General features: G+C 48.7%; 7 protein-coding genes and 2 long non-coding RNA genes across 20 annotated transcripts; 3 read left to right on the top strand and 6 right to left on the bottom strand.

Moving 5' to 3' along the window:
• Positions 1–8,303: 8,303 nt before the first annotated feature.
• LOC142463552 (uncharacterized) lies at positions 8,304–20,499 on the bottom strand. The gene is made up of 5 exons (XM_075566443.1): positions 20,364–20,499; positions 18,778–18,985; positions 13,791–13,994; positions 13,487–13,601; positions 8,304–12,006 (listed from the first exon to the last, which is right to left on the bottom strand). The coding sequence occupies exons 2-5, from the start codon at positions 18,862–18,864 to the stop codon at positions 10,931–10,933; spliced, it is 1,482 nt and encodes a 493-aa protein (XP_075422558.1). The 5' UTR covers positions 18,865–18,985; positions 20,364–20,499; the 3' UTR covers positions 8,304–10,930.
• A 7,351-nt stretch (positions 20,500–27,850) lies between these two features.
• On the top strand, positions 27,851–132,838 carry IFT140 (intraflagellar transport 140). Of its 5 annotated transcripts, none has more exons than XM_075566437.1 (31): positions 27,851–27,984; positions 29,529–29,708; positions 30,626–30,847; positions 32,761–32,882; positions 34,383–34,525; positions 36,030–36,205; positions 36,529–36,620; positions 37,370–37,476; positions 37,683–37,831; positions 38,655–38,858; positions 40,740–40,812; positions 70,106–70,197; positions 76,227–76,354; positions 77,165–77,282; positions 77,705–77,829; positions 82,880–83,033; positions 83,959–84,090; positions 92,540–92,575; positions 94,043–94,242; positions 118,743–118,920; positions 119,304–119,494; positions 119,760–119,855; positions 120,202–120,334; positions 120,442–120,585; positions 121,598–121,726; positions 122,046–122,228; positions 123,834–124,040; positions 125,123–125,335; positions 126,097–126,263; positions 128,590–128,731; positions 129,587–132,838. In XM_075566437.1, exons 2-31 carry the CDS (start codon positions 29,562–29,564, stop codon positions 129,791–129,793), a joined length of 4,410 nt encoding a protein of 1,469 aa, XP_075422552.1. In that variant the 5' UTR covers positions 27,851–27,984; positions 29,529–29,561; the 3' UTR covers positions 129,794–132,838. The 5 variants fall into 5 exon arrangements, with proteins under 5 accessions (XP_075422552.1, XP_075422551.1, XP_075422549.1 ...); XM_075566436.1 differs by having other exon boundaries at positions 82,880–83,042; XM_075566434.1 differs by having other exon boundaries at positions 82,880–83,048.
• On the bottom strand, positions 98,818–108,390 carry TMEM204 (transmembrane protein 204). Its single transcript, XM_075566433.1, has 3 exons — positions 107,364–108,390; positions 103,637–103,792; positions 98,818–100,234 (listed from the first exon to the last, which is right to left on the bottom strand). The coding sequence occupies exons 1-3, from the start codon at positions 107,632–107,634 to the stop codon at positions 99,990–99,992; spliced, it is 672 nt and encodes a 223-aa protein (XP_075422548.1). The 5' UTR covers positions 107,635–108,390; the 3' UTR covers positions 98,818–99,989.
• On the bottom strand, positions 110,699–111,561 carry LOC142463547 (uncharacterized). The gene is made up of 3 exons (XR_012787450.1): positions 111,485–111,561; positions 111,006–111,188; positions 110,699–110,905 (listed from the first exon to the last, which is right to left on the bottom strand). It is a non-coding gene; the product is annotated as an uncharacterized LOC142463547 (long non-coding RNA).
• TELO2 (telomere maintenance 2) lies at positions 122,895–191,202 on the bottom strand. 4 transcript variants are annotated; one of them, XR_012787451.1, is made up of 22 exons: positions 191,053–191,202; positions 189,902–190,250; positions 189,133–189,413; positions 187,637–187,705; positions 185,551–185,698; positions 183,219–183,321; positions 171,944–172,012; positions 170,561–170,702; positions 169,178–169,314; positions 166,178–166,278; positions 165,575–165,661; positions 156,822–156,910; positions 155,892–155,983; positions 155,506–155,619; positions 152,654–152,725; positions 152,234–152,422; positions 144,447–144,538; positions 142,541–142,640; positions 141,343–141,407; positions 141,096–141,211; positions 140,153–140,379; positions 122,895–126,349 (listed from the first exon to the last, which is right to left on the bottom strand). XR_012787451.1 is itself a non-coding variant. In XM_075566440.1 (22 exons), exons 3-22 carry the CDS (start codon positions 190,228–190,230, stop codon positions 140,273–140,275), a joined length of 2,502 nt encoding a protein of 833 aa, XP_075422555.1. In that variant the 5' UTR covers positions 190,231–190,250; positions 190,792–190,955; positions 191,053–191,117; the 3' UTR covers positions 139,868–140,272. The 4 variants fall into 4 exon arrangements, 3 of the variants coding, with proteins under 3 accessions (XP_075422555.1, XP_075422554.1, XP_075422556.1); XM_075566440.1 differs by lacking the exon at positions 122,895–126,349 and adding an exon at positions 190,792–190,955 and having other exon boundaries at positions 139,868–140,379; positions 191,053–191,117; XM_075566439.1 differs by lacking the exon at positions 122,895–126,349 and having other exon boundaries at positions 139,868–140,379.
• Positions 172,256–178,606, top strand: LOC142463550 (uncharacterized). Its single transcript, XR_012787452.1, has 2 exons — positions 172,256–173,072; positions 177,851–178,606. It is a non-coding gene; the product is annotated as an uncharacterized LOC142463550 (long non-coding RNA).
• Positions 191,203–193,271: 2,069 nt separating the features above from the next.
• RNPS1 (RNA binding protein with serine rich domain 1) lies at positions 193,272–205,501 on the bottom strand. Of its 2 annotated transcripts, none has more exons than XM_075566426.1 (7): positions 205,346–205,501; positions 199,751–199,906; positions 199,278–199,472; positions 198,211–198,313; positions 196,943–197,096; positions 196,207–196,351; positions 193,272–194,475 (listed from the first exon to the last, which is right to left on the bottom strand). In XM_075566426.1, the coding sequence occupies exons 1-7, from the start codon at positions 205,420–205,422 to the stop codon at positions 194,376–194,378; spliced, it is 930 nt and encodes a 309-aa protein (XP_075422541.1). In that variant the 5' UTR covers positions 205,423–205,501; the 3' UTR covers positions 193,272–194,375. The 2 variants fall into 2 exon arrangements, with proteins under 2 accessions (XP_075422541.1, XP_075422542.1); XM_075566427.1 differs by lacking the exon at positions 205,346–205,501 and adding an exon at positions 200,896–201,021.
• Positions 205,502–205,513: 12 nt separating this feature from the next.
• On the top strand, positions 205,514–224,572 carry LOC142463545 (uncharacterized). 3 transcript variants are annotated; one of them, XM_075566430.1, is made up of 6 exons: positions 205,519–205,750; positions 206,749–206,904; positions 208,540–209,919; positions 211,286–211,449; positions 212,088–212,201; positions 221,365–224,572. In XM_075566430.1, exons 3-6 carry the CDS (start codon positions 209,490–209,492, stop codon positions 221,674–221,676), a joined length of 1,020 nt encoding a protein of 339 aa, XP_075422545.1. In that variant the 5' UTR covers positions 205,519–205,750; positions 206,749–206,904; positions 208,540–209,489; the 3' UTR covers positions 221,677–224,572. The 3 variants fall into 3 exon arrangements, with proteins under 3 accessions (XP_075422546.1, XP_075422545.1, XP_075422544.1); XM_075566429.1 differs by lacking the exon at positions 206,749–206,904; XM_075566431.1 differs by lacking the exons at positions 206,749–206,904; positions 212,088–212,201 and having other exon boundaries at positions 205,514–205,750.
• A 354-nt stretch (positions 224,573–224,926) lies between these two features.
• On the bottom strand, positions 224,927–266,796 carry LOC142463543 (uncharacterized). 2 transcript variants are annotated; one of them, XM_075566424.1, is made up of 14 exons: positions 264,085–266,796; positions 244,753–245,718; positions 242,931–243,144; positions 241,656–241,783; positions 240,141–240,248; positions 238,980–239,177; positions 237,714–238,258; positions 236,613–236,964; positions 235,848–236,058; positions 234,021–234,172; positions 233,377–233,490; positions 232,911–233,096; positions 227,687–227,780; positions 224,927–225,359 (listed from the first exon to the last, which is right to left on the bottom strand). In XM_075566424.1, the coding sequence occupies exons 2-14, from the start codon at positions 245,600–245,602 to the stop codon at positions 225,296–225,298; spliced, it is 3,216 nt and encodes a 1,071-aa protein (XP_075422539.1). In that variant the 5' UTR covers positions 245,603–245,718; positions 264,085–266,796; the 3' UTR covers positions 224,927–225,295. The 2 variants fall into 2 exon arrangements, with proteins under 2 accessions (XP_075422539.1, XP_075422540.1); XM_075566425.1 differs by having other exon boundaries at positions 264,214–266,796.
• Positions 266,797–271,270: the final 4,474 nt, after the last annotated feature.

Genomic DNA, 271,270 nt, shown 5'->3' with positions numbered 1-271,270 from the left:
AGAGATCAGTGTAACACCGCCCGAAGAAGAGATCAGTGTAACACCGCCAGAAGAAGAGATCAGTGAAACACCGCCAGAAGAAGAGATCAGTGTAACACCGCCAGAAGAAGAGATCAGTGTAACACCGCCCGAAGAAGAGATCAGTGTAACACCGCCAGAAGAAGAGATCAGTGTAACACCGCCAGAAGAAGAGATCAGTGTAACACCGCCAGAAGAAGAGATCAGTGTAACACCGCCAGAAGAAGAGATCAGTGAAACACCGCCAGAAGAAGAGATCAGTGTAACACCGCCAGAAGAAGAGATCAGTGTAACACCGCCAGAAGAAGAGATCAGTGTAACACCACCCGAAGAAGAGATCAGTTTAACACCGCCAGAAGAAGAGATCAGTGTAACACCGCCCGAAGAAGAGATCAGTGTAACACCGCCCGAAGAAGAGATCAGTGTAACACCGCCCGAAGAAGAGATCAGTGTAACACCACCCGAAGAAGAGATCAGTTTAACACCGCCAGAAGAAGAGATCAGCGTAACATCGCCAGAAGAAGAGATCAGTGTAACACTGCCAGAAGAAGAGATCAGTGTAACACCGCCGGAAGAAGAGATCAGTGTAACACCGCCCGAAGAAGAGATCAGTGTAACACTGCCCGAAGAAGAGATCAGTGTAACACAACCCGAAGAAGAGATCAGTGTAACACCGCCCGAAGAAGAGATCAGTGTAACACTGCCAGAAGAAGAGATCAGTGTAACACTGCCAGAAGAAGAGATCAGTGTAACACTGCCGGAAGAAGAGATCAGTGTAACACCACCGGAAGAAAAGATCAGTGTAACACCGCCGGAAGAAAAGATCAGTGTAACACCGCCGGAAGAAGAGATCAGTGTAACACTGCCCGAAGAAGAGATCAGTGTATGTGGAAAGCTCGCACAAATAAAAGTATTTAGTTAGCCACAGAACGGTATCAACTATTTGTTGTTGATTAACATATATATATAAATAAACAGTCCCACAAGTTCAGATTTAAAAAAATAATGTCTATGATTTTTTTTACATTCCAAAACCCAATTATATTTATTATAACCGGTGACAGTGCGGATCCTTACTGATAACTATCTATCTATTGTGACAAACGCCCCTCTTTTGTAGCGCTGATGTCTGTCTGGGTTCTTCCCGACACAGTCTTCTAGGGTTATTTATACAAAAAAAACAGGATCATGCAAAGTATTACGTTGCTTAACTCAGGCTTCTGCCTGCTTTATTTTCATCCCAGTAAGGGACTGCAGCTTTAACATGTGTAGGTTAGAGGCACTCAGATATTTTCATTCAGCGGTTCACTCATATCAGTGTTATAACATTTCACACAGTGTCACTTTTAAGAAATAAAAACCAAATCATATAAAGAAAACCTATCCCTTTCAGGGATCTAACTACACATCAGAATCAGCCTCTAACTGCTGCTGGGCCAACTAACCTGGTTCCCCAGCTTAAAACAATGCCCTCTCATTTAGGGTCACTAGATACAGCATAGTCTGTTAGAAACATCAATAAACATTTGTTTTGTCTTATCTGTTCGTGGTGGGAACTCGGTCCCAAGTGTCCAGGCAAATCCTCTGGTACTGTGATACTTGGAGGAGCCGTCCACCCCAAAACTGGATACAGGGGCGCAGCGATACCCCCAGCCTCCAGGCTCTAAGGAGAGAGAGTGAAATGCAAACCTCTCTGCTCTAAATACCTGTGCATGTGATTAGAAGAGCAGGTGAGGGAGAACTAGACCCATTGTAATCTGTGGTCTGGATTTTCCATCCAGCAGCTTGAGTTAATGTGAAGCTGTGAAATGGACCATTTTTAACTATTCCTGCACTTTCTGACCTAAAATGGGGCAGAAAGCTGCCTAACATCTTTGGACTATGTCACATATCCCCCTCCCCAGCTCACACCTACTGGGGTGAGCGGCCATGGACCTCACTGGGGTGAGCGTCCTACCTGAAATACTTAAGCTAACTCCCCAGAACAATATTAAACATTCACGACACGAATATTGACTTTTTTTTTTTTCACGGCAATTATGGACAATAGTTTCGTCATAAGAGACTATACTTGGCAAACATGTTTTGTTGCTCTCTATTAGGGAACTATTTTGAAAAATAAATGTCTAGCACACATTCTTATAACCCAGGATATTCTAAATATACTCACAAAACCAGACAGTTTCTATTACCTCCCTGGGTTTTTCTACTCTAGAATATGAATCTCATATATTTACCAACAAAAAGGCCATCAACCCTGTATAGTAATTTCTAGTTTAGCTACATTTTCAACACAGAGAACCAATATAACATTGCAATAGTTACAAAATGCTTATTCTAGAGGCCTAATATAGCATAACCACACTAGCTTATTTGCAAAGTTAAGTGTCCGTGACATAGTCCACACGTGTAACAACAAAAAAATATCGGTCAGTTCCCCAAACATTTTTTTTTCTTTGACTTCCAGTCCATTACATCCCCTAACTTTATTTCATAGCCCGCTGCAGCCTGCAAATGACTGGACTGTTTCTTTAGCTTCTGACGGAACTCGGGGGCTGGATAGACTTTGTCTTTATATTGTGGCCCAGGGTGGCGAGATCCGGAAAAATTCAAGGCCAGCGTTGACCTTCGTTGCTTTTTCATGTCAATCTTTGAACCTTCTAGGCTCTTCTTACTGAGATGTCTCCTCTCATCAGAAATCTTTGATTTCCCTTTTGGGGCCATTACCAGGCCTTTGCTTTTGGAGACCTAATTGCCTCTGTATAAGCGTAGTCCATATTAATAATGTCATCAGGATTTTTCATCAAGTTTGTGTTTTCAGGAACTGCCACCCACTTGGCTAAAACATCTTCTGTGGTGGCCTGGGTGTGTTCACTAGTTTGATAATCTTCTGGACAACATACATGAAATTGAGGATCTGGATTTTTGAATCCCAGATCAGGGAGTATATTCTCAGTATTCTCAGGAAGGTGCCCATCTGTTTCTGGAATAACAGCAGCACAATCAAAGTCAATTCTTTCTCCTTCCTCTTTGTTATCAGTGAGGGCATTGAGTTTACTTTCCCTGGTCTCCTTTTGTGACCGTGTCTCTTTTAGCCTTGGAATCTCTTTCTCCAACTTCATCTTTATAGCAAATCGTAATATTGCAACAGCATTGAAGATACACGTATAGGAACGTACAGCTTGCTTGGTTAGGAGGTAGGATTGATAGCCCGACTGAACCACTTTAGCAGCTTCCATCTGTAGGGGCGGTTCTCTTCCACGGCCGTGATCATAGTATGGCCTGAAGGGACACTGTTTTGTATGGTTACGTACATTACACAACAAACATTTCACGTCGGCCATTTTAGAAACCCGGCAGGGACAATTTGCTAGCTGCAATTTCACTCACTTCAGCCAGTTACATACAGCACTTGCTAGCTGCAAATCCACTCACTTCAGCAAAAGGCATTAGCTTTACAAACAGCACTTACTAGATGCAATTTTTTTTTCTTCTTCAGCAAAACATTTTAGTTTTCTGTTTGGGTTCAAGGTGCTATTGCATCCACACTTCGCACATTCTCTGTGTATGCTAGAAGCACAACTGATATACACAGTGGGACAGACTTCACTCATAGCATCTGTACTTTAGTTCAACTGGGTGGCCATTTTAAACCCCCGCATTTATTTGCAAACCCACAGACTTTTTAGTGTCGACCCGCATTCTCCACCATATGTGACAAACGCCCCTCTTTTGTAGCACTGACGTCTGTCTGGGTTCTTCCCGACACAGTCTTTTAGGGTTATTTATACAAAAAAACAGGATCATGCAAAGTATTACATTGCTTAACTCAGGCTTCTGCCTGCTTTATTTCCATCCCAGTAAGGGACTGCAGCTTTAACATGTGTAGGTTAGAGGCACTCAGATATTTTCATTCAGTGGTTTACTCATATCAGTGTTATAACATTTCACACAGTGTCACTTTTAAGAAATAAAAACCAAATCATATAAAGAAAACCTATCCCTTTCAGGGATGTAACTACACATCAGAATCAGCCTCTAACTGCTGCTGGGCCAACTAACCTGGTTCCCCAGCTTAAAACAATGCCCTCTCATTTAGGGTCACTAGATACAGCACAGTCTTTTAGCAACAGCAATAAACATTTGTTTTGTCTTATCTGTTCGTGGTGGGAACTCGGTCCCAAGTGTCCAGGCAAATCCTCTGGTACTGTGATACTTGGAGGGGCCGTCCACCCCGAAACTGCATGCAGGGGAGCAGCGATACCCCCAGCCTCCAGGCTCTAAGGAGAGAGAGTGAAATGCAAACCTCTCTGCTCTAAATACCTGTGCATGTGATTAGAAGAGCAGGTGAGGGAGAACTAGACCCATGTAATCTGTGGTCTGGATTTTCCATCCAGCTGCCTGAGTTAATGTGAAGCTGTGGAATGGATCATTTTTAACTATTCCTGCACTTTCTGACCTAAAATGGGGCAGAAAGCTGCGTAACATCTTTGGACTATGTCACACTATCCTCTTTTGAAGCCCCTTTTGTGTGGCTGCAGTCTCTGTCGTGCGTGGACTCATCAGACGTGAATCCATCTTTTTGATAAGTACTCCCTCTTCTCATCCTGGACACTCACCCACTATAATTCTCCTAAACGGGTTGGGATACCAACCAATCACAGAATCGTGGCGGCAGCGGTGTCGGGAAAGGCCTGGTCCAAAACCGGTTCTGTAAGGTGAAGGGATCATCGCGTATTCTGGGCCCCTTTTTACAGCTTAAAAACCATTGGTGCGAACGTCTTCATATTATATCACCGAACAACAACAACAACAACAACAAGGATTTATGAAGTCACACTTGGGCTGGTCCCGAGTCGCACATGTAAACTGCCTGGAGAAGAACCTCCGATGGTGTAGTAAGAACAAACTATTGTATTATTACGTTAAAAACAGCCATGCACTCAAATGTTGTACTTGATGAATAAGCAAATAAAGTTTGAGACCTTTCCTGTGGCTCCGAAGTAACCCCCCCCCCCCCCATCCTCCGTTCTTTTTCTCTGAGACCTTCCCGCTGCACTGTCTCGCCGGGTCCCAGACTGTATATGCTTGTTCGTATTACACCATTGGAGGCTCCTCTTGCGTCCTTTTCCAGGCGATCTTCTTACCATGTGATAGATGGGGGGAAGGGGGAGTGGATGGACTGGGCGCTTCCCAAGTGATAGTTAATAAAATAGTGTTATAAGTGAAACATAAAACATAAAATATACACAAATACACCTTACACCAAAATAGTGAATTAAAAATAAAAAGTGTAAATCGCAGCTCAACTTCCTCTGGTGGGACAGTTCCAAGTCCCAGGATATAGAGTTTTCTTTGCTTGGAGATGAGGAGGAGCGCAGGAAAATACCGTGGTATATAGAATATTCAGCCCCTAGAGGACCCTGCTGTGGAATACTTCCCTGGATCCTGGAATTCAAAAAGGGCCTATATATAGCACAAAGGTACTCCCATGAAATCATACTCCTGACGAAGCAGTTTGCGAAACGCGTAGAGTTGAATGAGGGAACCCACGCTTAGAAGGACTGGCAAAACTATTGCTGATACCAGATCCAGTTTGGCCTCCCGCCCTTAGCTGTGACGCGAAAGCGGAAGTGACGCGACGGCAGTGACGCATGCGGAAGCCCGCGGCGAGGAGCGAGTGAAGCACTGGGAAGCAGCTTCAAACTGTCCTCCCTATCTACCAGCGGTTCTCTCCACCACCCATTTATTTTATGGAAAATGTGAGTTTCCTTATCATTTGTGATGAATATGTATTATATTTAGTTCAAACAGTATGCACTATTGTGGTTTTCCTTTATTTACATACCGTATCCACCCACTGAGATTTAAAGGGCTCCAGCCAGAGAGAGAAGGATCTCTGGCATGTGACAATTTACAGCGATTTTTGTGAGTTTCATTCTTGTTGATATATAAAGAACCAAAGCAGTAACTACAGTCTGCATTATATATATTTTTTTTCTTTTCTATATACCATGGTATTTTCCTGCGCTCCTCCTCATCACCAAGCAAAGATCTTCTTACAATGCAAGGTGCAAGGATCGCCTACCCACAGGAAGCAGAACTGAAATGAACCCAGGTTCAGCGCCGGAGATACCCGGCGTCAAGCCTATCGCCAAAAAATACATGCTGCTTGGACTGAACCTCTAAATGGTGCCTACCAGAGGGCGCAGTGAGAAGAAGGTTGCAGCAGTACAGGTGGGAAAGAATGAGGGCAGCATTAGCAGTTGTTTTATTTCAATATCACTTTATTGGAAGTTTTTTCTTATTTTCAAAGTGGTAGAAAAATACAAATAGCAATAGTAGGACAATATGAAGCAGACACCCTATCAACATCTTATACGTACCAGAGTCCTCTCTTAAGAAGCAGTCGGAATGCCTGTATAAACTTTACAAATAAGACGAGCATGGAGAGAAATCTACGTCATAAATTCTATACTAGACTCTATACCCGTGAGCTTGTAATAGCTCTGTCTGTTTCTACATGAATTACCACAAATTATGGTGGTAATAATGCCTGATTTAGGGGATATTACCATGTTACTCAAGAGCCTGCCAGGCCTGTGGCCAAATGTAAATGAGTGAAACCTATTGTAGGTTGTCCTGGCTGCCCCAGGATCACCTCCAGAATCTCAGCCCCGTCTCCAGGTCCTTTCAGGTCAATGTGCAGTATAATATCTGGTATGTAGTTAGGACACCCCCAGGTTGTGTTATTTAGGTCCCGAGATGAGGGAATAGCGCCCCTATGTGGTTTCCCAGGGTATTACATGGTCTAATACTGTGCTGTGAAAGCCTATGCCCTGTTAGGAAGGAGCATATGTGTGTATATATATATATATTGACCTGTGTATTCTGCCCGTGCTCACGTATGGATGTGAAACTTGGGCCCTAAATGCAAAGAAAATTCAGAAGCTTCAGACATCGCATAGAAGTATGGAGAGATGCATGCTGGGTATTACCCGAAGAGACGGGTAGAGAATGGGTGGGTGAAGAGATTAAAATGGCGGTGGGCCGGGGCATGTCGCAAGCAGAAATAACCCTCGTTGGAAGAAGATTGTTCTTGGCTGGATTCCAAGGGAAATTTAAAGACCAGAACGATGACCAAAAGAAATCATAGTAAGAAAGACTTAGCGCTGTGCAATCCACAGTGTGTTCATTACCAGCGTATAGATACTCAGCATCATTATACAGCACAGCGTGCTCACCCCCTCTTGTGGTTGGAACAAGCCTCAGGGCCATGTAGATGGGCCCTGGTATTTAGAAATAACACTTTCCCTAAACGGGAAAATAACAAAGGGGTCCTGATAATAACACACTTAGTTACAGACTCACAAGACTTACATTATTTACATTGAGATCTCCCATCCTGGTCTCCACCCGAGATCTAAACTAGAATATTTGATTTCTCGTTGCCGATGTATCTGTTCTTTGACTGGGAAGTAGTGGACTCTGGTCAGTACGTCTCTTGGTATGGCGTCGCCCATGCCCCTCGATTTAGGTACCCTGTGCACTCGATCTAGCTTGAATCTGCTTTCCCGTATATTTGGAGCTAGAAACAGGAAGAGACATTGTAGGTACTCTCTGAGTTGGTCATTCCCAACTGTTTCGGGCATGTTACTTAACCGTAAATAAATTCTTCTTCCGCGGTTTTCCGCGTCCTCTTGGTTTTTTTGAGAAGGCCAAACTGTTTTCTAAGGTGCAGCTGGTCAACCGGCTGCAGGACACCCAGGCACTACTCCACCTCAGGGTGCTGGCAAGAGCAGCCTAAGCACCAATTCCAGTGCTCCGTTCCCCACTTCTTAGAATCGCTTGATCCAGGAGCGTGCAGTCAGCTCCCATATTCAGACATATTCTCTCCTAATAAACTTTTGGCTGCTGGAAGTACATATCCCCACGCACCAAAAGAAAGATTAAATACTATGCAAACCTCAGTGTGGTCATTATCAGTGTATAGATACTCAGCATCATTATATAGCACAGCTTCTTCATTAATAGCGCATAATCTCATCACACATACTCCCCACTGTCTCCCTCTTACTCCCCCCTCACCCTCTCTCTATCCCATCATGTAGCTCCCCCTTCCTTTCCCTAAATAAAAGAAAAATGGGAGGACTGTGGGAAAAGGCTGTCAAATTCTTGTTTTTTTTTTTTTTTTTAAAGTTGTTTCTTGTAATTAGCATACACTTAACACAAGGAATATATTTGTTAAGTTAAAAATAATACATGTATAAATTCTACATATTTTTTACTCACTATTAAGTTAGAAAAAAACGATCAGATAATTAAAATGAAAACCGAGTATGCTGTCAAAACCTTTGAAGAAATGTAGACCCATATTTATCAAGTTGCACCATTCCATAAATCACCTTCCAGCGCTGGAACACCTTACAACGCATTACCGGGAAGGTGTTCTATGGAAAAGCACCACTTAGCAGATATGGACCTTAATGTCTTGAATTTTCTAAGAGCAAAATCCATGGTTCTCACAGTTGCCTTTTTATTGATGGGTTTTCCGATTTAACCAAAGGATGGGAGGGAGGAAGGGGGGAATACAGAAAGTAAAGAGGAGAAGAGGGGGAACATGAAGGGTCGGGGAGGGAGGACACAGTTGTTTCACGTTCGGCTGTACATTCTCAGATAAAACATCTCTAGGACATAGTTGATAATATCCTGTCTTGTTGTCGAAAGGAGACACATGACAAATATGCCATTACAAGGAAAAGGTGGCTTAGGTCCTCTCCTAGATTAACACCGAATGTATCACAGAGGCTGTTTTCATGTTCTGTCTACAACACGACTCCCAGGGTTTTGTAATTTTGTGCATTTCAAGTTCATAGAAAAATACTTTTGATAAAGCAATTCTGATTGTCCTGATGGGACTGGTGAGAATGGGCAGTATTAGAACCATCTGGTTGAAAACAAAGTTAATTGGGGAAGGGGGCGAGAACAAGAAAAAATGGGAATAACAAAATGTGGGAAGGTTAGAACAATCGCTAAGAGAGCCAAGGACCTACTCTGGGCATGGTGGGGACCATTTTGCCAGAGAATGGCCATTTTTGTAGAAACCTTACATAACAATTAAACCAAACAAACAATCAGTGGAACAGGGAGAACTGAACAGTTTAAAACATAATGAAACAACTTCAACATGTAAGAGAAAGCAAAGAACAAAATAGGTTCTAGCAGTGATTATTATTCCTGAATGAAAAAGTAATAATGCACAATATGACCTCATCATAGCTATCTTAACCTAATGTAGATTTCAAGAAATAAGCAGAAGACGGGCGTTGGGGCGAACCAAACCTCTCACCCCGCTATAAGAGCCTGGGTAGTCAATTCAGGATATCATTGAGTCCATCTGAATTAGCAGTGGCTACTGGCTGATTCGTCAAAGAATACACCGTGACCGAGTATATAGGGAAGACCCATGGAATTTCCTCATGATACAAATATTCTCTATAGCCGGAGATCGTAAGCTTGGTCATGATTTGAAAGGCAATCTGTCAGCTCCAACAGAGAAGACAGCCAGAGCTATTACTTAAACTAGGTTCATGGCCTCAGGTTTATCATGGTTACAGAAAATGCCGGCAGTTGGTGCTTTGAGGTGCTTTCCAAGGTTTAGGGACGCACTTGTCGGGTCATGGGGCCTACTTTGTATTCCCAGGAGTTGGGGGTGAGGTAATAGGGGATATTCAGGGGGGTGGGGGAGGGGGCGTCAGACATTTAACATTACTATGATGAAGTTCGTTACAGTAGTCCTATGAAGATTAGATCATAACCGCCATGGAAAGGCTGCCTCTTGCAAGAGCTATCCTAGAGCCTCTCCAGGCATTTTCAGTGATCTGTTGATGGTGTCCAGGATCTACAAGGTGGCAGTGATCTGCTCACCATCAATGTCTGTGCACGTGGCGCTGGTAGTAACTGTAGGCCCAATCTTCCTAGCTGAACGTCTCCATCGTCTGCCGATTTAACACGGATTTGCGATCCTTTTTAGACTGGTTTTCCTACAAGGGAAGCCCCACTTGTACGTAATGTTCTGCTTTCTCAAAGCCTCCATAAACGGTTTCAATTCTCTTATAATATATTGTTCTTGAATATAATCTTGGAGTGCGATCTAGCATCCATCATTATTGCTTCTTTAACTCTGTAAAAGTGCAGGAATACTATCACATCTACTGTTTTCCGAAGGTTTAGGCTTGGCCGGTGGGTTCTATGTCTTGGGTATCTCCAGTAGAAACGTGAAGAATTTACTCATCTATTTGTTAATCAATTCTGGTATTCCTTGGAATACGTAAATTTACAGCGGGTCCTATTCTCGAGATCCTCCTGTCTCTCTAGGATGTCTTCCATCTTGGAAAGGATGGTAAAAAGTTCCCAGTCTTGGTCTTCTTGGTGACGGATAACCTCCAGTTTATTTTCTGTCAAGTCGACCCGGTTTCTTAAAGCAGTAATCTCTGTGGTAACCTCTTTCAGGGCTCTGTGTATTCATCTTAAAACGTTTGAGAAAAGGTCTTCTATATCTTTTTTAGTGTTTGCTTGGCTTGATTGTCTGAGTCAGAGCCAGCACGTGGGTCCGCACCCAATTCCTCCACCGCTTCTTCAGGATGCTAGTACTTTTTGGACTTTGGAGGCATATTTATGGAGATATATGGTGGATAGTAACTAAATTAGGTAATTTGGCCATCAATTGTACCTTGATCAGCCGATAGCTAACTGGGGTTCACAGCCGCCGATGGATCTCTACTCAAAAGTACCCACCTTAGAGCCGAATCGGAAGTCCTCACACAGCAGCCTTTTTAAAGGTATATATTTTTTTCTGTGTTGTGTTTGAACTATGGCTAAAGCATTCCCTACATTCAGAGCAAACAAATGGCTACAATCCTGTGTGACTTGTCTGATGTGTACCAAGAGTATATTTATTAGAAAAGTGTTTTCCACATTCAGAGCAAACACATGGTTTCTCTCCTCTGTGAGTTTTCTTATGTGTAACAAGATGTGTGTTCTGAGAAAAACATTTCCCACATTCAGAGCAAAGAAATGGCTTCACTCCTGTGTGAACTCTCTGATGTTTAGCAAGATGTGAATTATTGTTAAAACATTTTCCACATTCAGAGCAAACAAATGGCTTCTCTCCTGTGTGAGTTCGCTGATGTATAACAAGATGTGCGTTCAGTGAAAAACATATCCCACATTCAGAGCAAACAAATGGTTTCTCTCCTGTGTGAACTGTAAAATGTCTTAGAAGATGTGAGTTCTGTGAAAAACATTTCCCACATTCAGAGCACACAAATGGTTTCTCCCCTGTGTGAACTCTCTGATGTTTAACAAGAGTTGAGCTTTGAGAAAAACATTTCCCACAAACAGAGCAAACAAATGGTTTATCTCCTGTGTGAATTCCAAAATTCCTAACAAGATCATAGTTACTGGTAAAACATTTCCCACTTTTAGAGCAAACATACAACTTTTCTTCCTTGTGAATAGTCTGATGTTTAACAAGATCTGAGTTACTGGTAAAGCATTTCTGACATTCATAGCAGCTATACATCCTCTTTGAGCTGTGTGTTCTTTGGTGAATTTTATACACCGATTTATTATTAAAGTTTTTACCACATTCACTGCACATATACTTTGTTGCAGATACGTTCTTGTGAATTTTCTGTGCATTAGTATTTCCTTTGCCACTCCCCTTAATATGAGCAGATGCATATTCTGTCTCTGTATGTTCTTTGAGTGTATAAATGTGGGAGCCTGTGAGAGGTCCGTCTTCCCGTGAGCTTGATTCCATAGCCATATATCTCACAGATTTTCTCTGTCTCTTGCTTGACTTATTTTGCATCAAGCGATTTGTTCCCTGATCATTTTTAATTACACTGTTATCTTCATTTACACTATCTGGTGAGCAAATAGGAGTGTAACATTCTTCCTGTGTATTTCTGCTCATGGATTTATCTGTTGGAGAGAAATGCACTGTGAGAAAAGTTCATTAATAGCATAAACATTGTCACGACAAAAGTCATGTAAGTATTAAAGTATGAGAGCAGTTCAGCAACGACGAGGTTAACCTTTTTAAGAGAACTGTTTTTCTGTTTCGTGTGGATTTATCATGGGTCCATGACTTGAGTGGCAATAAAACCATTATGGAAAGCCATTCTTACATTAAAATGACACGTAACAGTTTACAGATAGACCACCGGGTATTATTTTATCTGCTGGGGCACACTTCAAAAGACGTCAAATTCCTGAGACATTCCCAGATCAGCAGATTCAAAAGTGATAGAGGAGGCGCTCTATTCAATATCATTACAGATTAACATTATGTAAGAAAATGAATGTCCGGTACAACACATACCCGTAGTCATCTCAGGTATAAATCTGAAAAGGGTGAAATTACTCGATTCTAATGATAGAAAACGTGAGAAGATACCTGTGTGGTAAATATTATATAATCAGTTTCCCTCTAAAGGTTAAAAGTGGGACTGTCACCAGTGATACAAATGTATCCGTCAGACTTCTCTGAACGCAAGAATGTGGGTATCATGTACCTGATGGTTTCAGTCATGGGGTATTTTATGCTTTCAGATTAAAAGGGGAAATATTTAATTTCTATTTATCGGAGAAGCCAGATTTAAGTGTCACCGGAAAGAGGAAGATATACCAACACAGGTCTCTCCAGACATCTGTTCTTTGTCATAGATCAAAGGTCTAAAGTTTAAAAGTGTGGTTTTCGAATCCCTAAGGCAGATTCACCCAGAGGTCTGTTTTGGTTGTGGATTTCATATTTTCTACGTCATGGCCTCTTGAAGGAACTAATATTATTTGCTGGTAATGCATTCATTTTTCTGTTTTATTCCTTGTTATTTTGTAACCTCTCGGATTCTATGTACTATATGTTTTTGTAATCAGCAATGTACGCCTTTTGTAATATTAAATCTAAAAGGTAATAAGTAATGTCTTTGCGCTCTAATTGAACCTATTACCTTTTGAAGATATTGACTGCATTTCTGCACACATTTTGCTAAATTTGGTCTCGTTTTAATTACATTTTATAGTATAAGGGGGACCGAGGACACCGAGGCCTAAGCTCTTAAATTAATCCTTGTGGTAGCAGCGTAATTGGGGTGTGGTGTGGTGGTTTTGGGGTGTAAGTGCTCGTTTTTGGTGCCCTTCCAGGAGGTGAGTGGGGCAACTGGAGGGCTGGTTGCTGTTTACCCCTTTCACACATATACACAGGCACGTACACATGGGTAAGATTGTACGTGCCAAACATAATTTAACATTTCTGGTTGAACATTGCACATTAATTAGTACTAAAAACGTTCGTCACACAAACCTCACATGGAATTTTTGTTTTCTAAAATTGCTAATATCTAAGAAACATGATCTTGAGATCCTTTTTGCCCTTTTAGAATGAGAGAAAAACTCCTCTTACCCAGTGATATGAGGTTATTCTCCATCACGTCCTTGTAACACTCCTTGTGGTCTTCTAAATATTCCCACTCCTCCATGGAGAAATACACAGCAACACCATCACACTTTATAGGTACCTGCAACACAGAGAATCTCCCACTTATTATCCAGACATAACAATTGGTCCTGTACAAATCTTTTATTTATGGAAAGCTAGGTGAGCAAGAGTGAGAGGAAAATGCAGATACATAGAAGAACGTTTACTAAAGAAAAGGCTGATTGAAGACATAAAGATGTCAAATGTAACACTGTTCAGCAGCCCTCACCTCTCCAGTCAGTAGGTGAATTATCCTGTTGGTGTGTTCCAGGATCTTCTCAGTCTCCAGCATCCTGGCATTGTTTCTCTCATGTATCAGTGAGCTAGTTGGATGCTCCATGGTGGGTCTCTGGGTCCTGCACAATCCTTCGGTGACACAGGGCATGCTGCTGTCTGTGACATGCTCACCGTGCTTCTTCACAACAATATAATCCTACACACGAGAGATACAGTCATAAATATAATTGTGCAGAGCAAGAGACAAACGTTGGTATGTTTCATGTTCCTGCAGATTTGTTCCTTTGTAGTGAGAGGGACACGTCTCCTGTTAATAGCTCTATAAACAAGCAATCTATTCAGTGAGCTACCCGCCAATTCTGTCTATTGTATCACTGACCACCAAATGCACTGACCCCCCTTGTGCCAATATGAGACACCCTCATTTAGACCAGTTGGTTGGACAGTCTCCAATCTGAAAATCCAGTGGGTTTCTTACCTGCATAAACTATTAAAGCAAGGAGACTATCCACCCCACTGGTCTAAATCAGGGTTTGGATATCTCTACTACAGTTTGATGGTTTCCTCCATACATCACCTTCACACAATTTATATTTCTTTAGATTATTACACTTTATATAATGTATATTTTATACACTGTGTATAACACATATATTATTATTGCATTTATAATTGATGTATGAAATTATGCTTTTTATTGGTATGTATCTGGCTTCATTATTTTCTAGTACCGAGAAAGAAAGAGTCCACCCGCTCAGCCAATAAGTTTCTAATATTAGGGGCGTAAGGGTTAGGGTAGGCAATAGACAGACACAATTGGGATTGGCTGCAAAAGACATAGCAAACCCCCTAGCACCACCTGTAGTGCACTCTCCTATATAAGTGATTGTCGATCTGACACCATAACAATGCGACTGGCAAATATGGTTAGATGGTTCTTATATAAGAACCTATGGACGAACCCCTTATAAACAGTGGTGTAAAGTAAATGAATTAAAACACTTTATTTTATATAATCAACTTAAAAGAAATGGGGTATACCGGCACATAAATGACAAAAGCACTGTACACACAGTAAACACAAAATCAGGGGTAAATATTCCCCTGATGATATATGTGACAGTCTCCTTGTAAGATGGGTTATGATACATAGGCATACATATAATTTGTTGCCTATTACACCTTGTACCTATTTATGGTAGTCGTAGGAGTTGGCTCATATATAATATATATGTCTAAAATCTCATGTGCTGGGACAGTTATAGTGCAGAGATGGCAGTATAGGATCAGGAATCCAATATTTACAATGGTAGACTCTGCACAGATACCTGATCCTATACCTGATCCTATACCTGATCCTATACTGTCATCTCTGCACCATAACTGCCCCAGCATCTGTTCCTTTGAGAATTGTATGACTAACAAACGGTGTCAGTGAGTTTGCACCTACTTGGTACCAGTTTTATATTCACACAGAGATATATAGATTATTTATTTATTTTTTTCAGTAAAAATCGTGCACTTCGTAGTTGGATTCTGGCTTCTTTTTTTTAAATCCGGTTTCCCCCACTATTGATGTCTGTAATTCCCTGACTGTTATCTTTCTCTCTTTTGAAATATATAGGCGCCACGTCTGCTCTGCTCCAAGCTTATTGTTCTGAGCCTGTGGAAATTAAGTCCTTGAATATTAAATATAAAGGTTTAGCTATTACTGAACTTAGTGCCTTACGTGTGAATGCCATCAGGGCCAAGTGCTTTATTAACCACGATGTTGGCAAGTCGCCTGCACACTTCTCCCTGTGTTAACCACTTTATGGAATGTTGAGGTTGCTCCCGTGTTTGAGAGAGAGTGAACGAAGAAGTTCAAAGGTATCCCTATAAATGCACTCTAAACCAAGCGTATATGTTTCTTAGGCTATAAGGTAAAAGACCCCTATACCAGAAACTAAAAGGGAAAACGGTGCAAAAAAACAAAAAAGTTTTAATACATATTTACAATTAGCAATTACACTCAAATGGATAAAATATGGGTATGAACTGAACCCCTTGGAGGAGCAATATGGAGTCAGAATGGGGCTATGTATGGAGCTTAGTATTCTCCTAAGTCGCTTATATCAGAGATTAACCCCTTCCACTCCTGCGTATAATTAGGACATATGATGCTCATGAACTAAACACATTTCCTATGCATATTCAGTAACCTGCATCAAGCAAAGGAATGATAGCAGTGTCAAACATAACAGTATACAATATTTATCAGCGGTATCTAAATGTTTATAAATGTCGCTCTGTATACATATGTGTTGTATATCACGGTCTATGCTAGTGACAAATTGTCAAATCCTTGAACGGTATCCGTTAATACAATCATAACCCTTCCCTCATATGCGTGTGAATACACGGGTGGTAACAGTATAGCAAGCCTGTATCAGATGGTTGCTGTATAGTAACAGCTTCCCAGTTTCACGCCAAAATACATATACACAGCTACGCACTAGTCAGGCGGCTGTAGTGTTGTAACAGACAGCGCTGTATGTTGGCAGAAGGCCAAAGCTTCTGACACTGAGATATGAGAGGGGAAGGGAGAGAAAGCAGGCTACGGCGAGCCCTTAACAGATAGAGAGAGGCATACGACCCGTTCGAGCATCTGGTACAGTCCTCGCGGTCGCTCCTCCGGTGACGTCACCCTCGTGACGTCAGCAACACCCGACACGTGTTTCGCGCGTGTGACGCGCTTCTTCAGGGGGAGGAGTCTGCCCTTCCTATTCAGTGACTGGTATTTATAGAGAGACTTGGACTCCTATTGGTCCATGGATCCTTATGGCGTATGCCTATATGCTGCTAATAGCAGAGTTAACCCTATCAGATCGGGTTTGTATCTAAAAACTGATAGTTTAAGGACGGATGAATAATTAGTGTAATTGGAGATTCCTCATATATTCAAATTTATGTTCCCAAATTTCTGCACATAAAACATGACGAGATTTGTAATGTATTCAAAGGATAACCCCAAACCATAGGTGTATGTATTTGTGTAGGAATGCATGACCTGATTATAGTGATCCGCCCCTAAGGTCAATACGGATCTAGGTACATTTAATATACTTGATGATGTTGAACCGGAGAGTATATAGAGATTTAACCAGATATAACACAATAGCTTGCTGGAAGGTCATATGGTACCATATAGAAAATGTATATATGTAGGAATGTGTAGCCCACTTATAATGATCCGCCCCTAAGGTCAATACGGATCTTGGCTTGTCTTATATTCTGTATACCAATACCCCTAGGTGTGTAAAAATGGCTGTATTGAGTGCAATAAATTGTCGTGGATACACACGGTATCAAATGGATTGATATATTTGCGTATATATATGCCTTGCACTGTATTCAATTGCATGCCAATAGTGAATCAGTGGTTATTGGCATAAATTTATCGTAAAACGCAGAGTACATGAATCCCTCATTCAGTCCTGAGGGTGACTGGGTCTGGAGGAGATATATCCACCGACATTCACGTTGGAGTAGGATTTTATCCCAGTCACCGCCTCGAGGACTGGGAGGTACATGTTGCTCCCGTGTTGCAATATTTTTGCAATTGACTCCTCCTTGGTATATACAGAGGCAAATAATGTATTTCATGCCTCTGCCTTCTCCTTATCCTTAATAATTTACCTTAACATCTCTCACCGAATGGGACCTATATTCTCTATTATCTTTTTGGTCTTAAAGCTGCAGTTCAAGCAATATCCTGCATGTGTGTTTTTTTTAATAAATCAGTTCTGTAGTAAGAAAAAATACTTTTAGCATTTTCTGTTTAAAAAAAAAAAATAACAACTTTGAAAGACCAATTTTCTTGTATTCTATTTTAACAAGCATGCTTGTTCCTATAGCAACCATTTACATTCCCCAGATCTAAAGATGTCGCCAAACTTCGCCGATCAATAGACGGAGAACGAATTGACCGGCAGCTATGCAGTTCTTTAGGTAATTAGAGATTGCCCACATGAAACTATTGAAGTAAAAAAAAAAACGGGAGCTTGAACTGCAGCTTTAATGTACAGTACTTGAAGAACTTTTTCGGGTTGACCTTTCTTTTCATTGCAATCTTTTTGCATGTTACATTGTTGCTAATCTGCTTGCCATTTTTGCCACTTTTCTAACATTCCCTATAATTCTGATATGATGCCTCTGTCCAGTCTGACTTTAACCATCCACATGCCTGCCTCTCCCCTTCTATTGTTTTCTCTCCCTGTTTAATTAGACACATTGGTTTGGATTTATTTATTTTATATTTACCACCCAAAAAGGTATACACGGTGAAGTGTACACATCTTAAAACGTTTTGAAGATTGCATAATTTATCTTCCATATTTTTTCATGCAATGTCATTCCAATTTATTCCTTGTGAATTATCTTTAGTTAACTCAAATCTGCCTTTTTTTAAATTTAGACTCTTTGTTGATACCACATAATACTGTTCTGATGAATTGTTTCAAATGAGACCATGTTATCATCAGTTTCCCAAACGTTCACATACTATATTATTTGTTATTACTGCTGCATTCTGTGGATATTACAGATTCATGTCGCACAGACACAATACACCCATTTTATAATATATGTGTAATATATATATATATATATATATATATATATAGTGGGTCAAAGATCTCCTTCTGCACAAACCTGTTTCTTCCTGGGCCCAAGTACATCCAATCACTGGGTCCATCCCCTCTGCCAAAGAACATCCTTCTCTGGCCCTCTCTCACTGTGCTCTCCCGCTGCCCAATCATGTCCTTATGTGACCCGGGCTCTCCATGTGACCAAACATCTTCCCTGCTCCTGTGCTCTTACTTAGTCTACTAACATCTGTCCTTTTACATTGCATCTCAAGTACCTCCCTTATTAATGTTCTGCAGGACCCTGTTAATGAGATAAGATGGTGTCATTTTCACATCCCCAGGTGCCCTCACCTCTCCAGTCAGCAGGTAGATGATCTCCAGGGTGTGATTCAAGATCCTCGCAGTCCTCTGCTTCTTCTCCTGGTTCATCTTCTCCATCACCAATGAGTTAGTCAGATGCTCTTAGAATGGGCTCTGCTTCTTGTGGAAGTGTTTCAGCACGTGCTGACCTCTGCAGTTAGTGATCAATATTGTACTTGTTCTTCACTAAAATATACCACTACAAACAGGGGGAGAGTATACTGTATATAAAATGTTGCAGTGAAAGAAAAGGAAACTAATTAAAGCTGCAGACCAAGCAATATCCCGCATGTGTTTTTTGTTTTTAATAAATCAGTTCTGTACTATGAGAAAATACTTAGAGCATTTTTTTAAACAACTCTGAATTACATTTTTAATGTATTATAGTGTAACAAGCATTTTTTGTTTTACCAACCATTTACAAAGTCACATCCCCTTCCTCTTCTGGGACAGGCTCCGGAACACCCCTCTTTGAGCCCTGCCCTCTTCCGTCTTCTTCTGCTGCACTGACAGCCATTTAGTGAACCCCAGAGCCGAATCTTCGCCGATCAATCACAGGAGAACAGATCGATCGGCAATTTAGCTAATTACTTATTATTATGTGGATTGTATTGATGCACATATTAAAGGGGGGGAATAAATAAAAAAACGCCAGCTTCGAAGTACACTTTTGGCGCTATATAAATAAAGACATACATATATAATATACCTGCTGTGTGTCAGTGTGTATGTATTATATATAATATACCTGCTGCTGTGTGTCAGTGTATGTATTATATATAATATAGCGTGTGTGTGTGTGTGTATTATATATAATACTAGCTGAGAGACCCGAATGAGAGGTGCGGGGGCGGGCAGGCCAAGGGACCTATGAGATTGCCGCTAGGGACGCAGACATACAGTGCTTTCAGAAATATATAGTAGATAATATACCTGCTGTGTGTCAGTGTATGTATTATATATAATATACCTGCTGTGTGTATGTATTATATATAATATTCCTGCTGTGTGTCAGTGTATGTATTATATATAATATTCCTGCTGTGTGTCAGTGTATGTATTATATATAATATTCCTGCTGTGTGTGTGTGTGTGTATATTATATATAATATTCCTGCTGTGTGTCAGTGTATGTATTATATATAATATTCCTGCTGTGTGTCAGTGTGTATATTATATATAATATTCCTGCTGTGTGTCAGTGTGTATATTATATATAATATTCCTGCAGTGTGTATGTATTATATATAATATTCCTGCTGTGTGTCAGTGTGTATATTATATATAATATTCCTGCTGTGTGTATGTATTATATATAATATTCCTGCTGTGTGTCAGTGTGTATATTATATATAATATTCCTGCTGTGTGTATATTATATATAATATTTCTGCTGTGTGTATATTATATATAATATTCCTGCTGTGTGTATATTATATATAATATTCCTGCTGTGTGTATATTATATATAATATTCCTGCTGTGTGTATATTATATATAATATTCCTGCTGTGTGTATATTATATATAATATTCCTGCTGTGTGTCAGTGTATAAATAATAACAAAGTAACCATACCTTGCTGCAGCCGTGAGGGGGGAGAGGTGCGCTTACTAAAGCTCAGCGCTGATTGGCTGATCTCTGGCCATGACATAGGTTGTAACACAAGGGATTCTGGACTTGTAGTTCTTCTATCTGGAACTGCAGTACAGTATGTTACTACTGGAAGAGGAACAGGACTTCAATTCCCAGAAGCACGGCAGAGAAGTAATGTCACATGACATACAGCAGCCAATTATAGAGGAGATGGGCAAGAGGTAGACTGGCACTATACCACGCGGGGGAATGGTAGGGAGAGAATACACCACGAAGGGGGAGGTGGGGGAGAGACTACAGCTATAGGGGGTGAGAGAGAGACTGCACCATGAGGGGGAGGAGAGACTATACCACCAGAGGATGGGTGAGAGACTATACCACCTGAGGGAAGGGGATGGCAGAGAAACTATTCCATGAGGAACAACAAGGTGGGGGGCACAAAGAGACTACACCACAAAGGGAGATGGGGGAGTTAGAGAGAAACTACAAGTTGGATGTAGAGAGAGACGACTAATGGGGGCGGGGGCGGGGGTATCGAGAGAGACTACTCCATGAGGAGAGGGGAGGATGGAGAGGACAGAAAAAGGGTGGAGGGCTAAGAGAGGTCCTCCAAAAGTCAATCACTTATATGCACACCACTATTCTAAAATATAACATTTATTAGAAACCTAATTAAAACATAAATCACTTCCGTAATGGAGAAAATCAATGGGACACTGTATATGAATAACAGCTTCGTGGCCCTTTAAATGAACATGCCTCTAATCATATAAGCACTAACTAGTGGGGGTGATGCAGGGGTGAGAGAAGGCTAGAGTTACCACTAAGGTAAGTGCCAATACTTGGACAGTGAGAAGAGAGGTGCTGACAATATGCACTTATCTCAAGGGGTTAATACTAAGTATGCGGCATGGTAGGGATTCTAGCAGCAGGATGGTGAAGTTCGGTTACAGGAAACCCCCACTATAAGCACAACTGGAGCCGATGGCCCTTAAAACCCTGAATAAAGATAACTAGCAATAACCGAAAGATGATGCTGCTGCAACAACAACTCGCCGGAACAGTAGCAGCTGGAGCTGTGAGATCTGAACGGTTGCCCGCTGTGTGGACAATTTGAGCCTGTAGGCTTGGTACAATTATCTGTACTATAGCCAGATCGTTGTCACAGATCCCTAGTTTTACTCAGTGTGGTCCTTTATGACCACTATTGGGAGCGAAATTAGTATGTAGCTACCCATTCATGTTTGTGATTGACATAGCGGCCGACGTAATGGAGCGCTAGAGCTGCAAAGCTATCGTGATGGATCACTAGCTCAAATTCGTGCGCTGTTGCTATTGAATGGTTACACAGTTAACAAGTGGGGTACAGAGAAACCACAATGGGGGGGTAGAAAGTGACTACACCTTGGGGAGTAGAGTCTCCACCTCGAGGGGGTAGAGTGAAAATGACACCAAATTGGTGGGTACATGGAGACAACACTGGGGAGAGCGAGACAAACGACACCACATTGGGAATGGAAGTAAAGAGACTACACCACGGGGGTAGGGAGATTGCACCATGACGAGGAGGGGGAAGAGAGACTACACAGGGAGGACGGTAGAGAGAGACTACACCACTGGGGGGTACAGAGGGACTATAACCCAGGGGTACAGATGGACTACAACACAATGGGGGGAGGGGGGGGCATGTAGAGAGACCACAATGAGGGTGGGTAAAGATACTACACCGTGAGAGGGTAGATGGGGACTACACCATGAGGGGGTAGAGAGAGACTATCCCACAGGAAGGGTAGAGAGAGACTACACCACAAGGTGAGTAGAAAGTGACTACACCAAGGGGAGTAGAGAGACACCATGTGAGGTGTTGAGAGACACTACACCGGGTGGGGTTGAGAGGGAGAAACTACACCACATTGGGAGGGGACTACACCATATTGGGAGGGCATCACACCACAAAGGGGTGGGGAGGGGTAGAGAGAGACTATACCACAAGAGGTGAAATACATAAGTATCTCATAATCATTTTAAAGAACAAAACTGTACAGAAGAAGATGTCGGTTGAAGATTATATTGTAGGAAGATTCTATTATTTTACAAAGTCTTTGTTATCCATCTCTAAATTCTAAATTACTCTAGTAAAAATGTCATTTTAATAATACTTCCTAGTCATCTGAAGTCTTTATGAGAATAAGGGGTGGGTTACATTGCGTTTAGATTAAACGCACTAGCACCATGGTTACTGAAGAGTACTACGGCGGCCGATGCCATATGTGAGAAGAACTATGGATTAGACCAAGAAGATATGTGTTTGTTTTGGTTCTCCATTTATAACCTCACTATAAGCAGCTTATTTTTGCCACTATGAAATGAAGATTAGGAACTGCTAAGAAACTTGTCTCCAGGATACTTAATTTGACACTACTGAAACAAAGGAACTACATTTTCCAGAGAATTCAGCCCCTACTCGTCAAGATGGCTGTCTATGTTGTAGTCTCATGTGCCATATTAGTGCAGCCAAAATATCTGACACCCTATCTATAATGTTCCCCTGCAAGACCGTTTTTTCCCCAGGTTCATTCGGCTTGTGTACTTTGTTAGTGTTCATTGTGTGGCAGGCTGGTAATTCACTCGATACACACAATGGAGGCTTGGGCCACAATCTAATTTGGACTAGGGACATGCTTGGGAACACTGGGGAAGTGAAGGAGGATATGGATTCAGATCTGGGGAACATGTCCTTCAAAAGCGCAGCCATTGTTCATCCCAGACTCTGAGGCATAGGCTGAAACTGGGAACCGAGGCCTGGGTCCTAGCACTGCCGGCTTGATTCCCATTGTTCAGTTTGAATTTTCCACTCAATTTAAGACCGCCTCTGTAGGCTGTCCTAAAGCACTGTCACCTCCAAAGGCCCTGATTGGTCCGTCTCAGACAAGCCCTCGCTCTCTAGCCAGCGAAGACAATCTCTTCATTTGTTGATCAGCACACGGTCTTCTATGGTTTCAGATGGAGGCCGGGAAAGTATGTGAGCCGACACCGATCAAAGCGCCTCAATTCTTAGTTTTTACAGAGATTCTGAGGTTCTTAGCGAGTCTTGGTGTCGGAGAATAGTAGTAGATTTGAACCTGTAAGCAAGTGGTTTTCATATCACGGTACTGGGATACTCTGGGACGGACGAATTGTGGAAGACATCCTGGGTAAGCTAACTACGGCAGCGCCAAGCACCTAGCGAGCTAGGATTCTTCCCATAACCCTCTGTTTGGTGAGTTTAACTTGTTTTGTGCATTGTGTTGCTCCTGTTAGCTACAGCTGAAGTAAACTCTGATTATTTAACTTGTTCGTTCAATCTGGTACTTGCGATCCTGGTGTAATCATCTGATCTTCCGTGATAGAATTTTTCTGGTGTTAGAGGTGGGATTGCTAGGCTCAGAGCTGAAATACCTGTGGGTGTTTCAGCACTGAGTCGATTTTGACAAGGACAAGAAGTTGCACAAGGCTTAACTTCCCCCCCAGAAGAAAACCTTAGTTGACCCGAGAATCAACAGTGGTGGCCAATTATTGGTCTTGGACAAAGGAAAATGTGGTGGCCCATTGTAAAGAGTGGGTTGTTCACAGAGGTGCGAGTGAAGCCTGTGATGGTCCAGGATACCATCCGGTACAATGCAAAGATGCGAGTGGCCTCAAAAGAACCCATCCCAGATGCAGTGGAAGTTCCTGCCCTCTCCCCGGGCCGAGTCCCCAATTGTCCAGCTCTGAGGACAAGGAATGTTCTCAAGCTGCTGAACTCCCCTTTGCTGCCCAACTCCAGGACATTATGGCGGTGTTAGGGCTGAATGCCACAGCAGAGATACAACTGGCAGCTATCCAGCTGACGGCCAAGGCAGTCCCAAGGCCCGAAAGTGGTCTCCGGCCAGCAGCCATAGTTCCCAGTCCAGCCCTCCTCCACATCTCCCAACAGATTAGCTAAATTTGATGAGACCAAGGAGGACATCGATGAGTATCTGAGGTTCTTCAAATACCAGTGTCACCTTCACCCATTCCCAGAGGAGAACTCGGTGAAATACCTCTCTCCCCAGTTGAGCATAAAAGTGGTGGAAGCTTACCGGGAGGTACACCTGCATGATGCAGATCTTCCTGGTGAGATATGCCATCACGCCACAGACTACTGAACACAGTTCCAGGCTTTGAATTGAGGCAACCAGGATACCCATGTGGAATGATGTCCCGGCATGGTCACAACATCAAGCACTTGGTTGCTGGGTGTGAGGTCACCACATACCATAGGCTACTGGACCTCATCTGAGTGTCATGGACCGAAAGGTGGTCACAATACAAGAGGGCAGCGGATCAACACCAGAGACCGAAATTCATGGTTGGAGATAAGGTCCGGCTCTCGACACGAAACTTACAACTGAAGATCCCCACCATTAAGTGGAGAACCCTTTTCCTGGATGCAGCCTCCCTCCTCCCAACCCTGTTCTAGTAAACAATGAGGAGTTTATTGTGGAGAAGATCCTGGACTCCAGACTACTTTGGGGAAACTCCAATATCTGGTCCAGTAGGTGGGCTACGGTCCGAGGAAAGGTCCTTCGAACCAGAAAATGTTGTCAATGCCCGACGATTAGTCAAGACTTTCCACCGGAGATACCCAGACAAACCTAAAAAGGCATAGTCTGGAGGCCGCTTTTTGAGAGGGGTGGCGTAGTGTCAGAGAAGTCCCTGATGGGAGTTGAACTTGGGTCCTTCCTGCTCCTATCTAACGGTTCTTCCTCGCTACCACCAGGACTGATGATCTGTGCTGTCTGAGTCTGAACACAGCTCACTACTGATCTTCATCATTTAATCACCTGCACCTGTCCCATGCCTCCAGACAGACCTATATAAACCTCCCCTTCTTGTTTCTCCTTACTTGTTTTTATACTGGTGCTTCCCGAATAGACTAGCACGTTTGTTGTTCCTGATACCGTTACCTGACCCCTGCTTGCCTCTCGATCACGCCTCTCGCTGCCTTCCCCAGACTTTGGTCTGTGACCTCGACTACGCCTCTAGCTGCCTGCCTCCGACCTCTCTGCCTGGGACCCCTACTGCGAATACCACCACCTGTCTCTGACCTCTGCCTGTGAGCCCGACTACAACATCACTGCTCTGCCTGTCCTGCCATTTCCAGCTGCTGGTATCCCCTCCACAGTTGCTGTAACACTTGATGTACACATTGGATTATATACTGGATATATTACCAAGTAATATAGTTTATTGCTACTATTCTTGTATCTGTGTCTCACCGTTTAGATATCTCCTTTTTTAAATCACATTTTTTTTAAAGCAAATTTTTTAGCTTTCAACCTATAATGTTAATTATTTAGTGTGTATTTTTGTCTGACATGAACCACATATTACTATGGCAAGGGATGACTTCATTAGATACTGTATTGAAGCAAGATGCGTGGTAAAGCAATTAAGCAATTTAGTATTCATAGATCAAGTGAGGTGTATATAAGGGGTGCCTAGTACGAATCCCTGAGGAAGCCACGTAACGTGGCGAAACGCGTAGGATTGATTTAATCAGTATATACATTTCATGGAAGGTTGCCATGCCGCCGTACACCGACTTTTGCCGACTCAGTATTGCTGCAGCCCAGGGGGAACCTCCTCGCACGACACACTGACGCGTCATCGAGGACGTTACTTCAGGTGCACGGAGAGGCAGAGAGGGCGCCATCCATGGCAGAGCACCCTGACTGTAGGATGCCACTGAGGGGAACCCCCGGGGACAAATACGTTGGCGCTATCGATTTTTTTTGGTTGGACACATCGGCTTCCACGTTGCCCTGCTCCCAGAGTCATCCCAAGGAAGGAAGAACAGGTCCTCCATGTTGGGTTAGATAAAGCAGCAGTCACTGTCTGCCAGGCTATTTTAAATACACTTATCATGTGCGTGTATTCTTTATTTTTATAAATTGCTTCAAATGTAAAAGATTTTATGCTATGTTGCGCCCCCTCTTATTTCTATTGAAGTATTCTCTCATTCCGCACCCCCCACTTTCCGCTCTCATCCTCCTCATCCCACATCCCCCTCCCATCCTTCCCACCCTCATCCCACATCCCCCTCTCATCCTCATCCCCCTCTCATCCTCATCCCCCCTCATCCCACATCCCCCTCTCATCATCATCCCACATCCCCCTCTCATCCCACATCCCCCTCTCATCCCACATCCCCCTCTTATCCCACAACCCCCTCTCTCCCCCCCCCCACATCCCCTTCTCTATCCACATCCCCTTCTCTATTCCCCCCCCACACCCCCTTTTCTATCCCCACCCCACATCCCCTTCTCTATCCCCCCCCACATCCCCTTCTCTATCCCCCCCCCACATCCCCTTCTCTATTCCCCCCCACACCCCCTTTTCTATCCCCCCCCCACATCCCCTTCTCTATCCCACCCCACATCCCCGTCTCTATCTTCCCCCCCACATCCCCTTCTCTATCCCCCACATCCCCTTCTCTATCCCCCCACATCCCCTTCTCTATCCTCCCCCCCACATCCCCTTCTCTATCCCCCCCATCCCCTTCTCTATCCCCCCATCCCCTTCTCTATCCCCCATCCCCTTCTCTATCCCCCCCCATCCCCTTCTCTATCCCCCCCATCCCCTTCTCTATCCCCCCACATCCCCTTCTCTATCCTCCCCCCCACATCCCCTTCTCTATCCCCCCCATCCCCTTCTCTATCCCCCCATCCCCTTCTCTATCCCCCATCCCCTTCTCTATCCCCCCCCATCCCCTTCTCTATCCCCCCCATCCCCTTCTCTATCCCCCCCACCCCCTCTCTATCCCCCCCATCACCTCTATCCCCCCCCCCACATCCCCTTCTCTATCCCCCCCATCCCCTTCTCTATCCCCCCCATCCCCTTCTCTATCCCCCCATCCCCTTCTCTATCCCCCCCATCCCTTCTCTATCTCCCCCCCCCTCCCCTTCTCTATCCCCCCTCCTTCTCTACCCCCCCCATCCCCTTCTCTATCTCCCCCCCCCATCCCCTTCTCTATCTCCCCCCCCATCCCCTTCTCTATCTCCCCCCCCTCCCCTTCTCTATCTCCCCCCCTCCCCTTCTCTATCCCCCCCCTTCTCTATCTCCCCCCCCTCCCCTTCTCTATCCCCCCCTTCTCTATCTCCCCCCCCTTCTCTATCCCCCCCTTCTCTATCCCCCTCTTCTCTATCTCCCCCCCCCCTTTTCTATCTCCCCCCCCCATCTCTATCTCCCCCCCCATCTCTATCTCCCCCCCCCCATCCCCTTCTCTATCTCCCCCCCCCCATCCCCTTCTCTATCTCCCCCCCCCATCCCCTTCTCTATCTCCCCCCCCCCCCCCCTTCTCTCGGCATTTTCCGTGAAATGGCCGAGTGCTCTTTAGCAGCGGTTTCGGCTATTTCCGGAAGCGCTCGGCTCTCCTGCCAGCGCTCGGCTGTATCCGCACAGGGGTTGGTAGATTGCTGACACGTGACGGCTCAGGGCGGCCGCCGGACCGTTGTCAGGGTTACGGGAAGCGAAGCGGCCTGGTCCAGGAGTTGGAGCCTAAAGGGAGGGACGGGACCGGCACCGAAGAGAAGGCAGGGGGGTAAGAGGAGGGGGGAGATGAGAGAGCTCACCGGTCAAGAGTGACATCTCTGAGAGGGTTAGGAAGCGTGACAGAGACACACAGACATCACATCCCCAGACATATCATACACACACGGACACACACATCCAGACATATCACACACACACATATCACATGCATAGAGACATCACTCACACACACATCCAGACATATCACACATACATAGAGACATCACACACACACCCAGACATATCACACACACATCACACATGCACAGAGACATCACACATACCACACACACAGATCCAGACATATCACACATACATAGAGACATCACACACACACACACACACACACACACACACACACACACACACACACACACACACACATATCACACATGCACAGACATCACACATATCATACACACACATCCAGACATATCACACATGCATGGAGACACACACACACACACATATCACAGACATCACACACACAGGCCTGTGAGGTCTCACTCACCGTGGGGCAGTGTCGGTCGTTGACTGGTGGCAGTATCAGTCATTACGTGTTAGTCTTACTTATTGAGAGGCTGTCTGAAATACTAAGCAGCACAGGCAATATCAAACTGGGATCTGGTCGCTCATCGAGCCGTATTCACTAAAGGGTGCTAAGCTTTAGCATGCTCTAACACCAATTATTTTTTAATGGGAGTTAGTTTGTGTAAAAGCTTAGCACCCTTTAGTGAATATGGTCCATTAGGAGACATTTTCACTCATCACTAGGAGGCTATCTCACTTATTAATTGGGAGGCTCTCTCACTCATAGAGATGTAATCTCACTCATTGGGAGGCCGCCTCACTTATTTCGATGTGATCTGGTTGTCTGGAAGGCAATCTCACTCATTGGGAGGTGGACTCCCTCTTTAGAGAGTTCGTTTGGATCATTGGCAGGTAATCTCACTCATTACAAGGCACTCACTAAATGGCAGTTGGGTCACACTGACTGTCAAATGGGCTCACTCACTGACATGTGATAATGCACTTATTGGGAGACAGGCTTACTCATTGGCAGGTTCACTCACTGACAGCATTGCACTCATTGGCAGGTTCACTCACTGACAGAGCGTCGCACTCATTGGCAGGTTCACTCACTGAAAGAGCATCGCACTCATTGACATGTTCACTCACTGACAGAGCATCGCACTCATTGGCAGATTCACTCACTGACAGAGCATCGCACTCATTGGCAGATTCACTCACTGACAGAGCATCGCACTCGTTGGCAGATTCACTCACTGACAGAGCATCGCACTCATTGGCAGGTTCATTCACGCATTGACAGGTGATTCAGCCTGGTGAGAAGTGGGTAACTCACAGTTTATTGTGTTAAAGTGAAGGAAAGTTGATGCTTTTGCACGTGACTGCTCCGTATATTGATTGGGGGTAAGTGTGATGTGAGTGCTGTATGATGTATTCGTGCCGTTTTGCTTCCTGTCATAGCCCTAATTTTTATAATTGTAAGTGAACCATAGTAATCCGTGCACTGTTGTGTCCATCACACAGGTCTTGGTCCCTCACAGAAGGAGCATCTTTGGGATGGCTGTGTACTTTGACCATCGAATTGAGGCACAGGATGCAGCAGCGTCTCCGTCCCTTATATCCTGGCACAGTCAACACCCACTGCTGGCCGTCGCTTCTACCGGTTCAACCTCTGGGGGTAGTGTGGATATCTACAGCGAACTGGTAGGATTTTATGTAGCTCTGCCAGTACTTTGTTGCATGCAGAGAAGGATAATACAGACAAGAACTATATTCAGAGTCAGAGATCCCAATCCCAGCTTCTTGTAACAAGTCACAGAGGACTCAAGCTAAATGCGCTCTCCAGTCATGTTAAGCCATATGGGGCCCTCTGCTTATGATTTTTTGACTGTCTTTGTTATTAAGAAGCAGTCTCTACAATTGACTGGGAGTCTCTCCCATTGGAAGGCAGACTCTCTCACTAACTAATTAGAGGCTTAATTGGAAGGCCATCTCTGTGACTGGAAGGCCGTCTCTGTGACTGGAAGGCCTTATTTGCATCCAGTCCCGCTGGATACTGTATGTAGCCACAGGGCCCTTCAAGCTTACAAGCATGGAACCAACATTACCTGTCCTCTGCCTCTTCCCGTTTCTATCACCAGTGTGATCTTAATATGCTGCTCAATATTTTGTTGAATATAAATATAAATGGAAGCCTATTGTCTGGTACGTTCTGGAAGACACTTCACCGTCCCATTTAAGTGAATAGGCCACATTTACTAAGCGGTGTTACTCCATAAGACACCTTACGGGCTGGGAGACACTTTGCACTGCATTCTTTTGACTAAGCTATAAAGGGCCATATTTATTAAGCCGGGCCCTAAGGATGTCTTGCACACTGCTTAGTAAATATGGTCCTTAATGTTTAGCATTTTTTCCCAAGCCCCCGCTCACCCTTAAGATGTCCAGTTTATGCATAAGCCGAAGCTTCCCTTTTAGTGTAGTTTCAGCTAATGCTGCATGCAGTAAATCCATTTCCCATCCTCTTCAGAGGAGCATCCTCCGTTCTTTGTAATGTTGATCCAATTTCCCTTCCCATTTATCATATCGTTCCACGAGCTCCTTTGTTGCATCCTGTGCAGGGAGAACATGTGAACGGCACCCACATAGAGCGATCCTACCAGCCCACGATACTCAGCTGGCACCCGACAAGACGCATCTTGGCGGTGGGCTGGGCCACCGGTGAGGTGGTGGTGTTTAATGAACAGGACAAAGAGCAGCATACCATGCCCAGAATGCACGGCGGCGAGATCACAGTGCTGGAGTGGAGCAGCAACAATAACCGCCTCGTCTCCGGAGACTTTGTAAGTAGCAGGGTTATTTGCTAACCGTTTATTGTGATGGATTTCCACCTTAACATAAAACAAAAAAGAATATACTGCAGTACGTATTTCAATCTGAATCTCAGCAGCCCTTCTATCCCCTGCACCCAATTTTCCAACGCTATCTGTCCATGAATGAAATGTATGTGAATTGACTGTATAACCTCTGTTCTTTTAATGTAACCATGTATTGTTATAACTCTGTGCCCAGGACATACTTGAAAACTCTCAATGTATTACTTCCTGGTAAAACATTTTTATAAATATTAAAGCAGCAATCCTCTCTACTCACCATAAAAAAAAATAAACATCATCTTTCTTTTTTTTTCAATTCTGAACCCAGTTGCCGAAAATGTGCCTCTCGGGGAGATAAAAATGGCCGCCGCCATTCACGCACATTAAGGCAACAGCGGTTGCCATGGTAACAGCTAATGCCAGTGAAATGATAAATGGGAAAACTCAGCAAAATTAAGGACATTTAGCACAACATGAACTATCAAGGCCTGTTCTAACTTAATTTGTGTTTTTGATTGCTGCTTTAAGATCTGGTATCACCTTGCAATCACCTCAATGCCCTGTTGAAGTATTATGGCCCTTATCTTGATTCCAGAAAGACGGACCCCAGTGCGACGCAACACTATTATACAGCTGGGCCCCGTTAGCCTCTAGTCAATATGGGCACCGTTGGGGCAGACTGTGTTTCTTTGTTGGTTTATGGGACTTTTAGAAATTAGGGATTTTGTAGGACCTTTTCGATAGGTCTTTAATGGCGTTCTGCATTAGTGTGTCGTGATAATACACTGCTATACTGTGCTTCTGTGTGGCAGACAAAGAGTAACGCAGAGCCATAGGAGTTAACACATTGTGCATTTACTATAATGGAAGTCCAATATTGTAAAGCTTTTGGGGTTTGGTGAACAGACCCCATTGAATCGAGCAGATCAGCTCAAAAGCCCTCTCTCGCCCTCTCTCTCTCACTCGCCCTCTCTCTCTCACTCGCCCTCTCTCTCTCACTCGCCCTCTCTCTCTCACTCGCCCTCTCTCTCTCACTCGCCCTCTCTCTCTCACTCGCCCTCTCTCACTCGCCCTCTCTCACTCGCCCTCTCTCACTCGCCCTCTCTCACTCGCCCTCTCTCTCTTACACCCACTCTCTCTCTCACACCCTCTCTCTCTTACACCCTCTCTCTCTCTCACCCACTCTCTCTCTCACCCACTCTCTCTCTCACCCACTCTCTCTCTCACCCACTCTCTCTCTCACCCACTCTCTCTCTCACCCACTCTCTCTCACCCACTCTCTCTCTCTCTCACCCACTCTCTCTCTCTCTCACCCACTCTCTCTCACCCACTCTCTCTCTCTCTCACCCACTCTCTCTCTCTCTCACCCACTCTCTCACCCACTCTCTCTCTCACCCACTCTCTCCCTCACCCACTCTCTCTCTCACCCACTCTCTCTCTCTCTCCCTCACCCACTCTCTCTCTCACCCACTCTCTCTCTCTCCCTCACCCACTCTCTCTCTCACCCACTCTCTCTCTCTCCCTCACCCACTCTCTCTCAGCCACTCTCTCTCTCAGCCACTCTCTCTCTCACCCACTCTCACTCTCTCTCTTTCTCACCCACTCTCTCACCCACCCACTCTCTTCCTCTCACCCACCCACTCTCTTCCTCTCACCCACCCACTCTCTTTCTCTCACCCACCCACTCTCTCTCACTCATCCACCCACTCTCTCTCACTCACCCACTAATGCTTTTCTCAGGCTTTTCTCTCTCACTCTCTCTCACGCTTTTTGCGGGAGTAAATCTCATGTTATCTGTGCTGACGCACATTATTCATGCTAACACTGCTTGGTGAATCTGGGCTTTGGTGTCTTTATAAAGTCTTCCTGTTCTCTCCCAGCTCGGGGTGTTGGCCGTGTTGAGGTTGGACCAACGGGGACGTGTTCAAGGGAATCCCCTGCTGATGCACGAATATCACAAACATTTGACCCACTGCCTCTTCAAGCCGTTACCCCCTGGAGAGTAAGTTCCACGAATATGTGGGCACTACAAAATGTGTGTGTGTGTTTGTGTGTGTGTGTGTGTGTGTGTGTGTGTGTGTGTATATATAGCTACTATATATTTCTGAAAGCATTGTATGTATGTGTGCTTCACTGTGTTCCCTGTCCCTAGCGGCAATCTCATTGGTCCCTTGGCCCGCCCACCCCCGCACACCTCTCATTGGCCTCACACACTCACACCACTGCTTCAGGCCCCCTTGGCCCGCCCCCCACACCTCTCATTGGCCTCACACACTCACACCACTGTTTCAAGGCCCCCTGGCCCGCCCCCGCACACCTCACCACTGCCTCACTCTCCCAGCCCTCACTGAGCTTCGCACCTCTCACCTCACTAAACCCTCACCGGCTGCTACCACCAAAAGGAATCAGGTACAGACTCTCTATATATATTGTGTAAGCTAAATATACCGTTTGCACACTCAACAAACACTCCGGTGGCCCACAAACCCCCTCACCCACCCTCACCCCCCCATCACCCACCCTCAACCGCAGCTTACTTTCCCCCTCGCCGCGCCTTCCACCCTCAGCTCCACACTTAAAATTTATGCGGGAGGAGCGGGCCATGAGGCACCGCCTCCTGTCCCCCACATGCCGGCATGGCGCTAAGAGGAGAGTGTGCGCGCTTATGAGCGCGGTCCCGCGCGGCTTCACTGTTCTCCTCCACACACCGCGGGACCGGGGGGAGGGGGGAACATCCGCTGCCGACCGGGGTGACCTGGCTGAAGGCCACGCGTGCCGCAGGGAACATTTACTGGACCGGGGGGGGGGGGGTGCACCCACAGTCACTGGCAGCCCAGTCTCACCCCCCCCACCACCAACCCAGTCTCTCCCCCCCCACCCAGTCTCTCCCCACCCACCCCCCTACCCACTCTCTCCCCACCCACCCTCTCCCCCCCCCCACCCAGTCTCTCCCCCCCACCCAGTCTCTCCCCCCCCACCCACCCAGTCTCTCACCCACCCAGTCTCTCACCCACCCAGTCTCTCACCCACCCTATCACCCACCCACCCAGTCTCTCACCCACCCAGTCTCTCACCCACCCACCCAGTCTCTCACCAAAGTCTCTCAACCCTCTCACCCAACCTCCCACCCACCCAGTCTCTCACCCACCCACCATGTCTCTCACCCAAACCCTGTCTCTCATGTCTCTCATCCAAACCCTGTCTCACCCAAAAACCCACCCTGACTCTCACCCACCCAGTCTCTCACCCACCCACCCTGTCTCTCAAGAGGGGGAAGTTTGTTTGCCTCACGACTCTGCTCCCGGTCTCTCTGCCTTGTGAAGGCTGTTGGAGATTCTTATGACGGATGGGGGTCTATATGAGTTTGGTGGGAGTGTATCTGAGGGGCGTGGGGGTGCAATAGACGCATCTGTACCTATTTGAATCTGGGAAATGTTGGAGGGTACGTATTAAGCCGCCTCCGCCTCTTCTCACCACCCGCTCTTCTGCCCTTCTCTCACAGAGACCTGGCACAGCTGGCCAAGGCAGCCGTGAGCGGTGACGAGAAAGCCCTGGACATGTTCAACTGGAAGAAATCGGGGAATGGAACCACCATGAAATCCGGGTCCCAGCAGGAGGTCTCCTTCTTCCTTAGTGCAGCAGATGGTGAGGAGACGAGCTCAGCTTGGCGGGAGTGTGTAAGGGGTGCTGGTGCAAGCCACAAAGAACATGCTTACACACAGGGGCAGAGGGCCATTCGGAGGAGGCCTTTCAATGTTAAAAGTGTGGCAGCAATATACTTAATGGGTTAAAGCGGGGTGATTGGCAGCATGCTGGAATAAGGTTTTGCAAATAATCTGATTAAAGGTGCAGTCCCACCTAGCACGAACGTGAACCTAAAGGCAGGGGCACGTTGAATACTGCAGGTTAAATGCAGCGTACTGACTCTATTTAAAATGAAAAAAAAATCAGACAAGATATGTGTTTTTGAATCTGTAGTTAAACTTTTAACATATCCATGGTACAGAAGGGATTTGGAAGGTTTTACAATCTGCGCAATATTTTTTTTTAGTGATAATGTTTATCAGCCCTCAGATTTAGAGATCAATTTCTGCTTGCGTCTTTGTTTGACGAATGACAACATTAGAATGACTTTGCAAAGAGATTAGGATAAGGAGAGATGTCCGTCTCCAAGGACTGAAATCCGTGCGTATGGGGAGTTTTAACATACCCAGAAATATCGTCATTTTAATGTGTGGAAACTGTGAATAACAACACAAGTCTGAGGATATGTTTTGCAGAATGACAGATAAGTTTATTTGCTTTGTGCGGTGCACACGCAGAGGAGGGTTTCAAAATAAAACTCTCCCAAAGACATGGTAGCATACAGGCCTTATTTATACACAAAATACTAAACCCACGCCCCCTCTACAAGGTTGCGTGTCGTCACTACGTAAGCGTAAAAGGTAAACAAACTATGCACACGAACACATCGAGTTAATAATATTATTATGGGATGCCTAAATGAAATGAAATGACTCAGCTAATATTCCTTATACAAGCCGGTGACTTTTACTCTACATACAGAACACATTGAGCCCCCCCCACCCCTTCGGAATGAGACACTGTGCCTATCAGTCTGGTATTTTCATAACATTGGCACTGTGCTCTTCTTCTCAAGGTTTTGTCAGTTAGCTGCTTGGTTTATTCTCACTTGAAAGTTGAAAGCAAAAACCTCATTCAAAAACGTCCATCTCATAACCCGTTCACTCAGACAAACCCTAAGATGGATGCTGACTTAAAATGGTTGCTTAGATCCCAGTGCTGTTATGTCAGACCCCCCCCTTACGTCATATTCTCACTTTGTCAAATGGAAGAGTGCTGGTTTTTATCAGGGAGACTGAACTGAAGTCTGAGATGCTAAAAATCAACGACACTGTCTCTATATCAGTGAGATTCAGAGGAAAGCAGTGAGAGTCGACGGGTCGAGCATACGTGTGCTTGAATAAGTAGATCTGGCGAAAAGCAAATCATATGCATTTTTCCTCACGCTACAAATCCATAAAATAGTCACTCTAGGGGTGGTTGAATCTTGCTGAGGAAGCCATTTGCCACGATAACCCGCCGCGTGGGATAGTCCCTTTTTAAATAGCCGTGTTGTTTATCGCAGGCTCCGTCTACTGGGTGAATGAGCAGGGAAAGAGCAGCCAGGTGGTGAGCATGGACAGCCCAGTGCGGACGCTGCTCTTCATCGAGAAGACCACGGTTCTAGTGGTGATCACCGAGAACCTGCTGCTGTCCCAGTTTTCCATCAACCCAGGCGGAGAGGCAGAGGAGATCATGAAGGTGAGGAGCAGGGGCAGGCACACCTCAAATTACTGGGGTATCATGAGGAGGGTCATCCAGCAAAAAGTAACTTAAAGCAGCAATCTACCTTATTCTTCCAGTTTTGTTTTCCCAGCCTAATCTGAACTGGGCTGGAGTTCTGGGTTTAATGGCAATATGAAGAACTCTTACATTCTGGTTGTGATACCATTTAGTGGACTGACGTGAGAGCTCTCCATATTGCCGTTCAGCTCAGAACTCCTCCCTTTCCCTGAGGAATGGGTGCAATGATACATGCAAGATATGGTTGCAGCTGATTGGTGGAACTGCTTCTGTCTGGGCAGGTGAAGCTGAGCGGTAAGATTGGTCAGTCTGCCGACATCCTTTGGGTGGACCACAGCCTGCTGATTACAGCAAACGGGGAAACGGTTATAAGGTAAAAGTTGAAGACATCTCGTACTTTCTATATATCACTGTATTTGTATTTCTCTGCTGTGTACAGTCGGTGTATGCTAACAGCACTATTATATGCAGCATATAGATGCAGAAGACATCTCTGCTTTTCCTGGGACATTCCAAACCTGCCCCGTCCCCCGTTCTTCAGCTGGTGTTTTATTGGGCAGCTGTAAAGGGAAACGCAGGTTTGTTACTGTTTCAGGAAAAACTGAAGGCACAGCAATTGCTTTGTATGTATCTGCATGTCTTCCGCAGGGCCACAGACCGGCTTCATTCAACCCATTGTCACATGTCACACAGCGGTTAAGCTGCAGACAAGGATTCTGGGTAGTGGCCTGCAAATGAGCACCCTAGACATGTCCTCTGTAGTTTTCTACCTTTTACACTGATTTCAAGCAATCTAGTAGCCTACCCTCCAACTGCATATGGTTAGTGGGTACATTCCATGTGTTGGGTCCTGTAAAGTCCGCTGTATCTATTAAATAGAACGGTTTGTGTGTGTGGTAAGATGCATACTGTGCGGGAGGAATTGCTTGCAAGTAATGCACCTCCATCCAGCACGAGCGGAAGGAACGACAGTGGGACTTATTTCTATGTGCAGAATGTGTAGCAGCCGATGACATTATTACTTGGACCTGACCGCCGTGTCCCCATGGTGTGAATTAAGGACAGAACTATACACAGCTATTTGTACCCAGCGCTAGAACCCAACACAATGTTTCTTTCTAGGTTTTGGGATCTGGAACGGAATGACAATTATGTGCTTTATCTGGACGAGCAGATTGGTTTTGAAGCTGGGGAGATGATGAACTGTATTTCGTACTGCAGCGCTACAGGTAACTTCATTCCCAACAACCTCAGGTGAGTTTGGGCTGTTTGTTACTAAGCATTATTAAAGCTCGGCTAACACGGTACCGATACCTCTACATATATATCCCTATCTCTATCTATCTCGCTTAAAGTTTCCTGACAGGGCATTATTGGCTTTCATTGAGGATCAGCCATCACGGTGTCTAACATACTATTGTGTTACCTGCCGCAGGTATCCTGGCAGCTGGAACCAACAAGGGCCGGGTGGCCATGTGGAATAAAGCGCCCGCCACTGGGCAAAAGTCCGGGAGGGCAGACAGAAAGGACAGCTGGAAGCTTCAGACGCCAACAGAACTGGATGGGAACATCACTCAGATAAAGGTGAGGATGCGCGTGGCAGAAGGGAAGATGGAGCCTGGAATGATAATTTAAACGGAAAAGTCAGGTCCAGACTGAAGGAGTAGCTCAGTGGTAAACTGCCTGCCTTTGAAGTGGGTTAGCAATGCTCAAATCCCGCAAAGCTTGGAGGGTCGCTCAGCACCACTGATATACAGTTGCACAATACGAATAGAAATGGTGCATGCAGGTATGAGGATCTCCCTAAATCCTCAGAGTACCCAACGGAGAAAGTACCCGCAGCACTCCCTGCCACACAGTAATGCAGTAACAGAAACGTCCTAGTGTTACATGGTGCAAGAATACCCAATAATTATACATACAGAGTAATAACATAACAGTATAAACAACAATGAATACAGTAATATAGTAAAAAGAAAGGAAGAGGGTGATTAGTATGGTCATTTATGTATATTGTGTATTTAAAGCACAACTCCATATCATACTGGGTTATTCCAATAGTATTCCGTATTTCATTTGGGGTCCGCCCTGTGCAATAGATGGAACAGATTTAGCGGGTGCACCATTGCATCTCTGTCCATAACGTAACGTTTCATTCCCATCTATTCTCATCCCACCCCCCACCCCCACCCTGCCCCAGACCATCTAATGTATCAGTTCAACATATAACCGTTACTATAACCGATCACAGTCCAGTGGTTTTCTTGTGGACTCCTCACCACACGCACCGTATGGATGGAGGCTTAGCTGGGACACATGCGTTGGGCTGAGATCCCTTGGGGAGAATAGATCCTCTCCACTGTAACTCCCACCATAACCCGTGCCTTTGATTTCTGTCTGGGGGCAGTGGGGCTCCTCCAAGAACCTCTTGGCGGTCAACAACCTCCGTTCCGTGCTGATCCTCAGTGAGCAGGTCATGTCCTCTCACTTCCACCAGCAAGTTGCAGCCACGCAGGTGACGCCCACTCAGCTCAACCTGACCTACTTCAGCACAGGGACCCAACACAGCCTGCGCACTGAGATATACATCAAGGGGGTCTTCGTCACAAAGGTAAGCAGCACCCGCATTACAGATCCCTTACACACACAGTAATGATGTCTCTGGTGGGAGTCTTGGAACTTGGGATATCTCACATTGTAGTTGTTCTCACGTTAAAGGAGCAGTCTGTCCTTGGTCCCCCTCCTCCCCCCACCATTTTTTTTTTACCCATCTTAAAAATGAGCTCATTGTGATGCCATTTAAACCAGATTGCAGACCTTATTTTTATTTGACTTTGTTTCTGAGCTGTTGTTGATTTTGGACTTTTCATAAAAGTCCCAAAACCTGGAGTATGACGCCCGCATGGCAGCTCCTGACGCTTGTTTTCATGTGCTCCTCCCGCAGCGGGAGCTCTTTTCCATGGAGAATACAATATGTCTTATCAGAGAAGCTGTCTTATCCTGAGCTCCTCTGATAAGGCTCGTTGAAGTCCCTTATGTCACTCCTTGAGTGGATTTAGAAGTCCTTGTAATTTATGTTTTGGCCTAATTTCTCAGGAATAAAACCCACACAAAAAAGTCAGTGTGGAGTAAAAACTAGAGAGACAAAGGGACACCCTATTGCAGCAGCGGTACCACAGCCGGTTCAGCCGCAGCAGGGCACACGACATTTAGGGGTCCATCCACGCCGTTCCAGTACTTATTTTAGCAACCAGTTCTGTAGGGTCCATTCTTCGTTCACGCCACCCCCCAGGTTCTATCTGTGGAGCGGCGTCTGTCTGTGCCCAGCCGGAGGGGATCTGCCCCTGTGGTCCTAACACAGAAGTGGGGCCCGATTTCTGCAGTCAGCCACCTGGCTGGGTCCCCTCCGCCGACAGGTAAGGCCTCGCTCCTCAGGCAGGGCCCTGGGGGATGGGAAGGGGCCTGTGCATACAGTTGCACTGGGGACCACAAATCACCTGTTCCTCCCCGGCCCTATTGTACAGTACGGGGATACAATCCTTAAACAATAAATGTGATGGGTGTGGGGGGCAGCGCCTTTAAACCCCACAAAGTAGATGCCGTTTTAAAGCGACAATCACCCATGAAGCGTATATGCGTTTTACTCCTATAATCGTGCGGTCTCGCCTCATGAGAACGTGCTCCTCCTTTTCTTTGTTAATACTTTTCTAATGTTACAAAATATGATTTTCCTAATCTGTAGCTTGTGAGGTTTCCATGGTAAACTGCAATAAGCTCTGGGGGAGAACTTCATATTAACACCCGGACATATAAAGCTGCAGACCAAGCAATATCCTACATGTGGGTTTTTGTTTTGTAATAAATCTGTTCTATACTAAGAGAAAATACTTGTAGCTTTTTTTTTTTTTAATCAACCCTTATTAAATTTTTAATGTATTATAATGTAACAAGCATTTTTGTTTCTATAGCAACCGTTTACAAAGTCACTTCCTCTTCTGGAACAGGCTCTGGCGCACCGCTGCCCTCTCTCTAGCAGTGCACCAATTGTATCTGGTGACATCAACTTTGCATCTTTCGTCCTCTTTTGTTGCGCTGACAGCCATTTAGTGAACCCCCGAGCCAAATCTTCGCCAATCGATCGGCAACTTAGCTAATTACTTATCATTGTGTGGATTGTATTACTGCACATATTGAAGAGGGGGGGGGGGATAAATGGCAGCTTGGACTGCTGCTTTAATATTTCAAACGCTTTGTAAAACCTGAGCGAAGTTATCGTATTTAAAAAATAAAAACGGCTCTGGAGAGGGCAAGAGGAGATCTCTGAAAGTAAAACACATACAGTGCAGAAGCAGGCAATCAGCGGGACTGCAGCTTTAATACATGGTTCTCTGTCATTCAGTGTAAGATGTCCTCTTATTACAGAATAGCACGGGGACAGTAGTTACCTGGTAACTTATAGTGCTGTGATTATGTTGTCCTGTGTTACCTGCAGGATGCAGTTGCTGTGTGGACTGGGAAGCAAGTGGTGGTGTATGAGCTAGCAGGACCAGCGCTGAGAAATTCAGGTAACCCGTTTTCCTGGTCCCCACCGTAAGCTCGGCTCTTCCTGCTCTGTGTGGCCTTTGAAAGCATTAACTTCAAATATGTGAATGATATAAAACCCTTTCGCTGGCAGAGGGGCCTGCAACATATTGCAGAACGAATCAGCAGTTGTGACCTATGAGCTCACTGTTTCTGATTGCAATCTTTATTATCTACATTTCATTTTTTCCCTTATGAAATATCATTAGATGCTATGACACTGGGGTTTTGTGTTTGCCTTCCTCTGGATCAATATACTGTAAGTACGGATATAGGATTAAAGTATCTGTCATCTAAATTTAGCATAGGTTGAACTTGATGGACCTATGTCTTATTCCAAACTCATCTACTATGTAACCATGTAACTTAAGCGTCAGTACTAAGGACTCGGGGCCATCCCTTAACGATGGAGGAAAGGAGATTTCACCAGCAACAAAGGAAAGGGTTCTTTATAGCAAGGGCAGTTACAATGTGGGATTCATTACCTATGGAGACTGTGATGGCAGATACAATAGATTTGTTCAAATAATGGTTGGACATCTTTTTAGAAAGGAAAGGTATACAGGGATATACCAAATAAGTAAACATGGGAAGGATGTTGATCCAGGGAGTAATCCGATTGCCAATTCATGGAGTCAGGAATTAATTTATTGTCCCCTTATGAGATATCATTGGATGATATGTCACTGTGGTTTTGTGTTTGCCTTCCTCTGGATCAATATACTGTAAGTACAAATATAGGATAAAGTATCTGTCGTATAAATGTAACATAGGTTGAACTCAATTGACATATGTCTTTTTTCAACCTCATCAGCTATGTAACTACTACTATATAACTACTGTATGTAACTACTACTATATAACTACTGTATGTAACTATGGTTCAGTGAGTTCTCTATCTGCAACCTGCCCAAATAGATTACATCAGAGGGAGCCGGGCAATAACCTAAGCAAACCAGCACTCAAGATCCCAAATGAATCAATGTATTAGAAACTCTCTGAATGGACAAAAACAATTATCCGTAGAAAAAGTAACACCTATAAAAAAATGCTGGATATAGAAATAAATGGCAGAAAGCTCGACCACTATAAGCGTGTGTTGTAGGGCAGGGGCGGCCAACTCCAGTCCTCAAGGGCCCCCAACTGGTCAGGTTTTCAGGATATCCATGCTTCAGTACAGATGGCTCAGTCTTTGACTGCATCACCTAAGCTGCAGCAGGGATATCTTGAAAATCTGGCCCGTTATCCGCCCCTGTTGTTGTGGATACCGACAAATGTAAAGGAAAATACCTCATAATCCTGGTCTCATATACACGATAGACAGATCTACACAGCATGTAAACAGATGTATCATTCACACACAGATCTACACAGCATGTAAACAGATGTATCATTCACACACAGATCTACACAGCATGTAAAGAGATGTATCATTCACACACAGATCTACACAGCATGTAAACAGATGTATCATTCACACACAGATCTACACAGCATGTAAACAGATGTATCATTCACACACAGATCTACACAGCATGTAAACAGATGTATCATTCACACACAGATCTACACAGCATGTAAACAGATGTATCATTCACACACAGATCTACACAGCATGTAAACAGATGTATCATTCACACACAGATCTACACAGCATGTAAACAGATGTATCATTCACACACAGATGCCATGTGACAAAAAAAACATCAAATCATGGACAAAGTATAATGGTAAAAAAAACAGTCACCCAGTGAGAACTATACAAGGGGAATCCAAAATCTGTTTTCGAATGCCATAAAAGGTTGAGGTCTTCAGCGTCTCAACAGCCCAACGTGCGTTTCGCCCAGATGGCTTAATCCGGGACGTTCCTTATTTCCTTATTTGCACTGCACGTTTCAAGAAGTTGTAAGCAGAAACGATGCAGGGAAACATGCCATTGAAAGCTGTACCTTATAAATACTGGATAGTACCAGGTACCAGATATCTGCAATATTGGTGTCAAAAAGCCAGAATCACATAGCTCTGTTCAGTGACTTAACATGATGTTAACATCTTTTACGCTTTAATGTGTATCTGCAAAGCTGAATAATGTAACGTTGCGTCCTGTTTTCAGCTGGAAAGATCATTGCATTAACTATAATGGACATTAGTGATAATTATACGCAGAAGTCGTTCCTCCTAACAACGCCTTTCCACAAAGTCTGGGAAGGTTAACCAAAATATTTAACGTGATGTTAGTTATACCCAAAGGTGGCGTTACTACCATGTAGACCCTAAAATAGGAGAGACGAGAATATGTGGCGATATCTGGGAAATATGCTGATTTGTATATGTAACTTATATTCAGATGATTAAAATGAGCACATTACCCAGACACCTCAGATGTGTCTCTCCACGTATTGTATATTTACACCCCCCTCAACTTTCAGAGGCACAGGGAAACATTAGCCAGCAAGAGGATAATTGCACCCTGCCATTGTCTGCTCTGCACGCCACATATAACCATTTAAACATGTGACTGGCATTAGTTCCATTAGTTACCAGGAGCGAAGGCTACTTTACTAGAGCAGTGGGTCACATTACTCCAGTGTGCGCTAATACGCGTGCAGTTACATTACTCCAGTGTGCGCTAATACGCGTGCAGTCACATTACTCCAGTGTGCGCTAATACGTGTGCAGTTACATTACTCCAGTGTGCGCTAATACGTGTGCAGTTACATTACTCCAGTGTGCGCTAATACGTGTGCAGTTACATTACTCCAGTGTGCGCTAATACGCGTACAGTTACAGTACTCCAGTGTGCGCTAATACGCGTGCAGTTACATTACTCCAGTGTGCGCTAATACGTGTGCAGTTACATTACTCCAATGTGCGCTAATACGTGTGCAGTTACATTACTCCAGTGTGCGCTAATACGTGTGCAGTTACATTACTCCAGTGTGCGCTAATACGTGTGCAGTTACATTACTCCAGTGTGCGCTAATACGTGTGCAGTTACATTACTCCAGTGTGCGCTAATACGTGTGCAGTTACATTACTCCAATGTGCGCTAATACGAGTGCAGTCACATTACTCCAGTGTGCGCTAATACGTGTGCAGTTACATTACTCCAGTGTGCGCTAATACGTGTGCAGTTACATTACTCCAGTGTGCGCTAATACGCGTGCAGTTACATTACTCCAGTGTGCGCTAATACGCGTGCAGTTACATTACTCCAGTGTGCGCTAATACGTGTGCAGTCACATTACTCCAGTGTGCGCTAATACGCGTGCAGTTACATTACTCCAGTGTGCGCTAATACGCGTGCAGTCACATTACTCCAGTGTGCGCTAATACGCGTGCAGTCACATTACTCCAGTGTGCGCTAATACGCGTGCAGTTACATTACTCCAGTGTGCGCTAATACGTGTGCAGTCACATTACTCCAGTGTGCGCTAATACGCGTGCAGTTACATTACTCCAGTGTGCGCTAATACGTGTGCAGTCACATTACTCCAATGTGCGCTAATACGCGTGCAGTTACATTACTCCAGTGTGCGCTAATACGCGTGCAGTCACATTACTCCAGTGTGCGCTAATACGCGTGCAGTCACATTACTCCAGTGTGCGCTAATACGCGTGCAGTTACATTACTCCAGTGTGCGCTAATACGTGTGCAGTTACATTACTCCAGTGTGCGCTAATACGTGTGCAGTTACATTACTCCAGTGTGCGCTAATACGTGTGCAGTTACATTACTCCAATGTGCGCTAATACGAGTGCAGTCACATTACTCCAGTGTGCGCTAATACGTGTGCAGTTACATTACTCCAGTGTGCGCTAATACGTGTGCAGTCACATTACTCCAGTGTGCGCTAATACGTGTGCAGTTACATTACTCCAGTGTGCGCTAATACGAGTGCAGTCACATTACTCCAGTGTGCGCTAATACGCGTGCAGTCACATTACTCCAGTGTGCGCTAATACGCGTGCAGTCACATTACTCCAGTGTGCGCTAATACGCGTGCAGTCACATTACTCCAGTGTGCGCTAATACGTGTGCAGTTACATTACTCCAGTGTGCGCTAATACGTGTGCAGTTACATTACTCCAGTGTGCGCTAATACATGTGCAGTTACATTACTCCAGTGTGCGCTAATACGCGTACAGTTACAGTACTCCAGTGTGCGCTAATACGTGTGCAGTTACATTACACCAGTGTGCGCTAATACGTGTGCAGTTACATTACTCCAGTGTGCGCTAATACGCGTGCAGTTACATTACTCCAGTGTGCGCTAATACGAGTGCAGTTACATTACTCCAGTGTGCGCTAATACGCGTGCAGTTACATTACTCCAGTGTGCGCTAATACGTGTACAGTTACATTACTCCAGTGTGCGCTAATACGTGTGCAGTTACATTACACCAGTGTGCGCTAATACGCGTGCAGTTACATTACTCCAGTGTGCGCTAATACGTGTGCAGTTACATTACTCCAGTGTGCGCTAATACGTGTGCAGTTACATTACACCAGTGTGCGCTAATACGCGTGCAGTTACATTACTCCAGTGTGCGCTAATACGTGTGCAGTCACATTACTCCAGTGTGCGCTAATACGAGTGCAGTTACATTACACCAGTGTGCGCTAATACGTGTGCAGTTACATTACACCAGTGTGCGCTAATACGTGTGCAGTTACATTACACCAGTGTGCGCTAATACGTGTGCAGTTACATTACACCAGTGTGCGCTAATACATGTGCAGTTACATTACTCCAGTGTGCGCTAATACGTGTGCAGTTACATTACTCCAGTGTGCGCTAATACGTGTGCAGTTACATTACTCCAGTGTGCGCTAATACATGTGCAGTTACATTACTCCAGTGTGCGCTAATACGTGTGCAGTTACATTACTCCAGTGTGCGCTAATACATGTGCAGTTACATTACTCCAGTGTGCGCTAATACGTGTGCAGTTACATTACTCCAGTGTGCGCTAATACGTGTGCAGTTACATTACTCCAGTGTGCGCTAATACATGTGCAGTTACATTACTCCAGTGTGCGCTAATACGTGTGCAGTTACATTACTCCAATGTGCGCTAATACATGTGCAGTTACATTACTCCAGTGTGCGCTAATACGTGTGCAGTTACATTACTCCAGTGTGCGCTAATACGTGTGCAGTTACATTACTCCAATGTGCGCTAATACGCGTGCAGTTACATTACTCCAATGTGCGCTAATACGCGTGCAGTTACATTACTCCAGTGTGCGCTAATACGAGTGCAGTTACAGTACTCCAGTGTGCGCTAATACGTGTGCAGTTACATTACTCCAGTGTGCGCTAATACATGTGCAGTTACATTACTCCAGTGTGCGCTAATACGTGTGCAGTTACATTACTCCAGTGTGCGCTAATACATGTGCAGTTACATTACTCCAGTGTGCGCTAATACGTGTGCAGTTACATTACTCCAGTGTGCGCTAATACGTGTGCAGTTACATTACTCCAGTGTGCGCTAATACATGTGCAGTTACATTACTCCAGTGTGCGCTAATACGTGTGCAGTTACATTACTCCAATGTGCGCTAATACGCGTGCAGTTACATTACTCCAATGTGCGCTAATACGTGTGCAGTTACATTACTCCAGTGTGCGCTAATACATGTGCAGTTACATTACTCCAGTGTGCGCTAATACGTGTGCAGTTACATTACTCCAGTGTGCGCTAATACGTGTGCAGTTACATTACTCCAGTGTGCGCTAATACGTGTGCAGTTACATTACTCCAGTGTGCGCTAATACGTGTGCAGTTACATTACTCCAGTGTGCGCTAATACGCGTGCAGTTACATTACTCCAGTGTGCGCTAATACGCGTGCAGTTACATTACACCAGTGTGCGCTAATACGCGTGCAGTTACATTACTCCAGTGTGCGCTAATACGTGTGCAGTTACATTACTCCAGTGTGCGCTAATACGTGTGCAGTTACATTACTCCAGTGTGCGCTAATACGCGTGCAGTTACATTACTCCAGTGTGCGCTAATACGCGTGCAGTTACATTACTCCAGTGTGCGCTAATACGTGTGCAGTTACATTACTCCAATGTGCGCTAATACGCGTACAGTTACATTACTCCAGTGTGCGCTAATACGCGTGCAGTTACATTACTCCAGTGTGCGCTAATACGTGTGCAGTTACATTACTCCAGTGTGCGCTAATACGTGTGCAGTCACATTACTCCAGTGTGCGCTAATACGTGTGCAGTCACATTACTCCAGTGTGCGCTAATACGAGTGCAGTTACATTACACCAGTGTGCGCTAATACGTGTGCAGTTACATTACACCAGTGTGCGCTAATACGTGTGCAGTTACATTACACCAGTGTGCGCTAATACGTGTGCAGTTACATTACTCCAGTGTGCGCTAATACGTGTGCAGTTACATTACACCAGTGTGCGCTAATACGCGTGCAGTTACATTACTCCAGTGTGCGCTAATACGAGTGCAGTTACAGTACTCCAGTGTGCGCTAATACGTGTGCAGTTACATTACTCCAGTGTGCGCTAATACATGTGCAGTTACATTACTCCAGTGTGCGCTAATACGTGTGCAGTTACATTACTCCAGTGTGCGCTAATACGTGTGCAGTTACATTACTCCAGTGTGCGCTAATACATGTGCAGTTACATTACTCCAGTGTGCGCTAATACGTGTGCAGTTACATTACTCCAATGTGCGCTAATACGCGTGCAGTTACATTACTCCAATGTGCGCTAATACGTGTGCAGTTACATTACTCCAGTGTGCGCTAATACATGTGCAGTTACATTACTCCAGTGTGCGCTAATACGTGTGCAGTTACATTACTCCAGTGTGCGCTAATACGTGTGCAGTTACATTACTCCAATGTGCGCTAATACGCGTGCAGTTACATTACTCCAATGTGCGCTAATACGTGTGCAGTTACATTACTCCAGTGTGCGCTAATACATGTGCAGTTACAGTACTCCAGTGTGCGCTAATACGTGTGCAGTTACATTACTCCAGTGTGCGCTAATACATGTGCAGTTACATTACTCCAGTGTGCGCTAATACGTGTGCAGTTACATTACTCCAGTGTGCGCTAATACGTGTGCAGTTACATTACTCCAGTGTGCGCTAATACATGTGCAGTTACATTACTCCAGTGTGCGCTAATACGTGTGCAGTTACATTACTCCAATGTGCGCTAATACGCGTGCAGTTACATTACTCCAATGTGCGCTAATACGTGTGCAGTTACATTACTCCAGTGTGCGCTAATACATGTGCAGTTACATTACTCCAGTGTGCGCTAATACGTGTGCAGTTACATTACTCCAGTGTGCGCTAATACGTGTGCAGTTACATTACTCCAGTGTGCGCTAATACGTGTGCAGTTACATTACTCCAGTGTGCGCTAATACGTGTGCAGTTACATTACTCCAGTGTGCGCTAATACGCGTGCAGTTACATTACTCCAGTGTGCGCTAATACATGTGCAGTTACATTACTCCAGTGTGCGCTAATACGCGTGCAGTTACATTACACCAGTGTGCGCTAATACGTGTGCAGTTACATTACTCCAGTGTGCGCTAATACGTGTGCAGTTACATTACTCCAGTGTGCGCTAATACGAGTGCAGTCACATTACTCCAGTGTGCGCTAATACGCGTGCAGTTACATTACTCCAGTGTGCGCTAATACGTGTGCAGTTACATTACTCCAGTGTGCGCTAATACGCGTGCAGTTACATTACTCCAGTGTGCGCTAATACGCGTGCAGTTACATTACACCAGTGTGCGCTAATACGTGTGCAGTTACATTACTCCAGTGTGCGCTAATACGTGTGCAGTTACATTACTCCAGTGTGCGCTAATACGCGTGCAGTTACATTACTCCAGTGTGCGCTAATACATGTGCAGTTACATTACTCCAGTGTGCGCTAATACGTGTGCAGTTACATTACTCCAGTGTGCGCTAATACGCGTACAGTTACATTACTCCAGTGTGCGCTAATACATGTGCAGTTACATTACTCCAGTGTGCGCTAATACGCGTGCAGTTACATTACTCCAGTGTGCGCTAATACGTGTGCAGTTACATTACTCCAGTGTGCGCTAATACGTGTGCAGTTACATTACTCCAGTGTGCGCTAATACGCGTGCAGTTACATTACTCCAATGTGCGCTAATACGTGTGCAGTTACATTACTCCAGTGTGCGCTAATACGAGTGCAGTTACATTACTCCAGTGTGCGCTAATACGTGTGCAGTTACATTACTCCAGTGTGCGCTAATACGTGTGCAGTTACATTACTCCAGTGTGCGCTAATACGTGTGCAGTTACATTACTCCAGTGTGCGCTAATACGCGTGCAGTTACATTACTCCAATGTGCGCTAATACGTGTGCAGTTACATTACTCCAGTGTGCGCTAATACGAGTGCAGTCACATTACTCCAGTGTGCGCTAATACGTGTGCAGTTACATTACTCCAGTGTGCGCTAATACGCGTGCAGTCACATTACTCCAGTGTGCGCTAATACGTGTGCAGTTACATTACTCCCGTGTGCGCTAATACATGTGCAGTTACATTACTCCAGTGTGCGCTAATACGCGTGCAGTTACATTACTCCAGTGTGCGCTAATACGCGTGCAGTTACATTACTCCAATGTGCGCTAATACGTGTGCAGTTACATTACTCCAGTGTGCGCTAATACGAGTGCAGTCACATTACTCCAGTGTGCGCTAATACGCGTGCAGTTACATTACTCCAGTGTGCGCTAATACGTGTGCAGTTACATTACTCCAGTGTGCGCTAATACGCGTGCAGTTACATTACTCCAGTGTGCGCTAATACGCGTGCAGTTACATTACTCCAGTGTGCGCTAATACGCGTGCAGTTACATTACTCCAGTGTGCGCTAATACGAGTGCAGTCACATTACTCCAGTGTGCGCTAATACGTGTGCAGTTACATTACTCCAGTGTGCGCTAATACGTGTGCAGTTACATTACTCCAGTGTGCGCTAATACGCGTGCAGTTACATTACTCCAGTGTGCGCTAATACATGTGCAGTTACATTACTCCAGTGTGCGCTAATACGCGTGCAGTCACATTACTCCAGTGTGCGCTAATACGCGTGCAGTCACATTACTCCAGTGTGCGCTAATACGTGTGCAGTTACATTACTCCAGTGTGCGCTAATACGTGTGCAGTTACATTACTCCAGTGTGCGCTAATACGCGTGCAGTTACATTACTCCAGTGTGCGCTAATACATGTGCAGTTACATTACTCCAGTGTGCGCTAATACGCGTGCAGTTACATTACACCAGTGTGCGCTAATACGTGTGCAGTTACATTACTCCAGTGTGCGCTAATACGTGTGCAGTTACATTACTCCAGTGTGCGCTAATACGAGTGCAGTCACATTACTCCAGTGTGCGCTAATACGCGTGCAGTTACATTACTCCAGTGTGCGCTAATACGTGTGCAGTTACATTACTCCAGTGTGCGCTAATACGTGTGCAGTTACATTACTCCAGTGTGCGCTAATACGCGTGCAGTCACATTACTCCAGTGTGCGCTAATACGTGTGCAGTTACATTACTCCAGTGTGCGCTAATACGTGTGCAGTTACATTACTCCAGTGTGCGCTAATACGCGTGCAGTTACATTACTCCAGTGTGCGCTAATACGTGTGCAGTTACATTACTCCAGTGTGCGCTAATACATGTGCAGTTACATTACTCCAGTGTGCGCTAATACGCGTGCAGTTACATTACTCCAGTGTGCGCTAATACATGTGCAGTTACATTACTCCAGTGTGCGCTAATACGTGTGCAGTTACATTACTCCAGTGTGCGCTAATACGCGTGCAGTTACATTACTCCAGTGTGCGCTAATACGTGTGCAGTTACATTACTCCAGTGTGCGCTAATACGCGTGCAGTCACATTACTCCAGTGTGCGCTAATACGCGTGCAGTCACATTACTCCAGTGTGCGCTAATACGTGTGCAGTTACATTACTCCAGTGTGCGCTAATACGTGTGCAGTTACAGTACTCCAGTGTGCGCTAATACGTGTGCAGTTACATTACTCCAGTGTGCGCTAATACGAGTGCAGTCACATTACTCCAGTGTGCGCTAATACGCGTGCAGTCACATTACTCCAGTGTGCGCTAATACGCGTGCAGTTACATTACTCCAATGTGCGCTAATACGTGTGCAGTTACATTACTCCAGTGTGCGCTAATACGCGTGCAGTTACATTACTCCAGTGTGCGCTAATACGCGTGCAGTTACAGTACTCCAGTGTGCGCTAATACATGTGCAGTTACATTACTCCAGTGTGCGCTAATACGCGTGCAGTCACATTACTCCAGTGTGCGCTAATACGCGTGCAGTTACATTACTCCAGTGTGCGCTAATACGTGTGCAGTTACATTACTCCAATGTGCGCTAATACGTGTGCAGTTACATTACTCCAGTGTGCGCTAATACGCGTGCAGTTACATTACTCCAGTGTGCGCTAATACGTGTGCAGTCACATTACTCCAGTGTGCGCTAATACGTGTGCAGTTACATTACTCCAGTGTGCGCTAATACGCGTGCAGTCACATTACTCCAGTGTGCGCTAATACGTGTGCAGTTACATTACTCCAGTGTGCGCTAATACGTGTGCAGTTACATTACTCCAGTGTGCGCTAATACGTGTGCAGTCACATTACTCCAGTGTGCGCTAATACGCGTGCAGTTACATTACTCCAGTGTGCGCTAATACGTGTGCAGTTACATTACTCCAGTGTGCGCTAATACGCGTGCAGTCACATTACTCCAGTGTGCGCTAATACGCGTGCAGTTACAGTACTCCAGTGTGCGCTAATACGCGTGCAGTCACATTACTCCAGTGTGCGCTAATACGTGTGCAGTTACATTACTCCAGTGTGCGCTAATACGCGTGCAGTTACAGTACTCCAGTGTGCGCTAATACGCGTGCAGTTACATTACTCCAGTGTGCGCTAATACGCGTGCAGTTACATTACTCCAGTGTGCGCTAATACGCGTGCAGTTACATAACTCCAGTGTGCGCTAATACATGTGCAGTTACATTACTCCAGTGTGCGCTAATACGCGTGCAGTTACATTACTCCAGTGTGCGCTAATACATGTGCAGTTACATTACTCCAGTGTGCGCTAATACGTGTGCAGTTACATTACTCCAGTGTGCGCTAATACGCGTGCAGTTACATTACTCCAGTGTGCGCTAATACGCGTGCAGTTACATTACTCCAGTGTGCGCTAATACGTGTGCAGTTACATTACTCCAGTGTGCGCTAATACGTGTGCAGTTACATTACTCCAGTGTGCGCTAATACGCGTGCAGTTACATTACTCCAGTGTGCGCTAATACGAGTGCAGTCACATTACTCCAGTGTGCGCTAATACGTGTGCAGTTACATTACTCCAGTGTGCGCTAATACGTGTGCAGTTACATTACTCCAGTGTGCGCTAATACGCGTGCAGTTACATTACTCCAGTGTGCGCTAATACGTGTGCAGTTACATTACTCCAGTGTGCGCTAATACGTGTGCAGTTACATTACTCCAGTGTGCGCTAATACGCGTGCAGTTACATTACTCCAATGTGCGCTAATACGCGTGCAGTTACATTACTCCAGTGTGCGCTAATACGTGTGCAGTTACATTACTCCAGTGTGCGCTAATACGCGTGCAGTCACATTACTCCAGTGTGCGCTAATACGCGTGCAGTTACATTACTCCAGTGTGCGCTAATACGTGTGCAGTCACATTACTCCAGTGTGCGCTAATACGCGTGCAGTTACATTACTCCAGTGTGCGCTAATACGCGTGCAGTTACATTACTCCAGTGTGCGCTAATACGTGTGCAGTCACATTACTCCAGTGTGCGCTAATACGTGTGCAGTCACATTACTCCAGTGTGCGCTAATACGTGTACAGTTACATTACACCAGTGTGCGCTAATACGTGTGCAGTTACATTACACCAGTGTGCGCTAATACGCGTGCAGTTACATTACTCCAGTGTGCGCTAATACGTGTGCAGTTACATTACTCCAATGTGCGCTAATACGTGTGCAGTTACATTACTCCAGTGTGCGCTAATACGTGTGCAGTTACATTACTCCAGTGTGCGCTAGTACGTGTGCAGTTACATTACTCCAGTGTGCGCTAATACGCGTGCAGTCACATTACTCCAGTGTGCGCTAATACGTGTGCAGTTACATTACTCCAGTGTGCGCTAATACGCGTGCAGTTACATTACTCCAGTGTGCGCTAATACGCGTGCAGTCACATTACTCCAGTGTGCGCTAATACGTGTGCAGTTACATTACTCCAGTGTGCGCTAATACGCGTGCAGTTACATTACTCCAGTGTGCGCTAATACGCGTGCAGTTACATTACTCCAGTGTGCGCTAATACGTGTGCAGTTACATTACTCCAGTGTGCGCTAATACGTGTGCAGTTACATTACTCCAGTGTGCGCTAATACGCGTGCAGTTACATTACTCCAGTGTGCGCTAATACGCGTGCAGTTACATTACTCCAGTGTGCGCTAATACATGTGCAGTTACATTACTCCAGTGTGCGCTAATACGTGTGCAGTTACATTACTCCAGTGTGCGCTAATACGCGTGCAGTTACATTACTCCAGTGTGCGCTAATACGCGTGCAGTCACATTACTCCAGTGTGCGCTAATACGCGTGCAGTTACATTACTCCAGTGTGCGCTAATACGTGTGCAGTTACATTACTCCAGTGTGCGCTAATACGTGTGCAGTTACATTACTCCAGTGTGCGCTAATACGCGTGCAGTTACATTACTCCAGTGTGCGCTAATACGCGTGCAGTCACATTACTCCAGTGTGCGCTAATACGCGTGCAGTTACATTACTCCAGTGTGCGCTAATACGCGTGCAGTTACATTACTCCAGTGTGCGCTAATACGCGTGCAGTTACATTACTCCAGTGTGCGCTAATACGCGTGCAGTTACAGTACTCCAGTGTGCGCTAATACGCGTGCAGTTACATTACTCCAGTGTGCGCTAATACGCGTGCAGTTACATTACTCCAGTGTGCGCTAATACGCGTGCAGTTACATTACTCCAGTGTGCGCTAATACGTGTGCAGTTACATTACTCCAATGTGCGCTAATACGTGTGCAGTTACATTACTCCAGTGTGCGCTAATACGTGTGCAGTCACATTACTCCAGTGTGCGCTAATACGCGTGCAGTTACATTACTCCAGTGTGCGCTAATACGCGTGCAGTTACATTACTCCAGTGTGCGCTAATACGCGTGCAGTTACATTACTCCAGTGTGCGCTAATACGCGTGCAGTTACATTACTCCAGTGTGCGCTAATACGTGTGCAGTTACATTACTCCAGTGTGCGCTAATACGTGTGCAGTTACATTACTCCAGTGTGCGCTAATACGCGTGCAGTCACATTACTCCAGTGTGCGCTAATACATGTGCAGTTACATTACTCCAGTGTGCGCTAATACGTGTGCAGTTACATTACTCCAATGTGCGCTAATACGTGTGCAGTTACATTACTCCAGTGTGCGCTAATACGCGTGCAGTTACATTACTCCAGTGTGCGCTAATACGCGTGCAGTTACATTACTCCAGTGTGCGCTAATACGCGTGCAGTTACATTACTCCAGTGTGCGCTAATACGCGTACAGTTACATTACTCCAGTGTGCGCTAATACGCGTGCAGTCACATTACTCCAGTGTGCGCTAATACGAGTGCAGTCACATTACTCCAGTGTGCGCTAATACGCGTGCAGTTACATTACTCCAGTGTGCGCTAATACGTGTGCAGTTACATTACTCCAGTGTGCGCTAATACGTGTGCAGTTACATTACTCCAGTGTGCGCTAATACGCGTGCAGTCACATAACTCCAGTGTGCGCTAATACGTGTGCAGTTACATTACTCCAATGTGCGCTAATACGCGTACAGTTACATTACTCCAGTGTGCGCTAATACGCGTGCAGTTACATTACTCCAGTGTGCGCTAATACGCGTGCAGTTACATTACTCCAGTGTGCGCTAATACGTGTGCAGTTACAGTACTCCAGTGTGCGCTAATACGTGTGCAGTTACATTACTCCAGTGTGCGCTAATACGTGTGCAGTTACATTACTCCAGTGTGCGCTAATACATGTGCAGTTACATTACTCCAGTGTGCGCTAATACGCGTACAGTTACATTACTCCAGTGTGCGCTAATACGCGTGCAGTTACATTACTCCAGTGTGCGCTAATACGCGTGCAGTCACATTACTCCAGTGTGCGCTAATACGCGTACAGTTACATTACTCCAATGTGCGCTAATACGCGTACAGTTACATTACTCCAGTGTGCGCTAATACGTGTGCAGTTACATTACTCCAGTGTGCGCTAATACGCGTGCAGTTACAGTACTCCAGTGTGCGCTAATACGCGTGCAGTTACAGTACTCCAGTGTGCGCTAATACGCGTGCAGTTACAGTACTCCAGTGTGCGCTAATACGCGTGCAGTCACATTACTCCAGTGTGCGCTAATACGCGTACAGTTACATTACTCCAATGTGCGCTAATACGCGTACAGTTACATTACTCCAGTGTGCGCTAATACGTGTGCAGTTACATTACTCCAGTGTGCGCTAATACGCGTGCAGTTACAGTACTCCAGTGTGCGCTAATACGCGTGCAGTTACAGTACTCCAGTGTGCGCTAATACGCGTGCAGTTACATTACTCCAGTGTGCGCTAATACGCGTGCAGTCACATTACTCCAGTGTGCGCTAATACGCGTGCAGTTACATTACTCCAGTGTGCGCTAATACGTGTGCAGTTACATTACTCCAGTGTGCGCTAATACGCGTGCAGTCACATTACTCCAGTGTGCGCTAATACATGTGCAGTTACATTACTCCAGTGTGCGCTAATACGTGTGCAGTTACATTACTCCAGTGTGCGCTAATACGTGTGCAGTTACATTACTCCAGTGTGCGCTAATACGCGTGCAGTCACATTACTCCAGTGTGCGCTAATACATGTGCAGTTACATTACTCCAGTGTGCGCTAATACGTGTGCAGTTACATTACTCCAGTGTGCGCTAATACGCGTGCAGTTACATTACTCCAGTGTGCGCTAATACGTGTGCAGTTACATTACTCCAGTGTGCGCTAATACGTGTGCAGTTACATTACTCCAGTGTGCGCTAATACGCGTGCAGTTCCATTACTCCAGTGTGCGCTAATACGCGTGCAGTTACATTACTCCAGTGTGCGCTAATACGCGTGCAGTCACATTACTCCAGTGTGCGCTAATACGCGTGCAGTTACATTACTCCAGTGTGCGCTAATACGCGTGCAGTTACATTACTCCAGTGTGCGCTAATACGTGTGCAGTTACATTACTCCAGTGTGCGCTAATACGCGTGCAGTTACATTACTCCAGTGTGCGCTAATACGTGTGCAGTCACATTACTCCAGTGTGCGCTAATACGTGTGCAGTTACATAACTCCAGTGTGCGCTAATACGTGTGCAGTTACATAACTCCAGTGTGCGCTAATACGAGTGCAGTTACATTACTCCAATGTGCGCTAATACGCGTGCAGTCACATTACTCCAGTGTGCGCTAATACGTGTGCAGTTACATTACTCCAGTGTGCGCTAATACGAGTGCAGTTACATTACTCCAGTGTGCGCTAATACGTGTGCAGTCACATTACTCCAGTGTGCGCTAATACGCGTGCAGTTACATTACTCCAGTGTGCGCTAATACGCGTGCAGTTACATAACTCCAGTGTGCGCTAATACGCGTGCAGTTACAGTACTCCAGTGTGCGCTAATACGTGTGCAGTTACATTACTCCAGTGTGCGCTAATACGTGTGCAGTTACATAACTCCAGTGTGCGCTAATACGTGTGCAGTTACATAACTCCAGTGTGCGCTAATACGAGTGCAGTTACATTACTCCAATGTGCGCTAATACGTGTGCAGTTACATTACTCCAGTGTGCGCTAATACGCGTGCAGTTACAGTACTCCAGTGTGCGCTAATACGTGTGCAGTTACATTACTCCAGTGTGCGCTAATACGTGTGCAGTTACATAACTCCAGTGTGCGCTAATACGTGTGCAGTTACATAACTCCAGTGTGCGCTAATACGAGTGCAGTTACATTACTCCAATGTGCGCTAATACGTGTGCAGTTACATTACTCCAGTGTGCGCTAATACGTGTGCAGTTACATTACTCCAGTGTGCGCTAATACGCGTGCAGTTACATTACTCCAATGTGCGCTAATACGCGTGCAGTTACATTACTCCAGTGTGCGCTAATACATGTGCAGTTACATTACTCCAGTGTGCGCTAATACGCGTGCAGTTACATTACTCCAATGTGCGCTAATACGCGTGCAGTTACAGTACTCCAGTGTGCGCTAATACGCGTGCAGTTACAGTACTCCAGTGTGCGCTAATACGCGTGCAGTTACATTACTCCAGTGTGCGCTAATACGCGTGCAGTTACATTACTCCAGTGTGCGCTAATACGCGTGCAGTTCCATTACTCCAGTGTGCGCTAATACGTGTGCAGTTACATTACTCCAGTGTGCGCTAATACGCGGGCAGTTACATTACTCCAGTGTGCGCTAATACGCGTGCAGTTACATTACTCCAGTGTGCGCTAATACGCGTGCAGTTACATTACTCCAGTGTGCGCTAATACGCGTGCAGTTACATTACTCCAGTGTGCGCTAATACGCGGGCAGTTACATTACTCCAGTGTGCGCTAATACGCGTGCAGTTACATTACTCCAGTGTGCGCTAATACGCGTGCAGTTACATTACTCCAGTGTGCGCTAATACGCGGGCAGTTACATTACTCCAGTGTGCGCTAATACGTGTGCAGTTACATTACTCCAGTGTGCGCTAATACGCGTGCAGTTACATTACTCCAGTGTGCGCTAATACGCGTGCAGTCACATTACTCCAGTGTGCGCTAATACGCGTGCAGTTACATTACTCCAGTGTGCGCTAATACATGTGCAGTTACATTACTCCAGTGTGCGCTAATACGTGTGCAGTTACATTACTCCAGTGTGCGCTAATACGCGTGCAGTCACATTACTCCAGTGTGCGCTAATACGCGTGCAGTTACATTACTCCAGTGTGCGCTAATACATGTGCAGTTACATTACTCCAGTGTGCGCTAATACGTGTGCAGTTACATTACTCCAGTGTGCGCTAATACGCGTGCAGTCACATTACTCCAGTGTGCGCTAATACGCGTGCAGTCACATTACTCCAGTGTGCGCTAATACGCGTGCAGTTACATTACTCCAGTGTGCGCTAATACGCGGGCAGTTACATTACTCCAGTGTGCGCTAATACGTGTGCAGTTACATTACTCCAGTGTGCGCTAATACATGTGCAGTTACATTACTCCAGTGTGCGCTAATACGTGTGCAGTTACATTACTCCAGTGTGCGCTAATACGCGTGCAGTTACATTACTCCAGTGTGCGCTAATACATGTGCAGTTACATTACTCCAGTGTGCGCTAATACGTGTGCAGTTACATTACTCCAGTGTGCGCTAATACGTGTGCAGTTACATTACTCCAGTGTGCGCTAATACGCGTGCAGTTACAGTACTCCAGTGTGCGCTAATACGTGTGCAGTTACATTACTCCAGTGTGCGCTAATACGTGTGCAGTTACATTACTCCAATGTGCGCTAATACGCGTGCAGTTACATTACTCCAGTGTGCGCTAATACATGTGCAGTTACATTACTCCAGTGTGCGCTAATACGCGTGCAGTTACATTACTCCAGTGTGCGCTAATACATGTGCAGTTACATTACTCCAGTGTGCGCTAATACGCGTGCAGTTACATTACTCCAGTGTGCGCTAATACGCGTGCAGTTACATTACTCCAATGTGCGCTAATACGCGTGCAGTTACATTACTCCAGTGTGCGCTAATACATGTGCAGTTACATTACTCCAGTGTGCGCTAATACGTGTGCAGTCACATTACTCCAGTGTGCGCTAATACATGTGCAGTTACATTACTCCAGTGTGCGCTAATACGCGTGCAGTTACATTACTCCAATGTGCGCTAATACGCGTGCAGTTACATAACTCCAGTGTGCGCTAATACATGTGCAGTTACATTACTCCAGTGTGCGCTAATACGTGTGCAGTTACATTACTCCAGTGTGCGCTAATACGCGTGCAGTTACATTACTCCAATGTGCGCTAATACGCGTGCAGTTACATTACTCCAGTGTGCGCTAATACGTGTGCAGTTACATTACTCCAGTGTGCGCTAATACATGTGCAGTTACATTACTCCAGTGTGCGCTAATACGTGTGCAGTTACATTACTCCAGTGTGCGCTAATACGTGTGCAGTTACATTACTCCAGTGTGCGCTAATACGCGTGCAGTTACATTACTCCAATGTGCGCTAATACGCGTGCAGTTACATTACTCCAGTGTGCGCTAATACGCGTGCAGTTACATTACTCCAATGTGCGCTAATACGCGTGCAGTTACATTACTCCAGTGTGCGCTAATACGTGTGCAGTTACATTACTCCAGTGTGCGCTAATACGCGTGCAGTCACATTACTCCAGTGTGCGCTAATACGTGTGCAGTTACATTACTCCAGTGTGCGCTAATACATGTGCAGTTACATTACTCCAGTGTGCGCTAATACGTGTGCAGTTACATTACTCCAGTGTGCGCTAATACGTGTGCAGTTACATTACTCCAGTGTGCGCTAATACGCGTGCAGTTACAGTACTCCAGTGTGCGCTAATACGTGTGCAGTTACATTACTCCAGTGTGCGCTAATACGTGTGCAGTTACATTACTCCAGTGTGCGCTAATACGCGTGCAGTCACATTACTCCAGTGTGCGCTAATACGTGTGCAGTTACATTACTCCAGTGTGCGCTAATACGTGTGCAGTCACATTACTCCAGTGTGCGCTAATACGCGTGCAGTTACATTACTCCAGTGTGCGCTAATACGCGTGCAGTTACATTACTCCAGTGTGCGCTAATACGCGTGCAGTTACATTACTCCAATGTGCGCTAATACGCGTGCAGTTACATTACTCCAGTGTGCGCTAATACATGTGCAGTTACATTACTCCAGTGTGCGCTAATACGCGTGCAGTTACATTACTCCAATGTGCGCTAATACGTGTGCAGTTACATTACTCCAGTGTGCGCTAATACGCGTGCAGTCACATTACTCCAGTGTGCGCTAATACGTGTGCAGTTACATTACTCCAGTGTGCGCTAATACGCGTGCAGTTACATTACTCCAGTGTGCGCTAATACGCGTGCAGTCACATTACTCCAGTGTGCGCTAATACGTGTGCAGTTACATTACTCCAGTGTGCGCTAATACGCGTGCAGTTACATTACTCCAGTGTGCGCTAATACGCGTGCAGTTACATTACTCCAGTGTGCGCTAATACATGTGCAGTTACATTACTCCAGTGTGCGCTAATACGTGTGCAGTTACATTACTCCAGTGTGCGCTAATACGCGTGCAGTTACATTACTCCAGTGTGCGCTAATACGTGTGCAGTTACATTACTCCAATGTGCGCTAATACGTGTGCAGTTACATTACTCCAATGTGCGCTAATACGCGTGCAGTTACATTACTCCAGTGTGCGCTAATACGTGTGCAGTTACATTACTCCAGTGTGCGCTAATACGCGTGCAGTTACATTACTCCAGTGTGCGCTAATACGCGTGCAGTTACATTACTCCAGTGTGCGCTAATACATGTGCAGTTACATTACTCCAGTGTGCGCTAATACGTGTGCAGTTACATTACTCCAGTGTGCGCTAATACATGTGCAGTTACATTACTCCAGTGTGCGCTAATACGAGTGCAGTCACATTACTCCAGTGTGCGCTAATACATGTGCAGTTACATTACTCCAGTGTGCGCTAATACATGTGCAGTTACATTACTCCAGTGTGCGCTAATACGTGTGCAGTTACATTACTCCAGTGTGCGCTAATACATGTGCAGTTACATTACTCCAGTGTGCGCTAATACATGTGCAGTTACATTACTCCAGTGTGCGCTAATACATGTGCAGTTACATTACTCCAGTGTGCGCTAATACGTGTGCAGTTACATTACTCCAGTGTGCGCTAATACGCGTGCAGTCACATTACTCCAGTGTGCGCTAATACGCGTGCAGTTACATTACTCCAGTGTGCGCTAATACGTGTGCAGTTACATTACTCCAGTGTGCGCTAATACGCGTGCAGTCACATTACTCCAGTGTGCGCTAATACGTGTGCAGTTACATTACTCCAGTGTGCGCTAATACATGTGCAGTTACATTACTCCAGTGTGCGCTAATACGTGTGCAGTTACATTACTCCAGTGTGCGCTAATACGCGTGCAGTTACATTACTCCAGTGTGCGCTAATACGCGTGCAGTTACATTACTCCAGTGTGCGCTAATACGTGTGCAGTTACATTACTCCAGTGTGCGCTAATACGCGTGCAGTCACATTACTCCAGTGTGCGCTAATACGCGTGCAGTCACATTACTCCAGTGTGCGCTAATACGTGTGCAGTTACATTACTCCAGTGTGCGCTAATACGCGTGCAGTTACAGTACTCCAGTGTGCGCTAATACGCGTGCAGTTACATTACTCCAGTGTGCGCTAATACATGTGCAGTTACATTACTCCAGTGTGCGCTAATACGTGTGCAGTTACATTACTCCAGTGTGCGCTAATACGTGTGCAGTTACATTACTCCAGTGTGCGCTAATACGCGTGCAGTTACAGTACTCCAGTGTGCGCTAATACGTGTGCAGTTACATTACTCCAGTGTGCGCTAATACATGTGCAGTTACATTACTCCAGTGTGCGCTAATACATGTGCAGTTACATTACTCCAGTGTGCGCTAATACGCGTGCAGTTACATTACTCCAGTGTGCGCTAATACGTGTGCAGTTACATTACTCCAGTGTGCGCTAATACATGTGCAGTTACATTACTCCAGTGTGCGCTAATACGTGTGCAGTTACATTACTCCAGTGTGCGCTAATACGTGTGCAGTTACATTACTCCAGTGTGCGCTAATACGTGTGCAGTTACATTACTCCAGTGTGCGCTAATACATGTGCAGTTACATTACTCCAGTGTGCGCTAATACGTGTGCAGTTACATTACTCCAGTGTGCGCTAATACGTGTGCAGTTACATTACTCCAGTGTGCGCTAATACGCGTGCAGTTACAGTACTCCAGTGTGCGCTAATACGTGTGCAGTTACATTACTCCAGTGTGCGCTAATACGTGTGCAGTTACATTACTCCAGTGTGCGCTAATACATGTGCAGTTACATTACTCCAGTGTGCGCTAATACGCGTGCAGTTACATTACTCCAGTGTGCGCTAATACGTGTGCAGTTACATTACTCCAGTGTGCGCTAATACATGTGCAGTTACATTACTCCAGTGTGCGCTAATACGTGTGCAGTTACATTACTCCAGTGTGCGCTAATACGCGTGCAGTTACAGTACTCCAGTGTGCGCTAATACGCGTGCAGTTACATTACTCCAATGTGCGCTAATACGTGTGCAGTTACATTACTCCAGTGTGCGCTAATACATGTGCAGTTACATTACTCCAGTGTGCGCTAATACGCGTGCAGTTACAGTACTCCAGTGTGCGCTAATACGCGTGCAGTTACATTACTCCAGTGTGCGCTAATACATGTGCAGTTACATTACTCCAGTGTGCGCTAATACGCGTGCAGTTACAGTACTCCAGTGTGCGCTAATACGTGTGCAGTTACATTACTCCAGTGTGCGCTAATACGTGTGCAGTTACATTACTCCAGTGTGCGCTAATACGCGTGCAGTTACATTACTCCAGTGTGCGCTAATACGCGTGCAGTTACATTACTCCAGTGTGCGCTAATACGTGTGCAGTTACATTACTCCAGTGTGCGCTAATACGTGTGCAGTCACATTACTCCAGTGTGCGCTAATACGCGTGCAGTCACATTACTCCAGTGTGCGCTAATACGCGTGCAGTCACATTACTCCAGTGTGCGCTAATACGCGTGCAGTCACATTACTCCAGTGTGCGCTAATACGCGTGCAGTTACATTACTCCAGTGTGCGCTAATACGTGTGCAGTTACATTACACCAGTGTGCGCTAATACGCGTACAGTTACATTACTCCAGTGTGCGCTAATACGCGTGCAGTTACAGTACTCCAGTGTGCGCTAATACGTGTGCAGTTACATTACTCCAGTGTGCGCTAATACATGTGCAGTTACATTACTCCAGTGTGCGCTAATACGTGTGCAGTTACATTACTCCAGTGTGCGCTAATACGTGTGCAGTTACATTACTCCAGTGTGCGCTAATACGTGTGCAGTTACATTACTCCAGTGTGCGCTAATACGTGTGCAGTTACATTACTCCAGTGTGCGCTAATACGTGTGCAGTTACATTACTCCAGTGTGCGCTAATACGTGTGCAGTTACATTACTCCAATGTGCGCTAATACGCGTGCAGTCACATTACTCCAGTGTGCGCTAATACGTGTGCAGTTACATTACTCCAGTGTGCGCTAATACGCGTGCAGTTACATTACTCCAGTGTGCGCTAATACATGTGCAGTTACATTACTCCAGTGTGCGCTAATACATGTGCAGTTACATTACACCAGTGTGCGCTAATACGTGTGCAGTTACATTACTCCAGTGTGCGCTAATACGCGTGCAGTTACATTACTCCAGTGTGCGCTAATACGCGTGCAGTTACATTACTCCAGTGTGCGCTAATACGCGTGCAGTTACATTACTCCAGTGTGCGCTAATACATGTGCAGTTACATTACTCCAGTGTGCGCTAATACATGTGCAGTTACATTACTCCAGTGTGCGCTAATACGTGTGCAGTTACATTACTCCAGTGTGCGCTAATACGCGTGCAGTCACATTACTCCAGTGTGCGCTAATACGTGTGCAGTTACATTACACCAGTGTGCGCTAATACGCGTGCAGTCACATTACTCCAGTGTGCGCTAATACATGTGCAGTTACATTACTCCAGTGTGCGCTAATACGCGTGCAGTTACATTACTCCAGTGTGCGCTAATACGCGTGCAGTTACATTACACCAGTGTGCGCTAATACGTGTGCAGTTACATTACTCCAGTGTGCGCTAATACGTGTGCAGTTACATTACTCCAGTGTGCGCTAATACGTGTGCAGTTACATTACTCCAGTGTGCGCTAATACGTGTGCAGTTACATTACTCCAGTGTGCGCTAATACATGTGCAGTTACATTACTCCAGTGTGCGCTAATACGTGTGCAGTTACATTACTCCAGTGTGCGCTAATACGTGTGCAGTTACATTACTCCAGTGTGCGCTAATACGCGTGCAGTTCCATTACTCCAGTGTGCGCTAATACGCGTGCAGTTACATTACTCCAATGTGCGCTAATACGTGTGCAGTTACATTACTCCAGTGTGCGCTAATACGTGTGCAGTTACATTACTCCAGTGTGCGCTAATACGTGTGCAGTTACATTACTCCAGTGTGCGCTAATACGTGTGCAGTTACATTACTCCAGTGTGCGCTAATACGCGTGCAGTTACATTACTCCAGTGTGCGCTAATACGTGTGCAGTTACATTACTCCAGTGTGCGCTAATACATGTGCAGTTACATTACTCCAGTGTGCGCTAATACGCGTGCAGTCACATTACTCCAGTGTGCGCTAATACATGTGCAGTTACATTACTCCAGTGTGCGCTAATACGCGTGCAGTTACATTACTCCAGTGTGCGCTAATACGCGTGCAGTTACATTACACCAGTGTGCGCTAATACGTGTGCAGTTACATTACTCCAGTGTGCGCTAATACGTGTGCAGTTACATTACTCCAGTGTGCGCTAATACATGTGCAGTTACATTACTCCAGTGTGCGCTAATACGTGTGCAGTTACATTACTCCAGTGTGCGCTAATACGTGTGCAGTTACATTACTCCAGTGTGCGCTAATACGTGTGCAGTTACATTACTCCAGTGTGCGCTAATACGTGTGCAGTTACATTACTCCAGTGTGCGCTAATACGTGTGCAGTTACATTACTCCAGTGTGCGCTAATACGCGTGCAGTTACATTACTCCAGTGTGCGCTAATACGTGTGCAGTTACAGGACTCCAGTGTGCGCTAATACGTGTGCAGTTACATTACTCCAGTGTGCGCTAATACGTGTGCAGTTCCATTACTCCAGTGTGCGCTAATACGTGTGCAGTTACATTACTCCAGTGTGCGCTAATACGTGTGCAGTTACATTACTCCAGTGTGCGCTAATACGTGTGCAGTTCCATTACTCCAGTGTGCGCTAATACGCGTGCAGTTACATTACTCCAGTGTGCGCTAATACGTGTGCAGTTACATTACTCCAGTGTGCGCTAATACGTGTGCAGTTACATTACTCCAGTGTGCGCTAATACGTGTGCAGTTCCATTACTCCAGTGTGCGCTAATACGCGTGCAGTTACATTACTCCAATGTGCGCTAATACGTGTGCAGTTACATTACTCCAGTGTGCGCTAATACGTGTGCAGTTACATTACTCCAGTGTGCGCTAATACGTGTGCAGTTACATTACTCCAGTGTGCGCTAATACGCGTGCAGTCACATTACTCCAGTGTGCGCTAATACGTGTGCAGTTACATTACTCCAGTGTGCGCTAATACGCGTGCAGTCACATTACTCCAGTGTGCGCTAATACGTGTGCAGTTACATTACTCCAGTGTGCGCTAATACGCGTGCAGTTACATTACTCCAGTGTGCGCTAATACATGTGCAGTTACATTACTCCAGTGTGCGCTAATACATGTGCAGTTACATTACACCAGTGTGCGCTAATACGTGTGCAGTTACATTACTCCAGTGTGCGCTAATACGCGTGCAGTTACATTACTCCAGTGTGCGCTAATACGCGTGCAGTTACATTACTCCAGTGTGCGCTAATACGTGTGCAGTTACATTACTCCAATGTGCGCTAATACGTGTGCAGTTACATTACTCCAGTGTGCGCTAATACGTGTGCAGTTACATTACTCCAGTGTGCGCTAATACGTGTGCAGTTACATTACTCCAGTGTGCGCTAATACGTGTGCAGTTACATTACTCCAGTGTGCGCTAATACGCGTGCAGTTACATTACTCCAGTGTGCGCTAATACGCGTGCAGTTACATTACTCCAGTGTGCGCTAATACGCGTGCAGTTACATTACTCCAGTGTGCGCTAATACATGTGCAGTTACATTACTCCAGTGTGCGCTAATACATGTGCAGTTACATTACTCCAGTGTGCGCTAATACGCGTGCAGTCACATTACTCCAGTGTGCGCTAATACATGTGCAGTTACATTACTCCAGTGTGCGCTAATACGCGTGCAGTTACATTACTCCAGTGTGCGCTAATACGCGTGCAGTTACATTACACCAGTGTGCGCTAATACGTGTGCAGTTACATTACTCCAGTGTGCGCTAATACGTGTGCAGTTACATTACTCCAGTGTGCGCTAATACATGTGCAGTTACATTACTCCAGTGTGCGCTAATACGTGTGCAGTTACATTACTCCAGTGTGCGCTAATACGTGTGCAGTTACATTACTCCAGTGTGCGCTAATACGCGTGCAGTTACATTACTCCAGTGTGCGCTAATACGTGTGCAGTTACATTACTCCAGTGTGCGCTAATACGTGTGCAGTTACATTACTCCAGTGTGCGCTAATACGTGTGCAGTTACATTACTCCAGTGTGCGCTAATACGTGTGCAGTTACATTACTCCAGTGTGCGCTAATACGTGTGCAGTTACATTACTCCAGTGTGCGCTAATACGTGTGCAGTTCCATTACTCCAGTGTGCGCTAATACGCGTGCAGTTACATTACTCCAATGTGCGCTAATACGTGTGCAGTTACATTACTCCAGTGTGCGCTAATACGTGTGCAGTTACATTACTCCAGTGTGCGCTAATACGTGTGCAGTTACATTACTCCAGTGTGCGCTAATACGCGTGCAGTCACATTACTCCAGTGTGCGCTAATACGTGTGCAGTTACATTACTCCAGTGTGCGCTAATACGCGTGCAGTCACATTACTCCAGTGTGCGCTAATACGTGTGCAGTTACATTACTCCAGTGTGCGCTAATACGCGTGCAGTTACATTACTCCAGTGTGCGCTAATACGCGTGCAGTTACATTACTCCAGTGTGCGCTAATACATGTGCAGTTACATTACTCCAGTGTGCGCTAATACATGTGCAGTTACATTACTCCAGTGTGCGCTAATACGCGTGCAGTCACATTACTCCAGTGTGCGCTAATACATGTGCAGTTACATTACTCCAGTGTGCGCTAATACGCGTGCAGTTACATTACTCCAGTGTGCGCTAATACGCGTGCAGTTACATTACTCCAATGTGCGCTAATACGTGTGCAGTTACATTACTCCAGTGTGCGCTAATACGCGTGCAGTCACATAACTCCAGTGTGCGCTAATACGTGTGCAGTTACATTACTCCAGTGTGCGCTAATACGCGTGCAGTCACATTACTCCAGTGTGCGCTAATACGTGTGCAGTTACATTACTCCAGTGTGCGCTAATACGCGTGCAGTTACATTACACCAGTGTGCGCTAATACGTGTGCAGTTACATTACTCCAGTGTGCGCTAATACGCGTGCAGTTACATTACTCCAGTGTGCGCTAATACGTGTGCAGTTACATTACTCCAGTGTGCGCTAATACGCGTGCAGTTACATTACTCCAGTGTGCGCTAATACGTGTGCAGTTACATTACTCCAGTGTGCGCTAATACGCGTGCAGTTACATTACTCCAGTGTGCGCTAATACGTGTGCAGTTACAGTACTCCAGTGTGCGCTAATACGCGTGCAGTTACATTACTCCAGTGTGCGCTAATACATGTGCAGTTACATTACTCCAGTGTGCGCTAATACGCGTGCAGTTACATTACTCCAGTGTGCGCTAATACGCGTGCAGTTACATTACTCCAGTGTGCGCTAATACGCGTGCAGTTACATTACTCCAGTGTGCGCTAATACGTGTGCAGTTACAGTACTCCAGTGTGCGCTAATACGCGTGCAGTTACATTACTCCAGTGTGCGCTAATACATGTGCAGTTACATTACTCCAGTGTGCGCTAATACGCGTGCAGTTACATTACTCCAGTGTGCGCTAATACGTGTGCAGTTACATTACTCCAGTGTGCGCTAATACGCGTGCAGTTACATTACTCCAGTGTGCGCTAATACGTGTGCAGTTACAGTACTCCAGTGTGCGCTAATACGCGTGCAGTTACATTACTCCAGTGTGCGCTAATACGTGTGCAGTTACAGTACTCCAGTGTGCGCTAATACGCGTGCAGTTACATTACTCCAGTGTGCGCTAATACGTGTGCAGTTACATTACTCCAATGTGCGCTAATACGCGGGCAGTTACATTACTCCAGTGTGCGCTAATACGTGTGCAGTTACATTACTCCAGTGTGCGCTAATACGTGTGCAGTTACATTACTCCAGTGTGCGCTAATACATGTGCAGTTACATTACTCCAGTGTGCGCTAATACGCGTGCAGTCACATAACTCCAGTGTGCGCTAATACGCGGGCAGTTACATTACTCCAGTGTGCGCTAATACGTGTGCAGTTACATTACTCCAGTGTGCGCTAATACGTGTGCAGTTACATTACTCCAGTGTGCGCTAATACATGTGCAGTTACATTACTCCAGTGTGCGCTAATACGCGTGCAGTTACATTACTCCAGTGTGCGCTAATACATGTGCAGTCACATTACTCCAGTGTGCGCTAATACGTGTGCAGTTACATTACTCCAGTGTGCGCTAATACGTGTGCAGTTACATTACTCCAGTGTGCGCTAATACGTGTGCAGTCACATTACTCCAGTGTGCGCTAATACGTGTGCAGTTACATTACACCAGTGTGCGCTAATACGCGTGCAGTCACATAACTCCAGTGTGCGCTAATACGCGGGCAGTTACATTACTCCAGTGTGCGCTAATACGCGTGCAGTTACATTACTCCAGTGTGCGCTAATACATGTGCAGTTACATTACTCCAGTGTGCGCTAATACGTGTGCAGTTACATTACTCCAGTGTGCGCTAATACATGTGCAGTTACATTACTCCAGTGTGCGCTAATACGTGTGCAGTTACATTACTCCAGTGTGCGCTAATACGCGTGCAGTTACATTACTCCAGTGTGCGCTAATACATGTGCAGTTACATTACTCCAGTGTGCGCTAATACGTGTGCAGTTACATTACTCCAGTGTGCGCTAATACGTGTGCAGTTACATTACTCCAGTGTGCGCTAATACGTGTGCAGTTACATTACTCCAGTGTGCGCTAATACGTGTGCAGTTACATTACTCCAGTGTGCGCTAATACGCGTGCAGTTACATTACTCCAGTGTGCGCTAATACGTGTGCAGTTACATTACTCCAGTGTGCGCTAATACGCGTGCAGTTACATTACTCCAGTGTGCGCTAATACGTGTGCAGTTACATTACTCCAGTGTGCGCTAATACATGTGCAGTTACATTACTCCAGTGTGCGCTAATACGCGTGCAGTTACATTACTCCAATGTGCGCTAATACGCGTGCAGTTACATTACTCCAGTGTGCGCTAATACGCGTGCAGTCACATTACTCCAGTGTGCGCTAATACGTGTGCAGTTACATTACTCCAGTGTGCGCTAATACATGTGCAGTTACATTACTCCAGTGTGCGCTAATACGTGTGCAGTTACATTACTCCAGTGTGCGCTAATACATGTGCAGTTACATTACTCCAGTGTGCGCTAATACGTGTGCAGTTACATTACTCCAGTGTGCGCTAATACGAGTGCAGTCACATTACTCCAGTGTGCGCTAATACGTGTGCAGTTACATTACTCCAGTGTGCGCTAATACGCGTGCAGTTACAGTACTCCAGTGTGCGCTAATACGTGTGCAGTTACATTACTCCAGTGTGCGCTAATACGCGGGCAGTTACATTACAAGCGCAGCACCGGTGCCATTTACTGTTCAATAAGTGGACTGTGCATTAATTAGCTTGATTGCTTACAATACGATGGTCATTGTTTGTATTAAGGTTCCTTCCCGTGTGACTCTCCGGTGCTGGCCATGCACGACGAGAACATTTACACTGTGGAACCTAACAGAGTTCAGGTCCGCACGCTGCAGGTAGGTACCAAAGCATTTTTTGTTACTCGGGCGATCATATACGAAATCCCATTGCAGGTTGATCCGGATGTAACGTTCCTTGTAGTGTCTTTTGACCATTCCAAGAACAAAATGAAAATTGCATTGGAAAATCCGTGGTGCCCTGTTCTGTATACCTTCCAGTGTGGGAGCTCGGCAAGTCATGGGGGTTTTATATTCAGGATAGAAAGCTGATCTGGTTTGTCTGTGATTGTATGTGACATAATTAATCCGTGAGCCGGGGGAATAAAAGTATTATAATAATATGACATTAATTGGCAAATCTTATCTTCTTATACTATATTAGTGAAAGCACTGTATGTTTGCCTGCCTGGATGTCCGGTGTCCCTAGCGGCAATCTCATTGGTCCCTTGGGCCGCCCGCCCCCGCACACCTCTCATTGGCCTCACACACTCACACCACCCCCTTGGCCCGCCCCCCACACCTCTCATTGGCCTGAGGCGGAGCGACGGGCCAAAGGTCCACAAAAAAAAACCACACAAACACACACACAAACACACACACACACTGTCACACACAAACACACACACACACTGTCACACACACACACACACACACACACACACACACACACACACACACACACACACACACACACACACACACACACACACTGTCACACACACACACACACACACACACACACACACTGTCACACACACACACACACACACACACACTGTCACACACACACACACACACACACACACACACACACACACACACACACACACACACACACACACACACACACACTGTCACACACACACACACACACACACACACTGTCACACACACACACACACACACACTGTCTCACACACACACACACACACACACACACTGTCTCACACACACACACACACATCACAGTGTTAGCAGCACATCTCCCGCTCTCTTCCCCACCGGTCCCGGAGGCTCCGCCTCTTCCTGTTTCCCGCGCTTTAACCCCCCCCCTCCACGTGGGAGCTGCCGGACGGGTGAGTGAGCGGTCTTCACGTCCCCTCACCCCCCTTCACCTCCCCTCACTCACTTCCCCTCCACCCCCCCCCCCCCCCCGGCGCCGCTACACTCAGCGGGGGAGCGGAGTGATCACCTCCCCTCACTCACTTCCCCTCCACCCCCCCCCCCCCCCGGCGCCGCTACACTCAGCGGGGGAGCGGAGTGATCACCTCCCCTCACTCACTTCCCCTCCACCCCCCCCGGCGCCGCTACAGTCAGCGGGGGAGCGGCCACAACACAATGCCTCCCGCCTCAGATCCACGTGGGAGCTGCCGGACGGGTGAGTGAGCGGCCTTCACCTCCCCTCACCCAACCCTCACTACACTTCCCCTCCCTTCCACATCCCCTCCACCTCCCCTCACCCACCCCTCACTACACTTCCCCTCCCTTCCACCTCCACTTCACCTCACCTCCACCCCCCCTTCACCTCCCCTCCACCCCCCCCTTAACCTCCCCTCCACCCCCCCCCTTAACCTCCCCTCCACCCCCCCCCTTAACCTCCCCTTCACCTCCCCTCCACCCCCCCCTTCACCTCCACCCCACCTTCACCCCCACCCCCACCTTCACCCCCCTTCACTCCCCCTTACAACCTCCCACCACCTCCCCCCCTTCCCCCCTTCCCACCACCTCCCCCCCTTCCCACCTTCCCACCACCTCCCCCCTCTTTCCACCGCCCCCCCCCCTTCCCACCTTCCCACCACCTCCCCCCCCTTCCCACCTTCCCACCACCTCCCCCCCCTTCCCACCTCCCCCCCCTTCCCACCACCTCCCCCCCTTCCCACCACCTCCCCCCTTCCCACCCCCTTCCCACCACCTCCCCCCTTCCCACCCCCTTCCCACCACCTCCCCCCCTTCCCACCACCTCCCCCCTCCTCCCCCCTTCCCACCACCTCCCCCCTCTTCCACCACCTCCCCCCTTCCCCTCCTCCATCTCCCCCTTCCCCTCCTCCATCTCCCCCTTCCCCTCCTCCATCTCCCCCTTCCCCTCCTCCACCTCCCCCCTCCTTCCCCTCCTCCACCTCCCCCCTTCCATTCCTCCACCTCCCCACTTCCCCTCCTCACCTCCCCCCTTCCCCTCCTCACCTCCCCTCCTCCACCTCCCCCCTTTCCCCATCCCCCCTTCCCACCTTCCCACCACCTCCCCCCCCTTCCCACCTCCCCCCCCTTCCCACCACCTCCCCCCCTTCCCACCACCTCCCCCCTTCCCACCCCCTTCCCACCACCTCCCCCCTTCCCACCCCCTTCCCACCACCTCCCCCCCTTCCCACCACCTCCCCCCTCCTCCCCCCTTCCCACCACCTCCCCCCTCTTTCCACCACCTCCCCCCTTCCCCTCCTCCATCTCCCCCTTCCCCTCCTCCATCTCCCCCTTCCCCTCCTCCATCTCCCCCTTCCCCTCCTCCACCTCCCCCCTCCTTCCCCTCCTCCACCTCCCCCCTTCCATTCCTCCACCTCCCCACTTCCCCTCCTCACCTCCCCCCTTCCCCTCCTCACCTCCCCTCCTCCACCTCCCCCCTTTCCCCATCCCCCCTCTCCCCTCTTCCCCCCCCTCCACCCCCTTCCCCCCCTCCACCCCTCTTTCCCCCCTCCACCCCTCTTTCCCCCCTTCCCCCCTCTTTCCCCCCTTTCCCTCCTCCCCCACCTTTACCCCCTTCACCCCTCCCCCCTTCACCCTTACCTCCCCCTTCCCACCACCTCCCCCCCTTCCCACCACCTCCCCCCCCCCACCTTCCCACCACCTCCCCCCTTCCCACCTCCCCCCCCTTCCCACACCTCCCCCCCTTCCCAACACCTCCCCCCCCTTACCACCTCCCCCCTTCCCACCACCTCCCCCCTCCTCCCCCCTTCCCACCACCTCCCCCCTCTTACCCCCTTCCCACCACCTCCCCCCTCTTCCCACCACCTCCCCCCTTCCCCTCCTCCACCTCCCCCCTTCCCTTCCTCCACCTCCCCCCTTCCCTTCCTCCACCTTCCCCTCCTCCACCTCCCCCCTTCCCCTCCTCACCTCCCCTTACCCTCCTCACCTCCCCCCTTACCCTCCTCCCCTCCTCCACCTCCCCCCTTTCCCCATCCCCCCTCTCCCCTCTTCCCCCCATCCCCCCTCTCCCCTCTTCCCCCCCTCCACCCCCTTCCCCCCTCCACCCCCCTTCCCCCCTCTTTCCCCCCTTCCCCCCCTTTTCCCCTCCCCCACCTTTACCCCCTTTCCCCCTTCACCCCTCCCCCCTTCACCCTTTCCCCCACCTCCCCCCTTCACTCTTTCCCCCACCTCCCCCCCTCCCCCCTTTTCCTCCCCCACCTCCCTCTTCCCCCTTCCTCTCCTCCACCTCCCCCTTCCCTTCCTCCCTTCACACCCCCTTCACCTCCCCCCCCCTTCGCCTCCTGTCACCCCCCTCCTGTCACCCCCCCCCCCTCCCGTCACCCCCCCCCCCCTCCCGTCACCCCCCCCCCCTCCCTTCACCTCCCGGCAACCCCCGTCACCCCCCCTTCTCCCCTCTTCCCCCCCTCCACCCCCTTCCCCCCTCCACCCCCTTCCCCCCTCCACCCCCCTTCCCCCCTCTTTCCCCCCTTTCCCCCCTTTTCCCCTCCCCCACCTTTACCCCCTTTCCCCCTTCACCCCTCCCCCCTTCACCCTTTCCCCCACCTCCCCCCTTCACTCTTTCCCCCACCTCCCCCCCTCCCCCCTTTTCCTCCCCCACCTCCCTCTTCCCCCTTCCTCTCCTCCACCTCCCCCTTCCCTTCCTCCCTTCACACCCCCTTCACCTCCCCCCCCCTTCGCCTCCTGTCACCCCCCTCCTGTCACCCCCCCCTCCCGTCACCCCCCCCCCTCCCGTCACCCCCCCCCCTCCCTTCACCTCCCGGCAACCCCCGTCACCCCCCCTTCACCTCTCCCCCTTCACCTCCCCTCACCCCTCCTTCACCTCCCCTCCGCCCCCCCTTCACCTCCCCTCCGCCCCCCCTTCACCTCCCCTCCGCCCCCCCTTCACCTCCCCTCACCATCCCCCACCACCCCCCCCTCACCACCCATCCTCACCTCCCCTCCGACCTCCCCTCCGCCCCCCTTCACCTCCCCTCACCACCCCCCACCACCCCTCCGACCTCACCTCCCCTCCTTCAACGCCTTTCGTCCGCCCTCCCGCCTCTGCCTTTCGCCCACCCGCACTTCTGCCTTTCACCCGCCCACCGCTCACACCCCTGCGCCACACAGCCGCTGCACGCACTCAACAGACACCCGCCTCTCACCCACCCCACACACTCGACACACACCTGCCGCCTCCTGCCCCTACGCAACAATATCACTGACCAGCTGTCACCTGCACTCGCCACACACCCGCCGCCTCACACCCTAGCAGGACCCCGACCCACAGCCAGCACTCACTACCCACGCGCCACCCGTACTGAACACCCACCCGCCGCCTCACACACGCTCACACCCTAGCAGGACACACGCCTCACATTTTCACATCACTTATGTCACCAAAATATACATTGTACTGTGGTGTGGTTACAATAAACCATTTTTATACAACATCGTATTACATTTTCTTCCATCTTTCTTTTCAACATTATTATCCAACCTTTACAACAAATAGTCACCTATTGTTCCACGATTTATAAATAATACTACCTATTACGCATTTACATCCCGGGCAACGCCGGGTCTCTCAGCTAGTAAAGTAATATAAGTGTATTAGATATCACTTCGGGCACTGTTTTTAACCTTTCAAGAACAGAACCCTTTCCTCTGAATCCTATACTCCCTGAATTATTAGAATAGAAATGGCAGTTTTACGGTATTATGGTAAAAGTGTACATAACTTAAAATTTGTATGAAAAAAAAACTTAAAGACTTTCTGTGACCGCGGCTGTGCTGAAAGGCGGTGTGATGCGGCAGGCAGACGCTTACAGGGCTCCATGTTACAATGGATTAGAAGTGAAGAGTGACACGCTGTGCTCATTTGCATGTCACTACCCAGAATCCTTGGCTGCAGTGGAAACGCTGTTTGCTAAGCGATAATGGAGAAAGACAGGTTTGCAGACCTGTGTGAGATATGCAAATGCACCACAGGTGGGATTTGTATTTGCTATGAAAAAAAATCAAACGGTAAGATTTAAACATCAAAATATGAGCACCATTTCTGAGTTTGTAGTCCCTGAGCCTCTGGCAGACAGCTTTATACCCTGACGTGACTTTAAAATCTGTTGGTGCATCATCAACAACCATTAATGTTAACTGTGGTGAATGGGAGCTCACGACCTTCAACAATATTGAAGTTTAGTTAAATAAACCATTTCAGGGCCATATTTACTAAGCAGTGTTATGCTAGAAGATGCCTTTTAGCACTGGAAAAGTTACCTTACTACCCACTCACTTGAATGGCCCACAAACTATCTTCCAGTACTGGAAGGTATCTTTTGGCATTGCCTGGCCTAGTAAATATGGGCCTTGGTGTTTATATAGAACATGATGGGAAACCCACATAATGGTTCAGAGATGTAGGTAAGGCAGGGCATGATCGAGCACGGCCAGATAAAAATAACCATGAGGCCCTCCATGCTACCGCCATGGTCAAACAGGTCCGGTGGAGGAAGGGGCCAGGCGAACTGCAGAAGTCGGCGCCCGACTTCCCTCCCCAATGGTCTTCTCTTCCCTGCTAAAGGAATGTGCCTGCCAACACGCCATAACAGATAATCATCCCACTCAATAGCTTAGCACCCCCACCTTCTGTGGCCAGATTTAGGCCGGAGTGCTGGGCCCAGTAAACCAGATGATCAGTTTGATCCCGGAGAAAGTGCTTAGCTATATGCACAGCCAGTGGGCAAGTCCTGCCTACACCCTTGTCTTGGATACAACGTGAAGCAGCTGTCTGCCAGTCGGCTCCAAATTGCTATGAAACTGGGCTGTGAAATTGTTCAGGATTGTGTTATTGATGAATAAAGTCAGGATCCCGGAGCCTCTGTGCGATCCATTTCTATATCCTTGCTCTCCAGGGGACTGTAAAGCAGCTGCTGGTCTTTCCCGAGGCGGAGGGCAACCCATGCATACTGGACATCTGTGGAAGCTTCCTGGCAGTGGCAACCGACACTGCTCACTTCAAAATTTTCGACCTCTCGCGCAGGTAACAATCCCCGATCAGCCGACATAACCAGCAGTTTCAGAAAGCTACCGTTTGCTCCATATGTTTTAGAAAAAGGATCATCCACTCTCTATCTCAGGGGTGCGCAAAATGTTTTGCCTGCGCTCCCTACCCGCTCGCGTTCCCCTCCCCCTCCCAACCTTGCCTCCTGCGCTTCCGGCGTTACAACGTCATGTAATGTCACGGCATCATTTGACGCAGCGTTGCCATGGCGACGCGTCACCAGAAGCCGCCGGAGACAAGGTAAGGGAACTTGGAGGTCTCGCGCGCTCCTCCGGCATTTCATTTAAATGCTTTGGGGAAGAGCGCGGGTCTCTGTAAGGTCTGCCCCTCCCCCCCCCCCCCCCCAGAAATCTCCTGCACCCCCTGGATGTTGCGCCCCCCTGTTTGCGCAACCCTTATCTATCTGATTGTCCCAGCCTCTCCCTGTGTCAGTTTCCAGTAGCTTGTTGGGGGTCCTGGTGGCTGTATGGTAGTAGTTTGAGGTCTTGCAGTACTAATGACTTCTTGGTGGGGTAACGGATATAAAGGGGGCTATTTACTTACTCCTCCTGGCTGCAATTTGTGGCTTTTCGACCCTGGTGCAATTATGTTGCAGTGGTCTAGGTCCCCCCAGTAGTCCCCAGTCACGTGGGACCTTGGCGTGGCCACATCTGTGCATGGTCACACATTCCGCCTCAGTACAGGGCCACAAGGCTCCCGTCCCTCAGGCACGGACACAAGGTGTTTGGGGTCTGTCTGCAGGTGCGGTGCGATTGTGTTTAATTCTCACAACTCTTCTGTCTATCAAAGGGAGGCAAAACCCCACAGCAATTGCAAGAACCTGTCCGAGGTGGTGCCAGGTCTCGGACGTATCGCATCTGTGAAGTGTAACGCCAATGGCAGCAAAGTCAGCATCCTCACAAACCTGGTGAGATAGACCAAGGTTTCTTACTAAGCTGTGCCTGAAGTACCCAGGTACTCCTACTCTTTATTATTTACAGGCCCAAGGTACGGCTTTCCTTTCCTTTACACACTAACACTTGCACTGTCCTTTTATTTATTTAGAATAACATTCATATAGCGCCCTTATCCAGCGCCAAATTAGGGCTGAGATGTAAGGAGTGTGTGTAAGTTTGTGATTTTACCACAAGTTGGTGCTCACACCTTGGAATTTGACAAGGAGGTATGTTAAAAGTCACTGCAGGCAGCCAAAGGGTTAGTACAATATTCTTGGTATAAGGACCTCCACAGGTGCATGTTGCTCTTTGCTGGTGGAACCTGTGGATAGGTTCTAGGTTCCCCAGGAGATGACTGTCAAAGAGATTGACCAGACAATGATCCTCTCCGCAGACTAACAGCCACCTCCACTCCAAGATGTACTTCTACGACGTGGAACTGGACGCGGTGACTTTCTTCGACTTCTGGAATGGGCAGGCAGAGCAAGGGGACGCCCCGTCCGTCCAGGACACAGACTCGTAAGTGGCTGAATTGCAGAGAATGACATGTGGTTTATCAAAATCGCCGACGCTCACTGAATTTATGGGAGTCTCACTGATTTTGGAGTCAGTCTCAATAGTTTTTAGAATCAGAGACGTCAGTACGGTCCCACCGATAAATTCTTCTCCATAAAAATGCTAATTGTGGGTCCAGAAACACCAAATTTTACTGGTTTTAGTCCTTGGAGGATGTCATCTCTGTTTAACCCGATTGGGTGCCGTTCAGACGTAGCTACTACGTCAAGGAGTCTGACACTCCAGGGGCCTCGTGAAGTGGTAGCTACATCATAATGTTCCTGCTCGTTTTTCCAGGGGAGGTCACGTTCTGCGTTTCTTCGAAGAACGCAAACACAATCCCTCCCTAAGTAGAACGGAAGGAGGAGGTCTCCCATCCCGTCATCTGTCACCGAGCAATCACGTGGTCCCAAGAGCCGGTAGCCATAGCCCCTCCTGAACTCAAAAGGCTAATGTTGTCCAACCCTGTGGTTGGGTGCAGGAAATCCTACATTTTCTAGTTTCCCGTTACACCTGACGACACTTAAGTCAAACTTCAGATTTGTGGAAGATCAGCAGGTGTCCAGAGGGGGTAGAAAAAACCCCCAGTGCAGTTTGATGGTGGAACTAGAGATGGCGCCAGAGCATGAGCAAACTGGCCATTTGTCCCACCGACCACAGGGTCGTGTATTTATGCTGAAGCATTGAAGTCAGAATTGTTCAGTTCCTGTTTAGACATGTGTCCCATACAGTACAGTATGTCTCCCTGCACTGGGACAGCTACAGCATGCGATGTGATGAGGGGCTTGCCGGTGTGAGGGGTACAGATTAATGTTTAGCAAACATCTCTAGTGAAGCCAAGAATTCCGGATTCAAATCCTTTTTTTTCTTGTTTTTAACCAATTAGTTTATGCGCAAGGGGAGGGGGGGGGGGGGCGAAATAATAAGGTTTGCCACAATAATGCCCGAGGAAAGGAATAGGTTAAATACCTAAAATATTATGGCCAAAAATCTTTCCAGAAACCAGGCCCAGCCAGTCAGATTAAGGGCCATGTTTACTAAGCGGTACTAGGCCCTAAAACACCTGATGGGGCCATTTACTTAAACGCGCTGTAAGGTGTCTTATGGCGCCGTAAAATTGTCTCTGGGCTTAGCACCACTTAGTAAATATGGGCCCTAATGTCATGAGCATCACTTTGGCCAAGATTTTCTTACAAGTACTAAACCATAAGACACCATAAACTGAATGGGTGCAAAGTGCTTTACAGGTTAGTGCTACTCACTGTACTAAATATTGCCCTTCTTGTCTGTCTCGCGCACTAAAACGTGAGACATGGCTGGAGTCGTTTTCGCCTTTTAACCGGTTGATGAACCTGTTAACGAGGACTCGCTATAAGTCCATTTTTTGTTGTTGCTTCATTACCACATGGTTGTTAAAAGCCATGATGTCACTCATCAAATAAATACCACATCTTATACTATATTAGTGAAAGCACTGTATGTTTGCCTGCCTGCCTGCCTGCCTGCCTGCCTGCCTGCCTGCCTGCCTGGATGTCCGGTGTCCCTAGCGGCAATCTCATTGGTCCCTTGGGCCGCCCGCCCCCGCACACCTCTCATTGGCCTCACACACTCACACCACCCCCTTGGCCCGCCCCCCACACCTCTCATTGGCCTGAGGCGGAGCGACGGGCCAAAGGTCCACAAAAAAAAAACCACACAAACACACACACACACTGTCACACACAAACACACACACACACACTGTCACACACACACACACACACACACACACACACACACACACACACACACACAGTCACACACACACACACACACTGTCACACACACACACACACACACACACTGTCTCACACACACACACACACACACACACACACACACACACACACACTGTCTCACACACACACACACACATCACAGTGTTAGCAGCACATCTCCCGCTCTCTTCCCCACCGGTCCCGGAGGCTCCGCCTCTTCCTCCGCCTCTCCCTGTTTCCCGCGCTTTCACACCCCCCCCTCCACGTGGGAGCTGCCGGACGGGTGAGTGAGCGGTCTTCACGTCCCCTCACCCCCCTTCACCTCCCCTCACTCACTTCCCCTCCACCCCCCCCCCGGCGCCGCTACACTCAGCGGGGGAGCGGAGTGATCACCTCCCCTCACTCACTTCCCCTCCACCCCCCCCCCCGGCGCCGCTACACTCAGCGGGGGAGCGGAGTGATCACCTCCCCTCACTCACTTCCCCTCCACCCCCCCCGGCGCCGCTACAGTCAGCGGGGGAGCGGCCACAACACAATGCCTCCCGCCTCAGATCCACGTGGGAGCTGCCGGACGGGTGAGTGAGCGGCCTTCACCTCCCCTCACCCAACCCTCACTACACTTCCCCTCCCTTCCACATCCCCTCCACCTCCCCTCACCCACCCCTCACTACACTTCCCCTCCCTTCCACCTCCCCTCCACTTCACCTCACCTCCACCCCCCCTTCACCTCCCCTCCACCCCCCCCCTTAACCTCCCCTCCACCCCCCCCCTTAACCTCCCCTCCACCCCCCCCTTAACCTCCCCTTCACCTCCCCTCCACCCCCCCCTTCACCTCCCCTCCACCCCACCTTCACCCCCACCTTCACCCCCCTTCACTCCCCCTTACAACCTCCCACCACCTCCCCCCCTTCCCCCCTTCCCACCACCTCCCCCCCTTCCCACCTTCCCACCACCTCCCCCCTCTTTCCACCGCCCCCCCCCTTCCCACCTCCCCCCCCTTCCCACCTTCCCACCACCTCCCCCCCCTTCCCACCACCTCCCCCCCTTCCCACCACCTCCCCCCTTCCCACCCCCTTCCCACCACCTCCCCCCCTTCCCACCACCTCCCCCCTCCTCCCCCCTTCCCACCACCTCCCCCCTCTTCCCACCACCTCCCCCCTTCCCCTCCTCCATCTCCCCCTTCCCCTCCTCCATCTCCCCCTTCACCTCCTCCATCTCCCCCTTCCCCTCCTCCACCTCCCCCCTCCTTCCCCTCCTCCACCTCCCCCCTTCCATTCCTCCACCTCCCCACTTCCCCTCCTCACCTCCCCCCTTCCCCTCCTCACCTCCCCTCCTCCACCTCCCCCCTTTCCCCATCCCCCCTCTCCCCTCTTCCCCCCCTCCACCCCCTTCCCCCCCATCCACCCCTCTTTCCCCCTTCCACCCCTCTTTCCCCCTTCCCCCCTCTTTCCCCCCTTTCCCTCCTCCCCCACCTTTACCCCCTTTCCCCCTTCACCCCTCCCCCCTTCACCCTTACCTCCCCCTTCCCACCACCTCCCCCCCTTCCCACCACCTCCCCCCCCCTTCCCACCACCTCCCCCCCCCCCACCTTCCCACCACCTCCCCCCTTCCCACCTCCCCCCCCCTTCCCACACCTCCCCCCCTTCCCAACACCTCCCCCCCCTTACCACCTCCCCCCTTCCCACCACCTCCCCCCTTCCCACCACCTCCCCCTCCTCCCCCCTTCCCACCACCTCCCCCCTCTTCCCCCCTTCAAACCACCTCCCCCCTCTTCCCACCACCTCCCCCCTTCCCCTCCTCCACCTCCCCCCTTCCCTTCCTCCACCTCCCCCCTTCCCTTCCTCCACCTCCCCCCTTCCCCTCCTCCACCTCCCCCCTTCCCCTCCTCCACCTCCCCCCTTCCCCTCCTCACCTCCCCTTACCCTCCTCACCTCCCCCCTTACCCTCCTCCCCTCCTCCACCTCCCCCCTTTCCCCATCCCCCCTCTCCTCTCTTCCCCCCATCCCCCCTCTCCCCTCTTCCCCCCCTCCACCCCCTTCCCCCCTCCACCCCCTTCCCCCCTCCACCCCTCTTTCCCCCCTTCCCCCCTCTTTCCCCCCTTTCCCCCCTTTTCCCCTCCCCCACCTTTACCCCCTTTCCCCCTTCACCCCTCCCCCCTTCACCCTTTCCCCCACCTCCCCCCCTCCCCCCTTTTCCTCCCCCACCTCCCTCTTCCCCCTTCCTCTCCTCCACCTCCCCCTTCCCTTCCTCCCTTCACACCCCCTTCACCTCCCCCCCCCTTCGCCTCCTGTCACCCCCCTCCTGTCACCCCCCCCCCCCTCCCGTCACCCCCCCCCTCCCGTCACCCCCCCCCCTCCCTTCACCTCCCGGCAACCCCCGTCACCCCCCCTTCACCTCTCCCCCTTCACCTCCCCTCACCCCTCCTTCACCTCCCCTCCGCCCCCCCTTCACCTCCCCTCCGCCCCCCCTTCACCTCCCCTCCGCCCCCCCTTCACCTCCCCTCACCATCCCCCACCACCCCCCCCTCACCACCCATCCTCACCTCCCCTCCGACCTCCCCTCCGCCCCCCTTCACCTCCCCTCACCACCCCCCACCACCCCTCCGACCTCACCTCCCCTCCTTCAACGCCTTTCGTCCGCCCTCCCGCCTCTGCCTTTCGCCCACCCGCACTTCTGCCTTTCACCCGCCCACCGCTCACACCCCTGCGCCACACAGCCGCTGCACGCACTCAACAGACACCCGCCTCTCACCCACCCCACACACTCGACACACACCTGCCGCCTCCTGCCCCTACGCAACAATATCACTGACCAGCTGTCACCTGCACTCGCCACACACCCGCCGCCTCACACCCTAGCAGGACCCCGACCCACAGCCAGCACTCACTACCCACGCGCCACCCGTACTGAACACCCACCCGCCGCCTCACACACGCTCACACCCTAGCAGGACACACGCCTCACATTTTCACATCACTTATGTCACCAAAATATACATTGTACTGTGGTGTGTTTACAATAAACCATTTTTATACAACATCGTATTACATTTTCTTCCATCTTTCTTTTCAACATTATTATCCAACCTTTACAACAAATAGTCACCTATTGTTCCACGATTTATAAATAATACTACCAATTACGCATTTACATCCCGGGCAACGCCGGGTCTCTCAGCTAGTCATATATATTAGATGGGAGCCTATGTTGCCAATGTATTACCAGACCGCTTTATCTCGGCCTTGATCTTCAAACAGGAACCTCCCAGTGAACACAAAGCTTCTCGGGCGCATCCCAATCAGCCACTTCTGGGACCAGAGTGAACCCCGGCTCATCGTATGCGAGGCCATGCTGGCCGTCCCCAACTCGGCACACACTTCACCCAAACACCGGATGGACCAGCAGATCCAGGTCCCTCAGGTCATAGTATGTCCGTGTGTCCTGGGCTGTGTGACACCACCAGCCTTCACCCTATTGCTGCTGTAGAGACTGCAATGTATTGTGTAGCATGTGTCTGGGCATGTAGATGGGAAGTTGCCACGTTGATGATGTCACTGATGATGGTACAGGAAGTTCCGGGTATTAGAGACCTCGGTGTAATTAACTTGGCGCTCTCCCTAGAAGCCGGGAAGATACAATGTAACAAAATGATCTAGCAGCAGAGATACTTCACTCGGCCTGAAAGGAACACTTTAGATTAAAATCAAACTCATTTCAAACACCCCCGTCCTGCTGTTACCAAACGGTCCCTGTCACGGGCAGAGCCATAAACGACATCACAGGATGTGACAGCCAGACAGCAGAGAGACACAGCACACTGAGGACCGGCTTGACAGCAGTGCTATCGGTGCCACTGCACCGAGCCCCACGCTCTTCCCCACAACATTTAAACTGATTGCCGGGGGAGACCGCGGGGCCTCTGTAAGTGCCTCTTACCTTCTCTCCGGAGCCGGCATCGCTCCTCCTGCAATCATCTGACGCGGCGTTGCCATGACAATGCAACATAGGAGGAGATGCCGCTCTGGAGAAGGTAAGAGGCCCAGCCAAAACCCCCCTGCCCGAAGCCCCGCAGATCTCCCAGCCTGCCATGATGGCAGCACACCCAGTAAAACCATGACGTCCACTACCACGGAGGATTTCACCGATTTACTTTATTGATGTTTAACCCTTTCTAAGCTATTAGCTTGTATGGAAACATTCAGATAAAGTCTTCCCCAACTTTGGTGCAACCTGCCCGGACAATCCATAAACACGCCACCATGTTTGGCAGATTGAGATTGGCGCGTGACTGGGGGGGGGCATAAGTGACGTACTGTTAATCTTTATTCCCTGGCAGGAGGATGTGTTGGTCATGTCATTCTTCACCACCCAGGAACATGGGCTTCTGCTTCAGGACAGCTACCCGCGGCCTGCCGCCCTCCAGTCACTCCTGGGCATCGAGGTGCCACACTATTATTTCACCAAGAAGGTGAGCACGCTGCCACCTTGGCACAAACACAGGAAAGCGATGGTGCCTATATAGGAGGATAAAGCATATAGAGACCGGGTGCGCCAAATCTGCAGGTGTTATGGGAAAGGGCTTCACCGTTTCTTATGTTTAATATGGAATCACCTGTATTTATTTCTGTAAGTTTGTAGTGTTTGAACAGCTGGCACTATATATATATATATATATATATATATATATATATATATATATATATATCTATATATATATATATATATATATATATATAATATTAATCACAATAAGTGTTTGAGTGAAGAACAAATCCCGAGATACAGTCCATTGGCATCTCATAGCAATAATTGTATAAACATACATAGGAACCAATCACAATTAATAAGCAGATGTCCACGTTATATTGAGGTCGTGTCTTACAGAAATACCTAGCATTTAACCCTTTGCCAATGTATGTTCTATGTTCTCGTAAGGTGTAGTATTAAAGAGGCAATCCAAGCCATTTTTTTAAATACAGAATTGAAACTCCGGAGCTGAGGTTAATGAGGTTCAGCGTCGGAGAGCCCCGGCTTCAATCCTCTAAAAAACGAAGAAGGACAAAAACGACTTGGATTGCTGCTAGGAGCAATTCATGCGTTCTTTTGGGTTTTTTTAAATTAGTTTTTTAACATAGGTTTGAAGCAGGGGGTCTCAGGAATGGAGTCCCATTATTCTCAGCTCTCGGGGACCCCCTGTTTCCCTAGATACAGACCTCCAAACGGGGTGCCAGTATCACGGCAAAGTTTAAAAATCCCACATCACATGTGGCCAATAGAACGCCGCACTTGATGACATCACAGCTTCCTATTGGCCCGCAGACCGCAGGAGCTTAAACTCCGCCATTACATGATCCCTGCTAGTGGAACGGAGCGGCTACCGAGGTTTGTATCTCAGGAAGCAGGGGGATCCCAGAGCTAAAATTAATGGGGTTCAGCTCCGGAGAACCCTGCTTCAATGATATGTTAATAAAAAATCACCAGCTTGGATTGCCGCTTTAAGTGGCTTATATTTAATAAGACCCCTCCACGCACGAGAGCTAGTACTCTTGGTATAATTGGCCATTGATGTGTGCAGGTGTGCCGGATTTGTGTATCTAATCTTTGTGCGCATGGTTGTAGAACCCTTTTGTCTGTGTTTTTATGGGTGCAGAATGTGTGTGTGTGTGTATATGTGTGTTAAAATAAATTGATGATACTACACATTTAGATGACACATGCCATTTATAACATGGATATATTGTTCAGATGGTTCTAACCTTGTCACGGTTGCAGCTTGATATGTTTTGGCCAAAAGATTGAACTAAATGACCCGTACTTTGAAAACATATAGAAATGAACTAAATAATTTGTCACATTGGATGCGCATTGCGCCGTCTTTGTTTACTAAGCACAGCAATAATAACAGACTAAACATACTGTCTAATGTTCACGCCTGAAACTTCATTCAGTTACTGTACCTTACATTGTGATTTTAATTGCCAACTTCAAGAGACTGGCGCTGTGAGCACCGGGCCACAGCTGGACTTGTTGGCATTCAGTTGGTTAACACAGCAAATGGATAGATTTGGTGCTAGCTGAAAGCACCCGGTGTTGCTCAGGAATTCTAAAATAATAGAAGTTTGTTTGGTCTATTCAAGAAGCTGCAATAGCGTCGGATCGGCGATCTCGCACGGAAAGCCCCAATTGACTCAATGGGGCTTTCCGTGCGAGATCTCCAATCCGGCACCATCGCAGCTTCTTGAATAGACCCCTGTGTGTGTCTGTCTGTCTGTCAGAGCCATAGCTCCAAGACCATGAAACATATATATATGAACTGCGCTCAACCCACCTTATGAAAATCACAGGGACAATTCACACACTGCAGGAAAAGGATAGTGTACAAAGATGTGGGTATCCAGAAGAAACAGATATTGGTATAATCATGTGGGGGATGATAATCAAATCGTATCATTGCCCACAAACCAGGAACGTTAATGTATTCATGTAAGACAAAAACAGCAGCCAGTATCTTAATAGAGCAAAGTCCTGAAGCAATTAAATGCTGTTTAAAGTGTTTCTCGCGCAGCTTCTTAGGGGAAACAACTTCCTTTTCTCCAATCAATTTAAGCCATCTAGAAAAGAAGCACAACAGAGAAACACCTCATGGTGTTGTACATGTATTCAAATGCTAGCAGCAGAAAGGATTAGAAACACTCACAATATAAAAAGATAAAAGCGCATACCTGTAGGTAGAGCTGTGTGTGGCCGAGTAGGAGCAGAGGGATCCTGTGTACTTGTTGGCTTTGGTTTGTGGAAACCGGTGGTAAGAGGAGCTTGTGCTGCAGTGCGTCTGATACTGAAGCTAGCCGCCTGTTCTTGCCACCTGCAGCCTCGAGTCACAAGGAAACTCCCTCTTTGGTGTGCACACTACAATCCTGCCGAATTTGTTAATATCTGCAGTTTTGAAAGGTTCATCCACCATCTTGATTCACAATGGCGCCCAATTGTATCCAAACATAGACACAAACTTGTTCCTTGATCTCAGGAACCATCATGCTAAATTTGGTCACGATATCTTAAGAGGCGTCCAAATGCATTGCAGACAGACAGACTGACACCTAACTTTCCAAACTATGTATGCGATATGCAGTATATATTTGTGACTTGTGCCGTGGGTGGGTTCACTAGCTGTGTTGATCTTTCTAGGGTCCCCATCCTACTGTCACACTTGATGAGGTGTCTCGTTGTTTTTCATAATCTCCTCCTTCCTTCCCACCCTCCCATACCCCAGCCTCTGCCCTTCCCACCCTCCCATATCCTAGCCTCCCATATCCCACCCTCTCATATCCCAGCCTCTCATATCCCAGCCTCCCATATCCCACCCTCCCATATCCCAGCCTCTCATATCCCAGCCTCTGCCCTTCCCACCCTCCCATATCCCAGCCTCTGCCCTTCCCACCCTCCCATATCCCAGCCTCCCATATCCCAGCCTCCCATATCCCAGCCTCCCATATCCCAGCCTCTCATATCCCAGCCTCTCATATCCCAGCCTCTGCCCTTCCCACCCTCCCATATCCCAGCCTCTGCCCTTCCCACCCTCCCATATCCCAGCCTCCCATATCCCAGCCTCCCATATCCCAGCCTCTCATATCCCAGCCTCTGCCCTTCCCACCCTCCCATATCCCAGCCTCTGCCCTTCCCACCCTCCCATATCCCAGCCTCCCATATCCCAGCCTCCCATATCCCAGCCTCCCATATCCCAGCCTCTCATATCCCACCCTCCCATATCCCAGCCTCTGCCCTTCCCACCCTCCCATAACCCAGCCTCCCATATCCCAGCCTCTCATATCCCAGCCTCCCATATCCCACCCTCTGCCCTTCCCACCCTCCCATATCCCAGCCTCTCATATCCCAGCCTCCCATATCCCAGCCTCCCATATCCCAGCCTCTCATATCCCAGTCTCTGCCCTTCCCACCCTCTCATATCCCAGCCTCTGCCCTTCCCACCCTCCCATATCCCAGCCTCTCATTTCCCACCCTCCCATATCCCAGCCTCCCATATCCCACCCTCTCATATCCCAGCCTCTGCCCTTCCCACCCGCCCATATCCCAGCCTCCCATATCCCAGCCTCCCATATCCCACCCTCTCATATCCCAGCCTCTCATATCCCAGCCTCTGCCCTTCCCACCCTCCCATATCCCAGCCTCTGCCCTTCCCACCCTCCCATATCCCAGCCTCCCATATCCCACCCTCCCATATCCCAGCCTCCCATATCCCAGCCTACCATATCCCACCCTCTCATATCCCAGCCTCCCATATCCCAGCCTCCCATATCCCAGCCTCCCATATCCCACCCTCTCATATCCCAGCCTCCCATATCCCAGCCTCCCATATCCCAGCCTCCCATATCCCAGCCTCCCATATCCCACCCTCCCATATCCCAGCCTCCCATATCCCAGCCTCTCATATCTCAGCCTCTGCCCTTCCCACCCTCTCATATCCCAGCCTCCCATATCCCAGCCTCCCATATCCAGCCTCCCGTATCCCAGCCTCCCGTATCCCAGCCTCCCGTATCCCAGCCTCCCGTATCCCAGCCTCCCGTATCCCAGCCTCCCGTATCCCAGCCTCCCGTATCCCAGCCTCCCGTATCCCAGCCTCCCATATCCCACCCTCTCATATCCCAGCCTCCCATATCCCACCCTCTCATATCCCAGCCTCCCATATCCCAGCCTCTCATATCCCACCCTCTCATATCCCACCCTCTCATATCCCAGCCTCTCATATCCCAGCCTCCCATATCCCAGCCTCCCATATCCCAGCCTCTCATATCCCAGCCTCTCATATCCCAGCCTCTCATATCCCAGCCTCCCATATCCCACCCTCCCATATCCCAGCCTCTCATATCCCAGCGCTGCCGCCGTCCCCAGCCCCCCCATATCGCTGCCTCTGCCGCCGTTCCCAGCCCCCCATATCCCTGCCTCTGCCGCCGTTCCCAGCCCCCCATATCGCTGCCTCTGCCGCCGTTCCCAGCCCCCCATATCCCAGCGCTGCCTCTGCCGCCGTTCCCAGCCCCCCCATATCCCTGCCTCTGCCGCCGTTCCCAGCCCCCCATATCGCTGCCTCTGCCGCCGTTCCCAGCCCCCCCATATCCCAGCGCTGCCGCCGTTCCCAGCCCCCCATATCGCTGCCTCTGCCGCCGTTCCCAGCCCCCCATATCCCAGCGCTGCCTCTGCCGCCGTTCCCAGCCCCCCATATCGCTGCCTCTGCCGCCGTTCCCAGCCCCCCATATCCCAGCGCTGCCGCCGTTCCCAGCCCCCCATATCGCTGCCTCTGCCGCCGTTCCCAGCCCCCCATATCCCAGCGCTGCCTCTGCCGCCGTTCCCAGCCCCCCATATCGCTGCCCCTGCCGCCGTTCCCAGCCCCCCATATCCCAGCGCTGCCGCCGTTCCCAGCCCCCCATATCGCTGCCTCTGCCGCCGTTCCCAGCCCCCCATATCGCTGCCTCTGCCGCCGTTCCCAGCCCCCCATATCCCACCGCTGCCGCCGTTCCCAGCCCCCCATATCGCTGCCCCTGCCGCCGTTCCCAGCCCCCCATATGCCAGCGCTGCCGCCGTTCCCAGCCCCCCATATCGCTGCCCCTGCCGCCGTTCCCAGCCCCCCATATCCCAGCGCTGCCGCCGTTCCCAGCCCCCCATATCGCTGCCCCTGCCGCCGTTCCCAGCCCCCCATATCCCAGCGCTGCCGCCGTTCCCAGCCCCCCATATCGCTGCCTCTGCCGCCGATCCCAGCCCCCATATCCCAGCGCTGCCGCCGTTCCCAGCCCCCCCATATCCCAGCGCTGCCGCCGTTCCCAGCCCCCCATATCGCTGCCCCTGCCGCCGTTCCCAGCCCCCCATATGCCAGCGCTGCCGCCGTTCCCAGCCCCCCATATCGCTGCCTCTGCCGCCGTTCCCAGCCCCCAATATCGCTGCCTCTGCCGCCGTTCCCAGCACCCCATATCCCAGCGCTGCCTCTGCCGCCGTTCCCAGCCCCCAATATCGCTGCCTCTGCCGCCGTTCCCAGCACCCCATATCCCAGCGCTGCCTCTGCCGCCGTTCCCAGCCCCCCATATGCCAGCGCTGCCGCCGTTCCCAGCCCCCCATATCGCTGCCCCTGCCGCCGTTTCCAGCGCCCCATATCCCAGCGCTGCCGCCGTTCCCAGCCCCCCATATCGCTGCCCCTGCCGCCGTTCCCAGCCCCCCATATCCCAGCGCTGCCGCCGTTCCCAGCCCCCCATATCGCTGCCTCTGCCGCCGTTCCCAGCCCCCCATATCGCTGCCTCTGCCGCTGTTCCCAGCCCCCATATCCCAGCGCTGCCGCCGTTCCCAGCCCCCCATATCGCTGCCTCTGCCGCCGTTCCTAGCCCCCCATATCGCTGCCTCTGCCGCCGTTCCCAGCCCCCCATATCGCTGCCTCTGCCGCCATTCCCAGCCCCCCATATCCCAGCGCTGCCGCCGTTCCCAGCCCCCCATATCCCAGCGCTGCCGCCGTTCCCAGCCCCCCATATCGCTGCCTCTGCCGCCGTTCCCAGCCCCCCATATCGCTGCCTCTGCCGCCATTCCCAGCCCCCCATATCCCAGCGCTGCCGCCGTTCCCAGCCCCCCATATCGCTGCCTCTGCCGCCGTTCCCAGCCCCCCCATATCGCTGCCTCTGCCGCCGTTCCCAGCCCCCCATATCCCAGCGCTGCCGCCGTTCCCAGCCCCCCATATCCCAGCGCTGCCGCCGTTTCCAGCCCCCCATATCGCTGCCTCTGCCGCCGTTCCCAGCCCCCCATATCGCTGCCTCTGCCGCCGTTCCCAGCCCCCCATATCGCTGCCTCTGCAGCCGTTCCCAGCCCCCCATATCCCAGCGCTGCCGCCGTTTCCAGCCCCCCATATCGCTGCCTCTGCCGCCGTTCCCAGCCCCCCATATCGCTGCCTCTGCCGCCATTCCCAGCCCCCCATATCGCTGCCTCTGCCGCCGTTCCCAGCCCCCCATATCCCAGCGCTGCCGCCGTTTCCAGCCCCCCATATCGCTGCCTCTGCCGCCGTTCCCAGCCCCCCATATCGCTGCCTCTGCCGCCGTTCCCAGCCCCCCATATCGCTGCCTCTGCCGCCGTTCCCAGCCCCCCATATCGCTGCCCCTGCCGCCGTTCCCAGCCCCCCATATCCCAGCGCTGCCGCCGTTCCCAGCCCCCCATATCGCTGCCTCTGCCGCCGTTCCCAGCCCCCATATCCCAGCGCTGCCGCCGTTCCCAGCCCCCCCATATCCCAGCGCTGCCGCCGTTCCCAGCCCCCCATATCGCTGCCCCTGCCGCCGTTCCCAGCCCCCCATATGCCAGCGCTGCCGCCGTTCCCAGCCCCCCATATCGCTGCCTCTGCCGCCGTTCCCAGCCCCCAATATCGCTGCCTCTGCCGCCGTTCCCAGCACCCCATATCCCAGCGCTGCCTCTGCCGCCGTTCCCAGCCCCCAATATCGCTGCCTCTGCCGCCGTTCCCAGCACCCCATATCCCAGCGCTGCCTCTGCCGCCGTTCCCAGCCCCCCATATGCCAGCGCTGCCGCCGTTCCCAGCCCCCCATATCGCTGCCCCTGCCGCCGTTTCCAGCGCCCCATATCCCAGCGCTGCCGCCGTTCCCAGCCCCCCATATCGCTGCCCCTGCCGCCGTTCCCAGCCCCCCATATCCCAGCGCTGCCGCCGTTCCCAGCCCCCCATATCGCTGCCTCTGCCGCCGTTCCCAGCCCCCCATATCGCTGCCTCTGCCGCTGTTCCCAGCCCCCATATCCCAGCGCTGCCGCCGTTCCCAGCCCCCCATATCGCTGCCTCTGCCGCCGTTCCTAGCCCCCCATATCGCTGCCTCTGCCGCCGTTCCCAGCCCCCCATATCGCTGCCTCTGCCGCCATTCCCAGCCCCCCATATCCCAGCGCTGCCGCCGTTCCCAGCCCCCCATATCCCAGCGCTGCCGCCGTTCCCAGCCCCCCATATCGCTGCCTCTGCCGCCGTTCCCAGCCCCCCATATCGCTGCCTCTGCCGCCATTCCCAGCCCCCCATATCCCAGCGCTGCCGCCGTTCCCAGCCCCCCATATCGCTGCCTCTGCCGCCGTTCCCAGCCCCCCCATATCGCTGCCTCTGCCGCCGTTCCCAGCCCCCCATATCCCAGCGCTGCCGCCGTTCCCAGCCCCCCATATCCCAGCGCTGCCGCCGTTTCCAGCCCCCCATATCGCTGCCTCTGCCGCCGTTCCCAGCCCCCCATATCGCTGCCTCTGCCGCCGTTCCCAGCCCCCCATATCGCTGCCTCTGCAGCCGTTCCCAGCCCCCCATATCCCAGCGCTGCCGCCGTTTCCAGCCCCCCATATCGCTGCCTCTGCCGCCGTTCCCAGCCCCCCATATCGCTGCCTCTGCCGCCATTCCCAGCCCCCCATATCGCTGCCTCTGCCGCCGTTCCCAGCCCCCCATATCCCAGCGCTGCCGCCGTTTCCAGCCCCCCATATCGCTGCCTCTGCCGCCGTTCCCAGCCCCCCATATCGCTGCCTCTGCCGCCGTTCCCAGCCCCCCATATCGCTGCCTCTGCCGCCGTTCCCAGCCCCCCATATCGCTGCCTCTGCCGCCGTTCCCAGCCCCCCATATCGCTGCCTCTGCCGCCGTTCCCAGCCCCCCATATCGCTGCCTCTGCCGCCGTTCCCAGCCCCCCATATCGCTGCCTCTGCCGCCGTCCCCAGCCCCCCATATCCCAGCGCTGCCGCCGTTCCCAGCCCCCCATATCGCTGCCTCTGCCGCCGTTCCCAGCCCCCCATATCCCAGCGCTGCCGCCGTCCCCAGCCCCCCATATCGCTGCCTCTGCCACCGTCCCCACGCGCTCCTTGTGTCTTTTGCTCTGCATGATGTTCTTTCCTCTGTTCTTTTCACCATCTGCCACCAGTTGTTGTTCCGGAGGGGCTGTACCTATCAGCCAGTTGTAAGTATACGGATCTCACACTTACACACCTGTGTTCCATTCACTACGGTTACAAAATCTGGGGGCTGGTGTATCAAGGCAAAAGGGGAGCAATTCTGGGTCAAAATAATGTCACTGTGACCTGTTTCAATGGGATTTTTTCAGTTGATGCAATACTGTATGGTATGGGAGCACTTTTTGTGCCCTAGAACTGCTCCTCTTTTGCTTTGATATTTGACGGGTTATTCATAAAACTCTGATAGTGCCCATTGGGACACTATCACACGGAAATTCCCATTGAAATCAATGTGCCCCGACCGGCACTATCGCAGTTAAATAAATAACTACAGTACCACATACACCTACAAATCTTACTTCGGTAAGCTAAAAATGTATAGGATATATATGTATAAATGTGTGTGTGTTTTAACACCTTAAAAAATAAATTTAATAAGACGTAACAGAAGTTCAAATAGGAATCCTTTCACATGGATATATTCATTTGTTTATAGGAGAAATAAACTTGGGCCTCTAGACCTTTGTGGAAGCCTTCCCAGTAATTTCTAGCAGGGATTCCCACCTAGGGGTCCGTGGGGGGACTCCACGGGGTTCACCTAAAACCAATCTGTAGTGGGGGATCTCTGGCAGTATATAGTGAGTTCCTGAGCCTGTGCTGGGACTGCGCACTTAGTAAGACCCCAAACTGCACCTTGGCGTGGGTGGTATAGCTGTCACTTACAGCTGGAACTTTCAAAGTTGCTCCCCCACAATGCTTTGCATCCACAGCAGCAAGGCATTGTGGGGCGTGACTTTGGGAGCCCCCCGCAGTGAGTGACAGCTATGCCCCCCCATGCTGCCTGTACACACTGAGGGGCAGTTTGCGACCTTATTAAGCGGGTGTTCCCCCCACGAGCTCAGGACACTATCCTGGCTGGGATCGGTCACACAGTCTGTTAGCGATGGTCTGATGAGTCGGCAATAAGATTTAATAACGGGGGGTGCGTGGAACAAATATTTTCTAGTAGGGGGAGCACTTTAAGGTTAAGTCACAGATTTACACGCTCATCAAAGGTGGAGCATAGAGAATATCCCCCATACCGAATGACGGCCTGTATTTACTAAGCCGTTCTATTGCGCAAGACCCCTCCCTGCGCCAGAAGACCCCTCGTGGTCTATTCAATTGAAAAGACTGTACGGTGTCCACATGCGCCTGGAATTGCACCACGTTTGGAACTTGTGCAGGGTTTCTCTACATTATTAAGGAAACGTGTGACTTTATTTGCTTACCAGCATCAAAAAATAAAGTTTGCCGCATTTTTCCCCCGTATAGGAATTTCCTAAAACAGTTTGTCTGAACATTCGCAAAGTGAGTTGTGACACCATCGAACATCTCGGCGCATAACCTTGGCTATTAGATGGTGTGAGGCTTTAGCATACCCTCTGTGTACCCCACCTGACGTCCATTTTGTTCCCCCAATCGTCTCACAGCCCGGCGAGGAGGAAAAAGGCGTAGAGTTGGAGGTGGGGGCGCCGCGGATCCCCCAGATGGTGGCGAAGAGGCCTCTACGTGACTTCATCGGGCTGGAAGAGTGTGATAAGATCACACGGGAGGCCATGCTCAACTTCAGCTTCTACCTCACTGTAGGAGACATGGATGAGGCCTTTAAATCGATCAAGCTCATCAAAAGGTAGGACGAGCCTTCTCCTGCTGCACCGTCCATAAGCGTCTCTGGTACTGTGGCATTGAGCTAGATCTAGACACCTATCAAACACAAGGTGACCAGATGTGTGGCTTGAGACCAGGAGCTGTCCTGCAAACTTTAACCATCCCTCCAATAGGAAGCGGCCAAAGAGTCTTTAACCCTGCTGCAGCCAGAGGGGCCACGAGCAGTGCCAAAGTGTTAACCTCTTCAGTGCCTGCCAGCTCCATTCCCACAGCCCCTCCGGCACTAGCGATAATGCGATCGCCCTCCTGGGCACTCACACAAACCCTTCGGCAGGGTCACATTGCAACAGAAGCGGCTCCTGCTTGATTGATCCTTTGGCGGCCAGTGGGCTAGCAATGCTATGCGTCGTTGGCCCCTGTGGCAGCAATAAGGTGAAGTGGCATTTTAACCCTTTGAGTGCCCCATGGCGGTCTGGCACGCCAGGTCATGAGTTTGTTGTCTATGGGAGATCACGCTCTGCGCACCCTCCGTTTGCATAAGTGACGCCACGATCGATCTGAGGAGCACTCGATGGGTTAACGGAGGAGGGGGGGAACTATTATTATTTATTTCTTTTTAAACAAGTTCTCAGCGCTATTGGCTTTCTTTAGATGAAATCCCTCTTAAAGTAACTTTTCTACGTACTTGTAGCTTGTGACATATGAGTATGTTTCGCTTTTTGTCGGGAACAAACGACATCGCAAAGGAAAGGCGGAGTTAAGCTAAGAATGTACTTGTGTCTGAGGACAGACAAACAGTCTTATCCCTAAAACATCTTGGATAAGATCGTAAAAACCCTCCAATGCTTTTTTATTTTGTCTGCTTATACTTGCCCGATCCGTTATTTATTATTTATTTTAACGGTGTCAGTAAACTTCATTAACCCTATTAAATATACATTTGTCCTTAGTTTAATTTGGCCCGGTAAATGCAGTGGGAAAATGAAGTCCCGTTGCGAGGTTTCATTATGATTGAGGGGGTTTGCTACCTCCTTTATCACGTGGTTCTGTTCAACATGCATCAATCAGGGAGTTTTAGCCTCTCCAACGTATCACTGTCCTGAGCACCACCTGGTCCAAAGGGGGACTGCACCTTTATACCACCTGGTCCAAAGGGGGACTGCACCTTTATACCACCTGGTCCAAAGGGGGACTGCACCTTTATACCGCCTGATCCTATGGGGGACTGCACCTTTATACCACCTGGTCCTATGGGGGACTGCACCTTTATACCACCTGGTCCTATGGGGGACTGCACCTTTATACCACCTGGTCCTATGGGGGACTGCACCTTTATAAACAGTTTAGTTTATTTGCTCACAGCAAATGAAAATACCCCCTGTGAGCCCATTCACATGTCTCAGACAGGTCTGCAGCGCTGCCCTTCCCCATTATCTCCTGGCATACAGTGCTTCCACTGCAACAAGGGATTCTGGGAAACAACATTACAATTTAATTTGAAAGTCTGTTTTTGCTCCTGAAAGCCGAGCTCGGAGCAGCACGTGTCAGGAACGTATAGGAGCTTCTGCTCTTGTTACGTTGGAGTCATTGCACAGACCTGGTCTATTCTACGAAATATCCCACTGCAGGGGGGCGGGGAAGGGGACATGTTTGAGGACGACGTAGTCACTACGTCCCGAGGGAACTCAAAGGGTTAAACTGCGATAGTGCAGATAAAGGCAAGAACTCGAGGAAACTCCCATTGAAGTCGATAGGAGTTTTAATGCGAGAGTGCCCCCGATCGGCACTATCGCAGCTTATTGAAGAACCCCCATAGATTTAGGCGGGAGGTAAGATCCAATTGACCCCCTTAGTCTGCCCGTCTTCCTATCTGTTGCAAACCCTCCGGCCCTCGACGTGATCCGACGTGGCTTCCCGTTGGCTCACGTGCCGCGAGGGGACTGCAATACTAGGAAGTGCTGGCAAGAACCTCTGGAACCAGGGGGTCCCCGGTGCAGAAATTAGCTTGGACCCCTGCTTCCTATCCATGGGAAAGGGAAATAAAGGGAGGGGGGCAGAGGGGAACTAATGCTTTAAATATGCAAAGATGTAAATCAGGGGGGCTCAACTCCAGTCCTTAAGGGCCACCAACGGGTCAGGTTTTCAGGATATCCCTGCTTCAGCACAGGTGGTTCAATCAGCCCTTGCGTCAGCAGAGGTGGCTCATTCAGTCCAAGCTTCAGCACAGGTGGTTCAGTTGGAGGCTCAGTCGACTGAGCCACCTGTGCTGAAGCTGGAATATCCTGAAAACCTGACCTGTTGGTGGCCCTTGAAGCCTGGAGGCGGGCCCCCCTGCTGTAAACTCTCTGGTGCCAATGAGTTGCCCCGGTGCAAGTGTTCTCCAAACAACGCTTTGCCGGCTCCTCTGGCACGGGAAGGGTCAAATAATCAAACAAGTATTCGGTTAAATTGGTGCTGAAGCCGTTCCGTGGCTCTACCACAACCCCAGTATAACCGGGATGCGTGTGAAGTCGTTCCGTGGCTCTACCACAACCCCAGTATAACTGGGATGCGTGTGAAGTTGTTCCGTGGCTCTACCACAACCCCAGTATAACCGGGATGCGTGTGAAGTCGTTCCGTGGCTCTACCACAACCCCAGTATAACTGGGATGCGTGTGAAGTCGGCGTGGCGGGGATTGGAACAAGCCGGGGTGACTTCTGGGGGTAGTGGATGAAAGTCTATCCATGTATCAGGAAGGTTAAAAACAAACAAACATCCCGAATGTTTCCATGGGAAGGGTCACTGTTTGGGGTCACGGCTCGCGTTTGATGGTGGTCCCTGAGGAAGGAGTAGCAGACGAAGCACATGAAAGTCATATTTGGAAGGAAATCCCACTTCATGCTGACACTAGCACCGGCGGGCTTTCTCTGCACAGTAAGGCGGAAAGGACCATGAGACCTTTTCTTATAGGACAGTGCCACGGAAGGGGATCTTCCACAATGACAAAGAGAAACACAAGAGCAAGGCCAGGCATGGGCCTCACAGCAGCAATCTAACCCCCCAGAAGCCTATATGAGTTTAACTCCTATCATGTTAGAATTGTGTATTACTGCTGTAAAGCTCTATGGACGTGGTTGGCGCTATTTACCCTAGTGTGTTTCACTAATACAAGCCACGTTAACAATACTGGTTACATATGAACTACTTACCCATAATAGACCTCTGGATTTACTACTAGTATCAACTTTAAAGGGGAATATAGATGCACACTAATTATCTTTATACTGCTGTCTAACATGGCTCTTTCACTTATAACGTTTTGCTAATGATGGCAGCATAATTATTCTAAAGAGGTAACGGGAAGATCGATAATTACCAGGTAACGGACCCCAAAAAAATAGAAACTGGCTCATTTTTTATACCCGAAACAAATAAGGGAACATTTTATGTTAGAGGAAATTGGGTCTTTCTAGAAAAAAAGGCAATTGCATAACAGTTTTTTTTATGGGGAGGGTTTTGTTCAAAATGTGGGACTGACCCTTGAAGTGGTAATAACTTAACAGTGACATAGTGGAATATGATAGCCAAACTTATGCAGACAGAAGAAATGTGAGAGATATGTGGGGTTCTCATTATATATTAAGGTATCTCGGCTGCAAAACGGAGCAGGGTTTATCAGATACAAAAGGAGTGTAGCTCTGTAATGGATTTACTTTCCATTAGCAGATCTTGCCCTTTTCTGTGCACCGTTATTACTCCCAATTGTGCATCTGGGATTCACAACACAACGTTATATTCACTGTAAAGGAATCTGCGGGTACTTATCAAGTTAAAGAAAAGAACATTAGAGAAGGAGAAAAACTGGAAGAGCACTACTGTAGGTATCAAAAAAGTAGAAAGGAGGGTGCGTACCCCATAAAAAGATTATTTATTGGTCATGGAAAAACAGGGCGATGGAGAGCCCTACCAACGTCTCACGCTTCACAGAGCGCTTTCTCAAGGTAAAGCGTGAGACGTTGGTTTGGCTCTCCACTGCCCTGTTTTTCCATGACCAATAAATAATCTTTTTATGGGGTACGCACCCTCCTTTCTACTTTTTTGATACCTACAGTAGTGCTCTTCCAGTTTTTCTCCTTCTCTACTTGCCTACCCCTTGGACGGAAGCACACCTGGGGACCCCTCACCTTTGGACGGAAGCACACCTGGGGACCCCTCACCTTTGGATGGAAGCACACCTGGGGACCCCTCACCTTTGGACGGAAGCACACCTGGGGACCCCTCACCTTTGGATCGCATGGACTGTGCAGCACTCAGAGTGAGTCAATCGCTTGCTACATGTTTTCCTGTTCAGGACTTTATTTAGACAATTGGTACGTTATAGGGTGTTATTATGCTCAATCTTCCTGGTGTTATTGTTAACTACAGCGTCACTTATTAGTGATCTTACCATCCGGGACTGCAACCCAGTACCTGTCTTCTATCAAGTTTATGTTTAGGGGTCCCCCCTAAAGTATCTGGTTATTCAGTCATTTATTTATCCTACTGTTGGGGTCTTTAGCATTACGCAGTCACATGGTCTAAAGAAAAGAACAGAACAGAACGCCAGAGAACGAGAGATTGATTCATATAAATGTCGCTTTACTTATCCATCCGTTCAGACTTGGCAAAAACCTGGTGATAAATAATACAAAACAAATATACGAGTTTATCTGATATTCATATACATTAGCTGTTTATAGAATTGGTGAAGTGGTTATTTTGGAGACTCTGTGCTTATCCGCTGAAACCGGAAATACAAGGATAACCTGAACAAAAGAACATAGGCCCATGTTTACTAAGCAGCGTTTTGCTATGACACCACCCAGCGTTCTGCTATGAGACACGTCCCAGTGCTGGATGACACCTGACATCTCATTGACTTGAATGTACTTTAAGGTGTCTTCCACCTCCAGAAAGTGTCCCGTGGCAGAGGATTGCTTAGTAAATATGGCCCATAATCCTTTGGGCATTATTCTTTCCATTTACGTGCTGCAATTAACATGTTTACGCCTATTAACAAAGCGGAGAGGAAAAAGTGCTAAATTGGTGAAACATTTCACTTGGTGGGAGCACGAAGGTTTGATTCCGTCAGGGCAGAGTTGGAAGAACAGTCTGGCAGGCTGGGAGGCCTGGGCTTATACATGTATGTATCGTATTAAAGCCTCTTCAGTAGCTTCAAAGACTCTTCAGAACCTACGGAGTTTGATAATCCAAAATACAATCCACCCAGAACCAAATTTACAGCCTCAACTCTTTGAGATTTCCAGGTACTAAATATCACACACACAAGCTGGGAAGACCTCCACGTGGATATATTCATGGCTTGTATCCCGATGGGCAGAATCAATGCAGAACTCTCCAAATATGTTAGTCTCTTTCTCTCTGTGTGAAGACGGTGTTGGCCACAGGCTGCTTATGGTATTGAGTCCATCACTTCAGGTTGTTACAACACAAACCCATCTCCCAGAATTGGGAAGCCTCTCTTAGGATCAGCCCTTTTCATCATCCTGAAGAGTCTCCCAAACATTGCGTGTTTCACCAGATTAGTTTCCAAGTTATCTTTCTCACACACAGTTATGAACTGCATAATATAGATTTTGGATATATGGCCAGTTTCCCTTGTTGTCCCATGGAGCACTTGAGCCTTGATTGTTTTCCATGCTGGTCCTAGTTATATATTCTGCAGTGCCACATTGACTTCTTCTCTGATGCACCCTCCATTGATGTTGTCCATAACACGCGTCCCACCATCAGCATGGCGACTCAACATAGTCATTGTCAAGTCCTCGGCGGAAGCGTGCCGTGAGAGTGCGGCTGATGACAATGACACGGGGGGCCATGCAGTCCTCCCGGCGGTGGAGGATGTTCCAGATGAGTATAGCGGCTGCCAAAGTGGCCAACAGGCAAGCTCCGATGTCCAAGTAGCAGGACCAAGATAACTGGGTGTTAGGTCCGATGCGGTAAAAAGTCACCAGTCCAATGACCAGAACAAAACCTGCAATGGAATGGGAGACGAGAGGAGTTATATATTGATCTCTCTTCATTGTTTGAAGCTCTTTAGATCACTAGTGTCCCCCCTAAGTGCCCCTGTAGTATTTCAGGTATAGCACAAGGGCAGCACACTGGGGCTCCTATATTTTATCTGGTACAGCAAACAGTTCTCTTCTATTCAGAGTTGATTGCTGCTAAACCGTTTTGAGGATGTGTGCCTTCAATCAGAATGTAGTCAATGAGGAGGTGGGATTCATTAGGAGAGGATGTAAAGGTTAGGACTGTATAAGTTCATTGAGACGACTGAGGAGAGATATAATAGAGGTGTACCGTATAAAGGTAGATGCCATGTCTACATATGGCATGGGGAGAAAAGCGACTAGGAAACTGTAGAGAAATCACATAATACAAGGACTTGCGGGACGTCGTTTACGGAAGCTATCAGGCATCGCAAACAGTCACTTCTTTACTTAGTGCGCTGCTTGCCACTAACTGACTGCAAAGACTATTTACTGGCACAACTCGTGTATATCGTAGAGCAGGAGTCATGTCAACCGTTCTGAAGGACATTGCCTATCCCAACACGGGACGATACTGACCCTGGGACGCTGACGGATAAGGGGGTAGCATCTCAAGATTTCTGCCACAAGAACAGACGGGGAAGTGACATCTCTTAACCCTTTCAGAAGCGGACGTTGCAATCCCACTCACCACTCGGATGGAGCAATGAGTGCGATATCCTCCCAGGAAACAAGCGTTGTAGCCTCTACCTCCTAAGGGCCCCTAGAGAGCCGGCTCTCAGGGCACCCTAAGGGTTAATAATAAGGGGGGGACGCAGTGGTACTGTGCCCGGTCTCTTTGGCCGCTGCCTCTGCGCCTGTCTTGCTGGGGAAGGAAACAGTCCCTGTTGTTATTGTGTCTCTCGCCGGCACACAGCGGAGCGCGCGCCCCGCAGCTAATTTTAGCCCTTGGCTCTGCCTTCCTCTTTTTGTGCTGCAGTCTGCTCCGAGCGCCGGGGGGCCGAGGGACAGAGACTGGCGGGCGCCAGGATGTCCTCGCACAGGAGGAGGAAATGCCTGCTACTACCTGTTATGCAAACTGGGCCTTGAAAGCCTGGGATGCGAAATTGGGAGAGGGGGGGGGGGAGGTTTAGGAGAGGAAGCAGCTTAAAGGGGCAGTCCTTCCTAGGACCAAAGTGAGCTAATGGTAGCACCGTGTTACCCCTTCAGTTGCTGGCCTCTCCAGCTTTGAAGGGGTTAATGGGGCACCTTTCAAGCAAATTCCCTAATCTTTTGTGATAAGTCTGTTTGTGAACTGTCAGAGGTGAAAGTAAACTATTAATCTAGACATGGGACTGGCCAACGCCAGTCCTCAAGGCCCACCAACCGGTCAGGTTTTCAGGATATCCCTGCTTCAGCACAGGGTGGCTCAATCAGTCCCTGCCTCAGCAGAAGTGGCTCAGTCAGTCCCTGCTTCAGCACAAGTGGCTCAGTCAGTCCCTGCTTCAGCATAAGTGGCCCAATCTGATTGAGTCACCTGTGCTGAAGCAGGGATAACCTGAAAACCTGACCAGTTGGTGGCCCTTGAGGACTGGAGTTGGCCGCCCCTGGTCTAGACTTTTGTTGTTCTGTTGTAACGAATGATGTGATTAGCCAAAGAGATATAGGGGGAAAGCAAGATGTTTAAAGAATTGGCTAGAATTACGTGGGCCAGGAGAAAATAGAACAGTACTCATTTTTCAATTGCAACATTAGCAAAAAATAGTGATTGAATTTGTAAAAAAAAAAAGTGTCCACTACACGGGACTGCCCATTTAATGCCTTTTTCAGCAGGGTGGAAATTTGTATACTGTTACCCTGTATTTTAGTTTTGGGGGAATATTTGTAGGAATAATCCAATATTTCCATAAACCCCATTATCTTCCACATGCGTAAACATTGCGATAAAACGGAAAGGTGGCGCTGAATGTTTTACAAGATACGATGAAGTCATTGGTTGCTTTAACCCTTTGAGTGATCACGGGATCGTTCCGTTACCGATTGGCGGAAAGCGAAGGGTCGGAGCCTCCCTGTTCCGTTCCACTTCCTGGTATATCGCGACCTGCGCTCAGATCGCGACCTCGCATACAAAAACAAGCAATAAGACTACGTGGTGGCCATTATGTCAAGGGGCCCCTGGGGTACAGACCCCATGAAGTTGTAGCTACGTCCATAGGCACCCAAAAGGTTATGGGGGGATTCAATCTTTCTAAGAAAGCCGACTACACTGTTTGAAGGGGAATAAAGATATATACATATTATGTGTATGAGGATGTTGTGAGAGGTAAGTGCTAATTATATATTTGTATGAAGATGGTGTGAGAGGTAAGTGCTAATTATATATTTGTATGAGGATGCTGTGAGAGGTAAGTGCTAATTATATATTTGTATGAGGATGCTGTGAGAGGTAAGTGCTAATTATATATTTGTATGAAGATGGTGTGAGAGGTAAGTGCTAATTATATATTTGTATGAGGATGCTGTGAGAGGTAAGTGCTAATTATATATTTGTATGAAGATGGTGTGAGAGGTAAGTGCTAATTATATATTTGTATGAGGATGCTGTGAGAGGTAAGTGCTAATTATATATTTGTATGAGGATGGTGTGAGAGGTAAGTGCTAATTATATATTTGTATGAGGATGCTGTGAGAGGTAAGTGCTAATTATATATTTGTATGAGGATGTGTGAGAGGTAAGTGCTTGTGATATGTTGGTGAAATAATTGTATCACGGATCTCTTCTTAGGAAAAGGGTGTAAACCAAGCCCCTAAAACTCAGAATATCTTGGAGGCCAATTCTTAAGTCCATCTGCGAGACTTGGACCAGACCATCAGAGGGGAGGAAGGAAAAAATAAAATAGTCACTATAACCTACCAGTAGCTTTTTTTAAACTATGTAACGCCACTGGTCCCTCTCCCACCTCTCTCTCCCTGTCCCGGTCACCTCCCTCTTCCTGTCCCCATCACCTCCCTCTCCCTCTCCCCATCACCTCCCTCGCCCTAGTACCTCTCTCCCTCTCCCCATCCCACCTCTATCTCCATCCCACCTCTCTCTCCCTCTCAGCAGTACCTCTCTCTCCCTATCCCCAGCACCTCTCCCTATTACACCGCTCTCTCCCTCTCCCCATCCCACTTCTCTCTCCCCATCCCACCTCCCTCGCCCCATCACCTCTATCTCCCAGTCCCCTCGCTCTCCCACTCCCCAGTGGTGTAAAGTATATGTCCCGGATGTCGTCTTAGGAGAATGGTGTAATGCATGTGTCCCTGATGAGAAGGCTGTAAGAGGTTATCATGTCTTGGTTGGGAATATAAGCATTAAGACATTTGAACTTGAGTGTGGTATCTTCAGTATTGTGTCCCACACTTACTAGCCAACTGGAACACGGCTGCTATGGCTTCCTCCCACCACTGGGAATCCTGGGAAATTATAGGCATCTCCACCAGGCCCATTAGGAAAATGAGCTGGCCGGCAGTGAGGGCAACCGTGGCAATGAGGTTACAGGCCCTCATCATGTCAAACTGCACTGGAGAGGGAGGTAAAAAGAACAGGACACACCGCGTTATTACAGGCTCAGAGTAAATAAACAACTTATAGACATAACTGGCTTTTAATATGATATGTATGTATACAGGTGTAGCATGCTTCAACGTTCCTTCTGGTGCACTGTGGTCAGGATATGCTGCCATTCAATCCTATGGAGACCCGGTGATATTCTACGTTATACCAGTATATTTTGTGTTACTTGGGGTAACATCGTCACATGCTAAATCTGTCTAGACGAATGGATATCTTTACCTTAATTCCTCCATATTCCTGAAAGCCCCTCCTAGACGTCCTAGGACTTTTCTAAGTAGACGAAACCCCAATGCTGCCCGGGATAGAACAACGTGACTGATATTATCAGACTAGAATTACCGCTTCACCTGATTCTATCGCTGCCCTCACTTGGTGGGGAGAAGCCAAACAACAGGGGATTCTGGGAGATGAAGTAACAACCACTCGCCCTGTTACTGTGGTCGATCCTTGCAACTACAATAGTCGGCATATTTGGAGATTTCATTTTGCCAGAACTTCGTGTAATACTTATAAATGGTCGTTCGTCGATGTGGTGATAGGCTTAACTCAAAGTAATGGACTGGATTGAACATTTAAACTCTCTTTTAAATGTTCCTTTTTTTTGTTTGAAAATGTAGTACGATTTTCTCTTGAATGTAGAAGCTGAAATTCTTGCTGCTCTCAGGCAATCGGTTTCTTTGTTCTTGGCTCCTTAGCCATGCACCTGTGCTAATGGCATCCTCATTATGCATGTGGGAGGGTGATGCTTGAGGTGGAAGGGAAGGTACGCATGCTCAACACACAGGAATGTAACGCAGAAGGATTGCTAATGGGCTTTGTGATGTTAGGTAGGTGCTGGGCACTTTGATTTCATATTGTTTCCCTTTGTGCCGGGGCATCAGTGGGATATGTATAAACTGGTTTATGCTTGCATCAGTGAGTGAATTGCAGGCTAGTTGGGAGGTACAAGAGGAGAATAGGGAGAGGTTATAGGAGCAGTTTGGGGAGGAGTTATAGGGAGCAGTTAGGGGAGGAGTTATAGGGAGCCATTAGGGGAGGAGTTAGAGGATGAGTTATAGGGAGCAGTTAGGGAGGGGCTATAAGAGCAGTTAGGAGAGAATTTATAGGGATCTGTTAGGGGAGGAGTTATAGGGAGCCATTAGGGGAGGAGTTAGAGGATGAGTTATAGGGAGCAGTTAGGGTAGGAGTTATAGGGGAGCAGTTAGGGGAGGAGTTATAGGGGAGCAGTTATGGGAGGAGTTATAGGGAGCAGTTAGGGGAGGAGTTATAGGAAGAGGTTATAGGAGCAGTTAGGGGAGCGGTTAGATGAGAAGTTACAGGGAGTAGTTATAGGAGCAGGTAAGGGAGTTGTTATAATGAGCAGTTAGGGGGAGGTGCTATAGGGAGCAGTTAGGGGGAGGCGCTATAGGGAGCGGTTATAGGAGCAGTTAAGGTTACAATGTTATAGGTAGGGGAGAGAGAGATCTGTTGTATGAGCAGTTAATGCAGCACGTATGTGGAGCGATGCAATGTTATAATGGGTCGCATCAATGGGGTGATCAGTAACAGCTGCAGTTACCCGTATAAATCCGCCAGGCCTGGGCGTGTGTTGACCTACGAGATCAGCGCCAGACGTACGAAAGTGACATTCTCACACATCTGACCCCGCCACAAATTGACGCAAGTGAAAATTCGCTAACTGCGTCACCCTAATACATATCCACTTGGGCTTCACCTAGCAGCCCCTCTGCAGCCCCCCATTTCTCCGCTCTCCGTACACTCCTGCCCTGTGCATGTTTAACCTGCTCAGAAATGCTGCTTCCCACATGTGGCGTGTGACCTCCGTGTGAGCAAAGTGATGGGAGGGAAATGGGTGATGTTGAATCTTTTACTACCGTTGACTTCATGCATGTTAACCCTTTCACTGCCAGAGAGGCATGGCGGTCCTCTCTGTGCCTAACAAACGGGTGGAACACGTTGTCTTTAACCCCTTGGTTGCTTTTGGGGACAGCAACCCCTGGCAGAGCCCTCCCTCCTCTAACCATTACACTGCTAAAGGAGTGAGTGTCGGAGAAGGAGGGGGCAGCGAGCATGTCAGCTTTAGGACGGGGTGAATCTTGAAGGGCTTGTGTGGATACAGAAGGACTTGGAGAGTCATACACGCAAAAGCCTGTGACTTCAGGGAGTGGGTGTGCAGGGATCTGGAGCCTCCTACCTCTAGGACAGGATATGTCAGATATAGGGTCAGAGGAGACAGATCCTGCTAGCGCGCTTTACATTATAGGGTCGAACAGGGGCGGCCAACTCCAGTCCTCAAGGGCCACCAACAGATCAGGTTTTAAGGATATCCCTGCTTCAGCACAGTGTGGCTCAACGACTGAGCCACTGATTGAGCCACCTGTGCTGAAGCATGGATATCCTTAAAACCTGATCTGTTGGTAGCCCTTGAGGACTGGAGTTGGCCGCCCCTCGGGGTAGAACAACCCTGATATAATGTTGACAGTGTAAATAGTTTTGTACATACAATTTTGCAGGACCTATAAGTCCCTGCCCTGAAGAGCTTACAGTCCAAAGGCACCGGGTGATACAGTGATGTGCCGATGGTTGCACAACTAGCACTGAAGTTTCTTACACTAATCTACTCCCCCGTTCCAGGATAACGAGAGTCACGTTCTTGCACAGCGATCTCCCGTTTCATTGCCCTGTTGGCTTTAAGCTTGATGCATTAGGTGCTGGATACCAGGCAGAGCGCACTAACTCCGGACCAAGCTTTGTGCTTGTATTCATGCACAGAGCACGGAGTAAGCATCCAGCAAAATCCCCAACCTGGAGTGCATCAGTAAGTCATTTTGATGTGCCTTAGATTTGTGACGTGCACAAATAAGTGAGTACTGCAGCAGTACATGTCACCTTATTTTATTGGGAATAACAGGTTGTGTTCAAAAGATATCCTATCAGGAGCCAACTTTTCTCTTCGTCAGGCTGCGCAGTCTGGGACTGCAAATAGTTTTAACGAAGTACAATAGCAGAGAGGCTGTGTTAATGAAGAGGAGGAGAATGGGTGAAGGGAGCAGGGGTTTAGCAACGAGATGCTTAGCAAATTATTGGGGTCATAAAAGATGTCACCTAATACTGAAGTATTCACTCACTATTGCATAGCTGAACTGGACTAATACAGCACAAACAGCCTAATTTGCTGTGTATTTTTGACGCTGCTTGTGTATGTTTTCTTATGTAGTACTACAATGTACATAGGCGTTTACCGCACAATGTCATACACCAAACAGCGTGGTGTCTAGTGGTCGATTAGATAAGGTGACATTCACCCGGTCATAGGGATTAAAAGCAGTTTCACCCACTTCAAAGCCAGTTCTATTACCATGCATGATATGGTGCTGATCCCAAAAGCAGAACCCCCGATGGATGACTTGGGTTTAATCTCAGACTTGTCATTTTTAACTGCACCAAAGCCCCGGGGAAACGAGATGAGAGGTAAGTAGATTTGGAGGGAGATATGATGGTGATCTACAGATACTTACACTTGACCGTACTGCGGGATTCCTGCAGGCCAGCCGGCTCCGACCCCCAGCCAAGTGAGTGGCACTCTCTGTCCTCCACCTGCCCCGGGCGGCTGCCAGCCCCCAGCGCCCCTCTGCCGGCCAAGCACATCTTCCACAGCCCCACGCTGCGCTTGCGCCCCTCCTCCACGGTCTGGTACACCCAGTCCGGGGTGAAGGCAGCCACGTTGTTGAGAATGAGGGAGACCAAAGCAACCGCCACTGCCGCAGCCACTAGCTTCTGCACGCCCATCGCCTGCTACCGCCGAACCTCTCGTTTCTCAAACGGGACGCCCCCCGCCGCACTGCACAGGGTCAGGAGCGGCTAGAGGACATCCCCGCTCATTCTGAGAGCTGATGGCCCCCCAGGAAAACCACAGCCAGGCAGGCTGGCTAGGAAATCCCATGAAAGGTGGGTTAGAAAGCAGAGAATCCACCAACTTCTCCTCCCCAGCTCTATCCGCACTCCTGCAAAGCAACCCCTTCTTCCTCTACTTGGAGATGCAACAGCATTCCTGTCCAGACCCCTCCAAACTAAGGAGCCACCAGGAACAGCCGAAATCAGACTCTCTGCTTCCCACGCCCCAAGGAGACAGATGTGTTCCAGATGTGCCCTCTCTGTTTCAGCTCCCAAATTAACTGGGCGTCTGTGTCACTTAGGCAGCAGAGGGGCTACACTTTCCAGATGGAAGAGAGAAGAGGAGAACCTCCCCGCAAACTTCTAATGAGAAGAAGCAGAACTTGAGACACGAAAGGCAAAGTTTATCCCACTTCAGCTGCAGGAGGATGGGACGCAGGGAGCTGGGGAAGCTTCTGTCTGTGGGCGAGAGCAGAGAGGGAGGCTGGAGAGGCAGCAGCTGATGGGAAGTTTTTTTTTTTTCACAGATATATATATTTTTGGCATGGGATTCTGTTAATTTGTTTCCTCTCTGTCTCTGTCGGAGCAGAGGAAATGGTTGTTTTTGTGTGGCTGTGTTTCCCACCCCCCCTTCCTTTCCTTCTTTCTCCCATCTCTGGGTTTTTTTCGGTCAGGTTTGGGGCGTAGATGGAGGCTTGGAACAGAAAATCAAAGCAGGATGTGTTTCCTGAAAGGCAAAGCTCCCCCCCCCTATTTGGGCCCTCTCCCCCCCCCCCCCACCCCCTTACTCTTACCCATTATTTATTCATTCTCATACTAGAAACACAGCTGGAGGGGGTAGTTGGGGGTCAGGGCCGCCCTCTGATGTCAGGAGGAAGGCATGACTGTCAAACATTTAAATATTCACCTCAGGGAGGTTGTGCATATTTAAGAGGTAATGGATTCAGGAGGGGAGGCTCTGCAACTTGTATTGTAACTCGCTCAAACACTGTCACGTCTCACTCCGTTTAGCCTATTTGAGGGGTTAACACAGTTTTGCGGATTTAAGGCAGTTTCACTCATTGTGAGTCTTGTCATAATACAAACTCGTGATATATAGTACATCTTTGGCTAGGAGACATTCTCACCCTGTATAATACAGTCTCAATCTACAGTCACTCATTTGGAATGAGTCTCACTTTGCTGAGTGCATCGCACTAGGAATAAAACAGTGTCCCACTTCATATAAGACACACTCACTCATTTTTAGCATTGGTGTAAGTAAGATTGCAAAGTAGTCTCACTCACACCAACAAGACTGCACTATCCACGTCTCAGTTTGTAGCTTCCTTGACAGGAATGCCAAGCTACCTTGTTTGTATGCCATCCTCATTCCAGGCCTGTCAAGTCTCACTCATGTGGAGTGAGTCACACTCACATGCAGGCTGTCTGTTTCATTGTTAACATATGTGGTCTTGTAGACTTTTTTTACTTTTCGAGGTCAGAACATCCACATTAAAATACACCTTCTGGTCTAGAAGCTCAAATCTGACTCATTTGACAGCCGTATGAAATATCCCAACTTCATTTTATAACACACAGGCCGTGGCTCAAGGTGTAATGCTAGACAAGTGTTAAAGCTTGGGAGGAATGTATTATTGGCCTAGTCTGTGTGACTCATTTTCAGTTAGTTTCACTTGTAACTAGGGTTGCCAGGCGGCTTCTCCAAAAATACTGGACACAATGGAGAAAGGTGCGACGCGCTCGACCCACACACACCTCCCAACGCTCCATGTTGTTTCCTCCTCTCGTTGGCTCCACCTCCAGGCTCCTGACACCACCTCCTGATTGGCTGCATTACCGAGCAGCAGCCAATCAGATTGGAGGGAGCCGCCCAGTCTCCTATCAGCAGCCCTACTCTCGTCCTGCTCGGAGAAATCCTCGACCCCAAGCCAGAGAGGTAATACCGGACACATACTTGTCCAGTATTACCTCTAATTTTTTACTGGACAGTGTGTCCAAATAAAGGACAGTCCGGTTCAATACTGGACACCTGGCAACCCTACTTGTAAAATAGCATCACTCATTTAGGGCCTTATTCTATATTGTTCTAAGCCACCGCTCAGGAATTTTCAGCCACAAATCCCAATTGAATTTTGGTCACAAACCAGTCTCACTCCTTCTTTATAGCCTCAATATCTTGTGTATTTGATCCAATTTGTAATATTAAAGGTTTATTTTAAATTAATCATATTCCCTCAATTCATTTCGAAGGGAACATGTGTGTTCTATAATAGACTAATTTTGGTAGTTGTCTCTGAATAGTCTGATACTTTATTTTATTATCTACGCGTATTTGATAACAGGCGAGTGCTCACAATTGGGTTCTCAGGTTTTGCTCCATCTTCGGTGGCAACCCCCAAATCTATCTGTTTCTCATTCAATATCTTGTGATCCTCATAAGATATTCTATGTGATAAGTCAACTGTACAGGCATACCTCGGTTTAAGGACACTCACTTTAAGTACACTCGCAAGTAAGTACATATCGCTCAATAGGCAAACGGCAGCTCGCGCATGCGCCTGTCAGCACGTCCTGAACAGCAATACCGTCTCCCTACCTGTACCGAAGCTGTGCGCAAGCGGGGAGACTGTAGAGCCTGTTACACATGCGTTATTTACATCAGTTATGCACGTATATGACGATTGCAGTACAGTACATGCATCGATAAGTGGGGGAAAGGTAGTGCTTCACTTTAAGTACATGTTCACTTTACATACATGCTCCGGTCCCATTGCGTACGTTAATGCGGGGTATGCCTGTACTCATTAAATTAATCTCATTCTTTCCCTCAATTGAAGAGAGTCTCCTTTCCCACGAGACCGCCTCGAAACCGCAGAAGACGGCCTCATTCGGGATTCAGTTTCACTCATTACAGACATTAATACACTGTATCTTGCATAGCACTGACCGTGTGTGCAGCGATGTACGGAACATTTTACAGGCACAATTAATCCCTGTGCCAAAGAGCTCGCAATCTAATGCTGCTGCCCACAGCCCCAGGGAGATAAGGTCCAAGGTCCGAAGGCGAGCAGGCAATGCGTTCCTATCCAAGTTTGTAACTTAGTATGCACTGGATCATTGGACGATGTGTCACGGGGGGGCTGGGGTTTGCCTTCGTCTGGATCTAAATATTGTAAATACAAATTTAGGATAAGTATCCGTCAAATAAATTTGGCATAGGTTGAACTTGATGGACGTGTGTCTTTGCTTTCAACCTCACTTACTGTGTAACTATGTAACACCGGACACCGTGTCTGCTGCGATCACTCTGCAGGGGGGGGTGGAGGGGGTGGCGGATCGGACCCCCCAAAGTGTTAATCGTCCGGGGCTGCCTCGGTCACATAACCGCAGCTTACCCGGTGCTGTACCCCCTAATAGCTTGCCGTATACTCCACGCGGTGAGGTACCTGTGGGATCAGTTATTTTCCGTTATTCAAAGAGATATAATTTCCCTGCGTTACCTTCACGCAGCTTGGTGGTTATGGGATGAATGTCGCTGAGGCTGGTGTGAGCTCGTTCAGAATTACGGCCTCTACCAAGAACGCCGTACTTGTCACCGGAATAAGTCCTGGTTAACGTCAAGTTATTTGCTACGTGGGGTAAAAGACAAACAGAGCTTCTTTAAAGCTGCAGTTCAGTCTTTTTTTTTTTTTTTATTTTTTTTTTTTACTTCAATAGTTTCATGTGGGCAATCTCTACTTACCTAAAGAACTGCATAGCTGCCGGTCAATTCGTTCTCTGTCTATTGCTCGGCAAAGTTTGGCGACATCTTTAGATCTGGGGAATGTAAATGGTTGCTATAGGAACAAGCATGCTTGTTAAAATAGAATACAAGAAAATTGGTCTTTCAAAGTTGTTGTTTTTTAAAACAGAAAATGCTAAAAGTATTTTTTCTTACTACAGAACTGATTTATTAAAAAAAAACATACATGCAGGATATTGCCTGAACTGCAGCTTTAATCTGGGCCAAGGGGCCTTTAAAAAGTAGTGGTATATTGTGAATCTACATTCATTTGACATTGCGAAAAGGCTGTTCTGACCCGTATATTCGGGCCCATATATTAGAGTTATACATTGCTTGTGGTTAGAAGGCAGAAAGGGGGAGAGGTTTCCTAAAATAAATCTAGTTTTCTTTCAATAGAAAGTGGAACCTTTATGGACTTATTCTCTTATCCGATGAGGTCGTGCGGGCCGTTTTCAACCCAGAATCCCCATTCAAGTCAATGGGAATTTTCATCTGAAAACAGCCTTAATGTCCACTTCCAATCATATAGAACTGCCCCCTTAGTCTGTCATTAAAATAGTAGCTGTTCTCTGGGATTGTAATGTTTTTTTTATAAGCCCTAGTAGCCTCATAGTGTACCCGCCAAATAGGAGAGTATGGCTTTATAAGATCAACGGCGTGTCACTCGCAAAAGCCTACAGACCCTTCAACATTTGTCAGCTACAAACCGGAGCTGGCACCCCACCAAAGGAAGCACAACAACGTCCAATTTACTACGTGCAAAAAGCATATTGCCGATAAAATCTGGGTTTGGTGAGAAGAAACGGCGGTAACCAACCAGGCGCGTAAAAACTAAATAATTTTAATGATCAAAAACAAAAAAGAACTTCCACATGGTAGTGTACCTCTAACGCGTTTCGGTCTATATAGAACTAGTATATACCGAAACGCGTTAGAGGTACACTAACATGTGGAAGTTCTTTTTTGTTTTTGATCATTAAAATTATTTCGTTTTTACGCGCCTGGTTGGTATATTTTTTGTGGAGCAGCAGTGACCGCCGTTTCTTCTCACCAAACCTGTTTACCTACTCACGAGCAGGCGCACGCCACCGCGGTCAGCAACAGCAGCACATTTCCTCAAACAGCACCTGGCAGCCTTACAGCTTCATCGGACATGCGGGCCAGCTGATTTAACCCTTCTACTACCAGACGCAGGTGAGGCAAGCAGTAGCTGGATATCTGATTTACTTTGGGGCTCTGTTCTGACAAGGCTCCGCTGTACTTCTACCAGCCTTGCTTTAAAAAGCCCCCCGTCTAGGTTTATGGGTTTATCATTGAAGGTTATTGATTCCATTGGATTTTATGTATATCTAGTTGCTGCGGTGTATTACTCCACTGTCTAATATATATCCACATACTGCAACGTTGTAGCATCAATCTTAGGGGCTCATACCCCCCCTTTTTTTCTTTTTTTTCTGCCGATAAAATATGTATCTATGGATTTATTTGTATATACTTATGTAGCCCTCCCTCTGGGGACTAATTAGTGTAAGGGGTTAACTGCCTTAATGGGTTAACCGGGTGTGATCACTCTGGTATTCCCCTCCATGTGATGTAGGCTGTCTTGTGACCAGGGATGTCACCATAGGAAGATAGAAGGGTATATATAGCTCCAATGTTCTAGAAGCAGGTTCCTTGGAGTTCTGGCCTCACAGTAAGTCCTGTAAATATATTTGAGTGTATAGATATGTATTATAAGAGTGTCCCGACCCTGTTTATTATTTTTAGTGGAGGAACATGCCCTATATAGTTAGCGCCTATAGTAATGGCCCAAGATTGTTCTCATTCAGGAAGAGGAGTGAGCGTGTGCTCAGCAGGAGTTCTCAGAGTAGTAGCTCCAGAGCATAATCGGATCGGCCCCACCGGCAGGTCCTTAGTAAGCTCCTGATCCAATATACATGGGCGAAGTTTGCAGTACACAGTAAGGGCGTACTGATCCCAGAAAGCGGGGTGTATTCCGCACAGGGGCCCACTTGGGATGGGGCATTATTGACTATGCAGGATATTGCCAATCTAACTAATACTAAGGGAAACGAGCATAAGTACTTCTTCCCCAGCGTAGGACTGAGCGAAACCAGGGGAAGAAGCATAGAACAACTTTGATTTGTCACCAGTTGATATGTCTTACGTGACGTATGTCCTTGTATGGCGAGCCATGTAAACGGATGTGAATGAAGCTCTTGTTTATATTATGAAAGTTCCTGGCGCCCATCCTTATTTTATCTGCATATCCCCGCCCAGCCTGCACCGACCCAGCACCCCGAACAGGTATGAGAGGCTGAGCCCAGCCTGCACCGACCCAGCACCCCGAACAGGTATGAGAGGATGAGCACGGCCATGTATATATCCAACTCCATGTAAACTCTTTTAGAGCCGGGCAAGAACGGTTAAACTTCTATACACACACAATAGAAGTGATATTAAATCCCCCCTTACCCAGCTGATCATTAGCAGATAACTCATCACTCTCCCTGCTGCTTCATTACCTGCTAAATACATCCAGTTGAAGGGTATAGAGTTCCTTTACCATGGCAGCTGCAGAAGAAGAGATTTGATCACTTGTACTCTGTGAACTGTTGTTGGTTCAGTAACAGGTCCCACACTACTTATTCTTTTCCTTTTATTCACATAAAATGAGGGCCAATAGTGCTGAAATTGTTATGTTAGGCTGTGGTTAGGGCTGCAGCCAGCAGAGGGTGCAATAGAGCAGCTTTAAGAGGCTTCTTCTCCCCCCCCCCCCCCCCCCCTCCCCCCCCCCCCCCCTCCACTGAGCAGCAGCTCATGTTTGGATGAGGCAGCAGCATAGAGAGAGAGATAGGAAGGAAACGCATAGAAATGTCATTTCCACCCAAGAAAAAGTCATTTTTAGCTCTGAACATTTTTTTTTTTTTGCCCTTTGTGAAAAATGTCAACTTTTCCCATTCAAGAAAAAAATTCTGCAAGAGAAGAACATTATCTTCATCCTTTTACAGCCGGAGTGGCCCCGTGTGTCGTGGCTAAGCACAGACTCGCTCGGCTAAATGTAGTCGGGATGCTATATACAGAGGAGCTGCTAGGAGAATATCTCTGAGCCGATCTGCATGTGTCCACAGGTCCCCCAAACCTACCTCATTCGCCCCACTGTCACGTGATTAGGCTGCAGAGAAGGATTCTGGGTAGGGACATGCTGATGAGCATACCAAGCATGTTACTTTTAGCATCCTACCCATTTTTTTTACGTGGACTCCCCTAGAGCTTTTGCCTGCTGCATTACACAGCATGTGCAGCTCGGCCTGGGGAAAGGAAGTGCAGAATCAGTGGACCTGCTCAGAGAGAGCTTTTAGTCCCTTACTATTTCTGCATTGGGAAGCTGGTAGGGGTGGCAAAACAGACACGATCAGGTTATGGTGGGCAACAAAGTGACACCCTGTGTCAGACAAAGAACAGCAAAGATTAAACAAATGGACGAATGTGTGAGCATGTCTTCCACGGATGAAAGCGCTTCACCGTGTAACACCTTCACTGTGATTTATGTCTTTGTCTTGTGATTTGATCCTTGAAGCTTGAAGACCCCCCTGTTCATTGCAGTAATGACTTATTTTTACATACCCTACACATGGGGTCCCAGTGAGCCAGTCCGTCTCCATCTTACCACCTGTGGGTCAGGAGATATTCATCTCAGATGTCCGTCAATTTGGGGAATTTAAATGGCCGCAGACATGGAGCTGCCTGAAGCCATTATAGAAGAGCCTCAATGGTTAGGGCTGAAGGAGTAGATCAGTGGCCATTGGGCGAATCCAGTTTATATCCGAGTCACTTCCTGTGACCTTGGGCAAGTCGCTTTATCTCCCTGTGCCACAGGCACCAACATTAAATGGTATCCTCTTCAAGGCAGGGGCTCGTTCTGCCTGCAAACTGCGATGTACAGCGCTGCACACACGGTCAGTGATATCTAAGAACAAATATCCGTACTATTTATTACCTCTAAAGGAGAAGAAAGGGAGTAACTGGAAGGAGACATGTTTACTGGTAAATAGGACGTTCCACACACCGGTCTCCTCACGGAAGAGATTGTACAGAAACTCAGGAGCGTCTGCTTCCCGGGAGACAGTAAAGCCCATGTTTACTAAGCGGTGCTATTCCAACACCTTCCTTCGCCAGAAGATACGGCCTATTCCAGGGGTTGGCGAAGTCCCCCACCATTTTTGCCTTCATATTTAAAAGTTTGAATCCGATTTTAAAATACTTGGAAGATTTAACCCACTAATCAATATCGCAGGTATTCGCTCTCTGTGGACACGGTGCAATGTATGTATATATTTATATAGCAGCAACTGTGTGTGCAGAGCATGGCAGAAGAGACATTACCACGGAATCGGTGCATGAAACATACATGCACGTGATGGGGAAAGGAATCCCTGTCCCGGAGAGCTTACAATCTAAGTGTTATGTTGGGAGACTTAGAGGCAGCAGGGGAAGGAGTAAGTGCAGCGGATGGCAGTGATGGCCGCCTCTGTGGGGCAGAGTTGCCACCTTCTCTACTCAAGGCCTTCTTACCTGCAGCGACGTGGTGCGGCGGCTCCCTCCGGCATCTTACCCTACAACTCCTATGAACATGGTAGCACGGTGTCAAATAACATCGCATTGCCATGACAAGGGGATGCTACGTGACGCCGCGTAGCGTTGTCATGTCACGTAGCGTCCCGTTACCATGGCAACGGGTGTCACGTGACGCTGTGACATCCCGTAGCGTCCTGTTGTCATAGCAATGCGACGGCATTTGCAGCCACGCAGCCATGTTCACTGGAGTTGCGGGGGGGGGGAGGTGCAGGAGAATACCAGAGACACTGTCGCCTCCCGGAGATTAACAGGCTAAACCCGTAGCTCGGAGGTAAGTGCCCAAAGCCCGTAGTCTCCGGGTCAAACCCAGTCTGTGGGTGTGGGGAGAAGTGGCCATGAGCCCAGTGATACTGAGATGCTGCCTCAGCCAGTAGGTGTGTTAATAGGTTTGACTTGAAGGGGGGAGAGAAGGTGCGTGTATATTGAGTGTGAGGGAATGAACAAAGCATGGGATTTAATGCATTTACAGTGTGTCACGCCCACGTCTCACCGTATTACTTAGGGGACTTGGTCCGAGGAGGGACGGCACTTTGGAAACCTGTTCTCCCCCCAGCATCACGTCCCTCATGCTCGCATTGGATGGCCCCACCTTTTCATCGCTTTAACGCTATGGCAGGAATAGAGCCGCCAGGGCCTGTCCCTCTGCTCTGGAACAGCCCCTGACGTGACGACCGTCCAGAGGAAGTTACACACCTTATCCTCTGTGTGACGCTTTGCAGAAAGGGGGCTGATGGGGCATTGTTCTTCAGCACTGTAGCTGGGGTCAAAGGATCAATGCCCTGAAGATGTATAGCGTGTCCAGGGGTTGAGGAGCAATCCTTTGCAGATCTCTAGCTATGTAGCATTTAAAGAAGCAACGCTCTGCAGACAGGGATGCCACCTTCTGCTGAAAGACAGCCCGGACCATTTTGGGGCGGAGCATGCAGGGGAAGATGTGGTCCAAGAAGTCAGTGAAGACTTCGGGGTCGGACTGCTGTAGCGCGCTCCTCCCCAGCCATCCTCTGCCGCCCTGTGCTGCTCTGGTGGTCCTCCGTCCTCTTCTCTCGCTGCCACCGCCCCCCAGTTTGCGCACCTCGTCCAGAGATTTTAAATGTAAGCCTGTAGCCCTGAGATTGGTTAGCGAAACCCGTTGTCTCTGGGTCAAACCCAGAGTGGTGGCAACCCCAGCCTGCAGATCAGTAGCTTTGAGGGGTTCAGGGACCGAAGCTCTGCAGATCTCTAGCAATCGGGGGCTAAAGGAGCAATGCGTGGCTGTGTAGCTGCAGAGCTGTAGCTGTGCCTGGCTGGGAGGGGCAATGCTCTGCAGATCTCAAAGAGGGCAATTCCATATACTCTGCCGCAGCTGCTCGGGCCATTTTCAGTCGAAAATTCCCATTGGCGTCAATGGGGGATCTTCAGCCGAAATTGACTCAAGTGGCACTTTCAGAGCATACAGAATTTGGCCCTAGGTGAGCATGGGTTCAAGGAACATTGCTCTGCTGACTTGTGGTGAGGGTGGAGTTAATGGCGGGATGCTCTGCAGATCTCAACAGTTTAAGGCTTGTTCAGTATCTGAGTAGCTACAGACAGGAGCTCTCCCTCTTCTGTTAAGAACAGGAAATCCTCTGTCCACACGATGGTGGGAAAATGGGTGTTTACTAATGGGAAGAGTCTATGTGTACGTGCTCTCGTGTTTAGCAGTGTTTGCAGCATGAAGGGACCGAGATTAAATCTGCAAGGAAACACCCATCACTCCATTCGTTGCACACGCCAAAACAGCATACATTTGCAGGCACGACAGGATCCAAGGGTAGCAACACACAATTCTCCTAGAGAACTCCAGTCCTCAAGGGCCACCGACAGGTCAGGTTATAAGGACATCCCTGCTTCAGCACAGGTGGCTCAATCAGTGGCTCAGTCGAAGACTGAGCTACTGATTGAGCCACCTGTGCTGAAGCAGGGACTGATGGATCCGCCTGTGCTGAAGCAGGGATATCCTTACAACCTGACCTGTCGGGGGCCCTTGAGGACTGGAGTTGGCCGCTCATGTCCTAGAGAGTCCAACCTTTCCCCCAACACCTTTCCACCTCGACAGATCACCGACAGCTCCTCTTGGGTTTGCTGTATTCTTTCTTTTTTAATCTAGCAAATACAGAATACACAGTAAAAGTACTAATGGTGCAGGTAAAATGGTGCAGGTAATGGCGCAGGTAAAATGGTGCAGGTAATGGTGCAGGTAAAATGGTGCAGGTAATGGTGCAGGTAAAATGGTGCAGGTAATGACGCAGGTAAAATGGCACAGGTAATGGCGCAGGTAAAATGGTGCAGGTAATGGTGCAGGTAAAATGGCGCAGGTAAACCGTTTGAAATAAAAAAACAAATGAGGAAGAGTACAATGAAGTGTGAGTGGGGGTGTTATCCTGGAAGACTGACAAGTACAGGAGCACATGTACACACACTCGAGTATGTCTGGTGCCTGCTGGTATAACCCCTTGAGTGACAGAGGGTCCAGCTACGCATTGTTACAATGGGGGCATGCCAGTTATGTTATATATACATATATCAGTAAATGACGGGAAAGTCTCCTCTCGCCCTGCAGTGAATCGGTCTGGGAGAACATGGCGCGCATGTGTGTGAAGACGAGGAGGTTGGACGTTGCCAAGGTGTGCCTGGGGAACATGGCACATGCCCGGGGCGCCAAGGCATTGCGGGAGGCCGAGCAGGAACCAGAGGCGGAGGCCAGAGTGGCCATGCTGGCCGTACAGCTCGGCATGCTGGTGGGTGAATGTGCTTCTCAGGAGAAGAGCTAGATCCGCATTTAATTACTTTTCAGAGCCAGGAAATAGAGCTCTTCGCAGTACCAAATTGACTTAGCTTGACTGAGCTATCAAAGAGGGGTATGTGCCTCTGATGTATGATAAGTATTTCTTATAAGTGTCTCTCAGGAGTCTTCGAGGTATGTGTCCCTGGTGTCTGTGTATAAGGAGGGAGTGAGAGGTATGTGCTCCTGATTCCTCAGTATTAGGACGGGGTGTGTCCCTGATGTCTTGGTAAGAGCAGCAGCGATACGTTGTGTGTCTCCGAGAGGAATACAGTGTCAGGGATGTGTGTCCCTGATCTCATATGTAGACATATAAAACACCTATATTGTATCTCGCAGGAAGATGCAGAGCAACTGTACAAAAGCTGCACGCGTTACGACCTTCTGAACAAGTTCTATCAGTCTTCGGGCCAGTGGCAGAAGGCCATTGAAACAGCAGAGAGCCACGACCGAGTCCACCTGCGCACCACCTACTACAACTATGCCAAGCACCTGGAGGCCACAGGAGACCGCAATGTGTCCCTCACGTAGTAAGCAACAGGAATATATGTATATATATGTATATATATATATATTAGTTTATGATGTGTCCACATGTTGTAGCTAGTATTATCTCCCCCTACTTGTTTTCGCAGTCATGGATAAAGAGCCATATTTGCTTTTCAGTGCAAGGCCGTCCAGTTGAATGGGCCGTGAGGGGCCTTTCAGCTTTGCACCGCTTCGTAAATATGGCCCCACGTGTCTGTATAAACATTGTGGTCCGTAAGAGCCAACCGCATCTCTTCTTCCGCCCAGCTACGAGAAATCCGACACCCACCGTTTCGAGATCCCAAGGATGCTGCTGGACGACCCTCAGGCCCTGGAGATCTACATCAACAAGATGAAAGACAAGTAAGCGCACGGACGCCTCCTCGTAGAGAAGCCACCATGGCCGGATACACAGCGCCCGCCGTATTCAGTATTCTGAGCACTTTACATGAATATTTAGCCTTTCTGCTGCCAAGGGGACAAGTCCTATCATGTAACGCTGGGGTTAAGCAGAAGTGCTCTCTTATAATTGTATTGCGGATCCTAAAATCCTATAACACAATATCTTACATTATAAAATAACCATTTAAACCACTAGAGAAGTTGTTCCATGGCTGATTGCTTTCACGTGAACGTCAGTGGGACTCTTGCGGGGTGGCACCTGTAGTAATTGAGCTCCGTCCCGTTCTTTCCTCTGACACACCCGTAGGAGCCTGTGGAAGTGGTGGGCGCAATACCTAGAGAGCCAGTCAGACATGGACTCTGCTCTCAAGTACTACGACATGGCTCAGGATTACCTGTCTCTGGTCCGTGTGCATTGCTTCTTGGGGAACATCCAGAGGGTAAGCACCTAACACCCCCTCATTATAACACTACTTTCCCTTTATAGTACGAGCAGCCGCCCTTGTTGCATCTCTTGATTGGGTTTCTTGATGTTCGGGTTTTGCAGGCGGCGGAAATAGCCAACGAGACGGGCAACTGGGCAGCTTCATACCACCTGGCACGACAGTACGAGAGCCAAGAGGAGCTGAAGCAGGCAGTGCACTTCTACACCAGGGCCCAGGCGTATAACAACGCCATTCGGCTCTGCAAGGTACGTGACTGACCCCTGTACCTGTGGCCAAGATGCCCCCAGCCATTTCACTGACCGATGCATTGCTGGGTCAGAGCACAAGAGATATTCACTATATTACATAGACTCAAACCGTTTTTCACCCAATTTTAATAAACGTATAGAGCCCGTATATAATATATCATCCACCATCACTTGCACTCCAAGTGATTTTTGGCAAACTTCTGTACATGTGAAGAAGAGAGCTCTGTATATAAAAAAGAGAACTACAAGGTTCGGAAAGCTATGTCCAAGTGAAGAAGAGACCTGTGAGCTTTGGGAATCTCAGTACATGTGAAAAAGAGATGCAATGTTTGGAAAGCTCTGTACACCTGAACATGAGACGTTACATTTGGAAAGCTCTGTACACATGAAGAAGAGTCCTGTGAGGTTTGGAAAGCTCTGTACACATGAAGAAGAGACCTATGAGGTTTGGAAAGCTCTGTACACATGAAGAAGAGACCTATGAGATTTGGAAAGCTCTGTACACATGAGGAAGAGCCCTATGAGGTTTGGAAAGCTCTGAACACATGAGGAAGAGCCCTGTGAGGTTTGGAAAGCTCTGAACACATGGAGAATAGACCTGGGAGGTTTGAAAAGCTCTGAACACATGAAGAAGAGACCTATGAGGTTTGGAAAGCTCTGTACACATGAGGAAGAGCCCTATGAGGTTTGGAAAGCTCTGTACACATGAGGAAGATCCCTTTGAGGTCTGGAAAGCTCTGAACACATGAAGAAGAGACCTGTAAGTTTTGGAAAGCTCTGAACACATGAAGAAGAGACCTGTAAGTTTTGGAAAGCTCTGAACACATGAAGAAGAGACCTGTAAGTTTTGGAAAGCTCTGTACACTATAATGTCATCTATGAAGTATTCTCATAATGGTTAATTTAAAGACATCACATGAACACATGGTGTACGATTGCCCCACATCGTGGAATTTGAAGTGGTCTGTGTCTTGAGCAGATAAAAAGATGTCTCTTCTGTTCCATGTAGGAGAACAGCCTGGATGACCAGCTGATGAACCTGGCTCTTCTGAGCACCCCGGAGGACATGATGGAAGCGGCTCGGTACTACGAGGAGAAGGGGGAGCAGATGGACAGGGCCGTCATGCTGTACCACAAGGTAAGAGGGGTCCCAACAAGTGAAGGGTGCAAGACCCAAGCAAACCATGGCAGAAATAGTTCAACCTGCTTCTTAAACAAAAAAACACATTTGAAATATGCAATACATTTTGTGTGGAACACTGAAACTGTCCCGAGAACGCTCAGCCACTCAGACTGCAGCACATCCCGCAGCGGGACGCAGAACGTACAGTGTGAGTAGCTGCATGGTCCCCAATAAATAATTTATTTATATCACATGCATACACACAGGACTGACCACACCTCTAAATGCCCCGGCGTGATTAAAATGCGGTGTTCTCTGTCGCTTCTGCTCACAGGCTGGTCACTTCTCCAAGGCACTGGAGCTGGCCTTTGCCACGGAACAGTTTGGGGCCCTGCAGCTGATCGCAGAGGATCTGGATGAGAAGTCAGACCCGGCCCTGCTCGCTCGCTGCTCCGATTTCTTCATCCAGCACAGCCAGTTCGAAAAGGCCGTAGAGCTGTTACTGGCAGCTAAGAAGGTGAAGCAAAGCTGTGCTGTTCTCTAGCCCAGTTATTCCCAACAGAGAGTTCGTGGGGGGTCTCCAAGTGGTTCGCCCAAAAAGTCTTTAATAGTGTCTCCCAGGCAGTATATAGCGGGTTCCTGAGCCCGTGTAGGGACTGCGCACTTAGTAAGGCCCCAAACTGCACCTTAGTGTGGGGGGTATAACTGTCACAGCAGGAGCTTCCAAAGTCACTCCCCACATTGCTTTGTACCCACAGCAGCAAGGCATTGTGGGACGTGACTTTGGAAGCCACCGCGGTGAGTGACGGCTATACCCACTCTGCACATACCGAGGGGCAGTTCGGTTCCCCACGAGCTCAGGACACTATCCTGCTTGGGATCGGTCACACAGTTTTGTTAGCGATAGTCTGATGATTTGGCAATAAGATTTATTATTATTATGGGGTTCGCGGAACAAATATTTTCTATCAGGGTGCAGAATGTAAGAAAGGTCAGGAACCGCTGCCCCAGCCCGTAGCACTGACCAATTCAGAACACTGCGTTCTGGACCTTCTCATATAGCATGTGTTCTATGCATAGAACGTTCAGAAACCAAGCTCTCTGATTGGCTGGATACACTGACCCTCCCTCTCTTGGCAGCCAATGGTTTTCATGGGGGGGGGGGGGGGGGGGCAGGCCCTTTTGGCAACTAAATGTTTAACGGCCCACATTTTCATTCAGCTTAAACTGTACATCAGGAGGCGCGTGCAGAACCAGCAGAGGCATTTTTATTATATTATTATCATTACTTATAATGCGTCAACGTATTCTGCAACACAATACCGTGGAGTAATGTAATATACACAAATATTACAATAACACAGGCTGGTCCAGTAGGTTAGGAAGTCTTTGCTACAAAGAACTTACGATTGGAAAAGGAGACGGGGAAAGTGGGTGTGCGAGAGAGGTTGGTGTGGTCACGTTACACGTGGATAGTAGCTCGGATGCTCTTTAGGGGTTAGATCCTCAGAGGTCGGTGAAATCTGGGCTATTAATGTGAAGTTACCTAAATAGGTAGCGTGTAACATAGCGTTAAACCAGTCTTACCCAAAGGCAGCGTTCCTTCCACGCAGGCCCTGAATATGTGTTTCATTAAAGTAAGAAAGAAGACGACAGGAGAGGAAAATAACCCTGTAAATAACAATATGATAGTTCAATCAGACCCAACTGTGATCTTACCTACCCAGACCCTGTCACACACCCATTTCAGGGCCTGGATGGGAGTCGCGCCCCCTTTATCTCTGACCTCACTAACGTAACGTGAAATCCCTGCGGTAACTATAACGGCGCTCTGAGGATCGGCGCTGGTAGAGGGAACACCTCGTTTGCATATCATTAGCACTAATGTCCGTTATAATAACGCAAACGTTACGGCTGAAAGCAGCACTTAACCCATCGTTACTGAGCTTTGACGATCCCCGTTAGCACTTAACGAGACATTGACTGAACGAGTCATTAACGGACTCCTGGGGCATTCAGGTTGGGTGTCACGGTGAAGATCAGAGGTGAGAGGAGATGTACAAACCAGACTGGGGGGTCCCACGTCTCCTCGTCAGTGACCGTCTGTGTCCTCACCCCGCAGTACTACGACGCTCTGCAGCTCTGCCTGGAGCAGAACCTGGTCATAACAGAAGACATGGCAGAGAAGATGACCGTGTCCAAGGACTCCAAGGAGCTGAGCGAGGAGGCCCGGCGGGAGCTGCTGGAACGCGTTGCCGACTGCTGCATGCGGCAGGGGAATTACCACCTGGCAACCAAGAAGTACACGCAGGCGGGGAACAAGCTGAAGGTAGGTGGGACGTCTGACCAGAGCAACTACCCCCTCCCCCTGTTCAAGGGGCAGTTCATGCAGCCAACAAAAAATACAAACTCCCAGTCTAATAGTGTAATCGTAAACTAATCTAACCATGCTAAAAGCAAAGGCTTGGCTTCTCTTGTTTCTTTGGAAATTAATTATATGATACTTTTCTTAGAGGTCTCTGAATGGGGGGGGGGGGGGGATCAAGTGATCTTTCCCTAAGCCCACCCTGTCCTTATCAGAAAGATCGTTCGCTGATATTAGATGCTCTGTTCTAATTCCGATAATCATTTACTATCTCTAACTGTCCGTGAAAAGTGTGAAAACTGTATGTATAACCTCTGTTCATTTAATGTGTACCCCCTATACCTTATGTTTCCACTTACCCTTCCTTTTTAGAGTGTAAGCTCCTTGGGGTAGGGACCCTCTTACCCACTGCAACAATGTATGTTTGTTTGTTTAATAGATGTTGTCCTACAACCCTATTGTACAGCGCTCCGAAATATGTTGGCGCATCATAATGAAATAATAATGTATTATTATAACTCTGGGTTTTCCTGTCTTTCTCCGATGTAACAAAATAATCGTATCTGCTCTCAAACTGACTAAAGTATTGTGATGACCCCTTAAGTGGCCCTGTATTTACTTGAAAAAAAAGATGGTGGTGGTGGTGTTCCGGGATGGTGACATGATTGCTTGGGGGTAGAGACTGGTAACGAGAAAGGAAGTGGGGGGGACTTCAGCAAAGCCAAGAACGTTATTCCTGCCCATACTAAACGTTCACTGACCGCCCACCGTCCCGCGCGCCGGCCCTCGCGGCTTTCAGGAAACGTCTAAGGACAGCCGAAGGGTTAAACTGCGATAATGTAAATCTAGGCGCTATCGCACGGAAACTGCCATTAAAGTCACCGGAAATGACGTGCGACAATGCCTCGATTTGCACTATCACACTTTAATGAATGACCCGCCTTGGCTGCAAGAGGCAGGCGCTTGAAGTGAGTGTGAATGGCTGCGGGGAGCACAGTTTGAGAACACCGCTCTGCGTCTGAGCACGTCCACTCCTCCTTCCCCAGGCAATGAGGTCCTTGCTGAAGTCGGGCGACACGGAGAAGATCATGTTCTTTGCTGGGGTGTCGCGGCAGAAGGAGATCTACATCATGGCAGCCAATTACCTGCAGTCCCTAGACTGGCGCAAGGACCCTGACATCATGAAGAACGTCATCAGTTTCTACACCAAGGGGCGGGCCCTTGACCTCTTAGCTGGCTTCTATGATGCCTGCGCTCAGGTTAGTGTTTTCCCTGTTGCCAGCTCGATATCATTGGAGGTGAATACACCAAGCGCCTTCTCTGCCCCTCTCCAAGTTGAATGTATTAACGCATCTTCTTAATGAAGCATATCAATAGCCTGGACTCATGGCTACTTCTCCCCCACAGAGGTTCTTACTAACCATTGTGGGCAGGCACTGCCATCTACTGCATTTACTCCTTCCCCTACTGTCTCTACAAGTCTCCCAGCATCACAATTAGATTGTAAGCTCTGTGGGACATGGATTCCTTTTCCTATCACACGCTCGTATATGTTTGATGTATTGCACTGTGCTCTAAAGTCTGTATTGCCATGCTCTTGTGTACCTTGTTGGTGCTATATAAATAATAATATACATACAAAACTACAATATAACTGGCGACTACCAACAGAATGATTACTGCTGTATTAATAACTATGGTGTGGAAGGGACGGGACGGGCTGAACATCCCTTCTTTCCTTGAAGTGACAACAGATAATTACAGCCTTCCAGAATTAAGCAGGAGACCCCCTGGTCTTTCGGTTTTCAGGATGCAGCTACCTTGGACCTCACTGCATGTCTCGCAGAATGTGGGGCTTTCTCACCAATTCCACTGTTGTCTTCCATGATTCTGTTTAACATGGAGGAGGAGGAGGTTTGTGCTGTTTCAGAAGATCCTCAAGCCAGAGGATGGGTAGGAAGTAATCTCAATGCTCGCCTGTCTCCTCCGAAATGGTGGTCACCTCTCTGCTCCGCCCTAGGTGGAGATTGACGAGTATCAGAACTATGAGAAGGCTCTGGGAGCCCTGACGGAGGCTTACAAGTGCCTGTCCAAAGCCAAGCTGCGGAGCCCTGAGGAGCAGGAGCGGAAGCTGTCCGACATGCAGAGCAAGATGGCGTTGGTGAAGAGGTTTATTCAGGCCCGCAGGTGAGGAACCGTTTCAGACTTTTCTCCCCCACGTGTCCGTACTAGGGGCAAATCCGGATCGCCGGCACATCTGGATCTGAGCCATTCTGTGTTGCGGAACAATAACGAAATGAAAGTTTGTATAAGGCACCGGTCACTTTTATTCTGTTTCATGAATATCTTTTATACAAGATATTGTATGTATGTGTGAGCGTGGTGGATGTATGTATGTGTGAGCGTGGTGGATGTATGTATGTGTGAGCGTGGTGTATGTATGTATGTGTGAGCGTGGTGTATGTATGTATGTGTGAGCGTGATGTATGTATGTATGTGTGAGCGTGGTGGATATATGTATGTGTAAGCGTGGTGTATGTATGTATGTATGTGTAAGCGTGGTGTATGTATGTATGTGTGAGTGTGGTGGATGTATGTATGTGTGAGCGTGGTGTATGTATGTATGTATGTGTGTGTGTGCGTGGTGTATGTATGTATGTGTGAGCATGGTGTATGTATGTATGTATGTGTGAGCGTGGTGTATGTATGTGTGTATATATGTGTGAGCGTGGTGGATGTATGTATGTATGTGTGAGCGTGGTGTATGTATGTGTAAGCGTGGTGTATGTATGTATGTATGTATGTGTGAGCGTGGTGTATGTATGTGTGAGCGTGGTGTATGTATGTGTATGTATGTATATATGTGTGAGCGTGGTGGATGTATGTATGTATGTATGTGTGAGCGTGGTGGATGTATGTGTGAGCGTGGTGTATGTATGTATGTATGTATGTATGTATGTATGTGTGAGCGTCGTATGTATGTGTGAGCGTGGTGTATGTATGTGTATGTATGTATATATGTGTGAGCGTGGTGGATGTATGTATGTATGTATGTATGTATGTGTGAGCGTGGTGGATGTATGTATGTATGTGTGAGCGTGGTGGATGGATGTATGTATGTATGTGTGAGCGTGGTGTATGTATGTGTGTGTGAGCGTGGTGGATGTATGTATGTGTGAGCGTGGTGGATGTATGTATGTGTGAGCGTGGTGTATGTATGTATGTATGTATGTGAGCGTGGTGTATGTATGTATGTGTGAGCGTGGTGTATGTATATATGTGTGAGCGTGGTGGATGTATGTATGTATGTGTGAGCGTGGTGGATGTATGTGTGTATATATGTGTGAGCGTGGTGGATGTATGTATGTGTGAGCGTGGTGTATGTATGTATGTGTGAGCGTGGTGTATGTATGTATGTGTGAGCGTGGTGGATGTATGTATGTGTGAGCGTGGTGTATGTATGTATATATATGTGAGCGTGGTGGATGTATGTATGTGTGAGCGTGGTGGATGGATGTATGTATGTATGTATATGTGAGCGTGGTGGATGGATGTATGTATGTATGTATATGTGAGCGTGGTGTATGTATGTATGTATGTGTGAGCGTGGTGTATGTATGTATGTATATATGTGTGAGCGTGGTGGATGTATGTATGTATGTATGTATGTGTGAGCGTGGTGTATGTATGTATGTATGTGTGAGCGTGGTGTATGTATGTATGTATGTGTGAGCGTGGTGTATGTATGTATATATGTGTGAGCGTGGTGGATGTATGTATGTGTGAGCGTGGTGGATGTATGTATGTATGTATGTATATGTGAGCGTGGTGTATGTATGTGTGAGCGTGGTGAATGTATGTATGTGTGAGCGTGGTGTATGTATATATGTGTGAGCGTGGTGGATGTATGTATGTATGTATGTGTGAGCGTGGTGGATGTATGTATGTGTCAGCGTGGTGGATGTATGTATGTACAAGAAGTGAAGTACCTACAATTTTGGGGGTATATCCTGCCTTGAAGATGCTCAAGGTAACTGGAGCTATTGGTTGCTACTCAGACTTCTTCCTTGAATGCTACACAGACATGCAATTCATTGCATAGCAGACCTTTCTCCATCAGCTATATATGGTTCTCTAGCTGCATCTGGATGCTGTCAACGTTAGTGTGTCTATTCCAGTGTGTTAACACCCAGACCTCCAACAGGAGGGACAAGGCAGAGGAGGGGAACCGGGGACAGGCTAGCAGCACCCTCCCACACAACCCCACCCCCCTAACCACACTTTCCTAGGGCCCAGGTCAAAACTCTACTCCTGACCCAGGGCAAGCCATCGTTGGGGCTATTAACATCTACGCAAGAAAGCGTGCATGTTGTGAGTTGCATTAGCAGTGCATGTCTCAGTGAGTGAATGTTTATTACGAGTGTATCTGAATCCCTGTGTGAGATTGAGCTGCCGTCCTGGGAGTACATCTCTGCACATGTAGCAGGTTAACAATGGGTCACTGTCCCTGCAGAACGTACTCGGCAGACAGCCAGGAAGCCGCCAAGCAATGCGAGCTGCTGCTGGAAGAGCCGGACCTAGATGGCGCTATCCGCATTGGGGACGTGTATGGGCTGCTGGTGGAACACTACACACAGCAGGAGGACTTCCAGAAGGTGAGAAGGATAGCGGTGGCTGCAAGTGGCATCTCCCGTCCTACAGCATTGTAGCCTGATCTCCTCCTATCCTAGGAGACCCTCAACCACTTCACGTCCGAGACCCCTCAGTGCATATTCCTAGCACTTAGTGAGATTACTGAAGGACCCACTTTGTCTGCCGGTTGGGCACGATCGTACGTAGGCTCCCATTGACTTGAATGGGAGTTTCCGTGCCGCAGTGACCGATCGGCGTGATCGCACTTCAATGAACATCCCAGGGTGGGTCAGATCTTAGCCTGTGTTAGAGGGGTCTTGGGAGTATGTCGGTGGTTAGGTGTGTCAGGGAAGATAAGTGCAGTGGTCGAAGTGCAATCATACTAGGAGTATAGAGTACCACTGCTTTTTTTTATTTACAAGCCTGGAGTACCACTACTTTATAAGTTACACTCTTACCTTTTTATTAATATAAATATATAAAGATTTAGGGCCATATTTAATAAGCGATTGTTAGAGACAACCCAGCACCGCGAGACGCCATATGGCGCATCAAGTGATGTCCCCTAAACATCATAGGGGGCCCTAGAGACGTTCAGGAAATGTTAGGGCACCCGAAGGCAGGGGTACGCAAACTGGGGGGCGCAAGATTTTTCGCGTGAGGCCTCTGCAACTGTCCTTACCTTGTCTTTGGCGACGTGACCCCGCGGCGTCATTTGACGCCAGAGACAAGGTAAAAGGGAGGGAGGGGGGCGCGAGCAGGGAGGGAAGCAGCGGGGAAAGACTGCACACCCCAGCCCTAAGGGTTAATACCGGAGGCCCAAACCCCTGTGGATGTCCCCCTGTTTGTTTCCTCTTGCCTCTCGCCCCCTTCTTCAGGCGTACCGGTGCCTGGAGGAGATGCGCGCCAAGATGCCCTCGGTGAACCTGACGTACTACGTGAGTCAGAGCACGGTGGAGGCCGTGCACCGCGCCCTCTCCATCCCACTCAGCCGCGACGCCGCGCCCGAGCGCGTCCGGCACAACAGCTTGGAGGACGGCGAGGAGGTGGAGGAGGAAGTGCCGGAGATGGGCTATGGGGAGTAACCCCTGCACCGCCAGACAGATGGCACCACGAGGGGGAGTGGAGGCGGGGGCGTGTGCGCAGTTTGACCTGTGGAAAGGGGGTTAGGTTGACACACAGCCTGTTTCTGGCATGCAAAGGGTTATAACTTGTGTGCGTCACAGGCCTTTCTGGTAACCAATTGGTTAAGAGGCGCTGTTAACCCCTTTTGCTGCCGGAAAGGGCCAGCGAAAGCAATGAAGGGGTTAAATATGCCCAGCACACAAGGGGCTCTCCAAAATGTGCCTTGTGCATAAAGGGATAAAGGGTTAAACAGGAGAGTTAAAGGACTGCAAGAGTAACATTAACTGTTTGGCCCATATTAACTAAGTGGTGCTACTCCATAAACTAGAAATGTCCCCTCGCTCCGCCTGTTCAACAATGTGACTGGGATAGATACTAACACAGCAACAGGAGAGACAGGCCGAAGCCCCCCGTAGTACTAACACAGCAGTAGAGACAGGCCGCAGCCCCCCGTAGTACTAACACAGCAGGAGAGACAGGCCGCAGCCCCCCGTAGTACTAACACAGCAGGAGAGACAGGCCGCAGCCCCCCGTAGTGCTAACACAGCAGGAGAGACAGGCCGCAGCCCCCAGGCCGCAGCCCCCGTAGTACTAACACAGCAGGAGAGACAGGCCGCAGCCCCCCGTAGTACTAACACAGCAGGAGAGACCGGCCGCAGCCCCCCGTAGTACTAACACAGCAGGAGAGACAGGCCGCAGCCCCCCGTAGTACTAACACAACAGGAGAGACAGGCCGCAGCCCCCCGTAGTACTAACACAACAGGAGAGACAGGCCGCAGCCCCCCGTAGTACTAACACAGCAGGAGAGACCGGCCGCAGCCCCCCGTAGTACTAACACAACAGGAGAGACAGGCCGCAGCCCCCCGTAGTACTAACACAGCAGGAGAGACAGGCCGCAGCCCCCCGTAGTACTAACACAGCAGGAGAGACAGGCCGCAGCCCCCGTAGTACTAAGCGCTGCTATCGCTGTAGGTGTTCAGTTCTGTAGGAGTGCATGAAAATATAACTTTTAATAACATAGGATTTAACTAAAAAATAAAATACAAGGAAACTAATAGAACTGGCTTAGATGTCCGCCTTCAATGTTAAAAATGAGCTGTCAGTCACCTCCTGAGAAGTGCCCCACACAAAGGGACCCCTGCGGGATATAGTCCTGTTATAAACGAGTACACCCAGGAGGATTACCCCTCTGTACTCTAAGCGTATGTGGGATTCCCTACCCAGGAAGGGCTGCTCTCTGCGGGGCTGTGTGCAGGTTACCCCCTTCCAGAGACAGGGGCAGCGGATCTACACTGATCTCGGGATTACATCGTAACTTTGGGGTCTGCCATCTAAAGCAGGGAGCTGCTCCAGTACTCAAGCGCCAACCCTCCCCAACCTGACCGGTTTTCAGGATATTCCAGCTTCAGCACAGGTGGCTCAATCTGTCCCTGCTTCAGCACAGGTTGCTCAACCGACTAAGCCTCAGTCGACTGAACCACCTGTGCTGAAGCCTGGATATCCCGAAAACCTAACCTGTTGGGGGTGGGGATCTTGAGGACTGGAGTCGAGCCCCCCTGCACAGGGGATAGATATGTCTTTGTGAACAACTTGCTCCGTTGTATGCAAAGTCTAGAAGTCCGTCGCACTGCACGGCCTGGCTGCCGGCCGCTGGGCAGAGCGCGCCGGGTGTAGAGGCACCGACGGTATGCGCACTCTGTCCCCGGCCATTAGAAAAACAAGATTAAACGGAGAGCGGAGCACTGTATCGGGCGCAAGCAAGTGTCTTTATCTGCGAAGGTGAAAGCGTGGCGTCGCGGACCACCATGTTAGTTGGCGCCCTCCCTAGCTACGTCATCAGAAGCGATCTGAACTCGCCGACGTACGTTTCGCGTACTTGTTAAGCTTTCTCAAGGCATCATTCAATGATGCTCATGTGACAGCTCGTTTCTTAGCATTGAAGGCGGACATCTCAATCAGTTAGAGGAGTTTTGCTGTGTTTTATTTTTAGTTAAATCCTGTGTTATATTTTACTTCACTCGTACAGTACGGTTCACCCACAGCTTCTGCGTCACTTGGTACTACGGGGAACCCCGTGCTTACAAGCTGGGACCTTTCTCTCCTTATGTTGGGCTACTCCATAAAACACTTTCCGGATCCAGAAAACCTCAATTCACTTGAACACGTTTTATGGAATAGCATCACTTGGTTAACATGGGCCCTTATCCCTTCCAGACTGCAGCCGCATATCTTTAAGGACAGTAACAGCGATCAGCAAGGTTTCTCCCGTAAAGAGCGTTGGGGTGCGTGTAATGGCCGTTAGTGCTAATGTCTTATTTGCATAGCAGGTGCGTGACAGTCTCGGAGCAGCCTTTGTGGTGCTGCAATGTGCCGGAGCTGCCCCTGGCACAGAAGGGGATCCTTTGCGTTTCACAGCTTTACAAGGCAGTCGCCACCTATGAAGACAAGGCCCCTATTAAATAGCGAAGCTGGTTAGCGCACTGCTACCGATGCGCCGGGTTCTGTTAGCGCACTGTTACCGATACGCCAGGTTCTATTAGCGCACTGTTACCGACGCGCCGGGTTCTGTTAGCGCACTGTTGCCGACGCGCCGGGTTCTGTTAGCGCGTTGTTACCGATGCGCCGGGCTCTGTTTCCGAAGCTCCTGTTAAGCATGCTGCGCAGCAGCTTCCTGCGGCACGGAGATCAGATCTGCTCCATTCACAATACGGTCTCCTCCGGCGCGGGTAAGCCGCCTCGCGGCACATATTGAATCACTGCTTAAGACAATCACAGTGGATGCACAGTAAGTGGTTATTGGCCCGTCTTCTCACATTATGCTAGTATGTATATATGTGTATGTATATGTGCTACACAAGGGGTTATGGGGCATGCACCCGCAGGAAAGGTGCGCACTCACAGCACTGCTAGCAATACATGCAGCCACCTCTAGTGTGGAACCCTGTGCTTCCAGCATGATCACCAGCCAGCGACGACTTTTTATACCACAGGACACGGGGCATGGAGGGGGGGGGCGTGGGGGGGGCGTGGATTGGGGGGGGGGTTTCTTCATATTGTTGTCTTTCAAAAAAAAAATACACTGCACGGCGACTAAATTATTTTTTATTGTTAAATAATTTCTATATTAAAACAAAAAATGGTTTTATGAATAATTTCACCAGGTGCATTTTATCAGCAAAACAAAGCTCCTGGGTAATAACTACTCCACATGAAGTGATTTTAACCTGACTCAACGTCGCGCTGAAGCAGCAAAACCCCCTCGCACGGTGTTGTTTTTAGTTCTAGGATTGAAACGGGGTCTCCTTAGGGGGTGCCAATATCTGTGCAGGCCGTGTGTGGGGCTAACAAAATGGCGGGTTCAAATGTCCCGCGGGCCAATGGGAAGCCGTGACATCGTCCCTTTTGGCTGTGTGACCGAGACATTTAAACTGAAGACCGATACCGGCGCCCCCTACGGGAGGTAAGTAGGGGGTCCCCTGAGCTGAAATGAATGGGGTCCCGTTCAGGAGACCCCCCCTGGTTGAATGCTAGAACTTGCACTTAGTGCCAGGTGTTTTGCAGCCGCATATCTTTAAGGACAGTAGCAGCGATCAGCAAGGTTTCTCCCGTAAAGAGCATTGGGGTGCGTCTAATGGCCGTTAGTGCTAATGTCTTATTTGCATAGCAGGTGCGTGACAGTCTCATATCCACAAGAGTTCGTTAAGGTTAACGTGGGGGGGGGGAGAGAGGGGTGAACACAAATGTGGTTTTAAGTCTGTGCTTCTGAGATGTAGAACAGCTGGTTTTTGTTTTGCATGTAGTTGGCTTTGATCAGCAGTAACCTCAGGGAACACAATGCTCAGTGCTGTTTTAGGTGGCGTTATGAGCTTTGGTGTAACTGAGCGTGGTGGATGTATGTATGTACAGTATGTGAATGTCCAGGCTGCTATCTAGGGTTGCCAGGCAGCTTCTCCAAAAATACTGGACACAATGGTGTGACTCGCTCGAGATACAAACACACACATGCGCCACACACACACCTATCTCTCTGCTCCATGCTGTTTCCTCCTCCCCTTGGCCTGACCCTCAGGCTTCTGACAACTCCTTCTGATTGGCTGCTGTTGGGTAATGCAGCCAATCAGGATGGAGGAAGCTGCCCAGCCCCCTAGCCACAGCCCTGCTCTCTCCCTACACGGAGAAATCCCTCAGGGCCCCCTAAGCCGGTCCGGTCACTATGTCCACAGGGGAAATACCAGTATACACACACATGTCCAGTATTACCTCATTTTTGTACTAGACAGTGTTCAAATACAGGACAGTCCGGTTCAATACTGGACACCTGGCACCCTATGATACGGTAAGGTATGTATGATAGGGATTGTGTGTGCAGCCGTTCATTAGGCTGAGCGTGGGAAGGAGCAGTGTTACATTGTATGAGTGGCAGGTACCAGGGTTGGATAAGGGCCTACGGGGGGGAAACAGACTGTAGGGGCTATTGATGAGACTTTTTGTCTCCATTGTGGTTCAAATAGAAATGACAGTGAGTGCATGTCAGCCTGTGTATTATACATTGACGCGTCATACATAATATATGATAATAGTAAAGGGAAAGGGAGGAGGATGGGAAAGTGGACTCTCGCTACAGCTCAATTTAACAGTATAAATGCATGGTGACAAAGGTGCATAGGGGGAATGAATAGACAATAGAAAATCAGGGAAAGGAAACACCCTTTAACTTGCACTCAGTGTCTCAGTAGATATGATTATTAGAGTTAATACTTATTATTTTAATATAGAAATTTAAAAAAATGGGGTGGTATCATGAACATTTAGTCTAGATCATATACATACAATTAGAACAACAGACACAAACATATATACAAACACAAACTGGAAGGGGACCTAGTGAGCAACCCTTTAGGTAGGAAATCAGTCAATGTAATCAAAGCTCACATAAGTATAATATATGGAATACCCATTCCAGCACTAATTAAAAGACCTGTAATCAATTAGACAGGTGTCCAAGGCTAGCAATCATAGTATTGTGGTGCTACGTGTAGCATACAGGTGTGTATCAATTGACAGATACACTTGCTTCTCACCACAAATAGATGAGACTTTTTAAGTAGTCAACAAGCCTAGTAGTAATAATATCTAACTACAATATTCAATGGCTTAAATCTGATCTACAGTGCAGCAGTGAAAAACGGCCCACAAAATGTGATTGAATTGGCCCTGAGGCACGGGTCAGAGCCCGTATCAATTTATAGCCTCTTACACTAAACTAAATAAACTGCACAAGGTGAGTGATAATAATATAATATACGAGCACACAATAATAATGATAATAAAAAAGCACAGGGTGGGGTGAGAATCACTAGGAGAATGAACGCTGCTGGCAGCTGCTAATGTTGCTTGCAGCTGAGAGACCATATTATGTTGTAACAGTCTAGGTGGTCAATTTCCTAATAGTAGCCTAGCCCCACTTACTATATACAAATGCTATACACATTGTGCCATCGTCATGGCTCAAATAAACCGCAATAGTGTGAGAAGTAAAGCAGTGTATTGGGTATAGCTACAAATTTAGCAAGTAATGTGATACAAATGGTCACAATATGTAGCACATTGCTACCTTTGCTGCTAAGTTCGGCGTTCAGAGACGCTCACCACTCACCACCCGGTCGGAGCTACGTCGTGACGTCATGACGCTTGGCCTCGTTAGTCCCGCCTCCCACCTGACGCACGTTTCGCGGAGGCTTTTTCAAAGGTGGTGACAATACTATGATTGCTAGCCTTGGACACTTGTCTAATTGATTACAGGTCTTTTAATTAGTGCTGGAATGGGTATTCCATATATTATACTTATGTGAGCTTTGATTACATTGACTGATTTCCTACCTAAAGGGTTGCTCACTAGGGGCCTCATGCAGAGAGCAGCGCTAGATTAAATTGGAGAGTTCAAAAAATTTTAGCTTTATTGGAGAGTTTTTTTCTCCATATGCAGAAAGGGCATAAAACTGCCTTTCTGCATATGGAGAGTTTCAACCAGCGCTATGAGCGCTGTTGAAACTGTTGGGAAAAAAATCGCGTTTTTTTTTTTTTCTTCTCCCTCTGGCCAGCCTCCTGCCAACTTTTTTTGGCGGAGGTAAATAGAGAATTTCTCTCCATGTTATTGGCGCGATCAGCCACTAGATGGCGATCGCGCCTTTCTGAATATGGATATTTTTAGAACAGGGGAAATTTAGGTTCTCTCCGGTAGCTCGGCGAGAAACACAAAAAAAAAAAACCAAATGGCGCTTTTTTTAAAACTCGCCAGTACCTGCCGTTCTACAGGTATTTCTCTCCAATAAATGCCGCTATTCACATTACCGCTGCTCTCTGCATGAGGCCCTAGGTCCCCTTCCAGTTTGTGTTTGTATATATGTTTGTGTCTGTTGTTCTAATTGTATGTATATGATCTAGACTAAATGTTCATGATACCACCCCATTTTTTTAAATTTCTATATTAAAATAATAAGTATTAACTCTAATAATCATATCTACTGAGACACTGAGTGCAAGTTAAAGGGTGTTTCCTTTCCCTGATTTTCTATCATACATAATATATACAGACTGGCAGATTGTACCCAAGGTTCACAAGACTCACAGTCATTCTGGAGAAGTCTGGACCGTGAGGGCCCAACGCCGTTTTTCCCTGGTCCCCAATTGGCCTGTCCAGGTGTAGTTCCTGGGGCAATCTCAGGACAACTTTTTAAAGCCTGTGTGTGTTTATAGAACATGTGCGGTACGTTTCCCCCCTCAGCCCCCTTCCCAGCAGCGCTATCTACCCCCCTCTGCCTGTCAGAGGAACAGGAGACGCCCTGGGTACAGAGAAGCCGGAGTCGTGGGAAGATGATCCCAACGGGTATTTTTAGCGTCTCTGCACGGGATCAGCCTGGCTTTATATAGCACGTCCTCTGCATGACTCCCCCCTGACCATGCCAGGTCCTCCTTCCTTCCCCGGGACTCGGTGTACAGGATGAAGTAAGCCAGTAACAAGAAAAATAAAGGGGTAGTAACCGTCCCCTCTGCTCCCTGCTTTAAAGATGGCCACGCAGGTGCATCTCTGGGCTGCAAAATCTTCCAGCTGACTCGTATTTAGATTGCGGGGTGGCCAGCTCCAGGCCTCAAGGGCCACCAACAGGGCAGGTTTTCAGGATATCCCTGCTACAGCACAGATGGCTCAGTCATGACAATCCACTGTGCTGAAGCAGGGATATCCTGAAAACCTGCCCTGTTGGTGGCCCTTGAGGCCTGGAGTTGGCCGCCCCTGATTTAGACACAAGATGCCTAATGTCGCATCGTTCTAATGAGTTAATTACTTTTATGGGTCTTTCAAATCATGCCAGTCACGTCTCTTAAGGGTCAATTTTGCCACTAACCCCTTGGTTGCCAGAAGGGCCAGTAATGGATTGCTATGAAGGGGTTAAGTTGACACGGGCATTGTTATCTTGTGTTTCTATCTATCTGGCAAAGCATCAATATACATTTTTGTTTACCTTAACCTCTCCAGTGCCGGGTGTCTGGCAGCGCCAGCGTGTCACCGGGACCTGGCGGCAGCACCAGCGTGTCACCGGGCCCTGGCGGCAGCGTGTCACCGGGCCCTGGCGGCAGCGTGTCACCGGGCCCTGGCGGCAGCACCAGCGTGTTACCGGGCCCTGGCGGCAGCGTGTCACCGGGCCCTGGCGGCAGCGTGTCACCGGGCCCTGGCGGCAGCGTGTCACCGGGCCCTGGCGGCAGCGTGTCACCGGGACCTGGCGGCAGCGTGTCACCGGGCCCTGGCGGCAGCGTGTCACCGGGCCCTGGCGGCAGCGTGTCACCGGGACCTGGCGGCAGCGTGTCACCGGGCCCTGGCGGCAGCGTGTCACCGGGCCCTGGCGGCAGCGTGTCACCGGGACCTGGCGGCAGCGTGTCACCGGGACCTGGCGGCAGCGTGTCACCGGGACCTGGCACCAGCGTGTCACCGGGACCTGGCGGCAGCGTGTCACCGGGCCCTGGCGGCAGCGTGTCACCGGGCCCTGGCGGCAGCGTGTCACCGGGCCCTGGCGGCAGCGTGTCACCGGGCCCTGGCGGCAGCGTGTCACCGGGACCTGGCGGCAGCGTGTCACCGGGACCTGGCGGCAGCGTGTCACCGGGACCTGGCGGCAGCGTGTCACCGGGACCTGGCGGCAGCGTGTCACCGGGCCCTGGCGGCAGCGTGTCACCGGGCCCAGGCGGCAGCGTGTCACCGGGCCCTGGCGGCAGCGTGTCACCGGGCCCTGGCGGCAGCGTGTCACCGGGCCCTGGCGGCAGCGTGTCACCGGGCCCTGGCGGCAGCGTGTCACCGGGCCCTGGCGGCAGCGTGTCACCGGGCCCAGGCGGCAGCATGTCACCGGGCCCTGGCGGCAGCGTGTCACCGGGCCCTGGCGGCAGCGTGTCACCGGGCCCTGGCGGCAGCGTGTCACCGGGCCCTGGCGGCAGCGTGTCACCGGGCCCTGGTGGCAGCGTGTCACCGGGCCCTGGTGGCAGCGTGTCACCGGGCCCTGGCGGCAGCACCAGCGTGTCACCGGGCCCTGGCGGCAGCGTGTCACCGGGCCCTGGCGGCAGCGTGTCACCGGGCCCTGGCGGCAGCGTGTCACCGGGCCCTGGCGGCAGCGTGTCACCGGGACCTGGCGGCAGCGTGTCACCGGGCCCTGGCGGCAGCGTGTCACCGGGACCTGGCGGCAGCGTGTCACCGGGCCCTGGCGGCAGCGTGTCACCGGGACCTGGCGGCAGCGTGTCACCGGGCCCTGGCGGCAGCGTGTCACCGGGACCTGGCACCAGCGTGTCACCGGGACCTGGCGGCAGCGTGTCACCGGGCCCTGGCGGCAGCGTGTCACCGGGCCCTGGCGGCAGCGTGTCACCGGGCCCTGGCGGCAGCGTGTCACCGGGCCCTGGCGGCAGCGTGTCACCGGGCCCTGGCGGCAGCGTGTCACCGGGACCTGGCGGCAGCGTGTCACCGGGCCCTGGCGGCAGCGTGTCACCGGGACCTGGCGGCAGCGTGTCACCGGGCCCTGGCGGCAGCGTGTCACCGGGACCTGGCACCAGCGTGTCACCGGGACCTGGCGGCAGCGTGTCACCGGGCCCTGGCGGCAGCGTGTCACCGGGCCCTGGCGGCAGCGTGTCACCGGGCCCTGGCGGCAGCGTGTCACCGGGCCCTGGCGGCAGCGTGTCACCGGGCCCTGGCGGCAGCGTGTCACCGGGACCTGGCGGCAGCGTGTCACCGGGACCTGGCGGCAGCGTGTCACCGGGACCTGGCGGCAGCGTGTCACCGGGACCTGGCGGCAGCGTGTCACCGGGCCCTGGCGGCAGCGTGTCACCGGGCCCAGGCGGCAGCGTGTCACCGGGCCCTGGCGGCAGCGTGTCACCGGGCCCTGGCGGCAGCGTGTCACCGGGCCCAGGCGGCAGCGTGTCACCGGGCCCAGGCGGCAGCGTGTCACCGGGCCCTGGCGGCAGCGTGTCACCGGGCCCTGGCGGCAGCGTGTCACCGGGCCCTGGCGGCAGCGTGTCACCGGGCCCTGGCGGCAGCGTGTCACCGGGTCCTGGCGGCAGCGTGTCACCGGGCCCTGGCGGCAGCGTGTCACCGGGCCCAGGCGGCAGCATGTCACCGGGCCCTGGCGGCAGCGTGTCACCGGGACCTGGCGGCAGCGTGTCACCGGGCCCTGGCGGCAGCGTGTCACCGGGCCCAGGCGGCAGCATGTCACCGGGCCCTGGCGGCAGCGTGTCACCGGGCCCTGGTGGCAGCGTGTCACCGGGCCCTGGTGGCAGCGTGTCACCGGGCCCTGGCGGCAGCACCAGCATGTCACCGGGCCCTGGCGGCAGCACCAGCGTGTCACCGGGCCCTGGTGGCAGCGTGTCACCGGGCCCTGGCACCTTCTGGAGCGATCAGGTGATGCAGCTGGTCCCCGGATACAGGAACGGCAGTGAAGCTCCCTCTATCGAGGCGGCCGCTCTACCGCCCGATCACGCCCTAAATAACCGCGCATTTGCTAATGGCCGTGTCATGTTTTTATTGGCTCTCTAATAAAGACAGGTTAAAAAACACAAGTATTGATCGACAAATACCCCCCTTCCAGAAGGAACAGAGAACAGAGAACGTGGATCTGTGCGCGACTGTTTCTTGGCAAACCAAAGCTGGCAGCCTGGTGCTTCCGGCAGAGTTCTGTTTGTTTAAGGAAGACCATTAGATTGTGACACTGTTTATCTAATGTTTTTAGTCAGCCACCAGGGATTGCACCTTAAAATGCAGACTTTGCAGGGGTCACATTGCTTGGCAATACCTTGCAGGCCCTGCCTTAGTGAGCGTGTGCAGTTGGCATTGTAAGGTGCCCGGTTGCCAGGTCTGCCCTTTGCAGGGTAGATAAGGCGGTTGCTTCCCCGCACTCCCCCTTTCTCTCTGCTCAGTCGCAGGAAGTATCCCGGAGGTCGTTTCTCAGCCTTTCCATCACCAAGAGGCCGTTCAGGGCCAGCCGCCTGCAGTCATCGTCGGGGTCCTTCTCGGCCACATCTGGAAGCAAATACGGGGGGGGGGGTTAGGGTAGGGGGCAGGACACTGAGGAGATGGGAGGTGGGATCCCGTGAATGGATCTCCATATTGATGCGTCAAGAGCTGTAGTGTCTTAGTGACTACATCAGTATGTAGGAGGTGTATAAACACACAGGAATGCCAAGGAAGGCGAGGTGTAAAATCCTGTGCTTGGCCAAGCAAGGTGACGTGACCCCGAAAGGCCTACAGTCCATCGAGTGTTCCTTCCACTGTAAAGTGACAGTGACGCAGATACTAAAACTCGGGCATTAATGGCGCGTCCCCTTCGATAGTACAGTGACTAGGTCAGGGGTACCTTATGTCTGTCATTGTCAGGACAGACTCCGGTTCACTTGGTCTTGGTGACATGAAGATCAGACTTCATAGGTTATAAATGCATTCTGATCTGTCACAGTGCCACACTACAGGGAGTGGGACAGAGGAAGAGGTCACCCGGTAGTGAGAGGCACAGACACAATGGACCAGAGATCTATGTCACCCCGTTGAAGGAGGGACACATTCCATGGACAACAGGCCTGCCTGTGCCTGTTACGGTCACCCTGCAGTTCGAGGGACAGACAAGGTAGATTAAAAGCCTATTCCATCTATGGCATGATACCAGGAAGAGACAGACTTCATGGAGTGGTAGGGAACAGAGAGCGGTCCTGAAAGCCACGCTGGTGTCTCCAGGTCCTCACCTGCCAGCCAGCATTGCGTCTCCAGCACCTCCTCTGCCATGTCCGACATGAGCCGCTCCCAGGGGACACTCAGCAGAGTGGTGCAGACACAGAAAAGCAGGCCCTGTCGCACAAACCTAATGGAGGAAACGCCTACCTTAGCTATGTCACTCAGAACAGCTTCCTACTGACCCAGCTCTGCCGCCCCGCCCCGAGCAGCAGCGACCAGCCCAGCTCCCGATGTCCTGCTAGCGGAAGTCATACTTACGGGTCCGTATGGAAGCGGAGAGCCCAGACAAACTCCAGGAGCGCCTTTCCCATCTGAGAGACAACCTGCCGGACCAAGACCAGCAGCATGTGAGTCTGTTTCCCAAACATGTGAGCACAGAACAGATTGCCTGGCAGCCAGTGGCTCAGCGCATCAGTTACATAGTTACATAGGAGATGAGGTTTACAAAAGACACGTCCATCAAGTTCCACCTGTGCTAAATGTAGACAGCAGATTCTTTATCCTATATCCGTACTTACAGTATATAGAGCCAGAGGAAGGCAAACACAAACCCCAGTGTTATATTATCCAATGATATCTCATAAGGGGAAAAATAAATTCCTTCCTGACTCCAAGAATTGGCAATCAGATTACTCCCTGGATCAACATCCTTCCCATGTTTACTTATTTGGTATATCCCTGTATAGCTTTCCTTTCTAACAAGATGTCCAACCTTTTTTGAACAAATCTATTGTATCTGCCATCACAGTCTCCATGGGTAATGAATCCCACACTGTACCTGCCCTTACTGTAAAGAACCCTTTCCTTTGTTGCTGGTGAAATCTCCTTTCCTCCAACCTTAAGGGATGGCCCCGAGTCCTTTGTACTGCCCGTGGGATGAATAATTCTTTTGAAAGCTCCTTATATTGTCTCCGGATAGATTTGTATATAGTTATCATATCCCCTCTTAGACGCCTCTTTTGTAATATAAACAAATCTAATTTAACTAGCCTCTCCTCATAAGTCAGATTGTCCATCCCCTTTATTCATTTGGTGTCTATTCTCTGCACTCTCTCTAGTTCCATAATGTTTGCATGTTTATGAAAAACAGATCTGCAAGCGTGCACATGCCAACACACAGACTCACACAGTCCAGATGGGAACAGACACGTGTGTGTGTGTGTGTGTTTGTCCGAGACAGGCGGTCATGCGTACACTATAGCAGGTCTATAGTCCCATGCTTGCCTGGTAACACTGAAAGATAAGACGTCAAGTCCCATAATACTGCAGGGCCCCAAAATACAACGCTTTAGCACAGGTTTTAACGCCGTTGCTGTCAGAGGGGCCTGAAACACATGCTGACATGGTAGGACCGCTGGTTCCCAGGTCCCATCTCAACAGGGACGACAAGCCGGCTTGTGTGAGGCTGGCCCATCCGACAGCAACAGGGTGTCTCCCCCGATCTCCCCTCCGTTACCATAGCATGTAATGCAAGGTGCATCAGGATGCCCAGCGTATGAACCAGTCTCCCCAGCACCAGACGATCCTCGCCCAGGAGGTCACAGGTCACCATGGGCCTTAAAGGGGAACACAAATGTCACTCGTTATGATTGAGCGTGTCACGCACGGACGCGCGGTAAGGAAGTCACGCATGGACGCGCGGTAAGGAAGTCACGCACGGACGCGCGGTAAGGAAGTCACGGACGGACGCGCGGTAAGGAAGTCACGGACGGACGCGCGGTAAGGAAGTCACGCACGGACGCGCGGTAAGGAAGTCACGGACGGACGCGCGGTAAGGAAGTCGCGCACGGACGCGCGGTAAGGAAGTCGCGCACGGACGCGCGGTAAGGAAGTCGCGCACGGACGCGCGGTAAGGAAGTCGCGCACGGACGCGCGGTAAGGAAGTCGCGCACGGACGCGCGGTAAGGAAGTCTCGCACGGACGCGCGGTAAGGAAGTCGAGCACGGACGCGCGGTAAGGAAGTCGCGCACGGACGCGCGGTAAGGAAGTCGCGCACGGACGCGCGGTAAGGAAGTCGCGCACGGACGCGCGGTAAGGAAGTCGCGCACGGACGCGCGGTAAGGAAGTCGCGCACGGACGCGCGGTAAGGAAGTCGCGCACGGACGCGCGGTAAGGAAGTCGCGCACGGACGCGCGGTAAGGAAGTCGCGCACGGACGCGCGGTAAGGAAGTCGCGCACGGACGCGCGGTAAGGAAGTCGCGCACGGACGCGCGGTAAGGAAGTCGCGCACGGACGCGCGGTAAGGAAGTCGCGCACGGACGCGGGGTAAGGAAGTCGCGCACGGACGCGCGGTAAGGAAGTCGCGCACGGACGCGCGGTAAGGAAGTCACGCACGGACGCGGGGTAAGGAAGTCGCGCACGGACGCGCGGTAAGGAAGTCACGTACGGACGCGCGGTAAGGAAGTCGCGCACGGGCGCACGGACGCACGGTAAGGAAGTCACGCACGGACGTGGGGTAAGGAAGTCGCGCACGGACGCGCGGTAAGGAAGTCACGCACGGACGCGCGGTAAGGAAGTCACGGACGGACGCGCGGTAAGGAAGTCACGCACGGACGCGCGGTAGGTAAGGAAGTCACGGACGGACGCGCGGTAAGGAAGTCACGCACGGACGCGCGGTAGGTAAGGAAGTCACGCACGGACGCGCGGTAAGGAAGTCACGCACGGACGCGCGGTAAGGAAGTCACGGACGGACGCGCGGTAAGGAAGTCACGCACGGACGCGCGGTAAGGAAGTCACGCACGGACGCGCGGTAGGTAAGGAAGTCACGCGCGGACGCGCGGTAAGGAAGTCACGCACGGACGTGCGGTAAGGAAGTCACGCACGGACGCGCGGTAAGGAAGTCACGCACGGACGCGCGGTAAAGAGGTCATGTCTCGGGTGTGGATTTAAATATGCACATATTAGGGGTGCATGAGCCCAAACAGTCTCCTTACACGTGTTGGAGCACCACAACCCGTCACCAGTTGTTGAGTATTAGGGACGTAGCTCCCATGTATGCAAAATGGGCCAGGCCTACAGTCTCTGCCGTATAGCCAACAAAGTGTGTGTGTGTGCAAACACACACACGGGTCTGTGTGTACGTGTGCCAATCTGTGTATATATCAGTGTGTCTGTGTTAAAACTGTGTATATGTGTATACGTGTGTGAATGTGTGTGTATTTTGGAATATGCGTATCAGTGTGTGATTGTGTGTGTGTGTGTGTGTCAGTGGTTAAAGCTATCTGGTGATTGCCATTTCTACCTGCCGGCCCTATAACAGAACGCCCCTTTGTCCCCAGGACAAGCAATACATTGCAGGTCATATTGTTTCCCCAGTATGGCTGCATGTTTACGTACAGACGTGTACATCACGTGTCTCTCACCTGTCAAAGTTCTGAATCAGTGGGAAGAAGAAGTGTCCGGCAACAGCATGAAACCGGTTCGGGAAAGAGACTGGGACCGGAGTTGCGGGACCCTAAAGAGAGAGGGCAGAGGTCACAACGGAGACGAAGACCATCACCTGCAGGGTGTTTATTGCACCGATAATGCGCACAGCGCTCGTCACCGGGGTGTGTATGAAGGTAAAGCGGTAATAACATACAGGGCTGCAGGGAGATAACGCCTGTGGGCTCAGAGAACAGAGGGTGTGGTTACACGTGTCACCTCCAGCACTGGACAGAGGGTGTGGTTACACGGTGTCACCTCCAGCACTGGACAGAGGGTGTGGTTACACGGTGTCACCTCCAGCACTGGACAGAGGGTGCGGTTACACGGTGTCACCTCCAGCACTGGACAGAGGGTGCGGTTACACGGTGTCACCTCCAGCACTGGACAGAGGGTGCGGTTACACGGTGTCACCTCCAGCACTGGACAGAGGGTGTGGTTACACGGTGTCACCTCCAGCACTGGACAGAGGGTGTGGTTACACGGTGTCACCTCCAGCACTGGACAGAGGGTGTGGTTACACGGTGTCACCTCCAGCACTGGACAGAGGGTGTGGTTACACAGCGTCACCTCCAGCACAGAGGGTGTGGTTACACGGTGTCACCTCCAGCACTGGACAGAGGGTGTGGTTACACGGTGTCACCTCCAGCACTGGACAGAGGGTGTGGTTACACGTGTCACCTCCAGCACTGGACAGAGGGTGTGGTTACACGGTGTCACCTCCAGCACTGGACAGAGGGTGTGGTTACACGGTGTCACCTCCAGCACTGGACAGAGGGTGTGGTTACACGGTGTCACCTCCAGCACTGGACAGAGGGTGTGGTTACACGGTGTCACCTCCAGCACTGGACAGAGGGTGTGGTTACACGGTGTCACCTCCAGCACTGGACAGAGGGTGTGGTTACACGTGTCACCTCCAGCACTGGACAGAGGGTGTGGTTACACGGTGTCACCTCCAGCACTGGACAGAGGGTGTGGTTACACGGTGTCACCTCCAGCACTGGACAGAGGGTGTGGTTACACGGTGTCACCTCCAGCACTGGAGAGAGGGTGCGGTTACACGGTGTCACCTCCAGCACTGGACAGAGGGTGCGGTTACACGGTGTCACCTCCAGCACTGGACAGAGGGTGCGGTTACACGGTGTCACCTCCAGCACTGGACAGAGGGTGCGGTTACACGGTGTCACCTCCAGCACTGGACAGAGGGTGTGGTTACACGGTGTCACCTCCAGCACTGGACAGAGGGTGTGGTTACACGGTGTCACCTCCAGCACTGGACAGAGTGTGTGGTTACACGGTGTCACCTCCAGCACTGGACAGAGGGTGTGGTTACACGGTGTCACCTCCAGCACTGGACAGAGGGTGTGGTTACACGGCGTCACCTCCAGCACTGGACAGAGGGTGCGGTTACACGGCGTCACCTCCAGCACTGGACAGTGGGTGCGGTTACACGGTGTCACCTCCAGCACTGGACAGAGGGTGTGGTTACACGGTGTCACCTCCAGCACTGGACAGAGGGTGTGGTTACACGGTGTCACCTCCAGCACTGGACAGAGGGTGTGGTTACACGGTGTCACCTCCAGCACTGGACAGAGGGTGTGGTTACACGGTGTCACCTCCAGCACTGGACAGAGCGTGTGGTTACACGGTGTCACCTCCAGCACTGGACAGAGGGTGTGGTTACACGGTGTCACCTCCAGCACTGGACAGAGGGTGTGGTTACACGGTGTCACCTCCAGCACTGGACAGAGGGTGTGGTTACACGGTGTCACCTCCAGCACTGGACAGAGGGTGTGGTTACACGGTGTCACCTCCAGCACTGGACAGAGGGTGCGGTTACACGGTGTCACCTCCAGCACTGGACAGAGGGTGCGGTTACACGGTGTCACCTCCAGCACTGGACAGAGGGTGCGGTTACACGGTGTCACCTCCAGCACTGGACAGAGGGTGCGGTTACACGGTGTCACCTCCAGCACTGGACAGAGGGTGTGGTTACACGGTGTCACCTCCAGCACTGGACAGAGGGTGTGGTTACACGGTGTCACCTCCAGCACTGGACAGAGTGTGTGGTTACACGGTGTCACCTCCAGCACTGGACAGAGTGTGCGGTTACACAGAGTCACCTCCAGCACTGGACAGAGGGTGCGGTTACACGGTGTCACCTCCAGCACTGGACAGAGGGTGCGGTTACACGGTGTCACCTCCAGCACTGGACAGAGGGTGTGGTTACACGGTGTCACCTCCAGCACTGGACAGAGCGTGTGGTTACACGGTGTCACCTCCAGCACTGGACAGAGGGTGTGGTTACACGTGTCACCTCCAGCACTGGACAGAGGGTGTGGTTACACGGTGTCACCTCCAGCACTGGACAGAGGGTGTGGTTACACGGTGTCACCTCCAGCACTGGACAGAGGGTGTGGTTACACGGTGTCACCTCCAGCACTGGACAGAGGGTGTGGTTACACGGTGTCACCTCCAGCACTGGACAGAGGGTGTGGTTACACGTGTCACCTCCAGCACTGGACAGAGGGTGTGGTTACACGGTGTCACCTCCAGCACTGGACAGAGGGTGTGGTTACACGGTGTCACCTCCAGCACTGGACAGAGGGTGTGGTTACACGGTGTCACCTCCAGCACTGGAGAGAGGGTGCGGTTACACGGTGTCACCTCCAGCACTGGACAGAGGGTGCGGTTACACGGTGTCACCTCCAGCACTGGACAGAGGGTGCGGTTACACGGTGTCACCTCCAGCACTGGACAGAGGGTGCGGTTACACGGTGTCACCTCCAGCACTGGACAGAGGGTGCGGTTACACGGTGTCACCTCCAGCACTGGACAGAGGGTGCGGTTACACGGTGTCACCTCCAGCACTGGACAGAGGGTGCGGTTACACGGTGTCACCTCCAGCACTGGACAGAGTGTGTGGTTACACGGTGTCACCTCCAGCACTGGACAGAGGGTGTGGTTACACGGTGTCACCTCCAGCACTGGACAGAGGGTGTGGTTACACGGTGTCACCTCCAGCACTGGACAGAGGGTGTGGTTACACGGTGTCACCTCCAGCACTGGACAGAGGGTGCGGTTACACGGTGTCACCTCCAGCACTGGACAGAGGGTGCGGTTACACGGTGTCACCTCCAGCACTGGACAGAGGGTGTGGTTACACGGTGTCACCTCCAGCACTGGACAGAGGGTGTGGTTTCACGGTGTCACCTCCAGCACTGGACAGAGGGTGTGGTTACACGGTGTCACCTCCAGCACTGGACAGAGGGTGTGGTTACACGGTGTCACCTCCAGCACTGGACAGAGGGTGTGGTTTCACGGTGTCACCTCCAGCACTGGACAGAGGGTGTGGTTACACGGTGTCACCTCCAGCACTGGACAGAGGGTGTGGTTACACGGTGTCACCTCCAGCACTGGACAGGGGGTGTGGTTACACAGCGTCACCTCCAGCACTGGACAGAGGGTGTGGTTACACGGTGTCACCACCTCCAGCACTGGACAGAGGGTGCGGTTACACGGTGTCACCTCCAGCACTGGACAGAGGGTGTGGTTACACGGTGTCACCTCCAGCACTGGACAGAGGGTGTGGTTACACGGTGTCACCTCCAGCACTGGACAGAGGGTGTGGTTACACGGTGTCACCTCCAGCACTGGACAGAGGGTGTGGTTACACGGTGTCACCTCCAGCACTGGACAGAGGGTGTGGTTACACGGTGTCACCTCCAGCACTGGACAGAGGGTGTGGTTACACGGTGTCACCTCCAGCACTGGACAGAGGGTGCGGTTACACGGTGTCACCTCCAGCACTGGACAGAGGGTGCGGTTACACGGTGTCACCTCCAGCACTGGACAGAGGGTGTGGTTACACGGTGTCACCTCCAGCACTGGACAGAGGGTGTGGTTACACGGTGTCACCTCCAGCACTGGACAGAGTGTGTGGTTACACGGTGTCACCTCCAGCACTGGACAGAGGGTGCGGTTACACGGTGTCACCTCCAGCACTGGACAGAGGGTGCGGTTACACGGTGTCACCTCCAGCACTGGACAGAGGGTGTGGTTACACGGTGTCACCTCCAGCACTGGACAGAGGGTGTGGTTACACGGTGTCACCTCCAGCACTGGACAGAGGGTGTGGTTACACGGTGTCACCTCCAGCACTGGACAGAGGGTGTGGTTACACGGTGTCACCTCCAGCACTGGACAGAGGGTGTGGTTACACGGTGTCACCTCCAGCACTGGACAGAGGGTGTGGTTACACGGTGTCACCTCCAGCACTGGACAGAGGGTGCGGTTACACGGTGTCACCTCCAGCACTGGACAGAGGGTGTGGTTACACGGTGTCACCTCCAGCACTGGACAGAGGGTGTGGTTACATGGTGTCACCTCCAGCACTGGACAGAGGGTGTGGTTACACGGTGTCACCTCCAGCACTGGACAGAGGGTGTGGTTACACGGTGTCACCTCCAGCACTGGACAGAGGGTGTGGTTACACGGTGTCACCACCTCCAGCACTGGACAGAGGGTGTGGTTACACGGTGTCACCTCCAGCACTGGACAGAGTGTGCGGTTACACGGTGTCACCTCCAGCACTGGACAGAGGGTGTGGTTACACGGTGTCACCTCCAGCACTGGACAGAGGGTGTGGTTACACGGTGTCACCTCCAGCACTGGACAGAGGGTGCGGTTACACGGTGTCACCTCCAGCACTGGACAGAGGGTGTGGTTACACGTGTCACCTCCAGCACTGGACAGAGGGTGTGGTTACACGGTGTCACCTCCAGCACTGGACAGAGGGTGCGGTTACACGGTGTCACCTCCAGCACTGGACAGAGGGTGCGGTTACACGGTGTCACCTCCAGCACTGGACAGAGGGTGCGGTTACACAGTGTCACCTCCAGCACTGGACAGAGGGTGTGGTTACACGGTGTCACCTCCAGCACTGGACAGAGGGTGTGGTTACACGGTGTCACCTCCAGCACTGGACAGAGGGTGTGGTTACACGGTGTCACCTCCAGCACTGGACAGAGGGTGTGGTTACATGGCGTCACCTCCAGCACTGGACAGAGGGTGAGGTTACACGGTGTCACCTCCAGCACTGGACAGAGGGTGTGGTTACACGGTGTCACCTCCAGCACTGGACAGAGGGTGTGGTTACACGGTGTCACCTCCAGCACTGGACAGAGGGTGTGGTTACACGGTGTCACCTCCAGCACTGGACAGAGTGTGTGGTTACACGGTGTCACCTCCAGCACTGGACAGAGGGTGTGGTTACACGGTGTCACCTCCAGCACTGGACAGAGGGTGTGGTTACACGGCGTCACCTCCAGCACTGGACAGAGGGTGCGGTTACACGGTGTCACCTCCAGCACTGGACAGTGGGTGCGGTTACACGGTGTCACCTCCAGCACTGGACAGAGGGTGTGGTTACACGGTGTCACCTCCAGCACTGGACAGAGGGTGTGGTTACACGGTGTCACCTCCAGCACTGGACAGAGGGTGTGGTTACACGGTGTCACCTCCAGCACTGGACAGAGGGTGTGGTTACACGGTGTCACCTCCAGCACTGGACAGAGCGTGTGGTTACACGGTGTCACCTCCAGCACTGGACAGAGGGTGTGGTTACACGGTGTCACCTCCAGCACTGGACAGAGGGTGTGGTTACACGGTGTCACCTCCAGCACTGGACAGAGGGTGTGGTTACACGGTGTCACCTCCAGCACTGGACAGAGGGTGTGGTTACACGGTGTCACCTCCAGCACTGGACAGAGGGTGCGGTTACACGGTGTCACCTCCAGCACTGGACAGAGGGTGTGGTTACACGGTGTCACCTCCAGCACTGGACAGAGGGTGCGGTTACACGGTGTCACCTCCAGCACTGGACAGAGGGTGTGGTTACACGGTGTCACCTCCAGCACTGGACAGAGGTTGTGGTTACACGGTGTCACCTCCAGCACTGGACAGAGGGTGTGGTTACACGGTGTCACCTCCAGCACTGGACAGAGTGTGTGGTTACACGGTGTCACCTCCAGCACTGGACAGAGTGTGCGGTTACACAGAGTCACCTCCAGCACTGGACAGAGGGTGCGGTTACACGGTGTCACCTCCAGCACTGGACAGAGGGTGTGGTTACACGGTGTCACCTCCAGCACTGGACAGAGGGTGTGGTTACACGGTGTCACCTCCAGCACTGGACAGAGCGTGTGGTTACACGGTGTCACCTCCAGCACTGGACAGAGGGTGTGGTTACACGGTGTCACCTCCAGCACTGGACAGAGGGTGTGGTTACACGGTGTCACCTCCAGCACTGGACAGAGGGTGTGGTTACACGGTGTCACCTCCAGCACTGGACAGAGGGTGTGGTTACACGGTGTCACCTCCAGCACTGGACAGAGGGTGTGGTTACACGGTGTCACCTCCAGCACTGGACAGAGGGTGTGGTTACACGGTGTCACCTCCAGCACTGGACAGAGGGTGTGGTTACACGGTGTCACCTCCAGCACTGGACAGAGGGTGTGGTTACACGGTGTCACCACCTCCAGCACTGGACAGAGGGTGTGGTTACACGGTGTCACCTCCAGCACTGGACAGAGGGTGTGGTTACACGGTGTCACCTCCAGCACTGGACAGAGGGTGTGGTTACACATCGTCACCTCCAGCACTGGACAGAGGGTGTGGTTACACGGTGTCACCTCCAGCACTGGACAGAGGGTGTGGTTACACGGTGTCACCTCCAGCACTGGACAGAGGGTGTGGTTACACGGTGTCACCTCCAGCACTGGACAGAGGGTGTGGTTACACGGTGTCACCTCCAGCACTGGACAGAGGGTGCGGTTACACGGTGTCACCTCCAGCACTGGACAGAGGGTGTGGTTACACGGTGTCACCTCCAGCACTGGACAGAGGGTGTGGTTACACGGTGTCACCTCCAGCACTGGACAGAGGGTGTGGTTACACGGTGTCACCTCCAGCACTGGACAGAGGGTGTGGTTACACGGTGTCACCTCCAGCACTGGACAGAGGGTGCGGTTACACGGTGTCACCTCCAGCACTGGACAGAGGGTGTGGTTACACGGTGTCACCTCCAGCACTGGACAGAGGGTGCGGTTACACGGTGTCACCTCCAGCACTGGACAGAGGGTGTGGTTACACGGTGTCACCTCCAGCACTGGACAGAGGGTGTGGTTACACGGTGTCACCTCCAGCACTGGACAGAGGGTGTGGTTACACGGTGTCACCTCCAGCACTGGACAGAGGGTGTGGTTACACGGTGTCACCTCCAGCACTGGACAGAGGGTGTGGTTACACGGTGTCACCTCCAGCACTGGACAGCTCAGGGTGAACGGCGCAGAGATAGAGAGCCTACTACTTCTAGGATCAGGATGAGCGCAGAACCTGGCACCTCTAGGGCTAGACAGCTCAGTGGCTGGGTGCAGAGATGCATAACCTGGCACCTCTAGGAGCAGATGTTTCACGGGGATAAATGCAAAGGCGCAGAGCCTGGCACCTCTAGGATAGGATGGCACACAGTGAATGACCTCTAGAACTGAAAATATTAGACAGAGGATTGGATGGAGGAATATAGAGCCGGTTACCTCCAGGACTGGACAGCTCAAGTGTTGAGTGCAGGGATAACAATTCTCACGCCTCTAGGACCTGAAAGCTCGGGGGATGGGTGCAGTGCCCCCCTCTGTGTAACAATACTCTGCCCAGATCCTGCTGGTACCTTGGCAAAGCGTCGAGTTTTGCGCTCAATTCTTTCCTCCACCATCTTCCTCCAATCGCTGGGTGCGTCTGCGCGCTCAGAGCCGGACGTAACGCCGACAGCCCGGAGGTCACGACTCAGGGAGCCCGGGGTCACGGGGCGTACGGTGGTGACCGGTTGGGAAAGTTCTTGTGCCACCGATGCCAAAACCTAGCGGAGAAAGAGGCGTGTGAGCAAATACCCGGGTGTGCACACGTGCTAGTGAGCGTAGACTCGTACATCACGCCCTAGCACGCTCGGGTCAAGATCTAGCATTGACCTGTAATACTCCGTCACAAACCACTTTCAGGCCAGATTAGGGAGAGCGGCCATCTTCACAGCAGGACCTGGCTGGTCCCTCCGACCCGAAGAGGTGGCGACAGAAGATCAAACCACACTTACATCCAACATGTCCAGGCGCTGACGCAGGTTGTAGTTTATCGAGTAGAATTCTCCGGTTAGATACTGGGACACCTGCACAGGGAGAGGTATATATCAGTACCGCACAGGGAGAGGTATATATCAGTACCTGCACAGGGAGAGGTATATATCAGTACCTGCACAGGGAGAGGTGTATATCAGTACCTGCACAGGGAGAGGTGTATATCAGTATCTGCACAGGGAGAGGTGTATATCAGTACCTGCACAGGGAGAGGTGTATATCAGTACCTGCACAGGGAGAGGTGTATATCAGTACCTGCACAGGGAGAGGTGTATATCAGTACCTGCACAGGGAGAGGTATATATCAGTACCTGCACAGGGAGAGGTATATATCAGTACCTGCACAGGGAGAGGTATATATCAGTACCTGCACAGGGAGAGGTATATATCAGTACCTGCACAGGGAGAGGTATATATCAGTACCTGCACAGGGAGAGGTATATATCAGTACCTGCACAGGGAGAGGTATATATCAGTACCTGCACAGGGAGAGGTGTATATCAGTACCGCACAGGGAGAGGTATATATCAGTACCTGCACAGGGAGAGGTATATATCAGTACCTGCACAGGGAGAGGTATATATCAGTACCTGCACAGGGAGAGGTGTATATCAGTACCGCACAGGGAGAGGTATATATCAGTACCTGCACAGGGAGAGGTATATATCAGTACCTGCACAGGGAGAGGTATATATCAGTACCGCACAGGGAGAGGTATATATCAGTACCGCACAGGGAGAGGTATATATCAGTACCTGCACAGGGACAGGTATATATCAGTACCTGCACAGGGAGAGGTATATATCAGTACCTGCAAAGGGAGAGGTATATATCAGTACCACACAGGGAGAGGTATATATCAGTACCTGCACAGGGAGAGGTATATATCAGTACCTGCACAGGGAGAGGTATATATCAGTACCTGCACAGGGAGAGGTATATATCAGTACCTGCACAGGGAGAGGTATATATCAGTACCTGCACAGGGAGAGGTATATATCAGTACCTGCACAGGGAGAGGTATATATCAGTACCGCACAGGGAGAGGTATATATCAGTACCTGCACAGGGAGAGGTATATATCAGTACCTGTAGAGGGAGAGGTATATATCCGTACCTGCAGAGGGAGAGGTATATATCAGTACCTGCAGAGGGAGAGGTGTATATCAGTACCGCACAGGGAGAGGTGTATATAAGTACCTGCACAGGGAGAGGTGTATATCAGTATCTGCACAGGGAGAGGTGTATATCAGTACCTGCACAAGGAGAGGTGTATATCAGTACCTGCACAGGGAGAGGTGTATATCAGTACCTGCACAGGGAGAGGTGTATATCAGTACCTGCACAGGGAGAGGTATATATCAGTACCTGCACAGGGAGAGGTATATATCAGTACCTGCACAGGGAGAGGTATATATCAGTACCTGCACAGGGAGAGGTGTATATCAGTACCTGCACAGGGAGAGGTATATATCAGTACCTGCACAGGGAGAGGTATATATCAGTACCTGCACAGGGAGAGGTGTATATCAGTACCTGCACAGGGAGAGGTGTATATCAGTACCTGCACAGGGAGAGGTATATATCAGTACCGCACAGGGAGAGGTATATATCAGTACCTGCACAGGGAGAGGTATATATCAGTACCGCACAGGGAGAGGTATATATCAGTACCTGCACAGGGAGAGGTGTATATCAGTACCTGCACAGGGAGAGGTGTATATCAGTACTGCACAGGGAGAGGTGTATATCAGTACTGCACAGGGATCACGAGCGGAGAGAGAGGGAGAGAAGATTTTTCTACCAGATCTCATTATTTAAACCTGAATTATTTATTGCTGTTTAGAGATCCGTTGATTTTATTTATTTTTTGCTTAGGATTCCAACGAGAGCACAAAGTACGCAAATGAACGCACAACGCAGCGCACTGCCCAGGAACACACAGGTGTGTCAAAATAGAAAAAACATTTATTGTCTATCGCACATGACAAACAGGGAGGTGTGAACCCTCCAACGCGTTTCACACAGCACGGTGCATTATCCAGGAGTACTCCTTGCATTCGTTTGCATACTTTTTGCTCTCGTTGGCACTGAATCAGCGGCTGGACTCGCCCCCCAGCGGGCATCAGCGGCTGGACGCGCCCCCAGCGGGTATCAGCGGCTGGACGCGCCCCCCAGCGGGTATCAGCGGCTGGACGCGCCCCCCAGCGGGCTATCAGCGGCTGGACGCGCCCCCCAGCGGGTATCAGCGGCTGGACGTGCCCCCAGCGGGCTCTAGGAGTGGGTAAGACTTTTGAAAGACTTATTCTCACTTTATATATCGTCATCACTACAATATTTGGCGAGTGGTGGACTTTATTATACGGTTATCTCCAACGAGGTGCAGCGAAGCGAGTACTACATCACGTTTTCTGTTTCCTTCAGGGGGTTTAGGTCTCGGTGAATTGATTCCCTCACTCAGTATTATACCCACAGTATGAGCCACATCTGTATCTATTATTCACGAATACCAGATTATATTCCAGGGCTGCTGGGGCGCCCATTACCCGTCTATACTGAATTGCTTAGGATCCCAGCACATTTTCCCGTACAAACACATGACTATGTAATGTATGTGTATACGTTTGTGGGTGTGTGTCTGTATATACGTATATAATGCACACATTATTTAGCCATTTATATATAATTACTAGTTATTGCACCATTACAAAAGAAACAAATATATATAAATTATATTTTTTTTTTCATTGTGCGATTGGTCATTTTCACTCATTGCAACTGAATCTGCACCCGCCACGTGTGGCACAATTACCGGCACAGGGTCGATAGCGGTGACGGACACCAGGGCTCCGTGGCGCAGCTCCGTGAAGCGCTCCACGCCGGGTTTGTCCAAGTGCAGGAGGATCTTGGCGAGCTCCACGCTGACCTGCGGGACAGGTATCACGTGAGAAGCGCGGCCTTACTACAGTCACGTGGCACATCAACCGCCGTGAAAACGTGGTCAGGAGCTCGGACAACCCCCGCTACCGCTTTCCAGGGAAGAGAGCAGCCGGACTACACGGTATTAATCTGCTCTCTGCCTGCTATAGCTTGCCAAGCATCTCACCATGAGCCATTCCACCCCCACTGCAGAGCATCGCTACCCCGCCCTCACAATCACCCTACTATCCGGGGTTCCTGCAGGAGCTCTCTCCGTACCTCTTTGGTGGCCGCAGTGTTCGCCCGGATCAGGGTCCCCAGCGACTCCATTGTCACCTCGACCCTGTCCATGTCTTCTGATGACACCAGCACTGGGGAAATGTGAGCGAGAGAGAGAGAGAGAGAGAGAGAGAGAGAGAGAGAGAGAGAGAAGGTCCGTATGGCCTCATCCTACTAACTGGCCAAGACGACCAACAGGAGATGCAAAGGGCAATCAAAGGGCAATAAGGCTTGGATACCCCTGTGACATCAGGCTGCACAAGTCATTGGTCCCGGCAGGATGGGACCAAGTGCAGTAAAAAGTTACAATGTATTGCCCGCACGTCACACACAGAGACCTCCGACGCGTTTCTCACCCTTCGGTGCTTTCTCCAGGGAGCGCTCCGGTTCAGAGACCTTCCTCCCCCCGCTATATCCACCCCCTACCATATCCACCCCCTACCTGTATTTTTGGTGCACATGGTTATGGTGCTCTGTATGATTGTTTCCGTGCCAGCCTGTGCCGTGCCAGCCTGTGCCGTGCCAGCCTGTGCCGTGCCAGCCTGTGCCGTGCCAGCCTGTGCCAGCCTGTGCCAGCCTGTGCTGTGCCGTGCCAGCCTGTGCCGTGCCAGCCTGTGCCAGCCTGTGCCGTGCCAGCCTGTGCCGTGCCAGCCTGTGCCGTGCCAGCCTGTGCCGTGCCAGCCTGTGCCGTGCCAGCCTGTGCCAGCCTGTGCCGTGCCAGCCTGTGCCGTGCCAGCCTGTGCCGTGTCCCTAACACTCTGATCGAACATTGATTGACTTTATGCGGTTTACATACATTGTTTCCCTTCTGTGACCCTGGAGCATCACACGCGGGATATGTTCCCAATTTCTACTCGTACACCCTTGTTGACCCCCCGGGGATCCTATAAGGGAGCGTATGGGTAAGGGATACGTAGACCCCCGTCTCACCGTCCATGCTGTCCCGGATATACGCTGGGGGTTTGCCCTTCCTCATTTCGGTGTCTGTGCTCATATCGTAGGGAAGCAGGTCATCGTCACTGTCACAGAGAGGGGTGGGGGGCCGGTTACACACCGCACAGGGGTCTCACAGGGTGCAATCCCCACAGAGAGGGGTGGGGGGCCGGTTACACACCGCACAGGGGTCTCACAGGGTGCAATCCCCACAGAGAGGGGTGGGGGACCGGTTACACACCGCACAGGGGTCTCACAGGGTGCAATCCCCACAGAGAGGGGTGGGGGACCGGTAACACACCGCACAGGGGTCTCACAGGGTGCAATCCCCACAGAGAGGGGTGGGGGGCCGGTTACACACCGCACAGGGGTCTCACAGGGTGCAATCCCCACAGAGAGGGGTGGGGGACCGGTTACACACCGCACAGGGGTCTCACAGGGTGCAATCCCCACAGAGAGGGGTGGGGGACCGGTTACACACCGCACAGGGGTCTCACAGGGTGCAATCCCCACAGAGAGGGGTGGGGGACCGGTTACACACCGCACAGGGGTCTCACAGGGTGCAATCCCCACAGAGAGGGGTGGGGGACCGGTTACACACCGCACAGGGGTCTCACAGGGTGCAATCCCCACAGAGAGGGGTGGGGGACCGGTTACACACCGCACAGGGGTCTCACAGGGTGCAATCCCCACAGAGAGGGGTGGGGGACCGGTTACACACCGCACAGGGGTCTCACAGGGTGCAATCCCCACAGAGAGGGGTGGGGGGCCGGTTACACACCGCACAGGGGTCTCACAGGGTGCAATCCCCACAGAGAGGGGTGGGGGGCCGGTTACACACCGCACAGGGGTCTCACAGGGTGCAATCCCCACAGAGAGGGGTGGGGGACCGGTTACACACCGCACAGGGGTCTCACAGGGTGCAATCCCCACAGAGAGGGGTGGGGGACCGGTTACACACCGCACAGGGGTCTCACAGGGTGCAATCCCCACAGAGAGGGGTGGGGGGCCGGTTACACACCGCACAGGGGTCTCACAGGGTGCAATCCCCACAGAGAGGGGTGGGGGGCCGGTTACACACCGCACAGGGGTCTCATAGGGTGCAATCCCCACAGAGAGGTGTGGGGGGCCGGTTACACACCGCACAGGGGTCTCACAGGGTGCAATCCCCACAGAGAGGGGTGGGGGACCAGTTACACTCCGCACACTCACAGGGTGCAATCCCCACAGAGAGGGGTGGGGGACCGGTTACACACCGCACAGGGGTCTCACAGGGTGCAATCCCCACAGAGAGGGGTGGGGGACCGGTAACACACCGCACAGGGGTCTCACAGGGTGCAATCCCCACAGAGAGGGGTGGGGGACCGGTAACACACCGCACAGGGGTCTCACAGGGTGCAATCCCCACAGAGAGGGGTGGGGGACCGGTAACACACCGCACAGGGGTCTCACAGGGTGCAATCCCCACAGAGAGGGGTGCAATCCCCCTCACTGAGCGCACACGCTACACGGCTCTGTATACACATACACTGCTCTGTATACACATGCAATGCTCTATAAACACATACACTGCTCTATATACACATGCAATGCTCTATAAACACATACACTGCTCTATATACACATGCAATGCTCTGTATACACATACACTGCTCTATATACACATACACTGCTCTGTATACACATGCAATGCTCTATATACACGTACACTGCCCTATATACACGTGCACTGCCCTATATACACGTGCACCGCCCTATATACACGTGCACCGCCCTATATACACGTGCACCGCTCTATATACACGTGCACCGCTCTATATACACGTACACCGCTCTATATACACGTACACCGCTCTATATACACGTACACCGCCCTATATACACGTACACCGCCCTATATACACGTACACCGCCCTATATACACGTACACCGCCCTATATACACGTACACCGCCCTATATACACGTACACCGCCCTATATACACGTACACCGCCCTATATACACGTACACCGCCCTATATACACGTACACCGCCCTATATACACGTACACCGCCCTATATACACGTACACCGCTCTATATACACACACACAGTAGATCAGTTCTGCGCTGCTATTCCCGTACTATTGCCCTCTCCCAAAGCCGTCTCACTAACCCTTCACGCAGCAATCTGTGACGCTTCATTTTGTTGGGGGGGGGATTGGTGTCACATTAGTGGCTATGGAGGGGTTTCACTGGGATCAGCCACGTTGCACCCTGTAAAAAGGTGGCCAAATACCCCGGTTGCCGCTAAATTAACTCTTACATCTCCCAGACAAGAACACTTTTCCTGGGAGAACAACGAGGCCAGCTCCCTCTGCTATTCCTATACTAAATCACTGCACATAATCCCACAGCTCCCTCTGCTATTCCTATATTAATCGCTGCACATAATCCCACAGCTCCCTCTGCTATTCCTATATTAATCGCTGCACATAATCCCACAGCTCCCTCTGCTATTCCTATACTAATCACTGCACATAATCCCACAGCTCCCTCTGCTATTCCTATACTACTCGCTGCACATAATCCCACAGCTCCCTCTGCTATTCCTATACTAATCACTGCACATAATCCCACAGCTCCCTCTGCTATTCCTATATTAATCGCTGCACATAATCCCACAGCTCCCTCTGCTATTCCTATACTAATCACTGCACATAATCCCACAGCTCCCTCTGCTATTCCTATACTAATCGCTGCACATAATCCCACAGCTCCCTCTGCTATTCCTATACTAATCACTGCACATAATCCCACAGCTCCCTCTGCTATTCCTATACTAATCGCTGCACATAATCCCACAGCTCCCTCTGCTATTCCTATACTAATCGCTGCACATAATCCCACAGCTCCCTCTGCTATTCCTATACTAATCACTGCACATAATCCCACAGCTCCCTCTGCTATTCCTATACTAATCACTGCACATAATCCCACAGCTCCCTCTGCTATTCCTATACTAATCGCTGCACATAATCCCACAGCTCCCTCTGCTATTCCTATACTAATCGCTGCACATAATCCCACAGCTTCCTCTGCTATTCCTATACTAATCGCTGCACATAATCCCACAGCTCCCTCTGCTATTCCTATACTACTCGCTGCACATAATCCCACAGCTCCCTCTGCTATTCCTATACTAATCGCTGCACATAATCCCACAGCTCCCTCTGCTATTCCTATACAAATCACTGCACATAATCCCATAGTTTCCTCTGCTATTCCTATACTAATCACTGCACATAATCCCACAGCTCCCTCTGCTATTCCTATACTACTCGCTGCACATAATCCCACAGCTCCCTCTGCTATTCCTATACTAATCACTGCACATAATCCCACAGCTCCCTCTGCTATTCCTATACTAATCACTGCACATAATCCCACAGCTCCCTCTGCTATTCCTATACTAATCGCTGCACATAATCCCACAGCTCCCTCTGCTATTCCTATACTAATCGCTGCACATAATCCCACAGTTTCCTCTGCTAATCGCTGCACATAATCCCACAATTCCCTCTGCTATTCCTATACTAATCACTGCACATAATCCCACAGCTCCCTCTGCTATTCCTATACTAATCACTGCACATAATCCCACAGCTCCCTCTGCTATTCCTATACTAATCGCTGCACATAATCCCACAGCTCCCTCTGCTATTCCTATACTAATCGCTGCACATAATCCCACAGCTCCTCTGCTATTCCTATACTAATCGCTGCACATAATCCCACAGCTCCCTCTGCTATTCCTATACTAATCGCTGCACATAATCCCACAGCTCCCTCTGCTATTCCTATATTAATCACTGCACATAATCCCACAGCTCCCTCTGCTATTCCTATATTAATCACTGCACATAATCCCACAGCTCCCTCTGCTATTCCTATACTAATCACTGCACATAATCCCACAGCTCCCTCTGCTATTCCTATACTAATCACTGCACATAATCCCACAGCTCCTATTCCTATACTAATCGCTGCACATAATCCCACAGCTCCCTCTGCTATTCCTATACTAATCGCTGCACATAATCCCACAGCTCCCTCTGCTATTCCTATACTAATCGCTGCACATAACCAGAAAGCTCCCTCTGCTATTCCTATACTAATCGCTGCACATAATCCCACAGCTCCCTCTGCTATTCCTATACTAATCGCTGCACATAATCCCACAGCTCCCTCTGCTATTCCTATACTAATCGCTGCACATAATCCCATAGCTCCCTCTGCTATTCCTATACTAATCGCTGCACATAATCCCACAGCTCCCTCTGCTATTCCTATACTAATCACTGCACATAATCCCACAGCTCCCTCTGCTATTCCTATACTAATCACTGCACATAATCCCACAGCTCCCTCTGCTATTCCTATACTAAATCACTGCACATAATCCCACAGCTCCCTCTGCTATTCCTATACTAAATCACTGCACATAATCCCACAGATCCCTCTGCTATTCCTATACTAAATCACAGCTCCCTCTGTATTCCTATACTAATCACTGCACATAATCCCACAACTTCCTCTGCTATTCCTATACTAAATCACTGCACATAATCCCACAGCTCCCTCTGCTATTCCTATACTAATCGCTGCACATAATCCCACAGCTCCCTCTGCTATTCCTATACTAAATCACAGCTCCCTCTGCTATTCCTATACTAATCACTGCACATAATCCCACAACTTCCTCTGCTATTCCTATACTAAATCACTGCACATAATCCCACAGCTCCCTCTGCTATTCCTATACTAATCGCTGCACATAATCCCACAGCTCCCTCTGCTATTCCTATACTAATCGCTGCACATTATCCCACAGCTCCCTCTGCTATTCCTATACTAATCGCTGCACATAATCCCACAGCTCCCTCTGCTATTCCTATACTAATCACTGCACATAATCCCACAGCTCCCTCTGCTATTCCTATACTAATCACTGCACATAATCCCACAGCTCCCTCTGCTATTCCTATACTAATCGCTGCACATAATCCCACAGCTCCCTCTGCTATTCCTATACTAAATCACTGCACATAATCCCACAGCTCCCTCTGCTATTCCTATACTAAATCACTGCACATAATCCCACAGCTCCCTCTGCTATTCCTATACTAATCGCTGCACATAATCCCACAGCTCCCTCTGCTATTCCTATACTAATCGCTGCACATAATCCCACAGCTCCCTCTGCTATTCCTATACTAATCGCTGCACATAATCCCACAGCTCCCTCTGCTATTCCTATACTAATCGCTGCACATTATCCCACAGCTCCCTCTGCTATTCCTATACTAATCGCTGCACATTATCCCACAGCTCCCTCTGCTATTCCTATACTAATCGCTGCACATAATCCCACAGCTCCCTCTGCTATTCCTATACTAATCGCTGCACATAATCCCACAGCTCCCTCTGCTATTCCTATACTAATCACTGCACATAATCCCACAGCTCCCTCTGCTATTCCTATACTAATCACTGCACATAATCCCATAGCTCCCTCTGCTATTCCTATACTAATCACTGCACATAATCCCACAGCTCCCTCTGCTATTCCTATACTAAATCACTGCACATAAATAATCCCACAGCTCCCTCTGCTATTCCTATACTAATCACTGCACATAATCCCACAGCTCCCTCTGCTATTCCTATACTAATCACTGCACATAATCCCACAGCTCCTTCTGCTATTCCTATACTAATCGCTGCACATAATCCCACAGCTCCCTCTGCTATTCCTATACTAAATCACTGCACATAATCCCACAGCTCCCTCTGCTATTCCTATACTAATCGCTGCACATAATCCCACAGCTCCCTCTGCTATTCCTATACTAATCGCTGCACATAATCCCACAGCTTCCTCTGCTATTCCTATACTAATCGCGGCACATAATCCCACAGCTCCCTCTGCTATTCCTATACTAATCGCTGCACAATCCCACAGCTCCCTCTGCTATTCCTATACTAATCGCTGCACATAATCCCACAGCTCCCTCTGCTATTCCTATACTAATCACTGCACATTATCCCACAGCTCCCTCTGCTATTCCTATACTAATCGCTGCACATAATCCCACAGCTCCCTCTGCTATTCCTATACTAATCGCTGCACATAATCCCACAGCTCCCTCTGCTATTCCTATACTAATCGCTGCACATAATCCCACAGCTCCCTCTGCTATTCCTATACTAATCGCTGCACATAATCCCATAGTTCCCTCTGCTATTCCTATACTAATCGCTGCACATAATCCCATAGTTCCTCTGCTATTCCTATACTAATCGCTGCACATAATCCCACAGCTCCCTCTGCTATTCCTATACTAAATCACTGCACATAATCCCATAGTTCCTCTGCTATTCCTATACTAATCGCTGCACATAATCCCACAGCTTCCTCTGCTATTCCTATACTAAATCACTGCACATAATCCCACAGCTCCCTCTGCTATTCCTATACTAATCACTGCACATAATCCCACAGCTCCCTCTGCTATTCCTATACTAATCACTGCACATAATCCCACAGCTTCCTCTGCTATTCCTATACTAATCGCTGCACATAATCCCACAGCTCCCTCTGCTATTCCTATACTAAATCACTGCACATAATCCCACAGCTCCCTCTGCTATTCCTATACTAATCGCTGCACATAATCCCACAGCTCCCTCTGCTATTCCTATACTAATCGCTGCACATAATCCCACAGCTCGCTCTGCTATTCCTATACTAATCACTGCACATAATCCCACAGCTCCCTCTGCTATTCCTATACTAATCACTGCACATAATCCCACAGCTCCCTCTGCTATTCCTATACTAATCACTGCACATAATCCCACAGCTCCCTCTGCTATTCCTATACTAATCGCTGCACATAATCCCACAGCTCCCTCTGCTATTCCTATACTAAATCACTGCACATAATCCCACAGCTCCCTCTGCTATTCCTATACTAATCGCTGCACATAATCCCACAGCTCCCTCTGCTATTCCTATACTAATCGCTGCACATAATCCCACAGCACGCTCTGCTATTCCTATACTAATCGCTGCACATAATCCCACAGCTCCCTCTGCTATTCCTATACTAATCGCTGCACATAATCCCACAGCTCCCTCTGCTATTCCTATACTAATCGCTGCACATAATCCCACAGCTCCCTCTGCTATTCCTATACTAATCGCTGCACATAATCCCACAACTCCCTCTGCTATTCCTATACTACTCGCTGCACATAATCCCATAGTTTCCTCTGCTATTCCTATACTAATCGCTGCACATAATCCCACAGCTCCCTCTGCTATTCCTATACTAATCGCTGCACATAATCCCACAGCTCCCTCTGCTATTCCTATACTAATCGCTGCACATAATCCCACAGCTCCCTCTGCTATTCCTATACTACTCGCTGCACATAATCCCACAGCTCCCTCTGCTATTCCTATACTACTCGCTGCACATAATCCCACAGCTCCCTCTGCTATTCCTATACTAATCGCTGCACATAATCCCACAGCTCCCTCTGCTATTCCTATACTAATCGCTGCACATAATCCCACAGCTCCCTCTGCTATTCCTATACTAATCGCTGCACATAATCCCACAGCTCCCTCTGCTATTCCTATACTAATCGCTGCACATAATCCCACAGCTCCCTCTGCTATTCCTATACTAATCGCTGCACATAATCCCACAGCTCCCTCTGCTATTCCTATACTAATCGCTGCACATAATCCCACAGCTCCCTCTGCTATTCCTATACTAATCGCTGCACATAATCCCACAGCTCCCTCTGCTATTCCTATACTAATCGCTGCACATAATCCCACAGCTCCCTCTGCTATTCCTATACTAATCGCTGCACATAATCCCACAGCTCCCTCTGCTATTCCTATACTAATCACTGCACATAATCCCACAGCTCCCTCTGCTATTCCTATACTAATCACTGCACATAATCCCACAGCTCCCTCTGCTATTCCTATACTAATCGCTGCACATAATCCCACAGCTCCCTCTGCTATTCCTATACTAATCGCTGCACATTATCCCACAGCTCCCTCTGCTATTCCTATACTAATCGCTGCACATAATCCCACAGCTCCCTCTGCTATTCCTATACTAATCACTGCACATAATCCCACAGCTCCCTCTGCTATTCCTATACTAATCGCTGCACATAATCCCACAGCTCCCTCTGCTATTCCTATACTAATCGCTGCACATAATCCCACAGCTCCCTCTGCTATTCCTATACTAATCGCTGCACATAATCCCACAGCTCCCTCTGCTATTCCTATACTAATCGCTGCACATAATCCCACAGCTCCCTCTGCTATTCCTATACTAATCACTGCACATAATCCCACAGCTCCCTCTGCTATTCCTATACTAATCACTGCACATAATCCCACAGCTCCCTCTGCTATTCCTATACTAATCGCTGCACATAATCCCACAGCTCGCTCTGCTATTCTGTACTCACTAACCCAGTCATTTCACTGCAGTGCCTTATTGCTGCAGCGCACTCTGCTATACCTGTATGTGCACAGCTCTAGCTTCACTTCTACCCTCCTCACACCCCTCTCTGCCCCTGCGCAGCATCGCCCTGCGCAGCATCGCCCTGCGCAGCATCGCCCTGCGCAGGGGCACACATGGGGGTGTCTGGGCCGCTCTGCGTCACCCACCTGTCCAGTTCAGAGTCAGATCCGGGCTCCCCCTCCGGCCCGGGCGCTGGTTTTGAGGCTGTATCTTCTGCATCTTGGGATGAGGGGCTGCGAGAGGAACACAAGAGGCTGTCAGGGTGACGTCCCGCCTCCCCACAGCTATCTGTCACTCACACAGAGTCACTACAGCTATCTGTCACTCACACTGAGTCACTACAGCTATCTGTCACTCACACTGAGTCACTACAGCTATCTGTCACTCACACTGAGTCACTACAGCTATCTGTCACTCACACAGAGTCACTACAGCTATCTGTCACTCACACTGAGTCACTACAGCTATCTGTCACTCACACTGAGTCACTACAGCTATCTGTCACTCACACTGAGTCACTACAGCTATCTGTCACTCACACTGAGTCACTACAGCTATCTCTCACTCACACGGAGGCTAACATACTGCCCAAACATGGAGTCACTACAGCCATCACTCATCATGTACATGGAGCCCGGGACAGGGCCTCTCACGCGGCCGCACAGCTATCTGCCACTCCCGCGGCCGCACAGCTATCTGCCACTGCAGTTGGTGGCCGCCGTGGTCTCTTGCTGGGTTTCCCCGCTTACCTCGCTGCCGGCATCTTCTCCCGTTCCAAGGGGTCCGCTACAGACAGGCACGGAGGGGTCAGCAGGGACTTCAACTCTCTGCTCTCCTCGTCCTCTTCATACTGCGGGAAAGGGCCCGATTTGTGTTATCGTGATGCACTGCAGGAGTTGGGTTACCACCCCGTAACTCCATGCTTAGGAGCCACAGACCCCACCCTTTAAAGTGACATTATGGGAAGGTAGCCCAACTCATGTAGTGCTTTATTAGTGTTCACCCAGTCCTAAGTGCCCTGCAGCATTGTGGGGTGCTAGCCTAACTCCTGCAGCGCCTTCCTGACATACAGGAGTAAGCAGTGATAGCCAAACTCCTGCAGCGCCTTCCTGACATACAGGAGTAAGCAGTGATAGCCTAACTCCTGCAGCGCCTTCCTGACATACAGGAGTAAGCAGTGATAGCCTAACTCCTGCAGCGCCCTATTGGCATAAAAATGGATTACCTGAATCTTCAGCTGAACTCTTTTGTGCTTAATCTGTCACCCAGACAAAGGGTCACAGAATACTCCTCCCCTGTCTATGCTCGGGACAGAATACTCCTCCCCTGTCTATGCTCGGGACAGAATACTCCTCCCCTGTCTATGCTCGGGACAGAATACTCCTCTCCTGTCTATGCTCGGGACAGAATACTCCTCCCCTGTCTATGCTCGGGACAGAATACTCCTTCCCTTTCTATGCTCGGGACAGAATACTCCTCCCCTGTCTATGCTCGGGACACAATACTCCTTCCCTTTCTATGCTCGGGACAGAATACTCCTTCCCTTTCTATGCTCGGGACAGAATACTCCTCCCCTGTCTATGCTCGGGACAGAATACTCCTCCCCTGTCTATGCTCGGGACAGAATACTCCTCCCCTGTCTATGCTCGGGACAGAATACTCCTCCCCTGTCTATGCTCGGGACACAATACTCCTTCCCTTTCTATGCTCGGGACAGAATACTCCTTCCCTTTCTATGCTCGGGACAGAATACTCCTCCCCTGTCTATGCTCGGGACAGAATACTCCTTCCCTGTCTATGCTCGGGACAGAATACTCCTTCCCTTTCTATGCTCGGGACAGAATACTCCTTCCCTTTCTATGCTCGGGACACAATACTCCTTCCCTTTCTATGCTCGGGACAGAATACTCCTTCCCTTTCTATGCTCGGGACAGAATACTCCTTCCCTTTCTATGCTCGGGACAGAATACTCCTTCCCTTTCTATGCTCGGGACACAATACTCCTTCCCTTTCTATGCTCGGGACAGAATACTCCTCCCCTTTCTATGCTCGGGACAGAATACTCCTTCCCTTTCTATGCTCGGGACAGAATACTCCTACCCTTTCTATGCTCGGGACAGAATACTCCTTCCCTTTCTATGCTCGGGACAGAATACTCCTTCCCTTTCTATGCTCGGGACAGAATACTCCTTCCCTTTCTATGCTCGGGACAGAATACTCCTCCCCTTTCTATGCTCGGGACAGAATACTCCTTCCCTTTCTATGCTCGGGACAGAATACTCCTTCCCTTTCTATGCTCGGGACAGAATACTCCTTCCCTTTCTATGCTCGGGACAGAATACTCCTTCCCTTTCTATGCTCGGGACAGAATACTCCTACCCTTTCTATGCTCGGGACAGAATACTCCTTCCCTTTCTATGCTCGGGACAGAATACTCCTTCCCTTTCTATGCTCGGGACAGAATACTCCTACCCTTTCTATGCTCGGGACAGAATACTCCTTCCCTTTCTATGCTCGGGACAGAATACTCCTTCCCTTTCTATGCTCGGGACAGAATACTCCTTCCCTTTCTATGCTCGGGACACAATACTCCTTCCCTTTCTATGCTCGGGACAGAATACTCCTTCCCTTTCTATGCTCGGGACAGAATACTCCTTCCCTTTCTATGCTCGGGACAGAATACTCCTTCCCTTTCTATGCTCGGGACACAATACTCCTTCCCTTTCTATGCTCGGGACAGAATACTCCTCCCCTTTCTATGCTCGGGACAGAATACTCCTTCCCTTTCTATGCTCGGGACAGAATACTCCTACCCTTTCTATGCTCGGGACAGAATACTCCTTCCCTTTCTATGCTCGGGACAGAATACTCCTTCCCTTTCTATGCTCGGGACAGAATACTCCTTCCCTTTCTATGCTCGGGACAGAATACTCCTCCCCTTTCTATGCTCGGGACAGAATACTCCTTCCCTTTCTATGCTCGGGACAGAATACTCCTTCCCTTTCTATGCTCGGGACAGAATACTCCTTCCCTTTCTATGCTCGGGACAGAATACTCCTTCCCTTTCTATGCTCGGGACAGAATACTCCTACCCTTTCTATGCTCGGGACAGAATACTCCTTCCCTTTCTATGCTCGGGACAGAATACTCCTTCCCTTTCTATGCTCGGGACAGAATACTCCTACCCTTTCTATGCTCGGGACAGAATACTCCTTCCCTTTCTATGCTCGGGACAGAATACTCCTACCCTTTCTATGCTCGGGACAGAATACTCCTCCCCTTTCTATGCTCGGGACAGAATACTCCTCCCCTTTCTATGCTTGGGACAGAATACTCCTTCCCTTTCTATGCTCGGGACAGAATACTCCTACCCTTTCTATGCTCGGGACAGAATACTCCTCCCCTTTCTATGCTTGGGACAGAATACTCCTTCCCTTTCTATGCTTGGGACAGAATACTCCTACCCTTTCTATGCTCGGGACAGAATACTCCTTCCCTTTCTATGCTCGGGACAGAATACTCCTTCCCTTTCTATGCTCGGGACAGAATACTCCTTCCCTTTCTATGCTTGGGAGTAGTAATGATGCTCTCGGTAGTAACAGTTATTGGCGTGTGCATGTGCTATGTGGGACTGAACCTGAACCTGGTGTGATACTTATACTGAAGCTCCCTCTGGTGGCCGGAGCTTAGATTGCGCCCGAGCGGAAGCGGAGACTCTGGGTCTGAATGATGGGGACCGTGGGCAGCACCTGGAAAGTGAGAACGGGCGCCTCGGGGCCGACATGGCGGCTCAAACACTCAGCGACCACCATCCCGAGGCGTCTGACGGTGGGGAGGGAGCTGTCCAGGTAACAGCGAGTGCCAGCGGTGAGAGCAGTGAGCAGGTCTGGGAGAGACACAGAGGGTCAGTATGTGGGTGTAGGAGAGAGAGATAGGGAGGGAGAAACACAGAGAGGGAGAGACACAGAGGGTCAGTATGTGGGTGTAGGAGAGAGAGATAGGGAGGGAGAAACACAGAGAGGGAGAGACACAGAGGGTCAGTATGTGGGTGTAGGAGAGAGAGATAGGGAGGGAGAAACACAGAGAGGGAGAGACACAGAGGGTCAGTATGTGGGTGTAGGAGAGAGAGATAGGGAGGGAGAAACACAGAGAGGGAGAGACACAGAGGGTCAGTATGTGGGTGTAGGAGAGATAGGGAGGGAGAGACACAGAGAGGGAGAGACACAGAGGGTCAGTATGTGTGTGTAGGAGAGAGAGATAGGGAGGGAGGGACACAGAGAGGGCGAGTGTGTGCGAGTGTGAGAGAGATAGGGAGGGAGGGAGATAGGGAGGGAGGGAGAGAGGGCGAGTGTGTGCCAGTGTGAGAGAGATAGGGAGGGAGACAGAGAGGGAGAGTGTGTGTGTGTGTGTGTCAAAGAGAGAGAGAAGAGGGGGAGAGAGAGGGGGGAGTGACAGAAAGAGAGAGTGTGGGTGAGAGAGACAGAGACACAGAGAGTGTGTGTGAGAGAGACACGAGGGGGAGAGACAGAAAGAGAGGGAGTGTGTGTTGTGTTGTGTGTGTGAGTGTGTGAGTGTGTGAGTGTGTGAGTGTGTGTTGCATGTGAGAGAAAGAGGTGGGGAGAAAGGAAGATAAGAAATGGAATGGAGAGACATGGACAGAGAAAGTGGGGGAGTGGAACAGAAGAAAATGGAGAGAAAAAGAGAAAAAATAGAGAATGCGAGACTTCAACGCACGCGCACACACACGCGCGCACACGCGCACGCACACACACACGCGCACGCACACACACACACGCGCACGCACACACACACACGCACACGCGCACGCACACACGCACGCACACACACGCACGCGCACACACGCACGCGCACACGCGCACGCACACGCACACACACACACGCACACACACGCACGCACACACACGCACGCGCACACACGCGCACACACACACACACGCGCACGCACACACACGCACGCGCACACACGCGCACGCACACGCACGCACGCACACACACACACACACGCACGGTCAGACACGGACACGCGCACACACACGGACACGCGCACACGCGCACACGCACGGACACACACGCACGCAGTGTTCCCATCCCCTCCCTCCTCCCACTCTCACCCTGCCTGCAAGTCTCCATCTCCTGCCGGGTGAGGAGGCCCAGGCAGATAAGGACAGCCCGGCACATGTGCAGGAGCTGGGGGTGATGGGAGTGTCTGACCGCGCTCCCCGATGACCAGACCTCCAGGAGCTCCCGTAGGACCTATCACAGAGACGGCAGACAACGCGCTATATCCTCTCACGACAACCCAACTTCTACTACACAACCCGCACCCCGGCACCAGCATGGTGCCCATACAGTATACGTCCCCTATATTACACCTCCCTGAAATCATACCTTCATTATAAGGCTTTATACTACTTCATAGTCATTTGCAATCAATATTGCAGTGCTCTGATAAGGATAGTATTCCTATAACCCCTCCCCTAACGGCTCCCTATAACCCCTCCCCTAACGGCTCCCTATAACCCCTCCCCTAACTGCTCCCTATAACCCCTCCCCTAACTGCTCCCTATAACCCCTCCCCTAACTGCTCCCTATAACCCCTCCCCTAACTGCTCCCTATAACCCCTCCCCTAACTGCTCCATATAACCCCTCCCCTAACTGCTCCCTATAACCCCTCCCCTAACTGCTCCCTATAACCCCTCCCCTAACTGCTCCCTATAACCCCTCCCCTAACTGCTCCCTATAACCCCTCCCCTAACTGCTCCATATAACCCCTACCCTAACTGCTCCCTATAACCCCTCCCCTAACTGCTCCCTATAACCCCTCCCCTAACTGCACCTAAAACCCCTCCCCTAACTGCTCCCTATAACCCCTCCCCTAACTGCTCCATATAACCCCTACCCTAACTGCTCCATATAACCCCTCCCTAACTGCTCCCTATAACCCCTACCCTAACTGCTCCATATAACCCCTCCCCTAAGTGCTCCCTATAACCCCTCCCCTAACTGCACCTAAAACCCCTCCCCTAACTGCTCCCTATAACCCCTCCCCTAACTGCACCTAAAACCCCTTCCCTAACTGCACCTAAAACCCCTCCCCTAACTGCTCCCTATAACCCCTCCCCTAACTGCTCCATATAACCCCTCCCCTAACTGCTACATATAACCCCTCCCCTAACTGCTCCATATAACCCCTCCCCTAACTGCTCCATATAACCCCTCCCCTAACTGCTCCATATAACCCCTCCCCTAACTGCTCCCTATAACCCCTCCCCTAACTGCTCCATATAACCCCTCCCCTAACTGCTCCCTATAACCCCTCCCCTAACTGCTCCCTATAACCCCTCCCCTAACTGCTCCATATAACCCCTCCCCTAACTGCTCCCTATAACCGCTCCCCTAACTGCTCCCTGTAACTCCTATAATCTCTGCCTATAACCCCTCTAACTGCATTGTAGGTCCCAGTGGCAGCAAAAGGGTTAATATATGGCTTTACTTTGACCAGTAAGTGCCGGCGACTGGGGTCCAAAGAGAGGTATCCCAGAATGCTCTGCTGCCCCTCCACCTGGAATAGAGACAGAACCATGTCAGTCCCGTCACAGCAGTAATACCCGTCACTGTCTGCTAAAGAGGTGTAGTGGTTAAGGGTTTAACATAGAAGCTTGTGGGTAAAATACCAGCCAGAGTCCTCTCTAAGCGAGGCCTAATAACGCCTAATAACGCAGATAGTTCCCTACGATAAACACCTGGGGGAGATTTAATCACCGGTAACTAGGCCGGAAATACGTTTATTTTGATGCATCGCTATTTTCTTCCCGAGTTTGCATCAGATGTTAGAAAGCGTTTCCTGCGGCGACATTAGCCGGAGATGTTGGCACGACCGCGCGAGTTTGTTTTGACGAAGTTGAGACATTAGGGGGTCTGGCATAACAACATAACAGCATTTAGGATGAAGCCATTTTGTGTGAATATTTCAATCCGCCATCTTGTCTTGTCTTTGTGAGTCTAATTTCTGTGTTTCATTTCTGTATAAACAAATGTGTGAAGCAGAGGAATGGAATTTTTGCTCCTAGCTAAATTTATTGACTCTTCCTCATCCAATCAGCTTCAAATTGAAAGTGTAAACAGGCTAAAAGTTATGAGAACCCATGAGATAAGTTTAGTTTCTTGCAGTAGAATTTATTCTCATAACATATTGCTAGGCGACAGAATAGGCACATCCCATTTAACCCCAGAATGGTTTCTAGCTGACAGGTAGTTATACAATATTGTTATGTATTACAAAATGACATCAACTTTAATATTGTTATGTATTACAAAATGAGGTAATGTTTAGTGACGTGCAAGCCCCCCCATAAAGGGGTGGAGCTTTAGGATTTAGGGTATAAATATATGGCATATCGTGTTATTATTTAGAGAGCTTTTGTTTTGAAGCTGTCTCCGTTGTGCACTTGACTTGAATAAATTCACGTGTTATTCTGTTTCAAAATAACCTCACACTGTGTTTTTTATTTACGCTTTCCACAGATGGCGCATTCCGAAGTAGGGACTCAATATCATCGGAATCGAGCACCCGGATGAATCACTCCTCCATCACTCAAATCTGAGCTCACATATGAATCAAGGTAAGGCTACCTGCATTTTTTAGACAAACAGCCTGATTAAATTGTTTTGAGTGGTGCGTGGAGCTGATTTTTGAACGGTGTCTTATCTGATGTGACGAGTAAGAATCCCTAGCAGTTTCACGTGAATTTATTATTCTCTGTTCCTGTATTCATTTTAAAGTGTAAGAGTTGTTAAGAGTTGTTAGGGGCTAAGGTAAGAGTCCCGTTAAAGGTTTTGGTGTTTTGGTGATGAAAGTGAGTGTTTTTGTGCTTAAAGGGATTGTTTTCAGACCGTCCTGGGTTGTGATAAATATTTTTGTTGTCTGAGCAGGACGGGTCCCTGATTGTACATTTTCTCTGTTTTGTCATTTACTTACCAAGTGAGTTATTCATGGAGATCTGGTTAGAAAGTCTTATCTGTATCCATGTTATAAAAGTATAAGGTTTATCAGGACTGGGTTGGACCCGCTGAAGTGATTCAAGTTTTTCTTTGGTATAGTTATGGTGAGAAAATGTGATTGGGGAACAGTCTCGTGACAGGTCCTTATCTGCATATTTACACTATTCAGAACAATAACATGCCAAAAGAGTTGTACGTAATCAGCTTGCGTTGATTATTGTAACGCTAAATTGTACAGGTCAATTAACAGTTGATTGCTGTAGCCGAAGTATTGTACAGGTCAATTAAATTTGATTTCTGTAACCGAAGAAGTATTGTACAGGTCAATTAAATTTGATTTCTGTAACAGGGGAATAATGGGAAACCAAAAATTCTCAAAGGATTGTGTGTCTGCAGACGAAAATAATAAAGAATGAATACAGAGAACGAAAAGAGACAATATAAATATTTTGTTGGCCAGTGAATGGCACTGTTTTTGTTTGTACTATTATCAACTAATTGCGCAGATGTTTAAATGAAAGAGGGGTCTTTTTCTGTGGGATTGATAGGCTCAGGGAGCGCCGTCTCGTGTGTTTTTGAATCCCACAGGGAAACATACCTTACGTTAATATGGGTCAAAAGAATTATGTTGAGGGACAGAAGGGTCCCGCTGTATTAATTTTTACCATTGCCAGGACAGAAGTTAATATAATAACAAGTGAAAAAGAAAGTGAATAGGAAAGAAATAGCAAGTGAATTTGCCGATAGATAATTAAGGCATATGTGGTATTGAGAAAGTAGATATTGAGGGTTATTTTTATGACAGGTTTATATGCAGAAATTGGGATACAATTAGAGACTGTGTGTATATTGTTTGGAAGGGACAGAAAGTGTTATAAGTGTAAAAAGGTAGGACATGTTGCCAGTAATTGCAGAGCAGCCCTAAGAGAGAGAGTAGAAGAAAAAGAATGGAATTGAAAAGATTTGTTCGTACTGGCCACACGAATAGGTCTTTTGAACCAGAAAATATTCTTTTTCCTTCTGTTCTAATGGCAACTAGAAAGAGAATAAAAGCAGGTTATTTATATGAGAAGCTGATTCGCTGTGTAGGAGAGAAGTTTGTGTCTATGTTCTTTGGGTGTCTGTATTGTGTGTGTTCTGTATTGTGTGTAACCAGTAAAAACACATGGAATATTTTGTGTTTAAAAATATGGGTAAAAGCTCATAAGCATTGTTTGAAGTATATATTGTATTGTATGTTTTCATGTATAGAACGCCATTAATAGGCTCAGCGCTTCACAGGAGTGGTGCATGTCGTAATCATATAGTTATCAAATGGTAAAGGTAAGAGGTCATAGAATAAGTGATCCAGACATAAAAGTAAAAGTTGAGCAAAGAGAAGTCACTGCTCTGAGGAGCTTACAATCTACTTGGTAGGTAGGGAGAGCATACAGAAACAGTAGGACTTGATTAGAAGCCAGGAGAGGAATTTCAGGAGGGGAAACGCAGAATCAGAGTTTAAAGAGTAGAGTGATTCTCGCAGCAGCGTTTGGGATAGATAGTAGGGAAGACAGGTGAAAGTCAAGAAGCTGGGATAGCAGGGGATTACAGTAATCAAGAGGGGAGATAATGAGGGTCTGAATCAGAGTTTTTAATAGTTGAGCAACAGAGGAACAGGTGTATCTTTGTGATATTGTGGAAGAAAAAGCGACAGTTATAGAAATGTTTTGAATGAAAGAGGAGAATATGAGAGAGGAGTTGGGAGTGACCCCTAAGCAGCGTGCTTAAGCTACTGGATGGAAGATTCAAGAGTAATGTGGAAGGAGATAATAGGGTCAGGTTTGGGAGGAAGTATGAGGAACTCTGTTTTTGCCATGTTAAATTTAAGGCGAAAGAGGGTCTTCCAGGATGAGATAACAGAGAGACATTCAGAAACTTAGGTTTGTATGGCAGGTGTAAGGTCAAGGGTTGAAAAGTAAATGAGGGTGTTGTCAGCATAGTGGTGATATTTAAACCTAAGAGATGTTATTAGGTCACCTAGAGAGAGTGTGTACAGAGAAAAGAGAAGAGTGTAGTCCACAGAGGCAAATGCTTCAGAGAGGTGGAGTTATAGGAGCAGAGTGTAATAACCTCTGTCTTGGGCAGCATATAGGTCATGAGTTATTTTAGTGAGAATTGTCTCCGTGGAGGGAGCAGTGCAGAAGTCAGATTGTAGAGGGTTAAGGAGAGAATGGGTGTGAGAAAATGGAGCAAACAGGAGAATGCAAGACAAGTTCAGTAGTTAGAAAGAGAGGTAGGGTCAAGCTTGCTATTTTTGAGTCATGGTATAACTATTACATGTTTGAAGGAGAATGGAAATGTAGCAGATTAGAGGGAGAAGACTAGATCAACAGTGATGGTGACACTCTTTTGAGACAGTGGAAAAAGAGTCAAGGAAAGCAGGTAGAGAGTTGGAAGCAAAGTAGGATAGGAGGAAGAAGAGGTAATGTTCTGGTGTATGGATTCAACCTCTTTCTTAAAAATAGTCAGCAAAAGTCCTGGGGTGAGATGAAGGAAGAATTTGTGTGGGGTAGACTTATGAGTGTTGATTAATGGAAAGAAATAGGTTTGTGTAGCTTGAGAAAGGACAGAATTGCAACAGGATAGCATAAATTTGTAGTGAATTAAATCAGTGAAACTATGAAAGTTCATACAGAAGGCATTAAAGAGAACTGAGTGGAGGGAGATAGCATGAGCGTGTGGCGTTATTTGTGTGTTAAGAAGTTATATGAACCTCAGCTATATAATAGCCCGTTGCTTAATTTTTGAAAGGTCATATTTTTTATTTTTTTGAGAGGCCATATTTTTATTTTTGAAAGGTCATATTTTTATTTTTGAGAGGCCATATTTTTATTTTTGAGAGGCCATACATTTTTTCGGTTTTATTGCTGTGTAGAGAGCTCCATTTTTAACTTTGAGCTGAAGTTTCAATCCAGTAATTAATATTTAGAAGACGGAGAAACTGTTTTGTTATCTGTTTTGCACTTTCAAGGTCTTTTTTGGCGAAACGCCCGGGCTGGCAAATTGCCCAAGATAAACAAGCTCTGAAATTTTTCTCTGAGTCTCTTTAAAAAAAAAAATAATGCTGACCGTGTGCTCAGCACTGTGCAAAGAGATTATATAAAGCAAGACATTAGTGTGAAGTCTTATACAAAATCATTTGTCTATTAACTGAATATGTGATATATTTTATAACTTTTAACCATTTATTTTTCCATAGGTGTACAATTTTATTATAAGCAGTAGTTATTGTTAAAATATTTGTAGAATGTTTTGCCAAAGTGGTGCATTGGGAGTCACCTCTCATTTTTGGATATGTTCTAGGTATAGAGTTAAAGGACAGGTGATATATAATGGCAAATACAGTTACATAAGTGAGCAGAGTATATATTATATGCAAGGCATTTCACATTTTAGCAGAATAGTTACAATGGGGTGTTTGGGGTGGAGGCCTGACTGGAATTGGCTAGGGGTATTTGTCTTAGTATAGTAATTGTTTAATTGGGAGTGAACACATTTTTGTCCATGACTTTGGATAGTAGTGTATTGCAATGTATGACTTTATATATATAGCGTCAAAAATGTTCTCAGCACTTCATAAAGAATACAGTAGAGGGAATTATGATAGAATAGTAAGTGCAGCAAAATCAGACAATAGGAAAGGAAATCCCTGCCCTTAAGAGCTTACAATCTAAGGTTTAAGGGAAATTTACAGAGATAGCAGGTGAGGGAATAAGTGCTGTAGATGGCAGTGCTTGGCCACAATGGGTGTGGTAGGAGTGACTGTGTGTGAAATAATAGCCATGAGTGCAGGCTATTGGGATGTTTAATTTGTGGGGCAAGTTTTAAGGTTAGTTAGTATTTTATGAAAAGGTTGATACCATTTGCATCGGAGGAGATGATAGTGAGGCATGAATGAGAGCAAGTGTGTATTGGGAGAAGAGATATTGGTCTGTAGTTTGAGACAGTGTTTTTGTCCCCACTTTTGAAGATTGGGACAGCTCTGGTAGTTTTCCAGGTCTTAGGGATATGGCCTGTAGACAGGATAGAGTTGATTATGGAAGCAATTGGTTTGACAATGACTGAGGCCCAAAGCCTTAGGAACTTAGATTGTAGTACAGTAAAGTCCACATTAGCTGCTTAGTTTTAAATATGAGGAGCATTAATAGGAGATACCTCTGTCTATATGCGGATGTTAAGACAGTAGTAAACACATTGATACAAGAATTTGTTCCTAGGTATAAATTATCTCCCTATGAGACACTTATGGGATGACTTATGACTATCAGTAGTTCAAAGGAACAAATTAAGGACCATCTATTGGTAATAAAACAATTAATAAGTATTGTATGCCACTAATATATTTTTTGAGTCTCTCTAGGCATAAGGTATGATAAAAGTGCACCTACACGAGACGGAGTTAAAGGTAAAGTAGTTCCTAAACAAGCATGCTCTTCATCCCAGATGAAAGGGCCTGTACTAACCACCAATACAGCAATTAAAGTGGCAGAGTTCTTTCCCTGGACCCAAAGTACAGTAAAGCTCATTCCAGCTCCACCAAAGACCAAAGTCATCTAAAGCACAGCCGCATCAAGTTAACGTTTTGACGAGACATAAACTTTGACCGTTAACCAACGAGGAAAATAAGATACCAGGCAGAGGCCTGGTCTTATCAGGAACATTTCATTTTTTCAAAGACTCAAAACATTCTATTTTTTAGAGACTCAATATTCCTGATTTCTATCAGAACATTTCATTTTTCAGAGACTCAATATTTTTATTCTTTAGAGTGTGTTTAAGTTAGAAATTTAAGGTGTATGTAGAAATGAGCCTTGATGGGAGGATTGGTTTCCTGGAAGCGTGGCTTGTGAAAGCTCTTGTATGTGTTTTGGCAGTACTCATCACTCTCTATGTATGTGTCATATGCAGCAAAACTTTGATCCAGAAGTGTGTTGCACCTCCACCGAGAGGAGGGGGTCACCCAGGGGGTGTGTCAGCCACAAGGAAAGGATCATAAGTCAGCCATGTTGACCATCGCAGACATTGTCTGTTCTGATATTCAGAGTGAATGATGTATACAATGCGTGCAGGGGTGAGGATCATGCATTTCGCTTCCACAGATACCAAACCCCTTCAATTCTCAGTAATAGCTGAAAGTATATGATGATAGAGATAGATGCAATTTCCTTTATCTAGCAACTGCATATCCAAAGAAAGGTTGCTTGCATAAAATAAGGTTTTTAGTATTATGTGTATAATTTCTGTATTTTCCCATTTTTAAGGGAACCTCTTTAAAGGGTGTATCACACACTAGGAACAAGAATCAATTTATGGGTCAAGTGTCTCCACCAACCAATGAAACCTGTGTAAAAATGTATGTTCAGTCAGATAACAATTTACAGGAAGGATGTGGCCTTAATTTTGCAGTTTTTAATTTCATCATTAAACCAAGAACAGGTTTAGATCAGGCTTATGGCCTTACAAAATAGAATGGTTTTAGATTATATTTTAGCATCAAAAGGAGGTGTATGTGCCCTAATTAAAGAACAATGTTGTGTTTTCATCCAAGATCAGAGTGGCAAGGTACAAGATGAGTTAGATAAGATAGGAGAAATTCAAGAAAGACTTAGGAAGGAAGGTGACACAGACTGGGACCTTTTGGGGCTGACTGGATTGGTGGGATCACTAGGAGCAAAATTTTTGAATGCGGTAATGTGTGTGAGTGTGATACTCGTTGTCATCTATGTTTGTGTTACGTTTGTCAAAGGCATGATCCACAAATATGCAACCCCCTCTGCAGATATGATGCCATTGTTTGCTGAAACAATCTACAGCAGTCCCTTGAAGAAAGAAGATGCCAAGTACAATGTTCTAACTCCGGAAAAGAATTTGGCTATAACGCCATGCCATACTACGAGACTATGACTACATTTGGCAGGCACCCTCGTGCACTGTCCTACACCCTCAAGCAACATTATGAAATGATGGAGCACCCTTGTGCCTCCCAACGTGTTTCTGGACTAAAATCATACCAATAATTCTCAAAAAAAATGTTTTAAAGAATCAGAGGAGGGACTGACGAAGTTGAGACATTAGGGGGTCTGGCATAACAACATAACAGCATTTAGGATGAAGCCATTTTGTGTGAATATTTCAATCCGCCATCTTGTCTTGTCTTTGTGAGTCTAATTTCTGTGTTTCATTTCTGTATAAACAAATGTGTGAAGCAGAGGAATGGAATTTTTGCTCCTAGCTAAATTTATTGACTCTTCCTCATCCAATCAGCTTCAAATTGAAAGTGTAAACAGGCTAAAAGTTATGAGAACCCATGAGATAAGCTTAGATTCTTGCAGTAGAATTTATTCTCATAACATATTGCTAGGCGACAGAATAGGCACATCCCATTTAACCCCAGAATGGTTTCTAGCTGACAGGTAGTTATACAATATTGTTATGTATTACAAAATGACATCAACTTTAATATTGTTATGTATTACAAAATGAGGTAATGTTTAGTGACGTGCAAGCCCCCCCATAAAGGGGTGGAGCTTTAGGATTTAGGGTATAAATATATGGCATATCGTGTTATTATTTAGAGAGCTTTTGTTTTGAAGCTGTCTCCGTTGTGCACTTGACTTGAATAAATTCACGTGTTATTCTGTTTCAAAATAACCTCACACTGTGTTTTTTATTTACGCTTTCCACAGTTTGTAAACAATGGACGCACAGAGAACATGATCCATCGCATTATAATCTATGCGTCATACGTATGTATGTACTTTATATAGCGCCATTATAAATAACAGATAACAGATCATGGGAAGAAGCGCTTCAGACATAAAAGTGACATTAGGAGGAGTCCCTGCTCCGAAGAGCTAGCAATCTAATTGGTAGTAAGTACGTACAGAGACAGTCGGAGGGCGTTCGGGTAAGTGTGTCTGCAGGCGGCCATATAACTCATCTCATTTGACATTCCCACATCCAAAGCTGACACACAGAGCGCAGCATGGAACAGAGACCCCGATACACTGACACACAGAGCGCAGCATGGAACAGAGACCCCGATACACTGACACACAGAGCGCAGCATGGAACAGAGACCCCGATACACTGACACACAGAGCGCAGCATGGAACAGAGACCCCGATACACTGACACACAGAGCGCAGCATGGAACAGAGACCCCGATACACTGACACACAGAGCGCAGCATGGAACAGAGACCCCGATACACTGACACACAGAGCGCAGCATGGAACAGAGACCCCGATACACTGACACACAGAGCGCAGCATGGAACAGAGACCCCGATACACTGACACACAGAGCGCAGCATGGAACAGAGTGCAGACAGGGAACCTGCTGTGCGGGCGGGAGGGTGAGTGCAGACAGGGAACCTGCTGCCCGGGCGGGAGGGTGAGTGCAGACAGGGAACCTGCTGTCCGGGCGGGAGGGTGAGTGCAGACAGGGAACCTGCTGTGCGGGCGGGAGGGTGAGTGCGGACAGGGGACCTGCTGTGCGGGCGGGAGGGTGAGTGCAGACAGGGAACCTGCTGCCCGGGCGGGTGGGTGAGTGCAGACAGGGGACCTGCTGCCCGGGCGGGTGGGTGAGTGCAGACAGGGGACCTGCTGCCCGGGCGGGAGGGTGAGTGCAGACAGGGAACCTGCTGTCCGGGCGGGAGGGTGAGTGCAGACAGGGAACCTGCTGTGCGGGCGGGAGGGTGAGTGCAGACAGGGAACCTGCTGTCCGGGCGGGAGGGTGAGTGCAGACAGGGAACCTGCTGTCCGGGCGGGAGGGTGAGTGCAGACAGGGAACCTGCTGTCCGGGCGGGAGGGTGAGAGCAGACAGGGAACCTGCTGTGCGGGCGGGAGGGTGAGTGCAGACAGGGGACCTGCTGTGCGGGCGGGAGGGTGAGTGCAGACAGGGAACCTGCTGTGCGGGCGGGAGGGTGAGTGCAGACAGGGAACCTGCTCTCCGGGCGTGAGGGTGAGTGCAGACAGGGAACCTGCTGTCCGGGCGGGAGGGTGAGTGCAGACAGGGGACCTGCTGTCCGGGCGGGAGGGTGAGTGCAGACAGGGAACCTGCTGTCCGGGCGGGAGGGTGAGTGCAGACAGGGAACCTGCTGTCCGGGCGGGAGGGTGAGTGCAGACAGGGGACCTGCTGCCCGGGCGGGTGGGTGAGTGCAGACGGGACCTGCTGCCCGGGCGGGAGGGTGAGTGCAGACAGAGAACCTGCTGTGCGGGCGGGAGGGTGAGTGCAGACAGAGAACCTGCTGTCCGGGCGGGAGGGTGAGTGCAGACAGAGAACCTGCTGTCCGAGCGGGAGGGTGAGTGCAGACAGGGAACCTGCTGTCCGGGCGGGAGGGTGAGTGCAGACAGGGAACCTGCTCTCCGGGCGGGAGGGTGAGTGCAGACAGGGAACCTGCTGTCCGGGCGGGAGGGTGAGTGCAGACAGGGAACCTGCTGTGCGGGCGGGAGGGTGAGTGCAGACAGGGAACCTGCTGTGCGGGCGGGAGGGTGAGTGCAGACAGGGGACCTGCTGTCCGGGCGGGAGGGTGAGTGCAGACAGGGAACCTGCTGTCCGGGCGGGAGGGTGAGTGCAGACAGGGAACCTGCTGTCCGGGCGGGAGGGTGAGTGCAGACAGGGAACCTGCTGTCCGGGCGGGAGGGTGAGTGCAGACAGGGAACCTGCTGCCCGGGCGGGAGGGTGAGTGCAGACAAGGAACCTGCTGTCCGGGCGGGAGGGTGAGTGCAGACAGGGAACCTGCTGTGCGGGCGGGAGGGTGAGTGCAGACAGGGAACCTGCTGTGCGGGCGGGAGGGTGAGTGCAGACAGGGAACCTGCTGTCCGGGCGGGAGGGTGAGTGCAGACAGGGAACCTGCTGTGCGGGCGGGAGGGTGAGTGCAGACAGGGAACCTGCTGTCCGGGCGGGAGGGTGAGTGCAGACAGGGAACCTGCTGTCCGGGCGGGAGGGTGAGTGCAGACAGGGAACCTGCTGCCCGGGCGGGAGGGTGAGTGCAGACAGGGAACCTGCTGCCCGGGCGGGAGGGTGAGTGCAGACAGGGGACCTGCTGTCCGGGCGGGAGGGTGAGTGCAGACAGGGAACCTGCTGTCCGGGCGGGAGGGTGAGTGCAGACAGGGAACCTGCTGTGCGGGCGGGAGGGTGAGTGCAGACAGGGGACCTGCTGTCCGGGCGGGAGGGTGAGTGCAGACAGGGAACCTGCTGTCCGGGCGGGAGGGTGAGTGCAGACAGGGAACCTGCTGGGCGGGAGGGTGAGTGCAGACAGGGGACCTGCTGTCCGGGCGGGAGGGTGAGTGCAGACAGGGAACCTGCTGTCCGGGCGGGAGGGTGAGTGCAGACAGGGAACCTGCTGTCCGGGCGGGGGGGTGAGTGCAGACAGGGAACCTGCTGTCCGGGCGGGAGGGTGAGTGCAGACAGGGAACCTGCTGTCCGGGCGGGAGGGTGAGTGCAGACAGGGAACCTGCTGTCCGGGCGGGAGGGTGAGTGCAGACAGGGAACCTGCTGTCCGGGCGGGAGGGTGAGTGCAGACAGGGAACCTGCTGTCCGGGCGGGAGGGTGAGTGCAGACAGGGAACTTGCTGTCCGGGCGGGAGGGTGAGTGCAGACAGGGGACCTGCTGTCCGGGCGGGAGGGTGAGTGCAGACAGGGAACCTGCTGTCCGGGCGGGAGGGTGAGTGCAGGGCGGGAGGGTGAGTGCAGGGCGGGAGGGTGAGTGCAGGGCGGGGTCACCTTGAGTCCGTGCTGCAGGAACAGCAGCTTCCGAGTCAGCACAAACTGCGTCTTCTTGTTCTTTATCACCAAATCTCCCAGGATCTGCGACAGCGCGGCAGGTCTGAGACAGAGAGAGGGGTGGTGTGAGAGCGCTTGGTGTGAGAGAGGGAGAGGGGTGGTGTGAGAGCGCTGGGTGTGAGAGAGTGAGAGCGCTGGTGTGAGAGCGCTGGGTGTGAGAGCGCTGGGTGTGCGAGAGGGAGAGGGGTGGTGTGAGAGCGCTGGGTGTGAGAGAGTGAGAGCGCTGGGAGTGAGAGCGCTGCGAGTAAGAGCGCTGGGTGTGAGAGAGGGAGAGGGGTGGTGTGAGCGCGCCGGCTGTGAGAGAGTGAGAGCGCTGGGTGTGAGAGCACTGGGAGTGAGAGCGCTGGGTGTGAGAGCGCTGGGTGTGAGAGCTGGAGAGGGGTGGTGTGAGAGCGCTGGGAGTGAGAGTGCTGGGAGTGAGAGCGCTGGGTGTGAGAGAGGGAGAGGGGTGGTGTGAGAGCGCTGGGTGTGAGAGAGTGAGAGCGCTGGGAGTGAGAGCGCTGGGAGTGAGAGAGGGAGAGGGGTGGTGTGAGCGCGCCGGGTGTGAGAGAGTGAGAGCGCTGGGTGTGAGAGCACTGGGAGTGAGAGCGCTGGGTGTGAGAGCGCTGGGTGTGAGAGCGCTGGGTGTGAGAGAGGGAGAGGGGTGGTGTGAGAGCGCTGGGAGTGAGAGCGCTGGGAGTGAGAGCGCTGGGTGTGAGAGAGGGAGAGGGGTGGTGTGAGAGCGCTGGGTGTGAGAGAGTGAGAGCGCTGGGAGTGAGAGCGCTGGGAGTGAGAGCGCTGGGTGTGAGAGAGGTAGAGGGGTGGTGTGAGCGCGCCGGGTGTGAGAGAGTGAGAGCGCTGGGTGTGAGAGCACTGGGTGTGAGAGAGGGAGAGGGGTGGTGTGAGAGCGCTGGGAGTGAGAGCGATGGGTGTGAGAGCGCTGGGTGTGAGAGAGGGAGAGGGGTGGTGTGAGAGCGCTGGGAGTGAGAGCGCTGGGTAAAAACGCTTTCTGTGACGCTCAGTTTGAGAGCGCTGTCTGGGCGCAGGGAGCAGCGATGGGAAGGCGTGGGAGCAGGGCGAGGGCGTGCGCTGTTAGGCGGGGAGCAGGGCGAGGGCGTGCGCTGTTAGGCGGGGAGCAGGGCGAGGGCGTGCGCTGTTAGGCGGGGAGCAGGGCGAGGGCGTGCGCTGTTAGGCGGGGAGCAGGGCGAGGGCGTGCGCTGTTAGGCGGGGAGCAGGGCGAGGGCGTGCGCTGTTAGGCGGGGAGCAGGGCGAGGGCGTGCGCTGTTAGGCGGGGAGCAGGGCGAGGGCGTGCGCTGTTAGGCGGGGAGCAGGGCGAGGGCGTGCGCTGTTAGGCGGGGAGCAGGGCGAGGGCGTGCGCTGTTAGGCGGGGAGCAGGGCGAGGGCGTGCGCTGTTAGGCGGGGAGCAGGGCGAGGGCGTGCGCTGTTAGGCGGGGAGCAGGGCGAGGGCGTGCGCTGTTAGGCGGGGAGCAGGGCGAGGGCGTGCGCTGTTAGGCGGGGAGCAGGGCGAGGGCGTGCGCTGTTAGGCGGGGAGCAGGGCGAGGGCGTGCGCTGTTAGGCGGGGAGCAGGGCGAGGGCGTGCGCTGTTAGGCGGGGAGCAGGGCGAGGGCGTGCGCTGTTAGGCGGGGAGCAGGGCGAGGGCGTGCGCTGTTAGGCGGGGAGCAGGGCGAGGGCGTGCGCTGTTAGGCGGGGAGCAGGGCGAGGGCGTGCGCTGTTAGGCGGGGAGCAGGGCGAGGGCGTGCGCTGTTAGGCGGGGAGCAGGGCGAGGGCGTGCGCTGTTAGGCGGGGAGCAGGGCGAGGGCGTGCGCTGTTAGGCGGGGAGCAGGGCGAGGGCGTGCGCTGTTAGGCGGGGAGCAGGGCGAGGGCGTGCGCTGTTAGGCGGGGAGCAGGGCGAGGGCGTGCGCTGTTAGGCGGGGAGCAGGGCGAGGGCGTGCGCTGTTAGGCGGGGAGCAGGGCGAGGGCGTGCGCTGTTAGGCGGGGAGCAGGGCGAGGGCGTGCGCTGTTAGGCGGGGAGCAGGGCGAGGGCGTGCGCTGTTAGGCGGGGAGCAGGGCGAGGGCGTGCGCTGTTAGGCGGGGAGCAGGGCGAGGGCGTGCGCTGTTAGGCGGGGACTGTTAGGCGGGGAGCAGGGCGAGGGCGTGCGCTGTTAGGCGCGAAGCAGGGCGCGGGCGTGCGCAGTTAGGCGGGGAGCAGGGCGAGGGCGTGCGCTATTAGGCGGGGAGCAGGGCGCGGGCGTGCGCTGTTAGGCGGGAGCAGGGTAATCGCACAATTTCTCACCCTGGTACCATCTGTACAAGCCCAACCACCACAGGCTCCATCCATCGGTCAGGCACGGACTCCACCAATCGCCAACAGATCCTCTGCCAGATGCAATCCGATTGGACAAGAGCCGTCAGGCGTGGCACCAGCACGGCAAACAGCTCCTCTGCCGAGCAAGGCAGGAGAGTCCGTATCACCAATCCCTCATCTCCCCAACCCGGCGTCACCGATCCCTCATCTCCCCAACCCAGCGTCACCAATCCCTCATCTCCCCAACCCAGCGTCACCGATCCCTCCTCTCCCCAACCCAGCGTCACCGATCCCTCCTCTCCCCAACCCAGCGTCACCGATCCCTCCTCTCCCCAACCCAGCGTCACCGATCCCTCCTCTCCCCAACCCAGCGTCACCGATCCCTCATCTCCCCAACCCCGCGTCGCCGATCCCTCCTCTCCCCAACCCCGCGTCGCCGATCCCTCCTCTCCCCAACCCCGCGTCGCCGATCCCTCCTCTCCCCAACCCCGCGTCGCCGATCCCTCCTCTCCCCAACCCCGCGTCGCCGATCCCTCCTCTCCCCAACCCAGCGTCGCCGATCCCTCCTCTCCCCAACCCAGCGTCGCCGATCCCTCCTCTCCCCAACCCAGCGGCGCCAATCCCTCCTCTCCCCAACCCAGCGTCACCGATCCCTCCTCTCCCCAACCCCGCGTCGCCAATCCCTCCTCTCCCCAACCCAGCGTCACCGATCCCTCCTCTCCCCAACCCAGCGGCGCCAATCCCTCCTCTCCCCAACCCAGCGTCACCGATCCCTCCTCTCCCCAACCCAGCGTCACCGATCCCTCCTCTCCCCAACCCAGCGTCACCGATCCCTCCTCTCCCCAACCCAGCGTCACCGATCCCTCCTCTCCCCAACCCAGCGTCACCGATCCCTCCTCTCCCCAACCCAGCGTCACCGATCCCTCCTCTCCCTAACCCAGCGTCACCGATCCCTCATCTCCCTAACCCAGCGTCACCGATCTCTCCTCTCCCCAACCCGGCGTCACCGATCCCTCCTCTCCCTAACCCAGCGTCACCGATCCCTCCTCTCCCCAACCCGGCGTCACCGATCCCTCCTCTCCCCAACCCGGCGTCACCGATCCCTCCTCTCCCCAACCCAGCGTCACCGATCCCTCATCTCCCTAACCCAGCGTCACCGATCTCTCCTCTCCCCAACCCGGCGTCACCGATCCCTCCTCTCCCTAACCCAGCGTCACCGATCCCTCCTCTCCCCAACCCGGCGTCACCGATCCCTCCTCTCCCTAACCCAGCGTCACCGATCCCTCCTCTCCCCAACCCGGCGTCACCGATCCCTCCTCTCCCCAACCCAGCGTCACCGATCCCTCCTCTCCCTAACCCAGCGTCACCGATCCCTCCTCTCCCCAACCCAGCGTCACCGATCCCTCCTCTCCCCAACCCAGCGTCACCGATCCCTCCTCTCCCCAACCCAGCGTCACCGATCCCTCCTCTCCCCAACCCAGCGTCACCGATCCCTCCTCTCCCCAACCCAGCGTCACCGATCCCTCCTCTCCCTAACCCAGCGTCACCGATCCCTCCTCTCCCTAACCCGGCGTCACCGATCCCTCCTCTCCCTAACCCGGCGTCACCGATCCCTCCTCTCCCCAACCCGGCGTCACCGATCCCTCATCTCCCCAACCCAGCGTCACCGATCCCTCATCTCCCTAACCCGGCGTCACCGCTTTTTACACGCATACAGGACGGGCACTTACACTGTAATCTGAATAACTGTGTTTAATATAATCAAGAAAGGTCTAAATATCATATTTCGTGACATTGTATCTTCCTGCATTTGTCCTGATAACGTTCTATGACATGGCATTGCTGTCGGGCCCCGGGGCGGCAATACGAAGCGCCCACGGTGAGTTTGCACAACCTCCGAGAACCAGAATAATAAATGGCATTTTAGTGGCAAGTCCTGGGATAATCAGTCAGACTCGCTGTCTGAGACGCAGAATCAGTGAGACTGGCCGTGTCCACGTTGTACAGATGGAGGAAATACAGGGTGCCTATATTCGGGGTGCCTATATTCGGGGGGGCTGGTAAAGATACTCACCGCGCCGGCCTTGCATGCAGACTTTACCCAGCACCTGAGATACAAAGGAGATGGAGCAGCCCTTCCCATCTGTGGGGAGAGAGGGACATGGCAGAGACACAAAACACACGGGCGGGCAGAGACACGGGCGGGCAGAGACACGGGCGGGCAGAGACACGGGCGGGCAGGCAGAGAGACAGGCCGGCAGAGAGACAGGCAGGCAGGCAGAGAGACAGGCAGACAGAGAGACAGGCAGGCAGAGAGACAGGCAGGCAGAGAGAGACAGGCAGGCAGAGAGAGAGAGGCAGGCAGAGAGACAGGCAGGCAGAGAGAGAGAGGCAGGCAGAGAGACAGGCAGACAGAGAGACAGGCAGACAGAGAGACAGGCAGGCAGGCAGAGAGACAGGTAGACAGACAGGCAGACAGAGAGACAGGCAGAGACACAGACAGACAGAGACGGCCAGGCAGAGAGACAAGCAGACAGAGAGACAGGCAGACAGAGAGACACAGGCAGACAGGCAGGCAGAGAGACAGGTAGAAAGAGAGACAGGCACACAGAGAGAGGCAGGCAGAGAGAGAGAGGCAGGCAGAGAGACAGGTAGAGAGAGAGACAGGTAGAGAAAGAGACAGACAGAGAGACGGCCAGGCAGAGAGACAGGCAGGCAGAGAGACAGGCAGGCAGAGAGAGAGAGGCAGGCAGAGAGACAGGCAGGCAGAGAGAGACAGGCAGACAGAGAGACAGGTAGAGAGAGAGAGACAGACAGAGAGACAGCCAGACACCAGCACTGTATAAACACGTTGTCGCTTTGCTTTGAGTTTATTATTTTTAGCAATATCCTTATGTATTTTACTAGAAAAAGCGGACATCAAAAGCCGACCACGCAATGCGCGAGCAAAATCTGACCGCGCGAGCCGACTGCGCTCGATGCTCATCGCTCGCACATGGGAGGTCGGCTTTTATTGGCGCATTTTCAGTTATTTAAAAATTCCTCCCAGGCACCGATCTTCAATCAAAAATCCGGACATGTCCAGGAAAACACAGACATATGGTGACCCTAAATATACAGGGTGGCCTGGAAATTAAAGCTTCAGTGCCGCCGATTTACATATCGCCCTCTTACTAAACACCTTTTCTATTCTCATACAAAAGTGCCGTTTCCCCCAAAAAGACCTGCCTTGAAAGTGACCTGAATTTGATGTTTATTAAAGCAGATCACCCACCCCATTTATTTGCCAGCTGTTTTTAATTTTATAGATCATTTTATTTATAACGGCACGGCAACCTCTGCTTATTCTCACGTGCGCCATCCTGGCAAGCAGCACAGAGTAGTTTTCCATGCAGACATCAAAGAGACTTATCAGAGAAGCAATTTTAGCCTGAAATTCTCTGATAAGGTGCTTTGAAGTCCAGTGATGTCACAGAGTAGGAGGGGCTTACCAGTGATGTCACTGAGTGGGAGGGGCTTAGCAGCCGTGTTGCTAAGGGGAACTGAACTTTCAATCCCTTCTCCTCTCACCTCTCAGAGACTCGGAGACCATCTGTAGCACACGCAGTATGGACGCCCCCAGCAGGGGGTAGTAGTTCTTGGGGTAGAAGAGAGGCTTGTTGTGGTCTTTCAGGCAGTTGGCCAGGTGGTCCGGCAAGCTGCAGAGCCTCCCCAGGATGGCCTCCTGCAGGACAGGGGTGGGGGTGGTCTGGAGCTGCTGCTGGCAGACCCCCCAGATCACCTGGCACAGAGCCCCCTGCTGCAGGAACCGCTCCAGCACGAGCACAGAGCGGTCCAGGCGGACGCTGGGCCTGGAATAAGTAGTGGGGAACATGTAGGACTGGAAACAGATGTATAAGACATGAACCTGCCTCCTCCAGGACTAATGTTGCATGGAGAGGGGTACAGAATGTGACCGTTATGGTTAGACATTTTAAATGAAGGCAACTGGACTTTACACCTCTAGGACCAGAAGATGTAGAGGTGGGGTGCAGAAACACAGAGCTGCTCACCTATAGGACTAATTATGGACAGTGCCAGAATAAAGCGTGTGTCACCTCTATGGCTAGACATTTTAGGAGTTGTGTGTTAAACCTGCCACCCCTAGGACTAAAATGTTTAGAAAATGGGTGCTGGGATACAGAGCTGCTCGCCTCTAGGACTAATGTTATATGGTGCGGGGGCAATGAGTGTGGCACCTCTATGGCTAGACATTTTAGGAGTCCGGTGCTGGACCTGGCGCCTGTCGGACTAAGGGCAAGAGGGGGAGGGAGCGATAGTGGACCCTGGTAGAACTCACCCACTTCTCGCTATACAGTCCATCAGCACCAGGAGCGCCTGGTCCGCGGGACCCTCCAAGAAGAAGCTCTCCCACAACTCCAGCCCCTCTGAACTCAGGAGCTCCAGCCACTGAGGACCCATGTGTGACACCAGGAGCCGGAGGAAAGGGGTGTAGTGGGTCCTGTTGAACTCCTCCCTCTCGTGGGCTGGGGCTTGCTTCGCGCCTCCCCCCAGGAAATGCCTTACGCCCCTCAGCACCTCGGCCATCCTGTCTCCATCGCTGATTGAGGAGAGGTCGGAGATGGCTTGTTGAACCACGTTCCGGACACAGAGAGAGTCCTGATCCATCGCAGCTGAACCCACAATACCTATGGACAGCAGGAGCACACAGTATTAAAAACCATTGTGTGGCATTAGCCAATCAGAACGCTCCATCCAGCAAGGCTCACACCCGTGTCAGTGGACTCGATGGACGGGTCTTTTTTTCAACCTCATCTACTCTAATGTTCTTGGGAGTTGGACCTTTCAGAAATGGGGAACTGTGATTGCCTCAGGCTGTTGGTTGGTAAAAAGGACCTATGGACAAAGCCATAGAAATCACAGGATGCTTTAATACTCATAAAAATGGCATTGTGTTAAAAAAAAAATATTTCATGCAATAAATATTAATACTACACAACTAATTTAAAGAAAAAAAAACATAAGATTTCCCTTTTGTTTCTTTGATGAATGCAAGTGGCTGTGGCCATGTGAACCCTCCATGAAGGGAAATCTACCCCCGGAATGCCACTGCAGAATTTAAAGATGGTGGGATCGCTGAATACAGCACCAGGACTTCTCCCCGGTGAGAGGATCGCTGAATACACTACCAGGACTTCTCCCCGGTGAGAGGATCGCTGAATACACTACCAGGACTTCTCCCCGGTGAGAGGATCGCTGAATACAGCACCAGGACTTCTCCCCGGTGAGAGGATCGCTGAATACACTACCAGGACTTCTCCCCGGTGAGAGGATCGCCGCTTTACATTCTTTTATATATGGCAGCCATGCAGGTTCTGAATCTGCAATCAGGCCTGTAAAATCGATAGTTATCATCAGGAGCTCTTCTTTATGTGTATCACAATACGAAATACATCAGTATAGGTTTATACCCCTCAAAAAAATACTCACCCTCCCTGCTATTTAACATGCTCAATCCCTGGCAGGCGCCATCTTGCTCCACTAATTTCAATCACCGGAAGTCCTTCACGGCCATTTTACTACACCCGACACTGTCATTCCGGGCAGCCGCTCCAACTTGGTTCAACCAGTGTTGATCATATATCGCTGGCTACAAATTATTAATATTTAAATGGTGCTTCGTTGGGGTGAACGCATTGATCTTTCCGTAGATTTCACTCCCAGACTGTTTTCCGCGTGTAGCAACATGGTGTCTCGCTGCGATTTGGGTGTAGTAAAATGGCGCAGCGACTTCTTTGTGCAGTACACTACACCGCAGAGACGCCATGTTTGTACACCTAAGCAAAGGTAGTGCATTAGCGGCTTCAGGGAAGGACATTGTTCCATGTGGTCCCAAAGGATGATGTCCTAATCCGACCCTCAATTCTAATACTTTCATGTTTGTTTTAAGTCCCGTTTCTTAATAAATCAGATGAAAAGCCATGGGTCATAAATATAGACTTTTCTGAGTTACTAGTTTGCACATGTACAGGAGGGGATGGGGGTAACTTTGAATTTGTCTAATCATAATTTATGGATAATGTAGATGACCAAAATCACTATACCATACCAGTAACACCTGCCTCCTACATACACCACTATACAAGGTTTAATGGGGAGTTTGCTTTCTCCCAATTATTAGTTTCATGCTTTTAATATTTATTTCACATCCAAATATTGCATTTTAATCTCCTATATTTGAAGCATAGCTGGCACTTGCAAAGCAGTTTTTAAGAAGCCTTAGTAATGCTAGAGAAATAGATTGGTGTATTCAAACCAACACAAGTGGTTCATAAAATGCTTAAGATTGTAGATCTTAAAGATCGGTGCAGCGATTTCCTTTCCTATGGTCTGATTTCATTTGTTGCACTTATTCTATAATTCCCTGTACTGTATTTTCTCTTGTAAAACACTAAATATACCTGTGGGCGCTATATAGATATATATGAATACAAAAATACTCCCAGACATTACTTTACATCTGGCACCAGACTCAATCCTGACTACTCTCTTTCCCTCCTGTTCTCGGAAGCCTTGTGGGGAGGGGCTTTCTTTTTGTTTCTAATACATCATTGGTGGTCCAACTCCTTAATAAAAGATGTTTTGCGATATTTCAAAATGGAACGCTTAACGTTCCAAAACGAAAAGGTTTACACATCTGTGAGCAGCACCCAGACCTCACAAAATACAAAGACATGCTTTTTAATGTTTATAATGCGATTTTAAACGTTACGCTTCTCGGAGCATTAGGTTTAAAATGGCACACGTTACGCTTTCTCTATGTTCCCACCCCCTATTGTACTGAGCTGCTGAATATGTTGGTGCCATACAAAAGGTTCTGCGTTGCTCAAGTCTGTGAAGTCTGAAATCCTCAACCACAGCTCAAGTTCAAACCCGTATTTGGGCAACCGCGGGCGTGAAAGAAATAACACGACTTACCCTTTCGTAATCCCACTCTTGGGCCGAGTCCCCGGTGGCACACTACGGCGTGCACGCCCTATAGCACAGCCCTCTATGGGGCAGGCCCCAGTGGCTGTGCGTGTACGCCAGCAGGGAAGACAAGAATGTTGTCTTCCCGTGCAGCGACGCCGTCAGTGCGCAGCCAATGTCATGGCCCCGCCCCCACCCATCCCCCTACAGACCGACCCCATCGCGGCTGTAGTCTCTGCACGCTCCGCCAGACACGCCTGCAGCAGGGAGGCTGGGGGCCATAGCCTTGTTTCTGCGATGCAGATTTAAGGATCCTCGCTGCGGGAACATTCTTTCACATCAGTCTACAAATCAGCGATTCGGAACAGCGGATATTTGACAGCTGTCATTTTATAGCACTTCTTATCGAGCGCGATAAACAGAACGAGGCTTCTGCCACCTGCGGAACCACAACACGATTGAGATCTGAGATTTGAGCAGCATATTGTTTGTGAATGCGTTATTTTGAGCCCTTACGTCATCCCCTTTTCCTTAATGTTTAAGAGAAACCGTAAAAAGAAACACCCCACATAAATGTTAACGCGATTACAACCTCGCGGATAAAACCTCTGTATAAAACCTCGAGTGTTGGCGGCTCGTTACAAATACTTTAATGTCCCCCTCTTGGTTCCCGGGAGAGCAGTAGGATAAACGCAGGTTGAATCCTACTCTTGTTTTCTTATGCAAGAAATCACACAGGCTTCTCAAATCCTTTCCATTTATTCCACAGTACAGAACAAACCGATTTAAATTTTTTAACACTACAAAATTAAAAACAAAAGAAATGAGTAGCATCAACTGTACAAGAGTTACATTTTCATATTTTTCTTTTTACCCATAAGAATGTTTGAGCTCTAACTGCACTTCGACATCACGGAGGGAGCAGACGTGTTAATCGGCACGCTGATGTAAATGTGACAGTTCTCCCACATTCCTCCCCCGCCCCCACGGAACAGGACTGCGCCAGTCTCACCCCAAACCCCGCTCCGATTGCCTTCTCTGTGCTGGGATTTGGCAATGTTGTGTCAGAGGAAACGCATTATTGTGGCATTCATTCAACGTGTATATATTTTTTTTTTTTTAAGTTTATTTGCTTGTTGATCTTTCTGCACCATGGCTATGGTTTGGGGAGAGGGTGGAAGGGGGCGAGATCTTAAAAGGCCGACTCCACTGCGGGACATTTCAGCTGCTCATTCGCAGAGAACATGGATGAATAAGGGGTTGACGCTTTCTCCCGGACGCCTCAAAAAGACGGGCGCCGGTCCCTGTGGCCAATCAGTGAGAGGAACGACTTGCGTATTCACTCCATTACTTGCCAAACTAGTTTAAAAAGGCAAACTGCTTTTAGTTGCCCAAAGTTTGAGGCCATCGCAGGGCGAGAATCTTCTTAACAAGGGAGGCCGCCTGTGTCGTCCCCTTCAATCTGACTTTCCTGGCAGCAATTTTTATTTTGCCAAACGCTGAACCAGGGGGTTGGCTACTCAATGGCGTTGTAGGCGGCCATTTTCATTTCCCACCAATGGGAGTTCAATATCTGATGGAGGTGAGGGCATCTGAGGATTAGGACTTGGGAGGTCCTGTTAAAAAGACCCCCAGATTTAGATAAGGTTGGGGGGTGGTTAACCCTATTGCTGCTAGTGGGGGCAAATGGGTTTAAAAAAAAAAAATAGCCACCCCGCAGGAGGGAGGACTGCCCCGTTCAGGTTGTGGGGTCTATAAAACGATTCCCGGCTCGCTTGGTTGTTTAAACACTGCGGCGGTCAGCGTCTGCTCGGAGGGACACGTGGGAGAGGGGTGCCGGGGATTCACCGCGAGGAGTTTGAGCTGGAGCGGCTGCGGTGACGGCGGCGTGCCGGGGACCGCGAGCGGCGGCGGACAGGGGAACGGCGGCGAGGGGAGCGGGACCTGCGGGGAAGACACAGGTGGTTACGGCCTACACAAGACATGCGAGTTTTACACGGGTGAGGGTGCAACGCCCGCTTTTTGATCGGGGGGAGGAAGCAGAGATCGGGCGTGCAGGACAAAGCAGCACAGGCACGGGGCAAGAGAGAGCATGCAAAGGGAGGGGGGGGGGGGGGGGGCACAGGCACGAGACAGAGCATGCAAAGGGAGGGGGGGCACAGGCACGAGACAGAGCATGCAAAGGGAGTGGGGGCACAGGCACGAGACAGAGCATGCAAAGGGAGGGGGGGGCACAGGCACGAGAGAGCATGCAAAGGGAGGGGGGGGGCACAGGCACGAGACAGAGCATGCAAAGGGAGGGAGGGGCACAGGCACGAGAGAGCATGCAAAGGGAGGGGGGCACAGGCACGGGGCAAGAGACAGAGCATGCAAAGGGAGGGGGGGGCAGGAGCAGATAGGAAGGGTGTGAGGAAAGAGAGGACACAGAGGAAACAATAGAGAAAGAAATGGTCAGGAGAAGGATGAGAGAGCAGAGAGCCAGGCAACAAGCAAACAGAACATGTATGTAATCTCCCTGGGCAGGGGCCTCCCTCATTGCACGAGTTTGTGTAAACATGCATTTACTCGCCATACAATGTTATTCTCCTCCCTCCCACATTGTACTGTGCTACAGAATATGTTGCTGCCATTCAAATAAAAGAGAAGTTTACCAGAAGCAACCAGGAAAAGGCTCTTTACAGTAAGGGCAGCGAGTAGCATTTACTACCCATGGAGACTGATGGCGGATACAGGAGATTTCGTTTAGGAAAAAGGTTGGACATCTTTTTAGAAAGGAAAGGTATTCAGGGATATACCAAATAAGTAAACACGGGAAGGATGTAGATCCAGGGAGTAATCTGATTGCCAATATTTGGCGTCAGGAATTTATTTTCCCCTTATGAGATATGATTGGATGATGTGTTGATGGGGTTGTGTGTTTTCCTTCCTCTGCATCATTACACTGTAAGTACGGATATAGGATAAAGTATCTGATTTCTAAATTTAGCATATGTTGAACAAATGTGTCTTTTTTCAACCTCATCTGCTATGTCAGCGGTGCGCAATCTGTGGGGCGCGACCCCCAGGGGGGGCGCGAGACTGCCGACGGGGGGCGCGGGGTTTACAGAGGCCCCGCGCGCTTCCCGAAGGCACTTAAATTAAGTGCCGGGGGAGCTGCAGGGCCTCTGTAAAACATACTTACCCGTGGCTCCGGCGGCTTCCTCCCGGCGTCGCCATGGCAACGCGGCGTCAAAATGACGCTGCGAGGTCATGTGACGTCACGTTGCTATGGCAACGTGACGTCATTACGCCGGAGCGCGGGTAAGTTGGGGTTGGGGGGGGGCGCGGGAGCGAGGGGACAGCCGTCAGGGGGGCGCAGGGAAAAAAGTTTGCGCCCCCCTGTGCTATGTGACTATGTAACTTCTAAAGACATCATTGGCAAATATATCACCAAGGTGGTTTTTTTTTTTGCTGGTTTCCTCTAAATCAAATGAGAAATATAGGACGAGTATCTCCCCCAATTAGATTTGAACAAAAGGGTAAACTTGAGGGATATAAAAATGTATTTTTTTATCCTAAACTACCATGTTTTATACAACGTCACAGAATGCGAGAGCAAAGCGCACAGAGACTGTCCAAGCAATGAGTGTGCACCAGAGCGCATCCCAGTGTCTGCGCCAAAGCGAGCCGCCCTACCTCCTCCTCATACGCGGGGGGGAACGGCGCCACATGGGGGGAGGGGGCAGCATCCGACGGGGGGGACTGAACCTCCGAGGCATCACACGCATGGGTCGTGGGGTGAGCACTGCACAGGCGGTGATCTCCTGGCCGTCAATCTGCCCTGCAAAGAGACACAGGAGGATTATGGGACGGAAGTGCGGTGAAACCATACAGGCAGCTGTAAAAGAAGAGTCAAATGAGGTCAGAGATTACATTTAAGGGTCAGTCATCTTCAGGCCCAAATAAACCAATGGCAGTGACTTGCTTACGGTGTTCAATCTTAGTGACAGATTTACTCAGATCTGGCCCCTATGGCTGACTAACGGTTAGGCTGTATACACTAAGCGGGGACTCGGGCGGCTTTCATTTTCTCAGGCTGCTTCTTTGTCGGATGTCACTGGGTGTTCAACAAGAGTTTGCACAGGAACCCCTGCCCCCTCCCCCCCTTTACTGCCTCAATGACAGGGTGGGATACGTGTAAACAAACACTCTGGACTGAAACACTTCCATATTCAAAGGCCCGAAGAAAAATACATTGTACTGTATTTCCCCCCCCAAAAAACAGCCAAATAGTTGTTTTTAGCAGGGTTACATTTGTTCAAGCAATTAAAGTACTCTGCATTTGTCAGGAGACTTTGAGCCTTAGTCACGTGTCAGGTGACTGTGTTTGAACGGTTCGATGCCCAAATCAAATGAACAGTTTCCCATTTACCTCCATCCATGTGCTTCAGGGCCTTGTCTGCTTCATCCGCTATCTCAAACTCCACGTAGGCGTAGCCCTTGGAGAGGTGCGGGTGGGTACGGTCCAGGGGCATGTCAATCATCTTGATTTTCCCGTAGGTGGAGAAGATCTCCAGAATGTGGTCCTGAAACAGGGAGGCACTGATCAGACAACGCGGACACAACCTGCAGTCACGTGCCCAGCATCCAGTACCGCGTGAACCAAGGACTCACGCCTCACGCCGACAGCCCAAAAAGAAGAAACCCCCATGGATCATCTCTCCCCAACAGGTCACAGATGGGTAGCCCCATTGTAGGAAGCTCATTGGGTCCCAAACTGAAGTTAACATGGCTGCTAATCCTCTCCATTTTTACACCATGGACTTCAATGAGCCTCATCAGAGGAGCGCAGGATAAGACCGCTGCTCTGGTAAGTCTCTTTGAATTCTGCACGGGGAACATCCCGGCTGCCTGCTGGGGTGGAGAGCACTTAATAAGCCTTTTCTAAACGGATATGAAACTAGACAAATAGGATAAGACAAAAAGAAAAATAATGGTGGAAATCTGCTTTTGTAGGTCATCATATTGAGCTCAGTCACATAAAAAACAAAAAAAAAACAAACACACCACAACAAAGTATCCCAATGGAGAATGACCATGTCTGGCCTTCCAAGCACTGGGCGACAGCTACCATAATGTCCTTAATCTTTCACCCAAGTATAACCAGTAACCAGTGTACTTTAAACGTCTACTAGCCGTATTGGTCCTGGAGAAATGCAGCTTGGAAGTAGGTTGAGATACCTCCTAGAACAGAGGTTCCCAATTCCAGTCGTCGAGGACCACAGTGGCAGGTTTTAAGTGTACCCCCTGCTTCAGCACAGATGGTTCAGTCCAGATGACTGGGCCACCTGTGCCAAGGAGGATAGCCTTACAACCTGCACCGTTCGTGTTCCTGGAGTCGAGAACCTCTGTTCTAGATCACCTTCATAGATGAAATGATAGTGTGCCTAGCTTTTCAAACCTCAGCTTCCTACGTCAAGTTCACTTTGGACAACATATTTGAAGAAAACTTTGGAGGTTTCGAACGCTTGTCACGCTAATCATTTCACCTGTGAAAATCAAATCCATGATAAATGTTACATGAAACATGTGAACGCCAAGATATGGCAAGGTAGTCGGTGAGGTCCCTGCGCATCACGGTATTCCTGACCACGCAGAAGTGTGCGGATGATCTGAAGCCTGGGAGAAAGCCAGACTAACCTTGGTGACGTTCCTGGTCAGCCTTCCGATGTGCACTTTGGTGGGTCGCGGGCTCGGGCTCCGTCTCTTCCTCTCCTTGTCGTCACGCTTTGGCTGTTTGGATCTTTAAAATAAATAAATATTCATGTTTTTTTGGTGAACAAAAACGATCCATTGGAAGCTTTAAATACCACTAGAAATGGGGAAATCTGAACACACGACTAGAATACAGGTCTTCTCCTGATCACGTCTGTGGGAAGTAACGGCAGGGAAAAGATACCTTGCTCAGACTAGTCGGGCCATATACCGAAATAATATCGTGATAAAAAAAAAACAAGTCAATATTGAAACTTTGCATCGTGATATTAATATAGTGATACGCAGTTTCACACACAAGCTTCAACAGGATCTCAGCCCTCCTTTATCCCCCCAAAAATCACTTCACCGCGCGTCTGCCTCCTTATTTCCAAATGTCATCAATGCCCCATGCCTGATTGTCTGGAATCAGGGACGGTAACGGGGAATTATTTATTTTAAAATGTGATCGATTTAAAACCACATTTATTGTCAAGTAAACGGTTCAATAAATTCATGTGTTTATTCATTGTTTTAAATATTTCCCCCTGTCCCCACCTACTGTACAATAGGGTGTGTGTACACCTCCAGTTTTCTGATCTCTAAATGGTGTGCAATTCCAACAAAATTAAACCAAATGGTTACATTGGCCTTCCCACGGTGCAACACTACTGCACTTCAAAACAGCCGTATCAGAGGCGCTGGGCATGAGACAGCTTCTTTGGGATGGGTGTATGCCGTCAGTAGCCCAATCTATGCTCTGTAGCACAGTGGAGAAGCAGGAGAGTTCAGAGACACTGCTCCAGTGTTTGGGACTTTCTAAAGAAAATTTTAAATAAACCGCTATTAAAAGAAAAGGGCGTATTGCACTTTTAGGCAGGCAGTGCCACATATTATACCCAATATAAGGTAATGCACAGGGGCTGCAGTGGCTGATAATGCATCAGTGTTAATTGCGAAAAAACAGCCCCGGAGAGGTGGTGGGGAGGGCGGGCTAGCGAATGAAGACTCACTTGGACCGGGAGCGCCTCCTGTTATCGTGACGTCTTCGGGAGGGGCTGGGGGAGCCGGAGGAGCTGCTGGAGCTAGAGCTCCGAGACGAGCTGGAACTTCCTGAGTGGCTGGAGGCCGAGGAGGAACTGGAGCCGGAGCTGGAACCCGAACTGGAGCCAGAAGAGGAGCTGGAGGAGGAGCTGGAGCGAGTATGGCTGGGAGGCGACAGAAAACAACACTCACAAAGTGGGAACACACAGGGGGCATCGGAAACACAAATAGGACGGAGACGCAAACAGGAGTCGCCAGGTGAACACTACTGCAGGCTTGAGGCCTTCTGCACTAAAAACATTCAAATTAAAATCAGAAACGCCTTGACAGCTAGGAAACTAAAAACGCTCCGTTTTATAGGGCCGAACACCAAGCTCTCTTTCAAGGTCGTTTTTGGGGGCAACTACATCCTTAATAGCCCGGCCCTTCCCCCAGCACTTACCTGCTGGTGCTGCTCCCAGTGGAAGCGCTGCGCCTCTTCCTCGTCTTCTCGCGCCCGCGATCCTTCTCCCCGGCTTCTTTGCCGGGAGCCTTCTCCTTTGTCCTTTCCTTAGTCTTGTCGTCTGATCGCTCTTTACGTTTGGTGGGAGAGGGGACCCTGGGGGGGGGGAGGGGGGACGTTACAGGGGGGCAACATTTCCACACTTTTACTGCATTGGTTTCTGTAGATAAGATTGCTCTTGCTTAAGCCAAAATGGAGGATGCAATAGGATTTGTACGAAATGTTTTTAGGTCCGCTGCAAAGTCTGGGATAGTCTCATTCATACATCTAGGGTCATCCTTTTGCTCCACAATTGCACAGCTTGCCTGGCCTGCAAAACTGCGCAAGAAATCACTTTAGATCAGATTTATGTAGGAATAAGAAAGCCCGGAACAACTTATTTGATACGGCAGCTAACGCTTTGCTTTAGGTGTGGTTACATTTGTTCAAGGAAAACCTTGATATTGCCGAAGCTCTTCACAAAAGGGTTTTTGGGCAGCCACCAGGGATTGTACCTTTAGGTGCTAGCACTGAGCGGGCGGCGCTTGCCAAGTTCACTTTGTGCAAAGTGAATTCTCACGTCCCCACTAACGCGGCATGCATGCTCTCCCAAGTTTGACGCTGGGGAAGTCAAAAAAAGTGTTCGAAGCGCACTCAATAGGCCCCCCCATGCAACCACCCCCGTGCATGTACGCAAAATTCGCAGGGCACCTGTGCGCCTGCTTGGAGAGTTGGTGACGTCACCACTCAAGCATGAGCGCGGTCAGCGCCAGCGGGGCCGCAGCGTTAGGTCGGTGAAGAATTAGGACTGGAAACGGCCCATTCGGCAGATAGAGAACATTCAGTGTGAACAGCCAGCTCCAGATCGAAGAACTTTAACCCTTACAGTTCCCGAATGACGTACATGGGGCATTGCAGGTACTTGCTTGTTTTCTATTGGGTAATCGACGTGACCAACCCAACAGAGCAATCCCATAACCAGGCAGCGCCAGCGGGTGTTTTCTCTTTTACAGCATTGTTACGGGGGGGGGGGTCCTCCACAGATGTGCCATGTTTGTTTGTTTTAGCCCTGGGGACCCCTTGTTCCCACGATACATAGTCAGTACCTATCGGTGGCGTTACTGCTGTTGTACCAGAGCATGTAAACAGCCACGCAACGGACACCGCCGCGGATTCACTTTGCCAGCCACGGAATTCCCTGCAGCACGCAGGAACACCAGTGACTGCAGGACCCCAGTAAGTACACGGAGACACTGGGAGGGGGCGAGACAAAATAATACTACCGGGGCGGAGAGGGGTCAGGAGCATTGTCAAAAGTACAAAACAGCAGCAGATGTCCATTAAAAAAGGTTTGGAAAGCTCTGTGCACGTGAAGAAGAGACCTGCGAGGTTTGGAAAGCACTGTACACGCGAAGAAGAGACCTGTGAGGTTTTATAAAGCGGTGTACTTTATAACTTTAAAGATTAGGCTCACATAGTCTCTCCTATTTCCCTTAAGCTTAGAATTGCATTTTAGCATAATTCAAATTCTCCCCTTGTACTTCTTGAAGTGAAACTTCTTTGCACCAAATCGCCTTTCTAGGAGCCGGAAGTAGGTTATGGAAGTGACGTCAGTGCTGGCAGATGAGGCTGTCGGGCCGCCCTCACCAACACCCCCTTCCATGCCCACAGTCACCCATAGCGATCTGCGCATGTCCTCTGTCAGTGTTCACGATCTGATTATGTCTCCTCTCATTGATGTCCCCTCTCCCCCATCCAGCACGCATGCGTACAAGCACCCCCCTCAACGCATGCGCAGAGGCACTATGAGCACATTCATACCGAGAGCCGCCCCCCTCAACGCATGCGCAGAGGCACTATGAGCACATTCATACCGAGAGCCGTCCCCCTCAGCGCATGCGCCGAGGCACTATGAGCACATTCATACCGAGAGCCGCCCCCCTCAGCGCATGCGCCGAGGCACTATGAGCACATTCATACCGAGAGCCGCCCCCCTCAGCGCATGCGCCAAGGCACTATGAGCACATTCATACCGAGAGCCGTCCCCCTCAGCGCATGCGCAGAAGAATACTCCGGCCGGTGCACATGTGCAGAGGTCTCCAGCGTGCCTGTGCAGGAGGTCTCCGGCGCTCGGCAGCGCATCACGCATGGGCAGCAGCACCAGAGAAGAGGACATGGAGTGAAGACCACCAACACCCACCCTGTTTCACACACACAGACACACACCGAGAGACACACACACAGACGCTCGCACACTGACGCACACAATTAGTGCAAATAGCTAATACAGGGGGCTGGTGACGAGCACGCGCGTTATAAGTCACATTGCTTTGCATTTTGTCAATGAAATTGTATTTTGATTTTTAATTAAAAACATCACCAACACCAATACAATTTGTGACAAACCAGTGACAAAAGACAAAGAAGTTTCACTTAAAGCTGCAGTTCAAGCTGCCGTTAAAAAAAAATATATTTTTTTTCCCCATTCAATATGTGCATCAATACAATCTGCACACTGACAAGTGATTAGCTAAGCTGAACATCGATCGCCGAATCGGCGGTTATTTAATTCAGTTCTTGCACAGCATTGTGGGCAATGTAATTCCTGGAATATGATTGACTGGGCAGTTACTAGATCCAATTGGTTCACTGCTAGAGAGAGGGCGGGGCTCAAGAGCCAGAGCCTATCAGAAGGGGAAGGGGCTGTCACTTTGGAAATGCTTCCTACATTAGAAACATTAAACATGTCTTTAATACATTTTTCTTTTTCTTTTAATGCTACAAGTATTTTCTCATAGTGCAGAACTGATTTATTACACACAGACATGTAGGATAACTGCTGCTTTACAGTGCACATGCTCTGCATACACAATTGATTTTCTGACACAGAACGACGCGCTTGTTGAGGATGCTCGGTGTATAGCCCCTCATCACATGGAACACTGCAAAGAAAGTGCCACTACAACAGATTCAACAGCACCGGGGCTGGTTCCCCACTACAGGAAGCCCGACAACCCGCAGCAACACAGACGCTTGGGGGTCAATAATCTGTGAGTGGGAGTCAAAAGGACTAGCACTATCCATTGCGGATATACAGATGGACGCAGGATTCACTAACCCTCTCTCATTGGCAACACAAAACCTGAAATAATTAACATTGTACTGTGGCCATGTATTAGGTGCAATCCAAGCATAAGTGTGTATATGTATGAATATACACGTTTATACATAGCAATGCTACTTTAAACAAACATGTATGAAGTATGTTATCAACTAATACACACACACACACACACACACACACACACACACACACACACACACACACACACACACACACACACGGAATCCCAACCCTCTCTAATAGCGCGTCTGAGATCAGATGCATTGTAAGGAACCCCGACCCGCTCTAATAGCGCGTCTGAGATCAGATGCATTGTAAGGAACCCCAAACCCTCTCTAATAGCGCGTCTGAGATCAGATGCATTGTTAGGAACCCCAAACCCTCTCTAATAGCGCGTCTGAGATCAGATGCATTGTAAGGAACCCCAAACCCTCTCTAATAGTGCGTCTGAGATCAGATGCATTGTTAGGAACCCCAACCCTCTCTAATAGCGTGTCTGAGATCAGATGCATTGTAAGGAACCCCAACCCTCTCTAATAGCGCGTCTGAGATCAGATGCATTGTAAGGAACCCCAACCCTCTCTAATAGCGCACCTGAGATCAGATGCATTGTAAGGAACCCCAAACCCTCTCTAATAGCGCGTCTGAGATCAGATGCATTGTTAGGAACCCCAACCCTCTCTAATAGCGTGTCTGAGATCAGATGCATTGTAAGGAACCCCAACCCTCTCTAATAGCGCGCCTGAGATCAGATGCATTGTAAGGAACCCCGTGCCTCTCTAATAGTGCGTCTGAGATCAGATGCATTGTAAGGAACCCCAACCCTCTCTAACAGGGTTGCCACCACTCCAGGTTCACCGGAGACTTATCTCCAGCGGGCGGCATCTCTCCCGACAAATCCCTTTAACATGGCTATGCGACGTCAAATGGTGCTGCGTTGCCATAACGTGGCGCAACGTGACACCAGTTGCCATGCCAACTGGGAGGAAAGTGATGCCTCTGCGCCATAAGGTGTCCTGTTGTCATGGCAACGCAGCACCATGTGACGTAGTGTAGCCATGCTGACTGGAACTTGCAGTGGGAGATGGCATCCGCAGGTAAGATAAACAAAAAACTATTTCTTGCAAAAAGTCTCCGGGTTAGTCTGCAATAGAAAGTGGCAGCGCTGCTCTCTAAGGCCGAGTCCATAGAAGGACAGGCCGTGCAGACGCTCCGCGCTGAGCCCCTGCATCCTCAATGAGGATGCCTTGAGAGGGAGCTCGCGCGAGCGTCCGCAGGCGTGCGGAGGCGCTGGAGTTTTCAGCCGAGCGCCAAGCTGTTTTTCAGCGCGCTGTCGGCTGAAAACATCCAATGAGAGCGGAGCTGCGTCAAGTGACGTCGACGTCAGTGCGTCGCGGGCGATTGGCCCAGCGACGTCACTGCCCCGCCTCCGATCGCGGACGCTGGCTCAGCCTCAGCGCGGCTCCGAACTCCCCACCCCTCTATGGCCCGGGCCTAATAGAGCGTCTGAGATCAGATGCATTGTAAGGCACCCCAATCCTCTCTAATAGTGCGTCTGACATCAGATGCAAATTCTCTGTATTTGGTACAATTTTCAATTGACCTGAAAATTGCGGAGAATCCAACACTTAAAAAACACGCGCACATATACATACAGTACATATACATATATATACACACAAAATCCAGGTGCTAGCAGATAGACACGGAACACCAACCGGATTCTAAGATATACAAAAGGATAGAATCCGCAGCACACTCAAAATGAAAAGTTATTTAATCTTTAGAAATACATCAGTATCAGAGCTCTGGATTGCCTGATGTATTTCTAAAGATTAAATAACTTTTCATTTTGAGTGTGCTGCGGATTATATATATATATATATATATATATATATATATATATATATATATATATATATATATATACACACACACACACACACATTGTACATTTGTTTAGTATGCAGCCCCTCTTGCATTGGCGCAGGAAACACATAACTATTACCCATGAAGGGGATGGGGAGCATTTTTCCTACCCGAGCAGATTGAAGGAAACCCCCAACATCGGGACAAATACAACGTAAGAAAGCGCCCCAATATTACACATATATAGAATAAGAGTATAGGGGGACGTGGAGCAGATACAGGGCCGGTAACGCGGCGGTATATGGGCCTTGACCGGTACCACGGGAAACCCCATTCATTCTATACGCGGCTGCGGCCTACAAGGTCCCCAAAGCGTCGGCCTTGCGCCAGGGCCTAATCCCTAACCACAGGACCGAGTGCCAGAGGCAATACAGGCCTCGGCCAACAGCCGAGCCTCTCCCGGCCTTGCCCCGCCAGCTCCCGGGGCGGAGGAGGCGACAGGCCCCGCGGATGCACACGGATTGTCGCTGCCCCCCCCTGTTCTCCGCCACCCTTTCGCTTACATTTTCCCGGCTTTTCTCTGCCTCTCCCTCCGCAGCTCGGCCAGTCCGTCGCGCTCGCTGTGACGCGAGGCCGCCATGCCAACAGCTAGAACAAGCCTGGGTCGCCCTACCGGTGACGTCAATGAACTAGGCCGGGTACGGTTGGTGGGCGTGGTTACATTAAAGAGGGAGGGGAGGGGATTTAAAGTGGTAGGCACGTGGTGTGACATTTAAAGGAACATTCACTGAAAGGTGAAAGCTGATCAGCTGCACAGACGGGGTTAAATGCACGCAGGTCCCCTCCCACTGGTGGGGCGTCACACATCACCTGGGAAATTGGTCCCAGAAGTCTCTGCTGGCTCCTTTCTCCTCCATAAACAAACTGTGCATTGTGGCTGGAGGTGACAGCAACTGAGGTTGTAAGAGGTATGTGTCCCTGATGTCTGTGTATTAGGAGGGGGTGAGAGGTATGTGTCCCCGATGTCTGTGTATTAGGAGGGGGTGAGAGGTATGTGTCCCTGATGTATGTGTATTAGGAGGGGGTGAGAGGTATGTGTGCCTGATATCTGTGTATTAGGAGGGGGTGAGAGGTAGGGGTCCCTGATGTCTGTGTATTAGGAGGGGGTGAGAGGTAGGGGTCCCTGATGTCTGTGTATTAGGAGGGAGTGAGAGGTAGGGCTCCCTGATGTCTGTGTATTAGGAGGGGGTGAGAGGTAGGGGTCCCTGATGTCTCTGTATTAGGAGGGGGTGAGAGGTATGTGTCCCTGATGTCTGTGTATTAGGAGGGGGTGAGAGGTAGGGGTCCCTGATATCTGTGTATTAGAAGGGGGTGAGCGGTATGTGTCCCTGATGTCTGTGTATTAGGAGGGGGTGAGAGGTAAGTGTCCCTGATGTCTGTGTATTAGGAGGGGGTGAGAGGTGTGTCCCTGATGTCTGTGTATTAGGAGGGGGGAGAAACTCTTCATTTCTCCACAGGAGTCTAAGATAGGGTTAAAATGGAAACACTCTATCGGGTATAAACACAGCCCCCATTCCCAGCATGCTTTGCACCACACCCCCTCCTGATCTGTAAATATGTATCCCTGTGGATGAAGTTCCTGATAATTAAAGCCACAGCCCCTGCTGCTGCTGCTGAGTTTTGGGGGTTTATTATTTTACTTGAAGCCGGGAGGGGGGCCTAGAGCTGATCTGTTATCCCTAGGCTCCCAAATGTCTAATGCCCACGCCAGCCCTCAAGGGACTCCAACGGGCCAGGATTTAAGGATGTCCCTGCTTCAGCAGTGGTGCCTTTATCTGTGCCTCTGTCATTCTGACAATCACCTGTGCTGACAGAGTGATGGTGCAGAAACTGGCGCTAAAACAATACTAGTGATCACTACTAATAAAGTGAAATAATTAAACAATAAATTATTGGTGACTTTTAGTGACTCAAATAGTGCCAAATAAAGTGATTATTAAAGGTTGCAACTCCCTGCTCGGACCCTCTGGAAGGGACTGTCTTCACTGGTCCCAGATGGTCGATATGTATTCTCGCAACCCAGGGGGAGCATGTAGGAGAAAAGCAACAACAAAAAAACAATGTAAGTGCAGACAATTATTGTGTTGTATAACTTGGCTCTTATGTGCCGCCTACTCACAAGATGGTAGTAGTGTATGGGCAACAACAGGTCACTTGAATCTGTAACATCTTCTGTATATAGGCAAAGTTGCACTCCCACTCAGAAGTTGATACGGGTTATGGCAAGTTCGGGTCACAAGCCAAGCTTGGGACAAAGTGCCGCAGAGTAGTCAGGGTCACGTTTTCAAGATCAGGGCAGGGTGCAGCAGCATAGTCTGGGACACGGTCCAAAATCAGAGCAGGAGAAGGGCAAGTAGAATCTAAATTCAGGCAAAGGTTCAGGGCAGGCAAAGTGCGAAGCAAGAAACCAGGTGGGGGTTCAGGACCACAAGGGATCAAGTCTTGGCACCCCTTTGTGGACTTGGGCCTATGGCTGTGTCCATAGTACGGGCGATGTTGCTCGCGCCGAAAACAATTACCTGTAAGTGAATGCGGATGGCCATAGTGCCCGTGCATTTAAGAGACTGCTGCAAGAACTTGGGCAAATGAATTAGATTTTTCGGCGCGATGGCCGGTCACGTGCGCGCGGTTCAGCCAATGAGGGCTCACATGATGTCACTGACACGCCCTCGCCATGCCCCCCATTCTCAAAACATGCATGCCACAAATCTCTTCAAAGTACAGGCGCGTGTGACGTCACGCGCTCCTGTACTATGTCCAAGGCTTAAGACGACTCCTGGTTATTTTCACACTAGCCGCTAGCTTTCACCCTGCCATTATAGCTCACATCGTGTGTGTGTGTGTGTTCCTTTTATACAAGTCGGTACTTCTGCCAAGCTTGTAATATCACCTATCTGTTAGTCCAATAAACTATGACATACGGCTTACTCCTTTCCCCTCGATTGGAGGGGGGAACGGTTGTTATCTTTACATAATCTATTTTGCCAGCGTCCAGCGATGCATATGGGTTCAATTGTGGATCCAGAAATATTGCTCTCTTGTTTGAACAAATTTTGCTGCCTTCGTTGACTCGAAGAGATAAGGGGGAAGAATAGTAATTACAAGATATTATAATTTCACAGACCAGCAGAAACATTCATTAATTCTGCCTCACCTGACCCCTGAGAGTGTAACACACGGGATGGACCATCACCTACACCTTCCTTTTAAAGGACAAACCCATGCAATATCCTACTTGTGTTTGTTTTTAAAGAAATCCGTTCTGTAGTATTGGATAATACATCAAAAATTTTATTTTTTTTAATTCAACTCAATGCCATTTTTAATGCGTTTAATATACTGAGCATCCTGTGATTTCTATAACAGGGTTAGCACACCTCCCCAGCTGTGCAAGATCTGTGCAACACTTTCCTGTTTGTGACAATTTGTTGCCATTATTCCCAGCAGTTCAGTTAAAACTGTAATAGATAAGGTTATTTTAGTAGTATAAGAATACATTGTAGCTGCACATTTTTTTTTTAAACTGCCACTTGGATTGCCCCTTTAAAATCCCCATTCGAAATGAAAACAGAATATTTTAAAAGTTCAGTGAATATTTTAAAAGTTCACAAAATATGTACAACGTAATTTGTCTGATTTTGTTATATATATATATATATATATATATATATATATTTTTTTTTTAATATCCCTACAGTCTTTCAAGTTGTGCCTGCAAATTGCATTTAAACCGGTGGTTCCTCCTTCCTGGAAGAAAGAAACATTGATTCTGGAGGCTACCACGTGGTTTTGTAACCCTGGAGTAACCGTTCTTGGGAGGGTGGATATCCCTATATAAGAAGAGCCAGTACATGGATCTGCGCTTGGAGCGGGAGAAGAGTTTCCCAGAATCCTTTATTCCCACACGAGAACCGGAGTCGCCCTCCAAAATAAACCTAAAGAATGGCAAAGGCAGGACACACATAAATGACAAGTGACCGGCCACTGCAGGCTGAGGCATATTCACTCGCAGACTTCCTTATACCTCCATGAACGCTTCTCTTAAAGGTGCAGAATACAGGAACATACGACAGGGCCCTCACAAAGAAAGTGTGACAAAATAGCATCACAACCGGTAAATGACACAGTCCTGTGTTTCTTGGCTACCAGGAAATGCCATTGGCCAATGAATTAGCACTTGACATAGATTCTACCAATAATCAATTACAAACCTTCATCTAGGTATTTGAGGTTGGGGGGAAAAAAAGCTAATTTTTAAAAAGAATCTCTAAATATATATATTTAAATAACTGACCCTTTATAAAAAGGGAGTATAGAGACCATTGGATTATCTACTTAATTCCCAAAATGGGTCTTTTAATTATCAGATAACAGCATTTCACTCCCCCCCCCCCCCCAAGAAAAACAACTTCATTTTATTTACCCATGTGCCAAGACTTGTTACCATTACCTAATTATGATGCCAGTATTAGTCAAGCAAATGACATATGAATTCAGCGGTCACATAGAAAAGGAAAACATTCATTTTTTCACAGGGTATGAATAAGTGAAATTGTTAAAAAAAAAATTTTTTTTAATTATTTAATCTTTCTATATAATTATTGGTGACATGGGACTGTCCCAGTAAGTCCCCCAATTTCTAGGACCATGGGGCGGCTGAATGACCAAGCAAAGCACAGGATTGTGGTACTGAGACAAGCTGGGCTAAGTCTACGCAAAATCAAGAAGATCCTGGAGTTCGACAATATTAAGGTGACCCCACAAGCAGTCTACCTGTTCCTGAAACGCAATTACAGAGAGCCAGAGAAGTCGGGGGGCACCGAGCAAAACCTGAACCCCAAAGGGCAGCCGTGGGAGGAGGACCAGCTGCAGGACAATGGCGGGCGGATTAATGGGCTCAAGTGTAGAGGGACAACAGGATGTAAGCGAGGCGAGTCTGGGAGCCAACAGGAGCTAAACGGGGAGGGAGGAATCAAGATAGTGAGTGTGACGTCTCTCTCCGAGGGCAACAAGGTCTCCCAAGCAGTGTCCACCACACAGAGAGTTTCATCACAATCGCAGGCGTCGCCGGATAGACGTGAGTAGCATACCGGGGGTACGCTTTTATGTTTCAAGGGTAGACGCTTTCACCGTGTAATCGCATAAGGAGGATCCTGTATGGATCGCTGCAAGTGTTGGGCGGTCCCATGAGTTTATCTACATGTCCCCAAACCTGCTTCATTCACCCTACTGCTGCACGCCATCCAGCGGTCAAGCTGCAGACAAGGATTCTGGGTAGTGACGCTCAGTTGTTTTTGTCTAAACTAATTATGCTGTCATCCTATGGTTACGCTTATAGTGCCGGCGATGTCAGGCTGCGGTCGCTGGAAAAATCAAATTGACATGACTTCCAGCGATGGCGACCAAGCCGTCGCACTTACTGTAAGTGCACGCGACGGTGGCAATGCATTTGTTTTGACGCGACGTCGCTGTCGCCGTCACTATAAGCGCAGCCTAAGTGGGGGAAGAGCTACAATTACCAGATAAGATTACAGTGGAACAGTACCCAAAGAAAACAAAAATGTACCCCTTTTTTACGCAAGAAGCAAATACAATTTTTTCTTTTGGGGTAAATTTAATTTTCTAAGGAAGCCAATTCCTGGTCGAGGAACTGGTAACACATTGCGGAGACGTGCGCTGCAGGTCACTGGAAGAGAGAAGGTAATGGGGATGTCTCCATTACATAGTACGAGGTTGAAAAATAAATACATTATCTCCGAGTTCAACCTATGTCAAATTTTAGACGGCAGATTCTTAATCTGTATCCGTACTTGCAGTATTTTGATCCAGAGGAAGGCAAAAAACCCCAGTGACAATCATTCAATGGTATCTCATGAAGGGGAAAATAAATTCCTTCCTGACTCCAATATTGACAATCAGATGACTCCCTGGATCAACATCCTTCCCATGTTTACTTATTTGGTATATCCTTGTATACCTTTCCATTTGTAAAAAAAAAAAAAGTCTAACCTTTTCTTAAATATATCTATTGTATCTATCGTCACAGTGACTTAACTACTTTACATTTAGTGTCATCAGCAAAGATGGAGACTTTGCTCTCTATGCAACCTCAAGGTCATTAATAAACAAGTTAAAAAGCAGGGGTCCCAGCACCGATCCCTGGGCTCAACCTGAAAAAGGTTTCATTTATGACAACTCTGTCTATCCTTCATCAGTTTTCAAACCAGGTGCAAATATTTGTACCAATTTTCTTTATTTTGTACATGAACCTCTTCTGTGGAACTGTATCAAAAAACTTTGCAAAATCTAAGTAGACCACATCAACTGGACTACCCTGGTATAAATGCCTAATTAGCGGTAGCACTCTGGTACTGAAAAGGATAACTATTATAATCTATACAGAAAAGTGTAGGTGACTAATTGAGTTACATTGCATACCACAGGTGACCGTTCATGGTGCTCAGCTAGCCTGGTGCCAACCCCACGCCTGCCGGTGGCCCCCCAGCAGCTGAATGGAAGAGCGAGGCTTCCCCCACCTCCCCCAAGGAACTCCGCGCTACTCGTCACCAAAAAGATAGTGGACAGAGCCATTCACCTCCAGAAAAAGGTTTGTGTTCAAAGTGGAGATTCCCAGAATGCGTGATGCCTTTTAAAGTAGGTTATCCTCACAAGAATAGGTGTGTGTGTGTGTGTGTGTGTGTGTGTGTGTTATACTGTATATAATTATACACACAATAGCTATGTGTATGTGTATAATTCTCAACCCTTGTTGATCAATTGCTGGACGATGTTCAGATCTTGCACATTCATACATCAGAAGAAGACACTGATCAAACACTTTCCTCTTGAGGCACAGTGGAAGATTCCCTTAAAATATTGTCTTTCTTCTTCCAAATACTCTCCATCCAGTCTTCATTCTCCTATACATTTCATACTAATATTTATCACACATTACACAGCCTGTGCCATGGCTATTATTATTGTGTTTATCATGGACCATCCCATTTCCACAACTTCCTTTATCTCCATTCCTTTATAACTCCACCTGGTATGATGTAATACTGCTTTATTAGGTCTTCGTATAGGCCAAGCTTTGTAGAGATGTTCAGGATCCATAACACCGTGCAACAGAACTATGAATTCAAGTCCAGCCAAATTGTACACGAAAGGTTTTTATACTGTCCGACTTGGTTGGGCTAAACCTCCCCTTACCCCTCACCTTCTATTGTCATGGATTTTTATCAGGTGATCTCTCACAATGGGGCTCCACCACATGCCCATGGAGGACCCTACCCGCTGACTTCCTCTGTTCCCACCCTTCCACCACTGATGAGGCTGGCGGGAACACCATGTACACAGGTAGGTGACACTGCACCTCAGGATTCTTCTGCTGAGTGTCACTCCATTGCCTCATTCCCTGCAGGCTCTCTCACTCGTGCTACTTCACTGCTTGCCTTGATCCAAGTCTATAAGGTTATTGTGAAAAGGTTCTGACTCTTCCCGTGAGTAACCATTGAAATCTATGGCCTGGCATTGACTTGCTTGGCAGTTACCATCAGAGCAAGGCTAGAGGCCCCACATTGTGACTTAATGAATCCCAGTCATGGACTGCTGCAGGCGGATCTCCAAGTGCCCACTACATCTCTCAACTGGAATGGAAAGTCCCTTCAGATAGCCTTCCACACTTCTAATTAAAAAAATGTTTAACCTGAACCCTCTACAATCTGGCACTAGGCATAAGGTGCCCACCGGACACAAAATGGCAGTGGGGTTAGGGCTCGGCCAATTGAAAATACAGGATGTTATTGGGACATGATGTCACGGCTTTCTATTGGTGACACAGCAGCCATTTTTGTAGTTGTGATTTTTTTTTTTGATCCGGTTCAGGTAATGGTGAAAAAATAAAACATCTCTATTTGGGGAACTGCTGCTCTAATGTTTGGACTTGTCTTCCCATTACATAGTTACATAGTAGATGAGGTTGAAAAAAGACGTACGTCCATCAAGTTCACCCTATGCTAAATTTAGACAACAGATACTTTATTCTATATCTATACTTACTTATTGATCCAGAGGAAGGCAAACAAAAAAAACCATTAAGCGGAAAAATTAATTCCTTCCTGACTCCAAGAATTGAGAATTGGCAATCGGATTAATCCCTGGATCAACATCCTTCCCATGTATACTTATTTGGTATATCCCTGTATACCTTTCCCATCTAAAAAGATGTCCAACCTTTTTTTGAACAAATCTATTGTATCTGCCATCACAGTCGTATAGTGGTAAAGTGAAATAAGGCGCAAACAAATAAAAAGTGAACACTAATAATAAGTGACTAATCAAAATCTTAAATAGGTGATAATGTGATAAAATTTAAATCAATACAGCTTCACCCCCTGCTCTGGAACCCACAGGAAGGGGTAGTCTTCACTCTTCCCCCACAGTAACAGCAAAACACACAAAATCCACGGGGAGCATGGGGAGGAAACAAAAATAAATTTAAGTGCAGCAAAAAAAGGCAACGTGGAAAAAAGCCTTCAAATGACTTGGCTCTAATGAATTAACTACTTACAAGATGTAAGAGTCAAATAGGCAGGGTTGACTCAAACAGTCACAGGTAAGTGGATGATGCAGTTGTCATCAGAGTGGATCGGGTCCCCAGGATCACGTACCCCAATGTTGAGAGAAAAACTGGCATAGCACAGATCACTCGAGATAAAATAGCTTTATAACAATAAAATATTATACTCACATTCTAACAATAAAATACGGGCATATCACACTGCATTAGTGTAGGAAGATTTTAGCCAGCTGGCTCACCGTCCTGCAACGTTCCCCCACTCCTCTGCCTCAGCCCCCGGTCAGCTGTTACACTGCTCCGACTGGCGTCTGACGTCACTTCTGGGTTCGTCGCGCGGTGAGTGCTGGATCTTCCTGCAACTTCTCTGCTGTATGCTCCGGTCTGAATGAAAACTCCCACTCTACGCGTTTCAAAAGCAACTGCTTTCTTCCTCAGGAGTGTGGAGCCTTGTGACACATTGCATGCTTTTATATCTTGGTGATCTGATTAATCAACAGGTGTAAACCATTCCTTAAAGTGCTACTGGTGTGGCTAGTACAGATACAATTGCTCATATACAAACATGGGGTTAAAATCTTGATAAACACATCTTTTGTAAGGGGATACTTGGTAAACGGGATAGGGAATGAATCTTGTTATGAGAATATAAATTTAAATATAAAATATAAGTGGTGGTACATGCTATAAATTCAAACATATTTAACTCACTGATATCACTGGGTATATATACACGATCTGCAATATGCATGATCTACAATGGCAGACAATTTATACAAATTAATTATAAAATTATGACAAACTTGCAAATGCATTTTAACAAATTAATTATAAAATCCTAAAAACCTACAATTGGATGATGATGAAATATAAATGATCATGGAGGTAATATAACACTTACTACCATACAAAGACACTTACTACCATACAAAGAAACCTAAAGTGCACAGATAATAATGGCTATTGGATAGATACTGAGGAAATTGGATGAAAAAACTCCTAAAATGGGGGAGACAAAATCCACATTAGAAACAGATACAATTATTTCAAAAATGGAAGAATATCTAACTCCATATTTAATCCCCTTGGGGTGAGACTTCCTAAACGATGGATCCAAAAGGATTCTCTCCTCAAAAGTTCATTCTCTCTATCTCCCCCTCTCCAGTGTTGTTTCACTTGTTCTATAACTGTGTAAGTCAAACCTGTGGCATCTCCTTGATGTACTGTGGCGAAATGATCAGAAACACTGTGTGTTTTTATTTGTCGTTTAATGCTGCTAAGGTGTTCTAGGATCCTAGTTCTAATGGGTCTTGCAGTCTTGCCCACGTATTGCAATTTACATGGGCACTCTAATACATATACGACGTGATCTGATCTACAGGTAAGACTTGTTTTTATGTTAAAGCGTTCATTAGTGACATTGGAGCAGAAGTTTGCGGTGTTCGTAGATTTAAACTGGCACGCCCTGCAGGTTTTGCACCCATAGAACCCCGTGTTTTGGCTCAACCAATTATTCTTACTTGGGTTTCTCTCTCTTAATGCACTGGGCGCCAACTTGGTCTTCAAATTGTCAGCTTTTCTAAACAATACATTTGGTCTCTCTGGAATCACACTTCCCAATATAGAATCATTTTTCAGAATATCCCAGTGTTTGTTTAGAATCTTTTGAATGTTTTTAGATTCCTTATTATAACCCGTGATGAATGCAAACTCTAAATGTTCTTTTTTCTTTTTGCTTTTAGGTCTCAAAAGCTCGCTCCTAATTCGGCTGTCAGCTTCTACAATTGCTCTATCCAATAACTTCCCATCGTACTCTTTATCCAAAAATCTTTGTTTAATAAAATCAGCCTGTTTTACAAATTGTTCTTGGTCTGTGCAATTTCTTTTAAGTCTGTTGAACTGTCCCAGTGGCACATTGTCCATCCAACGTGGCAAATGTCCACTGGTTCTTAAAATATAATTATTTTTGTCAATTGACTTAAAAAAGGTTTTGGTCTTGATGTTATTGTCCTCTATATATATCTCCAAATCTAGAAAGTGAATCATATTTGAACTAAAGGTACTGGTAAAATTCAAATTTTTTGTGTTTGTGTTAATATAATCAAAGAAAGAGTTTAGCTTTTCTTCTCCTCCCTTCCAAATTAAAAACACATCATCAATGAAACGGCGCCAGAGCACCAGGCCCGACCCCGGTACCTCTCCCATGGGCCAGATGGTCTCCTCCTCCCAAACCGCCATGAAGAGGTTAGCGTAACTGGGGGCAAACCTGGTGCCCATCGCCGTTCCACAATTCTGCAAATAAAAATCACCACCATACCAAAAGTAGTTGTGGGTTAATATGAATAATATACTATCTACAATGAAGTCTGCCTGATCCTTTGGTAATTCTGAATCCTGTTCCAATATATATTTGATGGCTGCGCAACCTTGTTCATGATTTATTGACGTGTACAATGATGATACGTCGCAGCTAGCCATAATGAAATGGTCTTCCCATTTTAGTTCAGTGAGTGTGTTTAAAATATCCATAGTGTCTCTCAGATAAGATTTTTGCTTTGATACATATTTTTGTAAAAATCTGTCGATGTACATGGACAAATTTGCTGTGAGGGAGCCAATCCCCGAGACAATAGGTCTGCCTGGGGGATTGGCTACACTCTTGTGTATCTTTGGAAGATGATAGAAAACTGGCATTCTCGCCTTATCTACATATAGGAAATCATATTCTTTATCATTGAGAATGCCAGTTTCCCTTCCCCTATCCAAGAGACATTTCAAATCAGTTGTGTATTCATTAATTGGATCACTTTTTAGTTTGGTATAGGTAGTTTTGTCCTCTAGGAGGCGTAGGGACTCCTTGTTATAATTTGCCTTGTCCATCAATACAACGCCTCCTCCCTTGTCCGCCTGTTTAATGACCAAGTCCTCGTTCTCCACCAGTTCCCTTAAAGCTTTTTTTTCTTCTTTTGTAAGATTATCCTTGATGTTCGTTTTATTCTTCATAAGATCATCGAAATCACTCGTGATCATTTTGAAGAAAACATCTACATTATTTCCTTTTGCGAACTGTGGATAGAATGTGGATTTTGGCCTTAAATCAGTATGGACAAAATTTCTCTCCTCTTGTACCACCACAGGAATCGTTGTATCGTTACTTGGTTCAAGATTCCTTCCCAGGAAATATCTTTTCAGGGTTAGTTTGCGCAGATATTTATTTGCATCAATGTAGAGGTCAAAGCTGTTGTGGCCTCTCACTGGTGCAAAAGAAAGACCCTTTGAAATGACCTCCCTCTGAGGTTCTGTGAGGACTACAGAGCTTAAATTAAAGATGTTATCATTTATTTTGCGCTTTTTTTGCGCTCTCTTTCTTTTTCGTCCTCTCCTCCCTCTAAAGGTCTTCCTCTTTTTAGATTTTTGGACTCCTTTTCCATCAGTGGGAGGTAACGATTTTTGTTCTCCCACAGAGTGGATGGGCCCTCTGCGCCTAAAAAAACCTCTGTTTTTTCCTGTTGTTTATCTCTCTGAACCTCTCTTTTCTCCCTTTCTTCCTCCCTTCTCCCTTTCTGTGATTTCTCCTTCTTTTTTTGATATCTCTCTTCTTCTCTTTTATCTTTCTTCTGTTGGTTAATCGGAGTGAAATTTGCTGTACCCCCTACTTTAAATTCATTTGATTCTAATCTCTCCCTATGTGTGGAGTCTAATCTCTCCCTACATCCTGTGGATCACTCCACACATAGGGAGAGATTAGAATCAAATGAATTTAAAGTAGGGGGTACAGCAAATTTCACTCCGATTAACCAACAGAAGAAAGATAAAAGAGAAGAAGAGAGATATCAAAAAAAGAAGGAGAAATCACAGAAAGGGAGAAGGGAGGAAGAAAGGGAGAAAAGAGAGGTTCAGAGAGATAAACAACAGGAAAAAACAGAGGTTTTTTTAGGCGCAGAGGGCCCATCCACTCTGTGGGAGAACAAAAATCGTTACCTCCCACTGATGGAAAAGGAGTCCAAAAATCTAAAAAGAGGAAGACCTTTAGAGGGAGGAGAGGACGAAAAAGAAAGAGAGCGCAAAAAAAGCGCAAAATAAATGATAACATCTTTAATTTAAGCTCTGTAGTCCTCACAGAACCTCAGAGGGAGGTCATTTCAAAGGGTCTTTCTTTTGCACCAGTGAGAGGCCACAACAGCTTTGACCTCTACATTGATGCAAATAAATATCTGCGCAAACTAACCCTGAAAAGATATTTCCTGGGAAGGAATCTTGAACCAAGTAACGATACAACGATTCCTGTGGTGGTACAAGAGGAGAGAAATTTTGTCCATACTGATTTAAGGCCAAAATCCACATTCTATCCACAGTTCGCAAAAGGAAATAATGTAGATGTTTTCTTCAAAATGATCACGAGTGATTTCGATGATCTTATGAAGAATAAAACGAACATCAAGGATAATCTTACAAAAGAAGAAAAAAAAGCTTTAAGGGAACTGGTGGAGAACGAGGACTTGGTCATTAAACAGGCGGACAAGGGAGGAGGCGTTGTATTGATGGACAAGGCAAATTATAACAAGGAGTCCCTACGCCTCCTAGAGGACAAAACTACCTATACCAAACTAAAAAGTGATCCAATTAATGAATACACAACTGATTTGAAATGTCTCTTGGATAGGGGAAGGGAAACTGGCATTCTCAATGATAAAGAATATGATTTCCTATATGTAGATAAGGCGAGAATGCCAGTTTTCTATCATCTTCCAAAGATACACAAGAGTGTAGCCAATCCCCCAGGCAGACCTATTGTCTCGGGGATTGGCTCCCTCACAGCAAATTTGTCCATGTACATCGACAGATTTTTACAAAAATATGTATCAAAGCAAAAATCTTATCTGAGAGACACTATGGATATTTTAAACACACTCACTGAACTAAAATGGGAAGACCATTTCATTATGGCTAGCTGCGACGTATCATCATTGTACACGTCAATAAATCATGAACAAGGTTGCGCAGCCATCAAATATATATTGGAACAGGATTCAGAATTACCAAAGGATCAGGCAGACTTCATTGTAGATAGTATATTATTCATATTAACCCACAACTACTTTTGGTATGGTGGTGATTTTTATTTGCAGAATTGTGGAACGGCGATGGGCACCAGGTTTGCCCCCAGTTACGCTAACCTCTTCATGGCGGTTTGGGAGGAGGAGACCATCTGGCCCATGGGAGAGGTACCGGGGTCGGGCCTGGTGCTCTGGCGCCGTTTCATTGATGATGTGTTTTTAATTTGGAAGGGAGGAGAAGAAAAGCTAAACTCTTTCTTTGATTATATTAACACAAACACAAAAAATTTGAATTTTACCAGTACCTTTAGTTCAAATATGATTCACTTTCTAGATTTGGAGATATATATAGAGGACAATAACATCAAGACCAAAACCTTTTTTAAGTCAATTGACAAAAATAATTATATTTTAAGAACCAGTGGACATTTGCCACGTTGGATGGACAATGTGCCACTGGGACAGTTCAACAGACTTAAAAGAAATTGCACAGACCAAGAACAATTTGTAAAACAGGCTGATTTTATTAAACAAAGATTTTTGGATAAAGAGTACGATGGGAAGTTATTGGATAGAGCAATTGTAGAAGCTGACAGCCGAATTAGGAGCGAGCTTTTGAGACCTAAAAGCAAAAAGAAAAAAGAACATTTAGAGTTTGCATTCATCACGGGTTATAATAAGGAATCTAAAAACATTCAAAAGATTCTAAACAAACACTGGGATATTCTGAAAAATGATTCTATATTGGGAAGTGTGATTCCAGAGAGACCAAATGTATTGTTTAGAAAAGCTGACAATTTGAAGACCAAGTTGGCGCCCAGTGCATTAAGAGAGAGAAACCCAAGTAAGAATAATTGGTTGAGCCAAAACACGGGGTTCTATGGGTGCAAAACCTGCAGGGCGTGCCAGTTTAAATCTACGAACACCGCAAACTTCTGCTCCAATGTCACTAATGAACGCTTTAACATAAAAACAAGTCTTACCTGTAGATCAGATCACGTCGTATATGTATTAGAGTGCCCATGTAAATTGCAATACGTGGGCAAGACTGCAAGACCCATTAGAACTAGGATCCTAGAACACCTTAGCAGCATTAAACGACAAATAAAAACACACAGTGTTTCTGATCATTTCGCCACAGTACATCAAGGAGATGCCACAGGTTTGACTTACACAGTTATAGAACAAGTGAAACAACACTGGAGAGGGGGAGATAGAGAGAATGAACTTTTGAGGAGAGAATCCTTTTGGATCCATCGTTTAGGAAGTCTCACCCCAAGGGGATTAAATATGGAGTTAGATATTCTTCCATTTTTGAAATAATTGTATCTGTTTCTAATGTGGATTTTGTCTCCCCCATTTTAGGAGTTTTTTCATCCAATTTCCTCAGTATCTATCCAATAGCCATTATTATCTGTGCACTTTAGGTTTCTTTGTATGGTAGTAAGTGTCTTTGTATGGTAGTAAGTGTTATATTACCTCCATGATCATTTATATTTCATCATCATCCAATTGTAGGTTTTTAGGATTTTATAATTAATTTGTTAAAATGCATTTGCAAGTTTGTCATAATTTTATAATTAATTTGTATAAATTGTCTGCCATTGTAGATCATGCATATTGCAGATCGTGTATATATACCCAGTGATATCAGTGAGTTAAATATGTTTGAATTTATAGCATGTACCACCACTTATATTTTATATTTAAATTTATATTCTCATAACAAGATTCATTCCCTATCCCGTTTACCAAGTATCCCCTTACAAAAGATGTGTTTATCAAGATTTTAACCCCATGTTTGTATATGAGCAATTGTATCTGTACTAGCCACACCAGTAGCACTTTAAGGAATGGTTTACACCTGTTGATTAATCAGATCACCAAGATATAAAAGCATGCAATGTGTCACAAGGCTCCACACTCCTGAGGAAGAAAGCAGTTGCTTTTGAAACGCGTAGAGTGGGAGTTTTCATTCAGACCGGAGCATACAGCAGAGAAGTTGCAGGAAGATCCAGCACTCACCGCGCGACGAACCCAGAAGTGACGTCAGACGCCAGTCGGAGCAGTGTAACAGCTGACCGGGGGCTGAGGCAGAGGAGTGGGGGAACGTTGCAGGACGGTGAGCCAGCTGGCTAAAATCTTCCTACACTAATGCAGTGTGATATGCCCGTATTTTATTGTTAGAATGTGAGTATAATATTTTATTGTTATAAAGCTATTTTATCTCGAGTGATCTGTGCTATGCCAGTTTTTCTCTCAACATTGGGGTACGTGATCCTGGGGACCCGATCCACTCTGATGACAACTGCATCATCCACTTACCTGTGACTGTTTGAGTCAACCCTGCCTATTTGACTCTTACATCTTGTAAGTAGTTAATTCATTAGAGCCAAGTCATTTGAAGGCTTTTTTCCACGTTGCCTTTTTTTGCTGCACTTAAATTTATTTCTGCCATCACAGTCTCCATGGGTAATGAATTTCACATTTTAACTGCCCTTACTGTAAAGAACCCTTTCCTTTGTTGCTGGTGAAATTTCCTTTTCAAATCCCGGTACCAGCCTCTTGTGACCCTGGGAAAGTCACTTTCTCACTGCGCTTCAGGCATCACAAGCAGATTGTTAGCTGTACAGGAGAAGGACTCGTGTCTGCAAAAGTATTTGTACAGCACTACGTATACTGCCGGCGCTACAAGAGACACATACGCATTAAGAATTATGAGCAGCAATATCTCACCATCATAAATAACATTACTAAGTGTTAATAGAAATGTTGTAAAGCGGTAATACTATTAGTATAATTAATAATGGTAATATTACAATTCTTTTATGTGTGTAGCGCTAACCTATAGCGCAGCACAATCTTCTCACCATCTACCTCCTTCCAGGTGAAAGACGCCAGCACACAGACGTCCATCCCGTCCCCGAGGCCGGCGAGCGGAGAGCAGCTGGAGGCCGTGAGAGGGGAGCTGCACAGTCTCATGCAGGCCATGCAGACATTGATGGACCGGCAGAGCCGCTGGGAGCAGGAACAACACAGGCAGAGGCAGTGCAACCACCAAGAGCTGGTACTGCAGATCCAGCAGCTGGAAGCCACACTGGGAGCCAGGGGCCTCCAGAACTGCGTCCCATGCGGCAGTGGGCGAGACAGCGAGCCCGCCCTGCCCGATTTCGAACATTTCAAGATGGAGCTGTTGTGATTGGCAGGGGGGGGTCTTTACACGAGGGACTTAGCAGAAGACGAGCCATGATATATGCCGGGGTTATGCCACAATATATAGCGGTAGAGTGTAACTGCACCTTTATTAGAAACACCTCACAATGCTAACAGCTCTTGGATTCCAATGAACATTCATGGTCCCTGATTTCTACAGACGGCGGCCTTCTTGGTAGGGATACTCCCTTCCAAGGAACAGGGCTTCTGTATAGCAAAAGGGTCCAGCAAGGCTCATTGAAGATGTCAACTCGTTCATTTTCTGCGAGTCTCACTAATTTGTAGTCGATCTCAATGATTTTTGGAATCAGCACCGCATAGGACTTCAATGGAGTCTCAGGGAGGAAGAAAAAAAAATGTGTTTTTCCAATTATATGCTATTTCTCTGATTTTTGGGCTCTGGGGTGGGACAGCCTGGTGACGAGTGAGATGGGATAGGTGTGCACTCCCACAGAACTGAGACCGTTAAAATGCAATGCATTGTGGTCTTGTTCCATGGTTAACAGCGCCTTTAAGAAGTGGTACTCTGCCACATTTAACCTTTTACAGGGACCTCAAGATGTGGAGAGGTAGGACATGGGCGCTTGCTCATTTTTTTTTCTAGTGAGAGGTTCAGCTGGCTGCTCTGACGCCCCCCCCCCCCCCACATCCCACATCCCACATCCGTATGCAGAATCAGTCTTTCCATGAGCGATCACATGACTCGTATGTGCCGGTGGCACTACAGCACCGACAAACTCGGGGCACTGTGAAGGTTAAAAAAAAAGATCTGCACTAATAAACCCTTTGCGTGCTGGAGCAGCCACGGCACCTCCGGTGCTCGCGATTACATCACCGGTCTGGTGCTGATGATGGAAGAGTCATCCCCCTCCCGTCCACCATCACTTCAGATCGCATCCTATACTCCCGTGGATCTCTCCTAAGAGAGAGCATTTGGGGGGGGGAGGGAACGTAGCTACTATGTCATAGGGACCCCAAAGTGCCAGAACACCATGACACAGTAGCTATGTTTCAGGGCTTTCAAAGGGTTGAACATTGGCGCCAAGATCTTTGGACTGTATATAAAAGATGTAAGCAATATTTCTGCTGTAAAAATAGAAGGGGAAATGCTTTCCCAAATCCCCATTTTCTTTAAAAAGAAAGCGTAATTGTGTTTATTTTATTTGAAACAAAGTCGTGGCACTCGGAACGAAAATATATATATATACAGTGTATATATATATATATATATATATATATATAAAAAAAAATCCAAGTAGTGTTATTTTGTATCCCTAATACTATCACACTCCCATCGCTGGCCATGTGGAAGGGTCTTCTCTGCTTCAGGCCTTCGATTAAAATGGGGTCAAAATCCATCCCTCTGACACACTCGCCAACGCTCATTGATTTTTAGCATCGCTGTTAATTGAGTGTCGCTGTAAAATGCAGCACTTTGCCATTAAAATCCAATTTTTCAGTCCACAACCTCATTACTTTTGAATCCTTAGGCCTCAGACACAGTACAGGCGTGTGGCGTGACGTCATGCGTGCCTGTACTTGCCGAGATCTGTGTCCTGCAGGGTTGAGCAATGAGAGGGAGAGGGGAGGGAGAGGGGTGGCTGAACCACGCACGACCCGGCCGTCACGTGGCAAAGACAAACAGGTTTGTCTCACCCTTCGCACGCGTTGGCCTGGATTTGGTACAAGCAAAGTCGCTTGCGCCGTCGGATCCTCTATGGACACGGCCTTCGAGATTAATCCGTGAACTAAGTCTACATTCACGTTTATATATAAGAAGGTGTACACACACACACACACACACACACACACACACACACACACACACACACACACACACACACACCTCCAAAGAAAAGCAGGTGATCACCAATATATTTAAGGGGGAAAACCATATATACAAAAATTTAACAAAACCAACCTGCTGACAGGTTTTAAAAGATAATGTTCATTATTTTTTTTTTCTCAAAGGTATTTTTCTTTTATATAAAAGATATTGCTATGAAAAAAAAAAATGCGGAAAATTAAAAATTCCAAAATATTTTTTCTGTCCAATTATTATGAGGAGTTACGGCTACAAGGTTTCCCCGGCCTCTTGCCAATCGATTGGGAAACAACCTCTTGTAATGTCCTTTATGACAGCAGTAATGACACCCACTTTATTCTGTGTGCCGGCTCTGGGTATTAATACAGGCGGATTTATATGCGCTGCTGGGTCTAACAGCTCCGAATCTCAGTCGGGAAACGGCGTCGGAGTGATCAGCCAGGAGAAATCTGATACCGTTTCCAGTGGGCCAAGGACTCGGTGCAATTGTGGAGCAAAAGGACTACACCAGAATAAAGGGGGAAACAAATCCTATTGTTTTCCGTCACTGGCAGCTGATCTGGAAACAACGTTTTGTTAAGAAGTGAAGTCTTCCTTGAACAAATGTAACCATGCCTACAGCAAATACATGGGCAATCTGCTTTGGAAATGAAGCATGGTGGCTTTTTGGTGGGGGCCGCTGAATGAGGGAGTATTGGTCAATTGTGTTTTCTTTACCTTTAGGTCTCGGACATAATGCAGGCGTGCGAGCGCGCGCGCTTGCCGAGATCCGTGGCCTGCAGTGTTGCGCAATGGGGGGGGGGGTGGCGTGCTCGTCACGTGAGCGGTTCGCCTTCATTGGCTGAACCACGCACGTGACCGGGCCGTGGCGCGGCAAAGACAAACCACTTTGTCTCGCCACGTACCAGTCGCCTCGCCGCTGGCGCGCACTATGCACAGGCGCCTTGCCCCCCTCCATTGGTTTGGATTAGGCACGAGTGACATCGCTCGCACCGTCGGAACCAGTATGGACGCAGCCTTACTCCCACCCTGACCTTACCAGATACTCTAAGATAAGGTAAGCGACGACGGGGGGCTTTGGATGTGCAAACTCCTATGGCTAACACAGTGACACCAGACAGGAGGGAGCAGCCAGAGGCGATCACACCCTCCCACGTGTCCGCTCACCATGTTTACATGGAAAAGGATCTCAGAATCCCCCCCGATGTGGCCTCTTCAGCATTGTCACTGCCATTACTGCTCCGTGGTTGTAGTAGACATGGAGTGGCCAACTCCAGTCCTCAAGGGCCACCAACAGGTCAGGTTTTCAGGATATCCCTGCTTCAGCACAGGTGGTGCAGACGTTGACTGAGCCGCTGATTGAGCCACCTGTGCTGAAGCAGGGATTTCCTGACAACCTGACCTGTTGGTGGCCCTTGAGGACTGGAGTTGGCCGCCCCCTGTAGTAGACCCTTTAAACACATCTGGTACAGTGTTTTGCTCCAGAATAGCACCACTTTTGGCCCATATTCAACATGCTGCAAAGCCCCTTCCCCGTGCTGCTGGTGAAGATTTGAGTCCCACTCATTAGATTGACGCTGATCTCTTCCCTAGCCCTGGGAAGCATTTTCACAGCATGTGTAGCAGGGGCCACCAACTCCTCCATCATCGCACAATTTAACGCGTTCATTTTCCCGCAGGGTTCATATTGTCCCCACCAAACAAGCCCCTTCCTCTCCACGCAGAGGCGCAGAAGGTGGAGCCTGTGGCCCGCTCTCGTCTTTCTTGCTGCTTCTCTCTGCTAGTAGTCAGATGTGAGCTCCCGATGTTGGTTCATTTCGATAGAAGTGTAATTCTGCGGGCGCCTACGATGGAAAGACACGGATATTAAAAGGTGCAATTCCCACCAACATGACCTATATTGAAAGTGAGCTCCATCTGATGCCCTTTAAAGCAGATCTACCTCATTTGTATCATTTTTTCTAGCTCTTTTTGAATACACTTTGTTTAAAGGCCCAAGGCCTGTAGTAGAGTGTTCACATGGTAACTCCTAATCATTCTAACGTGTTCCACTCAGAAATGTTTCAAAGATTAACATGCAGGGGGAACTGCCCATTTGGGGAGCGTTGAAAGAAGACAGGTTTAGCTATTACTACACCCTTTGCTTTGTCCACAAGCATTTTCATCATTTTTCTTAACCCTTTCTCTACCAGTGGGGCCATCTATTATATTGCGTGTTATTATATCGCTCTATATTGCGTGTTATTAGAACGAACTGTGTGTTAATTAATAGACGCTCTGCATGTTATTAAAATGTTCTATGCGTGATTTATTGGTCTGTGTGTTATCAGAACGCTCAGCGTGTTATTAGAACGAACTGTGTGTTAATAGACGCTCTGCATGTTATTAAAATGTTCTGTGCGTGATTTATTGCTCGGCGTGTTATTAGAACCCTCGGCGTGTTATTAGAACCCTCGCCGTGTTATTAGAACCCTCGGCGTGTTATTAGAACCCTCGCCGTGTTATTAGAACCCTCGGTGTGTTATTAGAATACTCTGCGTGTTATTAGAACCCTCGGCGTGTTATTAGAACCCTCACCGTGTTATTAGAACCCTCGGCGTGTTATTAGAACCCTCGGCGTGTTATTAGAACCCTCGGCGTGTTATTAGAACCCTCGGCGTGTTATTAGAACGCTCAGCGTGTTATTAGAACCCTCGCCGTGTTATTAGAACCCTCGCCGTGTTATTAGAACCCTCGCCGTGTTATTAGAACCCTCGCCGTGTTATTAGAACCCTCGGCGTGTTATTAGAACGCTCAGCGTGTTATTAGAATCCTCGGCGTGTTATTAGAACCCTCGGCGTGTTATTAGAACCCTCGGCGTGTTTTTAGAACCCTCGGCGTGTTAGTAGAACCCTCGGCGTGTTATTAGAACCCTCGGCGTGTTATTAGAACCCTCGGCGTGTTATTAGAACCCTCGGCGTGTTATTAGAACCCTCTGCGTGTTATTATATCGCTCTGCATGTTATATCGCTCTGAAATGCGTTACTGGCCCCTCTGGTAGCTAAGGGGTCAATTTTCTATCATTCTGTGATTCCATTGGGTATTAATCAGGCTTCCTGCCTGGCACACAGACATTAGCTATACGGTAGGGGTATTAATCAGGCTTCCTGCCTGGCACACAGACATTAGCTATACGGTAGGGGTATTAATCAGGCTTCCTGCCTGGCACACAGACATTAGCTATACGGTAGGGGTATTAATCCGGCTTCCTGCCTGGCACACAGACATTAGCTATACGGTAGGGGTATTAATCAGGCTTCCTGCCTGGCACACAGACATTAGCTATACGGTAGGGGTATTAATCCGGCTTCCTGCCTGGCACACAGACATTAGCTATACGGTAGGTGTAAGATAGATAGATAGGTGTTGTCACTTAGACGACAGTGGGCTGTTTAAATGCAAAGATAACACTGTGTTCTGTAACGCGTCTCTCAACTTCACCTAGTCTCCCCACATCACAAGCAGACCCACACGAGGCACAACAGGGGCACATTGCCCCGGACACCGGAAACCTGCCGTTATACAGATATCTTATAAAGGGGAAGGATTGAGAACCTGTGATTTCCATCATAATAATCCTCCCAATAACCCCTGGCTGAAGCGCTATTAAAAACTGTAGCAGTTCTGTGTTTCAATTTTGGAAGGTGTCATTCTGTTAAACGAGGAGGCACAACTCTGTGGCTCCCCATGTAATAAGGTTTATTGCGTTTTGAGAGAAGACCCCCTTTTTCTTCTCCCCGGGGACACTACATTCAAGCACATCGGCTACTTATGTAAAGAAATACAGCACAAAGAACACTTTACCTGGGGCTTTGAGAACTGACAGAGTCCCAAAGGTGTTAGAGAAATGGCTAAAGCAGAGTGCCAGAGAAGGAGATGGGGAGTGAGGTGGTTTTCAAAACTTGAAAGCAGGTAGAGGAGTGGCGTGTGTGGGGGTATAAGTACGGGCAGGGAGGAGCATATATCCAGTCTTTAGCCTAATAAAAAGCAGGGGGTACAACAAGCACTTTGATTATGGCCGCGCATACGCTGACAACTGATCGGGTTTGCTTTCATTGTACAAAAAGTCGGCGTTTAAACATTTCAGGTAAGTGACCCCCTCCCTCTGCCCCAGGGAGGTGACCCCACATACCTCTTGCGTAGGTACAGTATCAGTCCGACTGCTCCACCTATCAACAGCAGTGACAGCAGCACAAGAAGGGAGAGCTGCCATATCTGCAGGGAGCCTGGCAGGAGAGACACCACATAATCAATATCGTTTATTTGTAAAGCGCCAACATATTCTGCAGCGCACTCCTCAGGGAGTTTAAACATCCGAAAGCTGGGGGAGCGTCTGACGCTGCGTGGTGGGAACCCCAGAGAGAGGGGGCCGCACGGGAGAAGTCTTGCAGGCGGGAGTGAGAGGGGTAGTAAGGCAGGAGGAAAGGCGGATGTCATGGGCAGAACGTAGGGGGCGTTTAGGGATATATTTGGGGCTGAGATGTAAGGGGGGGAGAGGGGCAGCGTCGTTGAGAGCTTTGGAAGTCAGAATTAGGGTATTACATTTGATTGTAGCGAATATGGGAAGCCAGTGTATGGAGCTGCGTGGTGGAGCAGTAGAAGTGGAGCGGTGAGGGAGGTAGAGGATATGGGAAGTCAGTGTAGGGAGCTGCGTGGTGGAGCAGCAGAAGTGGAGCGGTGAGGGAGGTAGAGAATATGGGAAGCCAGTGTAGGGAGCTGCGTGGTGGAGCAGTAGAAGTGGAGCGGTGAGGGAGGTAGAGGATATGGGAAGCCAGTGTAGGGAGCTGCGTGGTGGAGCAGTAGAAGTGGAGCGGTGAGGGAGGTAGAGGATATGGGAAGCCAGTGTAGGGAGCTGCGTGGTGGAGCAGTAGAAGTGGAGAGGTGAGGGAGGTAGAGGATATGGGAAGTCAGTGTAGGGAGCTGCGTGGTGGAGCAGCAGAAGTGGAGCGGTGAGGTAGGTAGAAGATATGGGAAGCCAGTGTAGGGAGCTGTGTGGTGGAGCAGTAGAAGTGGAGCGGTGAGGGAGGTAGAGGATATGGGAAGTCAGTGTAGGGAGCTGCGTGGTGGAGCAGCAGAAGTGGAGCGGTGAGGGAGGTAGAGGATATGGGAAGTCAGTGTAGGGAGCTGCGTGGTGGAGCAGCAGAAGTGGAGCGGTGAGGGAGGTAGAGAATATGGGAAGCCAGTGTAGGGAGCTGCGTGGTGGAGCAGTAGAAGTGGAGCGGTGAGGGAGGTAGAGGATATGGGAAGCCAGTGTAGGGAGCTGCGTGGTGGAGCAGTAGAAGTGGAGCGGTGAGGGAGGTAGAGGATATGGGAAGCCAGTGTAGGGAGCTGCGTGGTGGAGCAGTAGAAGTGGAGAGGTGAGGGAGGTAGAGGATATGGGAAGTCAGTGTAGGGAGCTGCGTGGTGGAGCAGCAGAAGTGGAGCGGTGAGGGAGGTAGAGGATATGGGAAGCCAGTGTAGGGAGCTGCGTGGTGGAGCAGCAGAAGTGGAGCGGTGAGGGAGGTAGAAGATATGGGAAGCCAGTGTAGGGAGCTGTGTGGTGGAGCAGTAGAAGTGGAGCGGTGAGGGAGGTAGAGGATATGGGAAGCCAGTGTAGGGAGCTGCGTGGTGGAGCAGTAGAAGTGGAGCGGTGAGGGAGGTAGAGGATATGGGAAGCCAGTGTAGGGAGCTGTGTGGTGGAGCAGTAGAAGTGGAGCGGTGAGGTAGGTAGAGGATATGGGAAGCCAGTGTAGGGAGCTGTGTGGTGGAGCAGTAGAAGTGGAGCGGTGAGGGAGGTAGAGGATATGGGAAGCCAGTGTATGGAGCTGCGTGGTGGAGCAGCAGAAGTGGAGCGGTGAGGGAGGTAGAGGATATGGGAAGCCAGTGTAGGGAGCTGCGTGGTGGAGCAGCAGAAGTGGAGCGGTGAGGGAGGTAGAGAATATGGAAAGCCAGTGTAGGGAGCTGCGTGGTGGAGCAGCAGAAGTGGAGCGGTGAGGGAGGTAGAGGATATGGGAAGCCAGTGTAGGGAGCTGCGTGGTGGAGCAGTAGAAGTGGAGCGGTGAGGGAGGTAGAGGATATGGGAAGCCAGTGTAGGGAGCTGCGTGGTGGAGCAGTAGAAGTGGAGCGGTGAGGGAGGTAGAGGATATGGGAAGCCAGTGTAGGGAGCTGCGTGGTGGAGCAGCAGAAGTGGAGCGGTGAGGGAGGTAGAGGATATGGGAAGCCAGTGTAGGGAGCTGCGTGGTGGAGCAGCAGAAGTGGAGCGGTGAGGGAGGTAGAGGATATGGGAAGCCAGTGTAGGGAGCTGCGTGGTGGAGCAGCAGAAGTGGAGTGGTGAGGGAGGTAGAGGATATGGGAAGCCAGTGTAGGGAGCTGCGTGGTGGAGCAGTAGAAGTGGAGCGGTGAGGGAGGTAGAGGATATGGGAAGCCAGTGTAGGGAGCTGTGTGGTGGAGCAGCAGAAGTGGAGCGGTGAGGGAGGTAGAGGATATGGGAAGCCAGTGTAGGGAGCTGCGTGGTGGAGCGGTGAGGGAGGTAGAGGATATGGGAAGTCAGTGTAGGGAGCTGCGTGGTGGAGCAGCAGAAGTGGAGCGGTGAGGGAGGTAGAAGATATGGGAAGTCAGTGTAGGGAGCTGCGTGGTGGAGCAGCAGAAGTGGAGCGGTGAGGGAGGTAGAGGATATGGGAAGCCAGTGTAGGGAGCTGCGTGGTGGAGCAGCAGAAGTGGAGCGGTGAGGGAGGTAGAGGATATGGGAAGCCAGTGTAGGGAGCTGCATGGTGGAGCAGCAGAAGTGGAGCGGTGAGGGAGGTAGAGGATATGGGAAGCCAGTGTAGGGAGCTGCGTGGTGGAGCAGTAGAAGTGGAGCGGTGAGGGAGGTAGAGGATATGGGAAGTCAGTGTAGGGAGCTGCGTGGTGGAGCAGTAGAAGTGGAGCGGTGAGGGAGGTAGAGGATATGGGAAGCCAGTGTAGGGAGCTGCGTGGTGGAGCAGTAGAAGTGGAGAGGTGAGGGAGGTAGAGGATATGGGAAGCCAGTGTAGGGAGCTGCGTGGTGGAGCAGCAGAAGTGGAGCGGTGAGGGAGGTAGAGGATATGGGAAGCCAGTGTAGGGAGCTGCGTGGTGGAGCAGTAGAAGTGGAGAGGTGAGGGAGGTAGAGGATATGGAAAGCCAGTGTAGGGAGCTGCGTGGTGGAGCAGTAGAAGTGGAGCGGTGAGGGAGGTAGAGGATATGGGAAGCTGGTGTAGGGAGCTGCGTGGTGGAGCAGCAGAAGTGGAGCGGTGAGGGAGGTAGAGGATATGGGAAGCCAGTGTAGGGAGCTGCGTGGTGGAGCAGTAGAAGTGGAGCGGTGAGGGAGGTAGAGGATATGGGAAGCCAGTGTAGGGAGCTGCGTGGTGGAGCAGCAGAAGTGGAGCGGTGAGGGAGGTAGAGGATATGGGAAGCCAGTGTAGGGAGCTGCGTGGTGGAGCAGTAGAAGTGGAGAGGTGAGGGAGGTAGAGGATATGGAAAGCCAGTGTAGGGAGCTGCGTGGTGGAGCAGTAGAAGTGGAGCGGTGAGGGAGGTAGAGGATATGGGAAGCCAGTGTAGGGAGCTGCGTGGTGGAGCAGCAGAAGTGGAGCGGTGAGGGAGGTAGAGGATATGGGAAGCCAGTGTAGGGAGCTGCGTGGTGGAGCAGTAGAAGTGGAGCGGTGAGGGAGGTAGAGGATATGGGAAGCCAGTGTAGGGAGCTGCGTGGTGGAGCAGCAGAAGTGGAGCGGTGAGGTAGGTAGAGGATATGGGAAGCCAGTGTAGGGAGCTGCGTGGTGGAGCAGTAGAAGTGGAGAGGTGAGGGAGGTAGAGGATATGGGAAGCCAGTGTATGGAGCTGCGTGGTGGAGCAGTAGAAGTGGAGCGGTGAGGGAGGTAGAGGATATGGGAAGCTGGTGTAGGGAGCTGCGTGGTGGAGCAGTAGAAGTGGAGCGGTGAGGGAGGTAGAGGATATGGGAAGCCAGTGTAGGGAGCTGCGTGGTGGAGCAGCAGAAGTGGAGCGGTGAGGGAGGTAGAGGATATGGGAAGTCAGTGTAGGGAGCTGCGTGGTGGAGCAGCAGAAGTGGAGCGGTGAGGGAGGTAGAGGATATGGGAAGTCAGTGTAGGGAGCTGCGTGGTGGAGCAGTAGAAGTGGAGCGGTGAGGTAGGTAGAGGATATGGGAAGCCAGTGTAGGGAGCTGCGTGGTGGAGCAGCAGAAGTGGAGCGGTGAGGGAGGTAGAGGATATGGGAAGCCAGTGTAGGGAGCTGCGTGGTGGAGCAGCAGAAGTGGAGCGGTGAGAGAGGTAGAGGATATGGGAAGCCAGTGTAGGGAGCTGCGTGGTGGAGCAGTAGAAGTGGAGTGGTGAGGGAGGTAGAGAATATGGGAAGCCAGTGTAGGGAGCTGTGTGGTGGAGCAGTAGAAGTGGACGTGAGGGAGGTGGACGAGTCTGGTGGCAGCGTTTTGGATGGATTGGAGTTGGGACAGACGGACAAGGGGAATGCTGACTAGGAGAAGGTTGCAGGAGTCAAGGCGGGACAGGATGTGTGAATTCAAATTTTAATTGCATCATGAGTGAGAAAAGGGCGTATCCTAGTGATATTTCGGAGGTGGAGTTGCAGGACTGAGTGAGTGATTATGAGGGATGAAGGATGGGGCAGAATCAAAGATGACCCCTAGGCAGCGGGCTTGGTGGTGATGAGATTGTGGTGTTATCGACAGTGAGGGAGAGTTAGGGTGTACGTGTGGCAGTGGAAGGGGGAAAGAGTATTAATTCAGTTTTGGACATGTTAAGCTTCAAATAACGGTGGGATATTCAGGAGTAGACTGCAGAGACAGTTGGTGACACAGCACAAGGGAGAGGAGGGGAGAGATGAGGGGGGACAGGTGCATTTGGGTATCATTGGCATAGTGATGATACTGAAAGTCAAAAGATTGTATTAGTTCACCAAGAGAATAGTGAGAATAGCAAAGGACCAAGGATAGAGCCTTGTGGGACCCGACAGAAAGAGGAGACATCAGAGAAGGAAACACTGAAGGAGCGGGTTGGTTGTGTAGGACGTGAACCAGGAGAGGGCAGAGTCATGGAGAGTGTGCAGGAGAAGGGGGTGATCAACAGTGTTGAAGGCAGCAGAGCGATCCAGGAGAAGTGACCCATAGACTTAACTGTGAGCAGGTCGTCAATCAACCAATGACAGTAGATAATAATTGGAAAAAAAAAAATAACAAAGCTGTTCTTTACCATGTCAAAGTTTAAAACATATTTGAAAATACATATAGTTGTCCGATTTTATTATAAAAGGAGGCGGCTCCATTTAACCTATTAAACATGTCCCGACTCAACTCATCTGAGAGACAAGGGAAGGATCCCTCTGCTCCACCTTACCTCGTCTCGTCTCTGGAGCACGGCATCCCGTAAGCGATCCTAGAGAGCTGTCCTGTAGGGTCAGGGGCCGCGGGTCACTGAGGAGGTCTCTGTTCCAGCTCTGGATGAGATGCCGGTCGTTGCCGGTACTCGAGAAGACATTGCCAGAGATAGACAGTCTGCTTGAAGCACAAGTAAAGTCCAAATCTAAAGGGAAACAGAGAGAGATACGGGGTTCAGAGGCTCGAAGTATGTTGGGATGCGGCTGGAAAAGATGCGAGACCCATCGATTTCACTGGAGCTAAACTCTCCTCCAGCGTGGAGAAGCACCTTCACTGTATATTGAATATGGACCAGAGAGCGGGAAAGAGACAGGAAATAAAAGCACTGAAAGGCTGCAGGGGATCTGGAAATATATGATGGTAACACAACTCGCGCAAGCATTGGATGGAGGGTTTCTCAGCGGGGCGGGCTCTCACTGACTGACCTTGTATATATGATGGGGGTGCAGCGCATGAACAGTGACTTTCCATGGACTTGCTGAGAGTGACCTTCAAGTTATCCAGTGTCCTCTGCTGTGTCTGCTCCCATCCAGAGCAATCTGCAGGGCGAGAGGAGAGTGTAACCCTTACATGTACGCACGCACAGTACAAGCGCATAAAGCAACTGCGTAGGGCCATAATAATTATGGTATTTAATTATTCAATTAAAATGTAGCCGGCGCATGGATTCGTGTACAAGTTTCATTTATTTGTCTCATGGACCATTACACGTATTAGGAGTAAAGAGGCAGTGAGTGTGAGCAAGAGGAAACTGTTCAGACAGTTTGTGTGTCTCTGTGAGCGCATCAGGGTGTGTGTGTGTATCAGTGTGTTAATTTGTCTGTAATGTGTGTGCGTGCATCAGTGTGTAGCAGCATGTGTGTATATGTGTATCAATGTGTTAGTGAAATGGCGCCGTGGTTAAGGAGTACCAGGTGCTGGCGTTAGGGGGCAGCAGCTAGAAATGGCACCAATAACTCCTCTGCCAGAGAGACCATTAAACACCACGCCGACATGTGACACTGGCCCTTGTGACAGTGGAGGGATTACTAATGTGCGCGGTGCGACTCCCTCCTCTCTCCCCCATTACTCTGGCTGGAGTCCGGCAGGCAGAGGTCCAGCTGAATTGATGTGACGCTGGAGGGGCAGAGGTTCTCCGAGCCGGGGCTGGGCTGCAGCACGGGGAACAGCAGCATGGTGGAGAAACCCTGGGGTGAGGGACAGCGGCTCAGGGACACCAACCTGCAACGGCAAACACACTGTCAGACTAAGGGGAAAGGTCTGCTGAGCACAGAAACCCCTCTACTCATAGAGGGGCCAGCACTGCGGCCTGCTGCCCCCGGTGCTCGCGCCCCCTTACCTCCGTTCCCTGCGTCAAATGACGCCGCAGTGTCATGTGACATCACGTCACGTGATGCCGCGTTGCCATGGCGATCCCCCAGCATTTAAATGAAATGCCGGGGGGAAGAGCGCAGGGCCTCTGCAACCACTACGCCCCCCTACAAAAATCTCCCGCCCCCCTGGGGGGAGCACCCCGCTGAGATAGACATTAATAAACACAGTCTAAACACACACACTGATTTGCATATTCCATAAAACACCTTCTGCAAAATACTTTACAGTCCAGTCAAGTGAATAAAATGTACGGTGTCTTCGCATTCATGGGACATCCAGAAGATGTCTCATAAAATAGCACTAATCAGTAAATATGGTTAATAATATGAGGTCCCCTTTCTCTCACCTCTTCTCCAATATAGTATGAAGTCCCCTTTCTCTCACCTCTTCTCCAATATAATATGAGGTCCCCTTTCTCTCACCTCTTCTCCAATATAATATGAAGTCCCCTTTTCCTCACCTCTTCTCCAATATAATATGAAGTCCCTTTCTCTCACCTCTTCTCCAATATAATATGAGGTCCCCTTTCTCTCACCTCTTCTCCAATATAGTATGAAGTACCCTTTCTCTCACCTCTTCTCCAATATAATATGAAGTCCCCTTTCTCTCACCTCTTCTCCAATATAATATGAGGTCCCCTTTCTCTCACCTCTTCTCCAATATAATATGAAGTCCCCTTTTCCTCACCTCTTCTCCAATATAATATGAAGTCCTGTTTCTCTCACCTCTTCTCCAATATAATATGAGGTCCCCTTTCTCTCACCTCTTCTCCAATATAATATGAAGTCCCCTTTCTCTTACCTCTTCCCCAATATAATATGAGGTCCCCTTTCTCTCACCTCTTCTCCAATACAATCTGAAGTCCCCTTTCTCTCACCTCTTCTCCAATATAATATGAGGTCCCCTTTCTCTCACCTCTTCTCCAATACAATCTGAAGTCCCCTTTCTCTCACCTCTTCTCCAATATAATATGAGGTTCCCTTTCTCTCACCTCTTCTCCAATATAATATGAGGTCCCCTTTCTCTCACCTCTTCTCCAATATAATATGAAGTCCCCTTTCTCTCACCTCTTCTCCAATATAATATGAAGTCCCCTTTTCCTCACCTCTTCTCCAATATAATATGAAGTCCCTTTCTCTCACCTCTTCTCCAATATAATATGAGGTCCCCTTTCTCTCACCTCTTCTCCAATATAGTATGAAGTACCCTTTCTCTCACCTCTTCTCCAATATAATATGAAGTCCCCTTTCTCTCACCTCTTCTCCAATATAATATGAGGTCCCCTTTCTCTCACCTCTTCTCCAATATAATATGAGGTCCCCTTTCTCTCACCTCTTCTCCAATATAGTATGAAGTCCCATTTCTCTCACCTCTTCTCCAATATAATATGAGGTCCCCTTTCTCTCACCTCTTCTCCAATATAGTATGAAGTCCCATTTCTCTCACCTCTTCTCCAATATAATATGAGGTCCCCTTTCTCTCACCCTGTCTCCAATATAATATGAGGTCCCCTTTCTCTCACCTCTGCTCCCCATATAAAGTGACACTGTCTTTGCCCAAGTCTCTCAGGGCCTCTGTCCCTGCCCCAGTCTCCCATGTGTACACAACCGCATCCAAAAGGCCCTTCTGGGTCACGGTGGATCCCACGGGGAAGCTCTCCGGACTTCCCCTGTACAAAGCCAAGGCCTCCAGCCCGCGGGTAGAAGGGCGAGAGAGGGGCGGGAGCGGCAGGTCTGGGGATTGAAAGAAAACTGGGTCAGCTTTGCAATACATTGCAGGGCTCTCTGGCAGGAAGGGGTTTAAGGTGCAATCCCATGGTGCCGGCCCCAAAAACAACGTTGTGTATAGAATTTTACAATGGCTTCCCTTAACTAATCTAACGGTGCTAAAAACAAAAAATTACAAACTGCATTTCTTAAGGGCCTGTGAACAGGGGAAGTGTTTGTCAATCAAGTGTTTTCTTCCCCCTTATCCCACCCGCTCCTGGTCAGAGAGCCAATACAGATAAGTGCGAGAGGGGGATTTGCCTGTGCAACATCTTGTTGAACAGACACAAGAGAGCAGCCAGAGAAAATCACTCCCCTCCCAAATCTCAGTTCTCCGTGTTTACAAACTGAAACTTTATACATGATTTCAGAATACTTAAAGGTGCCATGGGTAAAAAGGCATCAATCAACCGGATGAGACACCTCAAACCTGCCAACGGCATTCATACACTTTGGCCCTAAGAAGATTTGGTCCTTCAGAGAGCTAGCTGCAAGTTAGAGCTAGTGCAAAGGTTACCCACCGTTTCCCGAGTCATTGGCACTGATTAGGTAAATCTTCCTTGCTCCCAGCATGCCTTGCAGTCCGATTCGGCCATACACTTTCCCATCCATACCGTACAGGACCAAGGTGTGGCCCTGCAGTCTGCTCCCCGAGGGCCCCTCCAGCTCGATGAAGCTGTACGGCTCCGGGCCACGAGACACTCCCACTTCACTGATCACCAGCGTCACGGGAGGGTCAGAGGTCACAGGGTGGGCAGATGTCACACAGGCAAAGGTCACGGGACTGGCAGAAGTCACAGGACTGGCAGAGGTCACAGGGGAGGAGGAAGTGGTCAGACAGTCGTTATCTGCCAGAGGAGTAATCTTAGTGACCTGCAATTATGGAAGCAAAGACTTCTATTAAACCTCGTCACCCGTCCTTCCCAAGGGAACAGAAATGAGATTGCAAGTTCCTCAGGGAAGACCCTAATATGTAGGCAAACTAAAGGGGCAGAGTGAATTAAAGGCAGTAGCATGTTAAAAGGGACAAACCCCCATAATAAGTTCCAAAATGTTTTTAAACAACTTCGAGAAGATTCAACTGATTTGTATATTTGGAAAAATGTTTTTTTTTGCTTTTCTCCAGGAACACTAAATTCAAGTATATCAGCTTATCAAAGTGTATCAGCTTCTTGTGTTTATCTGTTTGACCAACGATGGCTTCATAATTACTTTGCAAACAGTTTACCTTTGGCTCTGATGACTGGCAAACAGTCTCATCAGACGTCGGCTAAACAGTGTAAAAAACGAAAGCAAAATTTCCAAGGCATTTAAAAAGGCGGTGGGGCTCTGGACGTGTAAATAAAACATACATGGTATGCTAGGTTTGTAAATGTAAAAAAAGTTGTGTGATTGTGGGTACCATCACCATGTGACCACTGATCATAAGGAGACTGGGATTCCAAGCAAGTGGGCGTCCCATTAGCTTAGATCAGGAGTGGCCAACCAACAGGCCAGGATTTAAGGATATTCCTGCTTCAGCACAGGTGGCTCAGTCTTCGACCGTACCACCTGTGCTGAGGCAGGGATATCCTGAAAGCGAGACCTGTTGGTGGCCCTTGAGGACCCTGACTTAGACTGACCTGGAAGCTGGATTGGTCCCCTGGCATCAGCCCGTGGCAGCGGCTCAGCGACTCATCCAGCAGACTGAATCTTTGGTCCTCGTGTACCGCCACCTGCCCCGGTGCCAGGACCCGCAGCAGCCCCCTCGCATCATCCCCCACCCGTGACACGTAGACCACGGCATCCACCAGCCCGTCCGCTGTCACCTCCAAATTCTTTTTATAGCCCCCTCCCGGCCGGTAATACAAAGCCACTGCGTCCGCCCCGTTCTGTATGGTGTTGGGGGAAAGCAGGATGTGAGGTATGGGGGTCGTCCCAGTGCTGCCCACCAGGAAGTAACCACGGACGTCCGTACGGTGGCCTTTGAGGTCCAGTGCGAGGTAGGCCAGGTTGTTCTTCCCATTGTAGAGGAGCAACCAGTAGCCGTCCAGGCTGACAGAGCCCCCCTGGGGATGGTAAAGCTCCACGTATTCCGAGTCCTCAGCTGAACCTGGGGTATCAGGGTTCACCTCGCTGATTAGCAGGGAAGGGGCTTCTGACACCACAGGGGCATCTGTAGCAATGGCTGCAATAAGAGGATGTTCTCATTGATTTGGAGTCAGTCTCTCCTGGGTGCGGATATTTAGCACCAGCTTCCGCACTCCGCACTTTTCCATTAACATGCTATTTTTTATCCTCAAATCACACCGATTTTGGTCCTTGGTTACCATCTCTCAATCATCGCCACTAAACAGAGATGTCAACCCTTGACAGACGGAAATCAGCACAGATTTGGGAGTTCTGCTCCCTTTAATAAATGGTAACCAGAAGGGGGAGGGGAAGGGGGACCCTTGCTACAGCCTGACTGATGTATCGTCAAAGGGAGGTGCTTTAAAAGGGAAATCAAAACATAGAACACGGACCCAGAGGAAAAAGGAACGTCCAAATGTATGAAACACTCATTTCACACTGTGGGGATGGAGTCCTTCATACATTGGGACTATCCTTTTTCTCTAGGTCCGTGTCCCTCAATAAATGACCTTCTATTGGAAAAGTACTGATTTGTTAATCTCTACCCTGCTGGAGAGACACGTGGAGCATCATTCTTTTGACCGCTTCAGAATTCTGCAGAGCATTGCTCTATTATCCTAGAGACCTGCAGAACATTGCTTCGATAACCCATTTTCTGCTAGAGATCTCCACTGTGTCGTCTCACTAGCTTTCTGCCTCCAAAGTGTGGTTTCATTACCCCCTCCCCACAGAGCATTGCATTTGATGTCAGACCCACAAGTGAGAGATTTTCAGACCTGGTGCCAGTGTTGGCTTGGTAGTGGGCGGCGGGCAGGCTGGAGACACTGTGGCATTCATACCCCCAACAGAGAAGGTGCTGCCCGATGTCACAAACTGTTGGAGGACGTCCGTCAGGTCGTAACGCTGAAGGGTTGACGTGGAAATTCGGGTGAGGTGGAGGGTCAGCACATCGGACCGGCAGGAAAGGTTGGCATCTAAGTGTTGTCATAGGGTGGTAGGACAGCATAGGTATACAAGCACTTTCTTACCCATGACATCTAGTATTGAACCTGCATTATTAGTCATGAAAAGTTTAAAAATCAGACAAGCTATTAGTCCACAACGGCCACCAACAGGTCAGGTTTCCAGCATATCCCTGCTTCAGCACAGGAATAACCTGAAAAACTTGACCTGTTGGTGGCCCTTGAGGACTGGAGTTGACCGCCCCTGGGTTAAACCCTACAAAATGTTCTCTAAATCTCGAAACCTCTCTAAATCCCCCTGGCAGACGCGCTACGCAGGGACAGACGCGCTACGCAGGGACAGACGCGCTACGCAGGGGCAGACGCGCTACGCAGGGACAGACGCGCTACGCAGGGGCAGACTAAAATAGAAACATTTGATGGCATCTTCCCCACCTCAACCGTTGTATACATAAACCCCGTTATTTAATCCAGCCCCCCCCCCCCCTATATAAACTGCTGTCCAGATAAAGAAGCGATTTCAATGAGTAGCTTTGATGGAAGGGCGCCGTTTCTCGAAGTGGGTGAACGAAATTTGAATCCAATCTCCAGCTTTCCATCTGACCGTAGGCAAGGCGCGTTTTCCCCACTGTCCACTATATGTACAATGTTACCGCCACCATGGACGCGGGTCACCAAATGCCGATGTGGGCTATCGCACCCCAATCGGCATTGACTGCCACTGATATGAATGGCACTTAAGGCCGGATAGGGGTACGGTACCCTGCATTGGCATTTAGTACATTTCCCTTTAATTCCTCCCTGCCCCAAAGAGTTTAAAATCTAGTTTTGATGCCTCAGGAAGATGGAGATAATGTGGCTTGTCCCAAGATCACAAGGAGAGCCGACACTGGGATTCAAACTTGGTTCACCCACTTCAAAGGCAGTGATTTTAGTGCCGAAATACTCCCACCTCACCCTCTCCGAATACCCCACCTTTGAAGGAGCTCACAGGCACATCACACCTGCAGAGGGTTTGCAGCGACAGAGCCAGAGACGTCAGCAGCTCAGAGAGTACCTGGTCTCCCTGCCACAGGGAGCAGCCTGCAAAGAGAAACGGGGAATCAGTAAGAAACACTGGGCTAGGGCGTCACAATACCCAGGGCCATAGCATCCATATAAGCAAAACAGCACAGACTTCTCCTTTCAGCAGTGTATATAACAGTATATACGCATGTGCGGGTCATGTGTACATGTGAGAGTGCATCAGCAGATCTGTGTATATATCAATGTGTCTGTTTTTAGACTGCATCTGAGTGCCCGTGTGTATGGGTGCCAACAAAATAGTTTTCCACGTGAAGTTTGTAAGTGAGACTTGCTTGAGAGGTTCAAGCGATGCCTTTGTGAGCGCCTGCAGAAGTAGAGGACAATCTCACGGAAGGAGAGGCACTCGAATTTGAGGTTAAAAACGTGAGATTAAATCCAGTGTGGCCAACTGTTTGCCCAGTAACGCAGACAAAGCCGACACTGAACTTTAACGGAACTGGCGCTCAGACCTAGGCCCAGTCACTTCTGCAAGAATTCTAAGATTGATGGATTTAAGTAGTCGATATAAAACGCTGTCATATTCTATGGTAGGGTCTGGCGGTAGAGGCCTTTCTCGACTGCATTAAGGTTGTTACAACTTTTTTTGATAGTCTATAATAACCGAAGCTTGGCATTGTTGTAACTACCTCAAGAAAAAATATATTAGAACTGCAAGAAACCTGTGTCAGACCAATTTGTTGGAAACTGCATACAAGGAATCTGTATTTTCACACAACAAGGATCTCATACTATTTTCATGTACCAGTGTGTTGGTGAATCGGTGCAGGGGTTAAAGAGCATCAGGTGTATTAGGGGTCAGCAGCGTGAAATGGCAGAGGGACCATTAGGCCCTTCACTGCTGAAGGTGCAAGCGACACCATGCACTTCTGAAGTATATACAACACAACTCCTCCAGATCAATCCGTGGCACACACCTACGGTATATAGGTGACACCTACGGTATATAGGTGACACCTACGGTATATAGGTGATAAATATATTAAATAATTTGGAAAATATTGTACTACATACAGTACATTATACCATCTGACTGACCACTTTTTGAGATATATATATACCCCAGGATCCTCATAGGTGGAGGCGCTGCACCGTATAGAGATATACAGGACACACAATCAGCCCAGGCTGATCCTGAGAGGAGGCTCAGGCCTTCTGTACATCCAAGAGGAAGCACCGGTACTGTAATAGCGGCTGATTCCCTTAGGGTAGGGGGAATGCCTGTTATATTTTATATATATATATTTTATATATATATATATATATATATATATATATATATATATATATATACACACACACACACACACACACACACAGAATAAACAGGAAATAAATAATAGACCCTGGCACCCAAAGATCTTAGTGATCACAGTAAATGAAGATTCTGGGGGAAGAAACATTCACCTGATATCCCAAAACACAGCGTAACTTGTTGACAATCGTTAGGCCGTCCAGGAGTGCCGGCTCCAAGCACGAATAATGCCGGATAACCTGCGGTGCTATTGCAGCGGCTCGCAGAATTGTTTAAGTCCCTAGGGAGAGGAAAGAGAGGCGTGTGTGAGAGTGTATATGTATTTACCGACACACACGCACACCCACCCCAGTATCAGAACATGCACGACTGATTTTTTTTATATGGGTATTTGCCTACACTACCCGTATTAAATACAAGTGTAGGCACTACCGGTATATCCTAGCGAACATGAATCACGTCATTGATGATTGCACCGTTCTTAACGGTTTTCACACAAGAAGGGACGGGAAGAAGATAAACTAATGAAAAAAAAGTTTAAAAAATCAAAACCATCAACATCAAGAGCCATTAACAATAGAGAATTTCAACTAGAGTCCTTAAACTCCGCTCCAGCTTGCTCAAGATATTTTGAGGACGCTTTAAACGTGCAAACCAAGCGTTTGTTTTTTTATTATTTTTTTCTATAATCTTCTTGTTCTGGTTGGCATTCATTTCAATTTGGAATGGTAAACCTGTATAAATATATATTATATATATATTTAATATATATATATATTTTTTTATTTTTTTTAAGACCCAAGTGCAAAAATAAGGGAAAGGAGAACCAGTGTGGAGTAGAATGTCTGAGGATTGCAGCTACAAACATTGTGTCAAAAAGCGAACTCACATAGAATCTGCTAGTGTCAGCAGGTAGTTGAAAGTACCAACCATATATATGTGGCAATGCAGAAAGGAGTCTGTCCAGGTCAACAGAATCTTGCGGTCTTTCACGGCAGCGACAGTTTGGTCTCGTTAATGTTTGGACGCAAGAACCGCATCCCCCGATGACGTCATACAGGAACGCGGAGACAGAGACGGAGGGGCATGGACTGCCGAGAGGATCGCTCCCATGCGGTCCTGGCGTCCAAACGGTCGTTGCCATGAAAGACCGTGCTGGGCGGTTCCCAGTACCTACTTAATTTTACCGATATCCTGTAAGTTCATTTTTTACTTGCGCAATATATATTTTTATACAGAAATACGCTATGTTGCACTTCTTTGCTTAGGAGATTCCGTTCACCTGGACGGACTCCTTTATGCTTTGCCGCATATATATGGTTGGTTTCAACTACCTGATGACACTAGCAGATCCTATGGGAGTTCGTTTTTGACTCAATATACACATAGAAATATACATATGTACACAGACATGGTTTGTTCCTTACCCATTACCCCAGTGTATGATGGGATGGCCCATGGTCAAATCCTGGAGGGGGTGAGAGCCCATGTCTTCATAGTTACTGTACACTAAGGCATCAACCAAGTCGCTGGTAGGAAGCCGAGTCTGCGGCAGCATTGTGCTGGTCTTCCCTAGGTACAGTGCCACAGCTCCACCACCCATGGTGGGCAGACGGACTGAGTCTGGTAGGGTCTGTTCCACTGGGTGGTAAGGTAGATAACACATGGTTAATGAAATGTCTGAGGTAGATCAACCTTACTGTTGTCAACCTCGCTAGGACAGGATATGTATGAGGAGACATAGTGCCTGGCGGCCCTAGGACTGACCATTTATGAAGGGTCCATAATGTGTCTTCCAGCAAGGAAGGTGTTTGGTGGAGGAGTACTTCTTAGTTAATAGTCCCCACAGTGTTTGCCACTTTTAGGACTGACCAAAATCACAGATAGGCAAAAGAATACAGATAAGGGAAGAGCATAGAAAACCATGTGGTAGATAGGTGGAATAAAAATACAAATAATAGTGTAGTCAGTAATCAAAAAGTGAATTTTTAACTATAAAAATGTGTTAATCCCGCTCACAAATTCCTAGTGGGTATGTTGACTTATCAGAGATCCACCTCTCTCTGATAGGAGCAATGGTAATCCTCCTAAGGGGTTAGAACACTGTATTCCGTGTGCCTCGGAAATTAGAAGAGAGACTCGATGGTGTAGTATATCTACAAAGGTATATTGGACAGATGTACAATACATAGTATTTCACTTACATTTTGTACAAAATTGTGATTCGTGGGCGAGGACTTGGTCGGAGATGTCTGACGTTCTGCCAGTCTCTGCCCGCTCAGTTCCGCATACGTTACTTCCTGTGGCGTCGTCCCTTCAGGGCGGATATGGCTATGGTCTGGTCACTTGGCTGCCCTGGCTCTGATCTCCAAATCGCCAGTAATGATTCAGCGCGTTTCGCCGGTGCTTCGCCAGGACTTAACTTCTATCAACCTCTCTTACTATTTACAATCAATTTCTTGATTCAATGCCCATATACCCACTAGAAATCTGTGAGTGGGATTAGCACATTCTTATACTGTAGTTAAAAGTTCGCTTTTTGATTACTGGCTACACTATTATTTGTATTTTTATTCCACATATCTACCACATGGTTTTCTATGCGCTCCCCTTACCTGGAAGGCAACGAGATCGCATTTTGGACCAGAGGACGGCCCATTTTTAGGGTTCAGCTGCTAAACATTTACCTTTTTTTATTGTTTCACTGTTTGGTGAAAGTTGCATATATTTCACTAAGGTCATTTTATTTGTTCATTGTACTTCGATATATACACACTCATTTGGGGGCATTTGCACTTGTGTTATCTTCGACTTTCATAGAGATACACTCAAGCTATTAGGAGTGCCCGGGTACACCCCTCCTTTTTCTGCAAAGGAATATAGAGCTTGTACAAATTACAATTTGTCAAACAGCTGTCTGACTAGAAAGGGCATGTAATAGGGACAGGATAGGGAGCCTCTCATCTCTATGACTGCAAGCCACTGGGTATAGGGAAACGGACACAGAACATGTTAGAAAGGAATCTTTAAAACCGGCAACATATGGGAACGGTGCAGAAATACAGAGGCTGTTAACTCTAGGACCTGAAGGCTCAACGACCGCAGGCAGACTCTGGTATGTGTAGGGCTGAAAGCTCAGAAGATACAACCTAACACACAGACTGGATGGTTAGAGGTAGACATGCATTATCTTAACTTCCTTCTCAGAGAAAGATTATCCTAGACAGAAAGCTGGAGTAATGTACTTACCTTGATTGTGGTAGTTCTCTCTCTCAAGCAAATAGAGCCCCTCATTGTTAGTCTGACCCCTAATATCCATGGAGAAATACACCTCCTGCGTCTGCCCATGAATGAATACCAGCACCAAGCCTGAGAGAAGAGTAGACGGGGGCCCCTGGAGCTCTATGTACAAATCCTGAGCAAAGGGAGAGGACACCTCGCTGATCACCACGGCTGGGAGACGTTTGCATTGGTTTTCGCTGCCTGGGGACAGATGTGTCATCTGAAAGGTCCACTGTCCATCCCTCCCTAAGCACCGCCCAATTGACTCATCCAAGGTGTGGAAGCTGGCATCCTCCAAGAAGGCTTCAACCCCAGGCGTGAGAACGCTCTGCAGAACATCTGCCTGGTCTGAAATTCTGGCCTTATGGACCAGCGCATCCACTAACCCCTCGCTAGTCACCCTCATATTTTCCCTGTAGGGGCCCTTCCCGAAATAAAGAGCAATGGCATCTGGCCCGTTCTGTATGGTGTTTGGTGGCAGAATAATAGCAGGCCCAGGGTCCATGCCCAAGGTGCCAACCAAGAAGAAGCCCCTCTTATCCGTGAAGTGATAGGCCAGGCTCACCACTTTGTAGGCCATGTTGGTTTTCCCGTTGAAGAAGACCAAGGTGTATCCGTCGAGGGAGACATTCTGGCCACTAGTGTGTTGGAGTTCTACAAACTCAGTGAAGTCATGCCCGGGGTTATCCGAGTTCACCTCACTGATCAGCAGCCGGCCTTCCGACTTCTGTTCCCTGGCATTCTTAATTAGATTCTGGGACTCTGCCATGAGGGTCCACAGGAGAAGCATCGTTAGGATTGGGTTGATGGCTACCATTTTTCCAGTAATGCGTTTCTCTGGGCGAACTTACTGCGCTGCCACTCCTTTTTTACACCTCTGGAGACCAAAACGCACGTGAAGATGATGAGATGGTGTCATTCAATGGTAGGATTCTGTAACACAACCAATGTAGAAATCAGCACACCAGATAAGATAGGTATGTATAGGCGGATGGGAACCAAAAGGGACGCCTAAGTACCTTAAAGTAAACACTAGAACAAATAGTGGTAACCTGCACTCAAGCATGAAAATACTAGTCTAAGAGATTCAGATAGTTATAAAAAAAATGTTTTTACGCAATGTAAAATATACAAAAGTGTGGGGGAAAAAAATCAATAAAACAGAGTTCAAGCATAAGAATACACAATAAAAAAAATCTAGAAGACTACTTATCTAGAGCTCCAAGACTGGCATGCACAGAAATACTAGAAGCTGGTAATCAAGCATGATGACACAAGAGTAGGCTAAAAAAAAAAAGCTCAAAAAGCCAAGGAAAAATAAAATATCACACGAAAAAAACAGGTAAATGTACCAAAAAAGAAAAAAAAGAAGAAGAGACAATGGGATCAACCATTTTTGGGGAAAATCCCATCTTCTCACTGGTTCTAAGTAATTGTAGAACTTCCCTTCAATTAAAAATCAACAATCTATAGCGTTCTAGTGTTACCAGCAAAACTGAGGCGCAGGAAAAGGCCCACGTGAATCAGCAAAAAGTCGGTAATCTCAGGAGCGTCCATCGCTGGTGCTGCTCAGAAGGGATTACAGACGTCTGCTTTTTGCTGATCCACTTTGGACTTTTCCTGCATGCACTATACATATACATGCACAATACACACATACACATTAAATACATGCAACATACACACCAAATACAATACAAATACACGCAACTACATGCAACCATCAGATATGTATACAGTATGCATGCAACATCTACATACATCAATACAGCCACAATGCATAAACACCTATAATAGTACTTGCATAAATATAGTGAACAACACACAAACAAACACTTACTGACCTGAGGCTGGACTCTGCAGCACAGAGAAAGGCCAAGCCAAGGGGAGCGCAGAAGCGCCCCCAGGTGGCTGAATGTGATGCTGCCTGACAAGTGAGAGCAGATCTGCTGATCCTCCCAGCAGCCACTGGCCCAGCATTAGGAAGTCTAAACGGCCCGGTGGGCAATTTCCTCCGTGTCTCCCAGCCCGCACTGTGTGTGTGCGTATGTGTGTTTGCATACATGAGACTTTCTGGTGGATCATATCTACCAACTGTCTGTGCCAACAGTCCCTTGGGTATCTGTGTGATAGGGAGCCAGGCTGGTTCTTCTTTGACACTTGTTAGCTGGAAATAAGGGTGCTAAAGCCCCCTTTGGATTTCAACATGTGGGTGGTGAGCCCCCCCATCTTCCACTGTACATCATTGGCTTCTACTTTCTAGCAAGGACCAATGCCATCAGTAAGCAGCACAAAAAGACACGTTTCCTGCATATGACATGTGTGAGCGAATTCGGCTGTAGCTCCTGGACCCCAGGTCAGGCTCCTACGGCACCACCAAGCACACCATGACAGTATTTCTAGCTTTTAGTGTATAACCCCTCTGTCACATACGGCACACCTGTGAGTACGTGATCTACATATAGCATAAGGATTAAAACACAGCTATTAGCTGAGCCACTGTTCACCTTCTGCAAAGGTCCCTCAAATCAATAATATCTCCCCTCACTCTGTCCCAATATACCATCTGTCACAGACAGCACGCTTGTGGGCACGTGACATATATGCAACCACGGTTAATACACACGGCTACTCTAGTCAACTCACCTTTCTCCTGTGTAAGGTACTTCAAATTAGTTAATATTTACCCTTTACTCGATTGCAAAAATACCTGCTTCCACCACCCGTGAAATATGCAAATAAAATATGTATCTAACTGCCAGGGTCTATGGTCCCTGTTTACTAAAGAAAAAAACTATGCACTTCGCACACAAAAATCTGTTGTAGAAAAATATGTCCGAAAATGTGCTTTATACAAAGCGCGCAAACAGTTCATTCAGAGCCCAAATATATATATAAAAAATACAGTGCTTAGGTTACAGAAAAAAAACATTATTACAAGAACATACAGTTATAATAAATGCAGAACAGTTGCTTAAAATAATAAGATAAGTATAAAACAGAAATCTCTATACAGTACATTAGCATATGTCATAGGCTTTTTCCCAAAGACTGGAGTAGAAGAGAATTCACGTGTTCTCACCCCAACACACACCTCTGTTGAATTCTGATTTTCATGTTACCTTGGTGAGACAGGTACTATTTCTTCCGCATTAAAACAACATAAACCCACGCCTGTCGTAAATCAGTTCTAGCTGACAGTTTTATGACTTAAGGGAGTTTTTTTTCCCCTCTTTGGATAAAAAGTCTGATAAAAAGTCTGATAAAAAGTCTGACTCAATATATAAAATACCTCATATCTTAATTTCTCTAATACTTAGACAGACGTCATCTTCACTGTTGCTTCTGTGTTCTTAAAATACACACCTGCATCTAAAAATTTGACAGCATAACATCTATTTTCGCAGGAGAAACAAATATCTGTCTTTTGTACCTCTTACTCGTGCAGTGTGTGGTATGATATGATTTGTCAAATCGCAACGATGACATATATCCTATTTGTTACTCTTATGAATTGCGTTCAGGCCCACAATTACTTATATTTAATATAGCCCTCCAACTAAGTGGTGACCTGTTTGTCACTTCTCTCTTTATAGGGGGTATTAGGGGACATTTCAATGTTAAGGTTTTCTTTGAGGTTCACAGCCCAGGATCTGGCTATCGTCCACAGCCTTCTAAACTACACATATTTCACTTTTTAGTGGGCCATCGGTGATAGCCCCCCAACTAAGCCCTCTTTGTAGACCAGCAGACACAGGAAGGGTCTTGACCTGTCATAAAAACAATTATTGTATTTTTAACACAATTCCTAACCAATGTAAACCCCTGAACCACCAGATTGATTACAATACTTAATATCCCCCGCCATTTTTCTTACACACTCCATGCAAAATATTGCACCAATGGCTCAGCATGGATATCCAATTCAACATGCTGTGAAGTTGCTTCCGTGTGCTGCAGAAGAGATCAGCTCTGTTCGAATGAATGGAACGAAAATATTTTCCAGCGCACAGCAGCGTCTTTACAGAACATAGCATACGTGCTTTGATGCCATGTTGGAAAGCATGATTAATAGACCTTTTTCCTTGCGGGGGTAATTTATTGTGTCCGTTATGGGTTAACACACCCAAACGGGTGTTAGCTCTCATTTAAGTCATTAGCATTTAATGCCCATTTCAGTGTGTTAAACCTCAACGAACCTTGGCAAACCTGCTATATATTATATATATACATATATATATATATATATATATATATATATATATATTGTGACAGAAACCAGGGGATGGTAATAAATTCCATATATAGGGCTCCCAGGATACTGAACAGTTTCTATCCTGTCTGGCCTGGGAGTGCAGCCTTATAATACATGCACTCCATCCCACAGTTTTGGGCAAGCGCTGGAACTGAGGGATTTCTGTCACCTGTCATGCTAATTAGAAATCAGGTATGTAAGACTGATTTCCTGTTTGCTCTTGTCTCTTCTCCAGAGCCTGGAAGGCTGCTGAACACAGTGGGGAGAAGCCCCTTCCCCACACAGGTTCAATTGTTCTGTTCATTTGGCTAACTCTGCAAAAGTACCTTGTTTTGTTGTTGGAAAGTGGAAAAGCCACTTCCACCCTGAGTTAGGGAAATCTAAGTTAAGTTATCGCTCAGGTGAGCAGCTTTTGTTTTGATGTGTTTTGTTGTATGCACTGTGGCAGTCTCAGTGCCTGGGACTGAATAAACCAGGCACAGCCTGTTTAAAGGAACAGTACGTGACGCCTCCTCATTTAACCTACCCCAAAAGACTGTGTTCTAACCGTCCCGGACAAGCAGCGGAGCCCCGGAGTAAGCTGTTTGTCACATATGGTGGAGAATGCGGGCAGAACACTAAAAGGTCTGGGGGTTAAAGAACTTTAAAAAAAAAAAAAAAAAAAAAAAAGTTTTTTTTCTCTCTCTCCAAACAAGATGGAAGACGTGGTGAGTGCGCTGGTACGCAATGTCGCTGTCCAGAAAGACGCGAATGAAGCCCTGCAACAGGCGAATGCAAACCAGCAAGAGACAAACCGCTTGCTGAGAGAGGAGCAACAGCGGTTCGCTCAGGGCTTACAGCAGGAACTCGAGATCCTGAGGGAGACTATCAGTAACCTTCCACTGGCAGCGGCAGCCCCAGTTCCGAAAATGACCAGGGCAAGCCACAACCTTCAGAAGATGGGACCCTCGGATGATGTGGAAGCCTATCTTCTCACGTTTGAACGCACGGCACAGAGAGAGGGATGGCCAGAAGCTGAGTGGGCTGGTCTAATCGCACCCTTCCTAAGCGGCGAACCCCAGAAGGCTTACTTTGATCTAGAGCCAGCCGAAGCTAACGTCTATGCAAAATTGAAGTTCGAGATCCTCGCCCGCCTCGGCGTAACCACGGCTGTTCGCGCCCAAAGGTTTCACGCATGGTCCTTCACGATGGATAAAGCCACCCGAAGCCAGATGTATGACCTCATCCACCTCGCCCGGAAGTGGCTACAACCCGAGATCAACTCAGCAAGCCACATCGTGGAACGGTTGGTCATGGACCAGTTCTTGAGGAAACTTCCCTCTGCCTTACGCCATTGGGTCAGTCGGAGTGACCCCCACAATGCGGATGAGCTTGTGGCCCTCGTAGAAAGGTACAATGCAGCAGGAGAGCACCCGCAACCCCCAGTCGTGGAGCAACCCCACTACCCGAGGTTCCAGGACTCTTCCAGAGACGGTAAAAGGGTACCGGGGTTAAGGGGAGCTGAAGAGCGGCGACCACCTTCACGCAGCACCAGCAACAGTGGTTCGCACACTAAGGGCAATAGCCAACATGGGGAGCCGGGAAAAGGCTCTAAGTGGGACACAGACTATGTACCTAAATGTGTAAATTGTCATGAGAGGGGCCACACAGCAAAAATCTGCCCACTAAATGATGAGCCCATGCAATGCAACAGCGTGGAACCTTATTCGCTGTTGTCCCAATGTATGCGCCCTAGCCCAGAGGACCCCTTGAATAACCATCTGTGGGCATTTGTAAAGGTTAATGGTAGGAGGGTTCGGGCACTTCTGGACTCTGGGAGCATGGTCACACTAGTGTCCGAATACCTCTTGCCCATTAAGAAGAAACAGGGAAACAGTTCACAAAGAATGGCAATTTGTTGTATACATGGGGATAATCATGAATATTCCACTGTTGATGTTTTTTTTGAAACAGAGTTTGGTTCTTTAGATTTCAAGGTGGGTATTGTACCCAAACTGGCACATGATGTGTTAATAGGGACCGACTTTCCCCATTTTCTAAAAATGTGGTCCCCCGCTCAGAATAGCGCCCAGAGTTCAATAGCGGACCATAACGAAGTATTAGAAGAAATAAATCCTTTCCCGTTTTCAGAAATGGAGGTTGACGAGGGCCCAAATAAGAAGGGGGAAAAGGAGGAGTGCTGTAAAATTCCCTTCCCCATCACTACTTTGGTAGGGAATACCCCAAATCAGGATGTTGATCAGACACTTACCACCCCAGAACCGGATAAGACCCTCGCTGACCTAGAGGTCAGTCCTGGGAGTTTTAAGAAGGCCCAGTGGGAGGACCCCACATTAGAGGTAGCAAGGGGAAATATACGGGACCTGAATAGTACTCTTGGCCAACCAGATAGGTCGCTTGCTTACCCCTACTTCGAGGTAGAGAACGACCTAGTATATCGGGTTGATAAAAGAAAATCAGTTACAACTAAACAATTGTTGGTACCACGGACATTCCGTAATGTAGTGTTACACCTCGCACATAGTCATCCATTGGGGGGACACCTAGGGGTGGAAAAGACAAAAGAAAAGGTTCTCCGAAGCTTCTATTGGCCTGGGGTTCTGGCAGAAATTACGAATTATTGTTCCTCATGCCCAGCATGTCAGATCACCGCCCCGTTCAAGGCGTACCGCAGCCCATTGGTACCCCTTCCCATAATAGAGGTACCATTTGACCGGATTGCTATGGATCTAGTAGGACCCCTAATAAAGTCTGCTAGGGGACATCAGCATATATTGGTAATATTAGATTATGCCACCCGATATCCGGAGGCAGTTCCCCTACGTAGCACCTCGGCCAAAAACATAGCAAAAGAGTTAGTAGTTCTGTTTTCCCGGGTTGGAATTCCTAAAGAGATTCTATCTGACCAGGGAACACCGTTTATGTCCCAAGTAACAAAAGAGTTATGTAAACTCCTAAAAATCAAGCATCTCAGAACCTCAGTCTATCATCCACAAACAGATGGTTTAGTGGAAAGGTTCAATAAAACCTTAAAGAGCATGTTACGGCGGGCGGTCGATAAAGATGGGAAAAACTGGGATTGTTTGTTACCGTACCTGTTATTTGCCATTAGGGAAGTTCCCCAATCATCCACAGGCTTCTCCCCGTTTGAACTATTGTATGGCCGACACCCAAGGGGCTTACTGGATATAGCCAAAGAGACTTGGGAACACGAGGTTACCCCTTACAGAAGTGTAATAGAGCATGTTGTCCAGATGCAGGACTGCATTGCTGCAGTCCTACCCATAGTGAGGGAACACATGGAGAAAGCTCAAGAAGCACAGAGGAATACGTATAATAAGGGTGCTAGGGTCAGAATTTTTTTTCCAGGTGATAGGGTACTAGTTCTGGTTCCCACCGTGGAAAGTAAATTCCTTGCTAAATGGCATGGGCCATATGAGGTCTTGGAAAGAGTGGGAGAAGTAAATTATAAGGTAAGACAGCCAGGTAGGAGGAAACCTGAGCAAATTTACCATATAAACCTACTCAAGCCCTGGAAAGATAGAGAAGTCTTGTCAACCCTAGTAACCCCAGGTCCGTCAGAGAGTCAAGAAACTGACCCAGAGGTTAGCATAGCTGAAACCCTGTCTGTTCATCAGAAACAAGAGGTTCAGAATTTAGTGAGCAGAAACAAAGAAATCTTCTCTACACAGCCAGGTAGAACTAGCGTAATTGAACATGACCTAGTCTCTGAACCGGGGGTCCGAGTTAACCTTAAACCGTACCGAATCCCAGAGGCCAAAAGAGAGGCTATAAGTTTAGAGGTTAAAAAAATGCTAAAACTAGGCGTAATTGAGGAATCCCAAAGTGGGTGGAACAGCCCTATAGTCTTAGTCCCAAAGCCAGATGGTACAACAAGGTTTTGTAATGACTACCGGAAACTAAACGCGGTGTCAAAATTTGATACTTACCCTATGCCCAGGGTAGATGAACTTGTAGAGAGACTGGGCAAAGCCCGATATCTCACAACCCTAGACCTAACAAAAGGGTACTGGCAGGTTCCCCTCACAGAAAGGGCAAAAGAAAAGACAGCCTTCTCAACCCCAGACGGCCTCTTTCAGTATAGGGTGCTGCCTTTTGGCTTACATGGAGCTCCCGCCACATTCCAAAGAATGATGGATAAAATTTTAAAACCACATGCTCGGTATGCTGCTGCCTACCTGGATGATGTGGTAATCCATAGTGAAGATTGGCAATCCCACCTTCCAAAGGTCCAAGCTGTGCTCGACGCAGTTCGGTCTGCTGGACTAACTGCTAACCCCGCTAAATGCACCATTGGTCTGGAGGAGGCCAAGTATCTGGGGTATTCTATTGGCAGAGGTTTACTCAAACCCCAAACACTCAAAGTGGAGGCGATACAAGGTTGGCCAAGGCCAGTTACAAAAAAACAAGTAAGGACCTTTTTGGGGTTAATTGGGTACTATAGAAGGTTTATTCCCAATTTTGCGACTAAGGCAACCCCACTAACCGACCTCACAAAAGCAAGAGGACCACTTATGGTAAAGTGGTCCCCCGAAACCGAACAGGCCTTTAGAAGCCTGAAAGAAGCTCTCTGTGCCCAACCAGTGTTGGTCACACCTGACTTCTCCAAAGAGTTCGTAGTCCAAACCGTCGCATCTGAGGTAGGGCTGGGGGCGGTACTCTCCCAGGAGTCTCAAGGGGAGGAACACCCCATCCTTTATTTAAGTAGGAAACTAAATCCCCAGGAGAAAAATTACTCCATAGTAGAGAAAGAGTGTCTCGCAATAAAGTGGGCTGTAGAGACGCTCAAATACTACCTGTTGGGGAGAAAATTCCGGTTGGTCACAGATCATGCACCCCTTACCTGGATGTGTCAAAACAGGGAAAAGAATGCTAGAGTGACCAGGTGGTTCCTAAGCCTACAACCCTTTAAATTTTCTGTGGAACACAGGTCAGGGCACAAACATGGCAATGCTGACGGGTTGTCAAGGATGCACTCCTTAATATCCATGGTCGCTCATCCCTCAGGGTCTGAGCTGGGGGGGAGGATATGTGACAGAAACCAGGGGATGGTAATAAATTCCATATATAGGGCTCCCAGGATACTGAACAGTTTCTATCCTGTCTGGCCTGGGAGTGCAGCCTTATAATACATGCACTCCATCCCACAGTTTTGGGCAAGCGCTGGAACTGAGGGATTTCTGTCACCTGTCATGCTAATTAGAAATCAGGTATGTAAGACTGATTTCCTGTTTGCTCTTGTCTCTTCTCCAGAGCCTGGAAGGCTGCTGAACACAGTGGGGAGAAGCCCCTTCCCCACACAGGTTCAATTGTTCTGTTCATTTGGCTAACTCTGCAAAAGTACCTTGTTTTGTTGTTGGAAAGTGGAAAAGCCACTTCCACCCTGAGTTAGGGAAATCTAAGTTAAGTTATCGCTCAGGTGAGCAGCTTTTGTTTTGATGTGTTTTGTTGTATGCACTGTGGCAGTCTCAGTGCCTGGGACTGAATAAACCAGGCACAGCCTGTTTAAAGGAACAGTACGTGACGCCTCCTCATTTAACCTACCCCAAAAGACCGTGTTCTAACCGTCCCGGACAAGCAGCGGAGCCCCGGAGTAAGCTGTTTGTCACATATGGTGGAGAATGCGGGCAGAACACTAAAAGGTCTGGGGGTTAAAGAACTTTAAAAAAAAAAAAAAAAAAAAAAAAAGTTTTTTTTCTCTCTCTCCAAACAAGATGGAAGACGTGGTGAGTGCGCTGGTACGCAATGTCGCTGTCCAGAAAGACGCGAATGAAGCCCTGCAACAGGCGAATGCAAACCAGCAAGAGACAAACCGCTTGCTGAGAGAGGAGCAACAGCGGTTCGCTCAGGGCTTACAGCAGGAACTCGAGATCCTGAGGGGGACTATCAGTAACCTTCCACTGGCAGCGGCAGCCCCAGTTCCGAAAATGACCAGGGCAAGCCACAACCTTCAGAAGATGGGACCCTCGGATGATGTGGAAGCCTATCTTCTCACGTTTGAACGCACGGCACAGAGAGAGGGATGGCCAGAAGCTGAGTGGGCTGGTCTAATCGCACCCTTCCTAAGCGGCGAACCCCAGAAGGCTTACTTTGATCTAGAGCCAGCCGAAGCTAACGTCTATGCAAAATTGAAGTTCGAGATCCTCGCCCGCCTCGGCGTAACCACGGCTGTTCGCGCCCAAAGGTTTCACGCATGGTCCTTCACGATGGATAAAGCCACCCGAAGCCAGATGTATGACCTCATCCACCTCGCCCGGAAGTGGCTACAACCCGAGATCAACTCAGCAAGCCACATCGTGGAACGGTTGGTCATGGACCAGTTCTTGAGGAAACTTCCCTCTGCCTTACGCCATTGGGTCAGTCGGAGTGACCCCCACAATGCGGATGAGCTTGTGGCCCTCGTAGAAAGGTACAATGCAGCAGGAGAGCACCCGCAACCCCCAGTCGTGGAGCAACCCCACTACCCGAGGTTCCAGGACTCTTCCAGAGACGGTAAAAGGGTACCGGGGTTAAGGGGAGCTGAAGAGCGGCGACCACCTTCACGCAGCACCAGCAACAGTGGTTCGCACACTAAGGGCAATAGCCAACATGGGGAGCCGGGAAAAGGCTCTAAGTGGGACACAGACTATGTACCTAAATGTGTAAATTGTCATGAGAGGGGCCACACAGCAAAAATCTGCCCACTAAATGATGAGCCCATGCAATGCAACAGCGTGGAACCTTATTCGCTGTTGTCCCAATGTATGCGCCCTAGCCCAGAGGACCCCTTGAATAACCATCTGTGGGCATTTGTAAAGGTTAATGGTAGGAGGGTTCGGGCACTTCTGGACTCTGGGAGCATGGTCACACTAGTGTCCGAATACCTCTTGCCCATTAAGAAGAAACAGGGAAACAGTTCACAAAGAATGGCAATTTGTTGTATACATGGGGATAATCATGAATATTCCACTGTTGATGTTTTTTTTGAAACAGAGTTTGGTTCTTTAGATTTCAAGGTGGGTATTGTACCCAAACTGGCACATGATGTGTTAATAGGGACCGACTTTCCCCATTTTCTAAAAATGTGGTCCCCCGCTCAGAATAGCGCCCAGAGTTCAATAGCGGACCATAACGAAGTATTAGAAGAAATAAATCCTTTCCCGTTTTCAGAAATGGAGGTTGACGAGGGCCCAAATAAGAAGGGGGAAAAGGAGGAGTGCTGTAAAATTCCCTTCCCCATCACTACTTTGGTAGGGAATACCCCAAATCAGGATGTTGATCAGACACTTACCACCCCAGAACCGGATAAGACCCTCGCTGACCTAGAGGTCAGTCCTGGGAGTTTTAAGAAGGCCCAGTGGGAGGACCCCACATTAGAGGTAGCAAGGGGAAATATACGGGACCTGAATAGTACTCTTGGCCAACCAGATAGGTCGCTTGCTTACCCCTACTTCGAGGTAGAGAACGACCTAGTATATCGGGTTGATAAAAGAAAATCAGTTACAACTAAACAATTGTTGGTACCACGGACATTCCGTAATGTAGTGTTACACCTCGCACATAGTCATCCATTGGGGGGACACCTAGGGGTGGAAAAGACAAAAGAAAAGGTTCTCCGAAGCTTCTATTGGCCTGGGGTTCTGGCAGAAATTACGAATTATTGTTCCTCATGCCCAGCATGTCAGATCACCGCCCCGTTCAAGGCGTACCGCAGCCCATTGGTACCCCTTCCCATAATAGAGGTACCATTTGACCGGATTGCTATGGATCTAGTAGGACCCCTAATAAAGTCTGCTAGGGGACATCAGCATATATTGGTAATATTAGATTATGCCACCCGATATCCGGAGGCAGTTCCCCTACGTAGCACCTCGGCCAAAAACATAGCAAAAGAGTTAGTAGTTCTGTTTTCCCGGGTTGGAATTCCTAAAGAGATTCTATCTGACCAGGGAACACCGTTTATGTCCCAAGTAACAAAAGAGTTATGTAAACTCCTAAAAATCAAGCATCTCAGAACCTCAGTCTATCATCCACAAACAGATGGTTTAGTGGAAAGGTTCAATAAAACCTTAAAGAGCATGTTACGGCGGGCGGTCGATAAAGATGGGAAAAACTGGGATTGTTTGTTACCGTACCTGTTATTTGCCATTAGGGAAGTTCCCCAATCATCCACAGGCTTCTCCCCGTTTGAACTATTGTATGGCCGACACCCAAGGGGCTTACTGGATATAGCCAAAGAGACTTGGGAACACGAGGTTACCCCTTACAGAAGTGTAATAGAGCATGTTGTCCAGATGCAGGACTGCATTGCTGCAGTCCTACCCATAGTGAGGGAACACATGGAGAAAGCTCAAGAAGCACAGAGGAATACGTATAATAAGGGTGCTAGGGTCAGAATTTTTTTTCCAGGTGATAGGGTACTAGTTCTGGTTCCCACCGTGGAAAGTAAATTCCTTGCTAAATGGCATGGGCCATATGAGGTCTTGGAAAGAGTGGGAGAAGTAAATTATAAGGTAAGACAGCCAGGTAGGAGGAAACCTGAGCAAATTTACCATATAAACCTACTCAAGCCCTGGAAAGATAGAGAAGTCTTGTCAACCCTAGTAACCCCAGGTCCGTCAGAGAGTCAAGAAACTGACCCAGAGGTTAGCATAGCTGAAACCCTGTCTGTTCATCAGAAACAAGAGGTTCAGAATTTAGTGAGCAGAAACAAAGAAATCTTCTCTACACAGCCAGGTAGAACTAGCGTAATTGAACATGACCTAGTCTCTGAACCGGGGGTCCGAGTTAACCTTAAACCGTACCGAATCCCAGAGGCCAAAAGAGAGGCTATAAGTTTAGAGGTTAAAAAAATGCTAAAACTAGGCGTAATTGAGGAATCCCAAAGTGGGTGGAACAGCCCTATAGTCTTAGTCCCAAAGCCAGATGGTACAACAAGGTTTTGTAATGACTACCGGAAACTAAACGCGGTGTCAAAATTTGATACTTACCCTATGCCCAGGGTAGATGAACTTGTAGAGAGACTGGGCAAAGCCCGATATCTCACAACCCTAGACCTAACAAAAGGGTACTGGCAGGTTCCCCTCACAGAAAGGGCAAAAGAAAAGACAGCCTTCTCAACCCCAGACGGCCTCTTTCAGTATAGGGTGCTGCCTTTTGGCTTACATGGAGCTCCCGCCACATTCCAAAGAATGATGGATAAAATTTTAAAACCACATGCTCGGTATGCTGCTGCCTACCTGGATGATGTGGTAATCCATAGTGAAGATTGGCAATCCCACCTTCCAAAGGTCCAAGCTGTGCTCGACGCAGTTCGGTCTGCTGGACTAACTGCTAACCCCGCTAAATGCACCATTGGTCTGGAGGAGGCCAAGTATCTGGGGTATTCTATTGGCAGAGGTTTACTCAAACCCCAAACACTCAAAGTGGAGGCGATACAAGGTTGGCCAAGGCCAGTTACAAAAAAACAAGTAAGGACCTTTTTGGGGTTAATTGGGTACTATAGAAGGTTTATTCCCAATTTTGCGACTAAGGCAACCCCACTAACCGACCTCACAAAAGCAAGAGGACCACTTATGGTAAAGTGGTCCCCCGAAACCGAACAGGCCTTTAGAAGCCTGAAAGAAGCTCTCTGTGCCCAACCAGTGTTGGTCACACCTGACTTCTCCAAAGAGTTCGTAGTCCAAACCGACGCATCTGAGGTAGGGCTGGGGGCGGTACTCTCCCAGGAGTCTCAAGGGGAGGAACACCCCATCCTTTATTTAAGTAGGAAACTAAATCCCCAGGAGAAAAATTACTCCATAGTAGAGAAAGAGTGTCTCGCAATAAAGTGGGCTGTAGAGACGCTCAAATACTACCTGTTGGGGAGAAAATTCCGGTTGGTCACAGATCATGCACCCCTTACCTGGATGTGTCAAAACAGGGAAAAGAATGCTAGAGTGACCAGGTGGTTCCTAAGCCTACAACCCTTTAAATTTTCTGTGGAACACAGGTCAGGGCACAAACATGGCAATGCTGACGGGTTGTCAAGGATGCACTCCCTAATATCCATGGTCGCTCATCCCTCAGGGTCTGAGCTGGGGGGGAGGATATGTGACAGAAACCAGGGGATGGTAATAAATTCCATATATAGGGCTCCCAGGATACTGAACAGTTTCTATCCTGTCTGGCCTGGGAGTGCAGCCTTATAATACATGCACTCCATCCCACAGTTTTGGGCAAGCGCTGGAACTGAGGGATTTCTGTCACCTGTCATGCTAATTAGAAATCAGGTATGTAAGACTGATTTCCTGTTTGCTCTTGTCTCTTCTCCAGAGCCTGGAAGGCTGCTGAACACAGTGGGGAGAAGCCCCTTCCCCACACAGGTTCAATTGTTCTGTTCATTTGGCTAACTCTGCAAAAGTACCTTGTTTTGTTGTTGGAAAGTGGAAAAGCCACTTCCACCCTGAGTTAGGGAAATCTAAGTTAAGTTATCGCTCAGGTGAGCAGCTTTTGTTTTGATGTGTTTTGTTGTATGCACTGTGGCAGTCTCAGTGCCTGGGACTGAATAAACCAGGCACAGCCTGTTTAAAGGAACAGTACGTGACGCCTCCTCATTTAACCTACCCCAAAAGACCGTGTTCTAACCGTCCCGGACAAGCAGCGGAGCCCCGGAGTAAGCTGTTTGTCACAATATATATATATATATGTATATATATAATATATAGCACGTTTGCTAAGGTGTGTGTATAGATATATATTATATATATATACACACATACACACGAATACTACAGTATATATCAAACATGCTATGATTTTCCCAGACTGCCCATACCAGACTAGCAGCTAAAACCATCAAACCTTGACACATAACACTGCAGTCTGTCAGACTCATAGCAAGCTTGGTCACTGTGACTCATTGACAAATGGAACCTTTACATTTAACACGCTAAAGCCAATTGAATACTTGCATACAGGGCTTCGTAAAAGGATTGGACAGATGGGCAGATGATGGAGTGAGAGAGAAAAGTTAAGAAGTAGGAAAAGTTTAAAGCATACGGCGTTGAGCTAACCGTAAATAGGTCTTCCTGGATACAGACACCTTCCTTGTCCTGAAGAAATCCCTACGCAAATTAAAACTATTTCATATGTATGTATTTATATACACATGTCCCAGAAATCACATGTCGCAGTTCCAATTTAGATGACTCAATGCAGTTACTCACAGGAAATTGTCAAATTATCAAAATAATTGCAAAAATTAAAGTGGGGGGAAAAAAAATCACTTTCAACAGACACAAACCAACGTAAGAAGGAAAGATTATGAAATAAGCAGAGATATTTCCACACCAGGAAGGCAGCTCTGTTACCTCCTACTACAGTATATATAAAAAAGCAATGTTCAAATGTGGTGTTACTGAGGGATATGGACATACTGTACTTTTACATTTACAATCCCAGCGTGCTGCTACATAGTAACATAGAATGTGACAGAACCACTTGGACCTACCCGTATTCCTAATACATCTGCTGTACCACCTCACGTCTTATCAGATCCCTGGCTCCCTTACATATGTAGGATAACCTTGTGTCTATCCCACGCATTGCTGAATTACCTCACTGTATTAACACCTACCACCTCTGCTGGGAGGCCACGCCATGAATCCACCGCCCTGTCAGTGACGTTCTTCCTCACATCTCCCCTGAGCCTCCCACCCTCCTGCGTCAGAGAATAACTTCTTGTTCTAGCTCTTCCCTTGCTCTGCAATATGCTGCCCTCCTGCACCTTGCTGAAACCCATTGAGATATTTAAAGATGAAAATCATAGTCTCCCCCTCTCCCTTCTCTCCTCCAAGCTGTACACGCTGAGGTCTTGGAATCTTTCCCGATGTGGTCCATGTGCCATTTTCTTGGCCCTTCTTTCTTTTCAGACCGACTTATTGTTTCGCTTTCTATTGAAAGGAAATGTATTTATTTTAGGAAACCTGTGTCGCTTTCTGATTTTGAAGAATAAATATTGTATTCATCTTGGCTAAACGTGGTCAAACTAACTTACCCCAATGATACAGAAATGTAACATTTTGTGCAGTCAGGCAAAGTACACAAACTTTTAAAAGCCATGTTGACCAATCATAAAAAGCATTACTGAAATGTAACAGATGATTATATATATACACACACACACACACACACATACATACATACACACATGTCCAGTATTTATGCATCTATATTCTTCACATATGTTCCTATCGTCATATTATTCAGCGCAGGACAAAATAATGGGGATAAACAAGCTGAAGGGTTTAACGTAGCTGGTCAAAAAAAGAATGTCACCTTATCTGTGTAAATGGCTTCCTTAGAAAGATTCAAGAATCTTTGTGGGCAGAACTGCACTGGAGGAGTTAAGGGGAAGTTCGTTTTAGGACCAAAGTGAACTAAAGGCAGCGGCATGTGTTAAATATAGGTTACTGACACCACATCATCAGACAAGTATACAGTAAGCACTTTCATACTTTTTTTTTAAAGCAGCAGTTTGAGGTGCTGTTTTTATTTATGTTTCCTTTAATATGTGCATCAATACAATTCACACAATAAATAATTAGCTAAGTTGCCAATTGATCCGTTCTCCTGTGATCGATCGGCGAAGATTCGGCCCGGGGGTTCACTAAATGGCTGTCAGTGCAGCAGAAGAGGACCCAAGATGCAAAGTTATGTGGGGAAGATCATGTGACCAGGCAGGCACTAGATACAATTTGTGCCCTGCTAAAGAGAGGGCAGGGCTCAAAAAGGGGTGTGCCAGAGCCTGTTTCAGAAGAGGAAGGGGGTGTGACTTTGTAAATGGTTGCTATAGAAACCAAAATGCTTGTTACATTATAATACATTAAAAATGTCATTAACAGTTGTTAAAAAAAAATGCTACAAGTATTTTCTCATAGTACAGAACGGACAGACTAAAAAGTGTGTGCATCCCTGCTGTAAGGAACCCTTTCCTTTGTTGCTGGTGAAATCTCCTTTCCTCCAACCTCCAGGGACACCTTGCTTTCCGAGATACTTACCTCAGAAGGGGGTGCTGGTATCACTCTACAGGTTTACATGTCCTGGTCACACGAGCCAATAAGAAGCCTCTAGGGATGGCATCACGGCTTCCTATTGACCCGCGTGGCATTTAAGCCGCCATTTCTATAGCCCTACCAAGCCCAGCCGGAGCACTGTTCCTAAACTTGCTGTCTACAAGCACGCCTAAATCCGTGTCCATCAAGGATTGACCTAATTTTTTCCCATTTATTTTATATGTATTCTTGCTTCCCAAATGTATAACTTTATATTTTTCTGTATCTGCCAATTACCTGCCCACACTTCCAGTTGATCAAAGTCCTTCTGTAGAAAAGTTACATCCAGTCCTGATGTAACTACCTTAATTTAGTGTAACCAGTAAAGATGGAGACTTTGCTCTCCATGCTATCCTCAAGGTCATTAATAAACCTGGTTAAAAAAGCAGGGGTCCCAGTATCGATCCCAGTACTCCACTCACAACTTTAACCCACCCTGAAAAGGTTTAATTTATGACAACTCTCTCCTTCAACCAGTTTTCAATCCATGTGCAAATATTTTTACTCAGACCAATTTCCTTTATTTTGTACACTAACCTCTTGTGTGGAACCGTTTCAAAAGCCTTTGGGAAATCTAAGTAGACCACATCAACTGCATTACCCTGGTCTAAATTCCTACTTACCTTGGCACAACCTACCCTTCATAAATCCATGCTGACTTTTACTCAGTAATTTTGTTATCCATTAGGTATTCCTGAATATTATCCCGTATTAAAAAACCTTCAAGTAGCTTCCCTACTATTGAAGTCAGGCTTACAGGCCTGTAATTCCCCGGTTGTGATCTAGCTCCCTTTTTGAATATAGGCACCACATCTGCTTTACACCAATCTTCTGGAAATCTGAGCCTGTGGAAATGGAGTCCTTGAACATTAAACATAACGGTGCGGCTATTACTGAATTTAGCTGCTTAAGAACCTAATCTCTTCCGTGACAGTTTAAAAACTGCTGTATATACAGAAAAATTGGTGATCTAGACATTTTCTGCCCATCCTGTTCTGTTTAACCCTTTCAGTGCCTCTTGATGCATCTTGAACGTCATCACAGCCAGCACTCCAGGGGCCCTGTGATGTAGATGATATGTCATGTATTAAACGGGCAAAATAGTGATGTATGCTGCACACCATAAATAAATGTAACAATACAGTTACCGGTGCCTCTGTGATCAGGGACGGCCTGTAAGTAATCCAATGAACATGGTAAAGAAAAGCAACACAGGGCACTGCGGAGTTTCTAATCTATTTATTGAGCCAATAGCTGTACGACGTTTCGACCTAAACAGATCTTTCTCAAGGGATAAGGGAAAGACCTGTATTGGTCGAAACGTCGTACAGCTATTGGCTCAATAAATAGATTATCAAATCCGCAGTGACCTGTGTTGCTTTTCTTTACCATGTATTAAACGGAGACATCCCGTTCTGGAGCAGTGCACGGGATCGGAGCGGCAGTGGATTGTTCTCCACTTAGGTTCACGTCCCGCGGGGCGCCTGCCGGAGGGCGCTCGCTGCACCGAGCCAACACGTGGTTGCGATGCGGAAGACTGGCGGCTGCCAGCCTTTCCGGCATTCACGTGGGTTAATCTAACTACGCTGCCATCAGCCGATTAAAGCGATCGAAAGGAGTGAATTCTAACTACGTCAGCTAAGCAGACAGAAAAACAAAAACCAGTGTGTTCCTTTTCACACAGGAAGCAAATAAGTACATATTTTACATTATGCTGATATGCTGTTTAAGCAAATGTTATTTTTTTTTGCCTGCTGTTAGGGGCTGAACCTTTAAAAAGGATGATTTGTGATGACGGCGAATGAGAGCTCGAGAGCTCCTTCACTATTACTGTCAGGGAGTCTGCAAGAAAGCAGGGATTCTGCAAGAAAGCAGCGGCTTCTACATCTACTCAACCCCTGCAACATAACCCAGCGCCCTACAGTATGCAAGGCCCCTGTAAAAACTTACATTGCCTCCTGCTTGCTCCAGCGCATGTCTGACTTGATTCTTATGGTAAGGAACTTCTCAGCTCCCTCCTCTCTCTGCTCTTCCCAGAAATCAAGGATTAGGAAGTAAAAAAAAAAAAAAAAGTGTTACCTTTCCCTGAAATCCGAAACTCCCTAATGTAGGAGGGGAGCTGTAATGCCCTGTGATCTGTTTAGGGATCCTTCTGCATTGAAAGGTTTAAAATCAGGGGGTTGGAAGAGGCTGATGACTTCCAGATGTTGGTCACTGCAGATGGGCGATTAACCGCTTCGCTGCTGGCAACTAAAGGGTATTTCATAGTACATGAAGTGTGATGGTAGTAGTGGGTCACTGAATAATGTTACTTTTTATTTACAAAACCGCAGTACCACTGCTTCTTTTTCTATTTTCCTTAAAGAAAATAAACGCTCACCTTTCTGTTTTTATAGCTTAAACTTTGTTAAAAAAAACCACCTTTTTTTTAACCTGCATTCCACTGAGCTTTATTGCAACGTTCAATAAATTCGGATTTTCTTTATACAACAGAGACCACTACGATTTCGAAGCTTTCTTGACCCGTTGGTATTTAAATAGCCTATTACTTAAAGGTGCAATCGCACATAGTCTGACAGTTTAATTTCTTAGGGGCCCCCTGATTAGGGAAGTGTTTGTCAATCAAGAGTGTTCTTTACCCTTATCCCCCCCCCCCTCATTAGGAAGACAACAAAGATAAGGGGAGGGGTGCAGAGCAGGCTTTGCCTGTGCAACCGCGTGTTGAATACAGAGTGACATCAGAAGAAATCAAACCCCTCCCAAATCTAACTTTAACAAATATATGAATAATACTTATAGGTGTCAGATTTGGTTACCCAGGGGAGAGCCCTTAAAGCAGCAATCCTGCTTTTTTTAAGTCATAGGTTTGAAGCAGGGGGTCTCCTGAGCTGAACCGCGTTAATTTCAGTGCCGGGGATACCCTGCTTCCCAAGATACTTACCACCATGTGGGGTGCCGGTAGCAGCTCTGGCTGGGCTATGTGGGACTATTGAAATGGCGGATTTAAAGCTCAGATGTCACGTGAGCCAACAGAAAGCCGTGACGTCATCCCTTGCAAGGCTAACTTACTTCACCAGTCCCTCTCTACAAAACTGGGGGGGAAAGCCCCTTACCAGCCTACACCCCAAAATCTCAAGCGGTAACCTAAGCAGTTGGCCCTTCAGGTCAGTGGTGTCCTGGTGTCTTGATCTGTGCCCAATGCTCTCTCCTCATGTCAGCACAGTTGTGTACTAAGGAGTCTCTCTCTGTTTCCCACAGGAGGCTGTTTTACAGCTCTAATTAGCCAGGTGGAGACTGGTTAATGTATTGGCTGCAATTAACCAGCTCCCTACTGGATTACTCAGAGCTCTGAGGCAGCTTTATTTAAACAGGGATAGGTCTGTTACACATCGAGACGGCACTGAAAGAAGCAATAATGTGATTTTAGTTCAATTTTGGCCTAAGAATGAAGGCACCTTTGGTACTGGTACCATTAAGGGGATGCTTTAGCATTAAAATAGCTATTCCTTCTGGGAGTTGATTTGATTTAACCTTTTCCATGCTGGTCTGATGTGGCGTGTCTTCCTTCGTCACGAACACGTAAATCGCTTGCGTAGCGATCACATGGTCGCCGGCGCAGGCGGACTGTACTCCTTTTCACGATCAGATCTCGTTCACCGCTCCGGGAGAGAGACACAGGCGTGATCTCCCCTAGAAACGAACAGACGGCCATGGCGTTCTTGGACTATCATAAGGACTGTTTAATGGGTCGAAAGGTCAGTCTCCTTCATAAGGTCAAATTGACCTGATAGTGATCCCCCGGGAGTTAAAATTGGCAAATATTGAAGACCAGAAAGGACAACCAGACCACACCAGAGTTTTGGGCGCCCTCCCTACTGTGGGGCTAATTTTACAGGAAACGGAGGGACCATCAGGTTGCAGCCTTGGCTCTGGGGCACCCTGCTGCAGTCCTTATTATACAAATGAAGAGCTCAGATTATTCCATTTGTGCTACTATGTTACTCCCAAATGGACCTGGGCACTGTGACTTCTAGTATCGGCTGCTGTGTGTAATAATTAAACGCATCGGTTTCCTGTGCACAGTTCAACCCTCCTAATTTATATGGGAGACTCCCAAGTTCTGTTACAGTCCACATCCAAAATCATGTTAATGGAAGTTCTCGTGCACTTTCATCCCAGATCTCCCTGAAAGGCGGTTTCACAGTATGGCGCTATGACTCCCAGTGTGAGAGCCCATGTGTGGGAGAATTGGTAGCACTGAAAACATTAAAGGATTTTAGTTATGCTTCTGGCAGGCAGAAGAGAACCTTAAAATGTGGTGCTCAAGTTAAGCACTCAAGAATTTCTCTAATTAACGCATACATACCTAATTACCCTAACCATCATCATCACGAAGACAAATTGCTTCGGTATGTATTACCCTTGATATTGCCTTGCAAACCTGGCCTGTTGGCAGCACTCGAGGGCTGAGTTTAAGGGGTTTGGGAAAGGGGGATAAGAGCCAAGAATTGAGGAATAATAGGCAGACATCAGTAGCCAAATAACCCTTATCTGCTATCAAATCAGCTTCCGTGTCTATGAGGGATATGTCAACCTCACTGATTTGCAGTATCTACCTACATTTTTAGCCTCAATGTCTCAGATTTCAAAGGAGTCAGGACACTGCACCTAAAATACCATTTATCTGGTCCTGATCCCCCAAATTTGATTTGGGTCATTGGAGATTGACATCACTGTTATGGGGGATGGGGGGCTGAAGAGTTGGGGGTAACAAAAGATAGACAGATGAATGCATCATGGAGCCTTTAATCCACGTCATGCTCAAGGGGACAAGCCGGGAGGGGCACACGTCAGAGGGGGAGGTGTTGTCTTTTGAAGCAGGGATGGTGACATCAGTCGAAAAATCAGAAGGAACATAGACAGGAGGGACAGGATGTGGTCACTGCTTCTGCAAGGCGGCACTGCACACTCTAAGCAGGACAAGGAAAAAGAGAGAGAGAAAGAGAGCGACAGTGCATAAGATAAGGGATTTTTTTTACAGTGCACCCTATATTGCATCCCGGGTCTGCTTTACTCTAAACCACTTAGCGATCTTAAAAGCCCCTGTTCCTCCTATCAACATATCATATTATCTGGCCACCCCTCAAATGTTCAAAGAATTCGATGGTACCTCACTGCAGGCATTCTTACCATAGTTTTACCTGCAAAAGTGGCACCGGGGCTTTAACCCACAGTAAGGCCAATGTGAAACTCCCTTGCCACTGTAGATGTTTGGAAGGGGCTAGAAGACGTCGGCTGCACAACTCTTAGCAACTGTAATTATTAGGCACGTCTCCGATAACGTTTTTAGGTCTCCATTTTGGAACCAGCGGAAGCCTTAGATGGTGAAGAGAGTGTAACTTTATTGTGCAACATGGCTAGATAAGGTTGCCAAATTAAGTGAAACTGTCCCAAATCAAGCTGGTTGGACCAGTCCTAATTTTGGCATTCTGCCTTTTTAATGCTTTTGACTGAGTTTGATAAGGGGCTGTTGTGTGTTGGAGCTGCCTAGGATGAGCGTGAAAAACAAAAGATAGTTGGAATCAAATTGATTTCTCACAAACATTTGCGCAGTAAAAACAGGGAATAGTGAGTTACCCACTAATGTCCATTGTGTGAGCCGGAGAAGGATGCTGTTTTGCAGTTAGCAAAAAGAAGGGGGTGGGGGGGAGATAGGGAGTGATCACAAAATCATACTAATTGAGTTAATAATTAAATAGAATAGCAAAGGCAAATCGATAATCATAAAGTGGGTGCAAACTGTGAACTGAGAAGTGAATCAGCAAAAATAAGGAGTACAAAGTGATTGAACTCCGAAGGAAATTCACTTAATTGTACTTTGATTTAATTTCTTTTTAATATCGTTATATACACACTCGGTAATATATGTTTTTAAGTAATTCATTAAAGGTTATATTTTAATTAGTGGTGTGCAATTAAGTGAATTTCCTTCGGAGTTACCATCATTAATAATTATAAGCGTCCTATCTTCCCTTGCGTGCACGTTGGCAATCCTACGGCCATATTGCGAGGGAAGTGATAACCTGGGCATGCTATGTAATGCTGTACTGCCGAGCAGTGAACGAGTTTATACATTTGGTAGTATCTAAGCTCACCCAAATCCTGGGCCTCTTCACATGCTGTTAGCTTCAGGTTTCTCCGTTACCTCAGACCTGAGGAACGCAAGTAAAGTAATCAATGTATATGTAGATAGTCTCATATATATATATACAGTAGTATAAACAATTTTTGATAAAGAAACATTCGGTGCTAGTAGAAGTATATATTTGCTTTGTAGATATATGCTGTCAGTATATCATAATATTTCAAATGAATAGTATATGTATATCTTCATGCTGATATAGTATGAATAGTATATATATCTTCATCACATATATATATATGTGGAGGTTCAGCGTTTGAACCTACAGTGGCAGGAAAGAGACAATGCAGGATTTGATATTTCAATGGACACCAAGAGAAAGGAATCACTAAAACTATATGTAATTCAGGCACATGAAAGGCTGATCATACTGTGTTCCGGGTGTAAACCTCTTATATCTGCATCAATGCGAGAAACTTGGTTTTCACTTACCACTGCTTCCCACGTCTACGACTTGCATAGGCGTCGACTTCCACAGTCTCTTGCACAGCTTGCTCTGGGTAGACAGAATAAGAGGTACAATGAGGGCAGTGGACAATTGCAGATTCGTCCTCCCCCTGTTAAAGCAGGCTTGTCACCACCTCCAACTATGTATAAAACAATGACAAAGGCTGCCAACACTTCAAGGGCTTCCACCTCCCATACACATCCTGTTGTGCCAACATGCCTGTAATAATGCACAACAGGAACCGCTCACGCTCAGTGCACATCACTACGCTAAACCTTCATTGATAACCAGGCCAATCGGTAGTAGTGTAAGATTACACCATCCATACTGCCATGCCAAACAAGAGTAAGCCCATGTTACCCCCTTATGTGACATACAGTGGACATTTTGGTGAAAGTGTCCCAACTACTTCTGCTGTGTGCCATACATAAACATTGAATACTCTATCACATCATTAGCTCCTGTGCCAGTGTTAATGTTGTAGTACCCCTGGTATACATGAGCACTATGTGTTAAGGTGCAGAGTAAGATGCACTCGGAGGATGCCGTGGGGTCATGGGATCCTGTCTCTATCATTACTCACCTATCTCATCCATGATATTCTCCACACCGGCAGCAGGGGCTGATCTCTCCTGTGAAATGAACAAGCGACATTCAGTTAAAACATAATGACCACAGACTAAGATCCTATCAGGGAAGTTTGGGCAGGAAATGTAAGGTTTCATCATCTTCTCCTGACTTGCAATAAGATAAAAGACATTTTAGGAGGAACATAGAAATGATTCATTCTTTAGCTCATTTTAACGGATTGACTGATACACAACACAAACTTGGCCACTATGGGTATGGCTCTTTGTAGCTCCTAGATGCACTGCAATTTTATAACAACAGAGAGATAGAAGGAATAATAAAGAACGGAAAAAAAAATATTATGGCTGCTGGGCTGCATTCAATCTGAACCCCCTCAGTTCACATAACCAGCGTGTTAAGGGTTAATATCTGCGTTTGCTTACTGTTGTATTTCGTCAGCCCCGCCCTCTTGAATGTTACTGACCCAAGAGGACAAAGGACTTTTTGAAACCACAGCTGCATTCAATCTGAACCCCTTCAGTCTACATCTGCGTCGCCCCAAAGGCGGACAGCCTTTGGTGCAGCTAAAGGGTGTGAGCCGTTTGCTGATGTTTGGCGATATTAAAGCTTCTCTAGTTTCAATCTGAAACTCACCAGCCCTTTTATCCCTGTACCCAATTTTTCAACTCTCACTGTCCATGACATTTCTGTGAATTGACTGTATAACCTCCGTTCATGTACTATAACCATGTGCCTGTCACCATAACTCTGTGCCCAGGAAATACTTGAAAACGAGAGGAAGCTCTCAATGTATTATTTCCTGGTAAAACATTTGATAAATAAATACCCAATAGGAATCCACCCAGGTGGCCATATTGTTTCCTCATTCTTCTTATCCAGGAAGTTTAAAGTTAAGTGAGCTCGCCAGCTGGAGGGTCTCTGGCGCTCAGAGTAACGCCGTTCTGCTCAGAAAGTCACTCCAGATCAAATAATGTCAAAATATATTGAAAAAGAAATTAGCAGCCCTGAGTGCTGCTTTAAGCAAAGCTGTAAATTTGGATATGAGACAAGGAGATGTCTGTATCAACTACAGCTGCTTCCATCAAGATGTGCAGTTGGAGCAGTGACGTGCATGACATTAAGATGACCTGCCTGAGCCCAGGGTCTATTAGCATCTCTCACTTAAATATTATATTGGATCACAGCAGGGTGGTCAAGCATTCCCATCGGGGCCTGTCTGTAACTAAATACAACCAGTGCAGACTTGGGTTACAGAAACCCTTCCAGTAGTTCTGCTTCCTGGTCAACATTACTATTCCAGGCAGCCAAAGGATTGTGTTCAAGCTTATCTGATGAAAACATTATTCATAATTTGTAATATGAATGCCAGTGTTACACCTGCAGAATATTGTCAGACAGGTGACACAAACATGGAACACCTTCAACGTTAGGACCTGTATTGCACTTTGTATTTGGATACAAAATGCAGAGGAGAGGGATTCCAATGAGCCTTTCCTTAGGCTGCGTCCAGGGTCAGCGCCGTGCTGAGGCGCGCTGACGCTTCTCAGTGAGCCCCTGCAGCCGCAATGAGAGCGGCATTAGCAGGGGCTCGCGCACGCTTCTGCAAGCGTAGGTCTTATTCAAATTATAGATTTTCACGCTCACGGGAGTGCAGGGCCGGTCACGTGAGCGGTTCACCCAATGAGGGCAAACCAGCTCCATGACGTCACAGCCCCCCCCCCCCCCCCCCCCGACACGCCCCCGGACCATGGAAAGCACCCGCTTTCCCTCAGCCTCCGTGCGCCTGCAGTCCTATGGACGCAGCCTTACTCCTGCAATCTTATATTGTTACAATGACACAGCCATCAATGCTGTCCCTCCAACTTCTATAAACAGAGAACCAGTAGGTATGAACA

Source organism: Ascaphus truei, chromosome 11 (assembly GCF_040206685.1).
Source record: "Ascaphus truei isolate aAscTru1 chromosome 11, aAscTru1.hap1, whole genome shotgun sequence".
Lineage (NCBI taxonomy): Eukaryota > Metazoa > Chordata > Amphibia > Anura > Ascaphidae > Ascaphus > Ascaphus truei.
The sequence above is the reverse complement of the archived record's forward strand: the minus strand, read 5'-3'. Positions and strand labels throughout refer to the sequence as shown.

Excerpts from the sequence above, each read along its gene's own strand:
- IFT140 (XM_075566434.1), top strand. The coding sequence starts at position 29,562 with ATGGCTGTGTACTTTGACCATCGAATTGAGGCACAGGATGCAGCAGCG. Across the intron at positions 77,283-77,704 it reads TCAGCATCCTCACAAACCTG|ACTAACAGCCACCTCCACTC; the intron begins GTGAGATAGACC and ends TCCTCTCCGCAG. Across the intron at positions 92,576-94,042 it reads GCTGTACCTATCAGCCAGTT|CCCGGCGAGGAGGAAAAAGG; the intron begins GTAAGTATACGG and ends ATCGTCTCACAG.
- TMEM204 (XM_075566433.1), bottom strand. The coding sequence starts at position 107,634 with ATGGGCGTGCAGAAGCTAGTGGCTGCGGCAGTGGCGGTTGCTTTGGTC. Across the intron at positions 103,793-107,363 it reads ATCCCGCAGTACGGTCAAGT|TGCAGTTTGACATGATGAGG; the intron begins GTAAGTATCTGT and ends CTCCCTCTCCAG. Across the intron at positions 100,235-103,636 it reads AGCCGTGTTCCAGTTGGCTA|GTTTTGTTCTGGTCATTGGA; the intron begins GTAAGTGTGGGA and ends ATTCCATTGCAG.
- LOC142463552 (XM_075566443.1), bottom strand. The coding sequence starts at position 18,864 with ATGGAGAAGATGAACCAGGAGAAGAAGCAGAGGACTGCGAGGATCTTG. Across the intron at positions 13,602-13,790 it reads TTCACCTACTGACTGGAGAG|GTACCTATAAAGTGTGATGG; the intron begins GTGAGGGCTGCT and ends TCTGTGTTGCAG. Across the intron at positions 12,007-13,486 it reads GAATAACCTCATATCACTGG|ATAAATCCATGAGCAGAAAT; the intron begins GTAAGAGGAGTT and ends TCTCTCCAACAG.
- LOC142463545 (XM_075566429.1), top strand. The coding sequence starts at position 209,490 with ATGGGGCGGCTGAATGACCAAGCAAAGCACAGGATTGTGGTACTGAGA. Across the intron at positions 211,450-212,087 it reads CCATTCACCTCCAGAAAAAG|GTGATCTCTCACAATGGGGC; the intron begins GTTTGTGTTCAA and ends GATTTTTATCAG. Across the intron at positions 212,202-221,364 it reads CGGGAACACCATGTACACAG|GTGAAAGACGCCAGCACACA; the intron begins GTAGGTGACACT and ends ACCTCCTTCCAG.
- RNPS1 (XM_075566426.1), bottom strand. The coding sequence starts at position 205,422 with ATGGCGGCCTCGCGTCACAGCGAGCGCGACGGACTGGCCGAGCTGCGG. Across the intron at positions 196,352-196,942 it reads CCTGAAGCACATGGATGGAG|GGCAGATTGACGGCCAGGAG; the intron begins GTAAATGGGAAA and ends GTCTCTTTGCAG. Across the intron at positions 194,476-196,206 it reads CCCCCGCGTATGAGGAGGAG|GTCCCGCTCCCCTCGCCGCC; the intron begins GTAGGGCGGCTC and ends TCTTCCCCGCAG.
- LOC142463543 (XM_075566424.1), bottom strand. The coding sequence starts at position 245,602 with ATGGTAGCCATCAACCCAATCCTAACGATGCTTCTCCTGTGGACCCTC. Across the intron at positions 243,145-244,752 it reads AGAGAACTACCACAATCAAG|TGGAACAGACCCTACCAGAC; the intron begins GTAAGTACATTA and ends CTTACCACCCAG. Across the intron at positions 236,059-236,612 it reads TGCCAATGACTCGGGAAACG|ACCTGCCGCTCCCGCCCCTC; the intron begins GTGGGTAACCTT and ends TTCAATCCCCAG.
- TELO2 (XM_075566439.1), bottom strand. Across the intron at positions 170,703-171,943 it reads GCCGGCACTTACTGGTCAAA|GTCCTACGGGAGCTCCTGGA; the intron begins GTAAAGCCATAT and ends TCTCTGTGATAG. Across the intron at positions 152,423-152,653 it reads AGCGCCTGGACATGTTGGAT|GTTTTGGCATCGGTGGCACA; the intron begins GTAAGTGTGGTT and ends TTTCTCCGCTAG.